Source organism: Ambystoma mexicanum, chromosome 2q (genome assembly GCF_040938575.1).
Source record: "Ambystoma mexicanum isolate Mex_15411 chromosome 2q, UKY_AmexF1_1, whole genome shotgun sequence".
In the NCBI taxonomy this organism is placed as follows: Eukaryota; Metazoa; Chordata; class Amphibia; order Caudata; family Ambystomatidae; genus Ambystoma; species Ambystoma mexicanum.
In genome coordinates this window covers 789265935-789554292 of record NC_090924.1, presented here as the reverse complement: position 1 = coordinate 789554292, position 288358 = coordinate 789265935, and positions in this window count along the sequence as shown.

Below are 288358 nucleotides of genomic sequence, written 5' to 3'. Positions count from 1 at the left end.
CCATGAAGGAGGGGAAATGAAGGCCATGAGGGCTTTTTAAGTTGCTTTGTTGCACTGATGAATGGAGTTATGCATAAGTGTCCTGCCCAATGTATAAGACTCACTCTTGCCCTAGCTCAGACTCTTATTGCAGAGCTTGCATAAAACTGTATACTCATGTGTGCTCCTCTATCTCTCTTCCTCTCAGGCAGGGGGAAGTACTACCACGAGGAGGAACATATTATAGATATTGAATGGCAGGGTCCTGTTCTTTGTCCCATCCATTACCTGCCTTGACCCACCTATAGGAATAGAGTTACCAGCATCAGCATACCCAGCCTACACCTCCTTCTCTAGCCTACCACTCCTCTTCCTTCTGCCCCTATTACTTCTGCCTAACATCTGCAGCCCTATTTTCCTCCTCCTGCCCTCCATCTGATTTCTCACCCTAGATCTGCTGTTCCCCCTTCTCCTGCTCTTCATCCTCATGTTCTACCTCCTGCTGCACCCAATATCTGCTCGCGCACGTTTCTCATCCTGCCCCTCCCTGACCCACACCTTTTCCTCCTCGTGCCTCACATTTGCATCCTTGTGTTCCACCTTCTGCTGTCCCTTTCCTTCCTGCCACTCCATCTCCTCCTTCTCTGGCCCTGCATCCTCATCATTTTATTCCTTCTTCTACTGCCTCTCACCATCATCCTCCCTCCTCAACAATTCCTCACACAATCTCCTACTCCACACTCACCATCTCCTACATCTCCCACCCACGTGCTATTTCCCTCTCCTGCCGCATCGATTGATGAAGCTCCACCAGATCCCATGCTACTGTGAACCTAATACTTTGCATCTCGTCCTTACCCTATGGCTGTTCATGACTTGGCAGTGCTCCACCATTTACCAAAGCACATCCTCCCCAGCCCCAACAATGTTTCGTGACAGCTTCATCATCCCCAAGCCTTTCACATTTGCACCTTAATATGAGATGTTAGCCCCAATCTTGATGAGTGGCGCATATTCTTCTCCCTCATTTTTCCCACCATCCACCTCCTTGTCCCAAGACGAGATGGTCCCAAAGAGACTCATCATTGCCTTTTTTTGATCCATCTCTGAAGATAAACTCGCAAATAATCACAGCGGTGAAGGGGCGAACAGGAAAGAGGATTTACGAGGGGGAACAAGGGAAAGGGGTTCACAAAGGTTTCATTAGGTGTGTCACAAAGGCGGTCACAAAAGGTTTCAAAAACATGTTCAAAAAGGTTTTCTTTTTTGTTGGATGGTGAAAACAGTGTTTAAAAAATGTACAAAAAGCACGTGACAACGGTTTTCACAAAGGGTTATTTTGTGGGGAAGGAAAGGCACATGTACTGTATAGTATTTTGTGGAGTTTTCAGATTTACTAACACATAGGCACATCTTGCTACTAGATGTGCACCTGGCTCAGTATTCCGAAAACCTGACAGGAGGTGGGTTGATGTGCCAAGACCTTTAAATGACATTGCGACTGATATATGTTCTACATGATTCATTGAGGCGTTAAAGTCTGTGGATAAATAAGCACTCTGTCTGAGTTGCTTTACCTTCAGACAGAAAACATTGTTAGCCAATGAGATGTTTCCCCAATTACCAATATTGCTTTTGGTGATGATGTCATTGGCCAGAGTCTTGGGTGATACTTTTATTTCCAGGTGAGATTATGAGGGTCTTTAAAGAAAACGCTTAACATGTAGTAATTGGACCATTTTAGTGATTTCTGCAAGATTACCCTTAAGTGATAAAATGTTTGCAATTATTTTCTCGCGACGGTGTCGTCATTGTTATATTGCTCGCTAACACCTTAGAGTTAAGCTGCAGATTTCCTCTGCTGTCCTCACTTTGGCGCTTGTGTATAGTGTTGTACCAAACTTTGCCTGGTAAACACACTTAATCAGTCATGACAGTCAGAAAGGTTGGTCTAGTCTCAGATTGAGCTCGAACTGAATTCGCCAGCTTTAGTGGCCAGCGAGTACTGGCCAAATCACGCTGCTGCTAGAAACCTGTGTAGCAGCTTTCACCAAATATCACTATATCACTACGCTTTGGGTGTGATGCTCATCTAGTATTTTAAAGCACACATATGCAGTGTTTGCTCTTCCTTGCACGCGTCTAGATTTGGCTTGCTTTAATGTGCACTGTCTACACACGCTTTCCTTGTCCAGCTCCTGCTGCCCCCACCCCTCACACGAACAGTCCCACTGAACACTCAACTTCTGGAGGAAATCCACAGAGACAGAGGTAAAAATGTCGCTTAGCAGGAAAGGGACAGTCACGTGGTCAGTTTACAGCAGAAGCACGTCTTAGAGTCCCAGCAAAGCACCACTTAGATGCCTCACTGTAGCTTTCCGGGCCCGGTGCAATCTTCAGCCTGTGACTTTAAGTCTAGTTGTCTAACTTCAAGGGGGGCTTTCTGCTGGTACTTCTACTCTGAAACTGGTCAGCCTTACTGTATGCCAGCATGCCCTGACCCAAGCTGAAGACTACGTGCCCACCTTGATGGCTGCATGACACCTCAACGGTCTCCTCTTGACTTCTGCATCTCTTAAAGCCCTTTAAAGTAGCTCCTTGACACCACACAACTCAGAGCACATCCTGCAAGAACCCTGGACTCATGTAAAACTGGAACATGATGCACTTCTTCATTTTCCAGCTGCCTCCTCTTATGTTGTTCATACAATCAGCTTTATTAACAGTGTCAGGGATGTTTGACAAAAGTACTGTCGAAGACAGCACTTAGGGAACCCCACCTTGGGTGTACAGAGCTACACTACTTAGGTATAGCAGGAACCACTCAAGGGTTTGGGAGAATGGCGAGCAGCCAGGCTTAGTCTAAGGAGGGAGGAGGGCTATAGAGAGGTACAAAGAACTCAGAGCATACACTTAGGCCAAGAAACCACTGATACACATAGAGGTTATATAGAAAAATTGTTGTTTAATGAATGCACTAAAGCACACTGTTGTATTTCTCAAGTCAAGTATGTACTATAACACAGTAAAACAATAGAAGAACTCTTGCAATATTCTTTGGAGAATAAAGCACAGTTGTAGCCACACTAGAATAGCGTTTTCAGTAACAAATGACATAGTAAAATCATATGCAAACTTTTCCAAACTCTTATAACTTTCATTAATTGTGTTCCAGCCTGTCTTAAAGAGTACAGTCCTATTTTATGAGAGTCTCACAATGTTCAGAGGGGACACGGGGCCACCAGTGACTACGGGGTGGGCAGAAAAGGCAGGAAAAACAAGTTTCAGCGTGCCAGGGTCCAACAGGATCTCTTCTTGGTTTTGCAGATAAGTAAAAGTTAGGTTTGCCAAGTCAAGGAAGTTAAGAGGTTTCCTTGAAGGATTTCCCCATCGACCAGTGGCCTAAGGTAGGATTAGAGTACAGTGGGTTGTCCACCCCAATGCAATTCTACGGCGACCTGGTGGAGTAGAAGATACAGGCTATCTGCAGCCTCTAGGATCACAGGATTCAACAAGCAGACTCCAGGTAATTTTTACCAGGAGCAGGACAGTACCTTCAAGCAAAGAAAACAGTTGCTGCAGGACAGTTCCAGTGGAGAGGCAACAGCAGACCCGGTCACTGGTTTCTAGGTCTTGGCTACAGAAGAAAAGGACTTTGGTGGATCTGGTGACAGCTCTCATTCAGACGGATGCTAGCAAAGGATCTTTGCAGTTCTGGCTTGTTGGCACCTTTTTCAAGCTTGGATGAAGGATCTTTGTCACAGCTGTAGACTCTTCTGCTTTTCTCTGTCCTCGTCTCTAGTGAGAGGACTTTAGGGAGATGGCTTGAGTCACTGTAGGCTTAGGAAGATGCCCACAAAGTTGCAGGTGAAGCCATGCTTCAGGCGATGATGCACAGCTGGGCAGCATACGTTGCTGGGTATGGGTGAATTACAGGCCATGGAGGATGCACCTCTTCCAGGGATGTTGCAAATTGCAGCTTGTCTTGGGAGTGGTTAGCCCCACCAGTCCAAGGGAGGAAGTAATTTTGTTAGGATATTCCCTGTCGCTTAGAAGTTGAGGTCAGGGCAGCAGCGGTTACTCAGTAGGCTCTGGCAGTCGCTGGCAGCATCCTTTTCTGCTCTTCTTCTTTGGAATCTTCTGTTTCAGTGGTTGACTCTGAGTTTCAGCTCCAGGACCTAGGAATTTATCCAGGAACACTGGCTGAGTCCACCAATCATGACCCAAGCACCATACAAACTTGGGGTGTGTTTGTCCAATGGTGACAGCCAGCCTCCAAGTCTGAACTGGTTTCAGTCAGCCACACTGCGGGACAAAATAGAGCAGAGTTTCCGTCACCTCCCTCACTTTCTGTCCTAGCAGTCACTCAGAGACCCTTTGCTGGCTTTGCTTCTGAAGATTGGCAAAGATAAAGGGACCAAAGAACCGCCCCCCCCAGAAAGGTAGAAGAAGACATCAGAAAGGACAAGTCATCTTGTTTAGGGCTTTATAAAAAGTATAGCTACCATTTTGGGTGAATGGCATCCCTTGTTCCCCCTACCGCACCAGAGAAGACAGGCTGTGACAAAAGTCCACAAAAAGGAATGCAAAAAGGTACACTGTCACCAGCTTGAACAGAGATCTTGTGACAGTAACCAAAGCGTTACTGGAGAGTCCAGAAAAGGGATACATTGGATCCGCTCTGCACTCCACCTAAGGTGGAGTGTGCAGATTTCACAAAAGAAAATACAGGTAGGATAAACAGTACACCCTTGCCTTGGTAACTGAGAGTTGAACAAGGGAAAATAAAGAAATTCTAAAGTGGAAGGTTGTGGGATGTTTTTACCCATGCATCCAAGCTCTACCATAAAACGGTGCAGTACTGACATGGAAAACATCATGATGGCCAGAACTCCCCAGAGAGTGCCCAGGGAAAACATGAAGAATAGGCTGCCACCCATTTTTGCCTATGTTGTGAGCACAGGAGGGCACTGCCTAAAACCACCATTGGGCTACACACACAGTAGCCTGAAACCATTGGGAATGGCAATGCTGATTGCCAAACAACTCAGAACTGTGGGGAATTTATTTTCTTAATCCCAAAAATGGTTGCAATACCGGTATTCACCACTATCAGAAAGCCGGCGTTTTAAAACCACCAGACTTTTGTGTAGAACTGAACAAATGAAACAAAACCAGGCCAAGGAAAGACTTGCTAAGAGGTGGATACAATGTAAAAGTATATTCTGAAATGACTTGAAGGAAGTAATTATTTAATGTATATGTAAAAATTGTAAGTTTGATTTAAACTGGGAACAAAAAGTGACATTTAGCTGAAACCTGACTTAATGAAACTGGATTCTGTCTGACAACTACCCCCGACAGGAGTTGAAACCTGCTCAGCCACTCTTCCCAGGCCTAGCTGCATCCTGCTGCCCCTTGCCAAAAGGAGTTGACACCTCTCTGATTGAATTAAGGGAGGGGACCTGGGGACTGCAGAAAGTTGAACAAAGGCCTGTCCTGGACTCAGGCAAATGTTATATTGGGGGGGCGTAAAGTGGCTTCCTCTTAGGGGAAACTGGGAGGGGCAGTGCCTCTGCAAGCCAGCTGAGCTTGGGGGAAGTGGATAAACCAGTTATTCCACCATGTGATGTGGGAAGCCACACCCCTTTTTGACCAGGGCATACTTTTAAAAAGATGGATAATTCATAGTACGGACCTGTCAAAATTATATAAATAATATCATTATTCTTGTGATTTTTCTGTGCACATTTTAAGAGGCGTTAGGACCCTGTGGTATGTTTCTGGGGATAGTAGTGAAAAAAAGGTTGTTACTCCAAATGTATGCATGTTAAAAATCTGACACTTTATCATCTGTAACCCATATCCCTGGTGCACATTTGTGGAAAATCTGGAAAGGTTTAGAGGTCGTTATCTGGATGAAAAGGGGAGAATTCTGTCATCAGTGGACACGACATCGTACAAAGACAGGGATCGGATGGTTTGGTGCTACAGAAAATATGTTAACTGGACCTATAATCTTAGAAAAATGGTACATAGATAAATATGTATTTGGGTCAGAAATAGATTTGTGTACAAATTGAACAGGGGAGGATCCTCTGACCCATAAACAGACCTCATCATGATGACAATCCATTTCCTTCCCCAAATCATGGGAGAGGGGAGAATTGGGCCAATGACAAGTAGAGAGGGACAGGCTTAGCTAGGCCCAGGCACACACCCATTTTCAAAACACATAAAAAGAGACTGCTGGGACAGGTAGAGACATTCAATTCTATTTGCTGCGGAGCATGCTGACCGACGACTTCACATCCAGAGATCCAGACTTCAAATCCATCTATCTCCAGAACCTGTAGCAGAAATTAACTCCAGAATGTGTAGCAGAGAGGCCTGAATCCACCAGATGAATCCTCTTCAGCAGGCCTCAAAACCAACCAAACTATTCAACAGCCGGGTGAGCTGTTTGAATTTTTACCAAGAATTTTTGCAAGAACCTGTAGCAGTATCCAGAAAGCAGTGCTGTATCCGGAACCCGAGAGAACCACAAACCAGACCGTTGTGAGCAGATCCGGTGCTTGACAGACCCAGAGAGCAGAGCTGACCCAGATAGCCGGGACTTCAGAACCACCCGCCGGAAGTCCCGTCCAACCTGGCCAGACCGTGACAAGGCCTATTTCAAATTGATATTGTGAGTACCTAGCAGAACTGTGCAGAACCAATCTCTTAGTTAAAATAATCTAATCCAAACTATTTTAACCTCAGTAGAACAGCCTCCTAGAAATCGTGTCATCTGTCATTTTTAAAGCTGCACAACTGTCACCTGTCAATTCTGCAGCTGCAAGCTGTCACCTGTCATTTTGAGTTTTACTTTAAATCTGAAAATCTACCTTTATTAAATCGTCCGTATCTCTGGAACCGGTTGGGCTAGGAACATGGTTTAACTTTCATTTTAAAGCTGTGATTCTAGGCGTTTCAACGAACCTAGAACCGACTTCCCACTCCTTATACATTTTCCGCAATCACAATCGCGAAATTTACCACGATTTGCGATTTTGGCTCAATTTCTCCACTTGTCAAAATAGCAGCTCCATTCTTTCTTTTGTTAAAATCCGTTTGCAACTTGGTAATAACTCATAGAGCATTGCTAAAGTGAGCCTGAACTATTACCAACACGCATCTCCCACTCACCCTGAATCTCTAGAGGGAATTAAAATCAGTTGGCACATTTTCCCATCCATTGCCATCACATTTAAAAGCATTTTCGGCCTGTGTTTCAAACCTCTACCTGTTTTCCTCTAAGCTTGCTGGGGGGGAACTGCATTTCGTATTGCATTTGGTTGGGATTCTTGAAGACTGTGTGCTCTCCTTCCATTTCTTACATTGCATAGGGGGGAGTGAATTATCAAGAAAAAGTGATTACATTATCTTTTGTTGAAGCCATATCAAGTTATCTTCTGTACTGCATTTCATTCATCATTGCGTTTCCTTGAACCATATAAAGCATTCTTTCCCACCTTATTCTTCTGTTCCTATTCATAAATTACCTCTTGCTGATTACTGCTCATATTCACAGGTGTAATATCCATTATCAATTTATTTATAGAAGTGTATATATATATATTGTTTACATTTTCAAATAAACCTTTTAATTTGCAAAACAACCTACTTCTTGGCTCAGTGGGGTCAGGGGGATTCTAAGAGGGGGGTGTTATACAAGGGTTGTCATCCAGAGTACTGAACTGGACATAAAAAATACATCAATAAGGGTTTTCCTCAGCATCCCAGACTAGGCATTGACTTAGCTGTAGTGTTGATTGAATATCGCTTTCAAGGTCTAGGAGGTCCATGCATCATTGCACAGAACGTTCTGTGTGCTGCTTTAGTAAAATGTTGGTGCCAGAAAATTTGGGGCAAAGAATGACTCCAAAATGAAATACCAAAAAGAGGCAAAATGGTTCCCAAAAGCAGAGTAAATGAATGAGTATGGAAAAAGGTTCCCACTCACTCAGGAGAACTAGTCAAAAACCCAGGAGTCCAGTAAAAAGTGTGGGGGGACTAACAGGTGAAGAAAACTACTCTAACACACACTCTGTCATTAACCACAAGATATCAGGCTGCAGAAGAGCATATATTTCTCATTGATGTGTGTTTTGTTTTCGCACGTGGCATTGCAAACACCCACCTTAGGCCTAAAGGGGTAATATAAAAACACACAAATTGTTAGACAATGAAAACATTACCTTTTCTGTCCATTCGAACCAAGAACATGCCATCAACTGCAGGAACCTAAAGGTGCATTTTTATAACCAAACACTGATCTAGAATGAAGCTGCAAGTACAATGTTGTTCAGGCATTTTAATTCCGCAGGCTAAATACAAGGAGAGAGCAGAATTTTCAGTGGATGCTACACCTACACAAGTGGATAGAAAGGTAGTTAAAAATCTCAAACCTGAGCTTAACTTATAGAACCAAAGCCAATGACAAGGCCATCCAAGCGTCATTCACAGTGTCAAACAAACTATCTTGGTACATGCTTATTGCTGTGTAAATATTGAAAAAAGTTGACCATTAAAATCCCTCTTTCTATTAACTTCTCTCTCTTTTAACCCACCACTCCAAAATACTCATGATAGTAGTCTTCACCTGCATTGTCTGACCCTCCTCTATTTTGATTGCATAGTAAATAATCTTCTTAAGCCACTGTCTCCCGCATCTCTTACTTTCTAACCACTGCATACCACGTCCTCCTCTCCTATCTCTCTGCCGTCTTTGACACTGTTGTCTTTCCATCCCTCCTCCAACAACATACCTCTCTTGGCTTCAAGGTCAGCCTACTCGACTGTGTGGCAGCATATCAATTTGACCTCTCCTTCTCCATCTTTGGAGCGCTACAACATCCTCCACCACCCCCATTCCAGTGGATGGCCACCAAGGGTCAGTCCTTGTGAAACTTTTCTTCAAACTCTACCCCACCCTCCTCTGTAAACTAATTTTCTTCTTTGGCCTCCATTACCCCTCTTTTCTCATGATACCCATATATTCTCCTCCTTTACTTCTTTCATCCCACTCATCTCACAGTGCATTACTACCAACCTCTCTGCTCTCCATCACTGGATGGTCCAACACTGCCTGATCCTTAACTGCAAGACAGTAGTCATCACCATGGAAGCCTCCATGACCAGTCCCACTCCCTCTCGTTCCCAAACTTCTTTTTTTCCTCACCTCCTCACTCCATCACCCAAAGCCTGCAGCCTTGGACCCACCCACTTCATCACTACCACTAATATTCTGATCAGCAATAACCTTCTTGACATTAGAAAAATCTGTGTACATCTCACTTGCGACTATACAAAAATGTGCATGTCTTCCCTGGGCCTTAGCACACTTGTTTATTTCACTAAGCGGCTTCTAGGTTTTCCCCTTTATTCCTTTGTACCCCTTAACAAGATACTGAACTTTGTTGCAGACACCCCCAATGATCTACACAGGTCGTCTCCCAACTCGCCATACCATCATCACGTAGGATGTCTCTCCTTCATAATTCCTTCCTTTTCAAGGTTTCAACTTTTAGTCAGTTCACAGTCTTGCCCAGAGGCGTTGCTAGGGGATGGGGGTAAGGTGGGGAGAGGGGCTGAAGGGGCTATAGCCCCGGGTCTTTTGGTTGTAGCCCAGGATAGAAGATCGGGGGCTACAACCAAGAAGGCTAGTTAGCCCCGAGTCCTAACAATACCGCTGACATCAGCGTAACCCCAGAGCGTTTACAGACCTAGCAACACCCCTGGTCGTGCCCACCACTACCTTGCTGACTGAATGTCTCTTTACTCTCCCTCTCATGCTCATGCTAACCAACTCTCAACCACCTTTCTGTCCCCTGACCCTACCTTCACCTCGCCAAGACCATGCTCAAGCTTCATTTACTAACCTGAGATGGGGCCTTCTTAAACCCCCCTGATTCCCTCGTCAATATCTTGTGTAAATACACACCCAAAGGGTTATAATTTTTTTCTCATACATTTATACATGTTCCCCTTTTGCACAATCTCCGCTTTTCATGCACTATTGCATTTCATCTTCACTGACAGGTGTACTCTCCTCCATACATGTTATGCACCCACATAAAGGCACTCTGGCTAGGAAACACCTTTGCTATCTGAAATGTTCGTCCTACGTACATAATTTCTGGTTGGAATATCTGCCAAACAATCATTTAAGTACAAAAACATCATTTTTATGTTTTGTCTCCTAGGTGTCCCTTTAGTTACAATGGAACAAAGCCGATAGGTATGGATAGTGGCAGATGGCCAATGTGTATGAATATACCTCTTCCCTAGTGATGTGCTTGAATTGCCTACATTAGTAGCTTTCTGACATTGTGAAACTGTGAACCGTGAACACTCTGCTCACCTAAGACCAACATGAGTACAACCTGATCTTCACAACTTTTAATCCTGCGGTAGCTAAGGCTGAGACTTCATTTAAATGGCTGCAATAATAACATCTGTTATCAGAATGCTTATAAGTGGGAGTAATCCTGAATGAGGAGACATTATGAATAGGGGAGCTAAAACCTACATTTCCATTTCTTATTTTGGTTTTACTTATACCTCAGGTATGTAATTTTGCACACACACACGCACGCATGCACTCGCACACACACACAAGTGCACTTTTCATGTGCTGTTTTGTGCCATTTGCTCCACTCGGTGGAATGTATTGAAATTCCTGGGGGAAAATACAATTGTTTTTATAAAAGCATTTGCACATCTGGCTTACCATGTCTAACATCTCTAATACAGTAGATAATTATGTATTTGTAACTCATACACTTTGCTAGCTGCATATTTCTGTTCGTTCACATGCAGTAAGTTTCACTTTTGTTCCCTTCCTTGAAGCCACATCACAACCGCAGAAAAATGCTGGACTCCCCCTATTAATTTACAGGAGCAGGATTTTCTTCTCTCCACTCTCCCACAAGGGTTGTGCTTCTTGGTGAGTGGGGTCAGTCCACCCATCATACATTGCAACAGGCTGCTATTCACCACTCCCCTCCTATCATCTGGATCACCTCCCCAGCACTCAGGCATTAGGGCAGATGTTTATGAGGGTTGCTGGGTTCGGGGGAAGGGAATGTGTAACACGTAGCACCTGGAGAAAAGGTGCACTACCTGCCATGTGATGGGAGTAGCTGTATGTATGATGAGTCTATTCTGAATGCAATGGGTATATGTTAATATATGGTGACAATATCTGGCATGTAATGGGGTTACCTGATGAAATGGAGACAATGCTTGCATGTGGTAGAAGTAGTTGAACATATGATGGCAAAATCATCCATATGGTCGACAAAACTTGGTGCGTCTAACTTTGTTGGTTATGTTTGGCAAATCCCATATGTGTTGTCTGAGCAAGATTGTGGGTACATCTGTATTTTGTCTGTGTCTGTGTATATGTGTATGTATCACTTACTTGTATGTCTAGGCACATATGCCAGTATGTGTGTTGTATGTACATCTGTGGTGGTGACTAGACAGCAGGGCTTTAAGTGGGCCAGGGCTGGCCAGGCTCAGCCGAGGCAGTCTCCAAATATTGCCTTTGAGCCAGGGCTCTTCAAACTGACTTCCCTCCCCGAATTTCTTTAAAAACACGAGTGACAATAGTGCTCTTTGTCAGTAGATGTCACCTTCAGTAATGTTTAGAATCAAACATCAGTTAAAGAAATGTGAAACTAGGAACTTTTCAAACAGGGAAGGGACATTTTAAGAGAATAGTGTGGTAGGTCAGAAGAAGGAGACAGACTAGTTTTTGTTGTTTATTAAAATAATAATAAAATTGCCTATCTATCCCTATTCTATGGATTTCGCTACCTATCAAAACGAACTAGTGTGCTCGTTGTCAGTAGTCCAAAAAGTAAACAGTCTGTCCTCCATCTCAAAACTGATCTATTCTGGCCCTACCACTAAGGGACACAAAATATCCAAGAGAATTACTCCCTTCTCCTGGATAGGCTGTTTGGCCCAAACAGTGATTTTCAAATAGTTATTGGCTATTTCTTGGATGAATTCCTTTAGTTCTTCTCTGGGACTATTTTTAAACCCTCCTGGCATCCCCTTTCCTTTTTGGAGATAACCTTTTTTTCTCCATGCTGTATTTGTGTGTTGACCCCTTTGGATTGTGTTTTCTTGAAGTGTCTCTGTAAGGTTCCTTTTCCCCAATACTTTTTAGTAATGTCCCTTCTCTTGGTCTTGACTCTGTATTCCTTTGGTTCCTTATGTCCTCATAGACAACCTGTTTTATGCAAATCTTCTCTTCGCCTGGTAAGCTGACTTTTGCTTTGGACTGAATCAGGTATTCCAAACCATGCTGAGGGTTTTGATCCTCAATTTCTGTCTTGAAATGCTTAGTGAGACAGGTTCCAGTATAACTCTCTTTCTTAGGGTTATTCTGTTTCTCAATGATACTTGTCCCCCTCACTGGGATGAGTAGACTGAGTCCCATAGCTATTCTCACTCAATAAACACTTGTTGTCTTACTAGGATGACCACTCTTATAAACACTTGTTGTCTCACTAGGATGAGTAGGCTGAGTCACAGAGTTATTCTCACTCTTGTGACCACTGATTGTGTCATTGGGATGAGTGGCTGAGTCTTGTAGTTATTCTCACTCTTATAAACACTGATTGTGTCACGTGGATGAGTAGGCTGCATGTGTCCCTGTTCCCCGTAACCCTTTCCGAGTCTTCCGCCTCTTCCGTTACCTTCTTGTTCAGGGTCTAGTAGCACCAGATCTCTCTTGGGGATCGAGATAGTGCTCGGCATTGAAACGGCTGTTGTGGTCACACTGACTCTTCTTGGCTCTTCCGTGTGGCCCTGTGAAGCCACGGCTGCAGCTGGACTGGACAGTCCATCTTTCCCAGTTCCTGCCACCACTCACTTGGTCCCGCTTTCCTCTGGGTTCTCTTCCCCTCTATGATGCAGTTCTCTGTTTCTCTCTGCCTCTTCGGTATGCCTACAGACCAGGTCCCCCCGACTGAGGATCTCTCTGTACTCGGCAGCTCCCAGCTCTTCCCAGGTTCAAAATTCCCAGTCTTCACACTCCACCTTGAGTCCCTCTATCATTCGTATATCCAGGTTCTGGGCCCTCCCTAGTGTAATATCAAAGTCATTTCTCTCTCTTTGATGAGTAGTCTCTCTTACTTGTGCAGGCTTCTTTGTCACAGTTTGGTTGACTTTAGACCATGGAGTGATATATATTACTTGCAGGGACATCATTTGGGGGTTGCCGGGGGTAGCGGCTGTTACCCCTAGCTCCCCCTCTGCTACCCCTAGACCTGTCCTTGTGACCCATTGGCCACTGGACAAAGAGACAGTGCCAAGAGCAGATATCTGTATTGCACCTGAAAAAGGCAGTTGTAAATGCAGCTAAATGGGCCACAGCTTGGAATCTAGCTCTCGTTAGCTGGAGAAATTACAGGCAAGCAGCAAAAACCATGAAGCTGTCATGATGCCTACCCCCGGGGACTCAGACCACGTCCAGAAACCCCGGAAGCAGGCATCAAGTTATCCTAAGCAAGCCCAACAACACCTGTTAGGGGCTATTTGGGTCCAGTCCTGGCGCCAGGCTCATATGGAGAGTCAGTCCTGGCACCATAGGCACCAGGCTTATAAATTAAAACTTACCTGATGCAGACCATGCTGCAACCTTACCTGATGCAGACCATGCTGCAAGAGCTCCAAGCCAAAAGAGGCTTGGAAGGGACTACTTTACTTAGGGACTATTTTTTACTCGGTCGGGGCTGGGAAGGAATACTTACCTGGGACTACTTTGGAGGCTATTTAAACCACGCCTGAAGAGCAGCACACGCTTTGCGTTATTCTGCATCCAGCAGTGTAACACTCACCGTGCCTGCAAGTCTGCATCCAGCCTTCTGCAACACCCACCTCGAGTTTGTAGCTCCTAGAAAAAGGGAGAAAGAAGGAGAAAAGGTTAGAACAAGAGCAATACCTTTAATCCTTACCTGAATTCCCGATCCATCGCGCCTTCGAGCTTGAAGAAAGAAGTTATTTTATGCGCGTCGCCTCGCCTGCTGCAGCACCGCGCTGAACTCACCGGCCTTCGCAGCATCTTCACATTCCACCGCATCCTCCTGCATGTTCCCGCCGCACTCTGGCATCTAAGGAGAAGACAAGAACAGCAAGGTGAGCCAAGGGAATACACAGAGGAATATTAGTTACCCCCGATAGACTTACCTGATTTTACCACCGGGGGTACTATTCATCTTCAAGGGTCGGCACAGCTTCCACTGCATCATCGCCGAACCCCTGCCCCTAAGGCGAAACAAAAGGACAGCAAGGTGAAATAAAGGGACTAACAAGGGGAACCCTCTTCACCACAATAGACTTACCAGATTTTACCGCCAGAGGTATTATTCCCCAAGACTTCATACTTTCTCTCAGCGCCTGAATAAGGGAGAAAGCAACAGGTTACATATTGACATTATTTTTATCAAACTGTGTTGGAAAATACAAATCCCTACCAGAATACTATCAGTTGCCACGAGGAACTCTTCATTAGAGTCAAGCTGCAACCTGCAAGGAATCGGACAAGAGTAAAAGTCAGGCATTTGAACTCTTACGAACTTTATACTTACTGCGTCTTGCCGGGAATCCCGGAGTCAATATTGTTCTGGAACTCACCAATTCCTTCGAGCCAGTGAAGTAACTGGTTATCAACGCGCCCCTGCGCTCAATGCAGGATGGAGAGCTCATCTTTTCAAACAATCAGGTGAGATTATAAGAGGGGATATCAAAGGCGATCTGTGGGGCGAACTGTGGGCTTGGGGGGATTTACGCTCAACTCAACGGGTGGTTAATTCCCTTTCTCCATTTGCAGAAGAATATTCCTACAGGCCAAGCAAACGAAGCTAGGCGGGCCAGTCTAGTCCGTCATCTCGGCCCTACGCGTCACATTGGTGGAGACCGCAGCTGTCCTATTGCGATCGACGCCTCTGTGGGAGCCAGGTGAGCGTAACAGAAGCCGCCATCTCTAACAGGTTGGCAGTCCATTAGTTACCAATGCCTGAATGGTTGGGATCGGAAGCGGGGCCGTCTGTGCAGCTCATACCCAGTTCTGTAGCAACAGGAAGGGAATAGGCGGTAGGTCTAGCTAGCTGGGAATGGGTAAGAGCAGCCTGCAGTACTTAATGACAGCACAGCATGAGCACAAATCACATCAGTGTTTCTCGCTGTCTGCTTTGCACACCCAGTGAGTCACTGGGCCTGTGATGAGAGGGGTGTGTCCGAGTGGCTTCTGCCGCCACTCCTGCGTGCGCACTGTGTGACCTGACCCAGATTGGCTAGACCTGCATCAGAGGCACACTGTAGATAGACGCAAGGTGAGATAATTAATTTACATGAAGATGCCCTTTGCCTTTGAAGTAAACCGTCTTTTGCTTCCTCAAGCAAAATAAATACACATTTTTGGAAGGATAGCTCTGGGACAACACACTTGCTTTGGGAACAAGAGGATGCTGAGCAACATGGGTTCAGTTCCTGTTCCAGTTCTTAGAAGCTGGAGGGGCTGGCATTAAGCAACGTATAAAGGAACAAAGAAAATAATAAAATGGGCCTCTTCTAGGGGCGATGTCATGGAGCGGCTGCTGCTGCTGCTATTTACATTTTAAAATAAATGACTGTTACCTGCAACATGTCCTTCCCCTCTACCTCCCATGTAACAAACAAAACAGTTGGTTACTTACCAAATAAGTAAAACAGAAAGGTAATGGTTGTAAGGTTTCAAATCATTCATAACCACTGGGAGAGCTCTGGGTTTGAGGTATGTGCTTGAGGCTCAAAGTTGTGGAGGCTGGTACTGGAGACTTAGGGGGTAATTCATAGAATTCAGCGCACAAGTGGCGCACGCGGTTGGCGCACATTGTGCGCGTGCGAATCCCTGCGCCAGCCGCGTGCGCTGAAATCCATTTCCGCGCACAGCGTATTCATGGATTCCAGCCACCAAAACCAGCCGTGGCGCACAGTGGCGCAGCGACCCTGCAGCAGCGCCAGTTACGCCCCCAAGAACGCCTCCCGCGCAGGGAAAAGCCATCAACATACCCAATCCAGCGCAAAGGGCTGCGCTAACCCTGTACCAGCACAGCAAGCGGGCTACGTGTATCACTGGGGTGCACGGGAAGTACCTCACGCGATTGGCCCCGTGCGAGCAGGGTACGCGTATTTCAGGGGTGCGCGGGAAGTTCCACACGCGATTCCATCAGGGTACGTGTATTTCGGGGTGCGCGTGAAGTTCCACACGCGAAATCAGCAGGGTATGTGTATTTCAGGGTGCGGATGAAGTTCCACACGCGATATCAGCAGGGTACATGTATTTCAGGGATGCGCGGGAAGTTCCACACGCGAATAGCCTGGGCGTGTGTATTTCAGGGGTGCGCGGGAAGTTCCACACGCGATTGGCCTGGGCGCGTGTATTTCAGGGGTGCGCGGGAAGTTCCACACGCGATTGGCCTGGGCGCGGGAAGTTCCACACGCGATTGGCCTGGGCGCGTGTATTTCAGGGGTGCGCGGGAAGTTCCACACGCGATTGGCCTGGGCGCGTGTATTTCAGGGGTGCCCGGGAAGTTCCACATGCGATTGGCCTGGGCGCGTGTATTTCAGGGGTGCACGGGAAGTTCCACACGCGAATAGCCTGGGTGCGTGTATTTCAGGGGTGCGTGGGAAGTTCCACACGCGATTGGCATGGGCGTGTGTATTTCAGGGTGCGCGGGAAGTTCCACACGCGATTGGCTTGGGCGCGGGAAGTTCCACACGCGATTGGCCTGGGCGCGTGTATTTCAGGGGTGCATGGGAAGTTCCACACGCGATTGGCCTGGGCGCGTGTATTTCAGGGGTGCGCGGGAAGTTCCACACGCGATTCCATCAGGGTACGTGTATTTCGGGGTGCGCGTGAAGTTCCACACACGATTCCATCAGGGTGCGTGTATTTCGGGGTGCGCGTGAAGTTCCACATGCGATTCCATCAGGGTACGTGTATTTCGGGGTGCGCGTGAAGTTCCACACGCGATTTCAGCAGGGTACGTGTATTTCAGGGGTGCGCGTGAAGTTCCACACGCGATATCAGCAGGGTACGTGTATTTCAGGGGTGCCGGGGAGTCCTACATGTGATTTGACAGTGTGGGTCCTCCCAGGTGTTCCCTGTACACCCTCCATGGCCCCTGCAGGCAGCCCACACCACAGGGGACTACCCTGCATCCCTGGTCATGTCCCGCAGCATGGGCATGCCCCCCAGCAAAGGCACATGTCTCCTTGAACTAATGAACACCAACTCATGTCCCCTTGCACCCCCACCCCCAGCACTGTGGGGCACCTGCCAGCAGGCCTCCACCCATGTCCAACTCATGTCCCCCACCACCCCCACCCCACCCAGTCACCAGGGGCAGCCTCCACCAGGCCCCCACCCATGTCTCCCAGCACCCCCACCCCCCCAGTCACCAGGGGCAGCCTCCACCAGGCCCCCACCCATGTCTCCCACCACCCCCACCCCCCAGCACTGTGGGGCACCTGCCAGCAGGCCCCCACCCATGTCCAACTCATGTCACCCACCACCCCCACCCCCCAGCACTGTGGGGCACCTGCCAGCAGGCCCCCACCCATGTCCAACTCATGTCTCCCACCACCCCCACCCCCCAGCACTGTGGGGCACCTGCCAGCAGGCCCCCACCCATGTCCAACTCATGTCTCCCACCACCCCCACCCCCAGCACTGTGGGGCACCTGCCAGCAGGCCCCCACCCATGTCCAACTCATGTTCCCCACCACCCCCACCCCCCAGCACTGTGGGGCACCTGCCAGCAGGCCCCCACCCATGTCCAACTCATGTCTCCCACCACCCCTACCCCCCAGCACTGTGGGGCACCTGCCAGCAGGCCCCCACCCATGTTCAACTCATGTTCCCCACCACCCCCACCCCCCAGCACTGTGGGGCACCTGCCAGCAGGCCCCCAGCCATGTCCAACTCAAGTCCCCTTGCACCCCCACCCCCCAGCACTGTGGGGCACCTGCCAGCAGGCCCCCACCCATGTCCAACTCATGTCCCCCACCACCCCCACCACCCCAGTCACCAGGGGCAGCCTCCACCAGGCCACCACCCATGTCTCCCAGCACCCCCACCCACCCAGTCACCAGGGGCAGCCTCCACCAGGCCCCCACCCATGTCTCCCACCACCCACACCCCCCAGCACTGTGGGGTACCTGCCAGCAGGCCCCCACCCATGTCCAACTCATGTCACCCACCACCCCCACCCCCCAGCACTGTGGGGCACCTGCCAGCAGGCCCCCACCCATGTCCAACTCATGTCTCCCACCACCCCCACCCCCAGCACTGTGGGGCACCTGCCAGCAGGCCCCCACCCATGTCCAACTCATGTCTCCCACCACTGCCACCCCCCAGCACTGTGGGGCACCTGCCAGCAGGCCCCCACCCATGTCCAACTCATGTTCCCCACCACCTCCACCCCCCAGCAGTGTGGGACACCTGCCAGCAGGCCCCCATCCATGTCCAACTCATGTTCCCCACTACCCCCCAGCGCTGTGGGGCACCTGCCAGCAGGCCCCCACCCATGTCCAACTCATGTCTCCCACCACCCCCACCCCCCAGCACTGTGGGGCACCTGCCAGCAGGCCCCCACCCATGTCCAACTCATGTTCCCCACCACCCCCACCCCCCAGCACTGTGGGGCACCTGCCAGCAGGCCCCCACCCATGTCCAACTCATGTCTCCCACCACCCCCACCCCCCAGCACTGTGGGGCACCTGCCAGCAGGCCCCCACCCATGTCCAACTCATGTTCCCCACCACCCCCACCCCCCAGCACTGTGGGGCACCTGCCAGCAGGCCCCCACTCATGTCCCACTCATGTCCCCTTGCACCCCCACCCCCCAGCACTGTGGGGCTCCTGCCAGCAGGCCCCCAACCATGTCCCCCTGCCCTCAGGTCCTGACGATACACAATCATGGCAGTAATGGGCAGCATACCCAGCACAAACACCCAGCCAAGGATTGCATCCACCCACATAGCAAATGCAATTACATGATACAACCCCAATGGCAAGTATGTAAATGAACACATGTCCGTCACACACACATACACAATGGGTGCAAGTGAATGTCAAAACCCATATCATGACATGCATGAAACCAATGAGAAAATACCACAAAAGAAAGTTATAAAAACATGTATTCTCGAAGAAAATGAAGTAAACTAATCAAACAATGGGGATAACAAAATAAATTGTCCATGTCCGATAAGTAATGTAAAAATCCAAAAAACAAAGGAATCCAAAAACTAATGTTGTCCAAAGCAAAATCATGGTGAAAAAAAATAATGAAAAACCATTGCCTCATGGTGAACACAAATATAAATCAAAAAAATGTATTTTAAAAAATCCAACTATACACAAGAATATTCCAGGGTCCATGAGCCCAACACTATAAATGAAACCTACTACTACCTAATAAAAAAACTATATACAGAAAAGTGGCCATTGTCCGAGCGGTCAAAAAAAATCTCAAAAAGTAAAGGAAACCTAACACTAACTAACTAAAGAACTATATACAATGGCAGCGGGCAAGTCCTGCGGCTCACTCTGTGATGTTGCCGGCCAGGGCATCATCGAACTCCATGTCGATGTCCTGGAGGCGGGACTCTGTCCTGGCCCCGAGGTCTCGCAGGGATAACCCCATGTTCACCTCAAACTCCCTGCGAGCTTCCTCGAGGCACTCAGCCCGCCTCAACGCCCGACGCATGGAGAACTCCGCCCTGACCATGGTGAGCCGCTCCTCTTCCGCCCGCTGCCGCTCCGCACCTATCCGCTGGACCAACTGCTCCCACACGGAAGACACTACCATCCCAGGGTTCTCCTGCCCTCCGGCCGATGCCTGCCCCTCTGATCTTGATGGCCCCGAGCCATGATGCCTCCCACGTCGAGCCTGCTGCTGCCTCCGACGCCACTGCCTCTGCCAGCACGACGGCATCCAGGATGATGGAAACCACCGACGCCGTCGTGCACGTGCCCTGCCCGATGATGCCGTCACATCCTCCATCTGCTGGGGTCCAGTTGCTGTGTTGTCCACCCCTGCTGGACCTCTGACTCCCGACTGTGGCAGGGATGGGATCCCCACCAAGCTGGCTGCATTGGTCAGGGCAGGTCCACAGGGGCCCTGGTGGCATCTGGGCCGGAAGACGGCAAGGAGAACGACTGGCGTATAGTCTCCACAGAGGAGGACAGGGCCGCCAGATTGGCCGACACATGCAGGAAACCCCCGAACATGGCCGATCCCAATTGGGCCACGTCGGCACGGTGCTCTTCGTGATGACGTGCGTGCTCCTCCTGGGAAGCACGCACGGCATCACGAATCACAGCCGTGCGCATCGCGACCCCAATCAGGACCTTCTCCACACGGCCAGGGGTCCCCTCGTCCGCAGGTGGAGGGGAGTCAGATGACATGGACATCCCCTCTACCTGCGGACGGGCCTGGGACGGGGCATCCCTGCTGGTGCAAGGTGGTGCACCCACAGGTTCAGGGACAGCGACATGCACAGGCCCCTCCACGGTGACCTGTGCTGCCTCCTGCCCCTGCCCCTGGACTGCACCACTTGCACCAGCAGGGATGCCCCCACCAGGCCCCATGTGCGCCTCAGTGGCGGCCTCCTCCTCCTCTGTGGAAACCACCAACCTGGATGGCTCCTCGCCGACTACCGCCGTAGCAGGCCCCTGTGGGGGCTCACCCACCCCTTCCGCTGCAGCCGTGGGGGCATCCCCGCTGCCTTGCTCCACAGCGCCGTCTCCGCCCTCTCCTTCACTAGCCGCTGCGTAGAGGGAGACATAGAACACAAGCATCAGGGTACTGTACAATGGTCCCCTAGACAGGAAGCAATAGCAGATGAGTGCCACTGTCAAAGTACACTTCCATCATGTCACACCACAACACATGTGTCAGTCCAGGCAAAACACACACAGTGACAGTCATGGTGCGTGCCATGGACATTTCAATGCATGTCCAATGGACTCTCGAATCATACAATGTAATGGGACTCACATGCATCATGGGTCATGCCTATCACATGCACACACTTCACCTCAGTCACATCCATCTGGCCCCGTACACCCCAATCACAGTGCATACAAGGATGACTAGGCTGCATCAGTGAATCTGTACATTGTCACAGACATGTGTCATGCATCCATTGCACTCACAAGTCACAGACACGCAGGTCAGGCACACAGACATGGATACCACATATGCATCTGGCATCAGCACCCATCCCTCGCCCCCACCCATGTCCAGGAACAGAGACTGCCATGCTCTCATGTGTGCGATCTGCACAGGGCTCCCCATGTCGCATTCAAACACATGCAACAACCGTGCGGTTCACACATTACAGGTCGCACATGCATTCCCATGATGTCCCTGCACACATACATGCGTACATGGCCTATGTCACACATGCAGGCAAGTATCAGACAACCAGCACACTGCAACATGCCCTGTCTCACACAGCAATGCTTGGCCACTTACCGCTCAACTCCAGACGGGTCTCCCTCTCAAGGACCTGGGCGTGGAGCGCTGGGTGTGCGCGTTCCAGGACCCTCATCTGGATGGAACTCATGCGGACCCGGCCCCCCTCCACGAGGCGCCGGGCCTTCATGAGGGTCCTGGACCTCAAGTCTTCCCAGCGCTTCTTGACCTTCTGGATGGTGCGGGTTGCCACCCCCTCCGCGTTGATGGCAACCACACAGTCGGCCCAGATCCTCTCCCGTCCTTCCTTGTTGGCGCGGGACGATCCGAAGAGGGCATCATACTGCCCCAGGACTTTCTCCACCAGGACACCAACTTCGGTGGCACTGAAGCTGGTGACCCTCTGCCCCTCTGGCCGGGGGTTGCCACTGGTGCCAGATGTTGATGTGCCCGACATGGAAACCCCAGGGGCAGGAGTGGGTGGGCAACTGGGTCCTGGGGCTGGGCTGTGGAGCGATGTCATCCGAGTCGGGAGTCTTCTGTTCCAGCAGGGGTGGACACAGCAACTGGACACCTGCAGATGGCTGATGTGCAGGCACCAAATGGCAAGGCACGGTGGCAGCAGGCAGGCAGGCAGGCAGGCAGCAGCAGATGGCACGTGGGAGGCTTCTTGGGGCACTGGGGGGCAGTAATTCGGCCTTCTGGGCAGGAGCGTGGTCTTCCGTGTGTTTTCGCGTGGCCAGCTTGATACGGAGTGATTTGGCACGTGAAAAATCTGCACGTCAGCGTGTAATTCGAGGAAAGGCCCTTAGCGTGTAAGCGCGTCTGCACGCATACGCATTTTCATTGGACAGAAGGCCCCTCAAGCGCAAGCGCCCCTGTGACGTGACGCGTACAGACGTGCATGCGCATTTCAGCGCGCGTGAAAAACTGCACGTCCGCGTGTAATACGAGGAAAGGGCCTATGCGCGTAAGTGACGTGACGCGCGCAGGTGTTTCCCTCATTGCACGTGATGACAGAACACACGTGGATTTCCACCAATCGCGTGTGAAAGTTCCCGGCACCCCGGAACACACGTACCCAGGCTAATCGCGTGTGGAACTTCCCGGGCACCCCGAAACACACGTACCCAGGCCACTTGCGTGTATGCACACTCCCCTCCGATCACATGCGATGACACTCGGACCGTATCCGAACACAGGAAACACGCGCACGGCAAAAGACGTGCACAGGCGTCAACGCGTCTGCCACACAAAGGCAGGCGGAAGCGTCCCCGTGCACAACATAAAAGTGCGCGCAAACAACAAACGCGTATATACAGCTACGATGAATGCCCCATTTGTCGCTGCACTGATCGTGGGACAACGCAGGAGGAGGAGAATAGCCAGGGCACGCATTTTCGCAACACGGACAAGCCTTTTTGGGATGCCTGAAGACCAGGTCTATGGCAGGTATAGGTTTCCACCCCATATCATCCTAGACCTGGTCAGGGAGTGGGAAGATGACCTCACATCCCCCACCCTTTGCTCCCAAGCATTGAGCCCCTTGGAGAAGGTGCTCAATGTCCTGCATTTTTTGGCCACTGGGTCATTTCAGCGGACCACTGCCATAGTGGGGGGGGTCTCACAGGCCACGCAGTCACGCTGCCTACACCAGGTACTGGCAATCATGACAGCGCGCCCCTCAGTCCGCAGGCACATATACATGCCCAGAACACCCGCAGAAAGGCAGGCCGTTGTCCTGGATTTTTTCAGGGTGGCACACTTCCCCAAAGTGCTCGGTGCCATAGATTGCACCCATGTGGCCCTACGTCCACCTAGGGCCATTGAGCACATCTACCGAAACCGCAAGCACTGGCATTCCATCAATGTACAGGTGGTATGTGATGCAAAGGAAATCATCACCTCTGTCTATGCAAACTACCCTGGCTCCACCCATGACAGTTTCATATACAGAATGTCCGCCCTGAGCCGGGCCCTGGAAGCTGGGCAGCATGGCGACACATGGCTCCTAGGTCAGTACAAATGCCCTTGCACATGCATGCAAGTCACACACAGACAAATATCCAAACCCTAATAATCTCAACTATTATCATCTCCCCAGGGGACAGTGCCTACCCTCTGAGCAACCACATGATGACGCCAATCCGGAACCCCACCACACCACCCCAGGTAAGATACACCGCTGTCCATATTGCAACCAGGGGCATAGTGGAGCGCACATTCGGAGTGCTCAAGTCATGTTTCCGCTCCCTTGACCGCTCTGGTGGGCAACTACTCTATGCACCACCAGTAGTGTGCAGGATCATTGTGGCAGCATGTGTCCTGCACAATGTTGCAACACGGCAGGGCGTCCCGGTGGACATGGTGGTGCCCCCACATCCCCAACCACAGGCGCTGCCCATGGGAGGGGACAGGGCACGTGGCGAGGAAGCCCGGACCCAGCTTGTGGCCACATTTTTCACCTAAACTCCCACCCCTGCGGAGTGCACACAGGCCTGGCACATACCAGGTGACAATTGATGATGACAAAGAGACAGTCAACTGTCACAACCTTACCACCCTGAGATAGTTGCCATGGAAGTGCCACATCGTCTGCATCCCTAGCTACTTAAACACAAGCTATCCTGTGTGACCAAAAGGCACACATATGACATATGACATGATATGGGCCATACACAAGTATTCCAAGGCGCAATGAGGCAGGGAGGGGGGAACAAGGGAACACAGAGAACGGTACTACTAGGCCAGGTGTCATTGGGATCGTGCAAGTGCAGGGGTAGGGGGAATGGGAAAAGTGCAAGGGGAAGGGTGGGGGGGAGTCCAGTACAGGGGAAGTAGCCCAAAAAAATAATACATAGGTCGCCTGGAGGAAACTACAAAGGTGAGTGCAGACAAGTGCTGGGAAGGGAGGGCTGCAGGGATAGAGAGACAGTACTGCAGTGCAGGGGTTGCCAGGGAGGCAGTGCAAGTGGAGAGTGGCTGGGCCAGGGACCGAGGTCGGTGAGAGTGGCCCAGTTGCAGCTCCTGTGCAGTTCCAGTGGAGAATTCTGCAAGGGAGAGGCAGACAGTAAGCAGAAGCAAAGAGGAAGGACTTGAGGTGCTTCCAGTACTGGAGAAGATTCCCCTCAAGTTCAAGTCAGGCCGGAAGTCTGTTCCAGGGGGAGGGCCCTGCTGCGGTGAGAAATCTACCCCCAGCTAGTTGCTCTGAGAAGCGGATGACACGGACATGCAAGGTGTGCATCACACACACCTGCAAACCAGGCCATGGCCATCACTGTCATGTCACACAAACCCTCCCAAACATCAACATGTCATGGCACGCAATACCCATACACCAATGCAGTAACGATAAGGTACACATTGCCATGTCCTAAAAGCACAGTGGCATCAGACACTGATGCCTGACCCGGGATCAGATGAAATGACAGACCAACAACCTCCCACCCAAAATAAGTCATTTCAAAATGCATTACAACAGTCGTAGACGTAACATCACAATGAATGCCTGTCTACATGCACATCATGCATTGCAAAATCATCACTGCAGCTCATGTGTGCAGTGTCCTACTCCTGCATCACACTGCTCAGCGCACAGCACAGTGAACAGCCATTGTGTGTGATGCACACCCTGAGCATCACATCTAAATGACAGACCACGTCAAACATCAAATCAGGCATGTACTGGATCCATGATCGGTCACAGAACATGTGCTGCCGGGACACAGTGGGCACCAGAAGGCAAACAGTGTACACGTGTATATGCAAGGGTGGGAGTACATGCAGTGCATCAGAGTGCAAGTGTGTGGTTCTGCAAGGACATGCACTCCACATATGCATGTGCACTCAAGTGACCATCAGTGTTCCCTACACATCACATGTGAACATCCACCATGTGTACACCCCAGCATGTCAAACCACAACTATCCCCTCGCACCTGAAAGGAAAACACAACACATGAACAGGCATTGATCAGCAGAACACAACATGTACATGGGATACCACCATTACTATGTCACAGTTCCCATCATACTGCAGGGCAAGGCAACAATCAACAACAACCACCCCCCCCTCCCTCACAAATGACCATGACCCACTGAACAACTGCACCTGGGTCATGGAGCCCCCAAACCTCAATTCCACCTGGCCACAGGATCACCTTTACCCTTCGTCACCATCTCCCACCTTGTGTGTAAAAAGATGCCTGAACCCTCAGAATACACACTCATTTCCGAAACACAAAATCCAAGGCATAAGAACGAACCCAAACACCCTCCAGTAGATAACTTGACGTAGCAGTACCTCACAAAGGCCAAGTACTACCACAATGATGCAACAACCAAGGTAGCACAGCAAAACAATGTCACGACAGGATGTGAGACATGTGTGGTACATGACATAGGATGATGCACCATGAATGGATGTGTACTGTCAGAGGTCCCCTGTACAGGCGCGGGAGTGCCACGAAACAACCACCCCCACCATGTCCCGGGTGCCTGCAAGGTCAAACTCACACAGGCCCCTGAGACCCTGGTGGGGAAGGAGGTTCAGGGATATGCAGTCGGGACAGGTGTTGACACACTGGATGACTGGACTGAGCGGCAGGAGAGGGGAGGTGGAATGACACATGAAACTAGGGAATGCACGAAAATGTACAACCTGCATGAACACATACACAATCCAAACAGACTTGGACATCATTGTCATGGCCTTCTGTAGTCCAGGCTCAGGAGTGGTATGAACCAACCACCCCCTCTAGGGTTTTGGCGCCTGCAAGTTCGGGGCTTACACAGGCATCCGCAACCCCAGTGGGGAAAGAGGGTCAGGGACCGTTGCTTGGATAGGCACGGGAAGCAGAAACACCGGGTAGAGGGTACAGGTTTCAAAATTGCATAGGATCACGGGTGATTAGGGAGAAAATAACATACCAAATTGAACCACACATACATCCATGCATCAGTACACTCCCCAGCAAGCCTATGCAGAGCAGTTTCTAAGAAAAACAACAAGACACTTAGCTCTGGTTTTGAGTGCAGGCCTCCTGCCTGCGCACTCTCAGGTCCGGTTACAGGAGCACTGCAATGCTGCAAAGAGAGACACAGTCAACAACCTGTACGTGCCAATTGCACAAAAACACAACACCAAACATGCCCCATAGCAACAGACTACTCTACAAACAGACAATCTGTGGTTGATGCTTCGTACCCATATATAACATCACCCCTGTGACGGGTCATACACAGTCAATGCAGTAAGGCAGCCGCTGCTGGGTGCGTGGCAAATGGAACACCAATGTGTCACAATTCACACAACATGCAATGTTCCCTGGGTAAGCAGACAGACCCATATAGCAAGCCATGACTACAGAGCAAGTTGCGTACCACCATGACCGAAACAAAGTTGGCAGTGCATTTATCATGAAGTACGTGGAAAAGACATGCACTGCACCCGAGTATGTCCCTTGCTGCATGTCCCTGTGAGCTGCCCCTTTCCATGTCTCGGAAGGCTACATGGTTGATACAAGTGGCTCAATGGACCTTGGTGTACCGGAGGGTATGTGCCACTGCCCCTGCATGTGTCCCAGACAACCCTACTATCAGCAGCCATCAGTCCACAAACACATCTGAGCTGCATTGTGTGCTTCAACACCAATATTCGTCTAAGCTCACCCTCAGTGCTGTGACTAAGCCTGCATGTGCAACTCGCCTGGTGCAAGCTTTGCTGTGTCGTGGCCCCCCTGTGATGCTCACCTTGCCTGGAGTTCCTTGGAACATGTCAGCAGTTCTAGGATGTGGGTCTGCAATCACTGTGCCTCTGCACACATGTGCATGTGGGCACCAACAAACGGGTCCAGAATTCCGTCGTCCAATGGGACATTCCTGCTGGCAAAGGTGCTCTGGAGGCTCATCCCCCTGCAGAAAGGGCATGGAACACATGATTAATGCTTCAAAGTCATCTGTGTGTGTCTCATCAGGCATCTCATTACTTGACAATGTCAGAGAGTCACATCACAAATCACACCATCAGTCCGTCTTTCACCTACAAAGTGTGGAACACTATCTACAGCATGAATTGCAACAAGCACATGTACAGGAAAGAAATGAAACATACTACACAATGCATAGCAATCAATGTCCACATTAATCATGATACACCTCATCTAGCAAAAGCTGAACAGTGGACAATGACACCTAAATCATCCCCACTAGGGGTGTCAACACAAGTCAAACAGCACCAGACATGCCACAGATATGACAGTCCAATGCCCTTGTGTAAAATGCTGTAACACCGAACCATCCTTGCGAGCCCATGGATAAGGGAGGCAGGAGTGGCATATGTGAGTCAAGGAACCCAAGCAGCAAACACATACACAAGACAACCATGAAGGGCCCAGCTGGAACAGACAGTGGATGCCTTCAAAAGCCACAAAGCACCGCACCGTCACATGAAAGCACAATAGACTAGCAATTTTAAACTAAATCAACTATTAACTAATTACACTAACTATGGAAAACCTACATTACCTATTTAAACTAACTATCAAACAGAAACTTAACTAACTAAACTAAAAGAAAAATCAAAAATGGCCACATACGACCCGGGGGGGAGGGGAGGCACCCAGGAGGGGGAGGTACAGGGCGCTGCTCAACATCCACATGCGATGATGCTGAGCCAAAAAAAAAACCTCCATGGGCTCAACGCCTGCACAGCACGACCTATGTGGGAGATAGATGGTTGTCCGAGTCTGGCTCATCCTGGAAAGGAGGACGTGGCACAGTAGCCTGGCCACGCCTAGCCGCAGCTTGCCCCTCGTCGGCAGCAAGTCTGCCGGACGGGTGAGCCTGGTTCTGTGTGGCGATGTGACATAGGTCTGCATGCAGAACCTCCCGTGATACACGTGCTTCCTCTTGCAAGGTAGCACGTGTAACACGGAGTTCCTCCTGCAAGGCCTGGCTGGACAACCGCTGCACCTCCCGGCAAGCCTGTAGCTCAGCCGAGATGGTACACTCAAGCTGTGCAAACCTCTCCTCTGCCCGCTGCCTCTGGGACATCATAAGGACACCCAGAGTGGATCTGAGGGAAGCATACTCCTCCCTCAAGGCATCCATGTGCGCCTCTGCGTGAGCAGCAATTGCTTGACGCAGAGACGACATTTCAGCCTGGCGTGCCCTGTCTGAGGCCGCCATGCCCAGCCTGAGCGAGCGGGCCGTGGACCGTGCCGCCTGCTGCTGGAGAAGCACCTGCCTAGCAGTGGGGAGCACAGATCGGGCCACACGCTCCATGCTCTCAGCGATGTTCTACATTGCTGCCCCCTGCCGTTCGGAATTGGCAGTCATGTCTTGCTCCCACTCAGTATACAGCGGTTGCGCGTGGCGACCGCATTGCCGGGCTTGACCCCTGCGGGACCCAAGGACCGGGGGTCCTAGCTATGTGTTGGCACCGCCTGCGGCTGCACGACTACATGCCCCCGTCGACGTGATGTCCCAGGCACATCAGTGACTGGTGTGGAGGGTGACCCTGCGTCCCGATCCACCACGGGCGGAGGAACCAAGACTGTCTGATCCCTCAGTACAGGTGTCGCAGACAGAGGAGTGTCCACATCAGAATCACTCACCCCTGACACATGGACTTGATGGTTATCCAACTCAACATGGACGTCAGAGTCGTCATCAAGGCTGGACTCATAGGCAGCCAGAGACAAGATGGACTGCAGCACTTGGGGGTTTTCGTGGCCTACCACCCCACGACCCCCACTAGTGCCGGGTTGATGTGGCGTTACCAACCCTGTGTCTGGCATGACAACACCATCCTCTGCCTCCATTGCGTCATCACCTGAAAAATAGAGAGGAAAAGGTCAATACACATGTCAGAAGCACACGACACACACACACACCGACAGCAAAGGCATCAGGCAGACATGTGACACACAACATATGACCTGGCATGCATGCTGGGTCTACTTTGAATAGCTTCTGTGATCAGACCTGTTGAAAGGTGGCAGTTTCCATTGAAGTGGGTCTATGCAGTGCAGAAAATGTGTACGCCACTCACTACCTACATGTACAAGCACTACATGGTGTGTGCCAGGAAATGTGAAGGCAGTGCAATAATCAAAATCAGACATCACGTGCATTGTGCATTCAATGTGTACCATGTCCAGAAGCCAAGCACCCCTCCACCCCAGTACCAAAGCAGGGATGCCTATCATGGTATGAAAAGGCTGACCATACACCTGTGTATTGACAGGCAGTGTTGACTGGCATCAACAGCTTCATGTGATTCAAATTACAACACTGCAAATGATGCTGGGACAGTGGGCAGGACACATGATGGAAACTCCGGAGGCCGCCCACGTGTGAAGAAGACACAACAAGAGTTGGACAGAGTCATTGGCCATTGAACAGGCTGAGGCCTGTGAGCCACACAGATTGTCAGAGCCTAAACATGTGTGCAACGCAGGACTGAGGCACAGTTGACATGGGAAGGCTGATGAGATGGCAGGCAATGTATGTAACCAAGGACTGATATTACAGTGATCATCCAGTCAGGGACACATAGGGGCATGCGTGCAATGCACATGGAGCATGAATGGGCACTCATGTCCCTGCGGGACATCTGACCCATGCACAGTACAAGTGAGATACCCTGCATCGAGTACTAAGGCTGTACGACATGGCATATGTCTGGCAGATTCTACGCTGGAAGTTAGCATCTACACAGGACACATGGACAAGAAACTACACATTGGCAAGATTGGAGAAGACCAGTGCAAAGGTGGAACTGGGGTGCAGAGTGGCGGAGGAGGGGCAAGGGAGCATGCCTACATGGAGTCCCGCATGCAGGCAGAGGAGACATGCATGACGGTAGCATTGCATTACTTACACATCAGAACCTTGTACACGTCACATGTAGCAGCAATCATGCACAACACATCCCACAAGTGAAACACACACGTCCTCAACAAACACGCATCAACACTCACTGGACTGGGCATAAAATTCCAGCTTCTCTCCCACTCCTTCGACCAATTCAGGTGGTATGAACTCCGCAACGAGAGCCTCATGCGGAGTGAGTTCTTCCTCCTCTGGTGCAGGCCCACCGCCAGTCACCAGAGTCAAGTTGTAATTTGAGGCACGCTTGGCCTTAGTGCTGCGCTTGATGTCATTCCAACGCTTTTTGCACTCCTGCGCCGTGCGCACCTCATGGCCGAATGAACTGACATGTTCCGCAACATGCCTCCAGTGGGTGTCACGTTGGGCAGCCGTGGTCTGACTATTGGCACCCACTAGCATGTCACGGCTGTAGCCCCGCACGTAGTCCACGAGGAAGTCCAGTTCCTGCTTACAGAAAGGCTTCTTCCTCGACGTGCAGGAGGTCGTGGCTGTGTGTGGGGTCCCAGCCTGTGCTGCAGGTGCAACCTTCCTCCTCTTGGACTGTGGCGCAGACCCTGGCTGGCTAATGCCGCCCTGACCAGCATGGCCAGTGGGTTCGGTGGATTGAGCCAAGGGAGTGGCAGGTGGAAGGATGACCAGAGGCCTGACTTGTGTCAGTGACAGCTGGGTGCCCACTAATGGACCCTGCGCAGCAACATCAGCTGTGGCAGGGTGGTTGGCCGCAACGGTCCTGGTTGGCAGACTCACAACCGGGGTGCTGTTGGGTGCATCTGCCCCTGCACTTGCCAACACCCGGCTGTTCGGGGCAGCAGATGACATGACTGCCCCAGGGACACGTGTCTTGGTCTGAGCAGCCCGGCGTGCCCCTATGGTTTCCCCCCTGGCCTGTTTGAGATCTACCAAGGGCTCTTCAAGTGCCAACACAGCCTGCGCTGGCAGACCCTGAGCCTGGGTGGCGGTGTCCACAGCTGCACCTGCAGCTACCACCACCCTTGGGCCCGTGGCAGTCGATGGAACGGACTGCCGGGTCATATGGGTGCCAGTGCCAGATGCAGGAGCTGCATCCCCCGGAACCACAGGGGGTGGTGGCATGGCTGCACTGACACATGGCACAACATTGTGCTCAAGTGGCGCACCCCTGCCTCTTCCCCCTCTGTGGCTGCCCTGGACACCCTGGAGTCCCCCTACTCCCTGGTCACCACGGCCACGTCCCCGACCACGCCCGCCAAGAGGAGTACGCCCAGCTGAGGCACCCCTCACCTTTGGTGGCCTCCCAACCATGGCACAGATGTAGTAGTGCTGGCACAGATGGAGTGGTGCCAATGGGAGGTGTACACCACAATTGACCTGGGCAATTGGGGTGAAGGGGGTGGGAAGCAAGATGTTAACAGCCCCCCTGCACCTGCAAGGCTGTATGTGACCCCGGTGATGTGGTGACAGGTCACGCAACGCTCAGGCACCCCAAAACTGCAGTAAAACCGTGCACGCAACCCTGCAGCCTACGTGCGTGGATTGAACCTCCCGCAGTACGCGGTGGCACCCAGTAACACGAATAACGCATACGCGTGGGACACGCAGGCTACTATGACATCGAAAATGGGTGCGATACACAGGGGCACCCGCAGTGGGAAAAAGAGCTTGTGTGACTCACCGTCTGACTAGCGCGATGCAGAAAAACACACGTAGCCAATACCCCCGCCAAAAGAAGAGATACGTCCTTGATAGCTGTGAAGTTGTGATGGCGCGCGAAACAACAGGAAGCAGCAACACACGTCGGTCTCCACGAAAGGCACGTACAGCGAACTGCTGGGCCTGCTCACCTTTAACCCGTGCTGAGGGAAACACACGCGCGCGTCACGTCACTTACGCGCATAGGCCCTTTCCTCGTATTACACGCGGACGTGCAGTTTCCACGCGCGCTTACGCGCATAGCCCTTTCCTCGTATTACACGCGGACGTGCAGTTTCCACGCGCGCTTACGCGCATGGCCCTTTCCTCGTATTACACGCTGACGTGCAGATTTTTCACATGCCAAATCACTCCGTATCAAGCTGGCCACGCGTATGCACACGTAAGACCACGCTCCTGCCCAGAAGGCCGAACTACTGCCCCACAGGGCCCCCAGCACGCTCCCACTTGCCATCTGCTGCTGCCTGACTGCCTGCTGCCCACGTGCACTGCCATTTGCTGCCTGCACATCAGCCAGGGGTGCTGTTGCTTTGACCACCCCTGCTGGAACCGAAGACTCCCGACTGGGATTCCATCGCTCCACAGCCCAGCCCCAGGACCCAGTTGGCCACCCACTCCTGCCTCTGGGGTTGTCATGTCGGAGCAAACACCATCTGTGACCACTGACAACCCCCGGCCAGAGAGGCAGAGGGGCACCAGCTTCAGTGCCACCGAAGTTGGTGTCCTGGAGGAGCAAGTCCTGGGCCAGTATGATGCCCTCTTCGGAAGTTCCCGGGCCGACAAGGAAGGACGACCTCGGATCTGGACTGACATCGTGACTGCCATCATCGCGGAGGGGGTGGCAGTCCGCGACTTACAACATGTCAGGAAGCGCTGGGAGGACTTCAGGTCCAGGACCCTGAACAAGGGCCGGCGCCTCTTGAAGGCAGCGGATGCCAAGGGGCGCCGGGCCCACTTGTCGGAAGAACAGATGAGGGTCCTGGAACGCATATCCCCAGCGCTCCACGTCCAGGTCCTAGAGAAGCAGACCCGTCTGGAGTCGAGCGGTGAGTGTACATGCATCCTGATTGTGAGCAGTGCATGTGGTGATTATTCGGTAGTGTGCAGGTTGCACATCTGTTTGTATGGGGTCGAGTATGGGTGGGGGTGTACAGGGCCGTGGGGCTGACACATGCGAGGGCTGTGATGTGTGAGACATGGATGGTGCTTGTGTGTGTAGGCTTGCATGCCAAATGCAGTTGTGTGGGCACACATGTTTGGATGAATGTGTATGTGAGTAGACATGTCCGTGATGTCACGCATGTATGTTGTTTTCGGCTGCATGTATCAGCACTGTGTACATGTGCATGTGTGTGTATTTGAAAAGGGTGCAACAGTGATGCCACATGGATGCATGTGACAGCGGTATGTGGAAGCCTGATTGGCAGATGTGACATGGATGGCCGTCTGAACAGTGCGACACTTGGCAGGGGTGTACACATGCATGCAAGTGTGGTGGTGTGTGTACATGTGTGGTGCACTTCCTGTGTTGCATGTGATGTCTGGCTCACCTTTGGCTGCTCATGCTGTTGTATGTGTATGGATGGTGGTGGCAGTTGCGATATCGCTGTGGTATGGCTCATGTGTGCGAGTTGTAATGACATGTGTGTTGGGGATTGTGAGGACCTGGTGGAGGCTGCCCATGGTGGCTGGGGGGTGGGGGTGATAGGGGACATGAGTGGGGGCCTGGTGGGGGCTGGCCATGGTGGCTGGGGGGTGGGGGTGATGGGAGACATGGGTGGGGGCCTGGTGGAGGCTGCCCCTGCACTGCTGGGGGGTGGGGGTGGTGGGTGACATGGGTGGGGGCCTGGTGGTGGGTGCCCCTGCACTGCTGGGGGGGGTGGGGGTGGTGTGAGGCATGGGTGTGGGCCTGGTGGATGCTGCCCCTGGTGACTGGGGGGTGGGGGTGTGTGAGACATGGGTGGGGGCCTGGTGGAGGCTGCCCCTGGTGGCTAGGGGTGCAGGGGGACATGCGTTGGGGGGGGGAGTAGTGCAAGTTGACATGTGGGTTGGCTGGTGGGCATGGGCATGGTGGGTGGGGTGCCTGCATGGCATGTGCTGGGTAGGCCCCTGTGGTGTGAGCCACCTGCAGGGGCCGTGGAGGGTGTAGAGGGAACACCTGGGAGGACCCACACGTGCAATTCAAGTGTGCTGCTCCCTGCGCACCCCTGTAATACACGTACCCTGTTGATATCGCGCACACCTGTAATACACGTACCCTGATGGAATTGCGTGTGTTACTTCCCGCGCACCCCCGAAATACACGTACCCTGCTCAATCGCGTGTGTCACTTCCAGCGCGCCCCCGAAATACGCGTAGCCCACTCCCCCAGGCCCGATCGCGTGAGAAAGTTCACGCAAACCCCTGAAATACACGTAGCCCGCTCCCCCAGGCCCGATCGCGTGAGAAAGTTCACGCGAACCCCTGAAATACACATAGCCCGCTCCCCCAGGCCGGATCGCGTGAAAAAGTTCACACGAACCCCTGTAATACACGTAGCCCGCTCCCCCAGGCCCGATCGCGAGAGAAAGTTCACGCGAACCCCTGAAATACACGTAGCCCGCTCCCACAGGCCCGATCGCGAGAGAAAGTTCACGCGAACCCCTGAAATACACGTAGCCCGCTCCCACAGGCCCGATTGCGTGAGAAAGTTCACGCGAACCCCTGAAATACATGTAGCCCGCTCCCCCAGGCCCGATCGCGTGAAAAACTTCACGCGGACCCCTGAAATACACGTAGCCCGCTCCCCCAGGCCCGATCGCGTGAGTAAGTTCACGCGAACCCCCGAAATACACGTGCCCCGCTCGCACAATTGCTGTATGTTGCCATTTTTGTAATGCGCAGGGAGGCTACCGCTTGCCTTCGTGTGGTGGACGTGTATCGGCTTGTGCGTGTCTTTCGCTGTGCGTGGCTTTGCCCTATTCGGTTCCATGAATACGTGTGGTTCGGGTGCGTGTGGGCGTTCCCTCTGCTTCCCTGCAGTACATCCCCAGTTACGCCCTTGTTTTCGCAAGTTGTTCCCCATTCCTCGCGTTACGCCCCATGTTCCGCCCACTTTCTGGTGTATGCGCCGAGGTTGTGCGCTTTCACTGTGCGCGTTGCGCACGTCTTTTGGGATGTTTCAGTGACGTGTGCGCCATGCACGGGTTTGGCGCACATCCCGAGGTAAACACGCGCAGGGACTTCCATGAATCGCACACGTGCGCGTGCGCCTGTTTTTTTCCGCTTGCGCCTGCTTGCGCCTGCTTGCGCGTAGATTTTCGGCGCACGTTTGTTCCATGAATCGGCCCCTAAATATGTTGTATTAGTGACTTACAGATGTTGGGAGAGAGTTTTTGAGATGTAATGTGTTTTAAGAGAGTTGAAATACATTGGATGCATATATAAGATGTTTGGGAAGGGTAATTGAGACTCACACTGTTGGGGTGTTGAAGGAGAGTACTGGAGACTTAAGTTAAAGGTTTGCTTGACGTTGATGGTGTTGGAAAATACTGGAGACTTACGTTGCTAGAGGGTGGCACTGTGTAAACATGAAGGTGTTGGAGCAATGCATTGGAGGTATAAGTTGTTGGACGGCAGGAGTGGGTGCCAGGCATTTAAAGCTGTTGACGGAGAGCACTTAGCAACTGCACTTAGCAACTTGCAGATAATGGGGTGCCTGTGCTGAAAATGGTTGGGGGATATTCAGGGTCTGGGTGACTGGCAGGGGTGGGTTGCTGTGCAATGGTATTGACATGACAATCCATGTGCTTATTTTCCAAATGTTCAAGCATGAAGTGGTACAGCCTCTGATTGTCTTCTGGTTGTACTTTTGTTAGTCAGTTGCTGTTTCCAGTTTGTGGCCAGACACTTGACAGGCATTGGACGTCTGCGCTTTGGAGTTTAGATCTCTTTGAGATGCTCTGTCTGTTTACTGTTTAGCCCGAGTGATGTACAACAGTTCAGGTTGTTGTGTTGGACGTCTGCTTACATTCACAGTAATGCGGTAATATGGGCCTATGCACACTGATATTAACACTACATATGTTGATCCATTTTTGTATGAAATGTATATCATAATACTGCAGCATTATTCAAACTGTGGGACGCGACCCTCTTGGGGGCGGCAGCCTCATGCCCAAGGGGGCACACACCGACAGTCTGAAAAGAAAAAAAAGATATATATCATTTTCGTGTCTATAATCTAGACAGAAAGAAATGTAGTGTATTGATAGCCGTATGCAGGTAAATGGTACTATTACACACAATATGCATTGCAAGCTGAAGACCAGATCTAGCAAACACTCCATTTATAGCCAGCTGACAATAACAATAACATGCGGCTGAGACTCGGACAGACACCTGCAGGTCTATGGCTAGCACGCATGCAGGCTGCTGTATTTGGATTCAGCAGCCCACATCTGATTCCTGATATTCCAGACCCTACTAAATAGCAGTGGCTGTTTCAAAAATATATTTAATACTGTTCTCATTGGGTAAAAGGGTTATAATACCCTGCACACTTGTGACATAATGAAACATTCCATTCAGCCTCTTTGGGTTCTAGTAATCTTGGGAATTGTTTTTAGCATACTGCGTGTTAGTGGCATTCTTAATTTTTAGACCATAAATGGATCATAGGGAAATACACCAGCTGTCACAGACGTCCAGTAAAAAGTGCCCTGTCTCTGCCCCCCCCCCCAGCACCAATTGCAAACGTTTTGGCATTTTACCCAATTTCTTTATAAAGTGTGCTCTAAAATGCAGCATTTTAACCCTTTATTTAAAGAAATGTACTGGGAGTAACTCGACCCCCCAACCACCCTTGATTGGTTCACACTCCCTCGTTATGCTCAGTTACTTTGCATATTTGGGGGAAATATTAATGCCCCTCCACTTAAAGAATTCACCAGCTGCCACTGGCTCTGGGACTGTGTTGGGAGCAGGGTGAGGGGAGACATGGTATAGTGGTACAGCATGGTGGGGAGAGCCCAGGGACTTTTGTGGGAGCAGGATGCGGAGAGCCCAGGGTCTGTGGTGGGGTGGGCAGAACCCAGGGACTGGGTTTGGAGTGGGAATAGGGAGTCCAGAGACTGTGATGGGAGCAGGTGGGGGGGCTCTGGTATTGTGGTGGAGCATGGTGGGGGGAGCCCAGGTACTTTTGTGGGAGCAGGGTGGGGAGAGCCCAGGGTCTGTGGTGGGGTGGGCAGAACCCAGGCACTGGGCTTTGAGTGGGATGAGGGGGCCCAGGGATCATAATGGAAGCAGGGTGCAGAGACAGCACTCAATAGTTCATAGCCATTTGGACTTACTGTCCATATGGCATTTTGGGGCAGTCTGGCCTGCCCACATTTTGCTCAGAGGGGACCCAGGCCAAGTAAGTCTGAAGACCACTGTATAACAGTGATATCGTAACCATATATGTCTTAGTGTACTGAGGAACAATGCTATGAGATGCCACTTCCAGTTTTGTCAAAGGGTGAAAGGTCATGTGCCAAGTGTCACTTGGGAGCAGGGTCAAATGACATAACTTACTGTGATGTCATCAGAGGTCAAGGGTCATGTGATACTGCCCCCCCTGGCATTTTGTTGAAATGACGTCCCTGATTACTCACTCATTTCTCTTATTTGTCTTAGTGGTTTTGGCAGACATTCATTCAAGATAAATGTTAGGGCTAATATTACAATAACAACCAGTGGTTTGCTCTGATGGACTTCTTTGAAGCATGGATGTTACTGATGGTTCACAAGAGAGGATTTAAGGGAGTTGCTTGCCAGAATGGGAGTCCTTATCCCAAGAGGGGAGTCTCTCCTTGTGAGGTCCCGCTTTTCTGCCACCCATAGGGGTAATGTTGTGCAGCGGGCTCACCGCCTTAGTCTCACAAGGAAAGGCTCCCCTCTGGGGAGAAGTGCCAAAACCCTGTGATTCGTCACAATACATTGATTTTTTAATTGGTTTCCAGCCTATTGCCAGTGCTGGCGCTCTCCAATTTGTAGTATTTGTGTCGAAAGGTAAGCTGCACCCTGGACTTTGCTCAGAGGCTGGTCTGGGCTATAATATGTTTTAATTAATGGATAGTCCTGAGTAGCGCTATTCCTTAAATCATGCAATGTACTCCTTGTTGTTATCATAATTGGATTGTTTTATTGTGATTTATTTTAAGAGAAACTGTTAGTTTTCACAGGTTCTCTTCATTAAGCTTTGTATGTTAAATAAAAAAAGGAAAAAACTTAAAGTTCCGATGCATTCACTGATAATGATTCACTAATAATGCTTAGTTTCTTGTGTCAATCTTCAGTTTGCATCCACTGATAGTGTTTGATATTTAATATCAACCCTCTGTTTAGTGTTTCCCCTCTTTTAATAACAGCGGTTCATCAGGAGGTATTATTGCACTGGTAAGTTCAATTACAAATAATAAGTGTTCCTTTACAGCATGTGTAGATTTTCAAAATGATGAATTACTTTATATTGCGTGTATGGACTTCGCCCTGAGGACAAGAGACAGAACAAAGTTGTGGACCAAGTGTATGTACGCTTAAATGTACAGTTCCCAGTCATGATTTGTACTTCCTGGTGAAGATCATTTGGTGCTTTGATGTTGTAAACTCTAATTCAAAAGTAAAAAGTTGGTAGCCTTGATAGCGTTTACATGTTATGTTCCTAAAATAAAACACATATATTTGTGTGGAGTTAGTGCTATAAATTATTCTCATCAGTCCCTGTAAAGCTTAAAATGCTAAGAGTTAACTGGGTATTTCTATAATATCCAATATATTGGAGCTGACCTGGTTTTATACTGGATGCTATTTGTGCAGCGCTGGTCTCACAGTCCGATTGCCATAGTTTACTAAAAGATGGCTGATTTAAGTAATGCGCAATGATACATTGATTTTTGCCACATATTGTATTAAAGTATTAATTTGAATATTGTTTGTCGTTTGATCCCTGCAAGCTTTGGGGATAATTCCATCAGCGCAAGCACCCAGGTCGATCCGGATTCATTGCAAAGTGCTTTTTGCCCTAATTGTGTGGCCCTGCTAAGATGGCTGATCTGCATTGCACAGTGGTGTTCAGGTGTTGCATTTCCATGTGTACGGCTGCCTGAGCCTGCCCGCCCCCAACCCCTCCCATTGGCTATCTTGGCCCTCTTCAGCCAATTTCTGCATCCGGGAGGCAGGAGCCGGCCCAATCCACAAAAGGCCTGCAACAAGGCCAGTGGTAGCCTTTCTTCACCATCTACAACCTGGAATAAGGAAGACCTGCTTTCTGCACTCTGCAGTCTTGCATCTGGCTGCCCTGAAACTCATGGTGCCCCCAGTGCCTTGGTAAGCCTCTCACACGCTTTCTGGCTCTGCACACCTCAGTGAAAAATTGTTATAAAATAACTGCCTTAATTTGAATTTTGTTTGTCGCTCGATCCCTGCAAGCTTTGGGGATAATTCCATCAGCGCAAGCACCCAGGTCGATCCGGATTCATTGCAAAGTACTTTTTGCCCTAATCGTGTGGCCCTGCTAAAATGGCTGACCTGCATTGCACACTGGTGTTCAGGTGTTACATTTCCATGTGTACGGCTGCCTGAGCCTGCCAGCCCCCAACCCCTCCCATTGGCTGTCTTGGCCCTCTTCAGCCAATTTCTGTATTTGGGAGGCAGGAGCCGGCCCAATCCACAAAAGGCCTGCAACAAGGCCAGTGGTAGCCTTTCTTCACCCTCTACAACCTGAAATAAGGAAGACCTGCTTTCTGCACTCTGCAGCCTTGCATCTGGCTGCCCTGAAACTCATGGTGCCCCTAGTGCCTTGGCAAGCCTCTTACACGCTTTCTGGCTTTGCACACCTCAGTGAAAAATTGTTATAAAATAACTGCCTTAATTTGAATTTTGTTCGTCGCTCGATCCCTGCAAGCTTTGGGGATAATTCCATCAGCGCAAGCACCCAGGTCGATCCGGATTCATTGCAAAGAGCATTTGTCCCTAATCATGTGGCCCTGCCAAGATGGCTGACCTGCATTGCACGCTGGTGTTCAGGTGTTGCATTTTCATGTGTACTGCTGCCTGAGACTACCCCCCGCCCGCTCCCATTGACTGCCTTGGCCTTCTTCAGCCAATTGCTACAACCGGGAGGCGGGAGCTGGCCCGATCCACAGAAGGCCCACAACAAAGGCCCTGTCTGCTCACTGTCTGCTGCCTGGTCGGGCTTGGGGGGGTCTCCTTACCCCCCACTTGCTCATTGAGTCTGGTGCTCCTTCACCTTCAGAGATGCTGGAACCTTTGTGACACTTGCACCTTCACCGGACCATGGGTTAGTTGCCTCTCTTTAATGCGCCTGCCCTTCTGACTTTCCCATCTTCACCCCATCTCACCCGGACTCCCACTCTTAGTGCAACTAGCTGTACCCTTTGGCTGTACTGTGTTTCACCTTTTGCTAAAAACTTTGAATCTAGCTGTACCCATTGGCTGTACTGTGTTTCACCTGCTGCAAAAATTTCGACTCAAGCTGTACCCTTTGGCTGTACTGTGTTTCACCTTTTTCTAAATATTCAAATACAGCTGTACCCTTTGTCTGTACTGTGTTTCACCTTTTGCGAATCTAGCTGTACCCATTGGCTGTATTGTGTTTCACCTTTTGCTAAAAATTCGAATCTAGCCGTACCCTTTGCCTGTACTGCGTTCTGATTTTGGCTGTGCCCAGTGACTGCATTGTGCTTCTCTGTCCACTGTACCTGTCCTGCTCCACCTCTTCTGCTCACCCCCACGCTCTCCCCTTGTGTTCCCACCAACAGCCACCTCCCCTTTCTCTTCGCCCCCTCCTCCACATCACCTATGCCACTCCCTGTTTCTCCCATCTACTCCAATTGCTTTTCCATTGACTATCCTACCCTTTTCACTAAGTCATATAGGAAAAAGTTCAAAAAGGATATCTTGGTCTCTAACCCTTGTCTCCCTATCGCTGACACCTACACCAGCGCATCTTCCAGACATACCCTCACCGACATCCACTTTGTTGTTCCTTCACCAGGACCTTGGACTCCTCATATGGTCTCTGTGCTCTCACCTTTCTCTTATTCTCCCATTAATGGTGGCACCCAGTGGAAGGCCCTCCTAGACCCCTTCCACTCCTCCAAGGTAATCATTTATGTATACCTTAATGGTACTGTCCTGGTCCAAGGCCCTCAGGCCAACCTCCTCCTCTTTGATAGATGCTTCCCGCACCTCATCAACTTCCTTCCTTCACCTGCTGTGCCGTCTCTCTACTCCCTGAATTCCCTGCCTTCCACCTCTGCCTCCTCCTTGGCTACCTTGTCCTCTCCTCCTTCCTCTTCTGCCCCCATTCGGACTCCTTCTACACCTCTGCAGGTCGTACCTCTGATTTGTACCCCTCCCGGAAGTCTTTCAAGGTTGGCAACCTTCTCCATATTGCCACTCTCAACTCTCAGTCAGCTGTCAAACACTCCTCTGACATCTGCCGCCTCCTGGAAGAACTCGACCTTAACGTCCTCGGTCTCACCGAGACATGGTTCAAGGCCAGCTCTGTCACAAGCTTTTACACTCTCCTCCCTGAAGGCTACAAGATCCTCTCCAGACCCAGATCCAACCATTCTGGAGGGGGTGTAGCCTTGATCTTCCTAGAGTGGATCCCTACCTCTGTGATTCCTATGCAGGCCTACCCCTCCTTTGAATGCCTTGCCTTCAGGCGTTCTCTCTCTTTGCCACTCTCTCACTATTGCTACTATCTATCGGCCACCTGGTCAGACTACCTCTTTCCTCTCTGAGTGGGCTGTCATCTCCTCCTTTCTTGCCTCAACCACTCAATTCCTTCTACTTGGTGACCTCAATATTCACCTGTATGCCTCCTGTCCCTCCTCTGGACTCTTTCGTGACCTTTGCGACTCCCTCTCTCTTTCTATTCTTCCCTCTGGCCCAACTCATTCTCCAGGGCACACTCTGGATGCTCTCATCTCCTCCAACCTCCCCCTCTCTAACCCTCTCACCACTCCTTTCTCCTGTAGCAATTAATTTCTTCTTTCCTACCATTTCTCCCTCTCTACCCCACCAGCCAAGCCAGCTCCAGCACTGCCACCTACCTTCTCAGTCATCTGGCCCATGTGTCGCAGCTACTTTCTCTCCCCCCATCCACCACAGGCTGAAACTCATCCTGAACCACAGGCTGACACTCATCCTGACACTGCTCTTTCCAAGCTCCACTCTGCTATCTCTAATACTCTCGATTTACTTGCCCCTGTCATGAGGATCCGCTTGAAGTCCAAAGCCAAGTGCAACTCTTGGTATGACTCTGACCACGTCACCCTTAAACGCAAGTGTAGGGTGGCTGAGAGGAAAATGGCGGGCATCTTGTGCATCCTCTGACAAACTGGCCTGGCACCTGCTCCAAACGCAATACTTGCTCTCTGGCCGCACTAAGTAGAGAACTCACATCCAAGCCCGCATCTCTGCGGCATCTAAAAACTCAGCCAAACTCTTTAAAATCGGTTTATAGACATAATTTCGAAATCAAAAATTTCGAAAGTCAAAAAGTCAAAAAAAAAATGTCGAAAAAAATAATGTCCAATTTATTTTTTATGACGTTTTTTTTCGAAATGGGGGGGTTCCCCCCAACCCCCGTTTTTTCTTTTTTTTTTGTTTTTACCTATTTTTTTTATATAAACTAGAGCCCAAAAAAAATATCGAAAAAAAAAATAATCCAACATTTTTTTTTTCGACATTTTTGATTCGACTTTTTTGACATTCGAAATTTTGTATTCGATATTATGACTGGACACCTTTAAAATCTGCAACGAGCTGGTCAATCCTGCTGCAGTCTCTCCTTTTCCTGTCCTCTCCCAGGCCCTCTGCACGGCCCTGGCTTTACATTTCATCACTAAAACCCACTGTCCACCCTCTCATTCTCTCCTCATCTTCCCTCTACTCTCTTCACTATCTCCGGCCCCCCAGTGGCCAGCCCTCCCCCTTCTTTCTCCTGCTTTCCTCTGTTATCCCCTGATAAGATCTCTAGGCAAGTCTGATCTATGAAAGTCTCGTAAAAACAGGTTCTTCTCTGTTTGACCAAAAAAATCAAGGATCATATTGACACCCTTGCTCCTGCCCTGGCCGACTTCTGCAACCACTTCTTCGCCAGTGGAGCCTTCCCCTCCCCTCTGAAGCACTCTCTTGTTCACCCTCTTCTCAAGAAATCCACAGCCGACCCCTCCTGCCCGGCTAACTATCGCCTGATCTCTATCACTCTTTTCCTCTGTAAAAACTCCTGGAAAAGTTGCCCATCTCCCAGCTCAACCTCCACTCTGATTCTGTTGTTTGTTTCCATGACCATCAGTATGGCTACAGAACATTCTCTCTTGAACATCAATTAAGACCTGCTCTCTAACCTTGATTCTAAACTCTCTTCTGTCCTCATCCTACTTGATCCCTCTGCTGCCTTTGATGCGGTCCACCATGCCATCCTGCTTATGCGCCTCCGTGATAACCTCGGTATCACTGATCAGGCCTGACCTGGCTGACCTAATTCCTCTCCAAATGACCCTTCCAGGTCCAACTTGGGTCCTTCCTTTCCTCTATCTCACTCTCCACCTGTGGTGTTCCCCAGCGGTCTAACCTCTCTCCCTGGCTTTTCAACCAATACCTGGCACCCCTCGCCCACTACAGAGACCTCTCACCATTCATTTCAAAATTGATTAATGCCTCCTTTGCATCAGGCTCTATCCCAGCTAACCTAAAACACTCCTGGGTGCTCCCTCTCCTTAAAAACAGACTTTAGATCTGCTCATCCCGACCAATTACCGCCATTTTACCACGGTACCATTCCTCCTCAAAATATTGGAGAACGCCGCCTACATCCAGATACAAAAACACCTTGATCTGTATAACCTGCTAGGAGCTAGATAATCTGGCTTCCGCCCACTACATGGAACGGAAACCACCCTAGTCAATTTAAAGACCCAAATTGATGAGCTGAGAGATAGCGGAAGGACAGCACTCTTGCTTTTACTTGAGCTCTCAGCTGCATTTGATTTGGTCGACCACAAGGTCCTCTGCAGACACCTGGACTCTGCTGCTCATTTCTCTCCTGAGGCCATCAGATGGTTGGAATCATTCCTGAGTGAGAGAACAATGAGAGTATTTTCCCCATCGACTGCAGCTGACCCTACCCCCATCCTGTTTGGCGTTCCCCAAGGCTCTTACATCTCGCCAACTTTATACAACATCTTCACCAAACCTTTGTTCGACGATCTGGACCTTCTGGGTATTACCTACACCAACTATGCAGATGATACACAGATTCCCTTCCCACTTTCTGGGGTCATAGTAAGGACTCAGAGTTGGTGAATAGAGTATATCTTATGGCCACCCATGGCTTGTGCTTGAACGACGACAAGACAGAGCTAATAATCTTGGGTTCACACGCAAACATTAACAAACTAGGCCAGGAATTATCCTCCTTCAATATTGCCGTAAACATTATCAGGGGCTGCAAGGAAGTAAAAACCCTTGGCTTCTACCCAGACTCCACTCTGTCATTTGACAAACAGGTAAAATCTCTGGCCTCCACTACTGCCTATACCTGCGAGCTGATAAGAGCTGGCAAGCCGTTCCTTTCCAATGGCAGTTGCATGATCCTGGCCAGAGCATTAATTCTCTCCAGGATCGACTACTGCAATACCCTCTACAGTGGTGTTAATAAAACTAGAATCCAGAAACTACAAACGCTACAAAATAATGCCTTGCAAGCAGTGCTTGGCATACATAAAAGAGTACACATCTCCGCCATCAGTCTCCAACATAAATGGCTATCCACAGAGAACAAAATACAGTTAAAAATAATCTCTTTGACACACAAAGCTTTAAACAAGGCCGCCCCTAGCTACCTCATGAACAAAATACATTAAACAAACTCTATCAGACCAACCATAGCTGCCAACGCCAACTGCCTAGTAGTACCCAGATTCAAGCTAACCACTATTGGTGGCAATAGCTTCCCAGTGAAGGCTGCTAAAACTTGGAACTTACTACCAAACAACCTGAGAGCAGATCAGCCATACCCACTATTCAGAAGGAACACCATCCAACACATCATCTCCAATGACCACTAGTCACCCTATTTCCCTAGCTGCACTTGCCCACCTTATTTCCAGGTCCTGACACCTGATACTGCTCCTATTCTCCTTGTTGAATTATGACATGTTATCTGTACCATTCTTGTGTAATTCACCCTGTTATTCTGTAATTCCTGTACATTATTGTAACTTGTATAATCTGCAACATTATAAGCTTCGCATTATCCTATTGCTGCGCCCTGCTACCCACGGGTCTGGAGCGCATTAGAAATTAATAAACAAACAAACAAACAAACAAACAAAAATTGATGGTCTCTGCTCTAACTTTCAGTGCTAAGCTGATGACACTCAGTTTGTTTTCAGGCTCCCCTCTTCCACATCTTCTCCCTCTCTCATCTCTGACTGTCTGTCTGCAGTCCAGGAGTGTTGTGCCGCCAACGACCTCTGCCTTAATACCAGTAAGAGAGACATCCTCCTCATCAGCACTCCTGCACCTTCCTTTCCTGTCACTCTCTGGCCGGCCTCTCTTCGCCCTATTCCTGCTCCTACCTATGAGGCTAAGAACTTCGTTGTCATCTTTGACTCCACCGTTTCCTTCTCTCCACACATCTCTGATGTCTCTAAGAAATAAAACCACCAACTGCAACACATCAGGGGTATTCTCCCTTTCCTCTCCTTCCCCCAGAACAGAAGTTTACTGTCTCTAGAGATGTGGTTCTATCTACGCTGGACTATTGCAACAGCCTCTTTCTAAATCTGCCTGCCACTACTCTCCACCCTCTGCAACCTATCCAGAACAGGACTGCAAGACTTGTCCTTGGACTCAGGCCCAGGGATCGTATCTCTCCAGGACTGAAATCTCTGCACTGGCTCCCAGTGGCTGTGAGGATTAAGTTCAAAACCCTCTGCATTGTCCACAAGGCCTTCTGGGGCCTCAATACCTCCAACTCTCTCTTCCTAAATAACTTCCTTCTCGAGCTCTTCGCTCATCTGCCTCCAACTCCCTCAGGGTGAGTCACTTCTCCAAGAAACAAGTTGGTGGTAGATCTCCCTTTGGAACAGCCTCCCTGCCTCCATGAAACTTGAGGAGTACCATCTCCGGTTACGGGAGCACCTCAAGTCTTTCCTCTTTGCTTCTGCTTTCTCTCCTCCTCTCCCCGCTGAACTCCTGACCGAAACTGCACTGGTCACTGCTACCCTCTGATCTTGAGCCAAGGTTCCCTACCCCACCAGCTGCACACCTGCACTGCCTCCTGGGCAACCCCTGCACTTGGGGGCTATTTCTGTATCCCTACAGTTCCCACCACCTCTTCACACTTCTTGTCTGCACTTACCCTTGCACCTGCCACTAGCTGGCCGCAGTTTCACCTATTGTTTTCATTTATTTGATTTATTCTCCACTGTTGATCCTATGTATTGAACTGCCCATTCCCCCTTCGCCCCCTGCACTTACCCTTTCCCACTCCCCTGCACTTGCGCAATCTCAATGTCACCTGTCCTGGTAAGATCATTGTCTTTGTCTTCCCTTTCGTCCCCCCCCTCCTTTGCCTCGTCGCGCCTGGAAACACTTCTGTATCGGCGCGATATAAAATATCATATCATCATATCATTGGAATGCCTTTAATTAGTATGTACGAATAATGGATTTCTTTCAGTAGAACTGTGGGATTGCATGGTGTACTGACCCCTTTTGATTTGATGTTCTGTTTCATATTTGAATATATTTACTTTGGTCAACATGTTTACACACATTAGCCATGTTTAAATACATTTTTGAAACCAGGATATTTTCCCTTTCATTTTTGCCAATGCGCTTGGCTCTGTTAGGTCACTCCTTTCATTGCACAGGCCACTCCTCTTTTAAAGCTGTATTAGTTGCTTGAGATTTGAGGCTGCGCTGAGACCCTTTTTATGCCCTGCCCCCAAATAGTGCATTACACTATATTAGAGCCCCCTCGATTTCTTATCCCACTGGAAGCACAGCTAGACAGTATAGTATGGTGCACACCTGGATGCCCTAAATATAAATGACAGATCAACGGGCTTCCTCAGCATTTGCTCACTGCTTTTCAACAGCCTTATGCTCACATGCCAGGGCTCTGCTTTTTACTGGTAGAGTAAACTCCCTTGGGCCCCTCTGCTCTTGGCGTATAAGACACCCGAATTCGCTTGGCACTGTCCTGTGCAAGGTTTCATCATTTTAAATCATCTGACTGATTCCAATATGAGGTGTTACATTCAGCGAGAAGACCCATCCAATATTTTCAGTGCGAGTGAATGTTCTCTGTGTGTAATTCTATCAGACCAACCAGAGCTGCCAACGCCAACTGCCTAGTAGTACCCAGATTCAAGCTAACCACTATTGGTGGCAATAGCTTCCCAGTGAAGGCTGCTAAAACTTGGAACTTACTACCAAACAACCTGAGAGCAGATCAGCCATACCCACTATTCAGAAGGAACACCATCCAACACATGATCTCCAATGACCACTAGTCAACCTATTTCCCTAGCTGCACTTGCCCACCTTATTTCCAGGTCCTGACACCTGATACTGCTCCTATTCTCCTTGTTGAATTATGACATGTTATCTGTACCATTCTTGTGTAATTCACCCTGTTATTCTGTGATTGCTGTACATTATTGTAACTTGTATAATCTGCAACATTATAAGCTTCGCATTATCCTATTGCTGCGCCCTGCTACCCACGGGTCTGGAGCGCATTAGCAATTAATAAACAAACAAACAAACAAACAAACATTGCTGGTCTCTACTTTAACTTTCAGTGCTAAGCTGATGACACTCAGCTTGTTTTCAGGCTCTCCTCTTCCACATCTTCTCCCTCTCTCATCTCTGACTGTCTGTCTGCAGTCCAGGAGTGTTGTGCCGCCAACGACCTCTGCCTTAATGCCAGTAAGAGAGAGATCCTCCTCATCAGCACTCCTGCACTTTCCTTTCCTGACACTCTCTGGCCGGCATCTCTTCTCCCTATTCCTGCTCCTATCTATGAGGCTAAGAACTTCGGTGTCATCTTTGACTCCACGGTTTCCTTCTCTCCACACATCTCTGACGTCTCTAAGAAATAAAACCACCAACTGCAACACCTCAGGGGTATTCTCCCTTTCCTCTCCTTCCCCCAGAAGTTTACTGTCTCTAGAGTTCTAGTTCTATCTACGCTGGACTATTGCAACAGCTCCTTTCTGAATCTGCCTGCCACTACTCTCCACCCTCTGCAATTTTTCCAGAACAGGACTGCGAGACTTGTCCTTGGACTCAAGCCCAGGGATCGTATCTCTCCAGGACTGAAATCTCTGCACTGGCTCCCAGTGGCTGCGAGGATTAAGTTCAAAACCCTCTGCTTTGTCCACAAGGCCTTCTGGGGCCTCAATACCTCCAACTCTCTCTTCCTAAATATCTTCCTTCTCGAGCTCTTCGCTCATCGCCTCCAACTCCCTCAGGGTGAGTCGCTTCTCCAAGAAACGAGTTGGTGGTAGATCTCCCTTTGGAACAGCCTCCCTGCCTCCATGAAACTTGAGGAGTACCATCTCCGGTTACGGGAGCACCTCAAGACTTTCCTCTTTGCTTCTGCTTTCTCTCCTCCTCTCCCCTGCTGAACTCCTGACTGAAACTGCACTGGTCACTGCTACCCTCTGATCTTGAGCCGAGGTCCCCTACCCCACCAGCTGCACACCTGCACTGCCTCCCGGGCAACCCCTGCACTTGGGGGCTATTTCTGTATCCCTACAGTTCCCACCACCTCTTGACACTTCTTGTCTGCACTTACCCTTGCACCTGCCACTAGCTGGCCGCAGTTTCACCTATTGCTTTCATTTATTTGATTTATTCTCCACTGTTGATCCTATGTATTGAACTGCCCATCCCCCCTCCTCCCCCTGCACTTACTCTTTCCCACTCCCCTGCACTTGTGCAATCTCAATGTCACCTGGCCTAGTAAGATCGTTGTCTTTGTCTTCCCTTTGGTCCCCCCCTCCCTTGCCTCATCGCTCCTTGAAACACTTGTGTACAAGAGCGGCATAAATGCTATATCATATCATATCATTTCCCCTGCTGATCTCTGTCTGCTTCTGCACCGGGCTCCTGGCTACCCTCTGAATTTGGGCCCAGAACCATGCCCACCAAGCTGCTTACCAGCACTGCCTCCTTGCAACCCTTGCACTTGGATCTGTATCTGCAATCCTGCAGTCCCCTTACCTGCACTTACTAGACACTCAGTGTCAGCACTTAATTCTTGCACTGTCACTTACTGGCTGCACTACCTGTTGTTGTTTTTATCACTTGTCCAGCACTTACCACTTCCTCCCTTACCGCTTGCACTTCCCCCTAGTAAGATAGTTGTTTTGTCGTCCCTTGTACCTCTGCCTTGCCTCGTCACGCCTGGAAACACTTGTGTGTGGGCGCGATATAAAATATCATATCATCATATCATTAGAATGCCTTTAATTAGTATGTACGAATAATGGATTTCTTTCAGAAGAACTGTGGGATTGCATGGTGTACTGACCCCTTTTGATTTGATGTTCTGTTTCATATTTGAATATATTTACTTTGGTCAACAAGTTTACACACATTAGCCATGTTTAAATACATTTTTGAAACCAGAATATTTTCCCTTTCATTTTTGCCAATGCGCTTGGCTCTGTTAGGTCACTCCTTTCATTGCACAGGCCACTCCTCTTTTAAAGCTGTATTCGTTGCTTGAGATTTGAGGCTGCGCTGAGACCCTTTTTATGACCTGTCCCCAAATAGTGCATTACACTATATTAGAGCCCCCTCGATTTCTTATCCCACTGGAAGCACAGCTAGACAGTATAGTATGGTGCACACCTGGATGCCTTAAATATAAACGACAGATCAACGGGCTTCCTCAGCGTTTGCTCACTGCTTTTCAAGAGCCTTATGCTCACATGCCAGGGCTCAGTTTTTTACTGGTAGAGTAAACTCTCTTGGGCCCCTCTGCTCTTGGCGTATAAGACACCCGAATTCGCTTGGCAAGGTTTCATCATTTTAAATCGTCGGTCTGACTGATTGCAATACGAGGTGTTACTTTCAGCGAGAAGACCCATCCAATATTTTCAGTGCGAGTGAATGTTCTCTGTGTGTAATTGTCACGTTGGCCTTGTACAAGTGTAGAACTCAGTGCTTATTGTCAGTGACTCCAACAGCTGTAGAATACTTTTAGAAAAAGCATTTTTTTTACCCCTCATAGCCAGTCACGTTAACATGGCGTGGTACACAGAGAAAGCCCTTCCTAAAATAGCTCGCTGAAAATATTGTCTCTAAAAAGAGTCCTCTGTGTGTCCTTGTGTAATGTGTTACGTGACAGAGCAGCCCGTGCCGTTCTCTGCACTACTGTCAAATATTTCTTTCGGTCAAAGGCGTGAAAGGTGATCTGTATGTCCCTCTGAATGAGAAAGATGCCCCGCCCCCCGCCCACACCCACGCCGAGTCAAGACCTCAGCGCCCTTGAGGTCTTGACTGTGACGCAGAGCTCCAGAGGGCACTAAGCGAAACAGCTGTGAACACATGGGCCAGCAGCAGTAGCTGGGTGTTCAAGAAGGAAGTGTGGACCCTGGCGGACGCTAGAGGAAAGAAAAGGAGGCTCAGAAAGAATATATATGACGTGAATCATTCGCGCTCAACAGGTTTATAAATGCAGGATAACACATTTTTCTACCCTTCCTGACCTCTAAGCATGTGAAGGGTCAATGGCCTTTTACAGTGCGCTTGCTTTCCTTTGCAACACGGATTGGAGGAGAGCACGCCAAGGCCCAAACATTTACACTCCAATAACAGGAGTCCAATATGTGGAGCCTCACACAGCGAAGCAAATCGGAGAGTAGAAAATAACCAGGATACGGCCAATAACAAATACAGCGAGAGCTTGATGTGGAAGTCAAACAGAAAGATCAGGCAGAAACACATCTGCCAATGGCTTTCCATACTGGAAAGTGCCAAATAACCTTGCTTGTTTTATGATATATTCGACAAGTCACACGTTAGCCATCAGGCACGTGTGTGTCCAGTGAATGTAAATACATTTAGTAAAAGTGGGGGTGAAAAATAAATTCCAAAATACATGTAATGTCCGGTCTATTTGATGGTTCCCGATACTGCGCGATTGCTTACATTCTATAGTATTAGTTTCGAGAGACACCGTATGGGCCTGATTCACAGAACTGTTTTCTAATGGCACCATCCCATTGCAAAACGCTCGGTAAATCAGGCCCTTTGTGTATGCATCGTGCATTTGCATGTATAAATAACCAAGGGATTTTCTCTGCGTTTTGACAAATGCTTGATAGAAAAAATTGGATCGCTCTAATTACTATCTATAGGTAACACTCAGTCCATAAATGAGGAATCTGGTGTTAGCACGCAGCTGTGAATGCAGTATGGCACCAGCTTTAACATTTTTTGGGGGCGTCGGGGTGGGGAGTGGATGGCAGTTTTGAAAGCTGGTAGTGAGAGTTAAATTTTGACCCCCCACTTCCTTTGAGCCCCAGAGGCTGAATAGCTATTTCAACTTCCTTTGGCCCATTAGATGCATCTGTCATCCAAATTCAGAAGCTATTTAGTTTAACAAAGATGCCAATCATGGGTGGTGTGGCCATCTAAACATTGAGCCCGACAGATAAGCCATTAGCTTCATCATAGGGCAGTGGTCTTCACACTTTTTATGCCAACTCTCCCTTGAAGAAACATTTTTTCAGGTGGGTCTCCCTCTCCTATCCCTGGTTAGCTTGCACCTTACTAAGGAGTTGGCTGGGGGTGATGGCATGCCAGGATGCGCCCACTCTAATGCATACCAGTAAATATGTTTAACCTTGAAGGGGAGGACAAGCTTGGATGTTTTTGAGGGGCATCCTATTGATGTACAGATGACATTTGTTTTGCTAGCAGGGTGACAACGCATACCAATAAGGACGCCACAAGAGGATTGAAAAGGGGTTGAAGCCAGCTCATCGAAACATGTCTCACATTGCTTCAGTGCAGGTGGATGGGAAGGAGCATATGTTACCAATTTAAAATATCCAATGCCTGATTGCCTTCCCCTGCTCAATCTTTCCACTATCTCTAAATTCTTCACGCTCCCTCCTCTGTTCTTTTGGTATTGCCTGAAAACAACGGGAAGAAAATGGCTTTCAGAAACTCTTGTATCCTGTGGAGAAACTGACTACTGGAGCTTGCTGTGAGCCACGTTTGGCTGCTACTGCTGGAGAAAGTGGGTTTGCCACTTTAAAGATTCCTCAACACTACATATTGATATTGGTGGATTCAGGCGCGGCGCACATGCGCGGAGTCCGGCGTTGAGTCCAGTCACTCATTATTAGGACCGAACGCCGGACGTCTCGTGCTTTCAGAAACTCTTGTATCCTGTGGAGAAACTGACTACTGCAGCTTGCTGTGAGCCACTTTTGGCTGCTGCTGCTACTGCTGGAGAAAGTGGGTTTACCGCTGTAAAGATTCCCCAACACTACATATTGGTGGATTCAGGCACGGAGCACCTGCGCAGAGTCTGCCGTTGAGTCCAGTCACTCAACCAGTCAACTGAATGTCACGAGTGGCAGGACCGACTGCCAGACTCCCCTCTATACCCTATTCCACCATGATCAAGAAGCCAGGAAGGAGAGTGCAGACGGGCGGCGGTATATCTACAGAACGCGCAACCAGTCTGAGAAATTTCCGATCTCCTGCAACGTCCTGCGCCAAAGACGACAGCATGCTGACGGAATCTACAACTCTTGTACTACAAGTCAGTGGTACTACGGACATCAGAGGTAAGCCCTCTGACATTAGTATTTCTATTCCCCCGACGCCGGGGGTGACTGATGCTATGGCGGCTTTTCTGCTTACGTTGGATCTTGGATCAGAGAAGGCAGCGCTATCTGAGGGGCTGGGCTGTGAAATACGGAGTGCAGCTACCCCAGCTGGAGCCGCAGAAAATCCCTCGAATACAGCAGTTTTAAGCACAGAGGTCCTCTCTGTGCTGTCCCGCTCTCCCCCTCTCACAAAGCGTCAGCAGGAGGAGGAGAGAAATTAGGCTGTTTGTGCGCCTGTTCCCCTGACGGAACCACTAGAACAACAGGAACGACAGCTGCAGAGCTCTACCTTCAATAAAAACCCTACTCGCCCAGCAAGGAGAACATTGCGAGTGAAAGGTCCCTACCGCCGAATTCCGCCCCCCTGGAGACTTCACCAACTATGGCAGCTTCACTAATGGTGGAGGAGGGGGCAGAAGCTAATACTCACATTACACCTTTAAAAATCGCAGACAGGCAGTGCGCAGAGAAGTCTGCTTGTCGCCCTATGGAAGAGGGCTCATTTTGTTTATGAAATAAAAAACAGGGGCAGGAGGACCACATGAGCCCGGCCATTCAGGCGGTGAAGTATCAACCAAAACTAAAATGGAAATGGAGAAAACCTGAACCCCCAAAACTAACGGAGGACACTTTATTGCATTTAAAAAACATAAACAGAGCCCCAACATTCTGGCCAATATGGTGTATCTTAATAGCAAAGAGAAACCAATGATCAGCGAAAAGCTGACACCTAAGTCAGTTATAAGAGAAATCCTTAAGGGGTTAATAGAAGATTTGGAAAACTTAGCTCAAGGAACAGAGAAAGTTGACTCCACAGGAGCAAGTGGTAGGATCAGTGACCTAGGAACGGACTTAAAATCGATATCCCCTCCTGCAAGGAAACGCCCTAGATGTGACAGTGAATCATCTGACGGGGTATGGGAATCCTGCAATTTTGCTGGGTAAAATGCAGAACAAAATGGGAGTCCAACCAGTCATTCAAACATAGACTTCCCAGCAGACAATTACGTGGGGACACCAATTGCCATAGCAGAAGCAGAGCTGGGGACTCGGAGGAGGCCCTCCCCGGCCAGTCAAGACTATACCCAAAGAGAATTCTCGGCAGACAGGAGCCACGCAAATCGATTCAATTGGTCTAGCTTCACAGAGACTAGACTCCCCAAACACCTCAGAAGGGGGAACCTTTGAGGGCTTAGAGAAAACACAGGCGGCCGAGCTTCAGTATGGACAAGCGGCCCCAAAGCCAGGAAAGGCGGGAAACCAAGATCTGCTTACCCAGATGTCCACAGTTACGATCGCCATGGCTCCTTTTATGAAATTGTATGAAGCATTACATATAACACTTACAGACCATACTACTTTGCTGGTCATGCTTCACAGCAAAAAAAAATGTGTAGAAGGCTATATGACCCCGCAAGAGAGGTTAGCGCAACATAGAAGCAACTCTCTGGATAAAGAACAGGCTGACCACTTGAATACGAACTCACAGCTAGAATGCAGTGGTCATCCAAATCCCATTGTTAACCCTACAGTAATTGACTTAGAAATTCTGCCCCCAAATCTACCCAGTCCTCCGGTACCTCCAGCGGAGGTGCAGAAAACGGCTGGTCCCAGAGCAGCACAAGACCCGGACCTTAATCCTGTTTCAGTATTGATCGTACAAGATGAACCCAACACAGAATCCCTGACGATGGAGCAGAAAAGCTCCCCCCGGTGAGAGGTGGTAATAAGAAAGCACGGGTTTATCTGCTGTTTGGAAAAAAGCAGAAGACGTCAATAGTATGAATAACAAAACCACCAGTCCAGCGCAAAGAAGTAAAATAAGAAACTGTATTAAAAATATTCGATTACCTAATAAAGAGGCCAAAGTACAACACCCAAATAACAAACAGAACATACCAAAAGTAACCCAAAGGGAGAAACTACAGGTAACAGGTACCAGAGAGCAAACTACTACCTCAGCAGAGGAGACTAACATCCTTATGGATCTATCAATCTACTCCTTTGAGGAGGATGAAGAAAATATCCCTCCTTCTAAGTCAGGAGTAACATCAGTGCTGAGCCCAACAGACCTGAGGCCTCAGTCATTAACCCAAAACATCTCTTCTGATAATCATGAGACCAATACTCAACTCAACGAATCTGAAACATCCTCTCAAAATTCACAGGATAGGGTTCCATTGAAAGATCATTCACGTTGTCTACAGCTGGAAAGAGTATTTGACAAAGGGGACATCATTATTCTAAATAGAAGGAATGTGGCCACTCTATGCCACCCCATAACAACTTTAAAACATATTTCTTCTGAAGACTTTACAATCATTGAGTTCAGACGAGAAGACCGAGCTGAACTGGCCCACATTCACCTGAGGTAATCGGCTGTGAAAAGTCTGCTAATGTCCGCAACAGCAAACTTTCTGGTGAGGGGTATGATCTAACTGACTGACAAACCCCAAAGATGAATTCATCTGCAGAAAGAGAAAATCGAATCAAATAGAAGAGCACGAGTCAAAAAGAGACAGCGAGGATGAGAAACGCACTGATACTCGCAAAAATGATTGCGCTGAAAGATCTCTAAAATGGCGAAGTTCACGAGAAGATAGAGCACCTAAGATAAACAATTCTAACACTATTCATTCCATTAGTGGCGCCGAGGCTTGAAGGGTGCGTGTAGCTGAGAGAAGAAAATTGGAGAAAACTGATGGGAAACCGAATGAAGAAGATTGGACATGGCTTCCGAGAGCCCCAAGCCGAAAAGAAAAAGCTTAGCATAGACTAACCACACAACCCGATGCAAAGGACTGCATCTTGATCTCATGGAACACCAGAGGATTTGCTCATTTGACGCAGAAATATGATTTACTGTGGAAGGAGCTGAGCTTTATATGCCTCCATTGGACCTGGATAAAAAGGGAACCAGTGCTCAATGGCTTTACCACAGAGGTCAGTCCAGCTTTGAGGGGCCCCACAGGAAGGCCAACCTCAGGACTGCTTACTCTAATGTAAAAACGGACTATGAGATTGTCGAAACCTGTAATAGGAATCTACAACACACCATTCTTAGAAAACATGACAGGTCATCAACAAATGGGTCCAACTTACAAACACACCTAGCACTCATTAATATATATAGGAGTGTAAAGAATGTGGACCCCAATATAATGTGATACCAAATAGCAGTTGCTTTAGATTGGGGCTATAGCTATAACAACTCTTCAGTCATTCTATGTGGTGACTTTAACATGCCATACGCCAGTTCGATTGGCCATAAACCCTTAACAGGGCAGTTGTCAGAAAAATAACATATATAGATTTGCCTTCTTCAGGAACTGATGCAGAGTTGAGATATGCATCTGACAAACAGGATTTTTGAGCAGGGGAGGATTTGTCACCCCACCTAGAAGCGGTTGGAATCCTCATCGGTCATAGATTACATATTTGTATCGCAAGATCTCAACTCTGGCATTAAGAGTATGGACATCACGCCTTCAACTAAAAGTGATCATAATTGGCTAAAATTAACCTGGACAGCTACAACACCTGATGTGGGACAAAAAAAATATCAGTTCCTCTAGCAGTAACTGGCTCAGGAAATTGACTAAGAATGAATGCCTTAAAGGTGTTCCAGAGGAATCCGTGGCAGATTATACTAAGCTCCTGGCAATCTATCGGACCAAGAAGACCACCAAGAACAACATTCAGAAAACTGAACCCCATCATTCTTTCATCCTTGAACTGGTACAAAAACATAAAGTACTGTAGAGGAGGAGCCAAAAGCCTGCACTAAAAGCCCAGCCCCTAACCTGCCTATATGTTGGTAACCAGAGATAGTGACAAGGGCGACACCTGTAATGATGCCAACAACATGAGCAGACTTTGAAGCAAAGTACCCATTGAGAAAACCTTTCCTTATGTATCCACGAAGAGCTGACAGCCTCTTAGGAAAGATCCCTGAACAGCGGGAGAAGATGAATGAAAGAGCAGACTGGTGATGTCACATGATGTAACGTGACATTCTGAGATGAGAAAACAGTGGACAACGTAAAGCAAACATATATAATCCAGTACTGATGTAAAGAGTTGAGTAATCTGTTGCGCATAAAAGAAGATTACACATGTGAAGAGCATGGAAGGAAATGCAAATCCGTTTTACAATTGTACAGAGCCAGCAACACAAGTCCACTAAGTGATCATAGATGCTAACTATATGTAGTACATAGACTGCAGGTGGTGCAGCCAAGGTATATATGTAAGCATAAGAAATCTGGATGTTCCACATCATGTTCTAACAAACTGGGATCCCGTGAGTAGGAAGCCTGAAGTGTGATGCAGTAAATAAACTATAGCTGATGAGCAAGGAAGAATCGATGAGGCTTGTCTGGCCCAGTGTCAAGAAGGCCAGTGCAGCTGAGAACTAGTTGTCTATTCAAAGGATACAATGAATACGAGAAACAAGCCAACCTCCTGCCAAGGAACAGTATAAAGACAATGAGTGCCAAGTTCTATTAGTTTTTAATACCATTTAACATTGAAATGAACCTCAAAACGTTGTCTCCAGTCATGTAACCTAGATTAAAAAAATAGACTTGAGCAGATGACGTTGAGGTGAGAAGATGCGAGTATACCCATACTCCCTTTTAATTCCCAGAAGTTGTGAAGCCTACAAGGCCATTTTCAAAGACTAATTGAATGACAGAGAGTAAGTGTGATGATAGATGTTGGGCTAATTGGGTGAGGTATGGTCAAGACCAACCCACCCGCACCTGGAGTAGCAGCTTGTGTGCTGCTAGCGAGTTGAATATTCCAGAATGGTACAAGCATGCCAACCAATTATAGAGGGCCACGTATCTAAGAGCCCTACAGTTTGAGATCAAATAGATCCTCGTGTAATTTTTGATGATGAAGATTACCTGCACTAGAGGAGGGCTTAGTTGCCCACCTGACAGTAGAGACCCAAGCACAACCTTAACCCCTATAGAAAGTATATATAGATGTTCCCTGTTACCCAACCACAGCCCCACATAGGTTTTTACAGTTTGCCACATAGTATGACATCATTGATGATGTTTGCAATAAAAAAATGTTTTTTATGTAAATCGTTGAAAATTTGCTTTGAGACGTCCGATGATGTCCGTTGTACTCCCTGTTTTAGATAATTGTTAATAAAACAGCAAACAGCTTGCCAACTTCTTCAGTCAACCTTATTATTGATGGTTGAGTAATTTCTGCATCCCCATCCTTCCCATAAGAGCATCACCTTGTCTTAAAGAAAGAAAGGTCTGTAGATTTAGTAGACTCGAGATTCTCTGATAATCTGATACCCTCAGCCCTCTAGCTGGAAGGATGCAAAGTTTCCTGTGGAGAACGGCCGAAATAGTCAAGCTTGCAAGTAAAGAATATACAGGTGGGTTGGGTCCCTCTTTGACGAAATCCCTCCTGGATTCCACAGGCGCCGAGTGGACTGAAGGCAACAGTAGCCGGGTTGAAGGAGGGGAGACGATACCGAGGGCCTACAGCTGAAAAACGAATGGTGAGTAGACTAAGAGACTGGCGAAAGTGTAGGGAAATGGGATGAAATAGTATAATGTAACAGGAGGATGGGTTTTAGTGTGTGATGGAGAACAACAGAAATATATGATAAAGTGTTAAGGTGAGGTGTATAGCACCGTAAAGCCCGATAGTCCTCATTCAAGGAGCGTAGAAGAAGTCATTTCAAAATCCAAGTGGATAAAATTGGCTAGACATAGATATATCTACGAAAGGAATTGACTTACACTTCGATCAGGGTATTTTAAGGGGGCTAGTGAAAAGAGGTGTCATGACATACATGTGAGAGTCAACAAAGTTTGTCTGTGGATTTTATGTTTTAAAGAAGTGTTGGAAAAGACGGCATAGATAGGCTGTGTTGTATAGAGACAAAGGTTATTATCTATTCTAGGTCACTGTCGGCGCTGACTGTAGAGAAGATCAAAATGTTTGAGAAATAAAGGCTTTGAGCAGCGAGTGTGGAGCATGCTCATATTTATTTTTCTGAAACGTATTTTGTGTAAAAACTGGTAAGTATAGACAGTCAATTGAGACTTGTCAAAATGGGAGAAGACACACCACTGATGCATATGTGCAAGACGGTGCCCAAACACATGCCCAAGATCAAACACTACAGTGCAAAATCGGTAAAAGGCACAGCAGATAAAATGTTCATGCAGTGTCCACAAAGGGATCACTGTCGAAAGCAGTTTTGCAACACATGACCACATACCTGCACGTAACATTCACGGGAAAGAAAATAGAGAAAAGATTAGCTATTTTAGAGCTCTGGAAAATGTACCAGGAGGAGCGAGAGGATTCGCCTCCTGAGGAATGGATGCTTAACCAGAGCAAGGAGAAGGGTGCTGAGCCTTCTGCTTCCCCTACTCCATCGGAAATAAATGGCGATAATACAGTAGATATAGGGCTGTATCCATTAAAGGAACTAAAAGCGGTGACAGGGTATACTAATCCGACATACAAACCACCTGCGTATAGCAGTGGCAATAGTTCAGAAGAAAGTAAGGGAAAGGAAGAAACCATTAAGGCCTTGCAGAACAAAGAGGAGAAAAGTGAACAATTGAATATGACCACAGATATAGAATGAGAAATTAAGAGATGGAAAGGGGAAACTTATAAAGCTGACGAGATAACGCTTGTACAGAATGAATGGATGGGTGGACAGATATTGCTTAAACTTGAGGGGAAAAGCATCGAGGAAGTAAGGCAAGGGGAAGATCAAGCTGAACAAGATAAAAAAGACAGGGAACAAGAAAGAAGAATGAGGGAAGATGAGAACAACAGAAAGAATAGATAACGATGAGAACAGATGTATCAGGAAGAAAAGCAAAGAAAGGAAGAAAGGGCAGAGGGAAGAATGACAGCAGGCAAAGAGCACTCGTAGAACAAGACAGATTATAAAGAAAGAGAGAAGAGGAAGAAGAACAGAGATTGTGACATAAAACAATGCAAAGATGAAGAGATGAGGAAATACGTAGAGCGAACGAAAGAAGGGAAGAAAAGAGGAAGGACGAGGAAAGGGTTATATGGGAAGCAATGAAACAGAGGGAATTAGATGAAGAAATGGAGAGAAAAGGAGACAAAGAGCATGCAACATTGATCACATTCAGAAGGAGCTCATCGAACTGAGTCCAATAATATAATGGAGTCATATAAATAAGTTTCTCCCGTCGCAGGGAGCAATGACAGAGCCACTTAAATAAACTTAGAGAAGTTTCTTCCATTAAAGGAAGCAATGTCTGGGTCATCCAGGATAGACATGGAGGAACATTTTGAGATAGGAAGTATCAGAGGTAGAATCGATAAGGCGTATCAAGACATGAGGACCAAGGGTGAATTGGGAAGCAGGTGTCAGGAAGATCGATCCATAATTACCCAATCGCGAGGCAAAGAAGGATGCCCGTTCAGTTCCGAGCACAGTACCTTTTCTTTGGACAGGCTAAATTTGGATAAAAATGACAGGGATGAAAGTCATGCTAGTTGAGGACTGGATATGTCAGACAAAGAAAGGGAAACCTTCCGAGGGGAGGAGGGAGAAAGCACATGTGATCTGGAAGGATGCATGCCCTCAGACAAGGAAGTAAGATGGTCAGATCTGGAACAAGCTAAGGATAGGACACCAGATCCCATAGCATATCCTGAGTGTCCTAAAGGACGATTGCATAGTGAGAGAGGAGAATCTACACCATATGTGAGCAGGCTAAGGTCATTGCCAGGTAGGCGGTGATGCAGAACCATTGTCCCTGCTATGGAAAGGCAGACAATGGGTACCAATGGCAGAGATGGGTATATGCAGTTCCCCCTGTTAGGGGTACAGTATATCCGATGGCCACAGATGGATAAGGATAATTTAAGGTGTAAACTCCCTAGTTTAATGGCAGGAGTGGGAACATTGATTTATGAGCTAGAGAAAATGACAGGAGGCAATACTCTAGCAATAGGGGACCTTAAGGGTCTCCTAGCAGCTATTGTTGGGGAAAGGGCTGATGACATTTGGACATGAGCAGGTTATTCTAGTGGCACGGCACAGACTAGAGCTCATGATGGAGTGCCATTTAATAATTGCAGAGCAGATGTTTGGAGAGCTTTGGGAGTAAAGTATCCTGACACCTCAGATATGGGTGAAATTATGGCCTGTAAAATGCAACCAGATGGAGATCCGCTTGTTTACATTCAAACTATTCAAGAGCAATGGTCTTTGGAAACTCGCGAGCCTTGGGGGAAATCAGTGGCAGTGTTTTACCACATTTTATGTCAAGATCTGCCAGAGCAAGTGCAGAGACAGCTCAAGAAATTAGTGGGGATGGAAGCAAAGCCGTGGGCAGAAATACAGTTGACTAAAGTGCATCATTGTCGACTGCTGCAAGAGAAGAACAAGAAACAGGAAGAAGCCAGGAAGCTCGAAGAAGCTGATTAGTTCAGAAAAAATTGTCAAAATACTCTCTAGAAGGGGCGGTTTTGATCAGCGGAGAAGGGGTGCATCACAGCCGAATAATCAACATCAGATGGATCATGGAGGAAATGGGTTAATGCAGAGAGGCTGAGGAATGGGTTTTAGAGGAAGGGGTGGTTTTCAGAATAATCAAAATAGTTTTCAGAATATGCAGAATGACAATCAGAATATGCAAGGAGGGCAAATTAGAAGAGTGCCTCTTGTATGCTGGACATGTGGCATGGCAGGCCACATTGCATGTATGTGTGGAAACCACGGGTATGCACAGAAGGTGCAATTTTCAAGAGGGGGGACAGCTTACCCTCCAGCATACAGCCCACGAATTAGAAATGGGTTTGCACAAGGTCAGGCAGTGTATCAGCAGCAAGCACCGCAAATACAGCAGGCACAGCAATTGCAGCAAGCACCATTGAGTCAGCCGCAATGGCAGTCGCACACGCACCTATGCAAATACAAAAGAACGCAAACACAGGGCAGCTTATGACACCTAGAGAGGGGGGTGTTGCTGTGATGGGAGGGAGTCCTTTCACAGGCACTGGTATGAGCATATACCCACAATGGGACAGCTCACAGGGAGACTTGATGTGGTCAGTGCTATCAGTAACACCAGATCCTCAAGACGAACCAAGGCTTGATGTATTGATAGGAGGCAAATCCTTTTCTTTTTTAGTAGACACTGGTGCAACTCGCTCATGTATAAGTTAGGGCAAATATCTAATGTCAGGAAATGTCATTCTCTGGAGCTACAAGTAGAGTTCCTTTTACTGATGAATTGTCAATCTCTGTGGGAGAATGTGACATGTCTGCATCTTTATTGTATTCACGGCAGACACCAGTCAATATTCTGCGGCAAGATTTAATGACAAAGCTTAACATGACAATTTCATTTACTGATGATGGCATGGTGAGCTCCACCCCTGGGATACACTATTTAAATGTGGGTGAATTTATAATGGCATTTGCAGGGCATATGGCTCTGCGAGGAGTGCCACTCGAACCTGAAGTTTTTCTGTATGGGAAACGCATTTTGCTAACATGGTTGCCTGGCTTAGAGGGAAGACTATGAGAATACCTGATGAGTTTCTGTTTAGACCACAGATACAAAGGGACGACGAGGGGGGGTGAGTGGTTCCTCTAGAACTGTGCGCAGCTGTAGTACAAGGGGAATTGGCCATGCTCAAAGGATGGGATGAGGGCAGGCCATGGAGAACAGTCATTGCCATTGGAGAAGGGTATAGACTGGCTGATGTCACAGGTGAGGATTTGTTTAAAGATGAATTAGCAGATGATGAGTTGATATTTGAAATGAATATTACATATTGGATTAAAATAGAGGAAAGAGAAGTCCCACAACGGATGATGATAGTACGGCTTGACGAGGACGAGAAAAAGTGCCATCCTCATTATGGACTACAGGCCCTTATGACATAGACCTATAAAAAGGGGTAGGAGAAGTCCAGATTAAACTGAAACCAGGAGCAATTTTACCCCGAGCAAGACAGTATCCCATGTCTCCAGAGGTATATGAAGGAATTTTTAAGACCATTTCTGCACTAATGGAACAGGGTATACTAGTGACGTCACCATGTAATACTGCAGTGTATCTGATTAAAAAATTGAAGGGAGGGTCAGGCGTTTAATTCATAACATGAGGCCGATTAACTAGATTGTAGAGGCAGAGTTTCCTGTAGTTCCAAATCCTGCAACAATATTATGTAATATTCCCATTGAAGCATGATATTTCATGTGATTGACTTGAAAAATGCGTTTTTCTCAATCCCGTTGCAGAAAGACTCTCAAGATCAGATGTAATTTACGTTCCGTCAGACTTAGCTGAAAGACACACGTTTACCTCAGGGGTATTGTGAGGCTCCATCGAATAGGGTTCTTCAGATGGTCCTAGGCAATATTGAATTAAAGGGGGAAAGTGTTGTACTGCAATACGTAGATGATATTTTAGTTTGCAGCACGACAGTAGATGAGTGCAGGGTAAACTCGATTCAGTTAATGATTACTCTAGCTGAAAAGGGATATAAGGTGGACAAAGAAAAGTTACAGTATTGCCAAAAGGAGATGTTGTACAGAGGCAATAATAAAAACAGCAAAACCACACACGATAAAGCAGATGCAGCAGTTGCCAGGACTGTGCAACTATGTTAGAGCATGGGTATTTGATTATAGTTTGTATACAAGACCACTTTTGCAGGTTCTCAAAAAGGCCCAAGTGGACACAGATAAAAGGAAATGGACTGAGGAGATGGAAGATAGATTTGTTGAGTTAAAGAAAGCAATTTGCACAGCTCCAGTTTTAGGGATTCCCAATTATTCTGACGATTTCTACCTGTCTTCACACACAAATGGGACAGTTATGAAAGCAGTGCTTACAGAGAGGACTACTCTAGGGTGTAAACCTCTGGCATATTATAGTGGGATCTTAGATCCAGTTATGAGAGGGCACTTTCCCTGCGAAAAATTGCTGGCTGCAACCGCATTCGCTAATGAAAAGGCTACAAATATAGTGATGGGATGCCCTATGAAATTATATGTTGAGCATGCCTTGTTTGCAATTTTGGAAAAACCTAAGGGCACATTGACACACCAGAGAGCTTCTGCATTTGAAGTAGTCATATTGAATCCTGCAATTAAGATAGTCAGGTGCAGGATAGTGAACCCTGCCACATTCATAGCTGAGCCCGTAGCCGAGGGTGAGCATGTGCATGATTGCTCTAGTTATGAAGAATCATATGACGACATACCGCGTGTAAGTGAAAGCGCATTGTCGGAAGGAGATTTTAACGCTCACCTGATTCCCACGGAGGCGCCGATCTGTTCTGGACTGCTATGACCTCTTCTAAGGTGATGCGCAGGACTCGGAAGACGGACTGGACCGGACCCCCAAACCTCGCCTGTCTGGCCCGTAGAAGAATCCTTCTGTAGATGGAAAAGGGGATTAACTGTCTGCTGGATAATGTGTCAGATTCCCCCCCTTCCCCTTCTCACACTCCTCGAACCCCCTCCGCGATTCCCCGTAGAGTCTCACCTTAGAGTCTGAAAGGACGAGCTCTCCATCCTGCTTCCGATGCAGGGGCGCGTTGATTTCCAGTTACTTCACTGGATCTCGGGTTTGGTGAGTATTCAACTCCGCTTGACTTTTCCGATATGAGGCTGTAAGTATTCAGTTGCAAAAGTTGAAGCCTTAATTGTCCGTTGTTCTTTTCTCTATTTCAGATGTAGGATGAAGAATCTGCGTAGAGGAATGGATTCGCCGAAGGTAACTTTGGTGAGACTTTTTGATGGATGATTCCCTTAGTGATCTTGCTTTCACCCACTAATGCGTGTGTCTTTTTCCCCTTAGGGGCCGGGGTACGGAAGTGCCAAAGAAGCGCCGCCGACCCGAGGTGAGGAAAAATTGTCCCAACAATAATCAGGTAAGTCTTAAGGTGGAAGAATCAGGCCTTCCTCGATCTGTTCCTTCACTCACCTTTGTTTTGTCTCTTTTTCCCCTTAGGGGCCGGGGTATGGCAGTGCCAAAGAAGCGGCGCCGACCCAAGGTGTGGAAAGATTGTCCCAGCAAAAATCAGGTAAGTCTTAAGGTGGAAGAATCAGGCCTTCCTCAATCTGTTCCTTCGCTCACCTTTGTTTTGTCTCTTTTTCTCCTTAGGCGCTGAAAGGCGACGGATGGTGCCAATGGTGGCTGAGGAGCCCGAGGGCGCCTCGTGAAGGTGAGTGGAACGCGGCGCTGCAGCGAGCTATGCGATGCGCTTCTAAAAATAATGTCTTTTCTCAGGATCGTCAGAGTGATGGTTCCGGACTCCGTATGAAGGTAGGTAAAGTTCAATTATTCACCTTTCTCTCCTTTCCTTCCTTTTCAGGTGTTCCAGGTTGCAGGCGGGCGTGATGCAGAACAACGCGAAGCGTGAGCTGCTGTCTGGGCGTGGTTTAAATAGCCCCCCAAAGTAGTTCCAGGTAAGTATTCTTCCTCAGCCATGCCCGAGTGGTAAAATAGTCCCAAAGGTAAAATAGTCCCTTTCAGACCTCAAGGAGGTCTGGATCCGGCAGCATGCATGGTCTGCATCGGGTAAGTCCATCCAAGCACTCCCATAATGAACCTGGCACCTATGGTGCCAGGACTGATGCCTTCTATGAGCCTGGCGCCAAAGGCGCCAGGACAATGTCCAAAGAGCCCTTATAAGGGGTTGCTGGGTCCCTCCCTGGGGACATGATGTCTGCTTTCGGGGACGCTGGCCCTGAATTGGCTTCCCGGGAGTAGGCATCATGACAGAGATATTCTCTTTATTGATGGGTCGTCAAAAATCGATCAAAATAATGGAGAAAGACAGACTGGGTCAGCTGTAGTGAGATACAGGGAAAATGGGGAATTTGAAGCAGTGGAAAGCTTAAGGCTGCCATCTAATTTTTCAGCACAAGCTGCAGAACTGGTGGCGCTTATTATTGCACTTGAGAAATAGAAAGGGGAGGAAGTGACGGTGTACAGTGACTCCGCCTTTGTGACGTCAACTGTGCACACATGGCTAGCACGTTGAAAGAGGAGGGACTACCTCCGAGTGGATGGCACTCCAGTACAACACACAGTATTATTGGACAGGCTTATTAAGGCACAGCAGCTCCCAGTATCCATCACAATAGTTAAATGCGCAGCACATACTAAGAGAACTGATTGTATTTCACACAGAAATTAAGCCACAGACCAAGAGGCCAAAAGGGTTGCAGATTCTTCAGATATTTCACGTATTGATACCGCTAGTGTAAAGAGGGGGGTGACTATGGCTATGGTAATGCAAGAAGGATTTAATAATTTACTGAAAACACAGTTGATGGAAATTCAAGGAAATGGTCCACAGGATGAGAAGGAGCTATAGGAAAGGAGGGCATTTTCTTTACCACCCACTGAAGCTTTATGGCGGCAAGACAACACTGGAAAGCCAGTGATAACAGTAGCATTGTTAAAGGTAGCACATGAACAGCTGCACTGCCCTGTGCATGTAATTAGGGAGAGTCTGGCTACAACTATTGCAGAAGACTGGTTTGTACTGAACCTGTTAGAACACATTGCATTTTATGTAGTGAATTGCGTCGTATGTCAAAAGTTTACTGCTGGGCATACACTGCGAACAATCAGGGGAGTAATCCCCAGAGCAAATGTTCCTTTTCAGCATTTACATGTTGACTATGCTGATATGCTGTAGATATGTAGTGGATATAGGTATATGACAGTGGTAGTGTGTCTCTTTTCAAGATGGATTGAAGTTGGTCCATGCACACATCCTGATGCCACTTCTGCGTGAAGTGCTGAGGCGAATGAGAACGCCTCTGACTCCTCCATCAAGGAATAGAAGTGAGGCCCAGTAGACAGCAGAAATGTTATACTTGATTACGTGACATGTATGACCACTAGTCTCTCTGCCATTTCAGATCAACACATCAGCAAGGAGTGTCGGTCTCAGGATGCAAACAACTGCCATTCAGCAACCGGATTACAGTAACTACTAACTGTACCTAGACTATTCGTGGAGACCCAATTGTAGTTCAAAATTTCACTACGAATTGAGAACATTACCCCTTCAGCAGTGAAAGTCCAGGAAAGAAGAGCCTGGATACATTTGAGAGACGTCAAGCCATATGCCGGTGAGGCCGATCCACCACCACCCATTGATTCGGAAGCAAGTCAACATGAAGTAGTTCAGCACATGCAGACTCGATCGACGACGAGGAAGGAGGACACGGAAAGTGCTGATTAAATAAATGCAAGTGTGCATTTGGACTGTGGCTTCCTTTGAACACTCCTTATAGATATTATAGCAGGTGTGAAAACCTGTTGCTTAAGCCACGGAAATCGTTAGAAATGTTGGACTTTAGAAAAGTATTGAAGTCCTGACAAAGTATGCCAGATCTTGAGTTTCTATTTGACGACTGGAACAGGGAGCAGTTCCCTGATTCATTCCTCACTGAGTTCTTGTTTGGTCTTCCTAATGGTGTTGTCTGATGTCAACACTCATTGGCTCGTATTTGCTGTTTTTCTTTTTATTCTGCAAGTGTATCCTGCACTGGTGGGGATAAATACTGATATATGTTTTTCTGCAAGATCCTAAAAATTTAAAAATTGTCCAATCCTGAGGAGATTGCTCTCAGCAATAATAGAGCAAATTCGGCAGCTTCCTGAGCATCCGACAAACCTGCCTGATTAAAGAAGAATTTTCTTCCTTAAAAAGTAGTTTAGAGGCATGATATGGAGTCCTGATACTGATACTACAGCAGGCAACAAAAGAGCACAGCGACATATGAGGAATCATCGAGAGGAAGAGGGGGGTAGAGGAAGAGGAGTTAGTGAAGAGAATGTCTTGAGTTTTAGTGGCGAAATGAGATGCCAGAGAATTGCAAAGTGTCTGGGAGGGAACAGGAGAGGTGGAGACTGCAGCAGGATTGGCTAGCTCTTTGCAGATTTTGAAAAGTTTGACCAAGTAGTTCTTAGAGGCTGCAGAGACGCGGGCTTAGATGTAGGCTCTCTTCGTAGAAAGGACAGAGAGTCTGTATTTCCTTTGGAGCAGGCGGCAGCTGAGTTAGAGGATGAACTTGATGCCTTCCACTTCCTCTCAGCCACCCTATACTTGCGCTTAAGGGTGGTGAGGTCAGAGTCGAACAAAGAGTGGCAAGGACATCCAGAGTATTAGAGATTGATAGAGGAAGGTTGGAAAGGGATGTGTCAGAGTGTGAGTGAGCCGCAGGTGTAGGAGGAAGAGAGAAAGTGGCAGTGAAAGCCTCCACTGATACACGCTTCATGGGCCGATTACCGAGCAGGTGGGTGGCAGTGCTGGGGTCGGCTTAACCTGATGGGTAGAGAGCAATTGGTGAGAGGAGAGAAGAAGTGGTCAGTCCAAGAGAGAGGAGTAGTGAGAGGTTTGGAGAGGAGGAGGTCTGAAGAGATCAGAACATCCAGTGTGTGCCCTGCAGAGTGAGTCGGGCCAGAGGGAAAAATAGAGAGAGAGAGAGAGTTGCAATGGTTGCGAAAGAGCCCAGAGGAGGGCCTAGAAGCATCCAAGTGGATGTTGAGGTCTCAGAGGAGGAGAAGTTGAGAGGGAGAGGAAAGGAAGGAGGTGGAGAGGTCAGCCCACTCGGAGAGGAAGAGAGCGACCGGGACAGGTGGCCCATTGATAGTGGCCACAGTGAGAGAGAGGTCAGGAGAGATGGAAAGCCTGCAGACCAGACATTCAACAGAGGAGTAGGACTGCGTGGCAATGACAGACACAGGGATTCACTCCGGCAAGATCAGGGCTCCTCCACCTCCATGAGGGTTGGTTCTGGGTTCGGGGAGGATCTTGCAGCCATCAGGGAGGAGAGTGTCAAAACTCGTGACAGAGCTGGCCGTAAACCAAGTCTCAGTGAGACTGAGTACCTCCAGGTTAAAGCTCTTCGAGGATATGGCTGATGTCTGAGGACTGTTTGACCGTAGAGCGAGAGTTAAGAGTAGCAATGTGGAGCAGATTGCTACTTTTGCAAGACTTCGTGGAGGGGTACAGGCATAAGGTACGCCGTGCGGAAGTGTTAGACATGCCCGCAAATGATCAAAGGAGGAAGTAGATGGCAGGGTAGTCAGAGAGGAAGAAGAGGGTGCCGGAGAGGTGGCAGAGGAAGGAGAAGGAAGTGCAGCCAGAGAAGCAGATGAGGGTGCCAGAGAGGTGGCAGAGGAGAAAGGTGGCAGAGGAGCCAGAGAGGAGTAGGTAGGACTAGCAGGAGAAGAAAGAAAGTTGATAAGACGGCTGAAGCGTCTATTGAAAAGGAGGAGATTGGCCTGAGGGCCCTGGACCAAGATGGTGCCATTTAAGTAGACATTAATGATGGTCTTGGAGGAGTGGAAGGGGGCCAGGAGAGCCTCCCACCGAGTGCCAACATTAATGGGACAGGAGGAAAAAGGAGAGAGAACAGAGACCATATGGGGGGGTCCATAGGCCTGGAGAGGGAACGACAAAGAGGATGTCGGTGGGGGTCTGTCTGAAGGAAGTACTGGTGTAGGTATCAGTGATAGGGAAGCCTGCGTTGGAGACCAGGATGTCTCTTTTGAATGTATTCCTACCAGACTTAGTGAGAGGGATAGAATAGTCGATAGAATAGCAGTTAGAGAAGATAGGAGAAACAGCGAGCACCATAGGGGTGTGGGCGGAGAGTAAGGGGTGGGAGGCCAGACCAGGCACGAGGGGGTGGGAGGCACACATGCTAGAGGCAAGCAAGGAGGGAGGTACAAGAGGGGTTACACACAATTGCGGGGGCAACAAGTAAGTAACCACAGAACAAGAACACTGGAACCTTGGTGGGCCCTAGAGGAGTGAGTGAAGAAAACAGTTCAAGCGACAAATGCACACTACAATAGTACTCAAGGGCATGAGAATGCATGTACAATACAGAATATGCAAAACTGTTAATCCTAGGGGACCTGGAGGGGAAGTTGGAAGACAAGTATACAATACAATGCTCACACTACGAAACAAAATACGCAAACACTAATAATCCAAGGTGGCCTGGAAGAAAGAGGAAAATGCAAGTGATGCAACAGATTGACAAAAAAATAGTCACAGTAGGATAAGGTGTGGAATGCAGAGACACAAGCAGGGAACAAGACACTGGTTGTGGCACAGGGGAGCCTGAAGAGGAAGGAGAAGAGGAAAGCGGGCCTGGGTTGCATTGGGAGCAATGCAGAGAGGGATGCGCTAGTATGAGGGAGTGGGGGCAAGTTGCGTTGGAAGGAACGCTAGAAGGATACACTAGGCCGTGGAGCTGGAACAAGTTGCATGCGGATGCACATGTCACCAGGGGTGGACTGGCCTATAGGGAACTCTGGAGATTTGCCTCTGCAGCCTGGCCCTCTTTTGTGTGGTATTTCCAAATGTTCTCTTAGGAAAAGCATTGGGCTTGCTGAACATGTGTCATTTGGGGCCACTTTGAACATTATTTCCAGGGCCTCTTTTGGTGCCCTGTAATTATTTCCAGGGCCTCTTTTATTTCCCAGTCCACCCCTGCGTGGCACGCAAGAAGGGGGAACTGGGCCTAAGTTGCAAAGGGAACACACATGGCCCGCAAGGCCAGGGGAGAGGGGAGAAGTTGTGTGGGGACGCAGTGGTGTTCAAGATGGGGGTAGCAGGGCCTCTTTGCGAGGGAGCGCATGAGGGGAAGGGAGGAGGGGCAGATGCGCAGGTGGGGGAATCGTGGACTGTTGCAAGGGAAGAGGGAATGGGACAGATGCTGAAGGTCAGGAAGTTGTGAGGAGTCCAGCAGTGCTACTCTCCCTCCCCGCACCTTTTTACCTTACAGACACAGATGGAGGGAGAAATGGTCCATGCTCGCAATATGCTCTGCTACCCCATCACCGCCAAACACCGGTGTCGGACAACGCTGTGGCCTTGACCTGCGAGGGCTTTGCCACAGAGGGTCCAATCCTCGGTTGTTAAAGTCTCTGGCACATGGAAAGTTGCATTGCATGCTACATGTCGTCGGCCAGCATCTCCTGCGTACCTGCGTCGTACAACACCACGCCCTTGCCCTGCAAGGGCTTTGCCGCAGAGGGTCCGATCCTCTGTTCTTAAAGGCTTGGGAATGTGGAAAGTTGTATTGCATGCTACGTGTCATCGGGCAGCTTTTCCTGCGTACTTGCGTCACACTACATGCAGCTTTGTCCTTTGAGGGCTTTGCTGCAGACGGTCCGATCCTTGGTTCTTAAAGGCTCACAAGCGTGGAAAGTTGGTTTACATGCTACGTGTCGTAGGCAGCACCTCTTGCATACCCGCATCGCACAACCCTGTGGCCTTGTCCTGTGAGGGCTTTGTCGCAGAGTGTCCAATCCTCGGTTCTTAAAGGCTCGGGAGCGTGGAAAGTTGCATTGCATGTTATATGTCGTTTGCCAGTGTCTCCTGCGTACCTGTGTCGCTAAACACCACTGCCTTGTCCTGCAAGGGCTTTCCTACAGACGGTCCGATCCTCAGTTCTTAAAGGCTCGGGAGCGTGGAAAGTTGTGATTTGTCCTATGTGTTGTCGGGCAGCATCTCCTGCGTACCTGTCTTACACAACACTGCGGCCATGTCCTGTGAAGGCTTTGCAGCAGAGGGTTTGATCTTCAGTTCGTAAACGCTCTGGAGCATGGAAAGTTTTGTTGCATGCTACGTGTTGTCAGGCAGAGTCTCCTGCGTACCTGCAGTGCACAACATGCGGCCTTGTCCTGCAAGGGCTTTGCCGCAGAGGGTCTGATCCTCGGCTCTTAAAGGCTCGGGAGCGTGGAAAGTTGGGTTACGTGCTACGTGTAGTTGGGCAGCATCTCCTGCGTACCTGCATCACACAACACTGCGGCCTTGTCCTGCGAGGGCTTTGCTGCAGAGGGTCCGATCCTTGGTTCTTAAAGGCTCACAAGCGTGGAAAGTTGGTTTGCGTGCAACGTGTCGTCAGGCAGCGCTTCCTGCATACCCGCATCGCACAACCCTGTGGCCTTGTCCTGTGAGGGATTTGCCGCAGAGGGTCCAATCCTCGGTTCTTAAAGGCTTGGGAGCGTGGAAAGTTGATTGCATGCTATGTCATTGGGCAGCATCTCCTGCGTACCTGTTTTGCACAACACCACGGCCTTGTCCTGCAAGGGCTTTGCCGCAGACGGTCCGATCCTCGGTTCTTAAAGGCTCCGGAGCGGGGAAAGTGCATTGCACGCTACGTGTCATTGGGCAGCGTCTCCTGTGTACGTACATCGCACAACACTGCGGCCTTGTCCTGCGAGGGCTTTGACGCAGAGAGTCCGATTTGCGGTTCTTAAAGGCTCAGGAGTGTGGGAAGTTGCGTTGCATGCTATGTGTTGTCGGGCAGTGTCTTCTGCGTACCTGCGTCATACAACACCATAGCCTTGTCTTCTGCCTACGATCACTTGATTTATAAGCACTATGCATGTCCTTCACTGACGTCCTGTTATAATACGCATTGCCAAAGCCAACAGTTTTGGATTGTTTAGAAGTATTAGGCATTTGCCGGGCACTGCTATTATATGCCCAGGTACTCGCACCATTTTGCAGCTGCTAACATCAATGGCCAGTTAATACGACTATGGCAGTGCTTGGCAAATTACTTTCCGATGGCTAAACAAAATGCACAACTGTTGGCATTGTCAATGCTTGTTTTTTGCATGTGATGGATTGGAGAAGAGACGTTTGTACTAGCAGGATTAAAAAATGTCACAGATTAACAAAGAGGGTGCTTTATAGCAGTTCATGCTGAGGGCCTGGACAGCCATCTATTCCAAACTGATATTTAAAAGTTTGACAATGAGAGAAGATGTAAAAACTATCCGTGGAAGACACATTGGGCCTCATTACGAGTCCAGCGGTAACCCTGCGGGTGCTACCAGCGGGTTGCCACCGAACTTGTAAAATGTTACCAGCGCTTGACTTCCCGGTGCCACTGGGAGATTCCAGGTTCGGCGGCCGGGAAGTCATGCGCCGGTAAAATATGTAAGTCCCCATTCCCATAGAGTCCCATATGACTTTATGGAAGTGGGGACTCGGAAGCGCCGGCACCGCTGTTAACGGTGCCGGCACTTCCGTGACTGGTCTGCCTACTGTAGCCGATGTGCCTGGCAGGGTCAGACCTGTTGGGCGCAGTGGACACAGTACGCAGACACGTAGTTTGCCGGTCTGGAAACAAGGGTGCCTTTGAGCTTACCGGCACCCTTGTTTCCTAACCATTTGCGTTGGGAGGGCTAGGTTAAGGGTGCAATGTTTCTTCTGCAAATCACAACCAGGGACATCATGTCGGGGTCACCTGAGACGCAGTTTCAACCCCTGAGATCACCCTTGCTACCCTTGTGGTCTCCCTTGCTCCCCCACAATTTTTTTTAAATGAAAGCTCCTGGGCTGCGGCCAGTGCCACGTGGCTCTTTGTTTCTGGAGTGGCTGGATTTCTTGTTCATGCTTCTTTAACAGGGGGTTCCCCAAGTGTAACACTTTGAGCAGTGACCCTAAATAAGAAATAATATGAATAACAAATAATTTGTATTTCTGGAATTCTATATAATCATTGCTAAAAACATTAAAGGTTTATTTCAGGCACACTTCCGGGGTGAGTAACTGATTTAGTCTGTTCTTAAACACCTCAAATTCACAATGCAGACACACACTTACCAAAAGCATTTATAGTAGAATAAGCATCTATTTCTGACTGTGGGCCTCATTACGAGTTTGGAGGTAGCCATGGTGCTTTTATCACCATGGCTCCCTCCAAACCAGGCTCCAATACCGGGTTCCTGCAATGAGGACTTACCTGGTCATTCCGACATAGGAAGACCTGGTAATTCCTCCTTGCAGGAACCATTCCCCATTTCCATTGAGCCCTCATAGGGCTCATAGGGCTCAATGGGAATGGGGAGGGAGGTAACAACACATTATTAGTGTCCCTTTGTTACCTCCCTCTTCCACTCGCAGGACCCGGAAAAGATGTCTGGTTTTACCAGACGTCTGATCCTGGTCCCGCAAAGGGAAACTCGTAATAGGCACTCCCGTAATGAAGGAGGCCGGCCCTGTACCGGCCCCCTTCATTACGGGAGCGCCAGGGTCGTAATGAGGCCCCATGTATTTTGTTTTTCACAAGTTGCAGTTATAGCTTTTTTTTTCTGCGTTTTCTCTGTTGCGATCATCACAAGACATTCCATCTCGGTGTCCTTGGTCACTTCACAAAATCCTTCTGCCTAAAACCTTGTGTACAGTGTAGAAATGTTTGAACATAGCACATAAAGTGGCCCGTGATTTCATTGTGCCACAATTAATGCTTTGTTTTAATGTGTCTATATTTCTTATCTCCCTAGCATTCTGTTCAGGATGTTTGTTTGAATGTATGAGGTAACGAATGCTCAGGGTACGGGATGCCGTGTGAGTGCACTGCATTCCCTGTGCTACTCTAAATTCTTTAATACACAATTATGAACCCTCCCAGTGGTATGTATTTTGCCAACCTCTGAAGCCTGAAAAGTAGATCAACTGAGGCTTCACATGTGGCCAACTTTGCAACACACCTGCAGATGAACTGGCCTGTTATTAAATCTCAGTTACCAATTTTTTTTTTTCAAAATATTTATTTTAAACAGGCAGGATAAAACAGTACAAAATATGATCATTCACGACAAATGGCATAAAGGAGATACAGTTGGTTGCTCTTCCCTTCCCTCCCCCGGGTCTTAACTTTCTTCTTCCTGTCCCCTCTGAGAGTCATCGTTCCGTAACGTTCTCCTGGCTAATTGGGGCTTGTATGTCAGGGCTGGATAATTCTGATCAAAGTCTAAGATTGGGCCCCAAATGTTCTCGAAGCGATGTAGGTGGCCTGCCCCGGCAGCCGTAACCTTCTCTGCGATTAAGATGTCCCAGATTTTTGCCCACCAAAAAGGCATTAGCGGTCCTTCTGCGGTTTTCCAAGTGCGAGCTATTACGTTTCTGCCCGCCAGTAGGCATTGGGATAGTAGTTTGGCCGTAGGGCCAGATCTAGGGTAGATCCCGGGGACTGGGGCTCCCAGCAGGATGGGTTCGGGCTCCAGGGGAAGTCGCACCTGGGTGATGTCTGTGATTGTTGCTAGGCATTGTTTCCAGAAGGTCTGGGCCCTCGGGCAGGACCACCACATATGAAAGAAAGTCCCTACTTGGCCGCATTGCCTCCAGCAGTTCGGGTTGAGTGTGGGGTTCATATGGTGTAGTCTCAGGGGAGGATAATACCATCGAAGGAGGATTTTGTAGGCGCCTTCTCTGTTCGTAATGCAGGATGAAGAAGTGTGAGCCCGCGACCAAATGTCGACCCATAGCTGGTCTTCGATCGGGTGGCCTAGGTCCGCCTCCCATTGGGCCATGTACCGGGTTTTAGAGATTAGGAAGTCATTTTGGAGGCGTTTGTATAGGGTGGAGATGCTCCCCCTGGCTGGGAGATCATTTAGGGTCAGTTCAATGGCCGTGGGGGGACGGGTGGCGGCTTGACGGGTCTGTGGATGGGAGCACCAGTGGCGCAGCTGAATGTACGTGAATCTGTCCTGTTCCTGAAGTTGGAAGAGTTCTTTACATCGCCTAAAGGTGCAGGGCTGTCCCCCTTCGAAAAGTTGCCCCAGGGTCTCCAGGCCTCCCGCTATCCAGGATCTGAAGTTCCGGGTGGACCAGCCAGGTGAGAAGGCCGGGTTCAGGAACACCGGTGAGGAGGGGCTGAGTCCCACTGGGGTTTTCTTTTGTTTCAGTGCTTTATCCCAGGTAGCAATAGAGTGTTTGGTGGACCTTAGGAGGTTCCGCCACTGGCGGCGCTCAGAGGGATTGATATGCGGGAGAAAACGTAGTGGGAGCGGCAGTTGTGCCTGTTCGAGGTCCACCCATCTCGGGCGGTTGGTGAGTATCTGCCATGTTCGGATGCAGGCAAGTTGGGCCGCCATCTGATATTTTTGTAGGTCTGGAACTCCGAGGCCACCCAGTCTAGCATTTCCCAGCATCGTGGTCCTAGGGATTCTGGGCTTCCTCCCTTTCCAAATGAACCGTGACATTTTCTTTTGTAGATTTTGAAGGGCCGGTGCCGGGATTGGTACTGGAAGCGAGGAGCAAGCATATAGGAACCTTGGTAGCAAGTTCATTTTACAGGCCGTGATACGACCCATCAGTGAGATTTCTTGCGCCGCCCACCGTTTTAAGTCCGCCTCGAGGTCCGTGAACAGTGGGAGAAAGTTTGCCCGATAGACTTCCCCTGGGTCAGCTGGGATCTGGACACCCAGATAACTGATGCTCTTGGTTGTCCATTGTATCGGACATAGTGGGGCCAGCACCTCCCGGACTTCTCGGGGAAGGGCCACCCCCATGGCAGCTGACTTCTGGAAGTTGATGGCAAAGCCGGTAACCTTTCCATAGCTCTCTATCTCAGCTAGGGCCTGAGGGAAGGAGGTGCGGGGTTCTGTGATGGTTAGTAAGACGTCGTCTGCATATAGGGCCAGTTTATGGTGTGTTGTGTTCGTTTGGAAGCCCTTGATCTCCGGGTTTCGCCTGATCCGTTGGGCGAATGGTTCCATGATTAATGCAAAGAGCAGTGGGGATAGCGGGCAGCCCTGTCTGGTTCCACAGGTCAGGTCAACAGGGGGAGAGAGGATGCCATTGACTCTGAGAAAGGTCTTGGGCGCAGTATAGTTAGCCAGAGTCATGGCGCAGAACTCTGGACCAAAGCCAAAGGCCTCGAGAGTAAGCCTCATGAAGTTCCAGTCCACTTTGTCAAAGGCCTTAACTGCATCCAGGGCCAGAAGCACCAGCTCTCGGGAGTCTCGGGCGGCAAGTTCCACCAGATTCAAAGCTCTACGAATGTTATCAGCGGTAGAGCGGTGTGTGATGAAGCCACTCTGGTCGGCGTCGATTATCTCTGGCAGGATCCGGGACAGGCGGGTTGCTAAAATTTTGGAGTATATGTTGGCATCTATATTGAGCAGAGCAATCGGTCTGTAAGACGCAGGATTCTTCGGGTCGCCGCCAGGTTTGGGCAGCAAGACTGTGATTGATTCTTGCATTGACGGGGTTATAGTGCCTGTGGTTCTGAATGAGTTGAACAGCTGTACCAGGGGTGGGAGGAGTTGGGGTTTGAAAACTTTATAAAATTTCGCCGTGTAGCCATCCGGGCCAGGGGCTCGAGACTTAAGGGATTTTATTGCTTCATCGACTTCCTCGCCGGTGATTGGGGCTTCCAGTGAGTCCCGGGCTGCGTTCTCCAGTCGGGGGAGCGCCGCCCTTTGCAGGTATTCCCTCTGTTCTTTGACATTCCGATGCGGGGCGGCCATTACCTGGGTCAGGTGGGACGATGCAATTTGAAGCTTGTCGTGATCCGAGTATTGCGTCTTGCCCTGCTGATCCCGTAGGCCCACGATTGTGTTATTTCTTCTTATCTTGGCAAGTTTAGCCACCAGTAGTTTGTTTGCTTTATTATTTTTGGCATAATAGAACTGTTTGGCTTTCGTCATTTGATGGGCGGTATATTCAGCATAGTGGGCTTCAATTTTCTTTTTTGCTATTCGAAGAGCTCGCTGCGTTTTAGGGGTCCAGCCCTTCTCCTTATGGATCCTCTCTGCCTTCTCCAGTTCTTCTTCGAGGCCCTGACGAATTTGTTGTTTATGTCTGTGATAGGCTGCCCCTTTGGCAATCAGTTCTCCCCGCACCACTGCCTTCATTGCATCCCAGGTGTTGGCTAGGGAAGTATCTCCGCTAGGGTTTTCCTTAAAGAAGTTGTCGATCGTGGTTGCGATTGCATCTCTGAGTGGCATCTCATTAAGGATGGGGTCGTATAGAATCCATCTGCGTCGCTGGGGATCAGGAGGTCCCTGGACTCGGATTTCCAAGGTTACCGGGGCGTGATCGGACAGGATTCTGGAGCCTATAGTCACCTCCTCAGTGAAGGCGAAGATTTGCGGGGATATTAGAAGAAGATCTATCCTGGAGAATGTCCGGTGAACATAAGAATAGAAGGAGAAGTCTTTTTCAGATGGGTGGAGCACCCTCCATGAGTCCACCACCCCTAGAGTCCTGAATAATCGGAGGAGGGCTAAGGCCGTGGTGAAGTCTCCGGCGGAGGGTGGATGCGATTTGTCTTTTACGGGGTCCGGGACCCCATTAAAGTCCCCACCGATCACTATCTGGCCCTCTAGGAAGGGAGAAAGAGTTGTAGTTAGCGAATCATAGAAGGGCGCTTGGCCCAGGTTCGGCGCGTATACGGAGACCAGGGAGAACAGCTGTCCCGCTAGCAGGCATTTCACTGCTATGTAGCGTCCTTCCGGGCAGCTTATGGTGTCCAGAATCTGGGGATTCAGCCCCTTCCGGAACAGGATTGCTGTGCCACCTCGCTTGGAGTTGCCGGATGCGAAGAGTTGCTTTGGAAAGTCACGAGAGTGTAGACGGCTGAAGTCTGCCGGTAGCAGGTGAGTTTCCTGTAGCATGGCCACAGCGGCGGTATCATTTTGGAGTTTTTGTAGAATTGATTTGCGTTTAGCCGGCGAGTTCAGTCCCCTGACGTTTAGAGAGACAAACTTCCAGGTTTGCTGTTCCGGAGCGGGACCTGGGGTCGCTGAGGAGGCTTGTGCGAGGGGGGGAGCTACTGAGGAATCAGCCATTATGTCGTGGGAGATGTGACCATCTGTTATCCTGCTTCTGAGGTTTTTGCTCGGACCGCCAACGGGAAGCCCAAGATTTAACTGGGGAAGGGGGACCCGTTATGGGGTTGGACCCTCCCCTGGCCAACGGGGCCGTGGAACAGAGAATAGCCAACATGGCTGAAAATGTGAGTGATATGCTCCAAGGACTCATAGGTGGAATGTACCTTGAAGCTGGGCATGGGCCGTGGGGGGGGGCCCGCTGCATCGGGGATGGAATTCACCGTGTTTTCAAGAGTAGCGGTCGGCTCCGCAGCGCCAGGATTGCTAAACTGGTTCATAGGAGTCGGAAGAGTCCTTTGTGGGGTCGTTCCAGGTTATCTTCTCCTCCTAAATCTCGGAACCTTCGACCATGTGTTTTGTTTGGACCTAGGGGAGGCCATGAGGTCCGAGTCAGTCGCCGCTTCGGTGGCCTGTGGGGGCGAGGAGTTAGCGGGGACCGGATGCAATATACTTCCAGCGTCGTCTAGATGATTGATCCTGCGTATGGTACCCTTATAGGAGAATTGCAAGGCTGTAGGAAAGAGCCATTTGTAGCGAATTTTTTGGGCTTGAAGAAAGGTGGTTAGTGGGCGAAGGACTCGCCTTTTCTGGAGGGTCAGCGGAGATAGGTCTTGATAGATCTGAAGAGGAACCCCTTGGAAGGTGATTTCGTTCTCGGAGCGACTTATTGCTGATATGGCTTCCTTTGTTGTAAAGAAATGCACCCTGGTGATCACATCAGGAGGGCCGTCTGACTCCACTCCACGGCGGGGGTTTAATCTGTGAGTGCGATCCAGTAGCAGTAGTGAGTCCTCCATATCTGGGAGGAGAGATTGAAAGAAGAGGCCCACGTATCCGGCAAGCTCCTGGTCTGGGACTGACATAGGAACCCCCCGGATGCGGAGGTTGTTGCGCCGGGCTCTGTTCTCCAGGTTTTCCTGCTTATACTCCAGGATGTCGCATTTGTCCTGCAAAAGCCCCACGGAGCGCTGGATCTCAGTTAGGGAGGAGGCGTGGTCCCGGGCTTGATCCTCAATCTCTCCCACTCTCTGTTCCATCTCCGAGACCCTTTTATCAGTATTCTCCAGCTTGGCGGTGAGCTCAGACATACATGATCGAAATTCGGTTTTAATGTCAGCCATGAAATCACGGATGTCCTCCTTAGTTGCTAGCGTTCCCTTATTGTCTAGGGATTCTCGTGAGGCGGGGGGAAGAGTGTCCAGTTTCTTTGCTTTGTCGGACGACATTAGCATTGTTGCTATGTCTGAGGACTTGGTGGATTTCGGTTGCCTAGACATAATGTGGCCCAGCAGGAGTGGGTCAAGGGCCAATAGTGGCGATAACTTGAGGGTAGCCTGAGCCACTCAGGGGGCTGGGATGAGTGTTCCGAAATCCTAATTGCACGCGGGAGATTTCAGTGCGAGGGGGAGGAGAATTGCAGTGCTGTCTCTCTGGTACCAAGTTGGGCAGGAGGGATGGAGAACGTGGGCCGGGGCGCCCCAGGAAGCAAACAGAGGGACGAGCGGGGGCAGCTTAGGTGCCGGAGCACGCCAGTCCAGGGTGGGGTCACGGAGTAGAGGGCGCGGATCCAGATCGCCACGGGTGCCAGCAAGATTCCTGGTGGCAGTAGAGGGTTTATTCCTCAGTTAGGAGGGCAGTAGAACGTGGCGCCGCTGACCGGGACCACGAGCTAGGAGATCGACAGGGGGTGCCGAGTCTGGAGGCGAGGAGGTGTCGCAGTCGCCCCACAGATGGAGGGAGAGTCGGTCCGTGTTGCGCCCTCAAGGAGGCGGAGGGGCGTAACGGAGGGCGAGAGCAGGGGGACCACAGCTACGAGGTGTGGCGCGCCCCTGGTGCGTTTGGGGCGGCTGCAAGGTCTTCCCCTCCTGGGGGCATCCGGGACAGGGGCGAAAGCAGAGGGGGCCCGGGGCCCGAAGCACCTACCTCGCTCCCCGCCGCCCGGAATATCAGCCGGGTCGCCGGAGTGCGGTCTGGGTCCCTCCGGTCATGTGGGGCGGGAGGCTTCTGGGTCCAGAGCAGCTCAGGCGTCCATAGGAGGAGCTCCGATGGCAGGGCCGCGTCTCGGCTGTCGTCGCTGGGTCCCGTCCGCCATCTTGGATTACGTGGCGGAGGGGCCGTGAGATTCAGGCGGCCCGATTATCTTCGTTTCGGCGAATCTGGGTCCCAGCAGCGCAGCGGCGGGGCTCCGGACCTTCTTACATCCCCTCACCGAGTTGGGTTCGAAAACGCTGCCTGGGAGCCTTGGAAAGCTGAGATGCAGCGGGCTTCCCACGGAGGCCATCAAGGAGGCGACTGCATAGTCCGCGCTCCAGGCCACGCCCCCCCTCAGTTACCAATTTAATGGTATCACTAGAGAGTGCAATTTGCTTTCTGACTTTGAGAACATTCAGGCATGTAATTGCTCATTTTATTATAGCCGGTAAGATATCTATAGCCGATAAGACAGTTCAGTGGGCTGAGCGCTCGCTGCTCCGATGTGTGTGTGATTTGCAGGTTGGAATCCAAACAAGGTGAACAGCCTTTTATCCTTTTGAGGTTGATAAATTAGTACCAACACAGGTTGGGTGATAATGTATGTATCCACGGGCTGTGGATCACTCGCGTCCCCTGCACACTCGGGTTATTGCCAGAGGCAATCAATTAGTTAATAATTGTAGTTACGTAGTGTTCTTCACATTAGTATTCTATATTTTCTTTAACCAATGAAGTTAGACCTGCTGTAGAGCAGGAGGAGATAAGTCAAAGATTTCAATAGCGCAAGGGTTTTCTCACTAACAACATATCCCTACCTCTCATTGGTGCCACATGAATATTTCTGCTTGGGGGTAATTTGATGTTGGGTTCCTGCTGTCAGGTAAGGTACTCTCATCAGTTTTGAAATGGGCATTACCTCACAATGACTGTATTGAGTATATTCATTCAAATTGGTTTCCAAGAGTACTAGAACTGGTGACTCTACAGGAGACCTGTATATTCTGAATACTACAAATTCTGTAGGTTAAACTCGAATTTTCATACTATTAGGCAGCTTAGGGTATGATATTCCCAATTTTCAAATTACCTCTAAATTGTAGTACATCGGGGGTCATCTATTTAATGGAATCATTTCACTGTGACTGTCATGATCCTTCGATGTTCCTACAATAATATGGATCACCCAGTTACTTATGTATACTATTCTTATTTATACCTCACAAATAGTAATCAGTAAGTCATATTATAAGATAAGTGATTACTTACCCCCTCACAGAGAGGAAGGGTGTAGTGAGAAAAAACTCTATATTGTATCATCTAATGTTGCAGATAACGAATACATCACTAAAATATTGCTATTTTGTTATTATCTCTTTAGTGTGAAGCAGACTACCTGGAAGAATCTGATTATGAAAATAAGAATGTTACAGTGTACAATATTGAATATTTTGCTCCTGAGGAAGGGAACTAGATTCCCGAAACGCGTTGAGCTATTTAAACAGTAGTGAGGTCTCTAGTGGACATAACAAGAATACATTATTGTATTGACTACATGTTTCTATATGATGATCAACAATTGTGCATATTGCTGAATATAGATTGGCATGTACCAATACATTTTATATCTGGTTGTTTAAATTGAGAATCAAGCGAACATATTTTCAGCATTTAGAAAAATTGAATGGTATGATTACTTATATGCCTACTAGTTTTGACAATTAAACCTTGCGCTATTGACATCTTTGACTTATCTCCTCCTGCTCTACAGCAGGTCTAACTTCATTGGTTAAAGAAAATATAGAATACTAATGTGAAGAACACTACGTAACTACAATTATTAACTAATTGATTGCCTCTGGCAATAACCTGGGTGTGCAGGGGATGCGAGTGATCCACAGTCCGTGGACACTTTTCTTTCTCTATTTTGTATCACTACCTAGTGTCAAGGTAGTGTCTCTCTCCTCTGCACCTCACCAAATATCGATTAGCTATCATGTAATTTCACTCACAATTTGGTGTGCAGACTGTGTCCATATTTGTTTGGTATGATAATGTATGTATATTTGTTCTATATAAAGCACTTAAGCGTAAGTACAATATAATAACAAATTATTATCATGTGGCCTTGGACGTTTGGTTGAATTCCTAGGAATTTGGTAATATGGGCCTATACACATTGATATCAATGATACATATGGTGATCCATTCTTGTATGAAATGTATATCACATTACAGTGATATTATAACAATTGTTTTGTAGTGTACTTAGGAACAATGCTATGTGATGCCACTTCCTGTTTTGTCAATGGGTGAAAAGTCGTGTTCCATTACTTCCCGTGATGTCACTTCAGGGTGGGGTCAAATGACATGACGTTATGTGATGTCATCAGAGCTCAAGGGTCATGTGATGCCACTTCCGCTACCCCAGGCATTTTGGTGAAATGACGTCCCTGATCACAACACAGCTAAAGCCCAGGTACAGAATGAAAGAACAGATAAAAGACAAATAGTTGAGCAAAACTTTTAATTCACCATCTGAACTAAAGGGGTCTTAGCCAAGCTCAGCTACTGTTCCCCATCTTGCACCTGTCTTTTAACTGAAGCTTTCCAGGCCCCAACTCCAGAGAAGCTACTTCTTGGTCCCATTTCCGACTGACCTACTTGCTTTGCCCTGTAGGAAAGCTGATGCCCACTTACCTAGCCACTCACCACAGAGAAGGAACGGCATCAGGGACTGTCCCTCTTTTCTGTTGAAATGGGCCTGGAGCTCTGTGGGGCGGGGCGGCAGGTGTCCGTGTAGCAGTCTTATGACACAGAAACAAACTCCTTTAATGTGGGACATTAAACATGCACCATGCCCGCGTTGTGGCCTTTGCCTCCTTCTGGCAGTCACTGGCAACGTCTTTAGCACCTCATTGCCTTTTTATGTATTCTTATTGGGCATAAACATGCTCTTGAGCAATTAATAGCTTTTAAGGGGACAGTTAGTGTTTCAGCCTCCTGCTGGCTTTCTTTCCCGTGATAATATGAAGCTATTAACCACCTTGCTGTATTCTATTGATTTATTATCATTTAAACAATCCACTTGCCTACCTAACAGTTTTTCCCAGCTTTTAAGCAAGGGTGACTTCCAAACATCATACCGAAAATCCCCACTAGCCCTGACACATCTTAGGGTGGCCCTGCCCCAGAGCCACCAGCCAGACTCACCCAAATTCTACCTAACCCAGGGTTACTGCTCCATTATCAGAAAATGTTAATACATTCAGTAAATGTGTGTGTACGATTTTGCTGAACATTTATTACATTGAAATAATGTAGGTGGTAAAATAGCTCATGGAGTTGATTCAGCGGAGTGAACTTAGACCTTTATCCTTCTGAAAGTAATGAAATGAGTGCCATTGAGTGGGTATTCTTCCTGGAAGCGCCAAAAACAATGTAATTATTTCAACTTACATACTTTTATTTTAAACTTTTGGCTGAAAGTTGGCAAAGCAGACCTTTTCCACACTACAGGCAGGCCCACAATCCCAAAACTGCTCTGCAAACACTGCCTACAGACCTGCAGCCCCCCACACACAGCATCTTGCACCACACACATGCTCACACACTGCCCCCAGTATTGTGCTGTTCATGAAAATCACCCTCACAACCACACACATTGTCAACAGAAACACACACACATACTGCCCAGCACTGCACACACAGCACTCTAGCACTGTTTTCGACATTGCCTCCGCACTAGCCTGCAAGCACACACACACATCCCCAGCACTGCATTTACACACACACACTGCTCCAGTACTGTACAGAGAACGTATACAGTTTTATTTATTTATTCATTTATTTATTTTGCCATTTATATTGCACACCAAGCTCAAAGGCATTTAGGCGCTTGTAGCTTAAGAGATCGGTTACAGGAGGTACTTGCAGTTACAGACATAGTTACATGTAGTTGCAGTTTACAGTCAATCTGGAAACAGGTCAGTTACATAGTTTACAGACATAGCCCATACAATAAGTGCATGTAGTTACTCAGGTTACAAACCGGAGGTATAGTGTAATGTGCCGCATTGTTATTCGATAGCAGAGTTGAGGTGTGTCAGCAATTGGCTGCCTGAAGGCCACCAATCTTAAGTTAGCGACAGTCTTGGGAGAACAGCCACCTTTGCGGAAGGACCATAGGGAGGTGTCTATCCTTAAGGCTGGGGGCATGGAATTCCACAGTTTTGCGGCAATCACTGGAAAGCTCGAACCGCCAGCTTTTTGTACTCTGAACCGGTGGGCAGTCATAATTTCGAAAAAAAAATGTCGACAGACAAAAATGTCGACAAAAAAATGTCGAAAAAAAAAATGTCGACTTTCGTTTTTTTTAATTATATATTTATTTTAGGGGTTCGGGAGTTAAAAAAAAGGGAAAAATTAAAAAAAAAATGAAAAAAGGGGGGTTGGGGGGGAAACCCCCATTTAAAAAAAAAATGCATTGAAAAAAAAAGTCGACATTTTTTTTTCGACATTTTTTTTTCGAAATTTTGACTGTCGACATTTTTGTTGTCGACATTATGACTATAAACCCTCTGAACCTAGGAATAGCAACCAGACCTGCGTAAATATAGGGGGTAAGTCTAGTGGCCTGAGTTTTTGATATTTGATTTGTCAAGTAGGCAGGGGCATTCTTGGAGAGGCATTTGTGTGTGAGTGAGAGAGTTTTAAATTTGATCCGATGACGTACCAGGAGCCAGTGTATGTTGCGTCTGGCTGATGAGATGTGCTTGTGTTTGGGGTTGTTCAATGCCGCTCTAATGGGATTGTTTTGCACAATTTGGAGTTTCTTAATATTTCGGGCAGTAGATCCAGCAAGGAGGGAATTGGTGTAATCGAACCTTGATAGGAACAGTGCTCTGGCCAAGGTGATGCAGCTATCTGTAGATAAAAGGTCTACTGGCTCTTATCAGCTTAGACATGTAGGCTGCATCTGAGACTATTGCATTGCCATGCCTTGTAGGGTAAGTGAGGAGTCAATGTAGACACCTAAGGGTTTTACCTCCTTAGCTACAATGATGGTGTTACTGTCAATGCTGAATGATTTGTAAGAATGTGTACTGCACAATCACCACCCCGAGGCACTGTAAACACACCACCCTCAGAACTGCACTGCACACACACACCATTCCAGCACTGCACTGAACACATTACACTACACTGCACAAGATGACTCTGCACTGCACACTCACACTACACCATGCACCAGACATATATGTCCCACTGCACCACACACAAACACACACAGCCCCTTACAGCATATGTCTGTGCAGTGCTAATTGGGCATACTAAAGGTTGTGCTTACTGTGCTGGTGACACTAATGCTATATTTTATGTTATGTTATGTTAAGGCCACTTGTACAGCGCAACATTCACCAACAAGGGCATCAAGACGCTAGGCGAAGAAAGTGGAACCGGAACAGTCAGAGGCAAAAAACAAGTGAGTTCCACAGCTCCAGTTATCTTTCTTTACTGTGACGACGACATATAATGGAATGTGGCCTTACTGGGCTAGCTCTGCGTATTTGAATCTGCTATTGTTTATGATAATTTAGCATATTGGTAACTGGCCTTTCTGAGCTAAGTGGGCCTAATTAACTTGTCATTAATGTCCAAATTGGGCATAATAGAATCGTGCACTGATGTTCTAATGACATCATGGCATCTGGCACTGCATCCTAATAGGGCATCGTGGAGACTGGCACTGCTATACTAATTGTGCATAGCCTTGACAATGGAGTGAGTTCCTAGGAATTGAATAGTAATGCTGCAAGCACCTAGTGCGCTGATGGCAATTGCTGGTAATTGTACGAGTACCTTGGATTTTATTAAGAAAACCTTGAAATAGTGTTATTACCTGCTATAGGGCAATGATGTAATTACCTGATATAGGGTAGCAAGATATGGTACATGGTGCAAGTACCAGTGAAGGTTATGCCAATACCTTACAAACTGTGTTACTCCCTGGACTTATGATGGGAATATCTGGTAATTAGCATCAGTGTCTAGATTTATGATAACAATGACTATAAAATGCTTATAAATGGTCCAAGACTGTTGACTTTACCAGTGCTTGTTCTAAGTGGAGTCTGAAGTGTTACAGCAGATGTGCTAATAGGCAAACAAGTAATTGGATCTGACCATTATTGTGGTCCTTATCTATGTATATAGACACTTCGCTACCTCTCAAATGCTCCTCCACCTGGATCATCTTTTTTTACCGCACTATTAACAACTCTCCCACTTCCTTCTTTCACTCTCCCACCTACCAATGTCCTCCTCTCTGCACAATTAACAACCTTATCAAGTGTCCACAAGTGTCGGTCAGTCTCAGTACTAGAAAACATTTTTGCGGAAGGCCCTTCTCAGAGAAAGAGTTTTCTTTGCACAAGTGAAGCCAATGTGGACCCTCTTAACTGTTCCAGCTTCTTCTAGTGAGGCTGAGAGAAGCTTCGGGGCTATGCAATGACTGAAAATCTTGCTACATTCAACCATGTCCCAGAAACGGCTGAGTCATTTTGCCATGTGCAATATACACAAAGATAACATGGATCTAGTAGAAATACAAACATTAGCTAAATAATCTGCACTGCGTACTGTACAACACAAAAAATGAACACATGTTCCTGATCATCATTAGCTATGAAATAATTAGTCATTTTTATTCTTGACTATTTCTCCAAACAGAGTTGCTGAATGAGAGGGAAACAGCAGTGCAATCATTAAGGAAGGGAGATGGGACTTATTGGTCTAGATGGAAGTTTGTGTTTATTCCATTTGGCATTTTGTATATATTTTATATAGCTGTATTTCTGACTCATGTTTGTTTATACCTTTGTAAATAACCAGTGTGTGTGTTATGTAGTAAATATGTATGAGAACAAAATGCATATTGTGAAACACAACATATTTTGTGGTTCAGGTAATTGTTTATGGATTTGTGAGATTTTGTTTCACCATAACCACACCAGCACACATCATACTTTTAATGCTGCCTATGCATGTTTTGTGACAATGGGCCTCATTACGACTATGGCGGTAGCAGTGCCGGTATATACCGGCACGGCTGATGCCGGAGTCGTTTTTTTTCCCAGCACCCGGCAATGGGCAATTACCGTGACATTCCGGCCCCGCCGGACCCGGTAATGGTCCATTGCCGGGTGCCAGTATTAATCACTCCCTATTCCCATTTGAGCCCCATAGGGCTCAATGGGAATGGGGAGGCCGGTAGCGCCGGCACCGTCAATAACGGTGCTGGCGCTACCGGGTAGGTCTGCTCGCGGGTGCCGTTCTGCACAGCAGGTCAGACCTGCCGGGCTGACAGGCACCCACGGGCACACCTCCTAGTTTGCTGGTCCGGTAACTATGGTATCGGCAAGCTTACTGGTATCGTACTTACCTGACCGGCAAACTTATAATGAGGCCCAATGTCAATTCTGTATGAATGTTAATGGTGTAAGAGTGGGTCTGTCTTGATCTCCCACTCCCCATGTAATAGTTTCAACATTTTGAGTGAGCTTCCACCAGTCATGTCCTGTTAGTGCTCTGGGGCCCTAGGACTCTAAACTTCCCCCAGCAGTGAAATGCTAATGCAAATGAGATCACACTGAGTTTCTTCCAACAGTGTGCTTTCTCCACCAATGTATTGTCAGTGATTTAAGGCTCCAAAGATATTTTTGTAGCTGCAGCGCCAGAAGGTACATTTTAAAAACCTGTTTCTAAGCTTGTCTCTCCTCCTCCCAATGTTATGGGAGCCCAGCAGTGCAGAAGCACATCTCTGAACTTTCATTCCCCTTTTGGAGAAACCTCTTTCAATTATTGATTGTTACCTTTTTTTTACATAAAAGACATCCAATCATTTTGACCTTCTATAAAACATTCTTAAAGTCCAACACGTCACTTGAACACTTTAACAATATCAAAGCTCCCTCAATACAACTAGATTGAGATCTTCAAAGAGATTAAGAGAACTTTGTTTCCTTAAAATCCCTGTCTTAAGATTTAAAATGTTTGAAAGTTTGTTTTAGCAGTGCACAAACACTTTATTTCTAACCGTTTTGATGAATATGGGTTTAGTATCAACTTTAAATATTGTGCCATAGATGAGAAATCTACAACGTATTTGAAGTGCTAATGCGGTTTTAAAACTGTCCTTATTTGGTGTTCTTTCTTGAAATACATTGCACATATGTTTGTAGCAGTTTTACCCCTTTAGCACTCTGCCCTACAGCAGCTTGGATTGGGTTGTGTCTGTGGCAAAGTCCCCGGGGTGTCCCCTGCCCCCCCAGATGTTGTGCGCCTCCTACGCCCCTGATGCTGGGCCACTCTAGGAGTCATCTCTGGATCTTTAGCTGGCTGTTCATCTTTGAGGGATTCTTGCTCCAAGAATGACCTGAAGAGATGGCTTGCAAAGGTCGTCTTCTTATCCAAAATCCGAGCTGGAAGCAAGTCTAAGCCCACCAATGGCAAAGATCTACACCATTCAAACAGCCAGTAGTTGTCCAATCGGGGGCCACTACTGGTTTCACATTTGCCCCACACATAGTCTTTCTGGCACCAGTGGAGTGGGACTGTACAGTCACACCCCTTTCCTGGGCCTCACACACACAAACACATCACTAGCCTGTGAAAGCATCAGCTTTCCTGTGCAAGTGCATGTCCTTATAAGGAAGTTCCTCACTTGGCAAGGCAGGAAGAAGGCCAAACAACAATATGGTCAAAGAAGCACGTGAAACTCTTGTGGCACGGGCATTTTAGGGCACTAGCCACGTTTAGTAGCCACACACAGTAAACGCAAATGAGCACATGAAAACGAATGCAACAAATTGTAAAAACGTATCTGCTGCCATTTGGGCACATATAAAAGTAACCCCATGTGTAAAAAGCTGGGTGATAGAAATATATCCCTATTGCATTGCACTGTTGCGCTGTGTGCATTGTAAATAGTTTAAGAATTTAAAAAGGAAACAAAGTTTCCCAATAGTGATAGTCTTAAGGACTGATCAGTTTCCCCGTAATAATGAGCAAAAGAAAGGGAAGTGAAGCTGAAGCCTTCACTTCCCTTCTAAATGTCAGAGCAGGTTCGGAAACAAAACTAAAAGAATGGAGATCCATAGGAACTACGAGGGAAAGTTAGCAAAAAGAAACACTTTCCTAACACATGTGTGGGACGTGGCTCGCCGAGATGCAGGGTATTGTATTTCCTCAAATGGCAGATTGTGTAGTACTGCGGAGCTCAGGGACTCAACACTGGCACTCTGCCATGTTGCAGGTGCTAGATGGACAGAAGTAAAATGAGCACATTACATTTCAGCAAGTTTCACAAAGGTGCTGGCCTGCAATATTGGTGGGAACACCCAATGCTATCGGAAAATCGCACAGACACCCCATCTTTAGTGTGCTGGTTTTCCTGTTTTCTTGGATTGCCAGATGAGAATGTAGCAGTTAGTGGAGCTTGAAAGACAAAGGCACTCATTACGATACTGACGCTAAACCATGGCGCTATTAGCACCATGGTTGGTGCCGGTATTGTAACGAGTCCGCCAATGTTCAATGGGGAATTACCACCCCAAACCAAGGTTGACGGGGCGGTAATTCCCCATTGAACATTGGCCCTTCCCCATTCCCATTTTTGCCCCATAAGGCTCAATGGGACTGGGGAAGGCGGTAAGTACGGTACCGCAAATTGCGGTACCGTACTTACCTCGAGAGTCCCTTTGCGGGTCCCTACTTTAACGGCTGGTCTAGAACAGCCGTTCAGGTCGGGTCCCGCAAAGGGACCTCGTAGTAAGGCGCTAAGTGGTTAACGGCGCCGCAGCATTTTACAGCGCTGTTAAACACTTAGCACCAGGGTTGTAATGAGGCCCAAGATGTTGTTTTATTTGTTGCTAGTGTGACTCTTATGCTTAAGTTCCTCCTTGAGCTGTGTTCTGCGGTTTGCACCCATTTCCCATTGTCATCAGTAAAATTAACCTATGTTATTCGTGGCCCATTTACTTCTGCTGTGGCCTCGATTTGAATGTAGGTTGAGGTGTATCGTGCATTTGGTGGACACTTTTACAGGCCGATTCATGTAATTCCTCACAAAAGTGTCGCACGCGGCTGGCGCACAGCGTGCCCGTGCGAATGTCTGCGCCAGCCGCGTGCGATAAAATCAATTTCCGCGCACAGCGTATTCATGGATTCTCTCCTCCAAAATTAGACGTGGCGCAGAGTGGCTCAGCGAGCCTGCAGCAGCGCCAGTTACGCCCCCAAGAATGCCTTCGCGCAAGGAAAAGCCATCAAGATCGCAAAACCATCGCCAAGGGCTGCGCCAACCCTGGACCAGTTCACCGGACTGGCAAACAGCAAACGCAAAGCGGGGAACGTGTATTACGGGTTTCGGGAACACGCGTGCGCGAGAAGTTTCACACGCGATCGGGCCTGGGGGAACGTGTGTGTGTATTTCAGGGGTGCGTGAGAAGTTCCACACGCGATTGGGCTGGGTTAGGGTATTCCAGGGGTGTGCAAGAAGTTTTACACACGATTGGGCAGGGTACGTGTATTACAGGGGTGCACGAGAAGTTTCACACGCGATTGGGCTGGGTACGTGTATTTCAGGGGTGCGCGAGAAGTTTCACACGCGATTGGGCTGGGTACGTGTATTTCAGGGGTGCGCGGGAAGTTTCACACGCGATTGGGCTGGGTACGTATATTTCAGGGGTGCGCAGGAAGTTTTACACACGATTGGGCTGGGTGCGGGTATTTCAGGGGTGCGCGAGAAGTTTCACACGCGATTGGGCAGGGTACGTGTATTTCAGGGGTGCGCGAGAAGTTTCACACGCGATTGGTCTGGGTACGTGTATTACAGGGGTGCGCGGGAAGTTTTACACGCGATTGGGCAAGGTATGTGTATTACAGGGGTGCGCGAGAAGTTTCACATGCGCTTGGGCTGGGTACGTGTATTTCAAGGGTGCGTGTGAATTTCCACACGAGATCGGGCCTGGGGGAGCGTGTGCGTGTATTTCAGGGGTGCGTGAGAAGTTTCACACGCGATTGGGCTGGGTGCGGGTATTTCAGGGGTGCGCGGGAAGTTTCACATGCGATTGGGCTGGGTACATGTATTCCAGGGGTGCGGGGGAAGTTTTACACGCTCGCCTACAACACGTGTTCATGGAATCGAACGTGGCCAATCCGGAAACACGTACGCCAGCAGGAAGTAGGCGTACGTCCACCCGCACAGCATAAAAGTGCACGCAAACAACAAACAAGCTCAGACGCCAGGATGAACATACCGTTCCTAGCAGCAGTGGCCGGGGGATACCGCAGGAGGAAGAGGAGGAAAGTCAGGGCCAGAATTTTTACACCCAGAACCAGCCTTTTTGGGATGCCTGATGACCATGTGTATGGGAGGTACAGGTTTCCACCTCACATAATACTCGACCTGGTCAGTGAGTGGGAGGATGACCTCACATCAACCACCCTATGCTCCCAAGCACTCAGCCCCCTGGAGAAGGTCCTCAATGTACTGCACTTCTTGGCCACTGGATCATTTCAGCGGACAAGTGCCATAGTGGTGGGGGGGTGTCACAGGCCACGCAGTCACGCTGCCTACACCAGGTCTTGGCCATCATCACTGCATGCCCATCAGTCCGCAGGCACATATACCTGCCCAGAACACCTGCAGAAAGGCAGGCTGTCGCCCAGGATTTCTACAGGGTGGCACAATTCCCCAAAGTGCTAGGTGCCATTGATTGCACCCATGTGGGTCTACGTCCCCCCAGGGCAACTGAGCACATCTATCGAAACCGCAAGCACTGGCATTCCATCAATGTCCAGGTAGTATGTGATGCCAAGGGAATCATCACCTCAGTATACGCCAACTATCCAGGCTCCACCCATGACAGTTTCATCTACAGAATGTCTACCCTAAACCGGGACATAGAAGCTGGGCGGCATGGCGATACATGGCTGCTCGGTGGGTATAAATGCTACTGCGCATGCATGCATGTCAGATACTGAGTAATGTCACAACCCCACTAATGATACCCATCACCACCTCCCCAGGGGACAGTGCCTACCCTCTCAGCACCCACATGATGACGCCAATTCGGAACCCCACCACGCCACCCCAGGTAAGATACAACACAGCCCACATTGCCACCCGGGGCATCGTGGAGCGCACATTCGGAGTGCTCAAGTCACGGTTCCGCTCCCTTGACCGTTCTGGCGGGCAGCTGTTATACGCTCCCCCAGTAGTGTGCAGGATCATAGTGGCAGCATGTGTCCTGCACAACGTTGCAACACGCCGGGGCCTGGCCGTGGACATGGTGGTGCCCCCACATCCCCAACCACATGCATGCCCGCTGTGCATGGGAGGGGAAAAGGCATGGGGTGAGGCAGCCCGTACGCAGCTCGTGGCTAATTACTTCACATAAAATCACACCCCTGTGGAGTGCACACAGCCCTGGCACATACCAGCTGACAATCAATGATAATTGTAACTGACAATTATGATGTGTCAATGGACAGTCAGCTGTCACAACCATACCAGCCTGAGATTGTACATCTGGAAGTGTTCCATTGTGTGCTTCCCTACTTACACAAACACCACCAATGCTGTGTTCAAAAGACACACTTCTATGCTGCTAAAATCATTACCCCCTTGCAAGATACAACATGACAACAGTGCCATGTCACCCAACCCCTCCCCAGCACCGCCACCCAACACACCATGGCATGACATGCCATGTGAGAGCAAACAAAGTCATCCCCCAAACATGACACGTGTCACAAAGTACAGTGTCCCTAATGGAAACTGGCCACACACAATATGCCCACATAAATGTAGAAATAACAACACACATGACCAAATACTTACCACAATACAATCGACATAGCATTAACATGACAGTACTAAGGTAAAGGATACATAGTCTTACAACATGAGAATGCCAGCACATCCACCACCTCCAACTGTACAGTGTTGTTGTCACGCACATCTGGAAGTCCACTGCTCACAACATAAGCTCCATCTCCAAAGTGGACGGCCTTGTGAATACATGAGGAATGAACCTGCAAATTAGGAGGGAGACATGGATGCACAAACACACATTAATACACCATGCAGTGCACAATACAACAACAATATGCACTAGGAATGTATACACAGCATTGACTACAGACTGCCCACACATGTCGTGGGAGTCCAACGCCACTGTGTAAGTCACTGTCACTTGGGCACACCCTTTGCAAGCCCATGGAAACGGGAAGCAGGAGGGGTGTGTGTCTCACAAACCCAAGCATCCAACCAAAACTCAGGACAAGCCTGCATGTGCCCAGCCGGAATACAGTGGATGCCCACGGGAGCCATACAAGGCAACACACTGCAACAAAAAATCAAAAATCAAAAATCAAAAATGGCCATGTGTGGGCCAGGGGGGCTGGGGGAGGCCACCCAGGAGGTCCGAGGACAGGGTGCCCACCAACAGCCACCTGTGTGAATGTTGGAAAATAAAAAACACCTCCATGGGCTCATGGCCTGCACGGCTACTAAATTGTGGGAGATTCACTGCTGGATTCGCTCTCCTCAACCTCTGCTGCTGCTGCCACAGGAGGTGGTGGTGCTATGGGAGGCAGCCCATGCAAAACCCTAGTTTGGTCCTCCATGGCAGCAAGCATGCGGGTGTGGAAGGCCTCGTTCTGGAGGGATATGGTGCAGAGATCCCTATGCAACACCCGACGTGTTGCCCGGACCTCCGCCCGAGTTGCCCGGGCCTCCGCCCGAGTTGCCTGCATCTCTGCTGAGAGCATACGGGTGACAGTGGAGGCCTCAAGGTCCACAAGAGTTTGCCTGAGGTGCCGGACCTCTCCCCTCAGGGCTTCCCTCTGTCCCTGGGAATCTAGAGAAATTGATTCCCTCAGATTGTCCAGGGCCGCCTGTCTGTCCCTGTTGGACACCAACATGTCCTCCCTGACTGATTGGCGAATGGAGTCTGTTGCCTGCTGTAGTAGCTCCATCTGCCTTTCTGGGGGGACAATGGAAGTGGCCACCTTCTCCATGGCTTGAGCAATCATTTCTGATGATGCTGCCTGTTGGTTGACCATACCGTATATGGATTGCTCCCATGCGGTATTGCCCGGTGGCGGACGGCCACTGCGTTGGCGGGCACCACACCTGTCTGGGGCAAGGCGAACTACGCCTTGCTGTGTCGGCACTGCCTAAGGCTGCAGGACTGCCTTTCCCCTCTGATCTGCTGGCCCAGGAACAGGATCAGATGTTGCGGAGTGTGGCCCTGCATCCGTAACCACCACAGGCGCACCTACCAACACTGACATCCCCATAGTGGGCTCTACCCCTGGTGCAGGTGGGTCGGACAGACAGTATCCCTTCCATGAACACATACCTGCGAATCCACATAGGTCTCATCCGAATCAACACCTGAAAAGAGTTCTGGGGAGGTGCAGCCAGGGACACCCCTGGACAGTATGGCCTGCAGCAAGAGAGGGTTCTCCCCCACCACCAAACCACGTCCCCCACTGGTGCCTGGTCGTGCTTCAGATCCCTCCTGGGCCTGCACCATCTCCTCTCCCTCAACAGCATCAGGTGCGTCATCCTCTGCAAAAACATGAAAGACAAAAAATGGAAACAGGCATTAGCACCATGGCACGCTATTAGGCCAGACAAGCTACAGTACCAGTACTTGATTTACATATGTCCCACATGACTATAACCCTCCCATGCATGCACTGTCCATGAGTTGGAAGGGGAGGAAAATGTCAGACACTGATGACACCAAGATGGAAGAGCAACACATTAGCTGCATGCAGGCTAGCAGTGCCATCACACATTGGCCTGGGAGTGGCATGCCCAATACACATACATGACACATGCCATCACACAGATGGCATGTACCATAGGCATGTCATATATGTGACAATAGGGCAGAGTGATGCGCAGTAGAACCGGGTGAATTTCTACAATCAGCCTGAATGAACACAGCTAAATACGGAACAATGTTGTTGCAAGATGCCACTTCAAGGGCAACTGGTGCGATGTAGTGCAAAATGCCTACTGTGGGCAGAAGGAATACTGTAATACCCAAATCCCAGGGCGCCGAATGCATTGGATGAAGCACATGGGTGGCCCAAAACACTCAGGCACACACAGCCTGACCTGGCACTCAACCAGAATCCCTCCCACAAACAACATACACATGGATCACACACACATGCATGTGCACTCACCGGACAATGCCTCGTAATCTGGCAGTTCTCCCACACCTTGGATCTGCTCCTCTGTGACGTAGGTCCCAGCAACATGCTCATGTAGAGTGAGTTCAATGTCCTCTTGTAGAGACCCACCTCCAGTCACCAGAGTTGCGGCATGACTTGAGGCTAGCTTTTTCTTTGCCCTACGCTTAAGGTCGTTCCAGCGCTTGTAGCACTCAACAGCTGTGCGCCTCACAAACCCAAGGGCACTTATGCTGTCGGCGATGGACTGCCAGTGTGCCTGACGTCGAGCAGGTGTGACCCTACACCCTGAAGTGACCAACATTTCGGCGTCATGTTCGGACACATACTGCACAAGTGCATCCAGTTCGGCATCATTGAAGCTAGGCTTCCTTGGCGTGCCGGACTGTGTAGCCGTGTCGGGGTCATCAGCCTGTACTGGACGAGCACTCTTCCTCTTTCTTTTTGTGGGTGGTGGGGATCCGGAGTGCCCTACGCCGCTCTGGACACTAGAGGCAGGAGCACCGGTGGACTGTGTAGTAGTAGTGTGCGATGGCACACTGACCACATGTCTTTCTGCAGGCATTAGCTGAAGTGTGATGATGGCAGGGGGAACCTCAGTCGATGTACCGGGACCAACACTGTCCTGGCTGGGAGAGTCAGAGCTGGGGTGGACGGAGCTGCAGCTGCCCCTGCAGCCTCCCCACCCCGCCTACTCGAGGCAGCAGATGACATGGCTGCCCCTGTACCACGTGGCCTGGTGACACTGGCTTGCGCCGCCACTTGTGGCCTAGACTTGGCGACCTGGAAGTCAGCCTGGGAGTCACCCTGTGCTAGGTCAGGTGCCACAACGGGCCGGTCCAACAAGGGCTGAGCAGGGATGGTGTCAGCCACGTTTCCCGCATCCATGAGGGGGGGGATGTGTGTCCCTGACTGGTCCTCCACATGTGGGGGGCTAGGGGTAGTCTGCAAATCCTGGCCACGTCCCCTACAGCGCCCACCACGCCCACCTCTTGAGGCTCGGCCACCTTTGCCACCCTTACCACTTGCTCGCCCCCCAGCCCTGGCACTGATGGAGTTGTGCGTATGGGAGTTGCAGTGGACAATTGTCCTGGGCAATTGGGAGTCAAAGGGGTAGGGTACTAGATGGAATTCATACCCAAGTGGTCTAGCAAGGCTGTATGGAACCCCTGGGGAAAGATGACGGGTCACGCAACCCACAGGCACCCCTAAAACAGAAAATGACGTGCACGCGACCCCTCGTAGACCATGTGCATGGGAAAAGGAACCCGCACTACGTTGTGGCACCCAGAAACACAAAAATGAACGTATGCGTGTCACACGCAGCCTACAATGACCTCTGAAGGGGTACGCTACACATGGGGCTAGCACAGTTGGTAAATACGTGCGCAGCTCACCGTCTGCCTGGGAAAAGAGAGTGAAAAATACACGTGTGTGGGCATTGGCAACACCCCCGCCAAAAGAAGATTTGTACACTGTCTGAGGAGACAGGACAAAAGGAGAAGTCAACGCTGTTTGAGGAAACAGGTCGAAGAGAAAATCAGACAAATAATGACAGAGGTAACAGGGAGTACGAACTAGAAACGCTGTGAAGTAAATCGCGTGTGAACCGACAAGAAGTACAGATTTCACCCACTCGCTCTCCACGAGAAGCACGTACAAGGAAATGACGTACTACATGTACCTTTTAAACCGCACCACACGTCCAACGTCACTTCCGTGTATACGCACTGAGGCCCTACCTTCAATTACGCGGGATGACAATCGGACGTTCAGTTTTTGGTCTTGTAACATTCCCCCGGGTACAGGGAAACGCCCGCGCGTGTCACGTCACAGACGCACCTGCGCTGTCAGGGCCTTTGGTCCAATGGAATCGCGTACACAGGCCAATCGCGTGTGGAACTTCTTGCGCACCTCTGAAATACACGCACACGCTCCTCCAGGCCCGATCGCGTGTGAAACTTCTCGCGTACCTCTGAAATACACGCACACGCTCCCCCAGGCCCGATCGCGTGTGGGACTTCTCGCGCACCTCTGAAATACACGCACACGCTCCCCCAGGCCCGATCGCGTGTGGAACTTCTCGCGCACCTCTGAAATACACGCGCCCAGGCCAATCGCGTGTGAAACGTCTCACGCACCTCTGAAATACACGCACACGCTCCCCCAGGCCCGATCGCGTGTGGAACTTCTCGCGCACCTCTGAAATACACGCGCCCAGGCCAATCGCGTGTGGAACTTCTCGCGCACCCCTGAAATACACGCGCCCAGGCCAATCGCGTGTGAAACTTCTCACGGACCTCTGAAATACACGCTCCCCCAGGCCCGATCGCATGTGGAACTTCTTGCGCACCCCTGAAATACACGCACCCAGGCCAATCGCGTGTGAAACTTATCGCGCACCTCTGAAATACACGCACACGCTCCCCCAGGCCCGAACGCGTGTGGAACTTCTCGCGCACCTCTGAAATACATGCGCCCCGGCCAATCGCGTGTGGAACTTCTCGCGCACCCCTGAAATACACGTGCCCAGGCCAATCGCGTGTGGAACTTCTCGCGCAACCCTGAAATACACGCACCCAGGCCAATCACGTGTGGAACTTCTCGCGCACCTCTGAAATACACGCACACACTCTCCCAGGCCCGATCGCGTGTGGAACTTCTCGCGCACCTCTGAAATACACCCACCCAGGCCAATCGTGTGTGGGACTTCTCGCGCACCCCTGAAATACACGCGCCCAGGCCAATCGCGTGTGAAACTTCTCGCGCACCTCTGAAATACACGCACACGCTCCCCCAGACCGGATCGTGTGTGAAACTTCTTGCGCACCTCTGAAATACACACACACGCTCCCCCAGGCCCGATCGCGTGTGGGACTTCTCGCGCACCTCTGAAATACACGCACACGCTCCCCCAGGCCCGATCACGTGTGGAACTTCTCACGCACCTCTGAAATACACGCGCCCAGGCTAATCGCATGTGGAACTTCTCGCGCACCCCTGAAATACACGTGCCCAGGCCAATCACGTGTGAAACTTCTCGCGCACCTCTGAAATACATGCACACGCTCCCCCAGGCCCGATCGCGTGTGAAACTTCTCGCGCACCTCTGAAATACACACACACGCTCCCCCAGGCCCAATTGCGTGTGAAACTTCTCGCACACCTCTGAAATACATGCACAGGCTCCCCCAGGCCCGATCGCGTGTGGGACTTCTCGCGCACCTCTGAAATACACTCACACGCTCCCCCAGGCCCGATCGCGTGTGGAACTTCTCGCGTGTGTAGAACTTTGACGCACATTTTTTTCCTGCGCAGGGACGCTACCGCCTGCTTTCGTGTGGCGGACACTTATGGGCCTGTGCGCGTCTTTGGCCGTGCGCTGTTTTTCCCTATTCGATTCCATGAATACGTGTTATAGGCGAGCGTGTGGGCGTTCCGCGCACTTGCCTCCTGTACTTCCCCCGTGACGCCCACATTTGCACGAGTTGTTCCCCATTCTGCGTGTAACGCCCCGTGTTACGCCTACTTTTGTTATGTGTGCCGCTTTATGTGCGAATCCGCTGTGGCCTTATCGCACGGCGTTCGATGACCTGTGCACCAGCGTGCACCAGCATGCGCCGCGCACTTTTTCAGCGCACATTCCACATTTTGCGCGTGCACGGACTTCCATGAATAGATGTGCGCTGTTTTCTGTGCGATAATCGCACTTGCTCTGCGATTTTCGCTATTTCACTGCAAATCGCACGTTTTCGCACGCGTGCGCCGTTTTTTCAGCGCACATTCATTCCATGAATCAGCCTGTTAGTTACCAAACAGCAATGTTTCTTTTGTATTACTTCAATGCATTCTTTTCCACGTACTTTAAAATAATGACACATTTGGTCGTATGTTTTGATTCATATTCGTATTGAGGTATTCCCGGATTCAAATCTACTGAGTGCCGACATTTTTCATGATTAAAACAAAACATAAGCTGCGCCTCCAGCGACATAAATTTAATAACATGTTGTATCGACAGTTCTAAATTATTGAAACTGTAGTAACCTTTCGTCTACTTTAGCGGTCAAAAAACCCTAAGAATATTTGGGAAATAAACTGCTACCATTAGATTTGCTTGACACTTTAAATCGGAAGTATGGTTGTGAAGTTTAACAGTCAGTGCTCCAGATCACACAATAAGAGTATGCAGCGCCACCTACTGTCAACCTGATAGTATTGGCTGTTCCTCGGTCTTCCCTGTGAGCAAATGTATCAGCTCAATTGTAACGTGCATCCGACACGAACATTGTTCAAGTCTTATATGCAGGTTTTCGTCTGATGGGCTAGAATTGGTTTATGATCATGATGAATTTACTTAGATCTGTCCGCGAATTCCTTTCCCAGGCATTAATAATTCTTACCAGTTATCAGGGCAAACTGCAAACTTCTTTGTCTGAATGCAGACACATTGGGTGACTGAGCCATCATAGTCCTTGATCTGTGTATTCGTTGTTAACGTGCTGGGTGGTATTAAGGAAAGGTTTGAACGTGGGCACAGCCCCAACGCCAAATGCATGACTGCAGTGTGTTGAGGCTAGTATTACACAACTTTTGTACCAGTTTAGTGGAATTCTGCGCACCATTTGAACCATATTTGCACTGGGAAGTTTTTGCCGCATTTCAGGTGCCAGGGCAACATTGATCTGCACTAGTGAACGCTTCTTTTTAGCACAGACATACGCGAGCTAAGTGCTGACACTACAGACACTTGGCCAGCTGATGCAGAACATGGCCTTTTGTTCATGATATGCTGGCTGACAATCATTCTGCTTTATATCTTCAAACTTGAAAATATAAATGTCCCCTCAATGATACAGACACGTACTATATAGCACTTTACGAAATGCTATTTTATATAAGGAGCACTCACTAAAAGGCCATCCGCAATTAGGCCTGCATTTTAAGTAAAGCGTATCCAGGTTATTCTGTTTAATATATTAACATGGCTAACAGTCAGGGCCCAGATTAACAGAGGTCTGAGCTGTGCCTTGTCCAGCGCACATTTAGAGAGCGTATTCCAATGGGGTTTTGCCATAATAAAATGCTTCTGGGAATTAGGCCCACAGGTTCATGGTGGCACTGCACTGACAAAAGAATGCTTCCCAAAATCCTCACTGCAGCGCTTGGAGTAATGCTGCATGTATGCATTGTGGGGTGTAATCAAAGGCCCCAAAATAACAGAAGTGAAAAGCCATGTGAAAAAGGCATACCTGTCATTACCAAAGGAAAAGCTGCATTTTTAATTCACAAAGGCGGAAGAAATGTCTCTTTCGAATAAAAAAGGATTTTTAAACACTTACACCAAAACGGCTTTGCAAGGGTGTCTTTCTGCAAGGGAAACACAGAGAAGGCTAAAACAAAATTGTAATCCAAGTGCAAATTAGAAAAGCACATCACATTATTGGCTGAGAAATAAATGCAGCATTTTCACTGAAACTGCCACCTATCAAAGGCGGTGCACTGTGACAACTCAGACCCACTTTTCAGCACAAAAAAGAAAAGCAAATAATTAAAAGTGTATTTTATTAATGACTGAAAGTAACAACCCTGTACTTTCAGCGAAAATGCAAACTGAACACTGATTAGTAAAACACACCGTATGTCAAAGAATTAAGGCTGATGTTAGAAAATGCAATATGTGCGTCCATTTCAGCCAAGGACAATTGGTGGGGCTCTCAGCAAAATTCACAAAGAACTCCCCCACCGAAAGTCTGGCTTGCATCCCAACTGTTTACAACTGCACAACTGCAATAAAATGTGTCCTGCATTAAGAGTGTTCAAAACCAACTGTCTCACAGACTTGCTGTCTCTGAAGACAGTTCTATGCAAAGCAAATGGCTCTAGCCGATGCATCCCAGGTATTTATGAGCTGCAACCAACTTTAAACAAGCAATTTCAAAGAGTGGCAAATTGCAAATGACCAGGAGGAAGGGAAGCTCATATTTGCACAGTTGAAGATTCACTTTCTTTAAATGGATGGTCACAATTGTTGCTTTTCCTCAGAAACTACAATTCATACCGAATACATGTATGTTTTGATTTTTGGATAATTTCAAGGTGATTTTAGTGATATAAAATTCCTCCATTTGCAATTTAGGGAATTGTAATGACCAGCTAAAAGGGTGTCGCTGGCTGGTCTGAACATGTCCCGGTTTTTAGAGTTGGCAGACTGGTGAGGGTGTCGAATTAGGCATTTGGAGAATACATTGCATGTTCCTAACAATTGTGCTTTTTGTAAAAATGGTAGAAAATTACCAAATGGCTGTGCAACATGGTGCAGACCCGGATGTTGTTTTATTAAATTCCCCCTGATTAGCTGAATGGGAAAATACATATATTATGGCAGTTTCTAGTAAATCACAAAGTGTTTGACACATTACTCAATATTTGCCAAAATGTTACATGGGAACAAAGGGGGATTTCAAATGGAAGTTGCGATATGTCTGTTCTAGACTCTTAAACCAATCCTTAGAGAGGGGCGGGAGTTTGGAGGAGAGAGAAGGGTAACTGTTCAATCCTGGGTGCGAGAACTCTTGCAGGGTACTCCCCATGATTGTAAACTTGATGGTGTCATTGCTGCTATACAAAGGGAATGCACTAGGAGTGAAAGAGAGAGCTCCTAAAATTATCTTCAGGGAGAGAGCTGCTCAAATGTACCATCTGACAGCCATCAGGAAACACTAAAAGTGGATTTTGCTGTAATTGCCCCTGGCTAGAACTGTCTATTGCTGCTGTCTCTTGCTGGGGAGGCCTAAAAAGCTAACTGGGGCCTATGGTGAAGAGCTGGGGGCCATCCTTGAGAGTGAAGTCACCAGACCCCTGCTCTGTTCTCCAAGAGGGTCCTGACATGCAGCTGGCTTTCCTGACTTTACACAGAGGTTTTCTTTGTAATTACGATTGAAGACTTTGTAACCAAAAGATGGGGCAATTTGCTGGCCTTAAATCCTTTCCCTTTATAGTGGGTGGGTAGGGCAACACTGCGTAGATCCTTAGCCTATTTAACTAAAAATATGAATTCCCCATTTGGCGGAACACCACAGGATGATTTTTCTTAAAATTCAAAATTAACACAGCCCATTCCCAGTGTGCACTGAAAACTATAGACTGTCATTTATTTGGTTCTATGTGATTTTAATGAATAAATAAATAAAACATTATTTTTTACTGAAACAAAAACAACAAAAATATCCAATTTTTTTGGGGGGTTCCCTCCCAACCCTCTTGTTTCCCCATGTTTAAAGCCCCATATATTTATTTTTTAAATCAGTATTTTTCTGGTTTTTGTATTGATTAAAAATTCATTCTTTATTCTGTATCAATTAAAATCAGTGTACACTATTTCAATGGGCCATCTTTCCGTTCAGCACCCCCACACACATGCCTTTAAGTGCAGCGGGGCCCTGAAACCCAAAATTCTCAAATCATCCCAATTTTTACTGTCCAACTTCCCCAACACAGACCTTCCAGTGAGAGGGGTCTGAAAACAAACCACTAAATCACCTGTGTTTATCTTTAACCAAAAGTGTGGGTGAAATCATAATTGCCATATGAATTTGTGCCAATCTATAAACCCAATGGCTTGTCTTTAAAGCATGCAGGAAAACTGAAATTGCACAGAATTGCATAAGTAATTGTTTTTGTTTATTAATCCGTTTTATTATTTCTTTAAGTGAAATTTGTAGAAAGTAAAGATTTGTGATTCGTGTTCTTTTCAACCCACTTGTGTGATTTATTTATGTTGAGTGTGTTTGACATTTTAGTGTGATTTTATTAACATCTCATTCAAATAAATATGAATATGTTTCCTGTTCACCGGCCTGGTTCTTGGCTCATTGGTAGCTCAGGGGGAGCGACCCAAGGGGCATGATATGAGGCCTAAATAAGGCTGACTAAAAGAACGGACATGAACCGTTTATTGTGTGACAGCTTGGAGAGGGAAGGAACTCCCTGTTTTGAAGGTGGCCTCTCAATAAACCATTACAGAATTGTGTTAGCCATGGTATCTCAACCATTGCTTAGTTTCCTTTTCACTTGTGCATATGCGGAACGTTCATCCCTTTCCTTTCTTTTCATACTATGAAAATTCATATCCCTTTGATAATGTTTTCCTTGCCTTACTAGTATTGCTTATTACTTCTAGTCTTCTTGCTTATCAGTGCTCCCCTTATGCACAGTAGACTTTATTACATTTAATCATTTCTTTAGTCTATCTTCTTGAGACTCCAGTCTCCCTGTTCTGCTTTCTCTTTGTTGACTCACCTGCCTCCTGCTTTTTCACTTCTTATGTATTGTGCCAAAATGCCTACAGGGTGCACCCCCTATCTCCCTTCCCCTATTTCTTTCTACTTTCACCCTCTGCCCCTATTCTCTCAGATCTCAATCACAATTTCTTTTATTTGTTCCCCAATCTGCCTGTGTACAATCTCGTTTTGGTCTTTCACTCTACTTGTACCAACATTTTGGAATAATCTTTGTTTTGCCCTCTGACCTTTGTCTTCCTTTTCACGGTTTTGATCTCATTTGAAAGACCATCTTCTATCTAATTGATTGATCATGCAAATCATTTTTCTGATTGTACTGTATTTTATTTATGCAAAGTGCTCTGGCATAAAGCAGTATATAACTTCAAAAATATACAAAAACAAATGAAGCAGAAATGTGCAATGAAAGACTGCACTCTGTTGATACAAAGTCACTCAAGGCCATGAGAACCAGTATCCTGGTTTGTTAATAAGCTACACAAAGCTGACAAACTTGCATACAGTGTCTGCCTTCTTTGCTCTGGGTTTCACTTTTTCTGAAGGCTATATGTGGTAGTCCTATATATCTGTGGACGAATGGGGTGATGTCAGAATGCAAATGTCAGAGTGGAATGTCATGTTTGTGTTCAGCAGTTAGACCTGAGCCTGACAAGGTTGTGGATCACCAGAGGCTTATGTTTTGTCTTAATATTACCTGTACCTATGAAGTTATCCTTATTTGTTACAATGGACATTAAAACACCTAGCTGAACCGGACCATTGTCTTCAGGTACTTGTAGGAACCCACTAAAATTCAGCGACAAGGTGGTCTTTTTCGAATTGGAGGAGAACAGGTTACAAGTACCAGGAGTGCTGTGGCAGAGCGAGCAGCCAAAAGATGAACACTGCCCTCCATGGACCCATCCACAACCCAGTCAAGGCAGGCAGGAGAACGCAGTGGTCCCTAGAGTTCATGGGCCAGTTTCTAGCAGTGGGGTGTGTCAAGCTCAGCGGTGTTCGACAGGAGGGCAACGTGGTCTCAGCTGCCGATAAGCAGTTGGAGGAGCACTTGTGTTCGAGGAGCATTTGGAATTTCAGGGAGTAACAGTTGTGGGCACTGACAGGGTTCTCCTCTCAGTTTAGATGTGGATGCTGCTGTAGAGGATACCTAGAGGTGCAGAAGGAGAGCCGAACCTAACTGTAAGTGATTTCAATCCAGCACACACCCAAGTCAACGCCTAGCATGTAATGCACAATTGAAATCCTTATTTATTTTTGTCTAAAAGTTCTTTATTCTGAACGATATACCACTCATATCATGCCCCTCTCCTGGAACCCCACGGTCACACTGAACCAGGAATCAGGCTGGTTTGCAAAGTTAAAATATTTATTTATGTATTTACAATTTAATCACACTGTTTTAATAGGTACACAATAATCACCAATGGGGTGATGTAACATGGAATAATCTCTTTAATACACAAGCAGTAGTAGTGAGCAAAACAATTCAGCACAGAAATAATACTTTTGTGCGTGTGTGCAGATCAGATAGCACTGTGGTTAAAGGTTCCCCCTGCATACCCCTCAATCCCCTAATAGGCAATGTAAAGAGATGGTAGAGAACAGGTATTCAGGAATAGCAGAATTCAAATGAAATAACAATCGCACTTTCCCCCAGCAAACACAAGAGAAAAAAGAATTGAATGTCAAGCTGTCTGAATGGCTTTTAAAGTTATCTTGAGAATGGATTGGGCAAAAACACCAAATATGGTCAAAATTGCTGACGTTACTATAAATTCTAATGGGAGCCGCTTTGGATAGCTGCACACAAACACAAGCAATGATTTAATACCAAGAAACAATTTGAAATCTTAAAATTCAAGTCGGAAGCAATCAAAAGCTGTTTTACACATGTCAGAATTTCCCTAAAAGAAAATTTGCAGCAAAATTTTCACTGTGCGATAATCGCGATAACGGAGGAACTGTGTTGATTTGGGATGCGGTTTTAAATGTGATTTAAAGCTGTGGATGTTAGCTACAAGCAGAAGTTGAAATTTATGTTTTAGTGGAGTTCGTTTTTTTCGAGATAGGCACAAGAATGGAAAACAGGAATGTACTTTTAAAATGACAAATGGGTTTCTTACACTAGAGGATGACTTTGAACAAAATGAATACCCACAGGAACATAGCCACCTGATCAGAATGACTGCCTGCTAAGGACTCGCCTTCTTCAGATGAGAAAGATTAGCGCAAAGATAGTTTTAGCAATACTAGTACTGGAGGAAGATAGGATGGTTTGGATAGAGAGTTCAGACAGTTCAAAAATACTCCTAACAACACAGGTTCTGAATACAAGATAGTATGGGTTTAGGATAGGGACTAAGCAAGGTACATATGCTAGTGACACAGTTCTTTCTTTAGATACTCACTAGATATGTTTTTAAACAGAACCATCAGGATTCTGGTCTGTCAAGATTCTGGTCAGGGAATTGGATCTGGTTCTGGGACAGACAGCTTGGCACATCGGATTGGATCTGCAATCAGCAAGGCACTCTGGTCACAGCACGGCACAGGACTGGACTGGATCTACAATGCACTCTGGTCACAGCACGGGACTGGATTGGATCTGACCTTCTTGGTTCTGGTGATAATTATTTCAGCAGGCAAGCAGTACAGCACAGCCTGGCTGTATTTTGATGTTTCCCCTTAGGTTTGTGGGGTTCTGGTTCTGGAATTTGAGGCCTAGCTGAAAATTGTTCAGCTATGCAGTGGGTCTCTGCTTTGCCAAGTTTCTGGAGTCTGGAGCAAGGAAGATGTAAAGTTCAGCAGCAGGGTGCTCCACCAGTATCAGGATAGTGGGTGAATCTGGCTGTCCCTCTGAGTGGTGAGCTGTCTCTATTTATGCTATGATGAAGGGTGTGTGGGTTGGTTTTACTAAGCTCACCCCTTTGGCAGGTGATTGGGTCAGAGTCTCTCCTCCTCCTTGATAGGAGGAGAGAAACAGTGTGTCACCTTTATGGTGTGATTTTATGAGGCTTAGAGTCCACCGCTAGCCCCTTGAACACAAAATCTACTTTTGGCACCATACATATTTACACATGTGCAACCTCTATAAGAATCACATATACAGATTACATATTTCATTTAGCAGCTATCACTCAAAACCCCGTAGCCATGGGATCTTGTCTCGGATTTTCACAGAATTTTGCCCTTTTCATGAGGAACACAATGTCCAATTTATAAGCAAATTTCTACAAGTGTGCACTTTTAACATTGGCATAAGTGTATAAAGTTTCATACTTCTAGCAGAAATACATTTTATGTAAAATCACATTTTCTGCCGTTTCTTTCCAGAACATGTCACACGATTTTGCCACCTCTTGAAACGTGCAGCCAAAATTTAGATTCACAAATCTGTTACTTTTATATTTATCACAATGTTCACTGGCAAATTATGAGTCTTCTAAAAAAATGTTCTTTGTTAATGTTCAGCCACAGATGGTTGTTTGGGTCCGCCTCTTTCTATCTCCTTGCAGTCCAGGAGTAATCTTCTCCCTGTTTGCTCTTGGCAGAGGCCATTTACGACTGTCCTCACACCTTGCATTTCCTCAGTAGCAGCTGTTCATTGTTCCCTTTTGCCTCTGTAGACCAGTTTCTTTCCAAACCCTATAATTATCGCTTAGGTGTGATTTCCTGCTAGAAGGAAAAGCCTTCTGTCTCTGAGGAAACCTGTTATTCCAGTTTATTAGCTTTAGCCCAGCTTGATTTCAATGTTAATTCTGTTGTATTTTTCCTTAGCTTAAAACAAACTTGTGATTTCAAAATAGCAGCTAGAATTCTCATTCAAGATTTTAAACCATGTGATTAAAACAATTACTACATAGGTTACTCTCAATAACAGGCCTCTTAGATTGCAAACATTTGATTTCAGTTTATACATGTTTAAAGTTTAATCAGGCAGTCTCCTGACAGCTGTCATCCCTCAACCCTCTGCTGCACAGAGATTTTGACATTGACAGACAGGCCACTTTTGCTGTGGAAATCGCTTTCAGCTTTTCAGGACCTTGCAAGTTCACAATGATTTCTTAGACTAAGTGAATTGTAGCACCCCACAAGAATTTTGGATGTTTGAGGGTGTTTTGTACTGGCATTCTGCAGTTTCAGCAACAAAGAAAAAGGGATTTAAAGCACGAGTTTGAGGTTTCATTTCGCAAAACACTGCTTTTTCCTTCTGTACTCCATTTTCACTTGTTGTGGAGCCCAGTGACATATTTCCGGAGTGTAATCTCGGTTCCACCACTGTCAACCTGCGTGGTGGATTGGGCAGTCATCTTTTTGTGTTGCAAAGCACGATTTCCAGAAGGTTTTGCCGCCATTTTGCTATTTCCTGCACCGTCATAACACAGTGCTGCAGCATAGCAGAGCCAAAGTGGGTTAAAACATCCCACAGAGCCCCTCTCACAATTTGAGTTTGACCGCCTGTCAAGGGGAAGTCGGGAGATTGGGATGTTCTTTCTTTCTTTGGTCCAGGTGGAAAAAATTGTCTGCTTCTCCCATCAGTGCTGGATCGACATGCTCTCCTCACCAGTTCTGGATAGGAGTATGGAGCAATTCTCTGGGCCCCTTGCGTCTTTCCTCTCGGTCCCCGAGTGGTCCTCCTTGGTACTTAGAAATTCTTGGTTCCAGTGCTGTGAGACAGAACAGAGAATGGTTATGGAAATTTCCCCACTACTGTTCATGTAGTGGGGCAGATGCATACATTAAAATACAATTTACAGTATTGCACGCCTGTATTTACTAATGTTTTTACAATTGGATTCTTCTAGGTATACGGAATGTCCTCCTCTAGGTTTCCAGTTGGCTCCTCTAGTTGCCGCAAAGTATGCCTGGGATGGCAACTCTTCAGCTGGTTTATGTGGACCCACTTGTCTTCCCCTTCTGCCAAACGGCCCTTGGGGATGCGGATTTTGTAGGCGACTGGTGGGATTCTGTCTACAATTTCAAAAGGACCTCGCCAAGTTGGGAGGAATTTGCGCTGTTTGGTTTTGTTCCTTTGGAAATTGTACAATTAGACCCGGTCTCCTACTTGGTATCTTTTTTAGTTGTCCTAAGGTCATAGTGGGTCTTCATACTGTCTGCAGATCTTTCTAAATTCTGCTGAGCATAGGCAAAAGCATGTTGAAGGTGTTTTCTCAGATTCTCAACATACTCATGAGTTGTGGAGGCATTTATCAGGGTCTGCTCTTGGGTTCTGTAGAGAAGATGCTGGGGTAGCACCATCCTTCGTCCACTCATCAGCTCAAACTGAGACATTTTTGTTGCAGAAGAAGGGGTAGATCTGATGGCCATCAGGACAAGAGGTAATTGAATGTAACTTGGCCCAGAATCTGCCACAAACTTTTTTAATATGCTCACAATAGTCTTGTTGTATCTCTCAACTCCACCAGTAAAGGACTGTCAGTAGGCAATGGGGGTCATTACGACACTGGCGCTAAGGGGTTAATGGTGCCGTAAAAGGCTGCAGCGCCGTTAACCCCTTAGCGCCTAATTACGAGGTCCCTTTGTGGGATCCAACCTGAACGGCTGGTCTGGACCAGCCGTTAAAGTAGGGACCCGCAAAGGGACCTTCAAGGTAATTACTGTACCGCAATTTGCGGTACCGTAATTACCGCCTTCCCCAGTCCCATTGAGCCCTATGGGGCAAAATGGGAATGGGGAAGGGCCAATGTTCAATGGGGAATTACCGCCCCACCAACCTTGGAATTCCCCATTGAACATTGGCAGATTCGTTACAACACCGGCAGCAACCATGGTGCTAATAGCGCCATGGGTTACCGCCAGTGTTGTAATGAGGGCCAATGTGTAGTTTCCTTTTGACCCCAAGTATCTCTCACATCTTTGTCATCACTTCGCTAGGGAAGTGGCTACCTCGGTCTGACTCAATCCTTTGGGGTAGTCCAAAATGTGAGAACATGTGGTTGATCATCAGGGCAGCTGTTCTTTCTGCCTTGCAATTTGGGGCCAGGAGACATTCCAACCATTTCGTGAACAAGCATGTTACGGTCAACATGTATTTGTTCCCCCTAGAGGAGCAAACCACAGGCCCGATGAAATCGACTTGTAAATCTGACTAAGGCAGTGTCATCCCCCTCTTTTGGAGGGGAGCACGGTGTGTGAGTGATGTTGGCTGAAATTGTGCACACACAAGATACCCCTTCAAGTACCCGTCAACGTCCTGCCCCATGTGTGGCCAGTATGCAACCTCTCATAAGATTTCTAGTGTCGTATGAAACCCCCGATGACCGGCTGTGGCCGCATCATGGCCGTGACTTAGCATCAGGCTTTGGAATGAGGTGGGGGCCAGCTATTGATCTCCTTACCAGCAAACTGTCTTGGATTCTGAACATTTTTGCACATTTCATCAACACTCTTAGGTCCTCCTTCCCTATGTAATCGGCATCAAACAGTGGAAAGTTCTCAGGCTCCTCAATGTGTTGATAAAACTTACCATTTATTGGATCCCCTTTTTGAGCCGTAATCAAATCAGCATCTGGGGTCTCGTTACTCCGTTGTGCAGTTGAGAGTTCATTATGGGCATTTGTCTGGGACCTAGTGATAGCAGTAACCTGGATTTCCCCCAACAGGGACTCGGTCTCAAGTAGATCCCCTTGCATGGCTCTGGTTTTGGCCATCTGATCAGTTAGGTCATTTCCAGTTTTGTCTGGTCCCTCTACTTTAGAATGACCCTTGATCTTTTTCCAGTAGATGGTCATCCCATTCAAGATGACCAGATCATCAATATTTTGTATTCATTTCCCATGTTTTAATGGTTTATTATTAGCACATAGCATGCTTCTGGTTTTCCATTTAACCAGGTGCTCCACGAACCCGTTCCGTACATAATCTGAATCTGTGATTATGACCAGTTTGTGGAGTTGGTGTTGGACAGCAGTGAGGATGGCTTGATGCACAGCCATCAACTCTGCCACATGACTACTTCGGGGACCGATTTTGTACCCAGCGGAGGATTTTGGGGCATCATTCACCCATGCATACCCTATGCCGGCCACAAGTTCCTTTTCCCCTTTGTTGTCAACATGGTAGGAGCACCCATCCACAGAGCACAGTGGGCATTCCCTCACACTGGTCTTCTTCATAGACTTTGTGTGGGGAATTAAGGTAGGCCTCCATGTTGTCCTTGATTTTAAGACTTTCATCCTCGAGACAGTTTTCTCTTGCACAATCATGCAAGTCAGCCAGACCTTGCGCGAGGGGACTCTTCTTGTTTTGGCCATATCTGACCTCCACAGGAAAGCCTTGCATTGACAGAATCCAGGAAATAATTCGGGAATCACTCACATTTCCGACCCGGATTCTGTCACTTTGAAGATATTGCAAAGGTTGGTGTGGAGTCTCCACTATGATGTGTTCCCCCTGGATAAACGGGCAGTAATTCTTCATTGCCCACACCATTGCCAGGATTGCCTTCTCGCAATCGTTGAATTTTTCCTCCACAGAGGATAAAGTCTTACTCGCATAGGAGATTACTTTATTGACCTTGTCATGCTTTTGATATAATACTGCAGTCAAGCATGTATTTGAGAACCCTGTCTCCAAGAAGAACTCCTTGTTTTTGACAGGGTAAGCTAGGCAAGGCACTTGTGAGAGGCTTCTTTTGAGTTGTCTTACTGCCTCGGCTTGTTCTCGACCCCACTCCCACTTGACCCCACCCTTCAAAAGATGGATCAGGGGTCTTGAGATTTCTGCGTAGTCCTCAATTAACTTTCTGCTGTAATTAGTTAGTCCAAGGAGGCTCCTTAGTTCCCGCAGAGTTGTGGGTTTTTTATTTTCTGGAGGGCTTCTACTTTCTTTTCCTGGGGACAGAGACCCTGAGGAGTTATCTCATGCCCCACGAAATTGACACGGGTTCTGCACCACTGTGCCTTTTGAAAAGAGAGTTTTGCTCCGGCAGCCCTCAACTGTGTCAGGTCATAACAGATCTCCGCTATGTGTTCCTCCACAGTTGAGATTTTGACTAGAACATCATCCCCATAGGCCAGGTTATCCTTCTCCAGGTTGGGCATGGCCTTATGTAGAAAGATGTTAAATTAATTGCCGTAGTTGATGTATCCAAAGGGAGTCCGGGTCTATGTCTACTGCTGCCCCCCGAAGGTAAAGGCCAGCTTGTATTAGTCCTCCCTACTGACAGGTACAGTCCTGTACCCATTGGTCAGGTCAATGGCAGTGAATACCTTTGACCCCTGGATCTGGCCAGCCCTTGGTCAATGTAGGGAAGAAGCCATCGGGAAGTGTGGACCCATTTGTTGAGCTCTCTTAGGTCAGCACAGAGTCTCCACTGGCTGTTAGGTTTCAAAATCCCCAGCACCGGATTATTGAAGTTGCTGTGGACTGGACGAATTATCCCACGGGACTCAAGGTTCTTAATTATTTCAGTAAGGGACTCCATTGATGCGAGGGGCAAGCGATATTGCTTCACAAACATTGGAGTCATGCCAGGGTCCGTGGGGATTGTTGTTGTGTGGATGTCGGTGCAACCACAGTCATATGAGTCCACCACAAAGAGACCTTGAAAATGTAAGAAAACTTGTTTCAATTTTTGCTTTTGCTCCAGAGCCTCACAGGCATCAGCTAGGTTGACTCTCTCTTCAACCATCTGCCTGAAGCCTGGAAAGACTTCCGGTTTGGCTATCTCAGCAGCCTCCTCCAGTAGGGTGGAGAAGTCCCTGGTCAAGGTGCTGATTTGGACTGATGGCTTCAGGTGGGGAAGGCAGTCCTTGTGGACTTGAAAGATCACCTCATCCCTCCTGAAGTCACAGGTCACATCTTCCTTACCATAAGGGCAGGAAGAGTACACCAGGAAATTCCCCCCATGCCAGGTGAAGATCCTGTCTGGTGTTGTGTCATCGTCGCTATCACTGTCAAAACAGTCCTTGGGGATTGGTCCTAACAGTTGGTTACCTAAATCTATGGAAAAATGTCGGTCATCAACCATACTCTTTAGGTTGCTGTTATCCACCACTATTGGAATGGTGTTGTGTTCTATATTGACTAGTGGTGTTGGGTTTACCCCCAACCCTTGCTTTTGGAAATGAGCATTAAGATAGACATAGGCGTCAGGTTTTTTCATTTTCTGTCCTCTTTTCATTTTTACTTCCAGTGAGAATTGTCAGGTCCGTTCTGGGATGGTGACTTCCTCTCCAATCTGAATTTCAACTGCATATGGCAGCAGTTGAGCTGACTGAAATGCTTTCTCTGGGTCATCAAAGTCCATGGGATTAACCGCTAATCGGGACCAAGCTTTGAAGTTTATTAGGTCCAAACAAATGGCAAAGCGATTGAGAATGTCACTGCCTAAATAAAATGCAGCAGGGACATCTCGCACGACCCAACAATTATGGACTATGCTCTTGTTGCCTTTGGACATTTTTAGCATACACTTGCTAGGCAGGAGATGTCTGGAATTGGGTGCTTCCAGGTCCATATCCCATTTGTCTAAAAGTTTAAAGGTGGGAATGGCTGGATATTTTGGGAATTTGCCGAACATGGCCTCACTGATGAAGCTCTTACTATTGTTCACACATACTCGGGCGAAAACAGAGTCCTTCCCCTCATTTAACTGAATGGGGAGGAACAACTGCTCTCCAAATTTCTGAATATCAGCCAAACTTTGAGTTGATTCTCATCTTTTTGGACTATAGGAAGGGGATTTTCTGATTGTGAATTTCAGAGTGTTTTCTTCCAGTGTGGAATGCCACCTTAGACTGGAACGAAGGTTGATTTTCAGAAATAGAGAGGACTCCCCATTACCAGTTTGTGGTCCTACTGCAATTACTGTCACGTCTGGGATTTGGTTATTCTGGAAGTGGAACTCAATTTGGTCAGGGTTTTGTTCAGCCATGTGGTATGTGCCATTTAAAGTAACATGGTTGACACTCTGTTTCAATTTTATTGGTCGGTTAGTCTGGGTCCAGAGGACATTGTTTACACAATCTATGAGGGGAGACAATCTACGCAGGATGTCATTCCCTAGTAAACAAGGTGTGCCCTCTGGAGTCACAACTATGACCGGGTGCTTCACCTTGTGTCGTCCAATTTTAATGTCTAAATCCGCAGTCCCCTCGACGGGAATTTCCTTTCCCGAATTCAGCTGATAAAAGGCCATTTTTGACAGAAGGGTAGCTTGGGATCCCGTGTCCATCAGTGCCAAAATTGTACATTGCCCCTGTATTTGCACCAGGGCATACAATATTCCCTCCTTTTCCTCAAGGGGGCAAAGATAATGCACATTTTTGGCCAACTGGTGGGTTAATGTCTTTGCTTTGGATACGGACACAGAGGAGATTTGGGCAGGATTCTGTTTGGGATCTTAGGAACCTGTAAGAAAAAGGTGACAGCTAGATATGGAGGAAGTTTTGGGTTCCCCAGCTTCTGATTCTGGGCCGCCCCCCGCTTTTTTGGAGGCAGTCACCAGGATGGGTTTGAACAAGGGGATCTTCGTACTGGTCATTCTTGGTACTGATGATGGGCGGTTTTAACGGTTCCATCTAATAATGTCACCACAAAAATCTCGCCATGCAAAAATATCGCCGAAAAATGGCCGTTTTTTGTGGCGACATTATTGCATGGAACATGCGGGGGACACACCCGCAACCCCCAAAATGTTTTTTTGCCCCTGTCCCCATTTATATGGTCACCCAAATAATATTGCCACAACATTTTCCCGGCGATATTATTTACGGCGACCATATATATAGGGATATTATTACCTGATACCGTTTTAACTCGGTCCCCACATCTACCCAGTCTGGGTTTGGATCCTTTGGGACCCATTTTTCTTTGGGAGGAGTTTCCCCATCCCTGAAGGAGAAAATCCTTTTCCCCGGACCCTCTGAGGAACCCTCGCCTTCAAAGTGGAAGATTTGCACTTCCTCCACAAAATGGGCCTGTTTAGGCTCTTTATTTCTCCAACCCACCCTCTGCTCCTTGGGATGCAGACTTTCGGGGGCAGGAGATTTTGGTTCCGGTTCCTGGGTTTCCAGGGGCTTTTCACAAGTGTGGAAGGGAGCTTCCTCCAAGGCTTTACACCCTCCTTCGCCTTGTGCCTCCTCCCTGGGAGCCGGTGGGTTGTTGGGGTTCTTTCCACGTCATTGTTCTGGAGCACCAGACCCTGGATTTAAGGAATTATGAGCCACCATGCTCATCTGAGGGTTCTGTTGAGCCCTCAGCTTGTACCCAGATCCTGTGCCATGTTCTGGACCTGGTGCTCTAGTTGGGACACCCGATCTGGCTGGTACGGGGTCCTCAGGTCTACTATCCCTTCTCGCAAAATACCCCTGGTTGGGAAAGTTTGGGTACCCTCCACCCTTGGCCTCCACTCTCCTGGATTGGGCTGTCTGAGCTCAGGAAAGTGGGGAAAGAAAGAAGGGTTGTTTTGGGGGTTGAAGTTTGGCGGGTATCCGGGAAAGAAATTTGGTCTGGTATTTGGGGGATTACTGCCCTCCTGGGAAAAATGAGGAGGGAAGTTCCCTGGGTTTCCTGCTGTCTGGTTGGATCCCCCGCTGGGCTGGAGGAATCCACACATAGCCCAGAATGGGTCTATTTCCCTTGTAGCGTGGGCTGATGTAGTCAGGGGAGTTAGGGGTCCCATTTGTGGGGTTACCTCCCTGGCTCCCTGTTTGGGATTGGCCCGAGGGACTTCAGGGTTTGGGGTTGGTCAGATTCTGCGAGCGAAGGTTTTTAGGCCCCCCCATCTCCAGATCTAAAATGGGGGCAACCTTTACCTACGCCACCTTAGCAGCAGCAGGGGTGTTGGTCGGTTTGGGATTTTTGCCAATATTTTTATTTTCCAACGGCTTCTGTACTTCATAGATGCACGTTGCTTGTTCAATGACCCAGTCTAGAGATCTTTTCTCATGAAAGTCCATCACTAGCTGGGTCATAATATATTTCGGGAGAGCATGAAAGAAAGTGTTCACAAATTCCTTACTATCAGTGCGCACCCTTCTAGTGGTCTGCGCAAAGGCGCGTTTCAATTCCTGAACAAATTCTTGTGGGGCCTGGTATTCCCCAAATTGTAAGTTGTAGGCTGCCTTGCGAGCCTCTTGAGGGTTCCTATGAGTGGAAAAATGTTTCAGGATGGCCCCCCTATAGGTGGACCATCTGGAATGGTTCTTATCCTCCAGACCCGCAAAGTAGCTGGAGTACTCAGGAGAAAATGTCCACTTCACATACTGAATACAGCTTTGGCAGTCCTTCAGATGGAAAGTCTCCATCATCTGCTCAAATAATTCAAGGTGCTCCCAAACCGAATATTTGGCATTTTTGTGGTAGGGCGTGATGATGCTCCTAATAGCTTTTATTTGTTTCAGGGGAACCTTGAGTAAAGCCCTCTTAACTTTGTTGGCCTTTTTAGTTCTGGTCACCCTGGTCCACTCATCCTCTGACTCAGAGGCACTGCTACCAGAGGTGGCTGTCTGGTCTTCTAGACTCTCCCGGATTCTGCGAGCTTGGGAATGGTTGACAAAATGTTGGGGCCTAGTCTCTAGGAACCTGTGTCACTCAGAAGAGTCTTCTGACTCTTCCTTGCTCCCAGGATTGGTTGAGTACCCCCCCACTGTGCTAGCTGGGAAGAGGTTTTTAGTATGCTCTTAGTGGGCCTAGTCTCATGGAATTCCTCCCCAGATTTCACTGCCTGATCTCTTGGTAAGTTATATCTCTGAGGATCCATTTCTCTGATCCTCCCCTCACTGGAGTATCTGGAGTCTCCCTGATCAGAGAAGATGGCCCTAGCACTTGGGAACTTGTACATAGATGCCGCCCATCCATTTCTGGGAGGCGCTGACCTATTAGCCCCATATTTCCCATTAGGTTGAAGCCTACCATCCCCATGGCCCTTGGTTCATGTGAGCCATTGGACATGGGGGTGGCAGAGTCCATGGAATTGAAAGGATTAAAGTTTCTGGTGCCAGGGTTCCTGAGGTTATGCTCAGGGGTTTCCCTCTCCCATCTGACCTCATCTCTCACAGCCCCTACACCCTGATGGCATGCAAGAATTTGACCCTTTTGTTCTTCTATTAAGGCCTTACTGGTCTCTATTAGTTGTTCCTGCATGGCTATCTGTCTATGGAGCCTGTCATTTTTTTCACAGAGGGACTCATTGTCTCTCTGTGCTTTCTGTCTGATTTGGGAGTATTTGGCCAATCTTTGCTGTAGAAGGCTCACCTCCTGACTCTGATCCTTACTAGCCTGATTATTCTTTGCCAGAGCATCTTCCACCCTCCTGGTGTGCTCTAACAACTTTTTGTAGTCCATTTTGAGTTCACCCAGTCCCTGAAGGGCCAGGTGATTTTCTTCCACCTTGGTTTTTAAATGGTTGACTTCCTGGCCTAAGGCGTCCCTTTCCTGAATTAGAGTACCCTCTGTGCAGCCAGGTCATCCCTTGTTTTTTTAATGTACCAGCTTTCTGGCGCTCTTCATCAAACTCTGATTGGGATTCAAGGTCTTTGATAATTAATTTATTATTTTCCTCTTTTAATTTGTCTACGCGGTTCCCTAAAGTGACCATCTGTTCTGTGCATGCTGTGTAAAAGGTTAACTGCTGTTCCAGCTTTTGTTGGCTCTGTTGTAGAGAGTCCAACCTTTCTTGACACTCTTTTTGCAGTGTCAGTAATTTGGTATCCTGCTCTACCTTCTCTTGCTGCAGGAGATCCAGATCTTCCTTTAATTTTGTCATGTACTGTCTGGTTTCTCTCTCTGAATCTTGGCTCTTTTGTAGCCTTTGCTCTGCAGAGTCCAAATCAGTTTTGATTTTCTCTAGGGATTGTACTTGCCTCTTTGCCAGATCTAGGTTTTCGGCATATTCTTCCTGTATTACTCCAATGTGGAGGTATAGGTAAGCCGCTATTTTGGCAATTTTACATTGCTCTTCTTTTGCTTTTGGGGCCATATGCAATTCACTAAGTACCTGGTGTAATGGACCCTGGTCCTGCCATTTATCTAATTCTATGGCAGTGATTTGTTGTTTGGTTTCCTGCAGCCAGACTTTCTCATCCTGCTCTACCCATTCACCCCTGACAAACAATTTGTGCAGTCGGTGTTCCTTTGCAATATTGATTTCCACTGGGTCGTCATTCTGGAAATATTAATTTCTTTCTGACTTTTCTCAGGGTTACTTTTACTTTTGCAAAACAGGCCCAACTCCTTTGAGTATTTCTATTGAAGAGTGTTTTTACAGTGTAGCACTGTATGGTAGCCCAACAAGGTGTATGTACACCGTCAGTTAGAACGCTGTGTTAGACTCTCACAAGTGGTATGTCTAATTCAGGATCTCGTGACGAGCCCCCAAGCTGTAAGTGATTTCAATGCGGCACACAGCCAAGTCAACGCCTAGCATGTAATGCACAACTGAAATCCTTATTTATTTTTGTCTAAAAGTTCTTTATTGTGAACGATATAGCACTCATATCATGCCCCTCTCCTGGAAGCCCCCGATCACACTGAACCAGGAATCAGGCTGGTTTGCAAAGTTAAAATATTTATTTATGTATTTACAATTTAATCACACTGGGCCTCATTACGTCCCAGGCGGTAAGTTACCGCCTGGGTCGTACCTTTACCACCATGGCGTAAACTACGTTTACGCCATGGTGGTTGGCGGACTTACCGCCCCATTCTGAGGTTGGCGGGGCGGTAAGTCCCCATTAACCCATTTACCCTTCCCCATTCTCATTTTTGCCCCATAGGGCATAATGGGAGTGGGGAAGGCGTTAATTACGCCCCCGTAAATTACGGTGGCATAATTAACAACAAGGTCCCTTAGCGCCATGGATTTTAACACCTGCTCAAAGCAGGTGTTAAATCCTCCATGGCGCTAAGGGACCTCGGAATCAGGCGGTAAGGGTCGGCGTTGTTTACGCCGCCGTAAACCCCTTACCGCCTGGGTCCTAATGAGGCCCACTATGTTTTAACAGGTGCACAATAATCACCAATGGGGTGATGTAACACATAATAATCACTTTAATACACAAGTAGTAGTAGTGAGCAAAACAATTCAGCACAGAAATAATACTTTTGTGTGTGTGTGCAGATCAGATAGCACTGTGGTTAAAGGTTCCCCCTGCACACCCCTCAACCTCCCAATAGGCAATATAAAGAGATAAGAGGAGAGAGCAGGTATTCAGGAATGGCAGAATTCAAACAAAATAACAATCCCACTTTCCCCCAGCAAAAACAAGAGAAAACAGAATTGACTGTCAAGCTGTTTGAATGGCTTTTAAAGTTATCTTGAGACTGGATTGGGCAAAAAGACCAAATATGGTCAAAATTGCTGAAGTTACTATAGATTCTTCTCGGAGTCACGCTTCATAGTTGCACATAAACACAAGCAATGATTTAATACCAAGAAACAATTTGAAATCTTATAATTCAAGTCGGAAGCAATCAAAAGCTGTTTTACACGTGTCAGAATTTCCCGAAAAGAAAATTTGCGGCAAAATTTTGACTGCACAATAATCGCGATAATGGGAGAACTGTATGGATTTTGGGATGCGGTTTTAGATGCGATTTAAAGCTGTGGATGTTAGCTACAAGCAGAAGTTTTGTTTCTAGCACAAAAACCGAGGAAGTTATGGATGTTTTCGTTTTTTTCGAGATAGGTGCAAGAATGGAAAACAGGAATCCACTTTTAAAATGACAAATGGGGTTCTTACACTAGAGGATGACTATGAAAAAAACGAATACCCCACAGGAACACAGCCACTGAATCAGAATGACCGCCTTCTTCAGATGAGAAAGATTAGCGCAAATATAGTTTTAGAAATACTAGTACAGGAGGAAGATAGGATGGTTTGAATAGAGAGTTCAGACAGTTCAAACATACTCATAACAACACAGGTTCTGAATACAAGATAGTATGGGTTTAAGATAGGGATTATCTAAGCAAGGTACATATGCTAGTGACACAGTTCTTTCTATAGATACTCACTAGATATGTTTTTAAACAGAACCATCAGGATTCTGGTCCGTCAAGATTCTGGTCAGGGAATTGGATCTGGTTCTTGGACAGACAGCTTGGCACATCGGATTGGATCTGCAATCAGCAAGGCACTCTGGTTACAGCACGGCACAGGACTGGACTGGATCTGAAATTCACTCTGGTCACGGCACGTGACTGGATTGGATCTGCCCTTCTTGTTTCTGGTGATAATTATTTCAGCAGGCAAGAAGTACAGTGCAGCCCGGTTGTATTTTGATACTTCCCCTTAGGTTTGTGGGGTTCTGGTTCTGGAATTTGAGGCCTAGCTGAAAATGGTTCAGCTATGCAAAGGGTTTCTGCTTTGCCAAGTTTCTGGAGTCTGGAGCAAGGAAGATGTAAAGATCAGCAGCAGGGTGCTCCGCCAGTATCAGGATAGTGGATGAATCTGTCTGTCCTTCTGAGTGGTGAGCTGCCTCTATTTATGCTATGATAAAGGGGTACGTGGTATGGTTTATCCTATGCTCGCCCCTTTGGCAGATGATTGGCTCAGAGTCTCCTCTCTGCCTTGATAGGAGGAGAGAAACAGTGTGTCACCTTTATGGTGTGATTTTATGAGGCTGAGAGTCCACCCCAAGCCCCTTGAACACAAAATCTACTTTTGGCACCATACATATTTACACTTGTGCAACCTCTATAAGAATCACATATTCAGATTACATATTTTATATAGCAGCTATCCCTCAAAACCCCATAGCCATGGGATCTTGTCTCGGCTTTTCACAGAATTTTGCCCTTTTCATCAGGAACACAATGTCCAATTTGTAAGCTAATTTCTACAATTATGCACGTTTAACATGGGCGTAAGTGTATAAAGTTTCATACAACTAGATCAACCAGATCACCGTACACCAACATGCTCTCTGTGACACCAGTAAAAAGAGCAAAAGCGGGCGGATCCAGCTTCCCCTATCTCGCGCCCACTCACTGGAATGCCCTACCTCCCACTATCCATGGAGAGGCCTCCCTCAACACCTTCCATAAAATTCTGAAAACTACCCTCTTCACATAAGTCGCGACACATCAGCACGAATACTTATCATATATGTTGCAATATACGACCACATGCAATATCTGTAACAACAGTATGATGTCTTGTAGTATTCATAATGTGTCAACAATCGCTATCATGCCTGTACCATGTAACTAAGTTATTGCAAGTAACAGCGCCTCAATGCCCCTGGGCTGCTTGTGCACTATATAAATATAAATAAATAAATACTTCTAGCAGAAATACATTTTGTGTAAAATCACATTTTCTGCCATTTCTTTCTAGAACATGTCACACGATTTTGCTGCCTCTTGAAACGTGCAGCCAAAATTTAGATTCAGAAATCTGTTACTTTTATATTTTTCACATTTTTCATTGGCAAATTATAAGTCTTTTAAAAAAATGTTCTTTGTTAATGTTCAGCCACAGATGTTTGTTTGAGTCCGCCTCTTTCTAACTCCCTGCAGTCCAGGAGTAATCTCTTCCCTGTGTGCTCTTGGAAGAGGCCATTTACGACTGACTTCACACCTTGCATTTCCTCAGTAGTAGCTGTTCATTGTCCCCTTTTGCCTCTGTAGACCAGGTTCTTTCCAAACCCTATAATTATTGCTTAGGTGTGATTTCCTGCTGGAAGGAACAGCCTTCTGTCTGTGAGGAAACCTGTTATTCCAGTTTGGTAGCTTTAGCCCAGCTTGATTTCAATGTTAATTCTGTTGTATTTTTCCTTAGCTTAAAACAAACTTGTGATTTCAAAATAGCAGCTAGAATTCTCATTCAAGATTTTAAACCATGTGATTAAAACAATTACAACATGGGTTACTCTCAATAACAGGCCTCTTAGATTGCAAACATTTGATTTCAGTTTATACATGTTTAAAGTTTAATCAGGCAGTCTCCTGACAGCCCTCATCCCTGCAGCCCTCTGCTGCACAGAGATTTTGACATCCACAGACAGGCCACTTTTGCTGTGGAAATCCCTTTATGCTTTCAGCTTTTCAGGACCTTGCAAGTTCACAATGATTTCTTAGGCTAAGTGAATTGTAGCACCCCGCAAGAATTTTGGATGTTTGAGGGTGTTTTGTACCGGCATTCTGCAGGTTCAGCAACAAATAAAAAGGGATTTAAAGCATGATTTTGGGGTTTCATTTAGCAAAACCCTGCTTTTTCCTTCTGTACTCCATTTTCACTTGTTGTGGAGCCCAGTGACATATTTCAGGAGTGCGATCTCGGTTCCAACACTGTCAACCTACGTGGTAGATTGGGCAGACATATTTTTGTGTTGCAAAGCGCAATTTCCAGATGTTTGGTACGCACAAGGGTTTTGCAGCCATTTTGCTATTTCCGGCACCCTCATTACACAGTGCTGCAGCATAGCAGAGCCAAAGTGGGTTAAAACATCCCACATGCCGGAAGGGTCCAGACAGTGCAGGGTCTGAGGGGTATGGCAACGGGAGCAGTTGGACTCTGAAGACAGTGGGCCTGAAACGTTACAAGTACCTTTGATATGAATACATTAATAAACTTAAAAGGGGTGCTCATATCGAGAAAGCGTAACATTTGTCGCGAACAAAGGGGAAGTTACATGCAGTGGTATGGGAAAGTCTCCAAAATAATGAATGAGTCTAAAGCAAAAGGCCTAAAAGTCTGTCAAAACAATGAAAAGGGCAGCACACAATTTTAAATTGAAGGGTAAGGGGCATCCGGCTTCCTCTAGTTCCCCAGATAATTAAAGAGAAAAATGGGGAGGAAAAGTCAGAAGACATTATTTACCTGTTCTACAATGTTCAAGTGGCCCTTCAGCAAGTTGCTCCTCCCCAACAATCTGCTATGCACCAGCTAGACCTTCTACACTTCGTTGCTCTGCCATTGCAAATGTTATCACATCAGCAGCTGCCATGGAGCCCTACTGCTCATTTCATAAGAAGTGGATAGGGGGGTGGCATCATCTGTGCCAACTACGTTTGATCACTCTGCTACCAGAAGTGGGTTTGCAGTTTGGTCCCATCGTTAGGACAACTACCAGGGACCACCACTGATGGGGGAAATCTAGTGAACATGCATGCCCAATGGACCACAGGGGACCTTAGACATTTGGTAAAATAATTCCCACAAATAAGAGAAGAATCAGAGTGATTTAAAAAGGAACTGCAGACTGTTTTCCAATTAACAACTTATCCTTTTCAATGATCAATCAGCTTATGTGAGTAATTTTGCCAGCTGAAGTATGACCAACTGAGGCAGTTAATTGGCCAGCAACAGACCCGGCTATAGGTGGACCACTAAATACTGCAAGAAACAACATATTAACAATGATGTATGAGGTTTGCCTGAAGTAAAATGATTAGGCAAACAGATCTGTAAACTGAATAAAGGAGAATCTTCCACTGGCTTTTCCGACAGAATAAAATGACATTCTGGTATCAATAAACCCACAGATACCATGCAAGAAGCCATAGCAGCTGCTTTCATCCAAGGTTTGCACCTTACGAAACAGCAACAACTGAAGGTCATCTGTGTGGGTTGGTCCACAAGCTACTGGCCCCACTTGTAACTGTAGCAGATCATTGTGTAGATTGCCAAGAACAGAATATAGAGACTTCTAAAGCCAAACCTATGGTGGTGCATCTACAGAGCATTTAAGTTAGTGGGTGAGGTTAAGTCAGGGGAATTGTTCGAGTGTGGGGAGTGGATGAGGGAGAGGTAGTATGATCACCTTTCAGATTACAACACTGAGTAGTGGTACTGCAAACATTTATTATACACAGGTGGTTCATTGGTGGTTTGAATGTCATAAAGAAAATGGCAACATTTTTCACACCATTCCCTAACCCTTATGCATTTCCAAATCCATATGCACCTGCCTGACCCTGTAAAAAACACAATGCTTACTGCTGCAGGGAAAGTTTGGATCTATGTCCGAAGGCCGGTCACAAAAGTCTGCCCTTGCGGATTCCATACTGAAAGGCTGCATTTCGCATGGTCAGCCTTTTGTAATCAACCCTCTCCCAGTCCATTTTGGAGGGTGCCCGCCCCATGTCACACAGCCACTGTGCAGTCCACACTGAAAAATCAATTCTGTGGTGGATAGTGAGCTTTTTCATTGATAACTCATAATGATCATCTCATGATTTATCTGTAACTTAAAGTTGTTGATACCACATCTTTCTATAATTATTGATTCCCTTCTCTTCTTGCTTGATCAATTCCCTAATCTTTCCTTTGTGACCTTGCCACAAAAAAATGGTCGCCTCTGTGAACCTCTCTACCAATTCTAATAGCTCTTAAAATAGAGCGCTCCAGTGCTACCAGCGTTTAAATACTGTGGCTGTTGCTAGAAGCACCTTTAATCGGTGGAGGTTGATTATGCACAACCACCACTCACAGGTACAGTAAAGATATAAGACCACATATAAGCCAAAAAACACTGCAGTCCAGTAGGGTCTAGACCATCTCATGCAGTTTCCAATACACATCATCCACATCATTCTAGGAGATTCGCAACAAATGATTTATCATAATTAATGTTTTCAATCTTTCTGACAGAACATTATAAGAGCCATGTCTTAGTGTTTTCTTGCATAATGTTAACAACTCTAAAAGCACAATGCCACAAAAAGTGAAGTCCCCTCTCTGGAATGTCTAATAACTCTTCACATAGAGTGTGCCAATGCTGCAGATGTTTCAAAACTCTAGCTATTACTAGCAGCAACTTTAATAGGTGTAGTTTGATTATATACAACCACAGGTCACAGCTACAGTAAAAATATAAGACCACATATAAGTCAAAAATAACTACAGCATAGTATGGCCACACCATCTCGTGCAATTTCCTATACACATCATTTACATCATCCCAGGACACTTGCACCAGATAATTTATCATAATTTTTGTTTGCAATTTTGTTACAGAACATTAAAAACGCCACATTTTCATGTTTTCTATGATTTTTACTGAAAATCATTTCTCTTAAATTTTCAATATCCTTTTTAATTGATTGTACTTCTTTTCCAACATTAATTTATAGTCGTTTTCATTGTTTTAATTCATTCAGGATTCGTTTTGTGAGTAGCTGTTGTAGTGCTTCTTCTTTGTCATACAACAATAACTTCTTCACCTGTTTGAAAATATTTCAAATATTTAGAAACAATTGAAGATATAATACACTTTAAAAATAATTGTGTTGGTTGCGCAAACAATTTATAGTAGACAGACAATCTATATGTGTTTGGTGACTAATATTTGTTCCTTAAAATATTACTTTTAGTCTCATTTTACATATACATAAGAGTGACGTGTAGTTTTAGGAGATTGTGCTATTTGTAGGATACGTTTATTCTTGGATTAAATATTTCAAACATGCAGCCCATTTTTTAAAGAGATTTTTATTGTTCAGAAACCTTAGACATTACCAGACGGAAAAACTGAAACATGTAACGTAGACACTATTGTCAAACTCAACGGTTCATTAAGTATTGGTAGCATCGCACTGGGGAAATCACCTACTCGACGTGCAGCCAATTTCCACACGCATAACACATGAGCCCCAAACATTTCATTTTTTGTAGTGCTATGCAATTTTCAATACACATCATCCACATAATTTCAGGAAACTTGCACCACATAATTGATCATAATGAATGTTCTCACGCTTTAAAACATAACATTAGATGGGCCACTCTTCACATATATGAAAGAACTATAAAGCTCCACATACTTATGTCTGTTGTTATCAGCAGTGCATGCCATCCATGGAAATCATAATTTCATTGCCTTTGCCATACGGCTCCACCATGACCCCAACCGAAGCAAACAACCCCTATTATTCACTGCACCTACCCTGCATCCTAGTTCACTGTCCACTATACCATAATAATGTAACCAATGGCCACTACCCATGGCTTGCAACCATGGAAAGTCTGCAAATCCATGGAGCATAGGCATCAGCCATGCCACATTCCCCAATAAGCAAATCATAGTGCACATTTGCGTTTGCCGTGGGTCAGGCCCACTACCCAGACACCAAATGTATATCACTAGTTTTTCTACTTAGATTCTTACACTTTGGAAAAATAAAACACAAGACATATTTCCAAAAACATGCCTGCAGGTCCTTGCTAAGGCTCATCGCACAAGTTTGTTGTGTCATACCAGTTGTTAATTTTTTTAGGAGACTTTTTCCTCTAAATCATGTAGGATTCCGGAGGTGAGGGATTGCAAGACCTCATTGTGTAGATAAGAGGAGACATCCTATGTGCTGCCTGAGGTGATGGCACAGTAGTTTAAGGTTTCCACAAAATACGCTCATGGTAACAGTCTATTGATTTTAACATGAAGTAGATTAGAGCCATGACCCTGCCTAGAAAGGGGTAGGGGTTTTGTCCAGCTTGGTGGAGAGAAGGTAGCAATCTGACCAACACAGAGAGGTGGCCATAAGTATGACTAGATAGAGGTAGGGATACCCTTGAAGAGGTTGTTGAAGTGAGCGGTGGAGTGATTTTCAGTCTAAGATAATTAAAGATTTAAGAAATACCAATTTTGAAGGCACTTAGGAATTAATTGGTCATATTGCTATTGCAGTGAGTGGTTTAGGAATCCTTTAGAAATAGCATTGATGAACCTATTATTATAGTTAGAAAAACTGAATGGGTTGCTTATTTAAGACAGGTATGAAAAGGATCAAAATGCCTTTAGGCAATGTATAAATTGGGATGTACTTCAACACACAGGTCGACTAATTCTTTCAAACACCCGGGTAACAAGATCATATTTGTTCAGTAATTTATTTCATCAAAGATAGGGTGACCAGATTTGAAAGATAAAAAACTGGGACAGGCCAACAACGTAAAAGTGGGACTTCTCTTTAATGCACCATGATTCCACCTCATTGGTGAGGTGAGCAAAGCTGTGTGGGGGCCAGGAACTAGTAATTCCTCTGAATGTTAACTATGTGGATTTGGCTGTGACTATAAATATGTTTAATATTAAGGAATATTGGCTTTGAATGCTATTTCAGGCCTTGTTATAAAACCCTTCCCTAAGCAGTCTCTATGGCACAATCATTTAATGTATGTGGCTGTTAACTGAAGGTTTGGGGTGTCAAGCCAACTCCAAGATGGGTTATGTGTTAATGTAAACAGTGTGCAAAGCTGTAAATATGTTTATTCAGTTTGTAATTGTTTGCGAATTTGTAATAAATGGGGACACACGATTTATACTGTGACAAATGTGCTTCTGCCAGTAGCCATCTCCCTTTGCCAACAATTGACATGGGGTTTTTAAGTAACAAGAAGGTCTCTGGACAGGGGGAACGATGGCCCAATTCTGGATCTGTCCCAGCAAAACGAAGACATCTGATTACCCTAATCAAAGACAATTATCAGTGCAGGGCCTGTCTCTACTTAATCCAAACCTATATGTCCAGCAAATACCTCAAACTGAGGTGAATTCCTCCTCATCTCCAATAACAAGACCAGGATGTCCACCATGAACCTAGAGGTCTTCAAACTACTGCTGACACAATGCTCAAAATCCCTAGTCTTCCACATTAACAGCCATCTCTCCTTCAAAAAGCATATATATCAAAGGAATCTCAATCAGCAATACACCTCCTTCTAGACAATGGGCCTCATTACGACCCTGGCGCTAATGGGTTAATGGCGCCGTAAAAGACTGTGGTGCCGTTAACCCATTAGTGCCTAATTATGAGATCCCTTTGCGGGACGTGACCTTAACGTCTGGTCTAGACCAGCCGTTAAAGTAGGGACCCGCAAAGGGACCTTCGCGGTAAGTATGGTACTGCAATTTGCGGTACCGTACTTTGCGCCTTCGCCATTCCCATTATGCCCTATGGGGCAAAAACGGGAATGGGGAAGGGCCTGGGGGAAATGGTTGGCGGGGCGGTATTTCCCCATGGCGGACAGGTTACGATACCAGCACCAACACCAACCAACACCAACCATGGTGCTAATAGTGCCATGGTTTAGCGCCAGTATCGTAATGAGGGCCACTAACTTCTGATCTACAATGCAGACCCTGGTCCTTTCTCACTGGCCTACCCAACTCCACCCAGGCACCAATGAGAAGCTTGCTCCAGAATACATCATAGCTCATCAAAGGCATATGCATCAGTCCCCTGTCATTCTTGGGTATCAAGAAATAAGGAGAGTACCATCCCTTGTTCCTCTCCGCTACAGGCACTGGTTCTATAGCACCTTTATCTAGCAGGGTTAACATTTCCTGCACAAGGAGCGGATCCGGAATCCTCAAAGAGTGGTTCCCCGGTGGATTGTTCTGAGGTCTCCTTGTGAAAGGAAGGCAGTAACCATGGGCTACGGTTTCCAGAGCCCAGGCATCTGAAGTAATGTCTCGCCATTCCTCTAGATGCTGAGACAGTCTGCCCCCCACTGGAGAATCGTGACTCAAGACCTCAGAGTGGTTTGGAGGCGGCTGATGCAGTGGTCGTTGGTAAGGAGGATGCTGCTTGGGCTGGCTTTGCACCTCTACCTTGTCCACCACAAGGAAATCTTCTCTGGACCCTTTGACTGGCCGTTCATCTCACCCTTCCATCTGAGGAGTAGTAGCAAAAAGATCTACACCTTGTCCCCACCACTGGTTGCTTGTACATTCCTTTTATTGCCCATCCATTCTCTCCCCTGTTAGATACCCACTTCCTTTTTTCTCAGCTTCTCTCACTGTGTTCTTCCCCTTATGATTGTAAAGCGCTCTGTTGCTTCCCGAATTTAGGTCTGCGCTCAATATATACTCTAATAATAATAATAATAATAATAATAATAATAATATATAATTATAAATATAATTAACACATTCAGCAGCAGCAGGTTAGATAGGACAAGAGTGCTTTGTCCACTGTTCATGTAAAAGAAGGAAGGGAGATTAAGACTACACCTAGGGGCCTGTGAAATTCAAGGATGACATAAGTTGTAGTAACACTGATTAGTGGAATAACTGCCAGTGAGTAACCCGGAGGTGAGTACAGAGAGTTTTACACAGAGAAGTCAGAGAACATGGGCACAACATACAAAAAGGAAAGTCACAGGACGGAGATTCTGGAGAAGGTGACGTGCCCACAAAGAAGCAGAGCAAGAGGAAGAGCTGACCACCCTAGCAGGATCAAATCATTTCAAAGATCGTCTGCCCTTGTCTGTGAGCTCTTATCTGGGATGTGTGGTTTAAGAAACCTAAATCCAGGGCTTTAGACTCTTTATGCTGCGGCAGGAGAAAATGGTGCTGGACGGGGAAGTCTTGTCAACAAAGGAAGTCCCATGAAAGGCAGGCTTAAGAGAACACCCATTTTTAAGGAAAAAGCTGACAGTGATTATGAGAAACGTTTTTTTAATAGGAACATACACGCCGGTGGAAAAACACAATGAATAGACAACGTACATAAGCATAAGCATAAGGTTAGAAAAAAGAATGAAAATTGATGGCATGGAGAAACATTGTGTATAATACATTAAATAAGACAACACATGTTTTTATGATAGTTGCAGGTTGCGAAACCTTGCCTGGCCTCCAACAAAGGGGCCTACAAGGGATAGAGCAGACACTCATATGTGTTTTCACAACTGTAGCTAAGGGCAGAATCTGGCAATGGAGTAAAAGAGTGGTCCATTCAGACCCCGATTGAAATGCAGAGCAGGACACACGGGGTCAGGAAGTCCAAGATGGTTAGTCTTTTCTTCTCCCTGTTAATCAATTGAAGCACATGCTCCTGGGCTGAGAGGCCTTGCCTGGTCTGCAACAAAATGGCTGATGGTGCTCACAGGGGGCTGATCGGGCACTCACATGGGTTTTGAAACCTATAGCTCAGAGTAGACATTAGTGACCACATTGTAGAGAGGTCCAATCCGATCCTGCCTGACCCTGGCATGAAGGGAGAGCCAGACAGCAACTCCTTCCTTTTCTTGCACTGTAGGCCAGAACATATTTTTCTGGTTTGAGGTCTCAGCCAGTACTCCAACAAAGGGGCTGGTGTTGCTTGTCAGGGCAGAGCAGACACCTACCTCAGTTTTCAGTGGACTAGCTCTGGGCTTAGACTGTCAATAATGTGGATGTGGGGCCCAATTTGTCCCTGCCTGAACCTGGAATGGAGGGCAGGTCAGACAGTATCAGGCAGTAAAACATGTCCCCTTGTTTCTTTCCCTGAAGTCCCGGCTGGAGCAAATGTTGCTGGGTGGAGAGGACTCAACTGGCCTACAAGAAAGTGACAGATGGTGCTCACCGGGTCAGAGCAGGCCTTTGTACGTTTGTTTTAAACCAGTAGTTCAAGGCACATAATAGTGAATTATGTGGAGGGGGGGTCCAATTAGACTATGCCTGAGCCATCTATAATATCAAACACCAGCTCACAATTCACTATAGAAAAGCACTAATCACCACTGTGGTCCTCAGAAGACAGACTTCCTGCTCTACCCTTCTCATGGGATGCCCCCAACCACTACAATACACTCAACAAGGAAGTGATCTTTGTTACTTGTACCATCTGCAATCTCTCATGATCCTTGACCACATCTCTGAACTACCTTCAGACGGGGTGGCCATACATGTAAAACTGCTCCCTTTTCCCATTGCTTCTTCATGTGTTTACATCCTTTCATGCTTGAGCACCCACCTGGCAGGCAGAATCTATATCCTGACACTCACCTCTCTCACTTTCATCTTCCGAGCCTTTCTCAAACACCTATGCATCCTGTGCTGTCTCATCCCTTCGCGCCTTCACCCTCTTGGCCTCCCATTACTGGAACCCACTAACTGCATTTAACAACATTCCACAGGTATCTGTCTTCAGGATTTCCCTTAATTACCACCTTATCTGGCAGGAGGGAGCAACAGTGTGGAATTATAGCAATCACTGCTGACAATGATCTGCAACCACCATCACCATAGGATAGGGTATGTGCATATCTGCAAATCTGAAATGCATTTGGTGGAAAATAGACAAGATTTTGTAAAGGTTAAACGGACACAACTGTATGCTTTGTGGTCTGCAGAACCAACCCACTCTAGCTTGAGCTGCAGAGAAAATGTGGGGTGGAGAGGTTCAAGCTAATGATACAGAATGTTTAACAGAGAGAGACTATATTTGCAAAAAAGCAAATAATTACCTCTTTGTTTCACCTTAATGCACTCTCTGTGTGACTGAGAGCTTGCAAGATAAGCAAAAAAGAGTTGGAGAATGAGGAGGGGTTTGATGGGGAGAAGGAATTACATTTATTTTAGAAAAGAAACCATGTGATGTGTTTGGGTGTTCAGCACAACATGTAGAATGTTACATTCTCTCGTGCTTCTACAAGTTATGACTCAGTATATTAAATTACAAAACAGTGACTAAAATGCCAGCGGGGTGTACAAAGTACATGTTCTAAACCTTAAAGTTGTCATTTCAAGAGTTCCTGTCCTAACACATGATGGCTCGTGGCCTTTGGCCTGTGCCGAGGGAATTACAGGTTCCCATGGGGCAGAATGATGTTTTGCCTACCAGTTAAACATGCACATCTGATAAGACTTTGTTGGACATTAGACAATATATTATAATGGTTAAATTGACACAAATGTATGATTTCCAGGCTGCAACGACAAGAACAAGGCGTTAGCCTGAGTTGCAGAGAAAGTGTGGGGTTCAAAGCAAATTATACAGACTAATTAAAAGAGAGTCCATATTTTTGCATTAAGCAAATACTTACCCTGTCTTGTGTTATGACACTCATGTGCAACTGAGAGCCTGCAAGATAAGCAGAACAGAGTTGGAAGAGGGGATAGTGTTTACCTCCCAAGAAAACGCAATTTACTTATGGTGTATTTGAGTTTGAAGTAAAACGTGAACAATGCTTAATTCTCACATACTGCACAACATGTACCACAACATGCTACATCACAAAAACGTGAGCACATTTGTAATGTGGGATTTTAAATGTCACCTGGGTGTACATAGAACAGGACTTAAACCTAAAAGTTCCAATTTCACGAGTTTCTGTCTTAACACAGTGAAGACCTGTTACCTGTGGCCTGTGTATGCATCTATACAATCTTGAAGATATCTGTAAACGGTCTAGTGCTGTCCAAATTCCCTTTTCGTATTAACCTTTACACCCCCAGCCAATTTAGTCTATTAGAAACAATAAGATGACTTTGTAAATATTTGTAAAGGACCCATCAAGGAGACCATTCTAGCAATCAATACTTGGTGCAGTGCTGAAAAACGATGGTCTGCAGGGTTGCCCCCAGAGCTGTGGCCACATTAATGATTTATTCAGAACCTTCCAGTTATGGTTTAACATACACTTTACCCATATAAATAATATAATACAGAATAAAACATATTATATTAAAACGTATTACATTAAATTACATTATCCTTATACTTCTAGTAGTACAAGCAAAATAAGACAGTTGGTCAGCATACATCGTAAGATCAGTATTACAAAAAAAAGGCATATATGCAATAAGGATGATAAGAATGTTTGGAACCTCCTCAACGTATATACATATATTTGCCAAGTAGAGTAGAATAAGGGATGGGACATAGGCAATGCCATAGAGCAACAATGATGATACTTGTGACAGACTTCATTAGCACATTGTTTTTATATTTGACTATCTGATTAATTTCACACATGCCCGGTAATCACTCAGCCCCACTGAAGGGCTTGTCCACCATCCCTCTCTTCGTCCGTCATCATGCTTAGCCGCTCCTCCGCAATCTTCCATACATAGCAATGTGTAAACCCCCCATTTAAGGAGTTAACACATCGCTTCCAGAAGTATTTGCCTTGAATGATTGTAGATGGTGAGTATACTTGCCCAGGTGTTTCACATGGTCTGCCCCCATCTGCAGGCATTCTATCATATCATGCTTATCTGTTTTAGTATTCGATTTAATATGGCATAATCGACCGAAACGGTCTTCCTCTCTTATTAAGAGGGCGGGCCTAGTACACTCAGGACAATCAGGTTATTAATGCGCAGAAGCAGTACAAACCTCCTTAATCCACTGGAAGGGCATAATCTTAAATATGGTTGTAGTATGCAGCATGTCAGGGACGAAAAAAATAACTCTTCATATTTGCAAGATGGTTAAAGATTTCGTTCCAATCCCATAACCCCAAAGGCTTTTCAAATGTGTGTGTGAAGGTGTCAAAGTTGTCTCCCCACTCTGGTGTCAGCGCCATGATCCCCTAAAAAGGGGGATCATGGCGCTGTTGAAACAAGATCTGGGTCCCAATCTACATTCTGCTTGATGAGGGATCTTAAGAAACAAGTTGGCGGAGCCCGCCATCATTTTAAGAAACATACCAGCTCATACCAGCTCATTTTATATTCTGTGACAAAAGTGGCAAGGGAGCATTTAAAAAGTAGCTATGTTGTGTTGTTTTTGCGGTCAAATAAGTTCTAGAACAAAGAATGCCACAGGTTACGCCAGGATTGACACAAGCAGGTCGAAATTTAATGAACCCAAAAATATGAGAGTCCCCTACTGAGCACAAGCACGGCAGAAAAAGCCTGGCCTGGGAAGGTGCCCACTCACTCGGAGCTACAATCATGTGTTTGCTCACTATTCCTTACCAGTGGAGACACATCCATTTCACTATTAGTCTGACCCTGCCCAGGAGTGTGGTTCTGCACCGAAATGATAGGCAGTTTTCATCTGAGCAAGAATGCCAACAGGAACCCCAGACATGGATTTCCTCATGGTTGGGCATCATCAGCTAGAAGAAGCTCTGTCTCTCTAGATACAGAGAGCAAGGGACCCATGTCTTGGATGGAGGTGGACATGGCTCAAATGAAGAAAGTTAAATGACCTTCTAGAGAAGGACAAGGAATGAAGAGACGTCCTGAATAGGGAAGGGGGGGGGTCAAATACAGACCTTCTGATACCCTCTCTTAATCATTTTCTGACCCAAGCTACCAGGAAGCACAACCGTGTTCCTTCCTTTGCATCAGAAATGTGTTGCGGTCTGAATTGAAATAATATGAGCAAAACCAAAATCAAAGGATGAGTAATAGATGATGAAGAAATAATGAAAACAATAATTTGATATTTATATTGCACTTTGATTCAAAACGCTTTACAGAGAACATATCTACAAACATTATTATTATTACCTAATCGAAATTGGTAGTGAAGTAAAAGATGATTGTTACTTGTCACAATAGGAAAACTAAAAAAATTAAAATAGGGAAAATATATGTGACCTGAGCCAACGTGTAACTGGAAGCCAAAGGTGGAAATTTAAAAAAGTTGCAGTATCTTTATCGCATGCTAATTGATCACAATTGATCAGGAGAATGTGAAGGTAAACAATTAATGGTTAAATAGACCATTGAAATCTCTCAATTTATTGATGTTCTGAATAAATATTGTGAGCAGCCATTATAACTAGTTCCATCATATGTATTTAACACAGATCTTTTAAATGGTCATTGGTGTAAGAAACAGGTGGATTCCATTGGCTGCAGGTAGAAGTGATTGAGATTTTACATGGTGGAGAGGAAGGGCGAGGCAGAATCTTAACTTATCTGAGCTGTTCCGTTAATTGCACGTGTGGTATGCAGAGTTTGAATGCATTTAATTATGGGCATGGTTCACTGAAAAGGATCCCCATATACTCATAAGAATAATTACATCATATACAGGGCTTTACCAAAGCATACACAATTTCAATTAACATACGTGTAATCCTTAAAATGCATATGAAAATAAAAAGCAGCATTGTACTAAACATGAATGTTTCCTATGCACCTAATGCATAAAACCAACCGTACATGACTCTCATTTCAAGATTGAATTAGCTACTCTAGACTCCTTGTTCAACCACCTTTTCCCAATCATTTTTGTACAAATATAATTAATGCGTACAAATAATCAGATCCACTTGGATACAGCCAAATTAAAGTAATCTAAAGTAGCAGGTTTCTCAAGTAAAATTGTGACTGCCACTGTGCTGAGAAAAGTAATAAGCAGTCCTTTAATAATTGGAAATTCAAAATACCACTTTGCCTAATATAATCATTGAACCCTGTTTGATAAAAGCCATCAATTTCAGTGCTTTAAATTTCGAGAGGTAATACATAAATTATATCCTGTTACATTACATCTCTTAATAGTGACATAAGTCATCGTAGTCTTACTGCAGAATATCAGGAGATAAAGAGGAGGATGTGCGCCAGTCCTAATTCTCTATGATTGTGCAATCCAAAACCATAGTTCTAGGCTGAAGCATGACTCATTTCATTGAGTTAGACCTCAATGGGAGCAAGTGAAACATTGACCTAGTATAAAGGATGCCATCCACTACTTTAGAGATTGTATCAAAATAAGCAAGTTGACATACCCCCACACTGAAATTCAAGTAAATTGACAACGAGGACCTGATCTGGGAACTTTTGACAATATCCTAGTTCATAAAATCTGCTACAAGATCATTACAAAGTGGTTTTGTGTTGCAGGTTATCTGCTCAGGTTTTATAAACCAGCCCTCCTTACCTCATTGGTTTAGTATGCTTTTGATGTCCTGGAAACAGACAATTTTGATCAATGAAGCAGAATTCATGAACTCTATCAATATATCTTGTTTATGTATTATAGCATATATGCAGCTCCCCACATTCTTTAAAACCATCTTGAAGGAAACATAGCAAGCAACCCCCAGAAAACATTTGACAATGTATTCATTCTTAATCACCTACAGACATGCCTCATTTCTGGAGCACCAAATGTCCACACCATATAACATCTGGGCTACTACCTTATCCCCATTTACTTTATTAGCAGTGCGCATTGATGAACCCCTGCAATCCTCCAGAACAGGGAAGTTATGGCTTGAGACACTCCGCACAATTTTAATTTAATTTTCGACTACCATGACATTTGTTTTGAAAAGATCCCCGCTAGATATTTGTAGAAGCCTACAGTCTCTAGTTTATGATTGCTGATCAGGAAAATCAATTACGGTTCCGCTTTTAGGACAATTGTCTTTACATTGGTTTTGTCTGCATTAATGACAAATGTTCTGAACCCACTAATAAAGCATGAAAGGCCAGCTTCGTTTCTGTAATTACTACTGCGGCTAGTAATAATGGGACAGCTTTTCCTTGAAGCTTAGGTACATTATCCGTAACAAGGACAATCCTTCACATAGACTTTTATACAAATAATAAGCAACAAAGATTGAGCACACAACTCTGTCTCACCCAGCGTGTGACACAGAACTCCCTAGTTAATTGATCCTAGTTATCATATATAATAGCTGTTAGATTGTTGGAATAGTGCCTGCATGCTCCTTATTATTCTTGAGGGATTCCCTAAACGAGTCATAACTTCCCAAAATCTTGCAAGAGGGACCCCATCAAAGGCCACATTCAGATTAATGCATCCTAGAAAGGGTAGTTATCTTTGGCATGGTTATGATCTAGTGAAAATAGTGGTAATTCTAACAGGTGCTACCGGCGGGTTGCCGCTGAACTCATGACACAATTCTGCCGTCTGATATACCGGTGCCACTGGGATATTTCAGGCGGCGGAAAGTGTAAGTCCCCATTCCTGTGGAGTCCAATAGGACTCCACAGGAATGGGGACACAGAGCACTGGCACTGTTACTAACAGTGCCAGTACTTCAGTGAAAACCATGCCTACAGGGGGCGGTGCCCCTGCAGGCATACTTGTAGTCTGGTGGTTTGGAAAGGGTGCTATCGGCACACTTATTTCCAGACTGCCAGGCTTGTAATGAGGATCTTCAAAATAAAGCTGGACAGAGGCCATGAGAGGTCTGCTGTATAACATTTATAGCAAAAGCAGGTTTTCAGTTGTTTTTGTCTTGGTTCCTATGTGTTTGCAAGTGCATGTGTCTTTGTTTTATGTGTGTGTTATAACTGCCATTCCGTGACTGGGGCTGCTCCTAAGTAAGGCTCCTTGTTTCCCTCTCTCCAATCGTGATAAGCGTGTCTGCCTGTCTGCAATTCCCCATGAGTACGTGTGTGCATGTACATATGTGAGTGTGTGGTCATGGGCATGGTGTATGTCCTTGAAGTTGTGTCGATACCCCAAACATATCTACTTATCTTCATATTTGTCAATCTTTTTTCGATAATACTATGTGGCTGCCAGTTTTTAAGCAGATACGTGTGTGTGTGAATAAGGCTACTAGTGTGCATGCATGCCGTTTATTCTGCATCCCGTATTAACTTTCCTGAAGTAAGGGTGAAGAGGTCTGTATCCCGTGCTTTCTGTTTCACATGAGATATCAGACATTCCAGGAAGTAAACACCCCATGGTACCAGCGCCAAATGTATTGTCTTAAATGGGTGTTTAGCTTCTTATTTCCGTCATTGATTTGTGTCTGTACAGGCTACTTGTTAACTTCACCTTATGTTTTTTGTGTTTGATGTCGACACAGCATCAACTTAATCAGAACATCTAGTTCCATGTAAAAACTCAATGGCAAGAAATGTTCTGGGAAGGCTTCTGTATAAACATTAAAGGCCAGCCCGAAACAAGCTGACAAAGGATTACTTGGAAGCAAAACATCCTGCTTCTGATCATTGTAGAACAAAAAGACCATCTTAAAGTTTCCTGGAAAAATCTGAAACATTAATAGACATTCAATTGAACACCATTGCTAAGAGTTTTAGATAAGGGCTATTGCACATGGTGAGCAATCACTCCAAAGCAGCACAGTGAAATAACTTTAGACTGACTGGAGATAGTAAATTGCAGTGGAAATGCATAAGGACGCAGGCTAGGTCTTCTGCATCAAACACAGGTGATAAGTCGTTGGTTCAGGTGTGACCTACTGATTTAAAGGACATTTGTACTCTCTTAAAGTCAAATGTTTAAATGCATCAAATGATAAACTGTGTTTTGATTAGACCATCAATTTTACGTTTTATGAGGTATCATTTCTTTGTGGTACAATTTATTGGAATTGTGCCAGTAAACACTAGTGATTGTGCAAAGATTCCAGACACGTAAAATTAATGTATATATCCTTCTAATTCACAAGGGGGGTGCCCCCTTCATGAAGAGAAAAGAGGGGGATCACACTTTTTCTCCTAGTACCATTTTCTTCAGAAAATTGTATATTTCCTCCATGGGCACAACATCTAAACGTGTCTAATACTGGCCTAAATTTGAACCGGTCATGACACACACCCCTTTGGATTAAATCGTCCTCCTTTGGTTATAGCAATGGATAAACTGTATAAATCATGCTACCGGAGAGATGTAGCTAGTCCCCCAGCACCCAACGACAATGCACCAAAGATATTAGTTATTATGTTGGCAGGTTTTGATGCCTCGTTGCAATGCCAGATGGTTAGAGATGGATTGGTAGATGGAAGTGAGTGGATCATAACAATAGAGTCCGTCTTGGTAGGTCCTAATTTCATTATTTTCTTATCCCATCTATGTCATTACAGAAGTGGTAAAACCATTTTCAAATCACGTATTGTCCCATGCTCAGACTGGACCAAGACTAATTTACATTTGGCTGGTCTTCTTCTTCAATGGCACAGATGGAATTACAACAATGAATTGGAAGGTTGCCCAGAGCAATGCCAGTGGTAAAGATTAATTCATAATCTCACAGAAATCACATTTTTGGTTACAGACTGGACCACTGGGCAACAGGGAAATGCCAGAAGGCCTAGCATGACAGGCCGGTGGGTGCGAATTTTCTGGGCCAGTGTGGGACAGCTTATAGACTTGTGGTTCAAAAATCACCATTTCCAAAAACATGTCCACCCAAAATATGCCCCGAGATACTACTGCAATGAAATCCAATTCATGAATATCTGTCCCTTTTTTCGTTGCAAGGACACTTTTTGTCCCAGTACACCATGCATGATCCCACCTTAAATGGGCAATCCATTGTGAACTGGTTAGTCACATTCCTTCTGCATGACACCAGAAACAAGACAGCAGTATGTTAGTCCCAGTGAGCATCATTATTGAAGTGTAGTCACAGTACGTTTTGGTATCAACTCAATATACCCTTGCCATTTCAATCAACCAAAGTTTATGATTGCAAATGTTTAATAAATCACTGGAAATTCCACTGAGGGGAGAATTCCAGATCAAAGAAACCAGTTCGTAAAATGAGAAGGCCCCAAACTGGCAAACAGGTTCCCAACAATGAAGTGGGAGGGCATGAGATGGTGCTGAGATGTTCAAAGTGGTGCAAGAGGGTAAGCTTTGAGTTTTTCGATAGGCGAGGGGAGTCCATTCCCATAGAAGGCTAGACAGCCTACACAGAGTGCATTGAACTTGATTGATCCTATATCAAATTCCTTGAATCATGTGGTGTGTGTGGCAAGAAGGCAAAGCGTGCAGTAGGCAAACAGGCTCAGTCGCAAGGCACGGCACAGGAGACCCACACATCGAGGAAGAGAAGCGTTAGTGATGAGGAACTCCAGATGCTCGTGGACTACGTGCAGGAACATGAACACGACATGCTTGCGCTGGCAGGGAGCAAACATACGCCTTCCCCGCGTATGGCCCACTGACAGTGTGTCGCCAATCGTATAAATGCCTTGGGCCATGAGAGGCGCTCAGCTTCTGATGCAATGAAGTGTTGGTATGACCTCCGGCGCCAAGCCAAAGATAAGCTTGGTGCCAAATATGCCTCTACTCAGGGGACTAGAGGTGGATCACAACGAGAAGACGAAGAACTCACTCCACATGAGGAGATCATAGGTGCTATGATTGATGTGGAGCAGATCCAAGGTGTGGGAGACCTGCCAATTTATGAGGAAATGTCTGGTGAGTGGTGATGCGTGTGTGTCCAGGACAGGTGTATGTTGCTTGGATGAAGTGTAATGATTGTCTGGCAGTTCTGCCTGCATTTACATGACTGCCATGGGTGAACCATGTGGACTGACACGTGCTTGTTGTCCTGCAGACTATATACACACAATGTGCTGCAGACCGTGACAAACCCCATCACCACACCTGCTCACCCCTTCCATGTCACTTTCTGTCTAGACTCTCTTGGCCCTCTTCCTGCTCCAACCTCAGTAGCTCACTGTCTCCAGAGGACTGGTCATACCTATGGTGGGGTACTGCAACCGCCTCTACCAAGATTTCTGTGCCTCTACTTTCTTCCCTCTGAAACTCATCCTGACCTGGACTGTGGGGATTGTCCTTTTGTCTTGGTCCCAGGTATTGTATCTCCCTAGGACTGTGATGATGGCACCGGATCCCAGTGGCTATAACTGTTCATTTCCAATCGTTGTGCATTGTCCACAGGTCCTTATCGGTCCTGGTGCCGCAGTTCCTTCAACTCCATCTTCACAATTCGCTTCCTTCTCATGGTCTTTGATCATCCCTTTCCTACTCCCTCAGGGTCAGTTACGTGTCATAGGAATTAGCTGGTGGTTAATGCTTATCTTTGGCTGGGGCCTCCGTCTGGTACAGCCTCCCTGCCTCAATGGAACTGGAGGTGAACTTTCTCCGGGTCTGGAGGCACATCTGATGCTTCCTCATGTGTTGTGCTTTCTCAACCTCCTCTCCCCTGATGAGTCCTGGATGACTGAGAGAATGCACTAGTCACCTGCCCACACTCTGATCTTTGACATGGGCCTCTGAGCCACCAGTAGTACACATGCACTGCACTGCCTCCCTGCCATCCGCCACATTCGGGGGCTGTTTACTGTATCCCTACAATCCTCTAGCAGCAATTGACACATAATGTCAGCACTTACACGTCCACCAGTCTGCTGCATTTTCATTGCTGATTATGTAGTTGTATTTCATTGGTATGCCATTCCCATATACTGCACTGCCCACTCCCACTTCCAACCCCAGGGCTCACCTTCACCATGCCTATTCACTCGCGTGATGTCAATGTGACCTGGTCTCATGGGATGGGTGTGTCTGGCTTAATTCTCTTCCACCACCCTTGTATTGTAGCATCATGTGACACTTGTGTGTATTGAGTCTCTGATTTACATGTCATGTCTGTTAGGGTGAATTCTCACACAAGTGCTAAATTCCCTCTACCTTAGAGACCTGCAGCTCTTTTGCTATATTTTGGGGCTTTGAAATTTTCATTTTCAATGTATTTTACTTTTGTGTTCTTTGGTTATGGAGTTTTAAACCAACTCCAAGGCATCATCTTTTTCTGTGTGGCACACACCACATTTAGTGCAGTGGCACAGGGTTGTCTTTCAGACTTCCCAAGGTTTAAATACCTTCTCTGGGACTGACTACTGTCTCCCAGAGCCTGTAAAGTTAAATTGACTTTACTAGTCTGTTTAAATGTACTGACCCAGCACACACTATCTTCCTATAGAGTGCTGGAGGGGTTGCTTAGCTTCCCCTGAGTCAAAACACTCATGTAACAGTAAAATGTTACCCTTTCCTACTTTAAATGTCTGGTGGCAGTGGTTTAGATCAACTACCATGATTTTTCCCGACCGCTAACAATGGTAGCTAAAAATCGGGTCAGCCATGTTTTTCAATATGGCGCCCAAGACCTATCTGTAAAAACAGACTCCGGTCATCTTTTTTCGCCATTTCTTTTATGAAAGGTCCTTCTTGTGTTTGTCTCTGCGCGCAAAACCAGGTTTGGTCCCTTTGTTTGTTGGCCTTTGGCGGGCTTCAATGCTGAAGCCCTCCTCTGGTGCCAGGGTGTCTGGGGTGGACAGGATGTGAGGGAGGTGCCTGAAACTCCCTGTGCTTAGTCTCTTAGGAGACCTGAATGTACTCTAGCATGATTGGCCGGCTGGCTGTCTGGCAAGGACAGCCACCCTGCTGTGTGAGTGACAGCCAGGCTGGAATGAATGGGGGAAAACTGTTTAAAAGCAAGTCTCTGGGACTTGGAAAGCAGAGCTGACCACTGGAACGAAAGAACCGAAGAGGAGAGGAAGGAAGAGGACTGCTGCAACTCCTGGACGACCGGTGAAGCCCTGCTGCAGGTCCGAATTGCCTGTAACTCCAACGACAGAGAAGCCCTTCAAGGTTAACTTCTTCCATTGAGTTTGGTGGGAACATCCAACTCGCAAGCCATCTGGACACCGTCCCCATCTGGTCAAATTTTCATCAGAGTGCTGTTAAAAACCGGATAGCCAGAGGGAAGGAAACCAGCTCGTGGACTTTAAGGCACTCACACCTTAAACCGACGTTTTGCTACAGCTTTTGGCCTCTTCCCTGGGCAGTGCAAGAACCCCCCAATGTCGTCCTTCTTGTACCCATGACTGAAGAACAGAAACAGCGAGATCTGCTCAAACGGCCAGGGACAACTGCCTCAGCTACAGCTCTTCTTCATTAACAAGGTACTGTGCAAACGCGGTCTGGAAATCTTTTCGGCCATCGAGAAAGTGTGTGAAACTTTCCTCAACTACGAAGGGTTGTCCTTCCCTTAACATTCGTCAAACTTTTCACCTAGCCAAATTCTTCTAATCTCCCTGGCAAATACTTAAACCATTATCTACCAGAACTGTGCTATCCTATGCAAAGACTCTGAACCATTGACTTTGGCTTAGGCCTATTGAGAATAATTGCTGGTGGTTTTTAACTGAAACCCTTTGCCCTGCCTATGAATGTATTTGGGCTGTCTATTCTTATAACCTTGTCTTTTTAACCCTTTATTAAGTATCTGAAGTGCCATTTTGCTCCCACTTCAGGGGAGCTAAACTTGTTAATTTACTTACAGGTTGTGTAATGTGGTATATTAGTGTGTGATATTCAGCTGCTTATGCTAGTGTAATGTTTTCTAACTGACTGAGTAAATAAATGTATATTCTTTTACCAAGAAACATTGAGTAAGTGTATATTTGAATCACTGTATTTGTTGGTCCTTTGTGTAACTTGTTCTACTGCTCACTTTAACTCTTGAGATAGTCCTACCACTTTACTGTGCAGTACAGGCTTCTACCAAGGGTGAAATTGTGCTTACATTTGTAGTCCTAATTGCCTGTAGTGTTCCCAAAGGGTACTGCAGGTGATTCTGCCTAACAATGTCATGTCACATCCATTGTCCATGGCTCTGGGACAGTAGTCAGCAAGTTCCATCTAATGCAGTATTACAGTTCAGGCATGGCTATGCTATGTGGCATATGTGTTTTGCATCAGTGATGTTGGTGAATGAACTATGCCAGTCAGGTGCTCATGTGTGTAGCAGGTGCTATGCACCATGCACTTCATGTTGTATTTAGCCCTTACACACAGGTCCACGGCTCCTTTCATACTACCCTTCACTTGCATTGACACTGCGTACGTGCAAGAGTTTGTGACATGGCAGGTTGATGTGTTGCATGACGACATTGTGATGCCTATGTGTATGGGCTATGCTATTTACATAGCTCTTCATGTAAATATCTGTCCATGTGTTGGTGATGAGGCACTGGATGCAGAGGAGGAGGTGGAGGAGGAACAAGATACTGAGCCATGACCATCCACCAGTGGAGGACGTGGTGCGGTAGCCCATGAAGATCCACTGGTGCTACCAGGCCATCCTGGCCCTGACTCAGTCTGAGTCTGCCTCAGAGGAAGTGTTGCATCCCAAACATCTGGAGGGGGGGACAACCCCTCATAGGGCCAGTCAGTGTTGGCACATCCGTCTGTGGTGGTTACGGCTGCAGGGTCATGCTCCACAGTATTGACTCATGTTCCTGGGACAGCGGCTCAAGGGAGGGATGCAGTCCTGCAGCCACAGACAGTGCCATCACATGAAGGTCCAGGTTCTCTTGGCCCAGGCAGGCATGGGGTATGCCAACGCGGTGGCCGTGTGTTATCTGGCAATACTGTGTGGGAACAGTCCATGCATGCTGTTGCACAACAACAGGCTGCTTCATATGAGATGTTGGCTCAGGGCATGGATAGGGTGGCCAATTCCATGATACCCCCAGCAAGACATATAGAGCACCAATAGCAGGCATTGCGGTCCACATGCCGCTCACACAGGCTGAACATGGTGGCCAGCAACACAAGCCGACGGGCAGAACTGAGGGCTCTGCGCGCATCCATGGCTGCAGAGGGTCGGGCCCACAGGGAAGCCCTGAGGTTAGAGTATAGGTCCCTCAGGACTACACTGGCTGCACTCATGGCATCCAGTAGTAGACGGTCTGAACAGCAGATGCAACTGATGACTCGTACCATCATGGAGGAACTGCTTGCATCCCGTGAGGTGTGGCATGGAGACCTCTGAGCCACCATGTTGCATATGCAAGCATCTCAGTCCCGCATGGCCACGGCCATGGAGGACCAGGCCAGGGCTATACGTGGTGATCCTCCCTTACCACTACCACATTCTGATGCAACACCAGAGGGTGGCGACAGCAGCGACAGGTCTCCAGATCCATGATAGCTGTGCGGCCCATTAACCCATGGAGGTTTTTTTTTTTAACATCCACTCATGTGGGTGTTGATGTGCACCCTGCACTTCTTCCCTCCTGGGTGGGCCCCCCACATCCCTGGTCCCCCATGGGCATTTTTGATTTTATTTACTTGTTTTTTGTCTATTGTGCAATTATGTGACAGTGTGTTGCTTTGTGTGGCAGCCGAGAGCCTCCACTGTAGGTTCCAGCTGGACCCATGCAGGCTTGTCTCGTGTTGGTACCCTCCTTGTTTGTGCCTTAGGGTCCACACACATATGCCACTCCTGCTTCCCCTTGCCATGGGCTTGCAGGGAGTGCAGCGTGCAAAAGTAACTTACACAGAGTCATCGGGCTTCCATTCTGTCTGTGGGCAGTCTCAGGTCCGACCTGTGTATACACCCCTAGTGGGATTCATGATTGTTTGTCCAGTGCATGGTTAGCATCCCTTTTTGTTTGTACATTGAGATCCATCCTTTGTTCATATTCCATCTCTTGTATTGGCTTGACTATCTCCATTATTGTTAGCCTTCCTGCTGCATGTGTTTCCCTGCCTCCTTTGGTGGCAGTGCCACACGAATATGCAAGGGTGCCATGTGCAAGTCATGACACATTGAGGCACATGTGCAATTATGTATGGTCACGGTCAGACGGATTCACTCTTGGGTCATGTATTTCTAGTATGTTGTACTGGCCAATTGATGTTCCTGTATACATTATTAGATTGATGAGTGAGAGTGAGTTTTTTCTGAATGTGTTCCATTGATTGTTGAGCGCTTTGTGACAGTGGTGTTATGTGTTATTTATTTCTCAGTTTGGACATCACATGCCATGGCATGGTGTGTCAACCAGGTGACTTGAAGTGTGGGAGGGTTTAGGTGACATACCACCATTTAGATTTGTACTTTGGCATGGTGTTAGTGGCATACTCCTTCTTCCATGTGTTCCTTTTGTGCACACCTGATTGAGATACTTTTAGTACTAAGGGATGCACACAATGTAGCACTTCCAAGGACAGATTCTCAGGTTGTTAAAGTTGGGACAGATGATTGTCCCTTTGTCATCATCGATTGTCACCTGGAATGTGCCAGGGCTGTGTGCACTCTGCAGGGGTTAGATTTTAGATGAGAAATTGTGCCACAAACTGGGTATGGGCAGCCTCGCCACATGCCCTTCCCCCTCCCATGCGAAGCCACTGTGCATGTGATTGGGGATGTGGGGGCACCACCATGTCCACCGTTATGCCACACTGTGTTGCAACATTGTGCAGGACACATGCTGCCTCATTGATCCTGCACACTACTGGTGGTGCATATAGTAGCTCACCACCAGAGTGGTCAAGGGAGCGAAAGCGTGACTTTAGCACTCCGAATGTGCGCTCCACTATGGCTCTAGTTGCAATATGGGCTGCGTTGCATCTTACCTGGGGTGAGTGTGGTGGTGTTCCATATTGGCGTCATTATGTAGGTGCTCAGAGAGTAGGCACTGTCCCCTGTGGAGGTGAGATGGGTTGTCTGTGGTGTGGTTTTAAGTTTACTCCCAGCTACCTAAGGGTTTGGTGCACATTAGCAAATAAATAAACAAACAAACAAACTTGGTTACATAAGTGCATTAGAAGGCATACAAAGATGAGCTTCATGCAGATTAGAAGTGCGTGACATAGAATACATGGTTGTAGAGGCAGACTGTATGGTACAAACACATCTTACATGGTAGCATCATATAGTTTGCGTTGTCAAGTAGGTGGGCAAAAGCATGGTGCCAGCCATGTCTTGCATGGCAGCAGCTACAAGCACTTGCATGGTAATAATAGTGAGCATATATAAGGTGTCACCCATAAGTTGCATGGCGGCAGCGACTCATATATGTAAGTCGTAATCAAGGGTAAGTGTGTGATGCCAGGCATAATAATACAGAGGAGGCATGTCACAAAGGTATGCACGGAGGAGATCAACACAGAATAGCATGGGGCCAGTCGCATATGCAGAGTGGCAAATGCATACTATTATAATGCTTAAATCTGCAGGCAATAGCGTGTTACAGGTCTCAGATATTGTGGGCAGCTACACACATACTTACTGGGGTGAGGCGAGGTGGATTTGCATATAAACAGGGAGTGGGGTTCTTGCCATGCATACAGGGGATAGTGGAGGGTGGGGGGGTTACCATGCATACAGGGAGAAGCGGAGGGTGGGGGGGCTTACCATGCATACAGGGAGAAGCGGAGGGTGGGGGGGGATTTGCAAGCATACAGGGAGTGGCAGAGGGTGGGGGGGCTTACCATGCATACAGGGAGAAGCGGAGGGTGGGGGGGCTTACCGTGCATACAGGGAGAAGCGGGAGAAGCGGAGGAAAATGGCTATGAAAGGCTTTAAAGCCTTACTCACGGCTTTGACTCCTTTCATTCATGTTACGCCCCTCACAAACATGAGCTATTATCGGCTTTTCAGTTTCCTCCAGTAAACAGCATATCACTCCCTGTGATGTTTGTATTCACCCCTGAAAAATACATGTGTTATTTTCTCTGTTCCCTCAGCAAGTAAATAGATGTCACTCCGGACAGCAGTACGTGCTATTAATGAAGAGAAGAGAGCGAGACACTGTACGCGCAGCCACGCCACCAACATCTAACCTGCTGCTGAGATTGACGCCTGTCATGAAACTCACAGTCATGGCACAGAGCTGTCTGGCGGTTGTTGTTTCTCTTGCCGGCCCGCAGTCAACAATTCGGATCAGTTTGGTTGGTAGACGTTTGGCTGAGAACTTCTAGAAAGGATTACTGTATTACTGTCATCACTGCATCATCATTGCTTCGGGTACTAATTCTCAATTTGATCTTTTAAATACCAAGACTGCTAGTACTCCCAGACAGATTTTTGCAGTAGATTCACCCAGCTTCAAAATTTTAACCTGCGTGGTTGCAGGATTCCATGTGCTTTTTACAGAAGATAATTTTCCTTCTTTTCACTTTCACAACTGGCATTATACAGCCCATGCTTTTATATATAAGGGACAAGTGCATTATAAGTTTCTACAGCTAAAGCTGCCAGACACAGCTGAACAGCATGCATGGAAATTAGGTTTGTATTGAGCCGTTGGTCAAACACCTGTACAGGAGGATTCTGTATGAAGAAAGTGCGCAATTCTTGTGCAACACCCAGAAGCAAACTGTATCATCTGGATTAGCACTATCAGCAAGGAGGGGGAATTTGACTATGGCAGCCCACTGAGCCATTTGGCCGGTCCTTGCTGGAGTCAGGGTTTTAAAGACACTATTTGATGCTGAGCCGGTTGAGCATATTGTGTAGTGTCTGTCTGAAATCTGACTGAACCAAGAATGTGGAAGCGCAAAGTATTGGGCAGCAGCCACTAATCACAACATTTCTGCCCCAATTTTAGCTCCAATTACTGTTGCTAATACCTTCATTCTTGAAAGAGAAACTCTTTTGAATGATTTTCTTCATCTCAGTATATGTGGAGATGGTTTTCCATGGACACAGATAAAAATGTTTTGAATGCCAGGATCACAAAGGAAATAACTATTTCACTATTTGCCAAGATGGTAAAGCACAAAGGCCTCCCACATCAAAGGTATACCGTTATTAAAACAATGGGCCTCATTATAAGTTTTCCGGTCTAGTAACTACGGGAACGGCACCCACCACCAGACCATGTCGGATGCACCAGACCCATTCAGAATCGTACCGGTGCATCCGGCCTCCCCTTTCTGATTGAGCCCTATGGGGCTTGAATAGGAATGGGCAGCCTTTTTTTCCATCGCCCGGGAATGGGCAATTACCGGGTCTGCTGGGGCTGTAATGTCCCAGTAATTGCCCATTCCCAGGCGCCGGGAAAAAAATGACTCCGGCGGCAGCCGTGCCGGTTTTACTGCCACGGTTTCCGCCAAAGTCATAATGAGGCCCAATGTATCCTTAAATTCGACCAGCCTACACCTAAGCAAGAAGCCGGGTAAGAGAGAGATACTCCTGCATCAAATGGAGATTTGGTTGATATTCCCCTACGTAATAAAAATGCCCCTTTATCATAACAGATGAAAGAAGATGGAGAGGAAGAAATTATTTCATGATTATATATGATATCCAATCCCACTGAACCGAGTAGCAGGAAAATAGACAGGTGGCAACTTCGGGTAATAAACGCAAGGGGACAGATGCTTCAATGTTGTATATGTCTGAGAGTTTTAAGGGCTTTATATTGGTACAACGCGACTTATTCTTGTTAAATGTGAAGTGGTATAAATCCAGACAAAAATGTATACTATCCTTTCTTTACCATGAGGACTACATGTTAATCTAAACCCACAGGAGCACAATCTTGCAAGCCAGATGAGTCCTGTGAGATAAGGGAGGCAGAGGGTAGCTCATGGGGTGCGCATCAGTATGAATCACAATTCCAGCCATGAACATCGCCCCAGAAGACATACTAACTCACAGGCAAATGACAAGAAGCACATTAACTTGCAGACTATCCAGATAGCTATAGATGGCCATAAAGGGAGAAATCGTCTTTATTCCTCTAGCACCCTGTAATCTAATAGGTCTGGTCAACAGTGTATGTCCTCTTTAGCCTGCACTCTACAAGCTCCATTGATCAAGAACTATTGCCAAATGAGAAGATCTATAGATCCTACAGTCATGTGAACACTGTATGTTGCGAGGGTAACCAATTTAGAGAGAAATAAAATGGAAGGGACAGATTCATTATTAAATAAGTGTACCCAATTGTTCAAGCATATGAATGGATGTCTTGCAATGAACCAAAATTATTTAATCTTTGTCAATAGAGACCACAATATGCCATCCAGTGATGCGATTATGATAGTTCTGGCCTAAAAGTCTTAGCAGTGGGGATACCTGCCATTGAATAGCGAGCACTGCCACCACATAGCTCGAATATAGAAGTATGGTTCAAAAAGCTCTTAGAACATATGTATAGAATCATTGCAGTCCATAATGCTTTGAATAGGCCAAATAACAGGACCAGGAATGTACGATTGCTCATGTTGAAAGTCCTTGAGAAGGCCTCCACTATCTCAGCCAGAAATTTTATATGGATAGGATGTATGTGCTATTATTTTAGCTACGGTGCGGCTTGTACGTCATATTGTGGCAATAAGCCACGAGACAGTGGGCCAACACCGCCCCAGGTAATGCCCCCGGGGCCGTAGTTAAAGGCCCAAGAGTAGCCCGCCGTCGAGGCGCTTATTGCCATTAGTACCCTGGCCCCTTAGACCGGTGTACTAATTGATTTTTTTTCTAAAAACACGCTTCGGAACAGAAAAAAAACAAAAAACAAAAAAAAATGATTTTCAAATGGCCGCCGGGAAAGGGAAAACGTAGTCAGTTTTCCTTTCCATGGCGGCCATCGGGAGCTGGAGCGCTGGGACCACTCTGTTACCAGCATGTCCACTCCTGAGAAAAGAAGAAAAAAGAAGGTAAGTGGGGTGGGGAAGGAAGAAAAAAAAACGTACCGTGGGCCCCGCTCCGAGTCTCCACACGGCTGGAGGTTTGCATCGTCCCCCGCTGGAGACTGCGGGATAGAAGGTAACTGGGGTGGGGTGGGAGGAGGGAGGAAAGGGGAAAAAAATGTCTTTCCCGAGTCCCCGGCGGGGGACGAAGGAAGCCTCTAGCCATGGGGAGGCTCAGAGCGGGGATTGTCCCGTTTCGAGCCTCATCATTGGCTGAGGGGCTGCCACACCCCTCGCCGGGAACAGAGTACCCGGCACGCACGGCATACAAGGGAATACCGTGTGGAATGGCTCGCAAATGAGCCAATCACCACGCTGTATTCCCGTTGCGCCACGCGTGCCGTGTACTAATGAAGAAGAGCTAGAGGGTCAGAGGGAATGAATTGTATCCTGAAACAGAATTGTCGTAGTGCGTTGCAATCCCCAGTGATATTATTGGACTGCACCTCGTGAGGTGATCAATGTACAAAGAGAAAGACCAGTTGTCTATCATTATTAGATACTCAGTATAATCCTATGCAAAGAATGCTGTTCTTCTTATGTGCTTTAATGCTGTCAATGTGATTCTAGTTATCACTTGTTTATTGTGCAATGAAAGTGGAAAGATGTCCAGTTTTTCAGTTTAGTAATGTTGTTTTAGCTTTCACAAAAATAGAAGTGTTATGTTTTAAACAGGTATTATGATAATGTATCGGTTGGTTTTATCTCATTTTGTAACAATTTGTAAAGGTGCGTATGGACAGCTGGGAAAGATGACACCACAAAGGTGGATAGGTTAAAAGCTTTATCTTGGAATGTGATAGGTCTTGCAGGAAAATATGGAGATGCTGTTAGTCAATAATGTATACAACAGGGACACATTATTTGTTTCTGAGAGGCATGGTCTGCTGCCCCTCAGTACAAGCAAGGCATTGCCATTTACAATAAGCCAGCTGCTATGATTAGTAGAGTGGCTACTAATTTGGGTCTTTGTGGATCTTCCAGCAAATATATGAAGACCATTATTAACACCTCCCCAACACGATGTGTCTTGAGATTGAGATAAATAACCAATTAACCCTTATTTTACACATGGGAGTGGCCCTTTTTAGCTTCGGATGACTTTCTTGTTTCTTTATTAACCCTGAATGCAAGTATTAGTCAAACATTTATTATTAATTTGGATTGTATTGCCCTATTTGAGTCCTTAGCCTTCTTCAATTCCGGTCGGCAGGAGGAAGGCGGAGCATGGGGCATCCAAAATCATATATCATTAAAATCTAGAGGATTCGTACAAATCAGCCAAAATTAGCATGAGACCTTTGAAATGCAGATCTTAAAGTCTGCTATGGGTATCTTTCCGGTGTTACCCCAGCGTAGGCTACCTTCAGGCAAGCCTTAAAATCTACCCATGCATATTATGTTTTGGTTGACATCGCAAGTTGACATTTGGTCAGCCTTCTGGAGGTAACCATGAACTTGGAGAGTGACCATGATACCATTGTATAAACTACTAAGCAGGCTACGTCCCTTATTGCAAGAAGTGGGGCACCACTATTGATGCCAACCAACATTAGAAGGGTGTATTGACAACACATGCATTTGGAGCTTGACGTCCCACTTCTTTATAATAAGTTCCTTGTACTCTTAGATTATATTTTTTATACTTCACCAACTAGAGTTGTGGTTTCAGGCATGTATATGACTATGGAAGTTATGTGACAAAATAGAATACGTTTAACAGTGAGAAAGATTTGAAAATGAATAGTTGGTGTGCAAAAGTGAATGCGACATTTGTGGTCCAGAAGCTGCCACGTAGAAGAAGCTTGATGCATAAAAGAGTGTTGCGCACTGGCTGATGCGTAAGAACACATCCCTCTGCACCGGATGTCCCCTGGTGGGCAAACAGTCTAAGCAGACTGGAGACAGGTAAGTAGGGACAACCAGGGGGGAACATGGTGCAAAGAGGATGGGAGAGGGGGGTGGGTGGTGCCACGCAACAGAAACAAATGGTATGGGGGACCCCTCATCCAAACTGGAACCTGGCAGAGAGCAACCTTGCAGGAGAGTGGCCTACAGATAGTGGTCTCCCACAGCTTTGCTATTCTGCCAGCATGAACATGCTAAAACTATACTGTTGGTAGGTTGTAAAAAACTGTATAAATGGATGATGCTATTGTGACTCATTTGGGCAGAAATGCAAGGGAATAGTAAAAAGAAAATTCCCAAGATAGTGATAGAAAATAGGAAGATATTTTAAAGGCTGTCAAATTTAATGTTAAGGAATGTCTGACAAATCCTCATTCAGAATTCACGTGAGAACATTAATCCCCATGATCACAATACTGATGAGGATGGGTGGTTTGAACCTTTTGAGGCACTCTATGCTTATGGTGCTGTTCCCCAACCGCCCTCAACTCCATTTGTCTGCTTTCCCAGGAGACTTTACGGCGTCCTGTGAGGAAGCATATGAGCTTTTAATTTGAGGACATTACTAATGAATTTGATGCACAGATGATAGACAACGTGTCAGGTCCTGATTGTATGCATATCGCGCTGTTCAAAATGGTACCAAGCATATGCGTCTCCTTGTTATAGGAATTGTTTAATTGTATTAATTTTATTTCACAATTTTAAGTTTCAAAGAGATAATACATTTTGGAGCGACAAGCATGGTAAGGTGGTCCTCCCATGCAAGGTCTATCAGATTGTTATTTCTTGATGGTGCTCTTTGCCTACCATAGACAGCTGTTCCATCGTGTGCCCTTTTTGAGGTTTTAAATGCCCCTATATCAGCCTCCAATACAGTATTTGGAAATGTTTTTGGGAGCTGTAAGAGCTTTTTCCAAAAGCTCCCTTCGCTCAAGACAATCTTTTTACATGCTGCATCCAAGGCCCAAATATCAGCACCATAGGCCACAATTCCACCAAATGTGGCCTAAAAGACTGACTTCTGTGGTTGAAAGAACAGTGAAATAAATCCAAGGCAGTTTCTGCTTTCAGGAGATATCACCGTTTGACGTGTCACATAGCTAAGCACTGGGGCCCAGATGAGGGAGATGCGTGAGGGAGTTTGAACATGCTTGTCAACTCTTCAACATCCTTGTTGGTTATATTGTGCAAGATCATTGCTAACATATCGAACGGACAAGCAACAGTCATACAAGGACAACAAAGAATGCCTGGATGAATATTTTGAGCCTCAAAGAAATCTGAATACTGAAAGATATACCGTCAACATAGCATGTTAGATGCTAGCCAAATCTGTTGACACGTTCGCCATGGGGTTACAAATACTGTTTGCCCACTGTGACCTTCATAAACACAATAGCATATGAATCATCTGACTGCGCCTCATTGAGGGATGTTTGTCTGTAAGCCAGCAGAAATGGCTACTGAAGGAGCAAGCACCCCGGGCCAGACTTCCTGTCATAGCACAAACAGAATCAAGAACAGAATCAAGAGTAGACACTCAAGCAGCTCACATGGAAAAAGCAAAGGAGCATAAAAGTGAGCTGATGTGCCAAATGTCTGTGTGGTGACGAAACAAGGATTATAAACAAAGTTCGAGTCAAGGCAAGTTCCCTGAAAATCCAAACCTCAATGGCAAAGCATTCTACTGGTGTGCAATACTACTTCCACAAGAAAGGTAGTGTGCAGCACATGCTTTTCGATGCAGCAAATCTGGTATGTTCAATATCTTTTACAGAGTGTGCACGTCAGCATCAAATATCAAACATCATGGGGTGAGGGCAGACATGGCATGTCCGTATCATGAAAGTTAAAATTGAGCTATCACCGGTGGCTGTAGTGCAGGGTAACCGTGATGAATATATATACATGATGTGTTCTTAAGATGACACAGATAATGATGACATTCGCCTCTTAGTAGGAAGACAACTGCTAAATTCATGAATTGCGCACTTGTTTGCTCAACAGCATGCGTGTCAAGGAATACGACAAGATGGACAACAAGCCATGTCTGATATCTTCTGAACTAAGGGCATTAACATATGCCACCACATATCCTGTATACAACTGTGGAACATTTGTGGCAACCGCAACTAGAAGGCCAAAGATACAACAGGAGACACACACATGCTGAAAGATGCTAGACAAACATGTATTAGGATGCTTAAATGCCCGAAAATGGGAATGACCATCTTCTTCATAATGACCATGCATCCAGTGTTGTCTCTCTATCCTGACCTGTGTGAAGGTCTTGACAAACTAAAGGACATACAGGTATCTGTATACATTGATGGATTTGGCATGCCCATAGCACAGTGCTCATTCCTCAAAATCCTCAGGTTGAGAAGGAAAAAGAGTCTAATCATTCCAGATATCATTGAGACAGTACACAGACCAGTGCCATGGGTTTACCACATAGTGGCTGTCCCCAAACACAACTCAATAAGCCAAATAAAACTATGCATTGGCATGAGCCAACCATTGGCCATGTCCAGAGAATGACATTCAAGTCTGCACATCAACAACATGATTAGATACTTGAAAGGCATGCTGTTAATTTCAAATGTGGAATTAAACAGGGGCTACCACCACCTACAGCTTGATCCACAGTGTTTGCTATACCACCATGTTTTCAACACACCGCTTCAGCATACCGGAAGTGGCTGCAATTTTACAAAAGTCAATAAGGAAATGAATGGGGCCGATCCACAATTGCTTCAATTACAGAAATGGCATTTTAGTGTTTGACAATACACAAGTGCAACACAAACATGTTCTGGAATGTGTATCTGGCTTACAACAAGCATGGTTGACACTCATTAAGGACAAGTATGAGTTTAACAAAAAAGGAGTTGAAGGTTTTCCCCCAGGAGTTTTCTCACAGGTGCATCTTGAGTCTGAAAAGGTGGAGGACATCACTGTCCCACCAACTCCCTCAGACAGGATATATCTCAGTTAATTCCTAGGCATGGTACCTATAAGAATTTAGTACTAAGAGCATGCTTGCCATAATTACTGTCTGAATCAGAAGTAGATGATTTTCTTACATCTTGCTTCCTGTGACTCTTTGTGTTGAAGAGATAGGGTCTATATCTTGAGGTGGCCAGGCTGACACACCTGACCAACTCACAAGGTGCACAACCGGGCCACTGCTAAGGTAGATCCGGATTCCAGAGGGGAAACCCATGAATTCATAGACCGTACCCTCTGGATGTCTAGAAGTCTGCAGCAGAAGCAGATGGAGGATCGGAGAGGAGAAGGCTCAGTAAGTGGTATGCAGGAACTGATATCGGAATCCCAGGAACAAACAAGGAAGGCAGTGAAGGGAATCACAGAAGCAAGAAGCGAGAAAAGCCTCACATAGTGTCAGCAGGAGACTCGGACACAGTCAGTATCAAAGGAAGCAAGGAAAAGAGTCAAATGGAACAGAACAGAGCATGAACGACACAGTGCCCCTGCAGCTTACTGAGAAGTTGCGACACAAGGACTCCGGTGTATGCAAGTTCTGATATTTCTGGGCCTGCAAACATTGTGCACAGCGATTGGCTGCTTCAGTTCCAGCAACTAGACCGTCAAATGTGCCTTCCCCACACAGCATGACGGTACCATTAGGCGCAATGAAAACATTGTGCTCAGCGATTCATGACATCGCCTCTTAAAAGAACTGACCAAGCATTACAGACCTTTTATGTGGTCTATGGAGTGTGAGGATACTTAGCAGATTATAAAAAAGGAACATAACAGCAGCAGATCACATGGCATACTTTGAACTATCTATCTGCATTGAAATTACAGTTGGTGGCAGTCCAGTTGAATTGAGGCAATATTAATTCAGCAACAGCTAGTATCGGCATCAACAAAGATGACACTATCTTATGCCAAGATTCTGATAGCATACTGTGAACCCAAAAAGGAAACCCCAATAGTAATATGCCATTCAGGCGCTCCCCCAGAGACCATTACCTTATTCAAGGCTGCACTACACTATTATTTTTTACAACTGGGATAATTCCTGTGCCATTAAAACATGCAGTGGTTTCCCCGCTTTTGAAGAAGGCCCATCTTGACCCTCTGTTGACTGAGAATTATCACCCTATTTCTCTCCTTCCAGTCGTCATGAAGTTAATGCAAGCTTTTGTTACCCATAAATTTTCTAATTCTCTTGAATCTAATTGTCTCCTACATCCGCTTCAGTCGGGTTTTAGCCAATTTATGGACACGGAATCTGTGATCATTTCCATCCCTGATGACATTGCCCTGCTTCAGGACCATGGTGAGGTCAGAATTTAAATCATCCTTGACCTCTGTGTGGCCTTTGATAGAATTGATCATGGGATCCTGTTGTAGAGTCTGGAAAGCGTGGAGGTTGCCTGCTTTTGTGTTTTCATCTTTACTGTCTGATCATTTCCCAACAGTGTCCGTCCCTCCATTTAAATCTTCCCCAATGGCATTGACGCGTGGTGTCCCCCAGGGCTCTGCTCCGTCTCCCCTCCTGTTTAATCTGTACCTGTGCTGGTTAGCTGATCTTATTGCAGAACACAGGGTGCATTTCTACACCTATGCATATGACACGCAGACTCTCTTCCTTCTCAATTTCCCTGTGTCGGACCCCGTTTCCAAGCCTCAGAAATGTTTGTCTTCCATTGGGGACTGGAGGGCCTTGAACTAGCTAAAATCAAAAGGGGAGAAAACAGAGGTTCTGGTGGTTGGCTCCCCTGCCCCCAGTTCCTCTTGGCGTGCTGACTATTGGCCAGCATCTCTGGGTCTGTGTCCCCAGTGTGTGGAATCTGTTGAAAGCCTGGGGATAAAACCTCTTTCTGGTGGCTCTAGAAAAGATGAAATCGCCTCTGTCTGACAGACTGGTATTGTCAAATTGAAAGTATTCAGTCTCATGCTAAGGTGGTGACCTCCTCCATCATGGGGTCTCTGGACTATTGCAAGGGTTTCTATCTTGGTCAGCCAGCTTTCTTAATTCAGCGCTTACAGATCCTGCAGAATTCAGCAGCTCAGCTGGCCCTGGGGGCTCCAAGACTTTCTCATTCTTAAGACTTTCTATGCCAGTTGCATTGGCTTCCAGTTAGAGTCAGATCAGTTTTAAGATATTATGTTTGTGCATCGCGTCATTCACAACACTTGTGCTGAATACCTCTGCTGGAAGCTTTCCCTCTACAGGCCTGCTAGAACAATTTTTCCTCTTCACGAGTTTAGTTGAGAGTACCAAAATACTGCAAAGCTCAGGCTGGGGGATGCTCCTTTCAGTCGTCGCCCCTACTTTGTGGAATTCCCTGCCTCCGCCCTTTCAAGATATTGCTGATCACTTTCAGTTTCGGAAGACTCTGAAAACATGTCTTTTCTAATGGTTGGGGGATCTGGCCAGCTCTTTCACCTCTATCTTTGTTTTAGCACCTAGATCCCTTCTGGTCTCAGTTTGTGCTTTACAAGTCCTGTTACCATACCATACCCTACCAATATACCTCAGAGAATTAAAAGATGGCTATTGGGTCTCCTTGTATATGACTTCAAAATAAATCACAAACCTGAGAAAGAATACAACCTTTCAGAAATCTTTGGACTTCATCCACAAGGTGAATGTACCACCAAACCTTTACTATCACATTTTTCACATGCATGATCTAAATGGGTCCCATATTTCTAGCTCACATTTCAGACACAGAGAAAGATCTGACACTTTGTGAAAATTGCAGAGTATGCACAATAGGGAGGTGGTGACATGTGCCAGAGTATGGCATCAGCGTGAGAAGTGTGGATGCTGATGAGCTACGAACATATAAACACAATCAAGAAGAGTAGTCATAATATTCCAATGTCGCCTTACTTCATAAATGCAGTACCATCATCCCCAGGAAGCTTCACCAGCGTATTCTGCACATTGCCTATAAGGGTAAACAGTAATAGTAGTGATGAAACTACACACCTGTGAGTTGATATTCCTTGTTTCCCTACACTTGATATAACTGTAGACAAAGGCCATCTTTGTAAATGGACCAGCAAGCCAGAAATCCGAGAACCATTATGAATATCTAATCTTCCAGAATCATTCTGTCAAGCGATTGCTGCGGTGCTCTTTGGACCACTAATAGAAATAAATAACTTCTAATAATAATGGATGAATATTCCTGTTATCCAGTGGTGAATACAATCTTTTCCACACCTGCAAGTACAATCATTCCCATATTGGATGAAGTATTTTCAGAATGGGGAATTCCCACAGTCTTTGAAAGTAAAAATGGTCATTCATTTAAAGGCTACAACTTTGCAAAATTCAAGAAAGACACGACAAACAACCATAGGAAGATCATACTGCTGACCAATGGAATGGTTCATGGGGACACTCAAGAAAAACATTTAACAAAACAAAGCAAGTGGAATGTTTTTGCAAGTACGGTGTGCCAAATTAAAAGACTATTGCACCTCACTACACTGATCCATTGGATAGTTCCAGCTGATCTAATGCTATGGCACAAACCGGATACCAGACTGCCACAAATTCTAGAAGTAAAATGTAAACATACGCTCATCAGAGGAGATCTGCCAAACTTTCTCGCCTCGTGGATAGGGGTGCAGTACTTCTGTGAAAACACCAGTCTAGCAAATTACATCTGATGTACGATAACAGACCCTTGACAGTGATTGCCACAAGTGGGTCAATGATCACGGTAAAGGCTGACAGAAAAGTGATTACCTCAAACACTTCACACTTCAATAAATACGGAAAGCCATCGCAGTTCATTAATGTGACAACACTAAACATGTTGTTCACACCAGTAATACTGTAGAACACACACAGGAAACCAGAGCTTGAAGAGATTACATAGGGCCTCATTACGACCCTGGCAGAAGACCATGGTGCTATTAGCACCATGGTCCATGCCGGTAAGTTATCGACTCCGCCATGGATAAAGGGGAATTACCACCCCATTACAAGGTTGGCGGGGTGGTAATTCCCCCTTCCTCCATGGCCCTTCCCCATTCCCATTTTTGCCCCATAGGGCTCAATGGGAATGGGGAAGGCGCTAAGTACGGTGCCGCAATTTAATTAGCACCAAGGTCCCTTTGCGGGTCCCTACTTTAACGGCTAGTCTACACCAGCCGTTAAGGTCGGGTCCCGCAAAGGGACCTCGTAATTAGGCGCTAATAGGTTAACCACGCCGCAGCCTTTTACGGCGCCGTTAACCCATTAGCGCCTGGGTAGTAATGAGGCCCATAGATTCTTTAAGTCCAGCATCTGCCAGAAGATAATCTAAATAAACACCTTGGCAAACCAAGAGAAGTGAAATCATTAGCTTTAAAGTTTGTAATATTAAGCCTTGTATTTCTAGTCTCCTGTTTTTATTTCACCAAGTGAATATGTGGGATCTTGGAAAGCCACGCACTTTCACATGGGACACAGGAAAATAGATACCTCTTCAAGGCCTGGGGAAGTGAAGAAGATATGAGAAGATGAAGGTGAATTTTTTGCCGGGTTTCAGGTGAAGTAGAAGTACATGGAAGAGCTCTGCAATTGACACATGTTTCACTACCTCTCGAAGCATTTACAATAAATTTGATGTTGAATCATCACTAGTGCCACCTCATCATTCATCCTCCAGGTCAGGATTGTGGATTGGACAAGGCCCTCCAGCTGCAAGACTAACTGCTAAGGCAGTTTTTATTGCTGGGGATTTTACTTGCATGCTGTTTCCACTGTATGATGCTAAATTGATCAGGAATTATCAGCATGGAGTACTACTGTTGAAACTAGCGGCACTCAAGCAAGCTTGTCCAATATTGCCTGCATCTGCCTGAGGAATTTGGTATGTGCTCCTTAACCAATACTTTTCTTGGAAGCCTCCTCTCCTTCACATCCCACTCAACATTCATACAAAGTATGTCTATTTCTGTGATTAACTATATAATTGTCAACATTGAGCTGTAACCATATAGAAATGACATACAATTGTTGGACTGTGTAGATAGTATTTGCACCCTGACCCTCATTTGGTAAGGGCATTGATGAATGCTCCAAGGCAAACAGCCAAATAATTCAAAACAATTCAGTATATAATTCATGTTGTAGAAATTATTAAGCTATATTTGTGTATAACACTCATTTATCAAAATATAATGAAGGCAATATATATGTGAAAATGTGTATTAAAGTAAACAACAACCTTGCAGTCAATATTATAAATCAATCTTGATGTAAAATCAACACTTTATAACATCATTATTTGGAAATGTGTGCACAAATGTTTAATTCAACCATCTTCACAATCTACATAAAAAATAGAATTGAAGCATCAACTGAGCTACGAAACAATTTACAGGGGATCCGCTCTTTCACCAATATTATTCAACATCTATATTAGGCCTCTTCATCTTCTTATCTTATCTCATGGGTTCCACTACTATTCCTATGCCGATGATACACAGATCTTGGTTTGCCTGGATCTCACTCGATCCAATACGGTGGCTCGGCTCAGGAGGTGCCTTGAGGATATGGAGTTGTGGATGGTGGCCAATTGGCTTAAGTTGAATGGCAATAAAACTGGGGTCCTTGTTGTTGGTACCAGTTCCCCTCTCTCGTTCCTGACAACTGATGTTTGGCCTGCTTCGCTGGGACCTTTTCCTCTACCATCCTCCTCAGTTATGAATCTGGGGGTAAGAATTGCTTCTTCTCTTTCAATGGATGAGCAGGTGGTGGCGGTATGTAAGGGTGGTCACTGTAAACTGTGCATTCTCTGGAATTTTCACCCCTTTATTCCGACTATATTTCAAGCTCCAGTGGTGGCAGCTCTTGACCTGAGTGCAGTGGACTATTGTAACTCTCTGTACCTGGCTCAGCCACTTTTTCTCATCAACCATCTTCAATTACTTCAGAATGCTGCTGCCAGGGCTATTCTCCATCCCCCTTTTGATGCTCACATGTCTCCTCTGCTCAAACAGCTGCGCTGGTTGCCTGTTGAGATGCTGATTCTTTTTAAGTCCATGTGCATCGTTCATCACGCTTTTTATGGACTGGGGGCAGAATACCTACAAGTGAAAGTTCTGTGCTATGTTCCATCTCGTTGTCTCCACTCTCAGTCAGCCATGGTGGTTTTTGCTCCCTATGTCAGACTCTCCCGCATGGGAGGGAAAGCTTTCTCTGTGGCTGCAGCCAGGGTCTGGAATGCCCTCCCTCTTCCTCTTCGTGCCACGGCCGACCATCTTACATTTCGTCGTTCATTGAAAACTCTTTTGTCCTTGTAAAAATGTTGCCTACTTGTTGCCAGCGCCATGATGCCCTCGGGCGAATGTGCGCTTAACAACTGCCTTTAGCATAACATAACACTGAAATCCAAATTACAGACTTAAGCAGGGATAAATAATTCACCAATAGGTATAATACAATTGATCCCAAATTATGTTTTTTGGATACCTCAATTTTTCAGACTAACATTTGCCCTTCATCTGGAGGGAATATCCCCTAACTTCCTTTAAGTGCAAAATTAATACAATCAATAAATATTCTTAATAATCCATTGGAATTCAAAAATGAAATCTCTATCATTAGTAATATAAACTACATTTGTGGCTGTAGTATATGGAATATTCAACTGATTATATCAATGAGTATTGTGGATGTTGTTTTTATTAGTACCATTTTGACAAATAATGGAATTGTTCTGCATCCTGTTATAACAAGACATTTTTTTTTTCATTGAACTTTCAAATATTAAAAACCTGAAACAATACCTAATACATGTTCAAGTAAATATTATCCAGGAATTCACATGTTAGAAACACATTCCTATATATTGGTATAGGATTTTTATAAGATAACCATTGTTTGTCCATCTAATTGGTGAACTCTAACTAAGAGAATCAATAAAGTGTGTATAGAATTCTGCCTCTTAGATAATATAGATTCAATAACCAGGGATTATTAGTGCCTGTATAGATCTCCAAGTACATACCTGTATCTTACAACTTGCAGGATGGTATCACATAGTGCTAAACTGAGGACCACTTGGCATTCCGCTTTAAAGGTTTATGGTGGTCATGTGTATAATCATGTGACCACTACCGGATAGTAAAATGTGAAGCTATTCTTTGGGTCGAATTTAGTAAACACCATCTTATTAATTCAGGTAACACGTCCACAAGATATTACTGTAACCATTCAACAACATTGTAATAGGCTACATTGAAACATTGTTAGATGTTAATCTGATACACAAAGACTAAACTTAAGTGTAAGTCTTCACGACTTTTACTGAATACGATTTTTTAAAACTTGCTGGTCAACTGTAAAATATGATTATACAGAAAATTGTATGCTGACTAACAGCACTGAGGCCCTGGATATATGTATAATTTTGACAGTCTTTTCCAATAACACGTCTTTCAATATGACAATATATAGTCTTTCTCAAAGAAATTAATTTATTAGCACTGTCCAAAATTTCTGCAACCTCTCCTTTGCCTCTGGCTCTTTCCCCTCCCCTCTTAAGCACTCCCTTGTGCATCCTCTCCTCAAGAAATCCACTGCTGATCCATCTTGTCTGGCAAACTACCGCCCAATTTCCACTACTCCCTTTTTGGGTAAGCTCCGGGAAAAGCTGGCCATCTCCAGCGTCGGACTGGTCATATCGGTCTTTCGGCCACTGTCCGAACGATCTTGAGCCCTGGGGGGCCGGTTTTCATCAGCCGGCCCCTGGGCCGTTTTTTTGTTGCAGCACCTGCAATCTGCAGCCCAGAATTCATCAAAGCAAGGTAACAACGTGTGTGTTTACTTTTACACGTTGTTACCTTGCTTTGATTTAATTTGAAAATTATTTGCATGCAATAGTTGTGTAAGCATCCATGGGCGGCAAGCCCAGGGGGGGCCTTCCCCCGCCGCAGCCGTGTGTGGCCTGGCCTTCCTGGGTAAATGCCGGGGCCGGGCCATACAGGGCCCAGCACGGCGTGGCTGGCTGGCAGTGGCGCCAGGCCGTGAGATGAGCAGAGAGTGCAAGTGTAATGGTAGCAATTGTCAATTGTCTCGAGTCTCTCGAGACAATTAACAAAACGTGCTCTACATGTGAATCTGAGTTTGTAACACCGCCGGCCTGGGGCCTGCCGTTGCCGGGGCTAGGGCGGGCTGACTGCTGGGCTGATGGGCTGAGCCACCTGTCCTGAGGCCATAACAACACACGTACTTCAAGTTGCTTTCAACTTTGCACTGCAGGAAGTAACACTTGCATGCTAAGTTGAAAGCAACATTTGCCTGGGCCGGGCCCTGGGGGTGAGGCCGCCGGCCCGCCGCCGTTGGGGAAGGGAAGAAGAATCAAAGACTTAGTGTAGCAGCACACGCACACAGACTCTGTGACGCCACTTAGGTCAATTCCGTGGTGCGTGTGCTGTGGGTATATGGGCCTCTTGCTGCTGCGCCTGCAAACTGTATTTGATTTGCTGAGCGTAGTGAGTTAAGTGAGTGGTCAGGACAGAATAGCGTCAGCCATGCATAGAGTGCAGCAAGCAGCAGCAGGTGCACTGACAGGCAGTGGGATTGTCTGTGTGCACACACAGAGTCGGAGCCGCCCGGAGAGGTGAGGGGACCGACGTCGCTCTCACAGCAGTAGCACAGAGCCACCCACCACACCCGCCACACACCACCAGCTGAGCTGCCTAAGCCACCTCCTTGAGCAGCAGCACGGCTCTGATCTCTTCGTCTTATTCCGATATCATATTCCATTTCCTGGACCAGGGTCCAGGTCCAGGACCACCCACCCAAGAAGTAAGATTAGGAGTTGCCCCAGAAACCTCTTGTACCCAATGAACCTGATACATATGTTTCTTGTAATCTTGTTTGCTTTAGAAAATGCATCCAATCTTAGTGTGTATAGTGTGCCCATGCCCTCAAAAGTCAAAGCTGTTGGCTTTGCCAATACTCGTTTCTGCCACAGTGAAGAGAAGTGCTGGTGTTGCCCTTCATTACAATTTTAAAAAAATGCCATCAGGGACCCCTTTTTATAGATTTTTGTTTGGCCCCTGGGTGGGCGTAAGAAATAGGTGGTCTTTTGTTTTGCACCTCATATGTGGTATTTATTAGAAGATCGATAATGTGATTAAATGGGATAACGCACACGCGTTCGGCGATTCAGCCTTTTATCCATTTTCCAGGCAAGGGCTCACTCGTTTGAATTGCCCTAACATGTTTAATTTGCTAAAGCTCAGCATGATTCCATGCTTTTGGTATGATTATGAAGCGAAAGTTTGAAAGAAACTCCCCCCCACCGCTCCCTCCTGTGGGGCACCCATCTATCACACATCACAGCTGGGTTTGCATGCTGGCGGTCTCCGACCATAGCTTTTTCTTCCCGCGTTTTTTTCCCGAGGGCTAGCATCTAATTTAAAGCGGGGCCTATCCCAAAGCGACGGCAAACTGCCTCTGTGGGATCATTTTGCACACGAAAACATCTTTTTTTGGCCCGTGACCGGACCGAATAAATGTACGTTTTTACATTAGTGTATGCCCTTACCTTTTAAGCACTGTGTCAGTAGGGTGGAGTTGTTCTTTTTTTTGTAAATAGATTTTTTTCTGCTAAATCAGATGAGGGCATTTATTCGGAAAGGCAGACAGGGGTGGGGTTTTACGGAAGGGCGAGGCGTGAATTTCGGAAATGTGTTTTTGTTTTATAAATATGAATGAACATTACTGTAATTGTCGGAATTAGGAGGCAGCCTCGAGAGAAAACTGATGACGATGTATTGTGTTCCCTACTTTCCCTATGCTTTGCAAAGTCTTTCCTGTGTTGTGAGCAGCACCCCTCCTCCAGAAAAAAACACCCCCCCCCCAAAACACATACACCCTGACACCCAATATGATGTAGCAGGCTAGCAGCTAAAGATGGACCATGGGCTGGCTAGCATACGACACGAGTGCTGTACCAGGTGATTGAGTACAACGTGTATTAACCAATCCCAAAGCGGCCCCGAAAAGTTGCCCGCTTCAGCCAAAGGCCGCGGCGTGACCCGAGAGTTGTGCATTCTGCACTAATTCGGTGTTATGTGAACCCAGCCCAGGAGATACAACAGCAAAGTGTGATATATATAAATTGAGTGTGATTGTATAAACTGCTTGCATGCACTAGTGGGCCCGATTTATGGAATGTTTGCCTGCTTCAAAGTGAATTGGATCAGCTTTATTTACAGTAATAAGCCTTGGAGTTTGAATAAAGGAATTAAGGGCTGGTGAGATACCACTATAGGGTGCCCGGGGCCACGCCCTTTGCCTGAACAAGGGGTGATTTATATTTTTAGAACCAATCCAGAACACCTGTAAATTGGTTGTCGTCTCAGTTTTGGGCGTTCCACTTTGCAGCGCTAGAAGTATGCATGTTTCAGACTGTGGACCAAGGAATTGCCTCACAACCTGTGTAATAAGGTTAAAGGGAGTCTCCAAGCCCGGTCCTCGAAATACCCCAACCTCTGGGCCTCAGAGCTGTGGACCTCCGTTCTCATTACATACTCATCTCATCCCCCTGCCATGTTGGGTCGGACTAGTGGGGGGGCTATAAAATTGCCTTGGGCAGCCGCATCAATTAACAAGTGAGCAGTGGGCGGCCCACAGTTGCAAATGGCTATTTATGCATTTTGAGACACTGTTGGACTAGTAACCAAGGGGGAGTTTTTTGATGAAGTGTGATGCAATTTGTGCATTTGAAAGAATATTTACTCAGCAACATTGGTCAAGCACTGCTAGCCACAGAGTGAATTAAATCATCATCAAACTGGTCCAAATTGGCCAAAAAAGTGGCCCACTTACTTTGACCAAACAAACTGCCCTTCACCAGCATTTTGTGTTTTTGGTTCTGCCTTGGGCCTATTGCCAGTCTGAGCCTGGTTGACACAATGAAATAATGTATGGGGTAAGAAACTGTTGAATATAAATAATCATAGTGCCCCCTTTCTCAGTGGTTTTATTCTTTTAAACCCATCTACCAAGTTACCCTCACTTGGAGGGCCCCCCATCATATCTTTGTTACAAGCCCTGCACTGTATTTGTATGATATATACTGTGTTTATTGGGTTTTCGTCATCTTTACTTTGTTTGTTTTTGCAGGCAGGCTACTGTTCAAGTATTCACTCTAGCCTGGCTTTTGCACAGCTAACAGCCAGCCAGGCAAGCCCATCCCTGTGGGTAAGTAACCACTAATGACTGACTGTATATCTTCAATGCAGTGTAATTTAAGGGGGTCCTGTATAGCACACTTAAAGCACTATGGTGACCTTCATTATGCACACCTTTTGTCTCGCCCCAGGAGCACAGCCACCCTAGGCTCCAGTCCAGCCTATAAACAGCAGTGACCAGGCAGAACTCCTATCCTATTCCTCCGGACCCAGGAAGTTAGAGTTAGAGAATCAGTCGCTCTCCTCTTTCAATCTGGCCAAGTTTTGTTAATGTGAATTTGCACCCAGGCCTAATGTGCACCAGGGCAAAAGACAAACCTGGATTACACTTTTCTCAAAGGCCCTGTTGCAGAGCACACACTGTGGTGGAGGGTAGGATGATTACACAAACGTTCGTATTTATGTGCATGCAGCAGGAATTCACTTGCTATATATGTCTGTATTGCTGCATGCCCCTTTGTGTTTTTCATACGTTAATTACAATGCAGCTTTACTTTTTGGCTACTATTTTTTTCTGAGATGTCAGACTATTTGAACAGCTACTACGACACATCCTGGCCCAACGAAATCGCAGCAGACAACAAAGGGATACTCTGGTGACAACTAACCTAAGCTAAGTGCTGCACTACTCCACGTGTGTTTATTATGTTGCTGTGCCTTTGTATACTGCTAAAGTGATATTGTATATGTGTGTAGAGTCAGAAACAGGGACGTGTGTTTCCATGAGTGGAACAGCTTGCTGGAAGCGTGCATAGTGATCAAAACCTCACCCTTACATCCCCAACCTACCCAAAACCTCTCCCTAACCTCATTCCGGTTTCCCTACTCCACCCCCCTCTTCCTATCCAACCGTTGTGACCCTAACTCTCCTTCCCTGCTGGGGTTGCGGAGCCCTGTATAAGCATCGACTTGCAGCAGTCCAAATACCACAGTGGTGGTGGTTGGTTCATGCTACTCCTGCACCTCGGAGCTGTGGATCCTGTCACACAACTGTATGCAAAGTTATGTTATTTTATGAGTTGTGTTTTAATGTAACAGACACTTGAACCCTCCATAAGTATCATTTTCTGCAAAGTCGTGAATGGACACGATTCACAGATGATGGTTTGAGGGCCACATTTTTTGAGGCGCTGGGTGGGCCACTTTTTTGAGGCGAGGGGTGGGCCACTTTATTTTGGGTGTCCGGGCCTATTTCTTATCCCAGTCCGACCCTGGCCATCTCACAGCTTAATCTCCATTCCGACTCTGTTTGCTCCCTCCATGAACACTAATCTGGCTTCAGAGCTGCCAGAAGCATGGAAACTGCCCTCCTGAACATCCGTGAATACCTGCTCTCCAACCTCGATTCTAACATTCCCTCTGTCCTCATCCTACTTGATCACTCCTCTGCGTTCGAAACGCTCAACCATACCACCCACCTCAATTGTCTCTGTGACTACCTGGGTATCACTGATCAGACTCTTGTCTGGCTGACCTCTCTGATCGACCCTTCCAGGTACAACTTGCATTCTTCCTATCTTCTATCTCCCTCTCCACTTGTGGTGTCCCCAGGGGTCTAACCTCTCGCCCTGGCTTTTCAACCAATACCTGACAACTCTCGCTTACTGCATCTCCATTCTCTGCTCAACTTTCCAGTGCGATGCTGACAACACCCAACTCATTTTCAGGCTTCCTTCAGCCTCCTCCTCTCCTTCTCTCATCTGTGACTGTCTAATCGCCATTCAAAACTGGTGTGCCACCAACAATCTATGTCTAAATGCCAACAAGACCGAGATCCTCCTTATTGGTTCACCATCTCCATCCTTTCCTCTCACTCTCTGGCTGGCCTCCCTTGGCCCTCCTCCTACCCCCAACTGTGTGGCTAAGAACCTCTGGATTATTTTTGACTCTACACTTTCCTTCTCCGCACACATCTCTTATGTCTCCAAAAAGTCAAACTTCTTACTTCACCTCCTTTGAGGTACTCTGCTTTTCCTCTCCTTCCCTCAAAAGCTCACTGTCTCCCAAGCTCTGTTCTTTCCAGACTGGATTACTGTAACAGCCTCTTTCTAAATCTACCTGCCTCCACCCTCTGCCCTCTACAACTAATCCTGAACAGGACTGCGAGACTTGTCCTTGGCCTCAAGCCCTGGGATCGTATCTCTCCAGTCCTGAAATCCCTCCATTGGCTCCCAGTGGATGCAAGGATTACATTTAAAACCCCAGAAACCCACAAGGCTTTCTGGTGCCTGGGTCCAGAATACCTTCAACTTTCCCTCCGTAAATACCTCCCCTTTCGAGCCCTTTGCTCCTCTACTTCTAAATCCCCCAGGGTTAGTCGTTTTTGCAAAGAAACAAGCTGAGGGTAGATCTCTGTCTTCGACTGGTGGCTCCATCTGGAACAGCCTCCAAGCCACCTTGAAACTTGAGGAAAATCATCTCCGGTACCGCAAGCATCTCAAGACATTCCTCTTTGCCTCTGCCTTGCCCCCTTCTCCCCTGTTGATCTGTTTCTTCTCTCAGCATCGTGCACCTGGCCACCCTCTGTCATTCGGACCCAGGTACCTTCTCACCCTGCCACCCCCCTGCACTGCCTCCAGGTGATCCTCTGCACTAGGGTTCTGTATCTGTACCCATACAGTCCCCGTTCCACTTTTCTTCTGCACTTATCAGATATGCCTTTCTGACTAACTTTCACCTGCCACTTGCTGGCTGCACTACCATGGTTTATCGCCCTTATTTATTATATATTTTATTTAATATTTATTTATGTTTTCTCTCCTCTGCACTCTCCACTCCTCCCGCCACCTTTCCATGCACTTTCCCCAGTTTTCCTTTTCCATGCACTTGCGCTTTCTTAAATGTCACTGGCCTAGTAAGATTACTATTTTCTTTTTTTGTTCTCCCTTGTTCCACTCCCTTTTTACCTGGTCGCGCTCTGAAACACTTGTGTACGAGCGCGATATAAATAAAATATCATTTTATTTTAATTTCATTTCAACACAGCTGACACGTGTTTTGACTTATGGGTCGTTTTCAGGGTAATTTCTTGCAAATGGAGGGTTGCATGATAGTGTAATGTGTAAAAGTCTTTACCAGGATTCTCTAATGCTTCACAAGATTCTCTGCATTCATCACACCAAATTCTGATTCCAATTTATCTCATGGCGCTCTATCCTTCCTCAAATGGTTGTTGTCCTCAATGTTCCTTTGTTAGATTGATCTTTCGGTTCCCATCGGATTCAATTGGTTGATTAGAGTTTGTCTGTTCCAAATGTGTGCTGGTATAAGGAATCTCCACTATAACAAGAGGTATATATATATGTACTGGTCCAAATGTTTGTTTGTTTATTTGATAATGCGCTCCAAGCCCTTGGGCAGCTGCGCGCAACAATACAAGTAGACTCGAAACTTAGTTACAGTGCCTGACACAGGCTATTACAAAACAGATGTAACTTACAACAAATTATACAAGTGATACAGTACATATAGGATCAAGATGGGTAAGCGTAGAAGAATACCGTCTTAACATATGTATAGCATGATCAGCTAGATAAGGGTGAATATCGTTACATATCATTGTTGTGCAGCCATTTGAGAGCGTTACATCTAAATCTAGTGTAGGGTCATGGGCGTCTGAGGTCAGGTGGGAGTATGTTCCATGATTGTGCAGCTCTAACAGGGAAGCTAGATCCACTCGCTGTGGTAAGTTTGAATCTCGGGACTTCAAGTCAGAAGGTGTCGGCAGATCTCGTCAGTCGGTTTGAGGGTCTCCAGTTGATTCTTTCAGCTAGGTAGGGGGGTGCTTGATTGTTGAGGCATTTGGATGTAAGAAAAATAGTTTTAAGGAGGATTCTGTCCTTTATCTTTAGCCAGTGGGCCTCAGTCCGGTGTTTGGAGATATGCTCTCTACGTGGGATATTCAAAGCTGCTCTTAGGGCTTTATTTTGTAATCTCTGGAGTTTGTCAATGACCGACTTATTTGCACCTGAGTATAGGGCGTTGCAATAGTCCAGTCTGGACATGACAAGGGCATTGGCCAAGGTGAGGCAGCTGACACTGGACAGGAACGGTCTGGCAGCACGGATGAGTTTACACGTGTAAGTGGTTGTAGAGGCGAGGGAGTTCACTTGCTTTTTAAGGGTGAGAGCTGAGTCGAGGTAAAAACCTAGAGTTTTAACCTCTCGCATAACCTTAATAGTATTATTGTCGATGTTAAATGAGGCATAGTCTGGGGTGAGTTTAGTTAGGTTAAGGTCTGATCCGAGGAGCAGGATTTCAGTGTTATCGTCGTTCAGGCAGAGGCCATGGGTGGCCATCCGTGCCTGAATGAGGATGTATATTTTATTCACCATAGCCAGGTCCACTTCATAGTTGCCCGAAAGGGGTATGAGGATCTGGGTGTCATCTGCATAATTTGTGTAGGTGACACCCAGTCTGTCCAACTTGTCGAACAATGGCTTGGTGAAAATGTTGTACATAGTGGGTGAGACACAGGAGCCCTGTGGGACTCCACATGTAATTTGGATGGGATCGGCACAGGTAGAGGTGGAAAAGACTCGCATGGTCTGGTTGGCTAGAAAGGATTGGACCCATGCTATAGCTTCCCCTGTGAAATTGGCAGCGAGCTTGAGGTGGTTGCATAAAACTGCATGATCCACCAAATCAAAAGCTGCTGACAAGTCCAGTAGGAGTAGCAGCGCTGTTTTCCCACTATCCTTGAATTCCTCCATTTTAGTTTTAAGATCTATCAAGGCTGTTTAGGTGCCATGGAGAGGGTGGAAGCCTGATTGGCGCGAGCCCAGTAGATGGTTAGCTTCTAAGTAATCTTGAATTTGGAGATAGGCTACTCTATCGATGATTTTTAGTAGGAAAGGTACAGTGGTGATATGCCTATAATTAGTTGGGATGGATGGATTAAGGGTTAGTTTCTTAAGAAGGGGAAGGACCCAGGATTCTTTTAGGTTAGCTGGCACGGTGTTGGATTTGAAAGAGGAGTTAATGAGCTTCGAGATAAACGGGGCTAAATCTCTGGCTGCGTCCTTTATTATTTGAGCTGGGCAACTGTCGCCCTTACAGTTGGAAGGCTTCAGTGAGAGGATAACCTTTTCAGTATCGATGATGGAGGTAGGTTTGAAGCTAAAAGGGGGGATAGTATTAGGTTCAGTCACTAGAGGTGCTTGTTGATCAGTAGGAGAGAGGGCGTCCTTTTTATCAGTTATTTTAAGCTGGAGGGTGGAAATTTTATTCGATAGGGTGTTCTGTATGTTAGTGCACCATATCTTGTCCTTGGGGACCGTGTCAGTTGGTTGGATGGGGGATTCCATTTCCCGGAGGATGGCAAAAGGTTCCTTGGTATTAGATTTGGCATTAGTAATTCTGTCATTGAATACATTATTTTTTGTATTGATAATTTCTGTCTTGTAATATTTGGTGAATTGGGTTAAGTAAACTGTGTTGTCGTCAGTAGGTGAATTGCGCCAGATAGTTTGGAGTTTTCGTTTCTGCTTTCTAAGGTCCTTAAGTTGGGGTGTGAACCAAGCATTAAGGTGGGCTTCTTGTTTAGCTTTGCGTAGTTTGGGTGGTGCAATAGTATCTAGTGCATGAGACATAGCTTTATTAAAGGTGTCTACTAGGGTGTCTGGGTCAGTATTGTTCTCCAGGCCATTGATAGTAGGCAGAAGGAGGGGGATGAGTTTTTCTGTAGTAATGTCTTTTTTACTTCTGGTGGGGAGTGGTGGTATCATTTTGATAATTTTAGGGCTGAGGAGGTCAAGTGTGGCAGTGAAATTTATTAGATAGTGGTCGGTCCATGGTTGAGGGATGATGTCAGTAATGACTATGTTGCAGTTAAGTTCAGATACCCAGTCAAGGGTTCTACATTTAACATGTGTGGGGGTGAGGACTTTTTGAAAAGGCCGTGGTCGTTTAGGATAGCTGTTATAGAGAGGGCATTTTTATTATCTGGCTCATTGAAGCCAATGTTAAAGCCGCCCAGCAACAGCGTTTGCGAGTGATTTTGGGTATTGTTAGCTATGAGGGTGGTAAGGTCATCTTCAAAGGTTCCCAAGGGATCTGTGGGGCCTATACATCAAGTGAATAGTTAGCATGTGGTTATTAGAGAGTTGCAATTTGGCTGAGAGTACTTTGAAGGAAGCACAGCGAGGTGAGGTGGTGAGTCTGTTAGGCAAAGTAGTTTTAGCGATGATGGCTAGGCCACCGCCTTTAGCATTGGGTCTATTTACTCTGTGGATCTGGTAATTGTCAGGTACGGCTAGCATCAGGGAGGGTCCTGCTGCCTCGTGGAGCCAAGTTTCTGTTACGGCAAGGAGGTCGATGCTGCTGTTTTTTAGTATGTCAGCAATTTCAGTTGCATGGGCTACCATGGATTTGGCGTTGATAAGGGATCCAGTAAGTGATAAAGTATTCTTAGGAATAGGATAGCTTGCAGATTTATCTGTGTGCTTGTTTCCACTCGGGTGTTTTTCTTTTTATGAAAGTGAGTGGGATTTGGGGTCGGAGTTGAGGGTTTCGTGGCTTGAGTTTGCTTATCCAAGTGCGTCTGTATAGATGGGGATCTAACAGTATTGTTTGCGCTTTTTCTTTTGGGTTCATAAATGCAAGGTAGTCTTGCCCTAAGTCTCAGGTTTCTGTCTGTGGGGGGGCTAGTGCTGTAGGTAGCAAAGACCTTCATTGTAGTTAGGAGGGTCAGGGAGGTCAGGTTTCTACATATGGTAGTTAGAGTAGTGAAATGGTTCAAGTTACTTCCCTTACTTCGCTAGGATGTCTGGCTAGGGTGTCGCAATATAGATTGCGGGTGGCTAGTTATAGCCAGGGGTTCATCTAGTGATATGGATCATGATATTCAAGAATCACAATATGAACTAAAATGCATGACTTAGAGTAGTTAGCAATGTGCAAGGCAGGTAACCCAAGGGTCTTAAATAGGTAACAGGATGCAGTGGCAAGCTACCAAGGGGTCTCGAATAGGTCACAGGGTGCAGTGGTAGGCGACCAAAAGGGTCTCGGATAGGTCACAGGGTGCAATGGTAGGAGACCAAAAGGGTCTCAAAAAAGGTCACAGGGTACAGTTGTAGCAATGCGGCAGTCTAGGCAGTAGTGGGTGAATGAATGGGCACATTCATAGCAGAGGTACAAAAGGCAAAGCAGATAGCAGGCTTGCAGCAAATGTGGGCATATCAGGCAAAGAGCAATGCAACATACATGGGGCACCAATCAGTAGTGAGGCACAGCAGGTTAGGTTATGCAAGTACACTACACTTACATCAAGTAAAGAGCAGTGCAGAGTACACAAGGCACCATTCAAAAGTGTGGCACGTCAAACAGACATTGCACCTCGAGCATTATCAGGCAGAAGAGCGATGTAGCATACATGTGGAGCAGATCAGAATATGTGCGCAGCAGGTTTGGATAATGCAGGAGGTAGGCAGACTAACTCAAAAATCGCGCACATTAGTCTGAGGCAGGCGCAATAAGGGAGCATAGCAGGTAAAGCATAGGCAGTATGGCAGGTGTTAAACAGGGGTGCTGCAGGTAAGCACGTTGGTAGCAAACTGGGGGCGAGCACTATAGACGGTAAGGAGAGCGCTGTATCTCAGAGTCAATGAAGTACATTAAAGGTGGTGCAGGTAGCGTGGATTACCTTCCATTGCAGGTGGTCAAGCACTGCTGGTTGAGTTAGCCGGAGGGGCACTAGAGGCAAGATGAATTGCAGAAGTTTTTGGGCATAAGGACGTCGCCTGGCTGCGTGGCTGCGCTCGGTCAGCTCAGTCAGGGGGATGGCCTTCTCTCTGGGCCTTACCTCATTGGCCGGCTCTCGCCTGCTGGTGATTGGAGGCACGATGTGTTGCCAGTCAGCTCCAATCCGGAAGCAGGATGCAGGGTGCAGGTCAGGCAGGCATTCAGGACAAGGTCAGACGCAGTGGGACCAAAGCGCGGCGGCCATCTTTAAATTGCCTGACAAACGAATTTCGAGTGGAATGCAAACACATGGTCAATATGTGCTTGGAGGCTGCAGGTAAGTAAGGTGAGCAGCCTTTGTATAGTATAGCAGACAGGTGCTCTTTAATAAAAGCGATTTTAGAGCGGATGAGGCGAAGATGTGCTGTGAGGATAACGAGGGCTCTGAGGCGGCTGATATTATGCCTGGCGCTTACCTCTTCCTCTCTGCATCTCGGGGGCAGCGTGGGCTGCTCCTACAGCGGGCTCAGCGATAGTGTGGCTACTGGACATCATGAGGAACAGACTGGGGGCTCAGCTCAGTCAGGGAGATGGCCTTCTCTCTGGGCCTTACCTCATTGGCCGGCTCTCGCCTGCCGGTAATTGGAGGCACGATGTGTTGCCAGTCAGCACCAATCCGGAGGCAGGGTGCAGGTCAGGCAGGCATTCAGGACAAGGTCAGGCACGGGGGGACCAAAGCGCAGCGGCCATCTTTAAATTACGGCGGCCATCTTTAAATTGCCTGACAAACGAATTTCGATTGATACCTTGATACCTTGATAATGCGGTGCTGGCGTGTGCAATCCTCCACTATCCCTGTATATCAGGTCCAACCTTCTCTCCTTTATCCTGGGCTCATTCCCGCGTGGTACATGCCAGCGCCGCATTCTCAGAGTATTTGAGGGTGGCAAAGGTACTGCATGGGGGGTTATGAAGGACATGGTAAGGGGTTGTAGAAACATGCGCCAAAACTGTTAATGTATCAATTAGTATGTTGCACTTGGGCGAGCAGGAGGGAGAGTGGGTGTATTGGCAGGTCACCAAGAACTGTGGCCACAGACGATAGGCAAAGTGATCCAAGCCTGCCATGGTGGTGGCAGGGCAACAGAGGCAGAGTGGGGCTACCCTGTGATCAGAGACAGAGGTGGGTCCATCAGGTGGTATGGCACACACCATGTGCATCAGGGTAGTGGGTCTGCCAGTTCCCACCAAGCTAGGAGCAGAGATGTGTGCCGATTTCAGCCCACACTGGTGAGATGTGGAAGAGAAAGCAGGAGTATGGGGGTGTGCAGTAGTACAAAGTTGTACAGGAGGCATGAGGGGGCATTGATAGTTTCATGTGTGGTGTATGGTCATGACCAGAGAGAGGAACAGGGAATTAAAGTGAGTTACATGGTGTGGATGGGGTAAGTAGATATAAGTGGCAGGGGTAGTGATGGTATTTGGGGATGTGGGGAGCGGGAGATGTAGGTAAACATGTACACTGGCTGGAAAGCTGTTGATTTTCTACATTGCAAGAGAGCGTGCATGGCAGTGGTGAGCGAAAGGAAGCAGGATCAGTAGCAATGGTGCAGAGGGACCCAGCATCAAGATGGCTATCAGGTAAGATATTATTTGTTTCACTTTACTCAGGGGAACACATGTGATTGAGTCATCATGCCATGGGCTGGCTTTGCAATATGAGGAATTGTGACTCTGTGACTTCACATACGTGTGGAGGTGACTTCTGCACTTCATGTGAAGGATGGCAATGAGTTGGCAGTATCCTTTTGATGTTATGTAGCACACTCTGTTTACCAATCCATTAGACACATTCTCATGGTGTTATGGGCAAGCTGGATCAGATGAATTGCATCATTGAAGTCCATCAGTGATGTGGCTTTCTTGTGTGTGTTCCATGGGTGCTGTAATTAATGCAAAGTAGGTTAGCACTACCTGGTTGCATGTGTCCAGTCTCTGTGCCCTTTGGCCTGACAAGGGAATGGGTAGTACCTGTGGCTGAGAGCAGAACCCTTCCTGCACCACTACTGCAATGCACGACATGCTGCAATGTTACGCTGGATACAACATGCCACAATGACTTTGCACACTACAGCTGGAGCATATAGTACTATGCCACCCAAGAGCTCAAGGGAACAGAATCGTGACTCTAAATGGGTGCTCCACTATGCCCCTAGTGGCTATGTGTTCTGCGTTGTAGGACGTCTCACTTGGGGTGACTGGATTTCTGATTGATGTCAACAGGAATGGTAACAGCGGGTAGGTACTGTCCGCTGCAAAGGAGAAAAAGATGCAAAGGAGAAATAGATGATTAATGGAATCATTTATGTATATGTGTTTCACCCCTCTCTCCCATCCGACCATCCCTGCCATCACCACTCATCGGCAACCCCACAGCTCACAAGAAACATCATGAGTACCACATTAACGTACACCCCATCATCACTCCAGCATCCACCACTACACGAAAACTGATGCTCGCCAATGTGCACTCAGCAATCAACCATGCAGATGACATCACTGACCTCAGCAACACAAATGACTTGGATGACATCTTCATTACCTCCACCTACATCCTATATATCGTCAACTGCAATGGCTATATATTTGTGCAACTACACCATCCAAACAAGGTCAGCAGAGGCCCCACCATCATTCAAAAGTCAACAGTGGCATGCACCAAAGAGGAGGTTGCCACCATTGGCTCTTTTGTTGAACAATCATGCCACTTTCTTCTCTCCCCACGAGTAACAGGGCCTCATTACGAGTCTGGCGGTAGCCATGGTGGAAAAACCGCCAGACTGCCGCCGGACCCTTAATACCATTTCGCCTTCGTGATTGCAGGAATTACCGGGGCATTACAACCCCAGTAACCCTGTAATTCCAGAGGCGGAATTCTGTAAATCCCCATTCCCATGGAGTCCCATAGGACTCCAAGGGGATGGGGAACATGGAATCACCGGCTCTTTCTATGACAGAGCCGGTGTTTCCATGTCTGCCTGCAGGCGGGTGGTGTTATCCCACCAGGTCAGACCTGGAGGGAGTGACCCCTCCTGCCTGCAGGATTCTGAATCAGCCGGTCTGGAAACAACGGTGATGGCGGTTTTACCGCCACCGTTGTTTCCGGACCGGCAGGGTTGTAATGAGGCCCACAGTGACTTACTACCTCATCTACAGACCACCCAAGCCCAATGCCTCCTTCATAGAATACTTTGGAACTTTATCACCAATGTATCTCTCATACATGCCAACCACATCTTCCTTGAAAATGTCAACATCCCTGGCAACCCAGCAACCAAGTGAATGATGGGAAGTCTCCCCTGAATACTTGGCACACTAAACCAAGCACAGCACACATCAGTCCAAACTCACATGATGGCTAAAGCTCTCAACTGCATCATCAATGCCATGCATACCCCCATCACTGCTTCCCTATTCCAGGCTACTGCCTGGCCCATCATGCAATCCTGTTTCATATTACTTTCACAATACATCTCAGCCATACTCATTGGCAACCCTGCAAACAAGCCTTCTGATCCTTCATGAATGTCCCAGTGACAACTCTCACGGAAGACCTCACAAAACTCCACGTCACATGAGCTGATCTACCTCTGACAGACCACGACTGCAACTCGCTTCTCAGAGAACTCTATACCACCCTCACAAACAACATCAACCACCATGCCTGAGTGAACCGGCGCACTCAGCAGCATAAACCTTCTGCACCCTGGAACACTCAAGAACTCAAAATCAACAAAGTAACCATTAGTGAACAAGTATGACATTGGAAAATGATGCTCCTGAACATCCAGCCTCTGCTCGCTCAAGGAACTCCACGCTACACACAGATGACTGACTGAACCTGCTACGGGCGATTACTGCCAAAACACCATAGCGAAGGCCAACTATGTAAGCAGAACCCTATTTGAAGCCATCAGGCACTACAACAACCCTATGTCCAACCCACCCTTAGCACACTCCATCACATGTTCCACCACCATCTACTATTTATTAGGCAACAAGGTCAACATGATCTGCCAACACATAGAAACCAACACCACAACTGACAGAACACTGCACATCTGATTTCACAATACCACAACTATCTAGTCAACTTTCAAACCACCAACTATGTAGGCACTCACTCACAGCTTAGCATCCCTGAAGGTCACATTGTATGCAGACAAAATCCTCCCTGACTACGTGCTCAAGAGACTACTGACTTTAGAACTCCACACTTACCTGTCAATAATCAACTGCTCCCTAAGTCAAGGCACCTTCCACTCAGCCCCTCAAGACTAGAGAAATCCTGCAACATCTTGAGGTAGCAACACTGGTTCTGAAAATCTCAGCAAATAGCGACCCATCCCCGAGCTTCCCTTCCTAGGTAAGATCCTTGAGAAAGCAGTAGCCACAGACTTCCTCCAAAACATCGAAGCCAATTACCAACTTCTGTCCAACCAATCTGGCTTCAGATATCAATGTAGCACTGTAATGGCTAACATCATGATGCCCATGAAAACCTCAATGATGGCCATCCTTGTCTCCTAGTTCTCCTGGACCTCTCAGCTGCATTTGACACAGTTGACCACCACACACTCACTGACAATCTACTAAGCCGCATGGTGATCTGCAAGATCATCCTCAGCCGCTTCAAATCCTACCTTGCAAATCAACAACAGTTCATGCATATGGATTCTTCAACATCACCAACTATACCATTTATTTATTTATGTTATTTATTACATTTGTATAGCGCACAGCGGCCCTTGGGCATTGAGGCACTGTTACTTGAGGGGAGCTTAGTTACAGGGAGAGGGTACATGGGGAGAAGCAGTTGTCCATTGAGCAACTAGAGTAAGTATACATTAGGATACATATAATATACATATGAACATAGGTGAGTAACATCTATGTGGGATCACATTTATGTGGTGAGCAGGTAGTAGACCATGCCCTGTGGAGTGCCACAAGGTTCCGGCCTGTAGCCCATGTACTTCAATCTTTATATGGAACCGCTCTCAGCACTTCTCGCTCCACACAACATCTACATCCAAAAATAAGCAGATGGCACACAGATATATCTGCAGCTACCAGCCATCATAGAATCCACAGACTCAAGGCCTGACTCACATTGATCCAGTCCTAGATGTCGAGTGCTTACTTGATGCTCAGTCCCCTCAAAGACAGATTTCATGAAGCCGACCAACAACCACAAACACCCTGACATCCAGACCTTACTCTCTGCTACGAACCTCGAGGTAGGTCCACACACCTTGACATCCCTGCCCTAGCTGGGATTCTGTGATCTGTTCCCCACTGTCTCCACGCCTGGTTGCTTGTCACTCCCTTGCTGCCAATTGCCCACCCTCGTACTCCCATGCTTTCTCCCCACTCCCTTTTTCTCTGCTTCCGTCACTGTGTTGTTTCCCCTATGGTTGTGAGGCACTCTGTTGCTTCCAAAACCTAGCTCCATGGTCAATGGATGCCCTTATGACAATTATTTTATGGAGATGTTGATTGATTACATGTGGTGTCATTTATTGTGTTTCTCTGTGTCATGTGACTGCTTCTGTGTGCGTGATAGTTGATACTCACTGATGAGCCAGGTGTTGCCAAAGGTTCCATATGTCAGGGCCTGGTATATAGGAAAATGGTGCAAGATGTAGCTATTCTGGGTAATTGGCATTTACATGCATGATGTGTCCCTTGGCAACACAGATCAAATGCACATTTATGGATGCCAATGTTTCCTGTTGCGATATATGTGCTCTGTGGCTCGGGGGTGTTGCAGCGATACATGGGTACAGTCGATGGCTCCCACGACCCAGGGAAAGTGTGCAACTGCATAGAATTCCTGGCACACCCTCTACCTTATTTGCTGTGTGCGTGGCATGTCAATGTGCCTATGCACATGTGCTAGGATGCAGCGCAGTACCTGGTGCAGGCACCTAGATTCTGTGGTATTTGATATACCCGCAACAATGGCTATGGCACACTGGAATGATCATGTGGGCAGGAAGTGTAAGGTTGATAGACCTTTGACCAGAGGCGTCACAGCCAGTGAGCACATCGTGGGTGATGCCAGGTCATTCTCCCACTCCTTCACCAGGTCTAGGATGACATGGGGAGAGAAGTGGTAATTTCCTTGCACCTCCTCATCTGACATCCCAAACATTGTTGTTCAGGGATGGAAGATTCTGGCCTCCTCCACCTTTTTTGTAGTAATATCAATTCTAGCAATGCTGGTTCCGGCATTCGTATGTTAGTTTGGTTGCAGTCCACTTTTTATGTGTGGCCTTTCATTGCACTTTGTGCTTTGTGAAAGGTAATGGGTGGTAGTAAAATTGTTCTCCTTTGAGTTCTGGAGCGATTGCGCGATTATTTTTGTGAATAGGCTATACTAAGCACTTCATGGGGCGTATTGTTTGTTTCCACAGTGCCTCCCTCCTAACACCCACGTTATTCCTCATTGTCCTCCTTTAATGAAGATTTTGCATATTCCGCCTGCTTTTAATTCTTTGCGCTAGCTCGTCCTGTGCGCGCCGCATAAAGCACTCGAGCAGGGTTCAAAGTGGGAAGGGCTAGAGCAAAGTCCAATGTGTGAATCAATAATAGGCATTTAGCTCAGTGCAAATTCACTTTGCGCCACACTTTTTGTAATTTAGGCACTTAATGAGCTGCCAATTTCTTTCTGACCTACATCCAGTGGGCAAGATGTAAACCCAGATTAAAATTGGCTCAGGTGCAAAGGTGCATATTGCATGGGGGGGGTTAATTCCCACACTTTTGTGAATGATCACAGGGCCTTCTGCATGTATGTAAATATGCAATGGATGCAACCCTAGGATACCGATAGACCGTGGGTGGATTGCATGAAGAGTAGACAGGACTGCTTTCTTTTACCCATCAGCAAAGGATAATTCTAATTAGAGCAAAGACTGCCAAAACCCAGAATCAGTTCCAACTTCCCTAGAAAGCGCGCACATGACAGTGCAAGCCAGAAATCATCCCTATGGTATAAAATCCATAGGAACTTGTCGGTCAAACTAAATCTACGCTAGAGCTGCTATGAGAGTCCGCACAGAGTGTAGACCACCAACCAGAGTGCTGGCATGTAGGAAAAGATCGTGGCTACTAGATTCTAGGCAGTAACCCAAAGCATGTATTTGGGTACTACCAGGTTTTTTTAAGACCTTGGTTCTTCTATTGGTTCTGTTATTTAAAGTTACATTGGCAACCCATATTCGGTGGTTGTTTTGTGAACATGAACAGGGCATGAGCTGGTATCAGGTATTAATATCGCCACATATATGGTCGTCGTAAATAATATCGCCGGGAAAATGTTGTGGCAATATTATTTTGGTGACCATATATGTGGCGATAGGGGCAAAAAAAAAAATGTAAAAAATAAAATGTGGGGGTTGCAGGGGTGTCCCCCGCATGTTCCATGCAATAATGTCACCACAAAAAACGACCATTTTTCGGCAATATTTTTGTATGGCGATATTTTTGTGGTGACATTATTACATGGAACCCATGAGCTCTGATATTAATCTCGACTATTACTCATTCACACCTATTCTTCTTTGATGGGGGAGGTAGTTGGTCGCATATTACATACTGATGTTTAATTATCCATCCATATTGCTACTGCAGGGGGTTATGCATTTCATGATATCACTAAATGTAATCACATAAATTACAAAAAGCTAGAGCTCAAGCTTATCCCAGGACTTGAGCACTACTAATTGCAAAGTCCGAAAGGGCAATGATGAAATAGCAGGGTAGAATCTGGCATGCCATTGAAGGAGGCAAGAGCTTAGCAGATGATCAACACAATCCTCTCTGCTGTGGCAGATGTCCATTAAGCAGATGGGAAGAGGTGTTGCACCTTTTGGAACTGACACCGACTCTGGAGCCTCTAACATTTGATAGGGTATTGGAATCTTCCTAATGCCACACGCACACACACACAATGGTGAGAAAACCTATGAATCTGTAGACGAGCCTACTGGTGATGAAACCCCTTGTGTAGGTGTGTGCATCCTTATGCTGCCCCGTACATGGGCTATACTGCCTCATGCAAGGCACGACTTAAATGCGTAGTTATGTGCAACAGGTCTCGTCCGGGCAATTTTTAACATTTACATACCGCAGTGCAAAACGATCCCAGAAGCGTCTTTACGCCTCTCTTTTCGCGCTATGCAGTGCAAAATTAGTAAACGCTGCCTGCCATGTATGCATGGCAAGCAGCGTTTACAATGATTTCCTGTGGAATCTGCCTGCCTTTCACTGGTGCTATCTATCTATCTATCTATCTATCTATCTATCTATCTATCTATCTATCTATCTATCTATCTATCTATCTATCTATCTATCTATCCATCCATCTATCTATCTTTCTAGCTATCTATCAATCTACCTCTCCTATCTTTGGTTTCACGCGAGCATGAACAAAAGAAGGCAGAGGGCAAAAGGGAGACGGAAATGTATCTCCTCGTCCGCTGCCGCCCTCCATCATTCAAAAACAATGAAAATTACCCAGAGCGTAAATAAAAGTGTTAAAACAGACGTGACACCTTTATGCCTGTCTCTAACGTCTAATTTACACTCTGGGGAACTCGAAAATGAGCTCCAAACTGTGGGCCTCATTACGATTTTGGATGCTGCCTCCAAAATCGTGTCCGGGTCCGGTGTGGTGGAGAGGGGATTACCGGGACATTGCGCCCTAGGCGGACCCGGTAAGTCCCTATTCCAAATGCCATTTCCCATTCCCATTTGAGCCCCCATTGGGTTCAAATGGGAAGGCGCTAATAACGGGCCCGCTAATTGCGGGCCCGTTATTAGCTCCAAGGTCTCTTAATGGGTCCCGTAAAGAACGTGTGGTCAGACAACACGTCCTTTACGCTCCCCGCCAAGGGACCTTGGAATTGGGCGGTAAGGGATTACCGGCACCGGTATCCTAACCGGTGCCCGGTATCCCTTACCGCCCAGCTCGGAATGGGGCCCAGTGTCTTGCATTTAGAGCACCCGCACCTGCTTAATTGACAGTACCAACACAGACACACATTTAAGTGGGTTATTTGCAATTGCATACGATATCACAATGGAGTACTCAGGCATTTTTAAAAGAAAGTAACTCCATAGCTGTGTATATCAGACACTGATGTACATGGTTATGGAGTGCAGGAAATTGTCTTAGAGGCTATCCAGTTCTCTTTAGCCAGACTTACATCCCGAAGATTCAACAGTTAACAATATAACGTCCCATATGACCCTTTGTTTGTGTCTATTTTTGTTTTGATGCTTATGTTGTGACAGGATTAACTTCAATGAGGAAAATAAACAATTGTAGTTCTCACACCGCATTCCTGCATTGTATATAGAATTGTATCTGGGTCACTATCAACTATGGGTGAATGTTGCACCCAGGGGTTCACAGACACATCTTATTGACAACGAGAGTGATGCTGAAGTTGTCTATTATGCGACTCTGCGCCGTGAGGTGGAATATTTCCCCAGGGCTGATATAAGCATTTCCAATGGCATCTTGTATATCGGTGTCTTTCAACAGTTTTTTACACTCTAAGAAGGAAAGTAGGGTAATTTCCTCTTGGACGGCCATCACTTCCTAGTTTGTGTACCCCGGGGCAGCTAGGGGTCAGGGGGAGAGGTGTGAGGGGGAACCTGATGAACGTTTGTCCAGGCAATGTAGCAGGGTGGGGGTGTGACGTCACCCAGTGAAATATGACTTTGATATTTAACTGTCGAAGCGAGGAGTCAACACTTTTGAGTTCTAGTGGATTTTGTAATAGGCTTCATGGAAGGCATATACTACAAATTAATATGGTCTCCAAAAGGCCCCTTTGATTAAATCCGGTTGGGAATTTTTGACCTACAGTGACATCATTCGCTATTGAAATTACTTAATTTCTACAATAGGAAGTGTCTGGTTCTTTAATTATTTTCTACCCATTCCCACCTTCAATGTGAAGGTGGAAATGGGTAATGAACAGTAGTCTTTCAGAACACTACTGTACATTTTTCTGACGAAGAAAAAGGCCGATACGTAACCCATAACGAATTACATGGGTAACCTGGTGAGGGGGGGCATCAGAGATGCCCACATTTTCACCCATTTACCAAAGTGCTTAGTAATAATATTTCTTATTGCACTGAAGGGAAGCGCTTTCTGTTCCCTTGTGTACAGTGAAAATATGTACAACAATTGTCTTACCACTTTAAACATTTTACTGCCTCTGCTGAGGTGGAGGTAAAAATAGGGCACTTTCAGCATAAAATCCACATGAAATATCACTAGTGGTATTATTAGTGAATACCACAGTTGGTAATTGAAGCAACCCTGAATTTGTTGGAGAGGATAACCAGTAGTATTTGGAAAAAAACATGCCAGATTTACCACTACCCTAACTCATAATACCCCCTAAATACAATGCACTGTTCTAGTTTCTGTTTTGCTCTATGCTAAATTATTGTGTTTTCTGCCTCTGCCAATATAAAATGTGACCTTAGCACTTTTCTCATTTGTGTTTTAGCAAACATGGAAAATGTTCGCTTGTAAAATAGTCTAATGACATGTACCTAATATCTACTGCCAAAGAATATGTAAATAGCAAAGTCAAGAGATGTATCTTGGTATTATTGCTCATTTGCTTACAATAATGGCTAATATTCTAAAACACCAATTTAATTGCCAGATAATGAGTTTAATAATGGCGTAATAAGGATCTATCAAAGTAGCTAAAGCCATTCCGTGGAATGTGTGCTTCAACGTGACACAAACTTTATCGTGAACTGATACCAACTTATACGGTCTCTGGTGATACTTACCAGAATTACCAATGTTACGGATGTGTTTCCATAATGCAAATTATCTGCATTGTGCACTGAGATGCATAATTATTATTAACAACTGTGACATAGACACCTGTGCATATTACTGGTACTCCAGAGCTGGCCACCTTCATGCTCAGCAAAAACCACAAAAGCATCAATAAAATGTTCAGGATAAACAAATTAACAATATTCGAATTACATTAATTTTATTCATAGTGTTGTTCTTTTATAAGTTAGTTAAGAGTGCTACATGTTTGGCATAATGCTACATAACGAAATGGCATGAATAAATTAGGCATGTAAGAACATTAAATATAGAACTTTCAGTACATAAAGGTGTTTCTTTAAAAAATATATATCTATGTGCAAAACGTGTAATATGACAGTGGAATAAATTGCTGCATGATTGTTCTTCACTTGTTGCTCGCTTCGCAGGGGGCTGCATTGTTTATTCTTTGAATAATCTCCCTTGTGTGTGCATGAACCTTTTCCCAAGCACAGCGGCTATTTGACTACAAAGAAAAATAAACAACAACAGGTTACCAGAAAGAAATTATTAATTTTGTTTTACACCTGCACCTATTCAAATTAACTACTATAGGAGTGTATAATTAAGTATGTGCTACATTCACGACAAACATTTTAGAATAGTTTAAACTTTTAGGAAACAAATTACAAACATTCTTACAAAGACAGAACATTACGTTGATAATTCATTCAAACCCAAAACGATTATTTCCATGCATCACGGTCATATCCCCAGATAATAAATAGTAGTAGAAGGATTGTACTCCCTATTTTGGATAGTTTTGACTTAAAGGTGGTTTTAGGTAGTTAAAAAGTAGTACTAATTACTGAGTCACATATTACAGGTAAACATATATTTGAATTAGACATGTATCCAGTAACTCCAATATTCTATGTAGCTAGCATTTCCCACAAATGAAATGAAGTAGTTCTTTATCAAATAGGAGGTCTTTGAAACAGGTAGCACTACAGCAAACTTCCTCTTTGCAGAAGGTAGTGCTCATACCAGTGGTCTGAGCACATCACGTGAGAAGTAAAGTGGTGTCACATGCATGGACACCTCTTATTTCCTATTTTTCTTTGTTGGGAGTGTTGAGATGATTTTAGGGGGCAAAACAAGAAGTGACTCCACTTATCTGTTTTTTAGTCCCAGAATAATTTGTGTAATGCACATACACTCTATGTGACACACATCCACCCTCCTCAAGGACGTGATGTAGTGGACAGAAGACATCATATTATACCTAGATGCTGTGATATCATGATTTTGCTGAGATTATTCAGTCACAATTCTTTACAGAATGTTGACACTTCTGAGATTTTTGAGCTAATCCCTGTGCTGTGGTGGCCAGCAAGTGGTCTTTTCAACAGTATTGCGGTTACTGCTCCATTGAAAGTTGGTGGACGAATCCATCTGTTTGTGAAGCATCGAGGGAGGGTGTTTATATGATAGTGTTGCTGACATTGACATTCTTAATTGCATAGACAGGGGTCGCAATGAGAAGAAATGGGTGCACTGTGTTTGATCAGCGATAACACATTTTTGTATGGAAGTTTTTAGATTGAAATTGACTATTCTTCTAACAACACAAACTATTAACGCCCAATTTGGATCCATATATCATGTATTTTTGTTCATAAAACCCTTTTTGATGCATACATACATTTAGATGGTATGCAGTGATAAAATCGAGCAAAAATGTTGCCTGTGCAAAAAATTGCTGGGAAAATGCAGTGGCTTAACCCGTTAAGGGTGTACCCCATTACACCATTTAAGGGGGGCGGGGTGTCCCAAAGGGCTTTACATTATAACAACAAAATACATAGAAGGTAACAACAGTAGAAGCAGTTTACACAACATGAATCAAACCAATAAAACAGTATTTAGAATAATTTGCCTATGAGGATAAAGTAGAAAAGGAGGGGGTGAAGAAGGGAGGAGGGGGACCGGATGGGGAATAGAATGAGGATGCAAGAGGAGGTGAGAAAGCGTAGGAGGAAAAGAGCAGGTAGGGAGAAGTGAGAAGGGGAGACATGAGGGGAGAGAGAGGTGAAGGGAGGGATAAGTCAAAATATAGAGGTAACTATTTTACATTTTTTGGGGACATTTTTCATATTGCGAGGCAGATCCACAATGCAAAGGCTGACAAGCTGGGAGTGGCAAAATACACCAATTTGCAACTATTGCCAATTAAAGTCGTATTTTGAGAATCCTGTATTATTTAAGTGATAGGCCCCGAGCGGGTGGGGGGCATTACCACTTCAGGTAATGACCCGGGGCCCATAGGTACAGGCCCGAGCTAAGCGAGAGACTTACTGAAGGTCCCAGGGCATTACCTGAAGTGGTAATGCCCCCCTGCGAGGGGCTTATTGCTATTAGTACCCCAGCCCATTAGACCAGGTTATTAAAAGCATTTGTTTTTTCTGTTCTGAAATGCCAGAGAAGGGAAAACAAAGTCCATTTTCCCTTTCCATGGAGGCCATTGAAAACAATACAAAACTAAACAAACAAAATGGCCATGATGGGAAGGGAGAAGGGACTACACACAGTACATTCTCCATTTCCATGCTGGCCATTCAAAAAAATTGGAAAAAAAGTAAACAGAATAAATGCCTGCTATGGAAAGGTGAGAAGTAACTACATGTAGTCCCTTTTTTTCCTTTCCATGGTGGCCTGTTGCAGATCAGGAGCGGACTCACTGGGGACAGAAGTGTTCCCAGCGGGTCTGCTCCCGAAATGGACAGAAAAGAAGTTAAGTGGGGGTGGTGGCGGCCCAGGCATAGAGGGATTTCTGAGAATGGGAGAGGGGAGAGGGGGACCAGACCACTTACCTCGTTCCCTGGCAAGGGAAGATGGTGGACTCCAGCCGTGAAGCAGCTCGGAGCAGGGGAATTACTGCTGGCAATTCCCCTGTTCTGAGCCTCCTCATTGGCTGAGAGGCTGCCACCCCCCTCTCACCAGGTGCCAATACCTAGAAAGCCTTTAATCAAGGTGTCTGAGCATACCTCGATAAAGTAAGTAGGCCACTGGTCAAGTTTCAATCTCTTAGCTGTCTCCTTAATCTGACTCAATCAGTGTTATTAAATGTACTTATAATGTTGATAGATGTGTAATGAAGAGTGAATGCTGTACGATGGATGACCTCTTCAGCTAACACAGGTTGAGCTTAACAATTACAAATGGCAACAAGCTATATGCTCTGACTATTGCAAAATGTACCCATCTTCAAGTATGCAAATGACTGTTCACTTCCTTTTATTTGGGAAAGGATAGTAGAATGTTTCATGGTTAATTCTCATCTTCTCCATTAATTCCTCTTGCTTGTTGATTATTTCAAGCATTGTCAGCCTTGCTGATATTCGTTTATGTATTAACTACACATGAAATATTCTATCTTGACTTCAGAACACTGTTATCACTTAAAATACATGTAACTTACTTTATTAATTAGATAATGATTCATCTGTTCATAGCATTTTGCCACTGTCTCACTAACATCTCGGGGCATCTGAAAACGGCCACATAAACAGTAAAACATTTTAAAACCGTATTTACAAAATGTTTGCTGCATGCATATAAAAAACACAAGTAAAAATGATCGTTGAAAATACAGTTACGTTTACAGAAAACTTGACATTTCGGTTATAGATGGTGCCCGGTTAATGCATTTGCAATGATACATTCAGTTGGCATATTTAGGTATCGTGTATCGAATTACTTAAAAATCATGCTTAGAATCATGAGAACATTTAGTATTAATATGTCATTATTGCTACTAAAATCATCATAAAAGAATGCTAATGCAATAAAGGTTAAACAATTATACAAAGAAAAAGAAAAAGACATAAACATAGCAATAGTAAAACCCATAAAATCTGTCAAAAATACTGCTTTATTATTCTAACGACAATTGATATCCAACGACAGGGCTCCTTCGGTGAAGGAATATACAGTATAGGCATCTCGTTTGTTCAGCACAGAGCACAGGTATTTATTAGCATCAGCTATTTTTCTACAGTTATTCTTTTTTAGTTCCAGAACTAGGAGTCTCCTCAGGGCATGTGATATCGGACAGAAGAACAGAAAATGGGTGAGATCACCCTGAGATCACCCTGAGATCACAGAAACGGATTGCACTCATATTTATGGCCATTTACATATGTGCGTCGACTCAGCACTGGGGGTATAAGTAGAAAGTTAGCCCTTAGGCTGAAGAGAACACACCTCATATGCAGATTCGAAAACAATTGCACATAGTTGACTTTTGCCTGATGGCAATCAAGTGAAAAATAATGAGAGTCTGATTTCTTTAATATCTCAGTGCTGTGGTGCATCTTTCGTCTATTTTCCAAAAATCTCAACAAACCAACATTTCATCCATTTTATGTATGTTAGAGAAGGAACCTAAGAATTCCTATTTTAGTTGATTAAACCAAAGAATTTTAGGACAGAAATCAGAAACCAGCAATTCCTTACTGATGCCGTGTGTCCGATGTAACTTTGGGTTTGACCATGATATGATCCAGAACATTAAATGTTTGAGACTAATTACAGCAGTTATATAGTCCAAACGTGCTTCCAGATGTAACAGATATGAAGGGGAACTTTTCCCAACTCCACAAACAGATCCTAGAAAGATATTTTCCTTAACGTGGATCAATGACACAGGAGAAAACCCCCATACTTAAGCCCTGAAAGGACTGACTGTGATTGACCTGTGATTGACCTGGTCTGTGCGATGGGGAGTATTGAATCAAAGGTTAGACCACCCATGTCCCTTCCAAAATTAACGATCTAACCATTTGCTTGAGAACATTTTGTGACAGAACAATTGTTGAAAACTATTCCAAGATATGTAAATGTGGAAACCTACTTTTTAATTTCCAACTAAATGCTATGATCAACACACTGGACTTACCCACACACATTAGGTTGGATTTTTCAACATTCAAGGCCAGATCTCTCACATTCATATATATGACATAACCAGTTAATAATTTCTGCAAGGCCTTTGAGGTACGTGCCAGCATGACAACATTGTCTGCCTATGAACACAGATATTTGTGCCTGTCATTCAGGACTTGTCCTTCCTTAGCTGATTTAGGTCTAGGGATAGTGTGCTGAGATAAAGATGAAATAGTAGTGGGGTCAGCAGACACCCTTGCCTAGTTTGCGGGAACACAGGGAATGACGTGGAAGCTTTATACCCTTGTTATCCAATGCCACCCTGGTAGAGAGGTTGTTATGCAATGATATTAAAATATTTGAAAGTGGCCAAAGCAGACCAAGGGAATGCACGGTATGCCATAGTCTTTTCCCATTCACGATATTGAATGCCGTACTTCGGTCCATAAACTCCAGGTAGACTGGGCATCCATATCACCGGACATACTTGTCCAGTATCTACCTGAGCAAAGTGCTTCTGACTTCTTCGGTCATACAATGCATCAACGAATCATTAGATGAAGTGAATTAACAGTGCATTATATCTGCTAATGCAAGGTGTTCGTGTTGGACTGGGAGGTTATATAGCTGGGTGAAATGATTGACCCATGCTTCAGCTGATGATGACATATTGTCAGCATTGGGGGATGCACCTAACCCTGTAGAGACAAACCTCCAGAAATCACTTTTGTTTTTGAGTTTTGCCGCTGCTTCCAGATTTTGCACAGCCTTGTATTTCAGAAGTTTTGCTTGTTTAAATTAGCTTTTATGAAGCTTTTTCACCTTGACCACACTTTGTTTGTCTCTACTAGGATCTTTTATGATTTTCAGTAGATACAAGTTCATTATTATACAATCATTAGTGTACCGATTAGAGTAATTATTTCTGGATCAGTTGGGCTTGGGGCTGTGGTTAGGTGCATCCTTGCTTTTTCCATTATGCTGTTAAAGGCTTGCAATAGCACCAGACCTGTATCTATGCTAGTAAGGCAGATTTCTATTCAGCTTAAGCATGCACTGATTAATTTACCAGAGATTCTTTCCTTGTCCATGACAGCCCGTTTTAGTGGTTTCCTCGTCGTATGGTTTAATGTATTAGATTCTCTAAGGGGATCAATTGAGATCTTATTTCTAAGTATTAGAGATACTGCTGATGGGTCATGGTCTCTCTCAGGACGTTGGACAATATGCAGGTCATGTAAATGGTGCCAATCGTGTGCATGCACTGAACAATAGTCACTTATCGATGTATTTCTAGGGTAAATTGTCCTGGAATGTCGACTGGTAACCTCCCATTAGCTGTAAATAGTCCCATCTCTGATAGTCTGAATCTCTAGCTTTTGATGTGGTCTGTTGCCATGAACGGGAAACGTATTAAGATGGCTATGTTCATGAACAGACAAAGGCAGCAGACACATGATTCTCCTTTGTTCTTCACACGGTTTACAGTTTTCAAGCCAATCACCTAGCTTGAAATGGAGGCTCTAACCACCTGCAAAGGCAGTTTTGCAAGATTCCCTTTGTGATGTGTGAATATTTGGGCACTCGTAAGGGGACAGGCATGCTTAGTCATAGCGAGCATATTGCTGGACCCCGTTTCATCAGGGGCTATTGGGTGCTAGGGGATCTTCACCCTGGTTAGAGGCCTTTGCTTTCTGCTCTAGCCCACTATATGTTAATCATTGATGCTTCATAGCTAATAAAAATCTAAGTGCATGTTTAGATTAACGGAAAAGTTATTTTATCAGTATTTGTGACCAGTTGCTTCTATGGGTAGTGAATATTGAGTGGCACCATTTTGAGAAGGCTATACACAATTAACCTTCAAATCACTGCCCTTTAAAATCAAGAATTTCTGCACTGCAGCCTTAATGTGTCATGGTGCTGACTGGCACTGCAGCCCACAGAATGTGCCATTGTGATATGAAATGTTGAGCTGATTTACTATGTAATAGAGTGATAGACATTTTCGTTAGTGATGTGGTATCTTTATGATTGTTGTTATTATTATTATTATTATTATTATTATTAAGTATAATAATAATAATGGGTTAAATATAGTGCCTTAGACTAGAGTCCCCCACTTCTAAGTGCTGTAATCATAGTTGTTATTATTACCACATATAATGGCATTCAAATTATTAAGCAACAATGCATGAACGGCTGAGTTGGCCCTACAATGTATAATCGCTATTAGCACATGACACTCATTATTGACTGGCTCTGAAACAATCAGCAATCTTGAAATGCAGTCAATAATCTCTGGTATTGACCTCATTCTAAACATTCCAACTTCAGTAGTAGTCTGACAAGAATCCTCTAAATAAACATTATTGTAACAGATATTTCCTTTTCCAAAAATCATTTAGTTAACTATTTATACTACAAAAGTCAATATTAAATATTAAAAGAATACTGTCTAATTCATTTGATTCCTTCTTTTGTAAACAGAAAATACTGCATACACGGTTTTACTGTATTTTACTAACAAGTATACTGGATTTTGCTTGGGATAATGCTCTTCCTCAAGCTTTTAATAATTTCTAAAAACTTTAGCCTTTGAATTAACCCATGATATGTCCCATATTCAGTCTACAAAAATGTTGTATTATGCAGTCGAGTACTAGAGCGGTGTCAATGAAGTTATGCAGCCTAGCAACAAAAGAACAAGTTGAAGAATCAATTGAACATACTTACATCATGTTTGAGTCTGTCGCGGGCCTCGGCCACACCAAACAAAAATCTTGTCACTTCAGGAAATGGAACCCCCATCTTGCTGAAGATATCATCTATTTCTTCTAGAATGTGCAATATGGCCGTCCTTTCGTACTTCACCTGGAACAGAAACAAAACCAGTTCTTTGGAATCATCCACTTCCAGTGGTGAGGCTAGGGTTTCTTGACTGTGTGCGTTTTCGCAGTACATGTGGGCCTAGGACAGGGGACCCTTATGTTATTGCTGAATTTTCTCTAGCATGCCTCTATGGAACAGGCCAAAGTTTTCACTAGTATATTTATGAAATATTAATTGTATGCATTAAACTAACAAGTGAAAGGACACATGTCAACAGAGGCTCACTTCAATTGTACCAGAACACAAAGCTATTTGAACCAAAAAGTATCTCCTTAATTGTATTATTGTACTTTCAAGCCACAAAACAAAAGAGCTGTGTAATGAGAACACCTGCTCCTGGTCACTATTTGACATGAGCTTGGTGTTGTGTGTGAAATGACAAAATGTTTAAAGTGCGAGAAAATTGAAAAACATTTTCAAAAGGCAAACAAGCAACCTTTACGGTCATAAACTCCGGAATGTAAAAGTAAATAGGGTTTACTTTGTGATTCAATGTTTTGTCTGGGAAGACTAGATTGCAGACTAAGGTGTGTGGGGGTTTGAGTCTATTAACACTTATTAGGAAGATGTGTCGCAGGCCCCAAGAGTACACTTCAGAGTGAGTATCAGTAGCATCACACTATTTAAATAATGCATTGTAATATAACCTAACTAATTCATACGCATTTGATCTACTGTACACAGTTGAAAGAGTCAGCCGTGATAGAATACGAGAATGTGCAGGTTTCTCTTCTTTCACACAACTGTAAAAGTTATGCTAAATAACTGTTGAATTTGAACATTTTAAAGCCTACTTAAGGTGGCAATCTAGGAAAAATAAAACCAGCAATTCTTCTCATATTACGCCAGTACCCAATGTATGCTAATGTTTCTTAAAGGCATGCTGAAACAGAGTGTTCAGATCATGTTCAATAATCCATAGTGTTTATATTATATGTCTTTATTGATCCTGTACATATTATATATGCAGGCATCCATGTATCAAATTGCAAAATGATTTAATTCTGAAGGTCATAACTGGTTTATTACTTTATATCTGGCATGCCGCACTTGAGATCTCTACTATGGCAGCCCTATACTAGACTTACACACATCCCAACAGAGCAAGTGTAATAGTCACCTGCTTGTAGTAATTGCTTAACACATTCAAGTACTGGGGCGCTTTGCATAATTTGCATTAGATATGTTAAGCCACAAAGAGAGGTGCTAAACGCCTTTTCAACAGAGGCCCAGTTACAGCCTGCTGCTGGTGTCTAAGCTGGAAATATTAACTGTTATCACTGGGCTCTATTTGTATTAGATTTTTGGAGCAGGCTTTTTCTATAGAGGCTCATAATATTCTTCTTTACTAATGAGGTGCAACTCGTTTGTTCAATTGTTCATTGTATAATAAGCATCTAACATATCATAGTCAGAGAAGGGACATACTGCCCAACACGATGTGCATTTAATCCTGTGTCTGGCTCCATGTGAGCTCAAAGCAGGCACAGAAATAGATGAAATCCTTTTATTTTATCCAATGTAGATATCCATCCTGCAGACAGATATCTGGGGCTTATGGTGCACTAGGGGTGGATTTCACTTTGGTCTTCTGTGCCGTGGATAGACTGTATATGACCCTTTTAAAGGCATTTAAAAACACTGGCTTCCTGTCAAAGAACGTATCGCCTTCAAGATCTTACTACAACTCACAAATGCCTCCATCACACAGCACCACCCTATCTTTCAGACACCCTCCACAGACCCGCTTCCTCCAGACCCACAAGACTATGTTACACCAACCAATTTACCATACCACGAATTAACAAGGATATAGCGGGAGGCCTAGAATTCCCTTACATTGCACCTAGACTTTGGAACAAGGTCCCCCACACTTTAAGAGCTGAAAGCTCTCTTACAGTCTTTAGAAAAAATCTCAAAACCTCTCTCTTTAACTAAACCTTCACTACCCACTACCAGATCACTACACACTGCCAATGACTTTTATATTTGCTAGTATGTATCTCCTGGTTTGTAACTAAACTAAGTTTTTCTTGTATGTAACCATGTGTAACTAAGTCCTCCTCTTCTGTAACCAGCGCCACGATGCTCCAGGGCTGTTTCTGTGCGCTTAACAAATATGAATAAATAAATACATTTTAAGAACCATTCCTAAAACTCATGAACATAAACAAAAGCCGCCCTCTGCCCTCTCCTCCCCTCCCCCTCATGTAATAGGCGCACTGAGGAACATAGGTTGGAGGGCCGACCCCCCCATTCCCTCCACCACCGCAGCGCTAACCTTACCTACACCACTGACTGTCCATGTCTATGTGGTGTGACATACATGAAACATGATGTAATATACAAAGGTGTCTATTATAATATGAGATGTGATCCATTCATGTAAGCTTTTTTTCTGCTACTAATGCTTAACACAGTACGGTACAATATTGGATCTGTTTGAATAAATCAAATAGCAAGATTCCAAATGGACATTTTTTAAAAATAAAATGAATGACAAATATGTTTACGTCAAATTAGATATCATATTTACACATAATACTGTACAACTAAAGTGTCATTGTCAACATTTATGTGCGATTGATTAGAGTTAGATTTAGATTATGTTAGTCAGGTAAAGTATTATATCACATCTGTGAATGGGTTTGTCATGTTCTTGCTCAGCATCGATAGCCTAATGCATAATGCCTTTGCCAGAACGCAGGCATGTGAGCAAGCTACATAGGATGTCATTGGTGTGACTGAGGTGTCTTCAAGTGCACTGTATACTCAACTCCTGCCCGGACGAGCTATTCTCCCCTGACAAGCTATAATGAGAGTGAAATAAGTGTCAGGGGTTGCTTCTGCTTGGCGTTGGTGGTATTTTACTAATGCAAAGACTGTAACACTTTTCAGGAATGGTAAATGTTTCTGTCATTTTCTGGCTCAGCTTTGGTAATATTCACAAATCCAATGCATATAGATTTTGCAAGAATGCAGGCATGTGAGCAAGCAACATAGATTGCCATTGGTGTGACTGAGGTGTCTCACCTAGTATGCTCTCTTCTAAAAATGGGAACTTAACTGGCGTTCTTCAATGTATGTATGTATGTTTTTAAATTTGTAGAGTGCAAAAAACCAAGGCCCAAGGGCATCTGGGTGCTGGCAGGAGACCGAATAAGACAGGAAAGTCACGCCCTAAACAAAAAAGTCTTCAGTGCTTTCCAAAAACAGTGGTGGTCCGAGACCTCGCGCAGGGTCCGAGGAAGAGAGTTCCATGGCATACGCGCCAGGACAGAGAAGGAACGACCCCCAGACCTTGCCATGCGGAAGCACAGGATTATTAAGAGATTTTGACCATCTGAACGAAGCCTACAGGTAGGTATGTTTGCCTTAAGTTTAGACTGAAGGAAAGCTGGACCTTTAGAATGAGTGGCGCAGTGCACAATGCACCATACCTTGAAAGTGATTCGGCTCCTAACTGGGAGCCAATGAAGCTTGTCAGGATGTGATATGATAGGTTATTTATAATGCCCAGAGGTTTCTAAGCACATACCCGAGGATTGAACCTGTGTTGCTCTGTCTTGTCTTGCTTCCAATGCGAGCACGTTGCCCCTGAGCTTTCCTCCCAAGACAGGAGCAGTACTGAGTGAGCAAATGTGGGTTTTACTATACATTATGTACCTATTCAGCTCCAGCCTGGACAAGCTAATCTCCTTCGCAAAGCTCAAATGAGAGTGACACATATCCCAGGAGTAATTGTTACCTTATTCCAAATTGGCTGGTATTCTATTTCACCACTCCCACTGCTGGAACACTTTGCCTGGGATGACATTTTCTGTCTCAGCGTGTTTAGTATCCACTACCTCATGGTTATTGGCTCTGCCAAAATAGAGCTATGTGAGTGGGCAGAACCGGGGCATTGGTGTGGCTGGTGTCACACATCTGTAATGTGCCCACCAACAGATATATATAAACTTTTACACAAACACCCAAAAACTACAATTGTCATAAAGTGTACGCAAACGTTGTGGGCAGAAGCATAGAGACACAAGCAGAACTCTTGTATGTGACATGCCTTCCCACAAAGAGTGCATACATTTTGCACCAACTGCAGCTTTTTGCATGTTTGGAAACATATGAACTGCGCACATATATGGTTGTATATATACTGCTGGAATGCAAGCAGTGCGTCCCAGCCAGGCAAAGAGATTCAGGTTGAGGAAAACATATTAGAAAACAACCTTATGGACGCAGAGTGAAGGTTGTGCTGTGGACAGCACATACATTGTATTAGTTAGGTCTGACCGATATTAGATATCCACATATAACAACACAGAAAGAACAGTTGTATTAATGATGCAGTTGCAGAGGATAGAGATAGCACAGTAGAATAGGCCCGGTGTTTAGTTGATGTATTGTAGTGACGTAGGATAGCATGACATGCAGGAAGGATGGAAATAAGCGCAAAATGGAGTCATCAAGGAAGCATGGTAACAGCAAGCTCAGTGTGTCAATTAGACAGAAGTAACGCCATTTTAGATGTGAGGCCTAATCCACGATGAACAGATGAAAACACAGGCCTTGTTGTGGAGCTGCATCTCTGTTAGTCCATCTTCAAAAACAAACCCCCTTTCCTGTTCCAGGAGAGAAGCTGAGGTCAGAGGAACCCATGGTACACAGATAATACTCATTGTATCCAGCTTTGGGACCTGAATATGATGGGAACGGGCGACCACCACATACGAATTGCACCTAGACACACAACCTAAGCAAACAAATCCTCAAAATTTAGATTTAAGAGCGATGTCCTGGTTACATCATCCATGGGCACCTGGGGTAGGGAGGAGAGTTTGCTGCTCTAGACGCCATGGGCGTTACTTACACCAACTTCACAGAGGACAAGCAGATCCTTATTCCTATCACAGGCAACCATGATCTAGACACCACTAATATCAACAAGATCTATGCCATCATTGAAAACTGGATGGCCTTTAATAGCCTGTGTCTAATTGATGAAAAAAATGAGATTTTCATTGTAGGCTTCCTAATTAAAAACCCTCCTTTTTGATTACTCATCCATCACCATTGACGGAACGCCCATCCCAGTTCTCAAACAGGTCAAAACAATGGGAATTTATCTAGATACCAATCTTACCATGACCAAACATATCAGTGCCCTCTCCTCTGCTACAGCGTACACAACCAAACTTATCGCACTCAGCAGCCAATTTCTCACCCCACAAAACTGTCTCTCCCTAGCCTGAGCCCTCATACTCTCCAAACGTGACTATTGTAACATTCTTCTACTAGGAACTACATGCACCAACCTAGCCAAACTGCGACTGTCACAAAACAAAGCCCTACGGGCAGCCGTGGAACTAAAAAGAAATGACCATATCTCCCATATGAGCCAGAATCCGAATTCTTTATAAGACACTGATCACACACACGAATGCATCGCCAATGATGCACCCGCCTACCTCAACAAATGTGTCTCCCAAAAAATGTCATGTAGATCCCTCAGATCAGGCTTGAGTACTCACCTATTTGTCCCGGCATTCAAGAGTTCTAGGGCTGGGGGGGCCAGCTTCCCAGTAGCCGTGCCAAGATCTGGAACTCCCTTCCCAGCAATATCAGAAATTAGCACTCTTTCCAACGCTTTAAGAAACTTATCAAGACTTGGCTCTTCAACAAATTCTAACCTTCAGCCACGTCATTCACCACGATGAGCTCAAAGCCTCCCAATGCTGCTGTAATCTATTGTAAATGACTGGCTGATAATAATTTACCAGTACCTCTACAAGTGCTGCCTTTGTTGTCAATAAACTCCTGTATCAATTTCTGTTGATATGTCTTTGAACTTTGTAACCAGTTAAGCATTCCTTGTAACTGACGCTGTGATACCTCCGGGTTTGGGCATGTAACAAATACCATAAATGAATAAAATAAGAATAAGATGCGAGGCATGTCTGGAATGTCTTGTGATTGGGGACAGGAGGAGCGGAGGTGATGCCAATAAATGTATACAAGATCGGGGGTGCAGCTTGTGTGCACCGTGCCATCTGGGTTCATGATGAAGCCTATTGTCTAATCAAAATCAGGGTTGACCTCACCAAGGATCTTTGATCGCATCTGAAACAGGAGGGTGCACATCATGTGACAGTCCCAAATTTACAGATCTATTGACAAGAACCCCTCAATCACCTATTAGGTTCGGCAGTGATGTAGGGGGCAACATGTCTAGGGTAATGGGGGTAGTGTAGCTGTGGCCAATTCGTCAAGGTACTATACAGGGGGTTAGCATGTTCTATAGGTGGTAGCCAGTGAGGGTGGTTAGATTATGTTGTAGTCGTATAGCAATGTCAATTTCTGTTTTTCCACTATACAAAGTGTAATGTTTTGAGATAAGACAAGCTCTGTGTCAGTTTGGTTCTATGGATCCGTCTGAGACCCTTTTTGCATGCAATAAACGTTGTTTTCCTTGCAAAGAGGTGCAATGATTATTTTATTCGTTTGGATTCCTTTTTGCTCTATGGAATTTGGACTGCCATTCCTTTCAATACACACACACAGATATATGAGTTCTCAGAATATATAAATAATAACGAATTCTTTGGTGACACAATATGTAGTCGGCTTTGATAACAATATCAGTTTAATGATCCTTTTTGCTTTAGTAAACATAATGTGGTCATTCAGCATGTATGCATGCATACATATATTATGATAATGTCCCCACTCTAGACAGAGCAGTGCTAAAGTCAAGGGTAGCTAAAATGAGAAACATTGTGAATTTATGAATTAAAGCCGACCTCAGGGATCGAACGTCAGTCATTAACTTTACCACTGCACTACATAACCTGATGAAAAATACCAAACTTCTAAAGGTGAAATGCTGCATTTCGGTACTGCAAGTTCCTGGGAATTTTTTTTTATTGGTTCTTGGAGTTGAAAACATGCACACCTTTCAACGTTTTCAAAAACACTATTAGAAGAAAATATCCTCTCTTGGTTTTCAGTGTGTGTTGATTTTATGAAAAGCAAACGCCAGTCATTCTGTGCAATTTCAGTGATTATGCAGAGCCAATTTAATGAATTGCGCATATTTCACATTTATATGATAATTGCTGGCACGTCATATCCCATTGCCTTTGTTGATGAGTCCCCCCCACTTTTATTTTTAGGACTTGACCCCTGAGACAGAGATATGCATACCGCACATACTTAGTGATTCAACTTACTGTGTTTAGCATGTGTCTTGGAACACAAAGATTGTGGGTATCCTCATACATGCACTCCACAGATGAGCCTTGTTTCTATGGAAAGAAATGGGAATGCAAAATGAATGGCTGCGGAATTGTAAATGCAACATTATTTGTCCCTGCTGCTGTACTAGCACTTCACATAAAGCTATGACATAACCTGTGGAGCACAGAGCCGGCTGACTTGTTACCTTGGTTGGTTAATTGTAAATGCAACATTATTTGTCCCTGCTGCTGTACTAGCACTTCACATAAAGCTATGACATAACCTGTGGAGCACAGAGCCGGCTGACCTGTTACCTTGGTTGGTTAATTGTAAATGCAACATTATTTATCCCTGCTGCTGTACTAGCACTTCACATAAAGCTATGACATAACCTGTGGAGCACAGAGCCGGCTGATCTGTTACCTTGGTTGGTGTAGTGAAATGACAACCGGAGGCATGGTCTTATGATTGGCAATAAAAAGGCAGTGGTTTTTATTGCAACAATATAATCACAACAGATTTTGGTAAATGTATTTATCCAAAACAACACACAATGATAAACGACTGTTATCTTTTGGGCACCCTGCCAGTGGAATCTACCTGGCCCGTGCCGCCAACTTCTTCCCACAACTTTGTGGGCGCCGTTCGTTAGCCTGTTGTTCCTTTCCTCGCTTTTCCGTTGGGGTGGGTGGGATTTGGGAAAAGAAGAAGGCTTCTGCGTTTGCAGAATGTCCGATGGTGCTCCGTTCCGAGTACCACAGAGAGCTGGTTTCATCCTTCCAGTTCTCTTCTTCTATTCGCTTTTCAATGCCTGCAGGCATGTCTGAATCCAGAGGCTTCCTGGCGCTATGGCCGGCTGGCGCCAACGCCATTCACACCTACGTGAGGCCTTTGTCCTACCTTCCTGTCCTACAGCTTGTACCTGACAGCTCCCCCTTTGTTGCTAGCCCCCCTATGGTGTGTTAGGTGTTCGGGAGGGGTGATCTGCCAGATGAGGCTGCGCCAGGCTGCCTCTCTTCTTACTGCTGGGGCTGCCTGACGCACCCTTGCATGTTGGAACTGTTCCCTTGCTCTGGCCCCCCTGATTATTCCCATGGGCCCGTGAACTCCATTGGTGCCTAATTGCGTGGCACTTGCCCATACTTAAGACATGTATATTTCCAATGGCTTAATGCCAATATGCATTAAAAGCGCGAGCTTTGTGAACTCGTCCGTTGTTTGATTGCTCTCTCTGAAAACTATTCCTCCAGCTCTACTCAGACTAATTACAATGGTTACTGAAAAACACAGAACGGTGAGTCACGAGGGATCGAACTCTCAGAATGGAGCAGTGGTCAGGGAGATTTTAAGTTTTGGCCCTTGGTGATGCTTTCACACCAAGTAAAGGAACCCTTTTGATCGGTCTTCTTGAGAAATGTCTCCCAATGCCCCCGTCACCCCAAAACCCATAACCAATGTCTGCTGGTTTCTGACACTTAATCAAAGCCACCCACACAAGCAATCACCAAGACTATGACAGTGTTGGAAAAGGGAAAGGTACTGTGGGAGTTAGATTTTTTTTTAGTCTAGGCTTTAAAAAACAGCTCCCCTCCATCAGGAGCAGGGATCTGCAACCTGGGGCTTTCCGGATGTGTCCCGCTACAGCTCCACTAAGCCCTCAAAAGCATAATCAATGCTAAGGGATCAAGGAGTCATTTTTCAGAACATCAGGAGAGCCTCAGGTACCAGAACCCTGAGCTAGGCATGAGTCACAGGTATTTATTTTAAATAAAAATAAAAACAAAGCCTATCTATTATAGTTTTCAATGCCCCACTGTTGCTGTAATTTCCCAGTCCAAGATGAGAACCACTGGAAAGAACCCTATGCATCTGATGCCATAAACATGACTGATTCACCAATCCTGGAAGATTGACCTCTGAGCGAGAAGCTGTTAAACATGGACGCAGGGGGTTAATGAAGTTCCTGTGAGTAACTCTGGCGTATTTCAGACTTAAACCTGGAGAGGGATAGTCGGGTCATACAATAGTGACCTTGAGGAACTCCCACCTTGCTTCTAGTTTAGGAGTAAGCCAGAATTACCCTTAGTCACTTCTCTCTGAATTGAAGATGCCATGTCTGGTTCATGTAAATGGTAAATCAGAGTTGCTTGCTGAGGGGCTTCTTCAAGATTAAAAGGCACACACTTTTTATTCAATGCAAATCATACTTTTGAGAATAGAAAAAAAGCCTAAACTTAAATGTGGGTTTGAACCAACAAATCAGCATGATTAGGTTTCTGTTCAACGTTCCTGGTAAAGCCACCGATTTACATAGAAAGTGAATGACAAATACATTAAGACAACATTAAGAGTAACTTAGTTGTTGATAATATGGGAAACCCGAATGGTGGCTCTGCTTAGTGTCTGAAGGTAAGCCACTACAGTCCTTTTTTGCCTCATGCTTAAATGTCTTCCTGTTCTAGAAAGTTTGTATACATCCTACTGCTAACTTTCAGGCCTGGTATTCATTCCATCATTGTTGTAATGATGAAAGTCTGATTCTGCCCTGCCCGAATTCGAACACGTGAAACAAATATAGGAAGAACAAAACTCTGGCACAAACACACTAGCCAACGGTGGCACTTCACAAGTTATATGCCATAATGCAAAACATACATATTTCCCCCGTAAATGTAACTTGAAAAATAATTTAAAATATCAAAATGTAAATATATCAGCTTACCCACCGCAAAGCCATTTTAAAAGGAAACAGCACATACCATATTTTCTATTTCTTTCAAAAGCGCATCCCAAACAGCGTGCATGATGCAGGGATAACGAGGTCTGTGATCACACAGCACGCTGCCGCACAGACCCAGCAAAGTCAGGGAAAGGATGCACGTGACGTGGTACATTTTCTGTGGACGATGACAGAAAAACACCTGTGAGTTTTTACCCAACTACATATGCAGGCAACACCATCAAATTATACTCCCGAGATGTATTTAGAATATTTGCAATCGATGTTTCCCCTAACTACTGGCAGATACACTTTTAAAATGCTCGCAGAGACACAGGTTGAAATACAGACGGTTTAAAACACTGTAATTAAAAGCAGGCGTGCAGATAATGGCAACGCCGCGGGACCATACCTTGCCGATTCAAGGAGGCTTCACAGGTGATGCTTCTGGCTAGCTCCTGATGTGCTTTCCTTGCTGCTGTCCTGACACCTTTATACCCTCCATTCCGTTCGTGGAAGCCAGTGACCTGCCCTCTTCCTCCCGGTTATTGGAAAATGAAACCCTTCCTGCCGCCATCCATGCCTCACCTGTGCAGGTGCTGTGCAGGGATTTCCTGTCAGGAGGAATAGGACAGGCTCAAGATGTGTGGGTGGTGTAGGCGGCGAGTTGATGTCATGATTAGCCCAAAAACTCTGACTTGCTGGCTCAGCAGCTCACATCTTCAGCTCACAATTATTGAAACACGAATACACACTTGCCACATCTTTTCACGTGTACCATTTTATGTATAAGTCAGACAATATTAAATGTTAAAAACCCTGCAGATGCAAGACACGCTTTATCCAAGCGGTGTGACAGCTTTTGGATTTGTGGATTTACGAAAGGGAAATGAAGCTCAGTTATCTATTTGAATAAATCTTGATAAACTAAACAATTGGGCACCCCAGAATGTTCATATGCTGCAGAATTTTGTAGCGCACTTGTAGAATGTGAGTGAACTATTGTTTCTTTCATGTTTTTCTTGTCATGAACCACTGACGTTAACTATAACGACGTGAATGAGGAGGATGTGTATTTAGACTGCAAGTGCAGTTTGTATCAGTAGTGGGCAGGGTATCATTTTGGGGTAACAGCGGAACATTCATCACAGTCCCTGGTCTGTGCCGCTCTGCACCAGGACACAGGGCTTGCCCAGAGCTGGATATAGACGGTGTGCCTTTTGCTGATTCAAAGGGACAGACTTCTGTGCAGTCGAGCACAGGGGCTCCTTCTGTCTCGGGAACCCCTGTTACTGAAAGCAGCACCTCGGTGAAATTGCGAACCATCTTCCACAATGCAAGTCAGCACCCCGGCAAAACTGTCGACTGTCACCTCTAGGGTCAAGGCGACTAAATTGAGGGCCTACACCCCTAAGTGATAGCAGTCCATTCAAGTCCTCAGTAGTACATACATCCCCGCACCCCCACTCACATCCGCCCACTACCCCAGACTGCCCTCTCAAGTCCTCCCACCTCCCACCATCCCCAATCACCTCTGCCAACTACCCCGGGCAACCCCCTCAAGTCCTCACACCTCCCACCATCCCCACTCACCTCCACCCACAACCCCGGACTGGCCCCACAAATCCTCACGTCTCCCATCACCCCCACTCCCCTCCACCCACTACCCCAGGCTGCCCCCTAAAGTCCTCTAACCTCCCATCACCCCCACTCACCTCCATCCACTACCCCAGACTGCCCCTCAAGTCCTCTAACCTCCCACCAGCCCCACACACCTGTGCCCACTACCGTAGGGCAGCCCCCCCTGATAGTTTTCCCTGGTCCCACCCCCCGAACCTCAGAGGCAAATGAGATGACACCACATAAAACACACAACAAAACCATATGGAACATGTGGCGATAAAGTGAGTATCCATCCCCAATGAGAGACTACAAACACCATCATCAGACATCTCACACATCACCATACCCGTATGTACACCATTAAACACACAACAAAAGACTTCACTCCAACAACACCAACACATCAACATCAAACATGCAGTGCCCTTGCACATGGAATGGAATCAGATAATCATACAGTGCCCCTCAGCTGTCTGATGGCCCCATTCCCACATGTCAAACAAATGTGAACATCTCCCCCAGCAAACATCACAGTAACAATATGACACACACAGTGAGGCCCCAAGCCGCATGACGGACACAGAACATATGCACTAGGAGAACATGATAAAAGTAAATGTGCACGCACAAAGAGACAGCAGGAAGCATGGAATGAACAGAAATAAAACATGTATTAAAAATGAACTACTTACAATAAAATGATGGGAAGGGTAAAACTGTCCAGGGATACACACTAAAAATAGTCCAAAATGAAATCCAAGCCTATGGAACTATATACATTGGCAGCAGGCTAAATGTCTCCAATATCTGCCAAGACCTTGACCAGGGCTGAGTCACACTGAACATCCTCCACCTGTAGGCGGGCCTCCCTTCTTTTCTGGAGGGCATGCAGGGTGGACACCACCTGCCTTCCCAACTCCTCTTATGACTTGCAAGCTTCCTCCAGAACGGTAGCCCACCTCCTTGCCCACCTCTGTGCCATCTCAGCCCTGGCCACCATCAATGCTGCCTCCTTCACCCGCTGCCTCTCTGCCACCAGCTGCCTGCAGACGTCATGGACTGCAGGGCGACCCTGTGTTCCAACTGCCCCAAATGTGCCAATTGTCTCCTCTGGGTGGAATAGCCTAAAAAAATATACCTACTCACAGTCATATGTGTCTGCTGCTGCTGGCCGTGTGCAACCTCTGCAGATACCCCTCCGACAAGATGACATTCAATGCGCTGCACGGCACCTGCACTGTCCTCAAATGCCAGCTGCCCCTCCACTGCCTGTTCCTGTGCCGGTGCCTGTGCAGGCACAGTGACCACCTCATGTGGGGTTATTGGGACTCACACTTTTGGCAGGCTGATGGTGATACTGGTGCACAGGGGGCCGTGGTGGTATTTGGCACGGAAGCTCAATGGAGGATGACAGGGGCACAGAAGAGGAAGTGGAGGAGGGGCCAATTGCATGGGCCAGTGCACAGAGACCACCACAGAGCAATGCAGTTGCCAGCTGGCCCATGAAGTGGCTCATCTGCCTGTGATGCTGAACAAGCTCCTTGTGAAAAGACGTAACCTCATCACAAATAGATTAGGTCTGCCTTGCGATGCCAAGCAGCAGGGGCTGCACTACATTTCAGCTGGCCATCTCAGACTAAATCAGGGTCTATGTCTGGATGGAGGCATCCACAAAGGCGGCCACTGATGCAGCAGATGGCCAAGGGACAGGTGGTTGCAGAACACTCCACAGTGGACTGCACATCCTCATGTCTCTGTGCCAGGGGTGCAGCCTGAACACCCTCCTTAATTCCCCCACCTGACCCTGGGCTGCAATGGCCTCCTCCTCTACCTACATCAACCCAGATGACCCGAGAGAGTTCTCCATCCTTGATGGCCCCTGTGTGGCAACACCCTGTCCTACAGCTGCTGAGGTATCCCTCACCACAATCCCCTCCTGGGACTTACCTCAGCAGCCTCGCCTGATGGTAGTGGTGCTCCCCCAGCCAATTCGCTCTCAGAAATGGTTGTATCAACAGTGATTTTCTCGGGTCTGGAGGCCCTATCCCTGGTTCTCCGCTTCACAGAACTGATTCCTCCCTCTACGGCAGCTGCAGCAACTGTTTAAAAGTGGACAAAGAACATGGACATCAGTCAACAGTGACAATGCATGTGTGGCATACACACCATAAACGGTACCATTAAGTCAGTACAGGTTAACCAGCAACTGCCACCCACACTCACACATATGTGCATGCAATAAGCATGACTACTGACACAGGAGTGTAGGGACAATGATGACTTACAGTAATGAAACACACACATGTCAACCCAGCACATGAACGTGTGTCCCCAAACACATAGCAAGAAATCATGACATGGCACAAAACCAATACCATGGTGACCCAAGTGTAACCCTCAGCCAGGGACATGGTAAGTGCACCTGGGCACATGTCTCACCAACACCATTGCATGTCTCGCATAATCACCTCATTCACTCGCTTAGACATGCAGCGTGCAAAAGGCTAGAAACAGGACTGCTACAAGGAGTCACACATGGGACAGGGAAACTTGACAGCCATTGCCTACACAATGGCACACAATGTGGCAACAATGTGCACAACTAGGCTCATGCCATGGACCCACTAGAGCGGTTCCTTCCGAAGAGGCCTTGGGACCCCAACTGCCTTATGGTGACCCACTAGCACTTTCCTAGGATACCTACTGGGCTCTGTGTGCAGCCTGGACTTTTCGAATGCTGTCATTGCTCAGCCACTCCCCCAGCATCCAAGCCTGTAGTCACACACCTGCTCTGGTGCACTGGTACCGGCCCAGAGGAGCTCCTCAAGTCCCATGCCACATGTCCACCACACAGGGAGACACCAACCACAGACACCAAACATGCAGTGCTCCAGTCAGACTTCCACATGTTACAACAAGACAAGGTCGGAGTAGGGGCTCACGGATGATGCACAGACCTCAATTTTTCAACTAATGGGAATCAGTCTCATTCATGTCGGTGTGTATGTATGTGCTCTTGATCCCACAAACCATGCCATGTTGCAGGGCCTGCAATACCCGGCCAAGATTGCTCAGGTGGCCAAATGCCATTTATATGTGCCATACAAGTCACAGTGTGCTCAGTTACAATGTGTGATGTATGTGTGGCTGGACATTTTGTGTTTGTATGCATTGTAAGGCATGTTCTGGCAGGTACTCATACCTCGGAATGTTGTTGTTTGTCTTTGACAGATGATGATGCAGCAGATGCAGAGGTGGAAGAGGAAGAGAAGGGTGATGCACAAAAGACGACCAGTGGAGGCTGGGGTGTCATGCCCTGTGAGAATCCCCAGGTGCTGCAGCCATTCCTCGGTAGGGTTGCAGACTCTTCTCTTGACCCTTCAAACTCTCCATATGAAACTTCTGAGTCAGATGTGGAGGACTCACTGAGGGACATGGTGGGTTCCCCAATGGACAGTCTGGATGGGGCTGTTTAGTCCAAAGAGGTGAGCCAGAAGTCACTGGTCCGCTCAGTAGGAAACCCCATGTCTACATTGTTTATGACTGCAATATTGCCTTTGCCTGTGTTGGAATGAGCAGCAGGGGCTGTTGGCCAATGGTAGTTTGCAGATCTGTAGCCAATGACAGGGGTCCCACTGCGATGGGCCTGGACCCCTGTATCCGTCTGTCGGCCGTGCACATGTGGTGGACGTGTGCATGATGAACAGTCATAGTGGGAGCAGCAGATGCTGCGTGTAACCGTTTGACATGGCGAGGTACTGCAGGTGATGGCTGGGGACATTTATGGCCTGGCTGATAACATCCCCTCAGCAGCTGTATGGGATGCACAGCATCTAGCCTCTCAGGACCATCTGCAGTGGTTGATGGACACCTTGACGAGGTCACAGCATGCTGAGATGCAGTCCTCAAGGCTCTCCCACAGACGGTCATGGAAGCCAACATTAAAAGCCAGCAGGCTGATCTGGTGAATATCTGCAGGATTCCCTACATTCAGATGGCACAGAAGAAAAGCCTGCAGCTGGAGATGTCAGCATCTCAAACCTCCCATTACCGTAACATGAAGACCCTGAGGAATTCACTGCATGATGAGCTGTTGACTACAATGTCTCAACTCCACCACGAGATGGACACCTTGAGGCAGATGCTTTCCCAGCACATACAGACTCTGTGGCCACTCGGGGGGAATTTCATTGTGACCACTATGCCATTGGGTTCTTCATTCACACATTGGTATCAGGAATGGCCCTAGTCAATGAAGAACAGACTTTGGAACTGCGTGAACAGGATGCACCACCACCACCTGAGTATCCACCATAGGATGGCAGTCCCAGACCACCCACGCCACCTCTCCCACCTGCGCCCTGATGTCCATGTGCCCATGGTGGGGGTATGATTTGCATGCTTTTCAGTTGAATTTATTTCACTTATGTTGCCATCCCCCCTCCCTCCTGGGTGGACATATTTTGTTTTACCCCTGTCCAAGATGGACACTTTTTCTTTGCTCTTTTTGTCACCTTGTGTGTTGTGCCATTGCCCTCTCGAGGCCTTCCTGAGTGGAAGACTGGAAATGCAGCCATGAGCAGCGGAGTCAACTGCCATGGTTAATTGGAATGCAACAGCCTCACACATACAGGTGAAAATAGCAATCTATATTGATTAACACATGTGCAGTCTGCATGAATGACGCCTTTAGCTGGTACAATGCAATTTCCTTTGTTGTTATAGGTATCTTGCCTCATCCAGTACCTGCACTCCCTTAGAGGTCCACCCAGCACCATTTTTCCACCCTAGTCCCCATTCCCTCTGAGGACACTGGCCCTCAATGTGCCAATTCAGAGGTACAGTGTTAGGTGGAGGTGGTGAGGGAATCACAGCAGAACAGCTCTGCCAGCAGGTAAGGTTGTGCACTGTCAATCATGTTCATGGCTGGTGATGTGTGCACCCCGATAGTGGCATGCAGTGGCACATGTAGGGTTTTCATGGAGGGTGTGATTTGCTGATGGTGCCTGCCACTAAAGATGTGAGTTGGGCCACATGTCTGTGTGCGGATGTCCTCTTGATCCTCCATGCATGTGCTTTGGGTTTCAGGTTGCACTTCCAAAAGAGACAGCAGACTCAGAAGGCTGTGCTGCACTAATCCTCCTTGACCCATCAGCAGCCCCTGACTCTATCAATGACAGCATCCTCATCAACAGACTCCACTCTTTAGGCATCATGGACTCTTCATTAAGATGGTTCACCTCTTACCTTGCTGACAGTTCACCAATCATCTTCCTGACACCCTTCTCCTTTTCCCCCGCCCTGTCTCCAATGAGGTCTTGTAGGGGGACTCCCTTTCCAGCCTACTCTTCAACCTGTGCCTGAGCCCCTTCCTCAACCTTATCCACTCATATGACCTGTCCTGCTACAACTGCGCAGATGACACACAGATCCTTCCAAGATCCTCAAGACCCTGCCTACTCCCCATCCTGACCTCACCTTGGACTGAAAATATTCCCAACCACTGTCCGACAGCTGAACACCTCCTCCTAAATCCTGGTGAAAGTGAAAACCTGATTTGTGGTAATACGGCACTCCTCCACCAACCCACCCCTGGCTGTGCTCTCTAGACCCCACTCCAAAACCATCCAGCTCAGTAAAGAGCCTGGGACGCACCATGGATTCTGACGGAACTCTCTCTCACCACATGAATGCTTCTTATAGGTCCTGTCATCTACACCTCCATTTCATTAGATGATCCTTCCCTTGCCCATCCTTCCCTCACTGAGTCACGGCAATGATGGCCCTGCCAAGACTGCTCTTATTCCATTTATGTGAGCGTGCCTGCCTACCAGTTCAGAAAGCTACAACAGATCCATAAAAGCGCAGCCTGCCTCATCCTTCACTCACCCCCAGGGGACACATGACTCCTGCACTCCAGTTGCTCCACTGGCTTTCCATTGTCTGATAAACCAACTTCAGGGCCATTTGCATCAACAACTGTGCCCTCCACGAGATGTGGCTTGACTTCCTCCAACACCTACTCACAGGCTACTAATACAACAGAAACCTCACATCAGGCTCTGCACTCTTCCTTGTGATCCCTTCCTTCAATCCCACTCAAATTGGTGATACCTCTATCTCCATCCAGGCTCCTACACTCTGAAACTCCCTCCCACGCAGCATCCACCATGTGGAGGAGCACCTTACCTTCTGGAAAGGCACTCAAAATATGTGTCTTTCCTTCCCAAAGTTGGACAAAGGCCACCCCCATCCAATATCGCAGCACACATTATCCTGCTGGGGGCACCCTGCCAGCCCATGGCAGTGCTGTAATCCATGTCATGCCTGTGTTGGTTTTCAGGAGTCAAGCTTTTTTTGGCCTGCAGGGTGCCTGGCCAAAAGGAGTACATCAGCTGACTTTCACACAGATGGCAGGTCAGCTTGCCTGTATGTCTCCCTGCACTTCAATGTATTGCATGACTTTTATTTTCAATATTATTTTTCAAATCTTGCACTGTAAGTGACTGCACTGTATGGGACTGTATAGTGTGGGTGCATGCGTGGGGAACTTCATCCCCTCCCCACAGCATCTGTTCATTTGTTGTTCCTGCACTATACCCAATGATTTCCACTCCCTTCCTGGGAACAGTTTATCTAAGAAGTGGGCTCTGATTGAGGGGGTAGAGACAGCTGGGGAGTGTTGACCTGTCCATGAACCATTGTCTCAAGCAGGTGATAGGTGTGTGGTGTGGGGTATGCAATGGGGTTGACACAGCCTCATATGCATGGGAATTAAGGACATGGGTCTATTTTTGGGGTTCCATTTAGCAGGTGCCCTTATTTTCCATGTATGCCCTTCACCCTCTCCCCCAATGTCCCCATTAACCCACAACCTGTTCTATTTTTCCATGAATGTGCCTCCCGGCCTCTCTGCCCCTGCTTGCTTCTATTCCTCTCTTTCTGTCTCTGTCTTCCTCTCTGAAACCATTCTCCCAGCCCTCAAACACTCTAATAACCCCCCTCTCTTCCCTCATCTTCTCACCAGTAAATCTCCTCCTTGCTCCCCACTCTCTCTCTTTCTCTCTCTCTCTCTCTCTCACTCTCTGCTACCCAGCTGCCCATTCTTCCCTCTATCTCCTCTCTTCCCAGTTCTTCTTGCCCTCTTTTCTCATTCCAATCTGCTCCCTGACCTTTTTCTCTCCAGCCCTTCCCCTCGTGCCTTGGTATCCCTTTCCCTCCCCTACATCTAAGAGTACCCTGCAGGCTCCCGGCAACATGACAGTCGGGTGTGCCAGACTTGTATGCCTGCCATCAATGGGCAGCCTTGTGCCTGTAACCCAGGGCAGACTAACCCCTGTGCCCAGAGTGCCTAACATACTCTGGTGGCAATGTGTTTACTTCACTGCCAGTGATTACTCTGTTCCTGAGATCCAATTTTGGTGTTTCCCTTGGGGCTCACACTCTTCAATGGAAGCTCACTGGTGGCCAGTTCAGAGTGGACAGAGTTGTGTGTTGTTTGCCCCCATGTGGGACCTCTATGCCATGCTGTTCAGCCTTCACCATCGAGCAAGTATGTGCAGCAGTTCAGAATGACCCTGCTGTGGGGTGCCAGCCTTGCCTATTACAGCACTGGTGGCGGCATGTGGCTTGACCACTCACACTTTCAGTTGTGCCTGAGGCCAGTCTCTCCCTTTCCACCACCACAGCAGGATGCACTGCCCGTGTACCTGTAGTTGACCTGTCCACCTCCCAAGTGTTGGGGCTTTGCATTCTCTGTTGCTATTCTCCTGCAGATGTCCATGACGGCATACAGATCTGCCCGAGGTTGGTGCAAGTCACCCCCATTGCTACGCTCAAGCAGGTGCAGCTTCTGTGAGTATCCAGCCAGTGGCATATGCTTATTTCAATGAGTGAGCCATAAACGCGTTTGTACACATGGCTAGTACAGTGACACTGCAAAGGGCTCATTGAGTTAGTAATTTACCCTATGATGGCTGGCTCTGTTACGTTGAATTCTGTGATGGATGTACAGCTATTACATGCCAGCAAACGCTGACCTCGTAGAATGCGTGAATTAATCAGACCTATACCAATATGGCATATCATGTCTGCTTTGGTTACTGCAGCTACACTTGGTCAATGTGCACCTCCCTGTGATGGAAAACATACAGACTGATGACTGAACTGTCAACTTCATGTTCCTACCATGGTACTCACAGGTAAGGTTGAATCATGTTTAATTTTCAGTAAGTGAACCTGACAAACAGCCAACACATCCAAGGACAGCAGCAGGCATGCAGCATTGGCCACTCCTAAATCTGGGAGCCAGTGACATGAATCGATGTCACAGAATTAGTTTGGAATGGAATGTATTCAGTTCACATCCTTTAATGGGGAATCATTGGAGGGCAAGTCGGGTGGCAGCATCTATGGCAAATCCGGGTCCACATGTGTATGTCATAGTTGCTGTAATTACCCCTGGTTGGATCTTGTGATCAGGCTGGTGGTCTTGCACAAGGCACACAAATGCCTGTCACAGCCCTGGCCACCGTCACCCTGTGAAGGCCTGTCATGCTGCCACATAGGACAGCAGGCAGACTTAGAGGGTAGTGCACTGTGAACACATTTGTTACTGGGTCCTGCCCCATGCCTCTGAGCTTGGCCAGTGTGGCAGGACCCAGTCCACGTGGGGAGGCATCCTTTGAGAACAGCCAGATTTCCCTCAGCTTCTAGATTCACCCATTCGGGACTTGTTTTTTGACTCTGGTTCCCCCACCATCCCCTGCCAGCTAGCAGGTCAGTGAGTGAAGTGTAGCCGGTAAGCACGGCAGCACCAGTGCAAGCTTGTAGAGGAGGGGGTCCAATCAGGGCTCCCTTGATGGTGCGCGGTTAGTGTCCACATCCATCTGCTGTGTATCAGAACACTCCACTGGCTATACCATGGCATGAGGGGCACCCAGGGATGTTGGTGTGTATGTCAGGGACACAACATAAGTTCCACCAGTGATGATCCTTCCACAGGTACACATACAGAAGCCTTGTTGTTACTATTACTTCCTCTAGATGATCACGTTTGATCATCTTCTCTGCGCTCCACCAGGGCCATTTCCAACGCCAGCAGGATCAATACAGAGAACTCTCTGAACGATCCAACCAGTTATAATGAGGGGCCGTGTGTAAAAAAGGTCATGGACTTAATCCAAACCAATTTATGAACTGCATTTACCTGTAATTTCTAATGCATGTGATATAATTGCAAATCCCGATCCATATCACAAACACAGTTTAGCTTGTTACCCGTACCTGTCTGTAAAGGGTAGACCCGCGGTGATCCATTCAGTGTGATGCATATGCAGCCTCAGACCTCTGACAGCATCCTAGACGTGTTATTGGGCAAACTCGTGTGGCGGAATACCACTTGTCCCTCTAAGAAGTTGAACACCAAACACTGGTGGTCATGTAATTAGTTATCGTGGTGCAGTATCGGTCATTATCAGAATTATCCAGACAAGTGACTTCACCAACTTTGAACAAACATGCATCACCACCCACAAAATCGAGGAAGTTCTACCTATCTATGAATCCTTTATGTGTACAGGCCGGGTGGAGTTTCCCATTTATGGTCAAATTGAGCTGTAGGCTATATTCCTGGGGCTACCTTTCCATCTATCCCTTTTGGTTTCAGCTTTGAAACCATGCTCCACCTCGGTACCCAAAGACTTTCTGTTCCCATAGGTTGCTCTGCCAGTCATTGGGCTTGCAGGGTAGAGCCACACACATTGAGAGTCCCTCCTCATGGGGCCATGCCATTGACACAGTCCCAAGGCAGGTGAAAGCTCATTGCTTAGGACAACAACTGAGGTAGCCAAGCAGTCCAACCCTAGACAAAGTGTGTCAAATCAGTCCCATGGAATGCAGAGTCGGATAAGGTTGGTTTGTGGGCCAGGCACCGTGCTGTCTGGAAAAATTGTTTGTCTCTTTCAATGCCACCATAGGCTTGTTTTTCCCAACACCGTGAGGACGGCAGGACACCCCCAGAAGGCCATGCTCTGATGAGAGATTGTGTGAAGCTCTGCCTAGGGCCGGCTTCAAGGGGTGCAGTGCTTTCAACACAAAGTCCACCAGCACAGTGGTTTCACCACAAAGCCCAGCTGTGGCAGCAAGAACCAAGTGGGGCCACTGTCTACAATAATCCAGAGGAAGGTGATCAAATTTCTTTTATTATGTGTACTGTGGGTGACAGAGCGGGAGTGCTGGCCATGACTGTCCACTGGCCAGACCATGGCATGTGTGGCATCACGGTGTCCTGCCTCCTTTATGGACCCAACTGGAAATTGAATTTTAAAATTGACAGTCATCCAGACTTTAAGGGGAGGACAGCCATCACATAGTGCTACGCATTCCAATGTTCCTAGGCAGGAAGGTCCATGTGGCCCCCAGGCCAAGGGCCAGGGTGGGGGCCACAGCAAACCCATATGTGAGACAGGTGCATAGGGGTGAGGCGGGGCAGCAGTGGGGCTCTGGCCAGGGCACATTAGCGCTTTTGCCTCCAGGGAGGGACAGCGACCTCGGCAGGATGCCCCAGGTCTACTGTTGACGAGGAAGTTGATCAACCCACGTTCAAGGCAATTGTTCACGAGAGGGGGAAGCCCCACCAGATATCATGGAACTCAGCCCAGGGCAGGAGATAGCTCTTCCAATGATCCCGCTAAGCAGGCACAGCCCTTGGCTTCCGGGCACAGAACAACCCTCTTTGTGTGGGCCTAGGAGTGAACGCCAAGGAGGTTTGATGGTGCATCGGGGTGGCTACGAGTACCTTGGCAGAGCAGGAAGCTGGTAAGCGCATTTGAGCTTTGCAGGGCTGGGGGCCCACCCCAGGCATGCAGGGGGCACTGCTCAGTAAACCATGGTTGTCAGGTTCCATGCAGGATTCATTGGCCAAGTTCTTGTTTTATCCTGCAATGCAAGCCTATGCAGCAGGAGAGAAGGTTTGACAAGCCCTGCCTAGGCATCTCCAGGTGGCATGCCTCAGAGATGTCCCAGCAAGTGTCCTGGCCATCTAGGGGTGCTAACCTAGCCATTGTGCACCTGCCTCTGATGCAGTGTGCCAGTCACATTACTCAGCAGACTTCCTCACAGGGCTCCAAGCCCACCCTGGAGCGCAACGCTCAAAGGCATTGAGGGCATGCCCCTGAATAGCCATGGGTGCTAACCCACCCTTAGCTCTGATTCATCATTGAACGGCACCAGGGATGTGACTTCACTGTGTGTGTTCCAGAAGGGCTGCTATTCAGGTGAAGTAGGTTTGCACAACCTGATGTGCATCCTGTCCCTGTGCCCTTTGGCCTACCAAGGGGATGGGTGGTGCCTGTGGCTTAGGGTGATGTCCCTCCTGCAGCTCTACTGGTATGCCACACCATGTAGCAAAATTGTGCAGGACACAAGGTGCCAGGATGATCTTGCATATTGGTGGGGCATATAGCAATACGCCGCCTGAGGGGTCAAGAGAGTGGAAGTGTGACTTAAGCATCATTAACGTGCGCTCCACTATGCCAGTAGTGGCTATGTGTGCTGAGTTATACCTTACCTTAGCTGGGGTGGCAGGATTCCTGAATGGCATGAGCAGGAATGGTGAGAGCGGGTAGGCACTGTCCCCTGCAAATGTGGAAATGTTTGTTGTTAGCATTGATTGTCATGGGCGGTTATTCTGTGTGTCATGTGACCGCTTGCAGGTGCGTGATAGTTGATGCTCACTGATGAGCCAGGTGTTGCTAAAGGTTCCTGATGCCAGGGCCTAGTATGGTAGTAAATGAAGCTATCATGTTTGCTTCCCGAGAAATTTGCATCCACTTGCATGATAAATCATTTTACATCGCAGATGACCTGTGCATTTATTGAGTGTCAATGCTTCTGGTTGGGGTACATGTACTTGCTTGCTCGGGGGAGGGGGGGTCTGTAGCGCAACATGCATACAATCAATGGCTCCCAGTACCCGTGAGAAGTGTGCTAAGGCATCAAGCTCCTGGCACACTATCTGCTTTGCCTTGCCTGAGCTGTCCATGGCACCAATATGTGGCTATGCACACGTGATGTTATGCAGCACAAGCCCTGGTGTAGGCACCATGATTACATGGCCTGTGATATGCCCCCAACAATGGCATGAGCCTGCAGCCAATACATGCAGGGCTGCCAGCACCTTCTCCAGGGGTATCAGTGCATAGGAGCAGGTGTTGGGTGATGCAAGGACATCTCCCACTCCCTGACCAGGTGTAGGTTGACATGGGGGGGCAATCTGTAACTTGCATACACCTTGTCATCTGGCATCCCAAAAAGTGTTGTGCGAGAATGGGAAATCCTCTCCCTCACCAACCTCCTCCTCCTTTCATGAACACGTACGATTACTGTCACTACAGCGGGATTAATCCTGGAAGTACGATTTTGTAATGTTGTGCATTGCGTGCATTTATATGTGGCTTTTGCGCTTTGTAAGTTGCGTCGCGTATCATGTGGCGTGAGATCACATGGTTTGCGTGTGCAGTTTCACTCCAGGAAGTTGCAGTTATGAATCCATGAATTGGGTAAGGCATGCGCTTGGCGGCGCATGTTAGCTTTTTATGTGACATGTCCCTCAAAATGCCCACATTATTCTTTGTTCTTCCTCATTTTGTGCAAAGAATGGTGAATCTGCATGTTCTGCCCCGTATTTGCTTCTTTGTGCTGTCACTTCACACACTTTGCGCTCAGCACCACGGAAAGTAGGTAAGGACCCGCCCAAAGTGAGTACAGGCCCATGCAAAGACTGATCCATGAATCAGCAACAAGAGTTTTGCGTGCCGCAAACCACACTTTTTCGGCACAAAGTGCCTTCCCGGTGTGCAAAACCTTCCATGAATCAGCCCAATATGTTGAAGCTTTCATCACAACAGAAAACTATAAGCAGGTTTACAATGAAGGAAAGAAAATGTATGTCTGTATACATTAATTAACCATATTTTAATAAAGCTTTTATTAAATGTATTCTGATTAAACCCTAGCCGTACTTAATCCATCAGCCGGGTGGTCACTGCCATGGGTAAAACATGTTAAAAATCAGCTGAAACGCTAGGCCCTAGAAGCTATGTGGGACGAACCCGCTAATATAACTAATTCTGAGAGAGAAGAAGTCAAGGCTGGCCAATTGTGAAACATCTATTTATGGTTGCTTAAAATTAAAGCTAGGCCTTAATTACTTGTGCCTTAAAACGGGACAAGCTTTTGAGAGTTACTTAGACCTAATAACGCCGCCGATGCACGTAGACTGTCCTTGGAGGTAAGAAGAGATACTCTAAAGACTGCTAAAATGATTAGCTGCTGGAAAGGCCAATCTTCGCAACGCTATCCGCTTTGTAATATGAGCTCTGAGTCGACAATGCATGTTCTGCTGTTTTGTATTAAACTTGTTGACTTGAGAAGAAAGTACTTATTACGACTATTTGGAAAAGCTTGTATTACTTGCCCCTTGGAAACAGTTTTATTGTGTCAATCAACTAATAACATCAATGACGTACTTTTCGTACCAACATTTGAACACTGTACATGGCTACGACTGGCAAAACACATAAAATAGGAACTGAACAAAGCATTGTTTTAAGGTCACGATTTTAAGTTTATTTTATAGCACTATTCATTGTGCGTTAATGGATGTTTTATTTTAAGCTTATCTACGATGAAATGCCTTGTTATATATCAAATGGATCGTTCTTTTAAGATAATGCGATTGTTGCATATTTTAGGCATATTGGGGTTGTATGCATGCGATATTGTGACATTGTTGTGATGCATTGCTAATGACTAATTGTCGAATAAAGCACGTATGATATATTATGCATTTGGTTAGGAAGATACTTATAAGCAAACTTGGTTAGGATAAAGGAAAGCAGAGCAAGTGTTCTGGTTGGTGTGGCATTCGCAGGGCGTAGATGAAACTAAAGCACATTGTTTGCTGCCAGGGGGTGCACTTTCAAACAATCCATTATACCGCTGTGCCAGGATTGTTCTGTCCTGAAGTGACTGTATTTTGGACCACTCCCAGTTCATTTGTAAGGATGTTCAACAATGTTCTACAGTTTTCAGAACTTCGCTTAGAGAGGCCTAACATAACGCCCACTGTCGAGTGAGAGGGACTACTTGTTTGGCATCTGCAGTGGGCCTGCCTAAGCGAATGGTCGTAGGTTTGGCCTCTTGAGTGTTCTTGAACCCACTTCTCAGTAACCCGTGGTATACGGAACGATTTCTGTTGAGAGGAGGTGTGTGATTTAAACTCAGCCTGCAGAGAAGCTTAAAGCGATTCAAAAAATTCTAAAAAGCAGAGCCAGCACTGACAAAGCCAATTCTTTGGGCTGTGATTTGGTGAAAGCAGTTTATGTGTTTATGGACACACACAGGCAGAGGAGGGAACTGTCGAGGTGAACGCGTACAGAGTGGAGAGAGTGCCGACCGGCGAAGACGAATGAATGTCAACATGAGGATTTATACATTAATGAGAGCAAGAAAGGGCATCAAATGGATGATTCTGAGGGTAGATGAAGGAGAGATCAAGGAGTAAAGTTGTGGAGATGAGCAATTATTAAAAGATTTTGAAGAAAGATGAATGAGTGAAATGTGTGTGACGTATATAGTGTGAAATTGATGGATACATGCATGCGTGTGATAAGGCTGACTGAATGATTGAATAAGCACCTAGGGATACATGTATGATTGTGAGGATGGGTGGATGAATTAGGATGCAAGTGTGATTGCATGGTACACGGACCTATCTTGGTATAGCCAGTCTGAATATACTTTCTTTTGGTTGCACAGCATTATAAACTGGCTGGGATGCCTTATATGGTAATGCTGGTATATTTTGGTGCAGGATGCATGGACATGTATGGACACAGCCTGCACGAATATGTTTTATATACTGGCATATGTTGTGGTCATCATGAAAATGCATTGCAAAAAGGTCCTGTGCACTGTTGGTATTTGCATCTATTGGGTTTTTCATGTGCTACCATACACATCTGATCGCAAACTGTTTGGGTTTCACCTAGTTTTTCACAGAAAGTGCTATAAAATGCACCATTTTAACCCATTGTTTAAAAAGTGGTCCTCATTTTATTTGGGCTCCCTTGCTGCACTCAGTTGCTCATTCATATTAGCCGCATACATTTACCCCCCTCAGTTAAAAAATTCACCAATCGCCATTGGTCACTTTACCACCTTTACCACTGAATATTGACTGTGCATAGTATGATAGAAACAAATGTTTGTCTCCTCCCCCTCCCTTTACTTGTTGCCCCCCCCCCTCCAAAACTATCTGAAATGTCGACAGGCCTAGTACGATAGTCGCTTGTTTTGTTCCTCTCCCTCCTTCCTACTCCCCCCCCTCACCTCTTGTTAATTTCCGGCTCTACCAGAAATGTCGTCAGGCCTAGTACGGTAGTCGCCTGTCTGTTTCCCATTTCCTTCCTGTGTTTTCGCTCTTGCACTATCTGAAATGTCATCAGGCTGAGTACGATAGTTAATTTCACATTATTGTTGTTCATGGCCTGTAAAAATGTCATTGTATTTTCCCTCTTTCCCCCGCTTGCTGTAAAGCGCTTTGAAACACATTGTGTATAGGCGCTATATAAATAAACTATCATATCATATCATATTTTCAGTGCAGAATAATCATCAATATAAATCAAGGAGTATTTAGCATTTAAAAAAAATAAACGTGGTTGGATCAGGAAAGGAGACATTGGACATCATTACGAGGTTGGAGGTAGCCTTGCCGGTAAAATCGGCAAGGCTACTTCCATACTGCCATAGAAATCCAGCACCCGCGAATGGCCAATTACCGGAGTATTCTGGCCCCGCCGGACCCGGTAATTGCCCTTTCGCAGGTGCCGGTATATCCCCATTCCCATTTCAGCCCCATAGGGCTCAATGGGAATGGGGCTGCCTGTAGCACCGGCACCGTTCATAACAGTGCCGGTGCTACAGGCTTGGTGTGCTTGCAGGTGCTTTTCATTCCGCTGAGGCCCATTAACTAAAAAGAGGTGAGCAATGGGCGTGCCATCCCTCAGTTTGGGCTGTGGTGCCACCATCATTTTGGGGAGACCAATCGGTTAAATGTTCATAGTAAAAATGGGAGGCAAAAACACATGGAACACCAGTTAAACCTAGCATTCATGAAGACACAAGTGCAATAATTGAACACCGCAACTTTGACCAAAGTTAGCCCTTCGTTAATATTATTTTGTACCATATTACCATAAGGTAACAGAGTGACACAAATGTGTTGGGCAGGGGCCTACAATAATAGCTAATATCAGGCTTTTCTATAGACCTCTTTTTGCTGATGTACATGTTTTACCCAGACTGTCTCTTCTGACATTGTAGCTATTAAGTCCCCCTTTCTTCAGTTTCTTTTCTCCAAGCGTTGTTGAAATGCAGCTAGAAAACGGAAGCTTCGTGTCGGCACTTCATGTAAAGTTTGAGTGGGGGCGAACAATAGTAATTGTACACTCCTCCAGCTTCTGTGACATGACCTGAGGGGCAGCTTCAAACACACAGACTGGCTCTCAGCTGCCAACACGCTTAAAAAAGGACACAGGTTTCCACAGTAAGCGTCGTGCTGGGAACACCTCCTGCTTTGAGGGCGGGGTGTACCTGATGTCAAAGCAATGAATAATAACTCGGACGTACAGGCTGCTGCCAACGTGCACTTTCACATGCAGAAACAAGAATGTTCTTCCAGTTTATCAATTGTCAGCACTGTTCATGTTCGGTAACTTAGGAATTGAGAGTATGTTCACTAACTTTTCAAAAGCATGCTACAAGGGCGCAATCCCATTGAAAAAAGCGTTGTAAATGATTCAAATACGGGTTTTACAATGACAAAACCCCATTAGAAAACGCTCTGTGAATAAGGGCCTTAGCGTTTTTATGCATGGGAAAACATATCGCTCTCAATTAAAAAGGTTAACCCATGTTTTACACATAAAACCACGTCCATAGGGTGGGCATTGGAAGCCATCGGGTGCGAGAAGCCTTACATATGTAGTGACATCCCATGACCCTTGACCTCTTATGACATCACAGGAAGTGATGTAAATTGACACTACCCCAGTGCGATGGAACATGACCTGTGACCCCTTGATAAAACAGCAAGTGGCATTGCATAGCATTGTTCCTAAGTACACTACGAAAAATATGGTTATGATATCACTGTAATATGATATACATGTTATAAGAATGGATCACCACATGTATCGTTTAGTTAATATCAGTGTGTACAGGCACGTATTACCAAATTACTGTGAATGCAAGCAGACTTCCAAGGCCAAATGTTAATGATGTTTTATTATATAGCATTTACACTTAAGTGCTTTACATAGAACACATATGCACACAATATCGCCCAACTTGTGTTGGTACTCGCTTATTGACCTCAGAAGGATGAAAGGCTGAGTTGGTCTTGCCGGGAATCAAACCGGCAACCTGCAGATCACACACACACATCACAGCAGCGGGCGCTCAACCCACTGAGCTATCTTACCAGCTATAGCTACCTTATCGCTATGGCAAAATTAGCAATTTAATGTCTGAATGTTCTCAAGGTCAGAAAAAATTACACTCTGCAGTGGATATCATTAAACTGGTTAATATGTTTTTTTGTTTGTTTTGTGTTTAAAGGTTTTATTCATGTCACATCTAACAAGGCATAGCCAAAAACATGTAGTATGACATAACAATATAGCAAGTTGGAAAGTTAACAATACAATATTTGATTGTTGAAAAACAATATAACTTTGTAAGAATATAATTCATTGATAGCCAGGATTAAGGTTTTTCTTTAGATAAAGGGGGATACAAACAAACAGTTAGGTACTCAGAGAAGACAAGATGACTGGACAGGACATATACACAAGGGACGTTGGATTTTAGGAGAGAAGGGAGAGTGCATAACTTAGACTAGCAATATGATTCATTACATTCCCAAAGATTAAGCAAGAAAATCTACAAAAGGATTCCACATGAGTTCATGCTTACATAAAAGACTTTCAGTGGAGGTATTACAACTTTCTAGTCTGTGAGTACTACATATAACATTCCACCAGAATTTGTAATGGAGCTTATCCAAATCTTTCACATTACATGAGATTGTCCTAATAGCTAACATAATAAATACATCAAACTAATATTTTCTATGTCTGCATGTGATATTTTGAATGGTTGCACTTCCAGCAAAAAGTACTTGAGGACAGAAATTAGTTGAAATGCAAAAAAGGAGCTTGATAGTTTTCCAAATATCAATACAGAAGGAGTAAACACATTTAGAGTCAAGAATCATGTGTTTAAAGGATCCTAACAGCTCCAAAATGTATCATTAGATAGTAGACCACATTTAAAAAGGTGTAGACGTGTAATGAAAATCCTGTGATGAAAGGAAAACATTGTCTGCAGAATATAGCCGCAGGTGTCACTCTAGACACATGATTCCATATTCTGGGCCATTGCAGTTGACTATCCAGAAGATTACAGTCTGGTTGCCATGCTGAGAAACAGTCGCCTAATACATTGGATGTGGAGTTTTGTCGTAGAGTTTTGTAGAACATAGCAGCTGATATCGTCGGTTTATATAGAGAATGTAACCTTTCTGCATTTGGAGAAAAGATTTTGTTTATAAGCAAGTCATAGTTTTCAGTAATGGCATTAATAATGGATAAAAATTGCTGTAAAAATGATATGGGAACATTAAATGCATCAGTTAGCTGTTAGGCAGAATCCTGTGCAGTGCACTTAGGGACCACTAAACACAATTAAGACTACAGGTGGCAATACAAGTTTTGGCAATAAAAGTTTTACCTTTGGTACAAGCCTGTACTACTATGTTAAAGTGGAAGCAGTAGCGGAGCAGCAGGGCTTATCTCAAAAGTATATGAGCAGTAGCAGAGATTACACAAAGGGACCACAATTACTGTGACTCAAGCAAACACTGACTCAAGGTTTCAGGTAGAAAAATATAAGTACATTTATTTTTAAACCATTTGTTATAAACACAACACTTCTATTAATTCAAAACCACACGTAAAATATACTACAACCAACCAATTCAATTTGGTACACTCTAACTCAAGGTAAGTACCCTGTGTATTAACAGACCGGTGTTGCGAAACAAGAGACGTTACTGGGAATACACTTGTGATCACTTTTTGACAGTAATGACAGTTTGGTCTTACTAAAGAAATGCGTATCTGCGGCAAGAATTGTTACCGGAGCAAAAACACACTTAGCACCTGAGTTAACCAAAGAGTGTTGGTGGCAAAAAACATAGGCAATACTTTTGTCAAGGCAGACAGAATCAGAGAACACTATTTGACAGAAATTCAAGAGTCAATAGGCCGGAGCCCGTGTCAAGTGGAACCGGGTTCCTGTTGTCGAGAATCACACAGTCGGACAGTTCGAGATTCAACATTGCCAGGAGTACTTAGATATTGTCAACAGAGGAAGCAAAAGTTATAAGAAGGAGGGAAGACAAGGGCAAGCCTTGGAGATGAAGAAAAGGGATTTACCCTAATTCCTCAAGCAGAACACATTACCTTATTCAATGGAGAAGCTGGTGCCCTGGCAGTTGTTCCTCTTGGTTTCCCGCAGACCCACGGTGCCTGGCTGTCAATCGCGCAGCAGGGGGGTTGTCCAGCCCGGACAACCACCTCAGCCAATCATGGTAAAGTGTGACTTGGGTTTCCTAGGATACCCTGTGCAGGGGGTGACTACACCCCTCCCTCACATTCAGCCCACCTAGACACCCAGGCGCCTGGAGGAGGGCTTCTGAGAAGAAGTCTGCCAAAAGACGGTGAATAAAGAAGGAAAACCTGGTTTTCCACGCAAAGTAAAACACAAGAAGGACTTTAACAAAAAGAAATGGCGAATAAACCCGACCGGAGCAAAAAAAAAAAGTATTCGGTCAAGCGGGTTTAAGTTCAAGGCTAATATAATAGCCTGAAACAATACCACGTTTATCTAATACAATCGCGGTAGGAAATTTAGGGTAGATACCACTGCCACCAGCCTTGTCTAAATGTTAAAAGAGCGAAACAATGCTCTAGGAGGTACAGATACAAAGGGTTACAAAGTAACCCTTTCCACTTCTCCATGGAAGATGGGGTGTACTGGATCTGTGGTAAAATGACTAAGTAAAGTTAATGGCAACTTTACCCTTTTCTGGGGGACTGTAGTCAGCCCCAGAAATGGAGTCGGTGGGAAGTCTAAAGGACAACCCTGTGTCACTGCACTGAAGGTGCTGTGTAACACAAAAAAGATGGGGACTACTGAAGTGGTGTACTCCAGAGTCCACAATCATAAAAACTGGTAAAAGACACATGGCAAAACATGGGTAAGAGTGGGGGAAAACCTCACACTCTTACCAAGTGAAGAAAATAAACTCCAGAAGTCCAGCAAAGCTGCTGGGGGACTTACTAGGTGAGGGAAATTAGCCATAAATGAGAATTCTCCCTAACACTAGTACATGAAAATCAATTGGGACACCCGAGACAAACAAATTATCTAGATATTTAATGCCTAGAGAGAGCCATGGCCGCCAAAAAAGTGATCTCCTTTTGATTATAATTAGAGGATTGAACCAAATATATGAGGAAATGTATTTGCTTAACTCAGTATTTGAAAGGAATAAGTACTTTCTTAAGTATTGTGCAGATAAGATGATGGTTGTATACTTCATTAGTCTTGTTTTGGTTTTAATCAGAAAGCAGTCAGCCAGAATAAGAGGGGATACCATTGCTCTCTCTAGACATAACCATTGAGGAACATCCTCAGAGTACTCATGCGTAAACCACCAATGAACTTGTTTCAAAACAAAGGCAATGTGATATTTCCTGAAGTTTATTGAGAGATAATCTATGCTTCTTTTCCCCCCAAAGAAATGTGGCTAGAGTCAAAAGATTTAAAAAAAAAGAGGAGGGAAGAGGAACAGGTAGCATATATAACAAGTATAGAATGATAGATGTTATCATTATTTTGATGGATTCTAATCTACCCCACCATGAGAGGTATAGAGGGGACCAAGAGCTGGAAATGTCCTCTATTCTTGTTTATTTTAACAATGTCCTTGCAGGAAGAGGAGATATGTATGCCAAGGTATTTAAAACCATCAGGGCACCATTTCATACCTGTATGTAATATATGTTTGGTGCAATGAACATTAAGGGGTACGATTACGGACTCGTCAGTGTTTAGTTTATATCCAGAAACATCTGAAATCTGTTAAACAATATCCAAGATATATGGCACGGAAGATTTGGAATCTTTGAGTAGTAATAAGATGTCATCAGCATACGCCGCTAGTTTAATTTGTACCCTGCCACACATTATACCTTTTATATTTGAGTTTTGTCTTATTTTTTCTAAAAAGGGTTCTAAAGCTAAAATAAACAGGAGTGGCGAAAGAGGACATCCTTGTCGAGTACCTCTGAATAGGCGAAAATATGGGGATATGTGTCCATTAATAAATATTGAGGTTATCGGGTTAGAATAAAGCACTTTAACCATTGCAAGAAATGGGGTTTCAAGGCCATGCCACTTGAGGGCTTCAAACATAAAATCCCATTCGACTCGATCAAATGCTTTCTCAGCATCAAGGGCAACCGCCGCAAATAACTCATTCGAGTTACGAATGTGATCTATGGTATTTAAAATTAGTCTCATATTGGAGGAGGAAAGTGTACCTTTAATATATCCTGCTTGATCTTGCTTAACTAATTGGAGCAATACTGGTAAACGTCTGTTTGCTAAGATGTTTGCGAAGATTTTACAGTCCGTGTTGATGAAATGAGTTGATAACTCTGGGGAAGTTCAGGATCTTTACTAGGCTTGGGGAAGACAATAAGCATAGCCTCTAAGAAGGATCCTTGAGCTTTACCATCTTGGATGAGTTGAGATAAAAGTTCATTGAGTTTGGGTATTAAAATATCTTTGAAATACATATAGAAATCACTAGAATATCCATCTGGGCCACGTACTTTACCTCTTTTAAGGTCTTTAATGGATTTCTGAATTTCACTGTGGGAGATGGGGGCATTGAGCGATTGAAGATTAACTGATGGGTATGAGGAATGAGGGGTAGTTTTAAGACAGTTTTCTATAAACTGGTTATTAGGGGATATTTCAGGAGTATTTCATTTTTTATAGAAATCCGAGAAGATTTTAAGAATTTCCTTATCTGAAAACCTTCTATCGCCAGCACTATCTTTAATAACTACAATCTTAGCTTTCACTTTTTTAATTGTCAAATAGGATGCTAGTGATTTACTTGATCTATTAGATAGTTGGTACATTTTTGCCTTATATTTTAAGAGATTATCACAGGAGTATTGAGTAACTAATTTGTTATATTGAACTCTGAGTTTAGTGATGGAGTTCAGGATTATATCTGAGTTTGTGCATGCAAAACGAGATTCAAGGGCTTTAAGTTTTTTGAGGATATTTTCTGATTTTAATTTAAGTGCTTTCTTTTTATTGGCCACAAAGGAAATACTGTGCCCTCGTAGAACCGCTTTGTAACAGTCCCAGTTGTTAGAGACTGAGGTATCTTGATTTAGATTTTCTGAGAAGTAGTGGTCATGTTGTTCTGATATAAAGGAATTGAATTTCTCATCTTTGAGCAGGGCTGGATTAAACCTCCATCTATTAGGGGTACACGACTTTTGCCAAGAAGATAATTGAATATGGATAGGGGGATTGTCAGAGAGTTCTATACAGACAATTTTGGTATCACCAAGAGAATTTACTAGGGATTTGGAGATAAATATGAAATCTAGTCTAGATAGGGTTTTGTGAGGAGTGGAGTAAAATGTAAAATCAGAGTCAGAGTGGTGAGTAATGCACCAGGCCTAACTCTGAGACAAATTTGGTAAACTGCACATGAGATTTTGTGGGTTTTAGCGTACATTGGATTTGCTATCCATATTAGTATCCATAATCTCATTGCAATCCCTACACACAATCAAATTATTGGGGTTAGAGAGAAATATATGATTCTTAAGTTGTACCCAGAAGTAGTGGTCTGATGACATAGATCCATAGACATTAAGGATAGTGAATTTGGTGGAATCAATTAAACTTTTAACCATTACCTATCTACCCATGTCATCAGATTCATTTGCTAATACCTGACAGTTAAATGTATTACTGATTAATGTAATGACACAATTTTGTTTCCCTTTGGCTGCACTCGAGAAGACTTGGCCAACCCAATGACACATACGTTTGGCTGCTTCTGCATTGGACAGGTGAGACTCTTGAATACACACATTAGAGGGTTTGGTTCTATTAAGGTGAGACAGAATTTTTTGCCTTTTGATAGAGTTGTGTAACCCTTTAATGTTCCATGTTCTACATTAAATTTAACAATTTATAACAGTTAGCTGAGCTATAAACAGGGCTTATGTGTAGGCATATTATAATATATAAACTGTATATTTCAGAAATTCCATCATGCCAACGGTTACAAATAGTGCTTAGGAAGGTAATCATTTTCAAATATGCACTCACTAAAGACACATAAGGAAAGAAACAAAAGGGAGATGGGAATACTAACAAAACTAGCATGAAATACGACCAAATAGAGATAAAAAAAGGTCTTTAGTGATAGTAGTGGCTAACAGGAAGCAGCCACTCCTACCATGCTAAGTAAAGAAGTATAGAAATCGGTGGAGGAAGAGCTTAAAAAAGGAGACAGCTAGTCTCACACCCATGCACCGAAAAAGAAAAATGAAAAAACATGGGGAGGGTCATTGATGAATAAGGAGACTTGAGAAAGTCTTTCAGGTAGGTGCTCTTGACATATCCATATCTTCTTTCCTGTGATTCTGAATAAAATGTCTCAAAGCAGTAGGATCTTGAAAGGAAGATGTGTGGCCCTTGAGGGTCACTTTAAGGATAGCTGGGTGAATAATGCCATATCTTGCATTAAGCTGCTTCAAGGCAGGTCTAAGAGCAAGTAACTCTTTTCTTCGGGCAGCTGTGTCATTCGATACATCTTGGGTGATGAAAAGTTTTCTGCCATTCCATTTTAGGTGCTTCATTTGTTTAGCTTTCTTCAGGATCATAAGTATGTGTGTATAGTCTAGCCAGTATCATTGTTCTTGGAGAGTTATTGCTGGCACTGCTAGAGGGCTGCATAAATAGAGATATATAGTCCAATATGATGTGCACTTTGGATGTTCAGCTTAATTGATGATGGAAGTTCCAGGAGCTTCATTAAAAGAGTTTTGAAGAACAAGATTGGATCATCACCTTCGACTCCTTCTAATAGTCTGACAAGTCAGAAATTATTTCTCCTATAACGGTTTTCAAGGTTCTCGTGTGCTTCTATAGAGACTTGACAGTATTTTCAAGCACTTGAACTCTCCCTGTAATATCCTCACCATTTCTAACTATTTGTTCTACTTTGGATATTCTTGCTTCAAAATTAGACCATTTGTCGTCCATCTGTTTAAAACTTATAGTTTGACATTTGTTGCTTCCATGAAAGGCATCAGCGCCTTTTCTTCCATGAGTATTGCTTGCAAGGTAGCATCCAGTGTATCCTCATTAGGTGTCGGTGATTCACTTTTCGGTCTCTTATTGGACATAGATATAGGTATTTCCTTAGTTTGACTCTTCTTGGATGCCATAATGAAGTTATTAAATATAACGTTTCACTACACGTTAGGGCGAAGGCTTGCTATATACACCTCCTGATATGGCATTTACACAAGGGTATATTTCTTGATCACAGAATTTTCAGCACAAACTTGCTATGTGCTCCAATGTGCGTAGGAGAGCAGTGGCTAGTAATGCCTCACTATATATTTAAGTGAAAGCTGGCTTTCCACACACCTTAATAGAGCTCTTACATACAAGTATACCCCTTATTCATATGTTATTCAGCACAAGTTTGTCTGATTATTCCAATGTGAATAAGAGGAAGGAGGCTAGTAATATCTCATTGTATGTGTAAGTGGAGGCTGGCTACACACATACCTTGAAAGAATCTTTACGCAAGGGTATTGTACTAGTTTATATATCTCTTGATCTCATCCAGAAGGATATAGCACAAGTTTACAAATATCCAGCGCAAGCTTTTTGAGTGCTCTAATGTAACTAGCAGGCAGACATACAGTAATTAACTTATAATCTTGAGAGTGTTCCAGCTGATGAATATTTAGCTTTTAGAACCTTAAGGCTACTTTATCTTGTGAAAGTCATCGTTGTTTCACAGCACCTTTATATGAGAAAACTGTCATTTTCCTGTTTCATATAAAAACGGTTATGACAAATATGATAATTGGAGTTGCCACAATAGCAGTGCAAAAGAAATGAGCATGGAATTCATTAGAAAGTCTTTCTTGTGAGCTTTCAATTTGAAGTAATGAAAAAGAAACAATTTCGTTTTCCAGTTTTAACTTTAAAAGTTGTATGTACCTTTAAATTCCTTGTATAAGTATCCTTGTGTGATAATCAACAGTGCCGGGCCCGTGTTATGTAGGAAAATATGACCCGCTTCATTAGCAAGTCTTTAGTCTGATGCAATCCCTGCCAGCTGACAGGAGCATCAGCTTGCAAGTCATGGGATTAACTGGCTCGTAGGCCCAGCTCCTCCTCTGATGCAGCTCACTTCATTCGGAGCACAGCAAGGATGCCGAGCGCCCCACGGACCACCAGGGATGGTAAGCGGCAGGAAACTATGAGATTTAATGCACCATCATGAAGAAAAGAATTTCCTTTTTTTTGTGGAGCGGGAGCTTGTGAGCTATGCGGCCATCCCGTACAAAGCTTAGCCACGCCCCCCTGGTTACTGAGATTTAACAGCAGCAGGGGTCGAAGTGAGCGGGAGCAGTCGGGAGTGGTGCTCCGCTAGTTTTTTAAAATACGTTTTTCTGTTCCTATACTTTTATTTTAAAAAGAAACCGTTCCGGAATGGTTTTGTTTTAACATAAAAGTGTAGGAAGAAGTTAATACTTGCACTTTCAGTGCACTACACTGAACGTTCCCTTTAACAGCTGGTGCAAGAGTTTGGGGGTTTGTATTGTATGTTGGAGGGAATGTGGTGATGGGATTTGTGGGGAGTGGATGCAGGACAGCAGGGAACATAGTTCCACAACTTCTTTTTGTACACTTCGACCACTAAACAGCAGGCCAGTTCATCTGCAGGTCTGGTGCAAAGTTGGCCACATATCATGCCTCCATGGATCTCCATTTCAGGCTTCAGAGGTTGGCAAAATATATACCAATATATACCATTGGGAGGGTTCATAACTGTTTATTAAAACATTTAGAGTAGCGCAGGGAAAGCAGCGCACTCACACGGCATCCCGTACTCTGGGCACTCGTTACCTTATACATGCAAACAAACATTCTGAACAGCATGCCAGGGAGATAGGAAAGATAGACACATTACAGCAAAGCATTAATTGTGGCCCAAAGAATTCAGGGTCCCCTTTATGTGCTATGGTCAAACATTTCTACACTGTGCACAAGCTTTTAGGCACAATGATTTTGTCAAGTGACCGAAAACACACAGATGGAATGTCTTGTGATGATCGCAACAGACAACGGCAGAAGAAAACATGCTATAACTGCAACTTGTGAAAAGCAAAATACATAGTCCAAAATGGATGCTTATTCTATTCTAAAACGATTTGGAAGTTTTTGTCTGCATTGTGAATTTGAGGAGTTTAAAAACAGACTAAATCAGTGACTTGATCCCTGAAGTGTGTCTGAAATAAACCTTTAATGAGGCTAGAAATTATTGTATAGAATTCAAGAAAGACAAATTAGTTGTTATTCCTATTCTTTCTTATTTTGGGTCACTGCTAAAGTGTTACACTTGTGGAATCCCCTGTTTTTTTTAAAGAGGCCTGCACAAGAAAGGCAGCCACTCCAGAAACTGAGAGGCACATGGTGCTTGTTACAGCCCAGGAGTTCCATTAAAAAAAATGATGTTTCTTTTTTTAATTTAGTGGTTGCAAGGGAGAGCACAGAGGTAGCAAGGGAGACCTCAGGGGTCGCAACTGCAACCCCTAGCGACCCCCAAATGACCTCCCTGCATATGCATGTATTTATTATTGATTGTTACAGGGGCAACTGCCCTGTCTTAATGGGCCTGAACGGAATTCGGCACCTAGCACCCCATCAATCCTTTGAGGAACAACAAGGTGCTCAATTTCTCATTAATATTAACTCATCCAAAAAAACAATACACCTGACAGTCTATGAGGGTGACAAAATGACTGATTCTCAAGAAGGCTCGTGTAACTGTGCAGGACCGTGGAATTGTCAAAGTCAAAGTCACTTAAAAATGCAGAGAAAGTGGCAGCCTACACAATATACAGCCAAGTCACCAAGCACTTTTGCATCTGTTAATGCAGTTCAGGCCGCAAAAAGGCGCACATTGAAGCTGATACATAAAATCGTAAAAAGGGCACTGTTACATCTATCTGAGGAAAAAAAACATATTTTCTACTTAATGGGTTGTGGGGGTTTCTACCTCATTTGCTCCTTTACCAATGTGACTTAAGTTACATTTAGGGACACAGGCAAATGCAAGGATCAAAGTTGCCTTCATATATGAAAAAGTCCCTGAAAGTTGTTCACTTTTTCAATTGTTTTTCACCACTTCATCAGGTTAAAATAACAACATTATTTTTCTGGCTTTTCAAGTTTGTGTGTTAATTCTTCCAGGAACTTGCTTTGGGTTTAGTGTGTGGTTGTGATGAAGCAACTTTCCGGGGCACCAGTGGTCCAGGGATGAATATCGGTTTCTAAACCATCAATCAGCCCCACACCTCTAGTACATCAGAAAGGAATACGAACAGGTTGGAAACACAAGCAAATTATAAACCTCCTTGTCGAATTTTGGTAGCATGGATGGAACAGCAGTCTTTTCTCCGCAAAGTCGTGGATCGTTGGTTAGTTGCAACACAGCAAAAATACAATTGTTACCCAATTATAAAAGGGCTGTCCAGGCATGGTTGTATAAAAATATCTACTTTATTATTATCATATCAAAGAGTTTTAGCACACTACAAAATACAACCCACTATGTAAAGGAATACAGAGGACAGACCGTTTCAAAGAAGGAAAAGGGATGCATTCTGGATACTGACACGTGAGATGTTTTAACCCACTAGGCTCTGCCCTGCGACATCCCTGTGTGCTGATGGTGCAAGAATCATCAAAATGGCCTCAAAAGCCCTATGTGCGCCAAAAACCTATGAAGATTGCGCTTTGAAACACAGAAAGATGGCTGCCAAATCTACTTTGCCTGTTTTCAGTAGTGGAAAGGAGACCTCACTGCTGAAACATGTTACTGGGCTGCCCACCAAGTAAAAATGAACACGGAAGGAAAGGCAGTGCTTTATTGCAAGAAACCCAGAAATTGCTCTTAAATCCCTTTTTCTTGGTTGCTGAAAATACAAAATACCGGACCAAAACACCACAAAACATCCAATATCTTTGCTGGGTGTTGCCCGCCACTACATTTAAGGAATCATTATGAACACACAATGTCAGGAAAAGCAGAATCTAACATTAAACTTGTGCAATTGAAATCAAATGTCTATAAATTAAGTGACCTGTTATCAAAAGTAATATAGGTTGCAAGCATTTCATCTCCATGGTTTAGAGACTGGAATTAGAGTTCTAGTTGCTTGTTTAAAAATTGCAAGTTTTATTTTCAACAAAGATACATTTAACAAAGTGACTTTTAAAGTAAGCCTGATTCAAGCCAAAACTACAAAGCAACTTCCCCCACTGGGCATGGCACCTCCATTCTGCTCTCTGGGCCAGGAACTCACATTCAGGTGTTGATTAAGAGGAGAGGAGATTTTGAGCTGCTCTGGGAAGAGACAATGAACCTTCCTTGGCTGAAAGGATATGCAGACTGTAAATGTCAACAGTGGCCTCTGCCAAAGGAAGAGGGTGGAGATTGCTCTTGAGCTGCAAGATAGAGATGGAGGCGGAGATAGACATTTTTGTTGATTCACAAAGCACAGAAAGCATTTTTATAAAAAGACTGATAAAGGACTGTGCAAATTTGTAAAAGTTATAGAATTGGTAGCAGTGTTAATGTGATTTTTTTGTGCACATTTTAGGAGGTGCCAGAAATCTGTGCAATGTTCAGGGAAGGCACAGTGAACATTCTGGTTTTGTAGCAATTGTATTTATGTCAGAATCATGAAACTTCATACGATTATGCCCAGATATCATTCGCACATATGTACAAAATTGTGGACAAATCAGATATTGTGTCCCGGACAAAAAGTGCAAAAAATTGTCAAATCCAGACCCAAGATCTCACAGCAATGAGGCTTGGAAGAGGGTGTGCTCCACAAATTATGTGATCTATGTATGTTATTGGTATACAGATTGTACACATGTAAAGATGTATTATATCAAAAATAGATTGTATGTGCAAAAGCAAACGGGAGGATGTTTTGACTCATAAACCACATCATCGTGATGACACTCTGTTTTCCCCTCCAATGAAAGGAGAGAGCAGACTTTAGCCAATAGACTACCTAGAGGGTACACCTAGGATACCCACCCCTATAGCAAACACAAAGAGACAGCTTAGGACCTAGAAAAGAACACTGATCCACCCACCATCCCGAATTTGGTGAAGCACTTTGAAGGAGATCCATCCATACTCCTTGTTCCAGACTCCAAAAACTTTGCAAGCAGAAAGGCTCAGAGCATAGCTGATCCCCTTTCAGCTGGGCCTAACTTCTAGAACCCATCTATCAACTTAAAGGGGAAACCAAAGAAGCAGCCAGGCTGTGCTGTAACTGCTTGCCTGCCAAAGAATTAACTTCATAACCAGAAGGGCAGATTAAATCCCAATCTGGTGCCGTGCCGTGCTTTGCTGTGCAGACCAGAGAGCCATTGCAGATCCAGTCCAGTCGTGCTGTGCAGTGTAGACCAGAGCGCCTTGCTGTCCAGTCCTGCCGTTCGGTGTCCAGAGCGCCTTGCTGATCGCGGAACCAGACCAGTCCGGTGTGCCCAGCAGTCTGTCCCAGAAAGTATCCCTGACCAGAACCAGAATCTATGACGGTTCCATTCAAAACATTGGTAGTGAGTATCCATAGTATAGGATTGTCACTAGCCTATGTACTGTCCATAGTTTTCCCTATCCAAATCAAATATATCTCATATCCAGAACAGTATTGTTAGAAATATTTTTGTTTTGCCTGAACTCTCTCTCTTAACATATAGTCCTTCTGTAATAATATTGTTCAAATCATCTTTGCGCTGATATATTTCACCTGACCAAGGCAAGCATCTCGGCAGGCAAAAACCTGATCAGAGACATCCTGGTCTGGTGGCTCTGCTGTTGTGTAGTTTTTTTCTTCATAGTCCATCTCTAGTGTAAAGGAATGTTGTTTGTATTTTAAAAGCACATTCTTGTTTTACATTTTGCCTCCATCTGAAAAAATGACCTCCATGAAAAACGTCCATAACTTCTTCATATTTTGATTTAATTATTAAATAAAATTGAAGTGTCTACTTGTAGCTAACATCCTAAGCTTTCTAAAGATCCCAAAACCGCATCTCAAGTCCTTATAGTTTTTCTGCAATCGTACTAACCGCGTGCGGAAAATGCCCATAACTTCTTTATATTTTATGCTAGAAACGGAATTTAAGTGTCTACTTGTAGCTAACATCCTAAGCTTTCTAAATTTTCTGTTTGGCTTAAATCTATTACGTGAAAAATAGCTTTTCATTGCACCCAACCTCAAAATTAAGTTTTCAACTTGCTTATTACTCTCTAATCATTGCTAGTGTTTGTCTGCAACCATATAAAGCGGCTCCCATTAGAATTTCAACAATTTCTGTGATTTAGCCCATTTTTAGTGTTTTACCCCATTAATTCAAAGCCAATTTAAAACCATTTTTGACAAGTTTGCCAACCAATTCTGTTTCTCTCTTGTGTTTGCTGGGGGAAATTGGGATTGATATATTTGCTTGAATTCTGCATTCCTGAAACCTGTTCTCTCTCCTTCTATCTCTTTATATTACATATTGGGGGGATTGTGGGTTGTGCAGGGGGAAATAGTAATCACATTACCATTTGCTTGAACCTACCCAAAAGTATTATTTCTGTGCTGCATTGTTGTTTTCCCATCATTACTCTTTGTGATTAAAGAGATTGTTTAGTGCGACATCACCCCATTGGTGATTATTGTATAACATTCAAAATAGTGTGATATATATTGTGAAATCCATAAATAAATATTTTATCTTTGAAAACCAGCCTGCTTCCTGGTTCAGTGTGACCGGGGGGATTCAAAGAGAGGGCCGTGATATAAGTGGTACATCGTTCAGAATAAAAGAACTTATAGACACAAATAAATAATTAAGGGTTTCAGTTGTGCATCCCATGCTAGGCATTGACTTAGGTGAAGTGCCGGATTGAAATCACTTACAAGACTGGGGACTTGTGCCGGGATTTCTGAATTAGTCATACCAATTGTGACAGTCTAATACAGTGTGCTAACTGATGGGGTACATAAACCCTGTTGGGCTACCACACTGTGTTACACTGTGAAAAGCACCCCTCAACAGGAACGCTCTAAGGAATTGGTTTGTTTGCAAAAATAAAATAACTTCTGTAAGTCAGAAAGGAAATTATTATTTCCGGAATGGCAACCTTGGTAGAAATCAATAGGGCAATAGAACACCCACTGCACAAACTATTTGTCGGGGGTGAATGGACAGAGCAGGATCAGAATGTGTGGTTGCAGGAAATCAAGGAACAGGCCACTGCAACAGGATTAAACATATGGCAGGATCAGGGTCCATTACATATGGCACTGAGTGAACTGTATATGGCCCCTAAGGTAAAAGAAGAGCAAAATAAGATTGCCAAAATAGCGGCATATCTGTACATCCACATTGGAGCAATACAGAACAAATATGCAGAGAACCTAGGTCTGGCAAACAAGCAACTACAATCATTAGAAAAAGCCCAAACTGATCTGGACTCTGCAGAGCAAAGGCTACAAAAGAGCCATGAATCAGAAAATGAAACCAGGTAATACCTGATAAAAAAAAGAAGATATGGATATCCTGTAGCAGTAGAAGGTAGAGCAGGATACCAAAGTACTGGCTCTGCAGAAAGAGGGCCAAGAAAGTTTGGACTTTCTACTGCAGAGCCAGAAAAAGCTGGAACAGCAAATACATTTTAATAGGGCCTGCGCAGAGCAGGTAGTCACCCTGCAAAACCGCCTAGACCAAGAAAAAGAAGAAAATAATAAATTAATACTCAAAGACCTTGACACCCAGACAGAATTTGATAAGGAGCGCCAGAAAGCTGGTGCACTCCAAAAACAAAGGGACAACCTGGCTGCACAGAGGGGTACCCTTATTCAGGAAAGGGACACCTTAGGCCAGGAGGTCAGTAATTTAAAGATAAGATGGAAGAAAATCACCTGGCCCTCCAGGGACTGGGTGAGCTCCAAAAAGATTACACAAAACTGTTAGAGCACTCCAGGAGGATGGAAGATGCTCTGGCAAAGAGTGACCAGGCCAGTAAGGACAGGACTCAGGAGGTAACCCTCCTGCAGCAAAAATTGGCCCAGTACTCTAAAATGACACAGGAATCACATAGAGACAATGAGGCTCTCTGTGAGAAAAATGATAGGCTCCACAGACAGGTAGCTATGCAGGAACAACTGATTGAGACTAGCAAGGCCTTGATAGAGGAACAAAATGGTCAGGTCCTTGCATGGCAACAGGGAGCAGGGGCTGAGAGAGATTAGGTCCGCTGGTAAACGGAAACACCTGAGCATAACCTCCGGAACCCTCGTACCAGATGCCTTCATCTCTTCCACTCCATGGACTCTGCCACCCCCATGTCCGCTGGCGCACATGAGCCAAGGGCCACGGGGATGGCAGACTTCAATCCAATGAGGAATATGGGGTGCATAGATCAGCACCTCCCAGGAATGGATGGGCGGGCATCTGGGTGTGGCTTCCCAAGTGCTAGGGCCATATTCTCTGATCAGGGAGACTCCAATGAGGGGAGGGTCAGAGAAATGGATCCTCAAAAATACCATTTACCCAGAGACCAGATGGTAAAATTTAGTGGGGAACTCCATGAGAGTAGGCCGACTAAGGGCATCCTGAAAACCTCTGCCCAGCTAGGACAGTGGGGGGGGGGTACTCAGCAAATCCTGGTAGCAAGGAGGAATCAGAAGACTCCTCTGAGCGCCACAGGACTCAAGAAACTAGGCCCCCACATTCTGCCAGCCATTCCCAAGCTCGCAGAATCCGGGAGAGCCTAGAAGACCAGACATGCACCTCTGGTAGCAGTGCCTCTGAGTCAGAGGATGAGTGGACAGGGTCACCCGAACCAAATAAGCCAACAAAGTCAAGAGGGACTTGCTCAAGGATCCCCTAAAACAAATAAAGGCCATTAGGAGCGTCATCACGCCCTATCATAAGAATGCAAAATATTTGGTTTGGGAGCACCTCGAGCTCTTTGAACAAATGATGGAGACTTTACATTTGAAGGACAGCCAAAGCTGTATTCAATATGTAAAGTGGACCTTCTCTCCCGAGTACTCCAGCTTCTTTGTCGGGCTGGAGGATCAGAATCATTCCAGATGGTCCACCTATAAGGCGGCCATCTTGAAACATTTTTCTGTGCACAGGAATCCTCAGGAGGCTCGCAAGGCAGCCTATGACTTGCAATGTGGGGATGACCAGGCACTACAAGAATTTGTTCAAGAGTTGAAACGTGCCTTTGCTCAGACCCCTAGAAGGGTGCGCACTGACAGCAAAGAGTTCTGTAAATACTTTCTTCCACGCTCTCCCTAAGTACATCATGACCCAGCTAGTGAGGGACTTTCACAAGGAAAGATCACTAGACTGGGTCATTGAACAAGCCACACGCATTTATGAGGTGCAAAAGACAGTGGAAAATAAAACTAATCCCAAAAGCCCCAAAACAACCAACACCCCTGCTGCTGCTAAAGTAGTGGAGGTGAAGGTTGCCCCCATCTTAGATTTGGAGATGGGGGGGCCTAAAAACCTGCCTGCACAGAATCAAAGCAACCCCAAACCCAGAAGGCCCTCGGGCCAATCACAAACAGGGAGTCAGGGAGGTAACCCCACAAATGGGACCCCTAACTCCCCTGACAACATCATCCCACGCTACAAGGGCAATAGACCCATCCGGGGTTATGTGTGGACTCCTCCAGCCCAAGGGGGGGGATCCAACCAGACAGCAGCTAACCCAGGGAACTTCCCTCCTCACTTCCCCCAGGAGGGCAGTAATACCCCAAATACTGGACAAAACTTTCTTCCAAGGTACCTGCAAAATTTCAACCCCCAAAACAATCCATCCTTCTTTCCCCAATTTCCTGAGACCAGACAGCCCAATCCGGGAGAGGGGAGGCCAAGGGTGGAGGGGTACCCAACTTTCCTAACCCAGGGTATTTTGGGAGAAGGGATAGCTACCCTTCCCGAGATCAGCCCAGGGGAGACATGAGGACCCCGTACCAGCCCGAGCGGGTGTCCCATCTAGAGCGCCAGGTCCAGAGCATGGTACAGGATCTGGGTCGCATGCTGAGGGCTCAACAGAACCCTCAGATGAGCATGACGGCGCAGAATGCCTCAAATCCAGGACCTGGTGCTCCAGAGCAATGACGGGGGAAGAACCCTGACAACCCATTGGTTCCCAGGGAGGAGGCACAAGGGGAAGGGGGAGGTAAAGTCTTGGAAGAAGCTTCCTTCCCCACTTGTAAAAAGCCCCTGGAAACCCAGGAACTGGAACCAAAATCTCTTGCCCCCGAAAGTCTGCCACCCAAGGAGCAGAGGGGGGGTAGGAGAAATAAAGAGCCCAAAAAGACCCATTTTGTGGAGGAGGTACACATGTTCCAGTTTGAAGGAGAGGGGTCCTCAGAGGATTCTGGGAAAAGGATCTTATCCTTCAGAGATGGGGGATCTCCTCCCAAAGAAAAATGGGTCCCAAAGGATCCAAATCCAGACTGGGTAGATGTTGGGACTGAGTTAGCACCGCCCATCATCAATCCCCAGAATCCTCAGCATGAAAATCCCCGGGTTCAAACTCATCCTGGTGACTGCTTCCAAAAAGGGGGGGCAGCCCAGAACCAGAACCAGGGGAACTCAAAGCTTCCCCCATATCTAGCTGTCACCTTTTTCTTCCAGATTCCCAAGACACCAAACAGAATCCCGCCCAAATCACCTCTCTATCAGTGTCCAAAAACAAGAAACTAACCCACCAGTTGTCCAAAAATGTACATTATCTTTGCCCCCTTGAAGAAAAGGAGGGAAGATTTTATCCCCCGATCCGAATACAGGGGCAGTGTACAATTTTGGCACTGGTGGACACTGGATCCCAAGATAGCCTTCTGTCAAAAAGGGCTTTGATCAACTGATTTCGGGAAGGGGGGAGAAATACCAAATTCCTCTCACCCCTCTTCCTGGACAACTTCAGAACTTCGACGGGAAGGAAATTCCCATCAAGAGTACTGCGGATTTGGACATTAAATTTGGGCGACACCCGGTCATAGTTGTGACTCCAGAGGGCACCCCTTGTTTACTAGGGAATGATATCCTGCGTAGGTTGTCACCCCTCATAGATTGTGTAAACAAGGTCCTCTGGACCCAGACTAACCAACCAATAAAATTGAAACATAGTGTCAACCATGTTATTTTAAACGGCACATACCACATGGTTGAACAAAAACCTGACCAAATAGAATTTCACTTCCAGAATAATCAAATCCCAGACGTGAGAGTAATTGCAATAGGACAACAGGATGGTGATGGCGGGTCCTCTCTATTTCTGAAAATCAACCTTCCTTCCAGTCTAAGGTGGCATTCCACACTCGAAGGAAACTCTGAAATTCTTTACAAATTCACAATCAGAAAATCCCACTCCTATTGTCCAGAAAGATGAGAAATCAGCTCAAAGCCTGGCTGATATTCAGAAAATTGGAGAGCAGTTGTCCATCCCTATTCAGTTAAATGAAGGGAAGGACTCTGTTCTCGCCCAAGTGTGTGTGAATAACGGTAAGAGCTTCATCAGCGAGGCCATGTTCCGCAAACTCCCAAAAGATCCAGCCATTCCCACATTTAAACTGATAGACAAATGGGAAATGGACCTGGAAACACCCACTTCCAAACATCTCCTGCCTAGCAGGTGTATGCTCAGAATTTCCATAGGCAACAAGAGCATAGTTCATAATTGTTGGGTCGTGCGAGACGTCCCTGCCGCATTTTACTTAGGCAGTGACATTCTCAATCGCTTTGCCATTAGTTTGGACCTGATAAACTTCAAAGCTTGGTCCCGATTAGCGGGTAATCCCATGGACTGTGATGACCCAGAGAAAGCATTTAGGTCAGCTCAACTGCTGCTTTATACAGTTGAAATTCAGATTGGAGAGGAAGTCACCATCCCAGAACGGACCAGACAACTCTCACTGGAAGTGAAAGTTAAAAGAGGACAGAAACTGAAAAACCCTGACGCCTATATTCATCTTAATGCTTATTTCCTACAGCAACGGTTGGGGGTAAACCCAACACCACTAGTCAATATAGAACACAACACCCTTCCAATAGAGGTGGATAACAGCGATTTAAAGAGTATCACTCTAGCCGCAGGCACCATTATTGGAATGGCGGTTGATGACCGACATTTTTCCATAGATTCAGGTAATGAACTGTTAGGACCAATCCCTAATGACTGTTTTGACAGTGATAGTGACGATGACACAACACCAGACAGGATCTTCACCTGGCATGGGTGGAATTTCCTGGTGTACACTTCCTGCCCTTATGGCAAGGAAGATGTGACCTGTGACTTCCGGAGGGATGAGGTGATATTCCAAGTTCACGAGGACTGCCTTCCCCACCTGAAGCCACCAGTCCAAACCAGCACTTTGACCAGGGACTTCTCCACCCAGCTGGAGGAGGCCACTGAGATAGCAAAACCGGAAGTCTTTCCAAGCTTCAGGCAGATGGTTGAAGCGAGAGTCAACCTACCCAATGACTGTGAGACTCTGGAGCAAAAGCAAAAGTTGAAACAAGTTTTCTTAGATTTTCAAAATCTCTTTGCGGTGGACTCATATGACTGTGGTCGCACCGACATTCACACAACAACAATTCCTACAGACCCTGGCTTGACTCCAGTGTTTGTGAAGCAATATTGCTTGCCTCTCGCATCAATGGAGTCCTTTACTGATTAATTAATTAATTAAGAACCTTGAGTCCCGTGGGATAATTCGTCCAGTCCACAGCACCTTCAATAATCCGGTGCTGGGGATTTTGAAGCCAAACGGCCAGTGGAGATTCTGCGCTGACCTAAGGGAGCTCAACAAATGGGTCCATACTTCCCGATGGCCTCTTCCCTACATTGACCAAGGGCTGGCCCAGATCCAGGGGACAAAGGTATTCACTGCCATTGACCTGACCAATGGGTACTGGACTGTACCTGTCAGTAGGGAGGACCAATACAATCTGGCTTTCACCTTAGGGGGTCAGCAGTACACATGGTCCCGGACTCCCTTCGGATACATCAACTCCGGCAATGAATTTAACATTTTTCTACACAAGGCCAACCCCGACCTGGGTGAAAGGTGTAACCTGGCCTATGTAGATGATGTTTTAGTCAAAAGCTTAACTGTGGAGGAACACATAGCGGAGATCCGTTATGCTCTGACACAGTTGAGGGCTGCTTAAGCAAAACTCTCCTTTCAAAAGGCACAGTGGTGCAGAAACCGTGTCAATTTCTTGGGGCATGAGATTACTCCTCAGTGTCTCTGTCCCCAGGAAAAGAAAGTGGAAGCACTCCAGAAATTAAAAGACCCCACAACTCTGCGGGCACTAAGGAGCCTCCTTGGACTAACTAATTACAGCAGAAAGTTCATTGAGGACTACGCAGAGATCACAAGACCCCTGATTCATCTGTTGAAAGGGGGTCAAGTGGGAGTGGGTTCCAGACAAGGCAGTAAGACAACTCAAAAGTAGCCTCTCACAAGCGCCTTGTCTAGCTTACCCTGTCAAAAACAAGGAGTTCTTCTTGGTGACAGGGTTCTCAAATACATGTTTGACTGCAGTATTATATCAAAAGCACGACAAGGTCAATAAAGTAATCTCCTATGCGAGCAAGACTTCATCATCTGTGGACGAAAAATTCAACGATTGTGAGAATGCACTCCTGGCAATGGTGTGGGCATTGAAGAATTACCCCCCGTTTATCCAGGGGGAACACATCATAGTGGAGACTCCACACCAGCCTCTGCAATATCTCCAAAGTGACAGAATCCAGGCCGGAAACTTGAGTAATTCCCAAATTACTTCCTGGACTCTGTCAATGCAAGGCTTTCCTGTGGAGGTCAGATATGGCCAAAACAAGAAGAGTCCCCTTGCGCAAGGTCTGGCTGACTTGCATGATTGTTCCAGAGAAAACTGTGTCGAGGACGAAAGTCTTAAAATCAAGGACAACATGGAGGCATACCTTAATTCCCCATACAAAGTCTTTGAAGAAGACCAGTGTGACGGAATGCCCACTGTCTATGTGTATGGATACTCCTACCATGTTGACAACAACGGGGAAAAAGAACTTGTGGCCGGCGTAGGGAATGCATGGGTGAATGATGCCCCAGAACCCTCCGCTGGGTACAAAATCGGTCCCCGAAGTAGTCAAGTGGCAGAGTTGATGGTTGTGCATCAAGCCATCCTCACTGCTGTCCAACACCAACTCCACAAACTGGTCATAATCACAGATTCAGATTATGTACGGAATGGGTTCGTGGAGCACCTGGTTAACTGGAAAACCAGAGGCATGCTATGTGCTAATAACAAACCATTGAAACATGGGAAATTAATCCAAAAATTGATGATCTGCTCACCTTAAATGGTATGACCATCTACTGGAAAAAGATCAAGGGTCATTCTAAAGTAGAGGGACCAGACAAAACTGGAAATGACCTAGCGGATCAGCTGTCCAAAACCAGAGCCATCCAAGGGGATCTACTTGAGATCGAGTCCCTGCTGGGGGAAATCCAGGTCACTGCGATCACTAGGTCCCAGACAAATGCTCACAAGGAACTCTCAACTGCACAATGGAGTAAGGAGACCCCAGATGCTGATTTGATTACGGCTCAAAAAGGGGATCTGATAATTGGTAAGTTTTATCAACACATTGAGGACCCTGAGAACTTTCCCCTGACGGATAATGATTACATAGGAAAAGAGGACCTCAGAGTATTGATGAAATGTCCAAAAATGTTCCGAATCCAAGACGGTTTGTTGGTGAGGAGATCCATAGCTGGCCATGATCAATGGGTGGTCCCTACCTCATTCTGAAGACTGATGCTAAGTCATGCCCAAGATGCGGCCACAGCCAGTCATAGGGGGTTTCATACAACACTTGAAATCTTAAGAGAGGTTGGATACTAGCCACACATGGGGCAGGACCTCAATCAATACTTGAAGGGGTGTCTTGTGTGTGCACAATTTCAGCCAACATCCCTCACACACCGTGCACCTCTCCAAAAGAGGGAGATGATACTTCATTGGTCAGATTTACAAGTCGATTTTATCGGGCCCGTGATTCGCTCCTCTACGGGGAACATGTACATGTTGACAGTGACATGCTCGTTCACTAAATGGGTGGAATGTCTCCCGGCCCCAAACTGTCAGGCAGAAACAACAGATGCCCTGATGATCAACCACATCTTCTCGTGTTTTGGACTACCCCAAAGGATCGAGTCAGACCGAGGTAGCCACTTCACTAGCGAAGTGATGACAAAGATGTGGGAGATACTTGGGTTCAAAAGGAAATTACACATTGCCTACCGGATAGCCTCTAGTGGTGGAGTTGAGAGATACAACAAGACAATTGTGAGCATATTAAAAAAGTTTTTTGGCAGATTCTGGGCCAAGTTGGGACATTCGATTACCTATTGTCCTGATGGCCATCAGATCTACCCCTTCTTTAGCAACTAAAATGTCACTGTTTGAGCTGATGACTGGACGAAGGATGGTGCTTCCCCAGCATTTGCTCTACAGAACCCAACAGCAGACTTTGATAAATGCCTCCACAACTCATGAGTATGTTGAAAATATGAGTAAACACCTTCAACATGCTTTTGCCTATGCTAGCGAAATCTAGAAAGATCTGCAGACAGTATGAATACCCACGATGACCTTAAGACTACTATAAAAGAATACTAAGTAGGAGACTGGGTCTATTTATACAATTTCCAAAGGGCCCAAGCCAAGCAGTGCAAATTTCTTCCTAACTGGCGGGGTCCGTTTGAAATTGTAGAAAAAATCTCACCAGTCACCTACAAAATCTGTATCCCCAAAGGCAGTTTGGCAGAGGGGGAAGATAAGTGGGTCTACATCAACCAACTGAAGTGTTGCCATTCTAGGCACACTCTGCAGAAACTAGAGGATTCATCTGAAAACCCAGAGGGGGACCATCCAGACCCCTGGAATTACAACTATAAAACTATTCCACCTGTGGAAAATGTGTAATAAATTGCAGATAGAAAAGATTGTCATTATATGTCAAATGTATGTGTCTGCCCCACGACATGAATAGTGGTGGGGAAATGTCTACAAATATGCTCTGTTTTGTCATCCTAGAAGTTGAAACCATGGATCCTAAGCACCGAGGAGGACCACTCAGGGACCGGAAGGAAGATCCAAGGGGCCTGGGGTATCGCTCCATACTCTCAACCGGAACCGGCGAGGAGAACCTGTCGATCCACCACTGATGGGAGAAGCAGACGAATTTTGCCATTTGGACCAGAAAGAAAAAACGGAACATCCCAATCTCGTGACTTCCCTTTGATGGGCGGTCAAGAGTCAACTCGCAAGGGGGGGCTTGTGGGATGTTTTAAACCACAAGGCTCTGCCCTGCGACATCCCTGGGTGCTAATGGTGCAAGAATCATCAAAATGGCCGCAAAAGCCCTATGCGTGCCAAATACCTATGAAGATTGCCCTTTGAAACATGGACAGATGGCTGCCAAATCTACTCTGCCTGTTGTCAGTAGTGGAAAGGAGACCTCACTGCTGAAACATGTTCCTGGGCTCCCCACCAAGTAAACATGAATACTGCAGGAAAGGCAGTACTTTATTGCAAGAAACCCAGAAAATGCTCTTAAATCACCTTTTTTTGGTTGCTGAAAATACAAAATACCGGACCAAAACACCACAAAACATCCAATATCATTGGTGGGTGTTGCCCGCCACTTCATTTGAGGAATCATTATGAACAATCAATGTCAGGAAAAGCAGAATCTATCATCAAAATATCCACAGTAAAAAGTGTGTTTGCCTGTGAAAATCTGTCAAAATATGGGCGCAGTACCAGCGGCCGCCTGTATGACAGCTGTCATTAGTTGCATCAGAAGCTTAAATTTGTGCAATTGAAATCAAATGTCTATAAATCAAGTGACCTGTTATCAAAAGTAATATAGGTTGCAACTATTTAATCTCCATGGTTTAGAGACTGGAATTAGAGCTCTAGTTGCTTGTTTAAAAATTGCAAGTTTTATTTTCAACAAAGATACATTTAACAAAGTGACTTTTAAAGTAAGCCTGATTCAAGCCAAAACTACAAAGCAACTTCCCCCACTGGGCAAGGCACCTCTCTTCTGCTCTCTGGGCCAGGAACCCACATTCAGGTATTGATTAAGAGGGGAGGAGATTTTGGGCTGCTCTGGGAGGAGACAATGAACCTTCCTTGGCTGAAAGTTTATGCAGATTGTAAAGTGTCAACAGTGGCCTCTGCCAGAGGAAGAGGGCGGAGATTGCTCTTGAGCTGCAAGATAGAGACGGAGGCGGAGACAGACATTTTTTTTGATTCTCAAAGCACAGAAAGCATATTTCTAATAAAGCTGATAAAGGACCGTGCGATTTTGTAAAAATTATAGAATTAGTAGCAGTGTTAATGTGTTTTTTTATGCACATTTTAAGAGGTGCCAGAAATCTGTGCGATTTTCAGTGAAGGCACAGTGAAACGTCTGGTTTTGTAGCAATTGTATTTATGTCAGAAGCATGAAACTGCATACGATTATGCCCAGATATCATGCGCACATATGTACAAAATTGTGGACAAATCAGATATTGTGTCCAGGACAAAAAGTGTGAAAAATTGTCAAATCCAGACCGAAGATCTCACAGCAATGAGGCTTGGAAGAGGGTGTGCTCCACAAAATATGTGATCTATGTATGTTATTGGTATAAAGATGTACACATGTAAAGATGTATTATATAAAACATAGATTTTATGTGCAAAAGGCAAAGGGAAGGATGTTTTGCCTCATAAACCACATCATCATGATGACACTCTGTTTTCCCCTGTTAACAAGGGAGAGATCAGACTTTAGCCAATAGACTACCTAGGGGGTGTGCCTAGGATAATTCAGGATACTCAGCCCTTTATAAAACACATAAATAGAGACAACCTAGGACCTAGAAAAGAACACTGATCCACCCACCATTCTGAATTTGCCAAAGCACTTTGAAGGAGATCCATCCATACTCCTTGTTCCAGACTCCAAAAACTTTGCAAGCAGAAAGGCTCACAGAATAGTTGATCCACTTTCAGCTGGGCCTAACTTCCAGAACCCATCCCTCAACTTAAAGGGGAAACCAAAGAAGCAGCTAGACTGTGCTGTAACTGCTTGCCTGCCAAAGAATTATCTTCATAACCAGAAGGGCAGATTAAATCCCAATTTGGTGCTGTGCTGTGCAGACCAGAGAGCCATTGCAGATCGAGTCCAGTCGTGCTGTGCAGTGTAGACCAGAGCGCCTTGCTGTCCAGTCCTGCCGTGCGGTTTCCAGAGCGCCTTGCTGATCGCGGAACCAGACCAGTCCGGTGTGCCCAGCAGTCTGTCCCAGCATGTATCCCTGACGAGAACCAGAATCTCTGACGGTTCCATTCAAAACAATGGTAGTGAGTATCCATAGTATAGGATTGTAACTAGCCTATGTACTATCCATAGTCATCCCTATCCAAATCAAATCTATCTCATATCCAGAACTGTATTGTTAGAAATCTTTTTGTCTTGCCTGGAATCTCTCTCTTAACCTATAGTCCTTCTGTAATAATAATGTTAAAATCATCTTTGCGCATACATATGTCATCTGACGAAGGCAAGGGTCTCAGCGAGCAAAAACCTGATCGGAGACGTCCTGGTCTGGTGTTTGTGCTGTTGTGTAGTTTGTTTCTTCATAGTCCATCCCTAGTGTAAAGAAATGTTGTTTGTATTTTAAAAGCGCATTCTTCTTTTACATTTTGCCTATAACTTCTTCATATTTTAATTTAATTATTAAATGAAATGTGTCTACTTGTAGCTAACATCCTAAGCTTTCTAAAGATCCCAAAACCGTATCCCAACTCCTTATAGTTTTTCCGTAATCGCACTTACCGCACGCGGAAAAGTTTGCCGCAAATTTTTCCTTTGGCTAAAACCTATAACGTGTAAAATAGCTTTTCATTGCACCCAACCTCAAAATTAAGTGTTCAACTTGCTTTTTACTCTCTTATCATTTCTAGTGTTTGTCTGCAACCATATAAAGTGGCTCCCATTAGAATTTGAACAATTTCTGTGATTTAGCCCATTTTTATTGTTTTACCCCTTTCATTGAAAGCCAATTTAAAACCATTTTTGACAAGTTTGACAATCAATTCTGTTTCTCTCTTGTGTTTGCTGGGGGGAAATTGGGATTGATATATTTGCTTGAATTCTGCATTCCTGAAACCTGTTCTCTCTCCTTCTGTCTCTTTATATTGCATATTGGGGGGATTGAGGGGTGTGCAGGGGGAAATAGTAATCACATTACCATTTGCTTGAACCTACCCAAAAGTATTATTTCTGTGCTGCATTCTTTTTTTCACATCGTTACTTCTGATTAAAGAGATTGTTTAGTGTGACATCACCCCATTGGTGATTATTGTATAGCCATTAAAAATAATGTGATATATATTGTGAAGTCCATAAATAAATATTTTAACTTTGCAAACCGCATGCTTCCTGGTTCAGTGTGACCGGGGGATTCAAAGATAGGGGCGTGATATAAGTGGTACATCGTTCAGAATAAAAGAACTTATAGACACAAATAAATAATTAAGGGTTTCAGTTGTGCATCCCACACTAGGCATTGACTTAGGTGAAGCGACGTATTGAAATCACTTACAGACAGGAGGGTAGTCAGTAAAGTAATTAATCGCAATAGTTCAAGGATACTTGGTTTCAACACAAAGGGAGCAAAGGGTTGTAAAATGTGACTAGGGGCCTTTGGAGAAGGACCAGGGGGCCAGAACCACAATGTACCTTGTTCTGTAGGCGATGTTGGTGCTCGACAGGGTTGAGTCGGTTCAGGGTGCCTTGCAGCTTCTGGGACAGAGTTCACGACGGGAGACAGCTGCAGGTATCAGGTGGCAGACAGTTCGGCGAGTGAGGCTGGGCGGACAGTTGCAGGCTGGCCTACACAGCGGCTGGGGGTCAGGAATCGTTGTCTCACTGCTGGTCAGCAGGTCTGAAGCACTAGTGGAGGCATCTCGGACGGCGGTAGTGACTGCAGCATAACAACAGTCAGTGGTGGAGTTGGTTGCAGCTCAAGACGCTTGACTAGCTCAAAATGTCCTTTAAGGCGGACATTGGGAGGTGCTTGCCGATGCACCCCTCCTAGCTTCTTCACTGGGCTAGTGCCGTATTTTAAGGCAGACGGCCCAAAACTGAGCAGAGTTTTGCAGGCAGCTGCCTTGTCCTTGGTTTGGTTCAAAGACTCTCCGGCACTTCCCACCTAAGAAGCTTGCTGCAGAGCCTAGCAGGTCGCGCGGTGTGCTGCTTGGGTACCAGCTCTGGAGCTGCTTTCAAGTCATAGATATCAAGAATTGGGCATGTGTAAGCAACCGACGTGCCAATTGTGTACATTTGTATATTACATTTTTGTCAATTTCATGAAATTGGCAACGCCCTGACAACATTTAAAACACACATTGCCAATGCCAATAGTTTTGGCATTTACTGCTGTTCTTTGCATTTTGCATTTATAGGTACCATGCTCCAAGGAGGAGAGGGCAAAGTTTTAAAAAGGGTGAAATAAGGGCTGTGTAGGTGTGCAAGAGAATGAGAAGGGTAATAGAGCAAGGGAGGAAGCCATTGATAGAAGGTGTGATTGATGAGGAGCAAGAGGAAATATGAGCGAGAAAGGGTGAGAGTGAGAGGTAAGAAATAAAGCTAGAATGTGAGAGGAAGAATGAGAGGTGATAGAGAGAGGAGGGAAGGTAGGAGGGTGGAGGAATAGAGGGTATAGGTTTGGTGGGGCTAGAGAGCTAGAGGGGGTAGGTGTGCGTGGGTGGGGATAGAGTAGAGAGAGGGGGTAGGATGGTTGGTGGTAGAGAGAGGGATTAGGGTGGGAAGGGATAGAGAGAGGGGGTAGGGTGGTGAATGGCAGTATAGAGAGGATGTGGGGTTAGAAAGAGTGAGGGTAGGGTGGGGTGGTGTGGGCACACCGCAGAATTGGCAAATCCCACCTGGCCCCATCTCCAATACCATAATCTAAAGTCGGGTTGTAAGTCACAGAATTTCCAAAAGCATCGCACATGCACCCAAAGGCTTAATATTACAGGGATCCCATGCATGCATTTGCACCTAAACCATCCGGCGTAGGTACAGCTAAGTCACCTACCCCTGGAGGAGGGTAGGCATGCCCATTACTGACAGGCTAGGAGCCATTTTTCGAGTGTTAGACCAATAGTGGAATTCCCAATTTAATATTTGTGGATCTTAATTCCCAAGTAGAAAATGTACATATACCAAACACAGCTGAAAACACACTTATTGTTCAAAAGAAGTTTATACTACATTGCAGCATGCTGACTCAAATAAAACGTGTGTATGTAAACTAAACTTGTACAGCAAGCCATCACAGTGATCCTTCACACCCTAAGACTGTTTGCATATTTCATAGTCAACAATTTGATAAGCTAAGAAGACTTGAGCTTTAAGCAAGTCCACACACCTCTTTTCTCTCAGCTAATGAGAGGACGAGGAGGCCGTGGACGAAGAAGGAAATTGTATGGCCTCATTCCTTGAAAATCTGTGGGACTGTTATTATTCTTCCCCACCAACCATCAAGGTAGTTGCACACTCTGTTGTGTACGCCTGCTGCTCTCGCATATATGGGAAGTCGGGGAAGCAGAGTGGATACTCCCCTGGATGAACAATAGGTGCATGGATCCAGAGCACCCCTGCACTGGCACACCCTGCATGAGAACAACTGCCATGGAAAGGGATGTGAGGTTCTTCAGATCACAGGGGGCACTGCGTATGTTGGTGTAACGGGAGGGAGTTCACTTCAGACTTGTCCACCAGTCACTATGGCCCAACTACACCCCTGTTTACCCCAGAAGCAGTCCATTCCTCCACGGCCACCCTCCTTCCAAACCCCGGGGTGCTGCCAGCTCTCACTTGAGAGAGCATTGATGGCCTTCATCACCCAGCTTTCGTCGGTGCAGTCCCCAAAGGCATAACCCTCCTTGTGCAGGAAGTGTCCATGAAAGAGATCTTGGACTCCTTGAAGAGGCTCTCTAGGTCCTGGCCGCTCACTGGCTTGCTTAGGTTTCCAATGTACTGCTACAGGTGCTGAGTGCGATGCAAACCTGTGTTCAGAGGAAATTCAAAATAAAAGAAACTACGCTAGCGCGCAGGTGAGGGGGAGTGCGGGTCCAGTTTGATTACTGTCAATCAGAATTGAAAACGTGTTTGAAAAAATAAAATGCCCTTATTTCATTTGTGTAAAAAGCCTCACAAGCCACAATGGAGACCATGGAAAGAAAACAGAGTAAGAGGAGTAGGGAAAAACGACTTTCCTGCCTGGCTGCCTCAGTCTCCATCTCGCAAAGAGATCACTCCACAGCTCCAGCATTGAAAGTCACACAGACATGTGACAGTATTCTTAATTAGGAGAAAATACATTACAAGCCACTATTGGATTACATCCGTGTAGTACAACATGAATTAACACTTTGTGCGTTGGCAATTGTATGACACAGCATTTCAAGTTGTCACGCCAACCACAAAGACTGCTTCTTGGCACCCCTCTTTTCTTGTAGCAATTGTTTTGGCGATATTTGGTGGCTTACGTCACTAAAAAGTGCCAAAACCAATAATGTCATGAGATCACTTAATATGTGAGGTTGTTTAGCTGCAATAGGAGACTGGATGAACAACAACTTTATGCAGCTGAATGGGATAAGACTGAAGTTTTGGTGATCAGCCCATCAGATGCTCGCTCCTTGTTCCCCAGATTTCTGGCCTTTCACTTTGGATGCTTTCCCTGCCCCAGTTGATTTGGTAGAAAATCTGGGAGTAAAAATGAATAGCTTTCTGTCTCCTGACCTGCAAATTAGTGCTTGTTGGTGTCCTGCAAATTAGTGTTTGTTGGTGTTCAGGTCATTTCGGATTAAAAATGCTTAAACAGGTGGTTCCTTTCATACCATCTGCACTAACGGGACCTGTAGTGGCCACAGCAGTGCTAGGAATTTTAGACTATTGCAATGTGACATTGCTACCCTACCCTAAATATTTAAATAAGCTTCAAATTCTTCAAAATTCAGCAGCTCAGTTAGTGGCTGGCCTACCCAAGAATGCACCTATTTCCCGCGTACTACAACAACTTCACTGTCTCCCAATTGAAAGGAGAATCCAGTTCAAAGCTCTCTGCTTAATGCACAGAGCCCTCATTGGGCCAGGTTCTCCACACCTGGAAAATATAATTCCTTGTAAGCCAGATAGAGCTCTCCGATAAGCCAGCCTTGGTCTTCTTATGGTTCCTCATGGTAAGGCGGTTTGGGTAGGTGGTTGATCCTTCTCAGTGGCAGCTCCATCGCTCTGCAACACCCTTCCACCAGCTTTATGCTGATGGAAGATTGCACTACATTTCGAAAAGCTCTGAAAACCTTTCTTTATCTGCTGCATTCTGACTGAATCCAGCTTTTACAGCCCCTCTCTGAAAGCGTATCCTTTTCTAGCATGAAGATACCCCCGTGCTTCACAAGAAATCAAAAACATAACATAACATAACATATGTGAGACATAAAGTATGAAATATAAGTTGAGGATGAAAAGGTTATGCTGCCATAACACCACACAACCACTGCCACTACAATTTCAAAACAGCCATATGCAATGTCAAAGCCACCCATTACCTCCAATAACTCCAATCAACCCCGATGCATAGACCCACAATTCACTGCAGTATGCGACTCCCTCATGGACTACTTCAAGTCGAAAACACACATCAGGCAAGCACTCTCCTCTGCTCTATGGCGACCACTCCCATTTCCCAAACATACCAACACATGGGACACCTTCCACCCCATCGATAAAGGGATCCTCATCACCCTTAATGAAAGAACAAAACCTGCACACTTTCTAGATGATGCATGCCCCCGTCAAACTGCATCCAATTGCATCACCATCCTCGCTCCTCACTGGTTCAACATCATCAACTCCTGACTCTTTCATGACACTATCCACTCTGCACTCAAAACTGGACAAATGTCACCCCTCCTAAAAAGAAACATCTCTCAAACCCATGATCCACGAAAATGAACACCCCATCATTATCCTGCCATACCTCACCAGAATCACGGAACACTTTCCCACTACCCAACTGCAAGAACACATCACCACAAACTACTTACTCAACCCCTTCCAATCCGGCGTTCGACCTGGACACAGCACCGAGAATACTACACTTCACATTCTCGATGACCTCCACAACATCACTGACAAAGGACACAAAGCACTACTCATATTGCTCGACCTCTTTGCAGCCTCTGAAACCATTGACAAAACCCTTCAACTCAACACCCTAGCCCACAGCATGAAACTTTGATGCAACGTTCTAGAATGGTTCACTTCCTTCCTTTCTGAAACAACACATTTTGTCTCCATGCCCCCTTTAAGATCCAAGCCCACCCCGGTCAAGTACGGTGTACTAAAAGGCTCCTCCCCATCTCCACTCCTATTCAATATATAGGTTGACTTCGTTAGACAGACCCTTAACAAACGCAATGTCCATGTCCACCAATATTCAGATAACACACAAATAAATCTAATCCCTCTCACAATTCCACGCATTAAAACCTGTCTCTTCACTATCACCACCTGGATGGCCACCCACTTCCTCAAGCTCAACCCTTCACCGAAAACACCCATCTTTCCTTCACACACCACATAGCTGCTGTCACCAAAACATGCAACCTACAACTATGACAGATCAGACACATCCTTCCTCCTTATGACTTCCGCACTACAGTACAAGCACTGGTTCTGCAAAGCTCGAGTAGGGAAATGCTCTCTTTACTGGACTCCCAACAACACCCTAGCCCCCCTGCAAGTCATGTAAAATGCAGCACCCAGGCTCATCCTCCACCTACCCAAACATTCACACATCACCTTAACTCTCAACAAGCTCTACTGGCACCCTGTATCCCAGAAAATTACCTTCAAAGGACTCTGCGTTGTTTTCAAAACCAGCCACCACAGAACCTAACGAACACAACAAACCCAGGCCCATCACCTCCACAAACACCAGAAAAGCACACCAGCATCCACTACACATTCCACTCAGCAAACTAAAATGAAAACAAAAACAAGCATTTACCCAGTGGGAACTGAGAGCCTGGAACACAGTACCCTCTCACATCTGCACCCCCCATCATCACTTTCAGAAAGAGCCTCAAAACATACCTGTTGCCCCATGCATAACCCCACCCCCCCACCTCCCCTACTACCACTTTTCTATCTTAATCTTCTTATCCTATCCTGAAAATATGTTGCAACTTCAAATTCACATCCCACTTTTTTAACCTTTTAACATTGCATGGTTCTCCAAGAGCCTCTGGGTAAGGCCAGTGCAGAAACAAATTCCATTAAAATAAAATAAAACAAATGCAGGGTATTTCATTCTTTGCAGCAGCGCATACAGCAGTGAGCTGGAGACATACTGAGACCAGTCCGCTAGATGTTGCAGTAATGTCCATTTATATATACCTGCTCAAACCATCAACAGGAACCCCTTCCATTTCCATTTTCATGAATCTATGTGTTTGTTGTCCTGATAAAGCAAGACTGAGAGAACTTCTCCAATGGGCAAGATCCTTGTTGTTGGACCCTGATAACCCATCTAGGGTTTCATTAGATAAGCTGTTTAAGAATGCGTAAGTTGGATGGAGCTGACTCCTTGGATGATATATATGCTTCAAATATGTTTGACGACATTGGTTCATCAGACAGTTTTGGATTTGATACATATGAATGCATTTTAGCACAATGGTGTGGACACATACATTCTACAGAGAGGAGAGAGAATTTAAAGGATGTTAGGAAATTGAATATTTGGTTGTCATGGCTAACTGGTAATGCTATTGTTATGTTATGTGTCTTGCTTCTCATCCTGCTTCCTTCTGCAGCATATGTCTGAGTCTTAGTCACAGTCTGAGTCATTCCTCATCTTCCTCTCCCACATCTCTTTCTTCTTCTTCTTCTTCTTCTTCTTCTTCTTCTTCTTCTTCTTCTTCTTCTTCTTCTTCTTCTTCTTCTTCTTCTTCTTCTTCTTCTTCTTCTTCTTCTTCTTCTTCTTCTTCTTCTTTCATTATTACTTGTCCTGGCCATCCTACCCTCTCTTCTTCTTTTGCATCCTAGTACTTGTTCCTCCCTTGTTTATTCCAGTCAGTCCTTCTTTTTCTCATTCAAGTACCATTATCTCCTGCTCATCTGGGTCCCTCTTCTTTCTCCTAGTCTCTCTTCCCAGTCCCCTTTTCACCTTCCTCATCCTAGTCCCTCTTGCACACCCTATCTCATATATTTGAGGTATTTGCCAATATATAGTGCTTTAAGCAAAGCGGACCAACACCCTAACTGGGGAAGCACACCCATAGAAGGAATTAGGGTGCCAATCCTCTGATTTTCAAGCCTCTCTCAGTCTGAAAAGTAACCCACCAAAAAAAAAGAAAAATTACATTTGCAATAAATATAGTTTTTGTATTTGCAAAGTATCTGAATATTTGTGGATTATTTATAAATGCACAGACTGATGGTTCTCCTAATGCCTCCATGGTGCTGTGCCTGGGTCAGTGTGAGAGGCTATCACCACCATGGTAGTGGTTAATGTACAACACTCTGAAAGGCTTTACGATGTCACAGTATTTATTTCCTTAAATAGGTGTTGGAAATCCAGTCCATGCAGGGAAACAAATTAATCTTTACCCCCTCACTCTCCTTGCCTGTCTGAAGCGGGAAGCGGGTCGGAATGTAGACCCTTTAGTGGCTTGATTGAGAGCAGGTAGATGACGGGGTGAAGGTAGGCTCTTCGGAACTACTTGCTGTGCAGCTCGTGCCTGGATGGAGTCCTTTGGAGCTAGATGCCATCACTGCTACTACCTGACTGTAAGTGTTTAAAAGTGTTAAGGTGGTGCATGTATCTGTGTCTGTGTGTTTGTGTGTGGTGAGGGAGACAGAGACAGAGAGGGAGACAGAAAGAGATGGACAGTTTGCATGCACGTTTTGGAAAGGTGTGTGAATGTATGATGTAACTGTGTGTGTATGTATATGTGTGAGGATGTGTGTGTGTGTGTGTGTGTGTGTACTTGCTTGTGTGAGCACATGTCTATATATACTCAGGAGGGTTAGGGAGTAGAGATTTCCTCAGCCTTGGATGCTCCCTGTCTTCACCTTTACGTCAGAGGACTCTGGAATGGTCTGCACTCCCAACATAGGTCTACAAGTGTAATTTTCTTTTTCCTGGAGTTGAAAGATTAATCAAGGAATGAGTGTGAGGCGCTTGCTTATAAAGGCAACATTTTACAGAGGATCAGTCCAAAGCAAGCCAGCTGTCAAGGAGTCAAATCCCTGTTGATGTAACAAGTAACCCATGACTCTTGACATCATACACAGACGCCCTTATCCTGTAGTAAATGGAGGGGACAGGAAGGAATAGAGCCCTGAAAGAAAACCAAGATGGTAGGACACTTTCTCAGGGCTACCTTCCTTCTCTGGATGCACTAACACGTCATATTTCCAATGCCTGCCAGCTTCAAATGGCCCTGTGGTGTGCAGCATCCTGCTGTGAGGCTGGCTTTATTATGCCAGTGCTGACACTAAAGCACCAACTCCAAGAACATCTCCTATTGAGAGGTCATGAGCTGAGGGGAGGTGTTACCCTTCATCTCTGGAAATCTATTGAGGAATCATACTGCTTATTCTCTCACTAGGTGTCATGAACCGTCGTCTGCGTCCCTTCTGGACCTCCTGGTCCCTGACCCATAGGGGATTGAATGCAGTGATCCTTCCAACATGGCCGCTCAGAATGGAACGCTCTTGGTCAGTCTCTAGGTTCCACGCTGCACGCTCTACAAAAGCGACACACCCCCATGGCTCTGCGCGTCTCAACGCTACCGCTTGTTGTAGCCGGACACGTGTTGCCGTAGTTTATTTGGGGCTCCCTTTTGAATCCTTGTTCCCGGTTCCTTGAAACCCTGTCCTTCCTCCCATTCCTCTACCTATCTTCCTGGAATTCTTCCGCGCTCGGGTCACGGCGTTCTGTGCTTCCGAGCGTAACTTCATTGCATCCTGGTATCCATCCTGGACTTCTGAACGCTCCCGGAAACTGAATAGTGAACCTCACGCTGGAATCCGAGGACCATCGTTTGGGTTTGTACAAATCCTGGACCGTGAGAAAGAAGACATCCCAGAAGGTCAAAGGCAAACAACAAAAGCAGGTGAGAAGGGGAGAGACTTGTGACAGATTGAGATGCCTAAAACACTATACAGACACAGAGATGGAAGCCGCTGTTCAAGACCTCATGCGAGGCATTCAGGAACTAACCACGGAGGTACAGAACCTCAAGGCTGAGAATGCTGCATTAAAACAGCTAGTTTTGTCACGTGACTCTGCAACTAAACAAAGCGTGTCATTGGGTGGAATAGTGGACAAGTATGATGGTTCTTCCAAAACTCTCCGTGCCTTCCTTGATTCATGTTTAGTGCCCTTCACCTTCAAGCCCTACTATTTCTCCACTCCTAGAGCAAAGGTGGGCTTTATGATCTCAAACCTCACTGTAAATGCACTGACTTGGGCAACCCCCCTAGTTAATGCAGGCAACGCTCTCCTGGATGATTATGATGGGTTTGTGAGTGCTCTAAAGGAAATGTTTGATCGTGGAGAACACGTGTACAGTGCTCAAGAAAGACTGCTCGAGTTTCAACAAGGATCCCAGGATATGCTCACTTATGTGACTCGTTTCAAACAGCTTGTGAAGGAAGCAGATTGGTCGCCAGAAGCTAGCTTCACTCTCTTCTGAAGAGGTCTGAATGAAGAAATAACAGATGAGTTAGCTAGGGTAGCACGCACAAGCTCCTTCCGGGCTGTTATGGACCTTTCCTTACAAATAGACTTCTGAATCCAAGAAAGAAGAGTGGAGAAAAAGAAGTCTAAATCGGCTTTCCAAAAGACCACTACAGAACATCCGCCTAGATCAGAGCCAACAGTTTCTCCTACCCCGGACCCAGAACCCATGCAACAAGGGGCTTTCCATGGACCCATTACCCCACAAGAAAGGATGCGACAAATCCACACTTGTCTGTGCATGTATTGCGCCTCCGATAAACACCTTGTGAGAGAATGCCCTATTGGTCCTCCACGGCGTTCGGGAAACGCCAGCTCCCGATCCTAGGAGGGGCACAGTGTCGGGAGAGAGATGTTTGCTCCACATCAATTCCATCCTTGAACTCTCCTGGACAAAATAATCTTGTGGTTCTACAGGCCTTTCTATCGCCTTCCAAGAAAGAATCCTACCCCATCCTGGCATTAGTAGATTGCGGAGCCATGGGCATATTCCTAGATCATGATTGGGTCACTGCACACAACATTTAACATGAAAGCCGAGTAACAATGCAACCGGTAGAGGCCATTGATGGAAGACCTCTTTCTTCAGGACCCATAACCCTTCAGACTAAAGAGATTCTACTCTCTTTAAACCACCATCGAGAGAGGATCAAATTCGACATTATAAAATCAGCCCATTATCCGATGGTTCTTGGAATGCCCTGGTTACAAAGGCATAACCCCTACATCAATTGGGCAGCAGGTTCCCTGTTCCTTGGATCTGAACACTGTATGTCTCACTGCTTGTCCCTAGATACCTTACCAAAGCCTTCTGAAGACTCGCAAGAGAGCCAACAAAATCCAGTCACCGTTTCTAACGTCATCCAGATTCCCAGGGCCTACCAAACCTTTTCTGAAGTGTTTTCGACCGCTATAGTTCAAGCTCTCCCTCCTCACAGGCCAGAGGATTGCGCCATCGATACTGAACCTTCAGCAGTGATTCCTTTCGGCAGGATGTTTATATTATCAGAACCTGAAAAAAGGGCCCTCTGGGAATACCTGGATACTAACCTGGAAAATGGCACCATACGACCATCTAAATCCCCAGCGGGTGCTTCATTGTTCTTTGTTCCCAAGAAAGATACCAAAGAGCTCAGACCATGTTTAGACTACCGTGGCCTTAATCAGTGCACTCTCAAGGACCGCTACCCCTTCCCCCTCATCTCGGATATCTTGGAAGCAGTCAGAGGTGCAGTAATCTTCACAAAATACGCCTAAGGGGTGCCTACCATCTCATTCGTATAAAGGAAGGTGACGAATGGAAAACAGCCTTTAGAACCCCCTTTGGCCATTTTGAATACCTGGTTATGCCCTTTGGACTTGCTAATGCCCCAGCGGTTTTCCAAAGTTTCATGGATCGAGTGTTCTCTGATATGTTGTTCCTCTTCGTCATCGTATATCTAGAGGATATACTAATATACTCAAAGGACCATCTAAAACATGAACAGCATGTGAAGGCAGTCTTACAATGTCTGCCTGAACATAAGCTCCTGGTCAAGCCCGAGAAATGCCTTTTCCATGTATCAACTGTTCACTACCTCGGATTCGTTCTCAGTCCAAAAGGAATTGGAATGGACTCCTCGGAGGTAGATTCCATTTTGTCCTGGACCACTTCAACTACTGTGAAACAGATTCAATCCTTCCTAGGGCTTGCTAACTTCTATCGAAAATGTATACCAACCTTTTCAGAGATTGTGCACCCTATCGTCTCACTGTTAAAGAAAGATACCCCCTTCCTGTGGACCTCAACCCAAGAAAGGGCCTTTCAACGCTTGAAGTCGGAGTTCACACAAGCCCCCATCCTAGCCCAACCTGATATTGATCGACCCTTTCGTGTTGAGACTGATGCTTCCAACTACGCCATTGGGGCAGTTCTAAAGCAAGAGTTGGACGACAAGTTAGAACACCCCATCGCCTATCTTTCTCGTACTCTAACTCCCAGTGAAACCCATTACTCCGTTTTGGAAAAGGAACTACTAGCCATCCGTCAAGCCTTCACTGACTGGCGTCATCTCCTCCTGGGAGCTAAACACCCAGTACAAGTTCGCACGGACCATCGGAATCTTCAGGTTCTACAATCCCTAGACTACAGAAACAGTCGTCAAGCCCGTTGGGCTTTCTTTTTTGCTCAATACCAGTTCCAAATCCATCACGCCCCCGGAACACATAACATCATTGCCGATGCCATATCCAGACATCCAGATTACGAAACCCCTGAGGATCGGACCTTCCCAAAGATGTTTCCCCACAAGTTGCCCAAGCACTCACTCTCCTGGAGAGTATTCGGAGCCAAACTCGATCCACTGAAAGCTGAAAGGAGATTAAGAGAAATAACAGATGGAATCTCACAACAAAGGACGGATATCTATTCAAGGACAATCGCTTGGTCCTTCCCACTCCTGGAGTGCGACAAAGGATCACAAGCCTATGCCATGATACCTTTCATTCGGGACATCGTGGGATTACCAGCACCCTCCATCTAATACAAAGACAGTTTTGGTGGCCGAAGATGAAGGATGATATCAGGATCCATATCCAGACATGTGCAGTTTGCAATCAGAACAAACATGATAATAAGAAACCGGCAGGACTCCTACTCCATCCAGCAATACCAACAAGACCGTGGGAAATTATCTATTAATTAAACTATGTTGAAGCAGCCAGCATGGACATCTGCTCATAATCTGCCAAGACAATATTACTGGCCTCATGTGCAAAGCACATGTTTGGGTTGTTAAGTGGGGCTGCTGGCCTATGTTGGCACAGTTAGCATGCACACGCTTTCTTAATGCTTATGGAAAATATCACTGGTATTTTGGACCAAGATGATATGAGTGTTCTTACATGGGGCTACAGACCCATTGTGACACAGCCTCCAAGGTCATGTTTTCATAAAGTGGCATGGACATATCACTGGCATTATGGACAAAGCAAATATGGATACTGTTTTTTAGCAGACCTTCATTCATGGGCATGTTGACTTAGACTTACATGGCAATATTACTTGCATAAGGGTATTTATGTTGGGATTCTGGCCTATATAGACATATTTGTCCAAATTGGCATGCCAATATTATTGGCATTATGGGAAAACTCAATGAGAGGGTCTTTAAATGAGGATACTAGGCTATGTTGCAACAGCCAGCAATGGCCTGTTTTCTTAACATGGCAAGACAACACTTCTTGCATTATGGGTGAAGCAAATGTGAGGCTTCTTACATGGGGCTATGGTCTATATTAGCACAGTCAGCATGGACATGTTTTCTGAATGTGGCATGGAATTATCACTGCCATTATGGCCAAAGACAATATGAGTTTCATCATGTGAGGTACTGGCCCCTAGTGGTACAAGGAGTATGGACATGGTATTTAATGTGGGATGACACTATTAATGGCGTTAAAGGCATAGCCAATATGAGGTTTCTTATGTGATGATGGCCTGTAGTGGGACATTCATCATGGATATGTTTTCATGCAGTGGAATGGCAATATTACTGGAATTATGGGCAAAGCCAAAGTGAGAGTTCATATGTAGGGATACTGGTTTATGTTGGCACAGTCAGATGGATCATGTTTTCATACAGTGACATGGCAATATTGCTGCATTATGGGCAAAGACAATATGAGTGTTTTAACATGGGATATTGCTCTACATTTACACAGCCAGCTTGACATGTTTTCTTAATGTGGCATGGCAAACCTTTTGGCATTATGGAAAAATCCACTGTAAGTGTGCTTATGTGAGTGTACTGGTCTATGTTGGAACAGCCAGTATGGTGATGGGATGCACGTACAGCGTGCTAGTCAGTCAAAAATGTTCAGATTGAGAATAACATATTAGCACAAAATATTTAATATGAATAGATTGAGGGTTGCGCAGAAGAAGGTGTGTGTATTGCTTTAAATTAGCCCTTGACACATATTAGATGCTTACATATAACAACACAGAAAGAGCAACAAATGTTGCAGTTGCAGAGTTTATAGGTAGTGCAGCATTATAGGCCTGGTGTTTAGTTGATGCAATCGAAGTTATGATTGGTAGTGTGGTGAGGAAAGAGTGGAAGCAGGTGAAAGATTGAGTCAGAATGGGACTGTGGTAAAAGCAAGGTCAGCGTGTTAACATGGCAGAAATGTCACCATATTGGAAGCTAAGGCCTGGTACATTTTGAACAGAATAGAATGCAGGCCTTGCTGTGGAGCTGTGACTCTGTGTAGCTCCGCTCCAAAGAAATCCTCTTTTGAGGTCCCCACAAGAGAAGCCGAGGTCAGAGGCACCCACAGTGCGCAGATAAATGCTAATTCTATCCAGCTGCAGAGCCTGAATGAGGTGGGAACTGAATGTGAGCTGTGGGGAGAGCTGGTAGGGATGCACACTTTGCAAGACAAAATCCTGAGGACCGAGCATAAGGTTTTGTGATGCCAGTAGGCAAGGTGAACATTTAGAGCACTACTGCCCTTCCCAATGAGATGCCATCCTGTATGAATTACAAGTAGACACACAACCAAAAGCAAAAAAATCCCTGAAATTCAGACTCAAGAGTGGTGCCTCAGTCACGTCATTACTGGACACCAGGGGTTCAAAGGAGATAAGGGGCAACCGTGTCTGGAACATCCATAATTTGGGATAGAAGGAAGAGAGGTGATGCCAGTAAATTATGTACAAGGTTGGGGAGGCAAATTGTGTGCACCATGGCATCTGGCAAAATGAAAAGACCTATTGTCTATCAATGCAGAGTTGTCCTCGTCAGTTTACTTTGATTGTGTCTGGGCAGGAGGGGTGCACATCACATGACTGTTATGATTTATCAATGTGTCAATAAGGTTAAAACGCCCATTCCGGTCTTGGAGTCAATAGTGACGTTATAGTAAACCATGTGTGTAGGGGAATGGGCTTAGATTAGATGTGGCCTATCAGTCCATTGTCTATAGGGTGACATTAGTATCTTATATAGTTGGCAGTCAATGAGGGTGGAGGGATTATTTTGTATCTCATTATTATTTTAGTATTGATAATTATGGCTTATCAGACCATGAAAGATGTAACCCTTTCAAAAAATCAAGAGAGCTCTGTGTCACTTTGGTTGTACAGGACCGTCTGACACTTTTTTGCCTGTAAGACATTCTGTTTTCCCGCGCAAAGAGGTGCAGTGCTTATTTGACTCTTTGAATTATTTTTCTGTGCGGTTTTTGGCTTACTTTTCTTTTAATGGACATGTTTTCTTAATTTGACAAGACAATATTACTGTTTTATGGGCAAAGCAAACATGGGGGTTCTTACGTGGGTCATCTGGACTATATTGGCCCAACAAGCATGGACATGTGTTCTCAATGGGGCATGACTTATTAATGCCATTCTGGGCAAAGGCAATGTGAGTCTTTTTACATGAGTTTACTGGCCTATAGTGGCACAGCCTGCATGAACATGGGTTTTAATGGGGCATGATAATATTTATGGCACTGTGGTTAAAGTCAATGTGAGTGTTCTAATGCAGTGGCATGGCAACATTACTGCAATTTTGGACAAACCTAATCTGAGTAATCTTATATAAGGATATTGGTCTTTGTTGGCACTGCCATCATGGACATGTTCTTATACAGTGACAGCAATATTACTGGTATTAAGAGAAAAGCCAATGTCAATGTTTTTACATGTGGGTACTGCTTTGCATTGACACATCCAATATGCACGTTTTCTTAGAGTTGTATTACTGGCATTATGGGCAAACCCATCATACGTATTTTTACATAGAAATCCTGCAAATAAGGGGATAATGGAATATATTTGCACAGCAAGCATGGACTTGCTTCTTGTAGTGATATAACTGGTATATGTGCAAAGCCAAAATTAGTGTCTTTTTGGGGAATTCTGGCATAAATTGGCACATACAGCATTGACATGTCTTCTTACACTGGCTGAACACTGCAATATATTGTGTGCAAAGCCATCCCGAAATTGCATAGGAAAATGCATCTGTGTACTGTCGACTTTTTACCTAATTTTTCAAAATATGAGTGCTGTAAAAGACACCTTTTAATACACTATTTAAAAAAGTGTCTAGGGGGTCACTAACTGCCACTGCCCTCTCCCCAATTCCAAGAAATTCATTTTTAAATGTGTGAATGTAACAGTCTTACTAATTTTCAAGTTAGGTTTCAAGGCATCGATATACCACTGTAAACTGTATCACTAATGTGTTATGCTGCAACAGCTTTTCAAATACAGTTTCTTCTGTGTGCCTTTCATGAGTTTATCGAAAACACGCTAAATGCAGTGGGGCCGTTCCGAAGCTGCTCTGCTAAAACGCTTACTAAGCAAGCAGCCAACTAATAATCTGATAGAAGACATACATGAACATCTGTGTTTTCTAATGCAGTCATGAAAGCCATCGCACCTCGTCACTAAACCAAACATTGCGTAAGAATTGCATCAGAATGACAAAGCAGAACAATGCTTACATATTTATAATCCAACAATGAGTATGTGTAATTTCAGAGGCACAGTGCCAGTTAGCCATGTTATCAATGGGAAGATGTTTCTGTTTGCATCTTTTTGTGTCAACGCTATGGAGAATGACTAAAGAAGAATGTATCTCTTTGCTATCCCTAACATTGAAATGAATGATGCATTTTTGTGTGTCAAAGCCAAGTAGAAGGACCCAGCCCCATTTGCGCTGTACCTCGATCTATGCCAAACACTAGCCAAATGCTAACTTAATATTTGGTTACTGATCATGTATCGTCGGGCCATAGAGGACTTGCTCTCACAGGAGGGTGGTCACTCACTACAGTGACTGACATTCACTTGGGGCTCTTTACACTCGTTGGGCTTCAGTGAATGTTGAAATAACCCGAGTGATGTGGACGCCACTGTTCAGGCAGTCATTAAGAATACTATTTGTTTGAAGGAATATCACAGCATCCAGGAAGCTTTGCAGAGCACTCTATACCTCAGGAGGTACAGTGAAATTAAGTTGTCAGCATGATATGAAATGTGTTTAGACTACTTGGAATAACGCTCCAGAACCTCTGCACAAATGGGATAATAAGATCACTGATAAATACATTTTTTGTGGTAGCAGGGTATTTGCCCTCTTTAGTTAGATATCAGAAAAATATATTCGAGACCATTATTCTGTGAAAGAGCGGTTAGAATATCTCAGCAAGCATTAGCACTTTGTCTCAATTCAGAGGATGAACTGGCAGTAACCTCTTAACGTGGGCCTGGGGGAGGAGACTCCATAGGAATTCTTGAAGCCCTTGATTTTATCTATGATGCATATATGATCAATTGCTAATTAAGGTGAATCGGCCTTGTAGTTTAGCTATGTGTATTAATTTAATATTTAGTTTGAGCTTTTGTGTGATTTGTATGGAGGACATCATCTGTTGTCATCAAAATGTGCTTTTTACTCGTTAATATGAATGTTTGCACTTTGTAAACGACTTGAATTATCACTTTGTATTCTGTTCCGGCTGTAATATGATACCATTGTTTGCTGACATTTCTGCTTTTATAGTTTGTAGGGCAAAATAAAGCTAAATTGAACTTGAATAATTTGCTACCAGTCGCCATTTAACTGACAATGACTGTTACAAAACTATACAAAGAAGGGGTTGTATGTATATGTCTAAAGCAGTAACAAAAATAGAAAAATTTCTTGTGAAGAGTCGGCAGGAGGATATTTAACTATGAATACGTTTTATTAAAGTGAGTGTATTTTCTGACAGTAACCTTTCTAACTTCAGCAAAAACGTAAGCTTTACGTATGGGCCTATAGCACGAGAAGTCTCTGATTATGCCACCAAGTGCAGCATTTATTTGCATGTTAACATCAGTCAGAGCTGGGGACAAATAAAAAAAAGGTTACAGAGAGAAATGCATTGGATCCACCTGTTGGACAAAATACATCCTAAACGTCTTAATGAGGAGTTTAATTGACGTTGCTTTCTCTAAACACTTCAATGTCCAGTCTTTACATCTCTCTGTCTTGTTTAAACAACATCTAATATATGTAATATTTACAATACTGACCTTGACTGCAATTAGCTCAACTGTATCGCTTCCTTAGATCGTTGGATCTCAGTTAGTCATTTTACTGTGACTTTTTAAACCAATTGGTGGGTTCCTTGGACTCCACAGTAGTTCATGCCAAGAATATATGAATGTTGGAATGCATAACATCTCTGGTGTATGATTGTGGGGTGAAACATAACCCCTGAATGCTAGAAATCAATAGGCCAGAGTGATTTGCAAATGCCCATTGCATCTAAGGCCAGCACCGAAATGGTGATGTCAGAACTAAGGCCTATTGAACTAAACACAGGCCTAAAATCTAAAGGAAACAAAGTGGGCCTAAACCAAAAGTGCGAAGATATGTGCAATGAATTTCAGCAAGGAAAACAAAGATATATGGCTGATAAATGCCATGTTATTCAATCCATGGAGAGCTGCAATGTTACTTGAAGAGACACCTGTGTGTACATCTTCTTCAATGTAATGTCAGATTGTGCGTCAGCCAATGCTTCAGCCAGCTAAAGGGAAACCAAGCTCCTTGCTTTTACAAGAAATAAAAGAATTTCCTTTCCATTTTTTCTTCTCATCCAAATGACAGTATGCAGAGAAAGATGCTAGACTTTCAGAGTTTGAACGTGGTTTTCTCATATAACTGCCCTATACATATGGACAATCCAAAAGTGACTCGCATGCACATCCAGGTCAAAAGTTATTTGAGGAGTCGGCAGATGTCAGCAGAGTGTTTGATTGAAAGACTTCCATGGAGGGGTACAGGCTTGAGGTATGCCCTGCAAAGGTTGTAGGGGGGGCCGAGCTTGGGCAGAGAAGGAAGAAGGAGATGACAGAGTAGCCAGAGAGGGTGATGAGGGTGCCAGAGAGGTGACGGAAGAGGAAGGTGGCAGAGTAGCCAGAGAAGATGAGGAGGGTGCGGGAGAGGTGGGGGAAGTGGGAGATGGCAAAGGAGCCAGATAGTTGTAGGTAGGAGTACCAGGAGAAGGAAGGAAGCTGATAAGACATGGTAAGCGCCTATAGAAAAGGAAGAGATTGGGCTGAGGGCCCTGGACCAAGATGTTGACATTCAGGAAGACATTAATGATGGTCTTCGTGGAGTAGAAGTAGGTTAAGAGGACCTCTCACCAAGTGCCACCATTAATGGGAGAGGAGAAATGTGGTGACTTCCTCATCTCAGTACCTTGTGGTATGCATTGCGAGATGGTTTTCTAAAGCCATCGCAGGATAAGGCAGCAGTGTTGAGCGATGCAGGAGACGCTGTCTGATGATGCATAGCATGCAACGCTATGTTCACTCTTTTGAGCCTTTAAGAACCAAGAATCGGACCCTCTGCCACAAAGCCCTTGCAGGATAAAAAAGCTGCAGTGTTGAGTGCCGCAGATGCACAGGAGATGCTGCCCGACAAAACATAGCACACAACGCTACATCCACACTTTCGAGCCTTTAAGAACCGACGATCGGATCCTCTAAGGCAAAGCCCTTGCAGTTTAAGACCATGGTGTTGAGTGACATAACCGCGCAGGTGACACTGCCCAATGATGCGTAGCACGCAACACTACGTCCATGCTTCCGAGCCTTTAAGAACTGAGAATCGGACCCTCTGCGGCAAAGCCCTCGCGGGACAAGGCCGTGGTGTTGAGTGATGTAGGTGAGCAGGAGACGTTGCCCGACGATACATAGCATGCAACGCTACGTCCAAGCTTCCAAGCCTTTACAGAGGATCAGACCCTCTGCAGCAAAGCCATCGCAGGATAAGGCCATAGTGTTGAGCAATGCAGGTGCGCAGGAGATGCTGCCTGATGATATGTAGCATATAACACTACATCCATGCTTCCAAGCCTTTAAGAACCGAGGATGGGACCCTCTGTGGCAAATCCCTCACAGGACAAGGCTCCGTTGCTGAGTGATGTAGGTTGGCAGGAGACGCTGACCGATGATTAAGTACATGCAATGCTACGTCCACGCTTCCGAGCCTTTAAGAACCGAGGATTGTACCTTCTGTAGCAAAAGCCCTCGCAGGACAAGACTGTAGTGTTGAGCGACACAGGTGTGCAGGAGACACTGTCCAATGATACGTAGCACTCAACACTATGTCCATGCTTCCAAGGCTTTAAGAACCAGGGATGGGACCCTCTGTGGCAAAGCCTTTACAGGACAAGGCTGCATTGTTGAAAAAAGCCTGTGTTGGGCGGCAAAGGGGTTGGAATGGGACGTAGATTCTTAGAGTGCGAGCATGCAGCACAGCCATCAACCAGCAGCAACCGCAAGTAGGAAAGGTGCGAGTGGGAGGCACAGCCATTACTGCGTCCTACTAAACTGCCCTACCAGGCGTATACTTTCCTTTCCAATGCATTTTCTTACCTTGGACTGTTTCCTATGCATCCACTAGGCTGCCCTTTTTCCAGGCTTGCCATACTCTGTTTCTTCACTACTACTACTGTTTTTCTTGCACTTCTCTCGCATTTCCTGCCTTTCCCTACTAGGTGAATGCTTGGGGACCCCTGCAACTACTTTCCCCTACAGATTGTATTGGGCCACGGCTCTGTTCTCATGATATGCTTTTTCCAATAGGCCTTTCACTACTTCTCTAGGTTCCACCACTCTGGCTTCCAGCTCTTCCCCTTGTGTGCTACACCCAGATGTTCCTCCCTCACATATCCACCCCCAGGGTCAGGATCCAAAAGCAACAGGAGGAGACTTGGGGAGTGGAGATGAGGAACTCTTCGGTGAGACACAGTATCCCCCATTTCCCTTTCATCAGGAATCACATGTCCCTCAGGATTTTATGGGATATTTCAATTCCTTCCCTATTGTGTTAGAAAACCATCTCTAAATGCATACCACTATGGTACTGAGATGAGGAAGTCACCAAATACGAACTTACATTCATCCTTTATTAACTCAGACATACACAAACGGCACTCTGGTACTGGGACCAGGAAGAGGGATGCCAAGTACCAAGACCGTTGTGAAATCAATGTGAATGGCTATCATTTGCCGGAGTCGGCTCCAGCACCCACTGGGTACGCACAAGCATGGGGCTACCTTCCCACTGGAGATGGCTCATACGCGGTAGATATGGTTTCGCAGGTGGCACTCACCTTCATGGTCTCTGTCATTCCTCCTCCACTGTTCTGTGCCCAGTTCTCATGGTTCCCGGTGCGGCTAGGTGCTGCCATGTTTGCTGATTCCCCTTCTTCTTGTCAACAGGTCACGGCACTATCGTGATTAACCGATTGGAGCCTGAAGACATAGTTGCTAGTCAACAACCACAACGCTGCCTCGTTTTGATTCCTGGACATAAAATGCCAGAAATCACAGCATTCTGAATGTCTCAACGTTCTTGTTGCCAGATGCTCCTTTTTGTCTGCCTTTTGTCTGTGCATCTTTTCTAGATGTTTCCCAGCTGTTCTTTTCCTCTATATCTCCTCTGAATTCTTGTTCCTCTGTGCCTCAGACTTCTCCTGCTCCTTGTTTCTTGTACCCTGCCTTTTGCTTCTTTGCTATTCTTGGATATTGAGGCTGTGGTACCCCATGTCCGGTGGTTTCCACTGTACTTGTACTACGTTATTCAGGGGTTCCCTCTGGTGGTACAGGGAGAGCTATCCTATTCACTTTCCCTGAAGGATGACCTGTTTACGGAATAGTGGTCAGGGGGTTTTCTCGTGCCATCCTTCTAATCCGTCATTGGAGAGGACTTCAGGACTGCATCGTGGTGTTCTCTACTAAGCAGCATCCCACATCAGGTATGCGATAATCACGTTCCATTGTCCTTGACACTGGCCTGCACCTGAAGCCAAAGGGGTGGTATAAATGGCCCACTCAGGTGAGGAGGAAGGGGACGTTTTATGTGAGGGCAAAAGGGGCACTTGTCCAGGTCCCCCAACTTGGGGGGGGGCCCACAGGGCTACCTGATCTAAAGAAGTAAGATTTCTTTGTTCACCAGACTTAAATAGCACACACAAGGATATTGTATTGCATGGTGCTGAGGCTCTAATCCTATTGCCTGTCTGTTTTGGAAAGTACATTTTACCTCAATTAATTCATCAAGTTATGTTTTCTGTGTTCACTGTGGTATATATAGTTTGTGTGTTCCTTGCGGCACAACTCCTGTAGAATTCTTTCCTTTCTGTGGGAATTATGTTGATCATGTGCAATAGCCACATTTGAAATGCATACTGGTAAATTGAGTGCCACAATGGTTCAGAAGTTAGCTCAGTTTGTTAAGCACTCATTGCAGTGATATGTGTTAATATGCAAGATTAGAATAGCACATTCCTGTAAGGCTGGCAGAGCCTTTCCTATGTCTGAAGTTTATAAACCTGCCTGCATATGTACTTGGTCTTGCAGCACAACAAGTGCTATAATTGGCAATATACGTACACCAGATAGGGGTTGCTATAAAAATGAACATGTCATCCTTATGGTGAAGGTCTAGAAATTGGTGTGCTCAGATGGGGTGTTGTAAAACCTAGGCAATCGCCTCCAACGATGAGCATAAACTGTTAGTCCAAGAGATGAATACGTATCAGAATTTGGAACCAAAGCATACATGCTTGTATCCTGGTTTTGCCAGCAGACAATGCAACGATCCTATCAATCATCTTATATCTCGTACATTAGTGTACTGTCTTCTGTGAAGTTTGCCTCCCTGCATGCTGGTGGCATCGTTTCGCCCATTACTTGATCTTTCTTCTTATGTAAGCTATTTGAGTGGTGGTAGACAGAAGGGATTTCGTTCTCAGGGTATTATCTTCAAAACAGCCTTACTCATGGTTTCACTGGCTATAGGGTTGCTTCCACTATAATAGTGAGCATTGATATTTTGCACACCACAGGAACTTGTTCCTTTGATCTCTAATGGCAACACTATTTGAAAACTATGTCCCACTTATAATCTCAGTCTGTCTGGATACAGACAACTTCCTGGTAGCTTCTAATCTACATCCACCATCCATGCAAAGGTAAGTGTAGCTTTCTCCTTCCTACCAATTGGTCTGCTCTATCCATGCTTGAGCATGTTTGCATTCTGTGAGGCAGCACATGTGAGATCTCTGTCTATTTTGGGTTACATGTACCTTTTACATACAGTCCGCATTAATACTACAGGCTGCATACCTTCCCGGATTCTATTGATATAAAGTCTCCTGTATCTATGCTAGAACAGAAGTAACCTCTTCCTAGACTGATAAACAAGTAGCATTTGAAGGCCAACATTATCAGTCTGATTAGAGCAAAAATGAAGAGGGTAAGGGGACTTAAAGGGAGTAAACATCCTTATTTTTAATGTTGTGAGGCAGCTAATCAACTTATGGGTTTTGATTGTGGCTGGGGGGGGGGCTTAGATATTCTTAATCATTTAATTCCTTTGGTTTGGTGGAGGGGGGCCCCAAAGAAGTCCGTGCCCAGGGCCTCAAAAATGCTTAAGATGACCCAGAGATTGCCTGTGGAATGCTTGCAGATGGAGAAGCCGGAGGTGAAGACAGGGAAACGTGTGTCCGAAGTGCCAAGTTGCAGAAGAGTCACTGCAGCGGAAGAAGATTGTGGCGGGCGTTGTTGCAGGCTTTGTTGGAAGGGCTCCGGTGGCAGGGTCCAGCTGCCGACCTCCTGGAGTCAAGAGGACTTGCTCTCCGGTAGCCTGAAATGTCAGAGACCCAGGAAGAGGGCTTGCCGAGCCGAGATCAGCAGCAGCCACTAAGAACCAACCGAAGCAGAGAAGGGCACATGAGGACAGCATACTCAGTGAGTCAAGTAAGGCTGAATGACTCCAGGATGCTGTGGTGTGAGCCACGTTGTAAATGCCGGTCGGAGCGCTCACGAGTGAGCAGAGGCAATGGGATTGCCAGTCCAAATGTAATACACAGATGTTTGATAACTACGATAATGTGAAGGTTGATGAACAGAGCTGTTTGATAGTAGTGGTACAGCACAGCATTTATTTCCGATTCGCCTTCCCATCCCAAGCCCCAGCAGGGAAACTGAACATAGAGGCCTTTAGGTCTAATATTTAAGAATACAATTGTATTGTATTGGAGGCATGCGAAACCCGAAAGGAATGTGAATGGCTGAGCATGGGCAGGGCTGCGTCCATCCCAAAGGAGCAGCTCATGGGATCCAGGGTAAAGGTATTGGGCTGCCAAGAGGTTCAGCATAGATTTAGAGAATTAGCACCCCTGAGAATAGTGGCCATCTCAATTGAACTGCCAGATGCCCGCAAGCAGAACACCTAAATCTTTCAGAATTGGACTGATTAGTGAGGTCCTCAAGAGTCCCAGGAGAAGCTCTGGGGAGGTACAGCTGATAAGGGGGGAGCCAGTTGAACATAAAGTCCTTAATTAGTAACATATCATGTACAGATGGGATGCAGAATAACTTTTACACCAAATAATAAGACCGACTAAGGAAGTTTTGCAAAAATCTCCTCCGACTGTTTTAATATCAATTGTCTAAAACAGGGAGTTACAACGGACATCAACGGGCGCTCGCTTAGGTTCTCTCAAACATTTCACATAAAAAACAAAGCTTTATACTAAAAATTCATCATACGTGATGTCATACTACATGGCAAATAAGAAACACCTACGGGGAGCTGTGGTTGTACTAAGGGCAACATCTAAGTATACATTCTATAAGGGATCGGGTTGTGATTGGTCTCTACAGTCAGGTGGACAACTTATGCCCAACCCTAGTGAAAGTCATCTTCATCAGTTATTAGATACTGAGTATATAATTGGCTCTCAGAATATAAGGCCCTTTGTTATATGGCCCTCTATAATTGGTTGGCACTCTCGTACCCTTCTGGAACATTCGGCTCACTAGCAGCACGTAAACTGGTACCCCAGGTGTCAGTGGGTGGACTTGACTTTTGCTTCCCACTCAATTAGGACAAAGGCTGATATACGGGACGGGCAAATTTCTTCTCTGTGAAAGGGACAGTGAGCTAAAGACTTGGTAGAGTCTCTCCCAGGGGTTATTCACCCAAGAACAGGTCATTGGGCTGTGTTTGTGCTGGTAGAGAGATTCCCAGACCCCCCCTTTGTTTCCCACTCAATTAGCCCAACATCTCTCATCGCTGTGCCTTCTGCCATTCAGATTATCTTTGGACTTGGCCTTGCAAACTATCCTTGCTCCTGAAAATATATGGGAGTACAGGTACACTCTTATCACAGTTCTGCTCTGCATGCCCAACTCCTATTTCCATCCTTGGATCTCATGTAAGGAGACTGTTTTTCGGCCTTTTTTGCACCATTTAATTGTCTTTAATTTAATAAACTTGGCACTCATAGTGCTCTTTCCTTGTACCTTATCAAGAGACGATTCAACGTCTCACGGTTCCTGTTCTTTTCGGATAGATAACCGGTTCTTGGCTACTTCATCCTTTGACACCAAGACAGACAGTTCTTCAAGGCCTTTCCATGCACATAGCTTCATGTTGCTGTGACACAGGTTTCTGATTCTTCTTCCTTCATGGGTATGAGCTTACTAAATATGTGACACCCATGTCCAGCGTCTATATAATGGTGACACAGCCAGCAGTCTATTCACTACGTGTATCCAGCCTTTATGATTACTTCATCTACTTGTGTTACTGCATCTGTACAATTATTAAACGGCTTGCATTTTCTGCAGTGCTCGTCACACATGCAAACTTCATTACGCATATGAAAGTTTACTCGATTCTTTATATCGTCATCAGATTCTATACGGTCCATACATCCTTCTCTTCAGCCACTTTTATCAGTGTGTCACCATCGCTTCTTGTGATGTCATCAACTTCTTTTTTCTTTCTTTTTCATATTTCTTAAGGGACTGCTTCCAAGAGATTGTCATCTCTACGGAAATACATCATATAGGGTCTTCTCAAAAGATATCTTTTCTCAAAGGCTCTCTGTGGAATAGGCACAATCAATGGTGTCATGCATGGCACGACTTCTGGTTTCCAGCATATAGAAAGTATGGGGGCGGGACTTCCTGCAGAGGCATTCGGCTGCTCCTCTACACAGGAGTGAAGCATCCTGTGATTTACAATACGAGGAGCAAGAGGTGATTCCAACAAGTTTAGTACCAAGAAGGGAAGGCATGTGAGGTTGCCTGCATGTCTGGGATAAAGGGAAGTGCTCCATTATTCGAGAGGGCCAATTGGACCTCAGAGGCATCCATTTACCTCATATTAATGACCAGGCGCACACCATGTGACCGGGCCCATGGGGACGGTCATGTTCCCAGGGCCCTGACAATCAGGTAGTGGGAACACAAGGTGACGGAGTAGGAGACCATGTTTTAGAGGCAGGGGTGGATTAGAATGTGGCCAATCAGATGAGGGACTATAGGGGACTGGTAGAATATATATAGGTGGTAGCAATGAGGATAGGATAGGGGATGAACACTGTATATTGTGTGCATCACAAGCGATGATTTATTGCTTTATAATGGCATGTCCACTTTGAACAAACAAAGAGCTCCATGGCAATTGGGTTCTATGGGACTCTCTGTCATCTTTTTCATTTTTGTATACAAAATAAACCTTGTTTTCCTTGCAAAGAGGTGCACCAAGTTTTTTTTGCCTAGGATTGTTTTGATCTGTCTGGTTGTTTGGAGGTCAGCCCTACAAATTTGGTGAACCCGACATGATCCCAGACTCTCTGCTGTGCCGGAGGATTCCTGGCCGTACATCCAGAGGGGGCACTTCCACATGCAGTGACCAGACCCCTGTGCACAAATTGGAGAGGCTTACTGGAGCCGGGTTGCCTGAATTCCTGTCTGCTCTTTGGAGCCGGTTGGCACTCCCGGATAGTGCAGATCGTTGATGGAACCCGATGACAACAGAACTCAGAAAGCAAGTAGATGTAAGTGCACCCTTTGCAGGAGAAAACAATACAGGTGTGGGGTATGAGAGTGTTGGGGGAGCATGGCAGCGTGTTGAGAGTGATGCAAACGTGGAGTGGAAAGACCACGTGGCAGTATATATATATATTTGATTTTTATTACATGGAGCAATAAGGATAAAAGGAGTAACAGGATCCCCTCTGATTGTGGGGAAGACAGCACTGTACCACTAAGAGGAAAAGAGGAAATAGGGTACCAGACCCGTGTATTGAGTGAGTCTGGGACCCCGCCACCTGATGTTAAGGGGGCCTGAGGATGAGAAGTAGTGTTTGGGTGTTTATTATCATTGTTTTTATGATGGCGGTGTGGATTGAGGAGAGGTCCGGTTTTGTTATATATATTGAAGTGAAGTGAGGTGAGGTGTGGGTGATTTGTATGAGGGTGTATGGGATATAGCAGTGAGAGATACCAGTGTGGTGCGTGTGCATGTGTGGAGTTTGACGCAGGGGAAGGGCAGGGTGTTGGAAAAGAGAAAGGAGTTGAGTAACGGGATGGCAAGGCAACACTGGATTGGAGCCTGAGTTAACAAAGTACGGAAAATCATTTGAGGGGCAGCAACTAAAATGGAGCCAGCAACCCCATTGCACTATATGTGCACATATCTTTGCTTTATAAGGAGAAGATAATTAAATATCATAAAGAATAACTACCCAAGACAAGAGGGGGCATGAATAAGCCATGGCCAGAACAGGGAACAAACAACAAGGATGTTCTAGGTCATATGTACACCTTCTTGGCCATTAATTATAAGAGAAAGAAGTTAAGTTAAAGAATAGAAAGGAGGTGTTGGAGCAATGGAAGAGGGTGGAGGAGTTAGAAGATGCCACCCAAACCCAGCAAAGACAGCGAGTGGACCACTTTTATTGTGTGCCCCAACCTCAACCATGACCACTGCCCCAAGTGATCAGGTGCTCCCCGCCCCTTCAAATACATCACTAGCTATGCAGCCTCCCTCATTAGGGTGTTGTCCCACCCGTGCAGCATCAGGGTACACAAATCACACTTATGTACCACTGCCCGCCACTGTTGCTTCTCCTCCTTCAACATTGGTTCAGTATCAGAATCTCCTGAAACCCATACTGTCTGCAGCTGCTTGAGCTCAGGAGCGTAGGGACCTAGAGCAGAGGCAGCAGAAATAGTTAGAAAAGATGTTAAAAAGGACAAAGAAAGAGTTAGCGATGTTGAAGTTGGATAGAGTAGATGGGCAGCAAATGTCTATTGGAACAGATGAGTTGAGAAAGGGGAACATTTTGTTCAGAATTGATAGTACAGCATTCAAAGATGTGCATGTGGAGAAGGAAAATAGTGCATGGTAGTCTGACAATGTACATGGGGGAAGGCTGTGCAGAAAGCTTGGATTATTGGTCAGGTCATCCTTACGCTGACATGGGCACAGGTGTGAAGGAGGAAGAGTGAAATATGGTAGATGACTTAGGGGATGAAGAAACCCCACCCAGGATATCTCCACGGGTAGAGAGTTTGTGGGGGCCCAGGTTGAGGACCACCCATTGGCACGTAGTAGTTGTGAAGGGAAAGCAGGTGGGGAAAAGGAAGGTAGTGAGGACTGTAGGGGCATAGTTCCCATTGTTACACAAAAGGTCTGGGAGGGCACAATATGTACCATGTCCAAACATGGACAGAAAAAATGTAATAAAGGCACTACCCAAAAATCAGGGTAAGAAAACACACTTTCATAGTTATACCCCTACGTGCAAGAAGGCATTGTTCTTAAATGTTGTGAGGGTCAAAAAAAAGGTTTTTGCCCCAAGCTTTTAATGCCCAAGGACACGGTTGACTTTTACAGTTTTGTACAAAATACATACAAGAGATGATGTCCATTTGGTATGTTTCTTCCTTTCTAAAATCTACGGAAGTCAATTTACAGATAACATGTGAGCACCACACAGGTTCACGGTCCACAATTAACAGTGTTAGTGATGGACACTTATACAAAGAGAGGGTTGTCAACACTACTGTGTTTCCACCAAAACGGGGAAGCTGTTTAATGAAGCTTGCATGTGGTTGGCCTTCATAGGACGTTGGGACTGGTTGAGGAAAGGAGTGTCCTGTTGGTTTTGTGTGTGAGAGTACGCCACGGTAGGGAGCTCTTAAGATGGTACCCTGTTCCAAATGCAGGAGGTTCAAACCACAGGTCACTGTGTGGGATCTGGTATGCCTGAGTGCCGGGATGGCGTTTGTCTGTGCTTGGGGTCTCTGGCTTTAAGTGGGCCGGTAGATCTTCTTGCACCTCGGTGTATGATCCCGGTCACACGTTCGGGGCTGCTGCACTCAATGTGAGAGTGGTGCTGGGAGATGCTGCTTCTCAGTGCGAAGCGAGGCAGGGAAACAGACAGCGCGTGAGTGAGGCCGAGTTGTGCACGACTCAGCCTTACTCACGCAGGGTCTGTTTCCCTGCCTCGCTTCGCTTTGCACTATTTGTTTTCATGATAGAAACATGTGCAAAAAAAGTCATGTATTTGGCAGGGGCATTTACCTTTGTCAAGTTAGGTAAGGGACATGCAGGTGTTCTCTGGGGCAATAAAATCGGTTCCATTCACAGTAGAACTGCCTATCAAGGTAGGTAACAGGGTAGTCCAAGCACCATTGTTGTTTTCAACAGCATCTTAGGTAAACTTGTTTGGTAGGGAGGTGTTGAGTAAGTTCAACATGACCATTTTGTTCACGCAGGGAGGAGTAGTGTGTTCCACACCAGACATATGCTATGTAAGGGCAATGTTGATTGTGCATGCATAAGGAAATGAAGCAGCAACCAGGGGAATACCGGTGCACCCCGATCTGTTTACGTGCACAGCTACAGTATTACTAAACACAGTTCCAAATGTGGCGAGACCAGCCCAGCTCAAAGAGCATACTGCAGGGACCATTATTACACTTGATTTAGAGGGGGTTGTAGTGTCAAAAGACAAGTCTGCTGGACTCAGTAATGCAGGGTCAGTTCCCATGTGATCAAGCTCTGGCCGCTGCAGCCTTCGCCATTGAAAAATCTGCCACCATCACAATGGGATGCTCAGTAACATTGTATGTAGAACATGCAGTATTTGCAGTCGCAGGACAAATCTGCAGTGTTGTGCGACACAGGTGTTTGGCGATGAAGGGGTCGCAACACAGAGTGCGAGCATGCAGCCCAACTGTCGATCAGCAGTGACAGCAAGGTAAGACAGGTGCACGCGGGGGATGCAGTCATTACCGCATTCTACTAAACTGCTCTACTTTGTGCTTACTTCCATTTCAATGCAAATCTCACCCTGCACTGTCTCTATGCATCCATTCGGCTGTCCCTATCCTGTGTGGCCATATTTTGTTTTTTTGTGTCTTTGCAACTGTTTCCCTGTATTTCTTTTGCAGATACCGTATTTCTTTACAACCTATGTGATTGTTTTGACCACCATCACTGTTTTTCTGCTTTCCCCTGCTTGTTCTGCATTTTTCCCATCTTGGTGAATGTAGTGGCCTCTATCACAGTTCTTTGCATTTCTCCTGAATTCTCTGCATCTCCCCTCTAGGCGATTGTTCATGGGTGTGCTTGCACATGGCTGGTTGTGTCCACTAGGCATTTCTCCTTGTCTCTAGGTTCCCTCTTATGCTGTAATCACTACTGTTGCCCTCCAGGCTTGTTTTCCTCTCTAGGTTATGCTGAGCCTGGTTGGCTCCCACCGCTTTCACCACTCACTGCCTGTTGCTGGCCTTGCTTGCTTGTCTCCATCTGTGCTCTGCTGTTGCCCATTACTCCCTCTGTTAACCCCCCCATTTTTCACAAATCCCCTCTTTGTGCACCCTGCGGGGTGTAGCTCTGTGCCGTGTTTCCTTCTCTTCTCCTCCTTTCACCTGCCCTTTTTCTTCCATTTATCACACCCGCTATGATGCTCTCAATTTCCCCTATCTTTTCTAACTGCTTTTCTATCTCCTATCCTACACTTCTCACTAAGACTGGTAGGAGGAAGTTCAAGAAGGACACCTTGGTCCCCAATCCAGGCCTTCCCATCGCTGACAGCTATATCAGTGCTTCCTCCAGACTGACTCTCACTGACATCCTCTTTGTCGTTCCTTCGCCTGACCTATGGAACCTTCATATGGTCGCACTTCTATCTCCTTCCTCCTCTTCTCCCATTAATGGTGGCACCTGGTGGGAGGTCCTCTTGACCCCCTTCCAGTCCTTCAGAGTCATCTTTAATGTCTATCTAAACAGCATTGTCATAGTCCAGGGCCATCAATCAAATCTCCTGATATTTGATAGGTGACTCCCCTGCCTCATCAACTTCCTTCCTTCTCCTGCTATTCCCTCAACCACTCCTCTGCCGCATCCTTCTTCTACTGCTCTGGCTCCCATACCATCTACTACTGCTCTGGCTCCTCTGCCACCTCCTCCTTCCACCTCTCTGGCACCTCTGCCACTTCCGATGGGTACTCCTCTCCCCTGCACCCCCCACCCGAGAAGTCTTTCAAATGTGGCAAAATGCTCCACTTGGCTACTCTCAACTCTCACTCTGCTGTCAAACACTCCTCTGATACCTGCCACCTCCATAAACTCCTGGACCTGGAAGTTCTCTCTCTTTCGGCGACATGGTTAAAGGCCAGCTCTGTCATGAGTTTGGACACACTCCTCCCTGAGGGCTACAAGATCTTTTCCGAGCCCAGGCCCAATAGGCCAGGAGGCAGAGTGGCACTGATCTTTCCTGAGTGGATCCCACTTCCATCATCCTCACTCAGACCTATTCCTCCTTTGAATGCTTGGTCTGCAGGCTCTTTATCTTGCCTGGCCTCTCTCTGACCTTTGTCTCCATCTACAAGACACCTGGCCAGGTCACCCTCTTCCTCTTTGAATGAGCTGGCCCCACTTCTTCTCTCCTTTCCTCTACCTCCCAGCATTTCCTCCTTGGGGATTTCAACATCCACCTGGACTCGTCAGACTCCTGTGGACTTTTTATCAACCTATGCAGCTCTCTTTCCCTCTGCATTCTACCCCCTGGTCCAACTCACTCAGCAGGCCACACATTGGATGCTCTCATCTCTTCAGACATCCCCCTCTCTAATCCTTTCACTACTCTCTCCTGGACTCACAACTTTCTTCTTTCTTCTCACTTGAAGCTTCCTGTTCCCCTGATAAAGGCCCATCCAACACTGGCACTTTCCTTCACAGTCATTCGACCTTTGAAGCGAGTGTCAGTGGCCACCTTTGCCTCCACTTTCTCTCCCCCACCTACTCCTGTGGCTGACTCCCATCCTGACACATCCCTTTCCAACCTTCACCTTTCCATCTCTAACACTCTGGATATCCTTGCCCCTTTTATGGGGTTCCGCCTGAAGCCTGCCACCAAGGGCAATTCTTGGTATGACTCCGATCTGGCTGCTCTGAAACACAAGTTCAGAGTAGCAGAATGGAAGTGGGGAGCTTTGGGTCCACCCTCTGACAAACTGGCCTGCCGCCTGCTTCAAAGGCAATACAGACTCTTTGTCTTCTCCAAGAAGAGGGTCCATATTCAAGCTCTGCATCTCTGTGTCCTCTTATAACACAGCCAAACCTTTCAAAAATATGCAAGGAGCTTGCCAATCCTACTGCAGTATCTACCTCTTCTACACCTACCCAGGCCCTCTGCAAGGCTCTGGCTTCTCATTTCACAACTAAAACCCAGGACATCCTGTCCGAACGCTTATCCTCTTCTCTTCTTTCTCCCTCCACCTCTAGCAGTCCCTCCTTGGCTGCGCCCCTCCTGTAATTCTCTCTTCCCTCTCCTGAAGATGTTTCCAGATAAATCCAGCCTATGAAAGTCTAAAACAAGTGACCATCTGCTCCTCCAGAACCATTAAGGACAAAATTGGTTCTCTTGCTCCAGCCTTGGCCGATTTATGTAATCACTCCTTCACCACTGGATCTTTCCCCTCTCTTCTCAAGCACTCCCTTGTGTACCCCCTACTAAAAAACTAAAAAATCCTTCTGACGACCCCTCCATTCTGGCTAACTTTCGCCCGATCTCTATCACTATTTTCCTAACCAAACTCCGGGAGAAGTTGTCTATCTCCCAGCTACCCCTTCACACTGAATCTGTTGGTTGTCTCCATGACCATCAGTCTGGCTTCAGAGCAGCTAGCGGCATGGAAACTACACTCCTGAACACCTGTGAAAATCTGCTTTCTAATCTTGACTCTAGCTCTCCCTCCATCCCCATTCTCCTCAATCCTTCCTTTGTATTTGATATAGTCAACCACAACATCCTGATTACTCGTCTACACGAGAGCCTTGGCATCACAGATCAGGTTCTGGTGTGGTTAACCTCCTTCCTCCAGGACCATCCTTTCCAGGTTCAGCTTGGGTACTTTCCATCACCTCTCTCTCCACATTTGTTGTTCCCCAGTACTCTATCCTCCCCCCTGGCTCTTTAATGTATATCTGTCCCCTTTGGCCACCCTGATCTCTACCTTTTCCTCTAACTTTCAGTGTTCTGCGGATGACACGCAGCTCTCTTTCAGGCTACCCTCTTCCTCCTTCTCACTCATCCCTGACTGTCTATCCACTTTTCAGGCATGGTGCACCTCTAACGATCTCTGCCTTAACGCCAGTAAGACTGAGATCCTTTGCATTGCGACCCCTGCTCCTGCTTTTCCTTTCTCACTCTGGCCGCCCTCCCTGGGACCTCTGCTCTCGCCGCTCTCTCCACATGCGTTCCACAGGGTTTTAACCTCTAACCCTGGCTCTTCAATGTCTACTTGGCCCCTTTGGCCCACCTGATCTCTACCTTCTCCTCTAACTTTCAGTGTTATGTGGATGACACTCAGCCCTCCTTCAGTCTCCCCTCAGCCTCCTCTCCTCTCTCGCTCATTCCTGGCTGTCTATCCACGATTCAGTTTTGGTGTGCCTGCAACAGCCTCTGTTTAATGCCAGTAAGAAAGAGATCATTCTCATTGGGACCCTGCTCCCGCTTTTCCTCTATCACTCTGGCCACCCTCCTTGGTCCCTCTTCCTTTGCCTTACTGTGAGACAAAAAACCTTGGTGTCATCTTTGACTCCAACCTCTCCTTCTCTCCACACAAGACAGACTTTGCCAAGAAGACCCACTATCAGCTGCCCCTCCTCAGAGGTATCCTCCCGTTTCTCACTTTCACCTAGAAGCTCACTGTCTCTAGAGCTCTGGTTCTCTCTAGACTGGACTACTGCAAACAGCCACTTTCTCGATCTGCCTTCCTCTACTGACCGCCCTCTGCATCTAATCCAGATCAGGGACTGTATCTCTCCAGCCCTTACATCTCTCCACTAGCTCCCGTTGGCTGCAAGGATCAAGCTTAAGACCCTCTGCATCATCCACAAGGCTTTCTGGGGCCAAGGTCCCCACTACCGTCAACTCTTGCTTCCTAAGTACCTTTCTCCTAGAGCCCTTTGCTCGTCTACTTCTAACTCTCTGCGCATGAGTAGCTTCTCCAAGCAGAGCATGAGGGGTAGATATCTCTCCTCTGCAGGTGCCTCCCCCTTGAATGTCTTCCCTGCCTCTCTCCGCATTGAGCCGGATCTCCTTAGGTTCTAGAAGCTTCTCAAGACCCTTGCTCCTGATTTCTCTGCTGACTGGCTTCCTGGTGTCCTCTGAGTCGTACAGGACCCCAGGCCAGGGCTGACAAGTCCCCCTGCACTTGCCATCTGACCCAACTTGCACTGCTGCCTGGCTAACCTTGCACAACCAGGCTGGCATTATTTTTATTTTTATCTAGTCCTAGCCTTCCTTGCACTTAACTCAAGGCCCTGCGGCTCTGGGTGCACTTTTCCCTGTACCGTTCCCCCTGCACATTGTGTGCGCACGTGCACAATCTCAATGACACGAGACCTAGTAAGATCGCTGTCTTGTTCTCCCTATGTTCCCCCTCCCTTGCCTTGTTGCGCCTTGAAACACTTGTGTATAAGCACATAATAAATAATAAATAAATCAATCAATCAATCCTGGAGAGGTCAAAATCTACATTGACAACACAAAGGGTTTCAGCGTACGAGGTTATACTGTCTAGTCCATCCATCCATATTGTCAGGTGTGATAAAGTGAACCCAGCCACATTCATAACTGAACCAATCACAAGGGACTGTGCTCTTGAGTATTTTCCACTGATGGGTCAGCAACTATTGACCAGGAGACAGGTAAGAGGCATACAGGTACACCAGTGGTCCATATAGTAGATGGAGAATATGAAGTATTAGTACAAAAGAGATTACCCGTGCATTACTGTGCCAAGGCTGCATAGCTTATTGCCCAAAGAGAGACACTGGAGGCATCCCAAGCGTATTCACTACTACCGTTCATTCAGGGTTGCCACAATGGAAAAGGAGAGGTTTCCTAAGGGCAGCTGAATCTCCAGTGCAGCATGCTGCATTGTTAAACCGGCTAATTAATGCTTGCTCGCAGCATACACTTTACGAGTACGACCAATATGAAGGGGTTGTATTTGACACAATGGACCTCATTACGATAGTGGCAGAACAGTGATAACGGCGCTGGTAGTGCTGCCGGCGCTGTTATCACTCACTGTAGTGCCACATTACGAGTTCTGCTTGCAGGTGCCGCTCTTCAGGCCTGGTCAGACCAGGCATGCAGAGCGGCACCCGCGAGCAGAACTGGATGGTAGCAACGGTACCGTTATGAACGGTACCGCTGCTACCATCCTCCTCATTCCCATTGAGCCCTATGGGGGCTGAAATGGGAATGGGGACGTACCGGCTCCGGGTCCCGCAAAAGAATTACCCACCTAGGTCGGAATGGCCCGGTAATTTCCCTTTCACGGGACCCAGAGCCAGACCCGAGTTTGGGGGTAGAAATGCCAGTATAAACGGCATGGCTACCTCCAACCTCGTAATGAGGCCCAATGTCTGATATGCACCATCCAGAATTCAGAAACTTATGATACAGTCACATGCGCTCAGTAGGGAAGCAGAGGTCAAATAGCAGCTGCTACGTTTGCTCTCTCTTCCCTCATGCGTCAGGGGCACCCAAAATGTTAGTACCCCAAGAGATGGCACCTCTAGAAGCCCACTGTTTGGTTCATTTGGCACTGTGTCGGGTTCAAAGCATGTTCCAGGGGCACTGAGTACGAATTGTACTGATGGACAAAGATGAGGAAAAATCTGCAAAGGATGAGAAAGACCTTCAGTGCAAGAGACGTCAACTGCTAAAAATGGACAGAGTCTTGTTTGTATCACACAGATGGGAGGAGGCAGTAGTGAGTTGCATGGCAGGTGTTGTCAGGGTTTGATGAAGAAATTACATGGAACATAAAAAAGAACTGTCTACCATATGTAGGACATATGTCTCGAAACTAACATGGATTGAAACAGAAGAAACCCCAACAAAAGTGCAAACAACAGATGATTATGAGTTCTGTTTTCGAGGACATGGAACTGTTCTGGTGGGAACCAACACCAAGTGTAACAAGACATTATTCATTCTTCATATCAGCAAAGTCACAGCAGTTCTCATGGATATCTTGTGGGGGTGCGGGTAGCAGGCATACATGCATCTGCCACCATCATGGAGAGGATGCATCTACCACCATCATGGAGAGGGACAAGTTTGCTAACGACCTTACATTCAGACATACTTGTTATGTTATGTTATATGCATTTCTAAAGCGCACATAAGTGACGCAGAGCAGCAGTAGTTTAGGAGAACCTAATAAAGATAAGTCTTTAAGGCGTGGCAAAAGGACAATTTGTTGTCAACCGTATGAAGCGACAGTGGGAGACTGTTCAGGTTTTTGCGGCAATAACAGAAAAGGCTTGGCCACCAATGCGAGAGAGTCTGACTCGAGGGATGAAAATCAGAAGAGCAAAATGAGAGCGTAAAGGACGAGACGGTGCGTAGCAGGGAACTTTAGTTTGGATATATTCTGCACCCTGCTTATAAAAGGTGCGGTGCACAATACATATAGATTTAAAAAGAATGAACAGAATGATGGGCAGCCAGTGCAGTTGCCTGAGGAGCGGGGTAAAATGGACTCAAAGAGGTGGACGGATAACTGCCCAGACAGCGGCATTGTGCAACAGCTGGAGATGGTTAGTAAGAGAGTTACAGCTGTCCGTGGTGCTCAACATTAGGCAGCTAGCACAGGGCGTGGTATTTTGTTGGAACAAAAAGGAGCACCTTGTGCAGTATACACAGTTTGAAATGTCCAGACTTGCATACAGCCCTTACTTGGGGTGCCATGGATAGAGAGGATGAGAGTGTCACACCAAGATTTTTAACTGTAGCAGCAGGTGTGGGGCAGATGCCTAGAGAAACTGGCCAGAACTCTGGGGTCAGAAAGGGAGGGAGCAGGAGGTGCCAACCACCAACGCCTCTGTCTTGGAACCTTTGAGCTTCAGCCAGTTTGTAGCCATCCAAGTGGATCCTGAGACCGACTTGACACTAGCACCTATGCCCACCACAGAACAGCCGCAGTCACCCCCTCCCAACCACCACAAGCAAAGAGAAAGAAGCTCTCACTAAGAATATGGCACAGTGGATCAAACTATTTAGCCTCCCTTCTGCTTCCAGGGGTCCAGGCCGCGGCCAATGCCAAATGGCTTCAAGTAATGCAGTGGGAAACTATCCAGTTGGCGAATGATACAGAGCAAGGGCTGAACTTGATCAAGAGCAAGATGCTTGCCATCCAGTTGATGACTCGCCAAAACCGGGGTGTTCTGGACCTACTAACGGCTATGGAAAGGGGCATGTGCAAAAAGATTGTATTATCATCGACCCAAACGATGCAGAAACCTAGTCCCTGTCACACATTATAGAGGTCCTTCACAAGCTAAAGACAGCCATGGAAACTAAGGCAGGAGTGGAAGCTGAAGATTGGTTTGATACAATGTTCTTGTGGGCACCCACATGGCTAGGAGCAGTGGTGAAGATATTGATCCCTGTTGTGGTACTCCTGCTGGTGATGTTCTACACGTGCCAAATGATAGTTGGGTGCTGCACAAAGATACTCCCGAACAGTGCTATGATGATGGTCTTGATAATGGCAGGTAGAGCTCCTCCTAATACAAAACAAAGACATCCCTAAACAGAAAACCCCAACAAACCATGCATGGTGGCAAATGACCGAACCCTACATCCCCCAGGACTGTTATATTTCCCACCAGACCCTGAAAATTATATAGAGTATTGGATTGACCTAGCAGGGGATGGGGATTGTATTTTTACTCCAGTGTACCCCAGAACTGTATGCCCAGGGTGGGGGGAGCATGCATCACATGTGTAGGGCCTGGGTACCCAAGGATGAGAATGACAGGAAAAGATAAGAAACTGGATTAGCTATTGAATGATTAACTAAGGGGGGGATGTTGGGATGCACATTCAGCTCCCATGCCCACCCAAACGATTTGGGCTGCAGAAAATATATTAGCGCAGTGAGAAAATGAACGTACACAAATGAAGTGAGGTTGATCGTGCAAAGTGGGAACGACCAATATAGTGTTTCGTAGCAGTTAGGGAAATGTAGGTAGACCCCAGCAGGGGGCACAAGTAATATTGAAGAATTGTAGTTGGAATATAATGTGCAAGGATGTAAACGTAGGCCATGGTGCAGATGCGATTAATACTGAAGCACCGCCATATGTGATGTGAGGCCTAGTATTTTGCGGGCCCTGGTGAAAGTAGCAACATACCACAGCAATGAGTTCTCAATCCCCTTCCCACCCCAAGCCCCAGCAGGGAAACTGAACATAGAAGCCTTCAGGCCTGATATATAAGTATACAATTGTATTGTGCTGTGGGCCTGCAAAACCAGAAAGCAATGTGAATGGCCCAGCCCGGGCAGGGCTTCGCCCTTCCCGAAGGACTAGCTCATGGGAGCAGGGCTAAAGGTCTTAAGCTGCCAAGAGGCCCAGCCTAGATTTAGAGCATTAGCGCCCCCAGAATAATGGCCATCTCATTTTAACTGTCAGCTGCCCACAAGCAGATCACCTAAATCTATCAGACTTCTGCTGATTAGTGTGGTCCTGGAGAGGCCCAGGAGAAGTTCTGGGGAAGGGCAGCTGATAAGTGGGGAGCCAGGAGTGAAGCATTCCATGATTTGCAATATAAGGACCAAGAGGTGATGCCAACAAATTTAGTCCCATAACAGGGAAGCATGGTGAGGACGCCCGCATGTCTGTGATCAAGAGAAGCGATCCATTATTCTAGAGGGCCAATTTGACCTCAAAGGTATCCACTGAGCTTATGTTAACGACCAGGTACACACCATGTGGCTAGGCCTATGGGGAGGTTAATGTTCTCAGGGGCCCGCCAATCAGTTAACGAGTACCCAAGGAGACGGAGTAGGAGACCACGTGTTAGAGGGAAGGGGTAGATTAGAATGTGGTCAATCAGATGAGGGACTAAAGGTAACTGGTAGTATGTATATAGGTGGTACCCAATAAGGGTGGGGATGAACACTGTATATTGTGTGCGTCACAAGTGCCAATGTTTTGCTTTATAACGACATGTCCACTTTTAACTAACCAAGAGCCCTGTGGCAGTTGGGTTCTACAGGACCCTTTGTCACCTTTTTCATTTTTGTATACAAAATAAACCTTGTTTTCCTTACATAGAGCTTTTTTCCTTAGAGGATTGTCTTTTATATGTCTGGTTGTCTGGAGGTCTGCCCTACACAATCCATTTTTCAAAGACAACGAAATGAAAGGGAACATGCTTGACACACACATAGCTATAGCATTCAAGGTGCTCACTTCTAACTGGAAGAACTTAGTAGCCCAGGCCTCAGAGAAGACACAGTGGAATCAGGTGGTCTACGCACACCAAATGCAAACCTACCGACTTACAAAATCTACAAGAGAATGTCTACACTCAACAACTTGGGGTTGTTAGAGAACTTTCTGGGAAGCAACATTTGAAATTAAGAATGTATGTCAGGAATGGCCCTGTTTACATAGCAATGGGGGAGGGAAGATCAAAAATAGCATGACACCTACTGCTGTGGCCTCTGTGTATTTTTTATTTTTGTATTGTCATACTTCTTCTTCTTCTTCTTCTTCTTCTTCTTATTATTATTATTATTATTATTATTATTATTATTATTATTATTAATATTATTATTATCTTACTGCTGATACACTGATCTGGGTACGGTACCAGGAACACATCGAAAATGGCAAAGTGCTTTCGCTGATTTCTAGTCACGTATGCCCCAGGAATGTCCTCAGGACAGTGTTAAATAGAGAATACTAAATGGGATCAGGCTAGAAATGAAACAGCAGCATGCTACTGAAGTACTTTATTGTAGCTGGTATGCTGTTCCTCTCTTTTCTTAGTTTTTCCCTCTGTCTGGCTTTCCTTCTGTCTCCCCTTCCTCTTCGACTTTCCCTTCTTCTTTGCCTCTTGCTATCTTTCCTTCCTGCTTTCCTCTTTTCTCTTCCTTTCTCTTCTCTCTTTTCTTTCTTTTCTTCACTCTAAGGCCCTCATTAGGACCCTGGTGTTAAGGGGTTAACGGCGTCGTAAAAGGTGTCGGTGCCGTTAAAACCTTAACGCCAGATTACTAGGTCCCTTTGCGGCTCCCGACCTTAACGGCTGGTTTGGACCAACCGTTAAAGTAGGGACCCGCAAAGGGACTTTCGAGGTAATTACGGTACCGCAATTTGCGGTACCATAATTACCGGCTTCCCCAGTCCCATTGAGCCCTATGGGGCAAAAATGTGAATGGGGAAGGGCCAATTGTAAATGGGGAATTACCGCCCGCCAACCTTGGAATGGGGCGGTATTTCCCCATTTACCATTGGTGGACTCGTTACAATACCGGCAGCAACCATGGTGCT